General features: G+C 35.1%; 30 protein-coding genes and 1 long non-coding RNA gene across 45 annotated transcripts; 14 read left to right on the top strand and 17 right to left on the bottom strand.

Annotated features, from left to right (window-relative positions):
* The first annotated feature begins 47,361 nt into the window (after positions 1–47,361).
* LOC105220791 (protein sister of odd and bowel) lies at positions 47,362–66,512 on the top strand. The gene is made up of 3 exons (XM_054229578.1): positions 47,362–47,607; positions 51,391–52,567; positions 63,524–66,512. The coding sequence occupies exons 2-3, from the start codon at positions 51,943–51,945 to the stop codon at positions 65,227–65,229; spliced, it is 2,331 nt and encodes a 776-aa protein (XP_054085553.1). The 5' UTR covers positions 47,362–47,607; positions 51,391–51,942; the 3' UTR covers positions 65,230–66,512.
* Positions 66,513–82,836: 16,324 nt separating this feature from the next.
* Positions 82,837–91,156, top strand: LOC105220793 (uncharacterized). Its single transcript, XM_011197301.3, has 3 exons — positions 82,837–83,199; positions 90,654–90,796; positions 90,855–91,156. The coding sequence occupies exons 1-3, from the start codon at positions 83,133–83,135 to the stop codon at positions 91,065–91,067; spliced, it is 423 nt and encodes a 140-aa protein (XP_011195603.1). The 5' UTR covers positions 82,837–83,132; the 3' UTR covers positions 91,068–91,156.
* A 4,679-nt stretch (positions 91,157–95,835) lies between these two features.
* Positions 95,836–96,682, bottom strand: LOC105220792 (arylalkylamine N-acetyltransferase-like 2). The gene has a single exon (XM_011197300.3). It carries the CDS (start codon positions 96,641–96,643, stop codon positions 95,954–95,956), a length of 690 nt encoding a protein of 229 aa, XP_011195602.2. The 5' UTR covers positions 96,644–96,682; the 3' UTR covers positions 95,836–95,953.
* A 2,068-nt stretch (positions 96,683–98,750) lies between these two features.
* LOC105220795 (DNA topoisomerase 3-alpha) lies at positions 98,751–100,303 on the top strand. Its single transcript, XM_011197304.3, has 5 exons — positions 98,751–98,880; positions 99,002–99,025; positions 99,081–99,200; positions 99,848–99,894; positions 99,972–100,303. Exons 1-5 carry the CDS (start codon positions 98,833–98,835, stop codon positions 100,153–100,155), a joined length of 423 nt encoding a protein of 140 aa, XP_011195606.1. The 5' UTR covers positions 98,751–98,832; the 3' UTR covers positions 100,156–100,303.
* Positions 100,304–102,895: 2,592 nt separating this feature from the next.
* On the bottom strand, positions 102,896–115,947 carry LOC105220794 (uncharacterized). 4 transcript variants are annotated; one of them, XM_029045965.2, is made up of 5 exons: positions 115,847–115,947; positions 115,403–115,710; positions 104,749–105,824; positions 104,473–104,684; positions 102,896–104,405 (listed from the first exon to the last, which is right to left on the bottom strand). In XM_029045965.2, exons 3-5 carry the CDS (start codon positions 105,784–105,786, stop codon positions 103,013–103,015), a joined length of 2,643 nt encoding a protein of 880 aa, XP_028901798.2. In that variant the 5' UTR covers positions 105,787–105,824; positions 115,403–115,710; positions 115,847–115,947; the 3' UTR covers positions 102,896–103,012. The 4 variants fall into 4 exon arrangements, with proteins under 4 accessions (XP_028901798.2, XP_054084625.1, XP_054084626.1 ...); XM_054228650.1 differs by having other exon boundaries at positions 115,794–115,883; XM_054228651.1 differs by lacking the exons at positions 115,403–115,710; positions 115,847–115,947 and adding an exon at positions 109,425–109,960.
* Positions 108,096–116,495, top strand: LOC105220797 (uncharacterized protein KIAA1143 homolog). Its single transcript, XM_011197306.3, has 4 exons — positions 108,096–108,434; positions 108,492–108,624; positions 110,336–110,688; positions 116,398–116,495. The coding sequence occupies exons 1-3, from the start codon at positions 108,327–108,329 to the stop codon at positions 110,599–110,601; spliced, it is 507 nt and encodes a 168-aa protein (XP_011195608.2). The 5' UTR covers positions 108,096–108,326; the 3' UTR covers positions 110,602–110,688; positions 116,398–116,495.
* Positions 116,435–121,929, top strand: LOC105220796 (MOG interacting and ectopic P-granules protein 1). Its single transcript, XM_029045963.2, has 6 exons — positions 116,435–119,050; positions 119,116–119,394; positions 119,477–119,743; positions 119,812–119,991; positions 120,068–120,449; positions 120,593–121,929. The coding sequence occupies exons 1-6, from the start codon at positions 116,435–116,437 to the stop codon at positions 120,595–120,597; spliced, it is 3,729 nt and encodes a 1,242-aa protein (XP_028901796.2). The 3' UTR covers positions 120,598–121,929.
* A 1,698-nt stretch (positions 121,930–123,627) lies between these two features.
* On the bottom strand, positions 123,628–129,754 carry LOC105220798 (ATP-dependent DNA helicase Q4). The gene is made up of 7 exons (XM_011197307.3): positions 129,426–129,754; positions 128,692–129,361; positions 126,017–128,513; positions 125,164–125,937; positions 124,916–125,091; positions 124,202–124,518; positions 123,628–124,136 (listed from the first exon to the last, which is right to left on the bottom strand). The coding sequence occupies exons 1-7, from the start codon at positions 129,525–129,527 to the stop codon at positions 123,903–123,905; spliced, it is 4,770 nt and encodes a 1,589-aa protein (XP_011195609.2). The 5' UTR covers positions 129,528–129,754; the 3' UTR covers positions 123,628–123,902.
* Positions 129,755–130,513: 759 nt separating this feature from the next.
* Nmt_1 (glycylpeptide N-tetradecanoyltransferase) lies at positions 130,514–133,421 on the bottom strand. Its single transcript, XM_011197308.3, has 3 exons — positions 132,845–133,421; positions 132,012–132,664; positions 130,514–131,797 (listed from the first exon to the last, which is right to left on the bottom strand). The coding sequence occupies exons 1-3, from the start codon at positions 133,050–133,052 to the stop codon at positions 131,231–131,233; spliced, it is 1,428 nt and encodes a 475-aa protein (XP_011195610.1). The 5' UTR covers positions 133,053–133,421; the 3' UTR covers positions 130,514–131,230.
* A 196-nt stretch (positions 133,422–133,617) lies between these two features.
* On the top strand, positions 133,618–137,641 carry LOC105220800 (UDP-glucuronic acid decarboxylase 1). Of its 2 annotated transcripts, none has more exons than XM_011197310.3 (3): positions 133,618–133,894; positions 133,979–134,824; positions 134,891–137,641. In XM_011197310.3, the coding sequence occupies exons 2-3, from the start codon at positions 134,119–134,121 to the stop codon at positions 135,559–135,561; spliced, it is 1,377 nt and encodes a 458-aa protein (XP_011195612.1). In that variant the 5' UTR covers positions 133,618–133,894; positions 133,979–134,118; the 3' UTR covers positions 135,562–137,641. The 2 variants fall into 2 exon arrangements, with proteins under 2 accessions (XP_011195612.1, XP_011195611.1); XM_011197309.3 differs by having other exon boundaries at positions 133,975–134,824.
* LOC105220801 (steroid hormone receptor ERR1) lies at positions 137,541–142,117 on the bottom strand. 4 transcript variants are annotated; one of them, XM_011197312.3, is made up of 4 exons: positions 141,830–142,117; positions 141,677–141,773; positions 138,960–139,650; positions 137,541–138,782 (listed from the first exon to the last, which is right to left on the bottom strand). In XM_011197312.3, exons 3-4 carry the CDS (start codon positions 139,569–139,571, stop codon positions 137,820–137,822), a joined length of 1,575 nt encoding a protein of 524 aa, XP_011195614.2. In that variant the 5' UTR covers positions 139,572–139,650; positions 141,677–141,773; positions 141,830–142,117; the 3' UTR covers positions 137,541–137,819. The 4 variants fall into 4 exon arrangements, with proteins under 4 accessions (XP_011195614.2, XP_054085291.1, XP_011195616.2 ...); XM_054229316.1 differs by lacking the exons at positions 141,677–141,773; positions 141,830–142,117 and adding an exon at positions 140,371–140,713; XM_011197314.3 differs by lacking the exons at positions 141,677–141,773; positions 141,830–142,117 and adding an exon at positions 139,830–140,294.
* Positions 142,118–142,342: 225 nt separating this feature from the next.
* LOC105220803 (protein phosphatase 1 regulatory subunit 7) lies at positions 142,343–143,639 on the top strand. The gene is made up of 2 exons (XM_011197315.3): positions 142,343–142,456; positions 142,519–143,639. Exon 2 carries the CDS (start codon positions 142,521–142,523, stop codon positions 143,532–143,534), a length of 1,014 nt encoding a protein of 337 aa, XP_011195617.2. The 5' UTR covers positions 142,343–142,456; positions 142,519–142,520; the 3' UTR covers positions 143,535–143,639.
* LOC105220804 (WD repeat domain phosphoinositide-interacting protein 2) lies at positions 143,628–148,944 on the bottom strand. 6 transcript variants are annotated; one of them, XM_054229317.1, is made up of 9 exons: positions 148,870–148,940; positions 148,747–148,815; positions 147,989–148,030; positions 147,761–147,921; positions 147,524–147,710; positions 146,851–147,437; positions 146,354–146,512; positions 145,369–145,496; positions 143,628–144,901 (listed from the first exon to the last, which is right to left on the bottom strand). In XM_054229317.1, exons 4-9 carry the CDS (start codon positions 147,829–147,831, stop codon positions 144,753–144,755), a joined length of 1,281 nt encoding a protein of 426 aa, XP_054085292.1. In that variant the 5' UTR covers positions 147,832–147,921; positions 147,989–148,030; positions 148,747–148,815; positions 148,870–148,940; the 3' UTR covers positions 143,628–144,752. The 6 variants fall into 6 exon arrangements, with proteins under 6 accessions (XP_054085292.1, XP_054085294.1, XP_054085295.1 ...); XM_054229319.1 differs by having other exon boundaries at positions 147,524–147,695; positions 148,747–148,943; XM_054229320.1 differs by having other exon boundaries at positions 146,354–146,497; positions 148,747–148,941.
* Positions 148,945–149,758: 814 nt separating this feature from the next.
* Positions 149,759–156,185, top strand: LOC105220807 (mediator of RNA polymerase II transcription subunit 24). Its single transcript, XM_011197324.3, has 12 exons — positions 149,759–149,959; positions 151,899–151,985; positions 152,051–152,208; positions 152,269–152,912; positions 152,973–153,165; positions 153,487–153,659; positions 153,736–153,932; positions 153,994–154,163; positions 154,280–154,832; positions 154,905–155,017; positions 155,413–155,970; positions 156,031–156,185. The coding sequence occupies exons 1-12, from the start codon at positions 149,840–149,842 to the stop codon at positions 156,128–156,130; spliced, it is 3,066 nt and encodes a 1,021-aa protein (XP_011195626.2). The 5' UTR covers positions 149,759–149,839; the 3' UTR covers positions 156,131–156,185.
* On the bottom strand, positions 150,024–151,738 carry LOC105220805 (chaperone protein DnaJ). Its single transcript, XM_011197323.3, has 3 exons — positions 151,259–151,738; positions 150,957–151,160; positions 150,024–150,903 (listed from the first exon to the last, which is right to left on the bottom strand). Exons 1-3 carry the CDS (start codon positions 151,560–151,562, stop codon positions 150,182–150,184), a joined length of 1,230 nt encoding a protein of 409 aa, XP_011195625.1. The 5' UTR covers positions 151,563–151,738; the 3' UTR covers positions 150,024–150,181.
* Positions 156,186–156,460: 275 nt separating the features above from the next.
* On the bottom strand, positions 156,461–158,036 carry LOC105220808 (nedd8-conjugating enzyme UbcE2M). Its single transcript, XM_011197325.3, has 3 exons — positions 157,518–158,036; positions 156,826–157,127; positions 156,461–156,738 (listed from the first exon to the last, which is right to left on the bottom strand). Exons 1-3 carry the CDS (start codon positions 157,621–157,623, stop codon positions 156,598–156,600), a joined length of 549 nt encoding a protein of 182 aa, XP_011195627.1. The 5' UTR covers positions 157,624–158,036; the 3' UTR covers positions 156,461–156,597.
* A 125-nt stretch (positions 158,037–158,161) lies between these two features.
* On the top strand, positions 158,162–160,248 carry LOC105220809 (probable deoxyhypusine synthase). The gene is made up of 2 exons (XM_011197326.3): positions 158,162–158,633; positions 158,687–160,248. The coding sequence occupies exons 1-2, from the start codon at positions 158,442–158,444 to the stop codon at positions 159,584–159,586; spliced, it is 1,092 nt and encodes a 363-aa protein (XP_011195628.2). The 5' UTR covers positions 158,162–158,441; the 3' UTR covers positions 159,587–160,248.
* Positions 159,925–166,966, top strand: Sec63_0 (serine-aspartate repeat-containing protein F). The gene is made up of 7 exons (XM_011197327.3): positions 159,925–160,246; positions 161,936–162,409; positions 164,594–164,678; positions 164,744–164,838; positions 165,063–165,162; positions 165,248–166,124; positions 166,203–166,966. Exons 1-6 carry the CDS (start codon positions 160,202–160,204, stop codon positions 165,892–165,894), a joined length of 1,446 nt encoding a protein of 481 aa, XP_011195629.2. The 5' UTR covers positions 159,925–160,201; the 3' UTR covers positions 165,895–166,124; positions 166,203–166,966.
* Sec63_1 (translocation protein SEC63 homolog) lies at positions 166,871–170,573 on the bottom strand. Its single transcript, XM_011197329.3, has 6 exons — positions 170,220–170,573; positions 168,944–169,653; positions 168,362–168,884; positions 168,177–168,303; positions 167,212–167,825; positions 166,871–167,145 (listed from the first exon to the last, which is right to left on the bottom strand). Exons 1-6 carry the CDS (start codon positions 170,341–170,343, stop codon positions 166,967–166,969), a joined length of 2,277 nt encoding a protein of 758 aa, XP_011195631.1. The 5' UTR covers positions 170,344–170,573; the 3' UTR covers positions 166,871–166,966.
* Positions 170,574–171,048: 475 nt separating this feature from the next.
* LOC105220812 (pre-rRNA-processing protein TSR1 homolog) lies at positions 171,049–173,903 on the bottom strand. Its single transcript, XM_011197330.3, has 5 exons — positions 173,594–173,903; positions 172,187–173,535; positions 171,999–172,122; positions 171,672–171,938; positions 171,049–171,602 (listed from the first exon to the last, which is right to left on the bottom strand). The coding sequence occupies exons 1-5, from the start codon at positions 173,774–173,776 to the stop codon at positions 171,132–171,134; spliced, it is 2,394 nt and encodes a 797-aa protein (XP_011195632.2). The 5' UTR covers positions 173,777–173,903; the 3' UTR covers positions 171,049–171,131.
* Positions 173,717–185,928, bottom strand: LOC105220815 (ras-related protein Rab-26). Of its 2 annotated transcripts, XM_011197333.3 has the most exons (6): positions 184,973–185,928; positions 184,016–184,126; positions 176,843–176,951; positions 176,660–176,770; positions 174,695–174,839; positions 173,717–174,566 (listed from the first exon to the last, which is right to left on the bottom strand). In XM_011197333.3, exons 1-6 carry the CDS (start codon positions 185,759–185,761, stop codon positions 174,452–174,454), a joined length of 1,380 nt encoding a protein of 459 aa, XP_011195635.3. In that variant the 5' UTR covers positions 185,762–185,928; the 3' UTR covers positions 173,717–174,451. The 2 variants fall into 2 exon arrangements, with proteins under 2 accessions (XP_011195635.3, XP_028901862.2); XM_029046029.2 differs by lacking the exon at positions 184,016–184,126 and having other exon boundaries at positions 184,973–185,926.
* Smox_2 (peroxisomal N(1)-acetyl-spermine/spermidine oxidase) lies at positions 179,345–181,506 on the bottom strand. The gene has a single exon (XM_011197331.3). The coding sequence runs from the start codon at positions 181,429–181,431 to the stop codon at positions 179,572–179,574; it is 1,860 nt and encodes a 619-aa protein (XP_011195633.2). The 5' UTR covers positions 181,432–181,506; the 3' UTR covers positions 179,345–179,571.
* An 8,385-nt stretch (positions 185,929–194,313) lies between the features above and the next one.
* On the bottom strand, positions 194,314–195,291 carry LOC114805319 (ras-related protein Rab-26-like). Its single transcript, XM_029046054.2, has 3 exons — positions 194,914–195,291; positions 194,561–194,671; positions 194,314–194,319 (listed from the first exon to the last, which is right to left on the bottom strand). The coding sequence occupies exons 1-3, from the start codon at positions 195,289–195,291 to the stop codon at positions 194,314–194,316; spliced, it is 495 nt and encodes a 164-aa protein (XP_028901887.2).
* A 3,682-nt stretch (positions 195,292–198,973) lies between these two features.
* Positions 198,974–203,191, top strand: LOC105220816 (polycomb group protein Pc). The gene is made up of 2 exons (XM_011197335.3): positions 198,974–199,733; positions 200,437–203,191. The coding sequence occupies exons 1-2, from the start codon at positions 199,671–199,673 to the stop codon at positions 201,607–201,609; spliced, it is 1,236 nt and encodes a 411-aa protein (XP_011195637.1). The 5' UTR covers positions 198,974–199,670; the 3' UTR covers positions 201,610–203,191.
* Positions 203,192–205,318: 2,127 nt separating this feature from the next.
* Positions 205,319–215,867, bottom strand: LOC105220817 (TBC1 domain family member 9). Its single transcript, XM_011197336.3, has 15 exons — positions 215,334–215,867; positions 214,781–214,947; positions 212,781–213,039; positions 212,414–212,675; positions 212,171–212,342; positions 210,631–210,758; positions 210,415–210,563; positions 210,161–210,275; positions 209,728–209,916; positions 209,178–209,660; positions 208,500–209,099; positions 207,667–207,884; positions 206,981–207,588; positions 206,480–206,571; positions 205,319–206,279 (listed from the first exon to the last, which is right to left on the bottom strand). The coding sequence occupies exons 1-15, from the start codon at positions 215,375–215,377 to the stop codon at positions 205,989–205,991; spliced, it is 3,777 nt and encodes a 1,258-aa protein (XP_011195638.2). The 5' UTR covers positions 215,378–215,867; the 3' UTR covers positions 205,319–205,988.
* Positions 215,868–216,993: 1,126 nt separating this feature from the next.
* Positions 216,994–239,610, top strand: LOC105220821 (uncharacterized). The gene is made up of 5 exons (XM_011197342.3): positions 216,994–217,785; positions 234,202–234,460; positions 234,535–234,658; positions 234,741–237,250; positions 237,696–239,610. Exons 1-5 carry the CDS (start codon positions 217,234–217,236, stop codon positions 239,483–239,485), a joined length of 5,235 nt encoding a protein of 1,744 aa, XP_011195644.2. The 5' UTR covers positions 216,994–217,233; the 3' UTR covers positions 239,486–239,610.
* On the bottom strand, positions 218,241–222,351 carry LOC105220820 (uncharacterized). The gene is made up of 2 exons (XM_011197341.3): positions 221,965–222,351; positions 218,241–219,617 (listed from the first exon to the last, which is right to left on the bottom strand). Exons 1-2 carry the CDS (start codon positions 221,998–222,000, stop codon positions 218,532–218,534), a joined length of 1,122 nt encoding a protein of 373 aa, XP_011195643.2. The 5' UTR covers positions 222,001–222,351; the 3' UTR covers positions 218,241–218,531.
* A 2,461-nt stretch (positions 239,611–242,071) lies between the features above and the next one.
* On the bottom strand, positions 242,072–243,831 carry LOC105220819 (uncharacterized). The gene is made up of 2 exons (XM_011197340.3): positions 243,634–243,831; positions 242,072–243,544 (listed from the first exon to the last, which is right to left on the bottom strand). Exons 1-2 carry the CDS (start codon positions 243,634–243,636, stop codon positions 242,072–242,074), a joined length of 1,476 nt encoding a protein of 491 aa, XP_011195642.2. The 5' UTR covers positions 243,637–243,831.
* An 8,104-nt stretch (positions 243,832–251,935) lies between these two features.
* LOC105220818 (uncharacterized) lies at positions 251,936–254,962 on the top strand. Its single transcript, XM_011197338.3, has 3 exons — positions 251,936–252,583; positions 252,649–253,031; positions 253,093–254,962. Exons 1-3 carry the CDS (start codon positions 252,154–252,156, stop codon positions 254,692–254,694), a joined length of 2,415 nt encoding a protein of 804 aa, XP_011195640.1. The 5' UTR covers positions 251,936–252,153; the 3' UTR covers positions 254,695–254,962.
* On the bottom strand, positions 254,704–256,180 carry LOC128921488 (uncharacterized). The gene is made up of 2 exons (XR_008470926.1): positions 255,637–256,180; positions 254,704–255,488 (listed from the first exon to the last, which is right to left on the bottom strand). It is a non-coding gene; the product is annotated as an uncharacterized LOC128921488 (long non-coding RNA).
* A 1,313-nt stretch (positions 256,181–257,493) lies between these two features.
* LOC105220823 (uncharacterized) lies at positions 257,494–258,361 on the top strand. 2 transcript variants are annotated; one of them, XM_011197343.3, is made up of 2 exons: positions 257,494–258,003; positions 258,054–258,361. In XM_011197343.3, exons 1-2 carry the CDS (start codon positions 257,828–257,830, stop codon positions 258,178–258,180), a joined length of 303 nt encoding a protein of 100 aa, XP_011195645.1. In that variant the 5' UTR covers positions 257,494–257,827; the 3' UTR covers positions 258,181–258,361. The 2 variants fall into 2 exon arrangements, with proteins under 2 accessions (XP_011195645.1, XP_011195646.1); XM_011197344.1 differs by having other exon boundaries at positions 257,496–258,003; positions 258,069–258,361.
* The last annotated feature ends 29,363 nt before the right edge of the window (positions 258,362–287,724 follow it).

The raw sequence follows: 287,724 nt of genomic DNA, 5'->3' as shown, positions 1-287,724 counted from the left end.
AATATTAGGTCAAATATCACCCTTTCTTGCTCTTTATTCAAGGCTTTATAAAAAGTGTTAAAGTGATCGAATTTAGTTTAAATATGCGTCGTTTCCTTCGATAATCTGTTTCCGTCTCCCCCTTTATTTGCGAAGAACTTGGACAGCCACTCTTCGCAAGCCTCTTTTGAGTTCAACTTTGCACCATCAAGGCCGTTCGCCATGGACAGGAACAGGTGGTAATCACTTGGCGCTATGCCTGCGCTATATGTTGGATGCGATAAAACTTCCCATCCGAGCTCCCGTAGCTTCTGACGAGTCATGAACGAAGTGTGTAGTCTGGCGTCCTGGTGGAACACTATACCCATGTTTACACGTCTATAACTGTTGAACGCAATATCCAAACTAATCATGCATAGCGTCGTTTTGTAGATTATGTCAAGACCTTTCAAAATGTACATATAGTATTGCAAGATACGAGCTCTGTAGCGCTTTATACATAGCCACGAAATTAAAAAGACAAAAAGGCGGAAGGGAGATATTTACCAACCTAATATAAGGTGTATCTTTAGATACAGAAAGCTGTCATATCTTCATTCTGGCAAACCTCTTCTTGACTAATCGAGACTAAATTTTTTTGAAGAATATCCGTTCACAATATTCATATAAATATTAAAGATAGTTGGGGAGCCTTTATCGCAACCACTTCTTTCGTTTGTATTCTCCAGCGAAGTATCCCTAGTGGACCTGCGGGCTTTTTGAGACATTGTCTCTGAAGGACTTATATTTGGAACTATTTTTGAAACCACCGGAACTTTAAGGGAGGGGTCAGGGTTTTCACTTTCGAAAAATCGATTTTTTTGTTTTATCTTCTTGCTTAACATTTCAAGAATATGTCCTCAAAATTTTAATCCGATCTAAGCAATATTCTTGAAGGTATTGCTTAATTAGTCTCGGGGCCTTTAACACTCTAACTCCAACAGCTACGGCTTTAAACGCGTTTTTCTCAAAACTACTTTTATGAAGTCCATGTTCACTGTCATTTGAAAACTACTCGACCGATTCATTTCAAACTTTGAACACATTTTCTTCATATAAAATACCTCCCCCCTACGTTTAGTAAATTTTTTTTTTTTAACATTAAGGGTGTTTCCCACCCTAAAAATGGCGGAAATTTTAATCGAAAATAACGGTTCACACTTTAGATGGCCGCCAAAAATTTTTAAATAAAAAAAATCAGAGAACGTTGGGGGGAAGATTTGTTTAAAATTTAACTAAATTTTTATGGTTTTTCATTTTCGGATAATTTTCGGCCGAGTTACAGTGAACACCGCAAATTGTTTTTTTTTTTCAAAACGTCCTAGGGGAAGCTCTGTCATGGGAACATAGAAATTTACAGAACATAGTCAAAACTATGCTCAATAATGTATAGAAATTGCTTAATCGTTATTTGAGATAAAAAATCACAAAAAAGTTTTTTTTTTGCGCTGAAACCCAGACCCCTTCCTTAAGAAGCGTAGTTACTTCCGATCGGTAGAGCATATAAAGACCATTGCCGCCTTAATCCCAAACAGTAGGTTTCTCCATTAGCAAAATACAACCATTAACCAGATAAATCGGATACAGTGTAAAAATATCTGCTGAATCCAGAAAATTTTTCCAATATTTTCGAAGACTTTTTTTTTCAGTTCGCTTTCTAAATGTTTCTGAAAAATTTTTAAATGGCCTAACTACTCTCAGCAACTCGTCCTTTTAATTGATCCTAAATGTAGGCAATATTTTTAAATAAATAGCTACAGTGAAGCCTACATTTAGGCGCTTGATATTTTTTACAAATACTTCATCAAATTTAGTAGACATTCTTCGAAATAAAAATCAAAAACAACACAATATCTATAAATCTTTTATTCAAGCATATCCTTATTCAAAAAAAAAAAATTAACAAGTCTTGTTTGTGTAGCTTTCCTTGCAATGCAAAGCAACCTGCTTTCATTTGTAATTACTTAGACAATGGCTGGCAGCGAGCATTTTGACGTGTTTTTCACATGTCACACTTGTGGAATTTATGACAGCAGTTGACAGAGTGCGTACGCAAAGTTACAAAACACACACACACATACACATGTGTCTGCTACTACATACTATTCAACCAAAGCAAAAAAAAACACGCGTTTATTTGTGTCTTTTGACGTCAAGCACTGCTCCACAATTGGCTTTGGCATATCCCCTTTTTACAAAACAAGCACAGAAAAACAACAAAAAAAGAGACACACGCGTTTGTAATTTATGTGTGTGTGTGTGTGTGTGTGTGTGCATATATCCTTAGAGAGGATAACAGATAAGAAAATTAGTCACGGTAGTTGGGGTACGTCAGCCAATAAGCCCGACTGTCGCCTTCTACGGCCAACAACTACCCGATTGCCTGTCCGCCTGCCTGCCTGCCGTCGCCAGCACTGAGCTCTTCGACTTCCGTTAAGTAGCACAGCTTTGCCGATAATTAATCATTAGTTTTGTAGGATTTATAGCAAATACTTTCCGCGCCTTATAAGCCTGCCTGCCAGCCAGCCTGCTAGCCTGCTAGCCTGCGCGTGGAGTAGAGTATGTCATTGGAAGTGTGGAAAAAAGATAACTTCTGATAGCTAACAACAGTTCGCAGAAAATAGAAAACCATTATAGAAATAGCTTGGCGTTGGCATGTGGCAACAAGCAAGTCATTCTGGTTGTCAGTGATTTTTTTGTTTCGATGTTACTGATGTCTACAACATCATTGGCCTATTGTTTGAAATGTATGTACGTATTTCGATAGTGGAACTATCTATCTGCTTGAGATATTTAATTAGGGTGGCACGATTTGTATATGAAAACGGTTCTCTTATAAGGAATCAATAAATTATAAGATTCCGAGATCCAACAAAAATACTTTTCTTAATGTGAAAGTTCAAGCCTTCTGTATTTCATCTCAGTCGGTAAGTTTTAATGTTATTGCGCCCAAATGTAGGCAACATATTTTTGTTATTTCGGAAATAATAATAATAATAATATAAATTATCGAATTTCAAGCTGACTTCAATAATAGTTGATTATCGTGTCTATCAAGGGAATATAAAATCAGTCAATACTATCACCGATATTCTTAAATGCCCTTTAGTCCAAATGAAATATTTTAATTTAAATGAGCCTAAATGTAGGCCAACCATTTGGAATTTTCACTAACCTACAATTACAATTTGAATTTAATCAAATATATTGGGGGGATAAAATTTCGAATCACTCAAATTAATCAAATATTGGTGGATGGAATCACAAATCGGTTCAAAATATTTCTGTGCTCTTAATAGAAGATAAATGGCAATTATTAATATATAAGTCTATAGAATTTGTCACAGACTATTCAAACAAGGGCTTCAACCCGAACCGGTTTTAGAAACGAAAAGCCTCTTTTTACGGTACTAGTTTTTTCTGAATGATTCGAACCACTGAACCGAACCGCATTGATTTCAGTGGTTTGCACTTCAGATTAAAACAGTTTATTATTGTATTTTAAAAATGGTGTCTCAGGATCTCAAATTTAAATTTCTGAGCAGAGTAAAGTAAGATAAACATCTTTTCACTATAAAATACATATACCGAGGTTAAAATATTACAAAAATTTAGTCGAAAGACCAAATGACATTTTTCGAAACATTCGGGTTGACTCGCTAGTTGGAGCCCGAGTGTGATTATTAATTAAATTCACAGGAATTATGCAATTTAGACGGTATTTGTGATATGGTTTGAGGTAACAAGTGAATTATGTAGGGTGATGCATTTCGATGTTCCCTTCTTGTTTAAAGAAAAAAAACGCATAAAATTCAAATTTAATGGGCAAAGTTTATTATCGTTCGAAAGAACATTGTTTGGCATTTATATTTTAAGATCATATATCTTCCAAGTGTTGGCCGCCGCTATATCTCATCTGGCCGCGTCTATCATAGCCGACGCTACATCCATCTGGTAACTGGCGAATGAGACGCGTGATGTTTTGCTCCAAGGCCTGAATCGAATCGGGATTGTCCGCATAGAGTTTAGGTTTTACATATTCCCACAGGTAAAAGTCAACCGGTGTGATATCACACGATCTTGGTGGCCAATCGAACGACCTAAAACGAGAAATTATCTGCTCACCGAAGTGTTCTCTCAATAAATCCGTTCATTGATACGATGTGTGAGAAGTGGCGCCGTCTTGTTGAAACCAAATGTCGCCCAGATCACGAGCTTCAATTTCAGGCATCAAATAATCGGTTATGATGGCGCGATAACAATCGCCTTTAATGTTTACATTCTCAATGGCATCATTTCTGAAGAAATATGAACGAACCGGCCCACAAACCACATCAAACCGTTTTTTTATCTGGATGAAATGGCAGCTCGTGAATCTCTTCAGGTTGCTCTTCGTCCCAAATGCGGCAATTATGCTTGTCTACATACCACTTGAGACAGAAATGGACCTCATCGCTAAACCGAATTTGGCTCGAAAACTTTAGATCTTCTTGAAACTCATGAAACTCGAGCTCATAGGACGGAGCGATGTGGCTTGGAAAGGTCAAGCGGCCTCAGTTGCCAAAATGACAAACAATAATGAACAAAATTAAGATGATAGCTTGACACGACTCACTTGTGATCTGTAAAAAAGAGGCTATTGAAAAAAGGTACAGATACTTGAATCCCCCGATAGTTAGAAAAAAATGTTATAGGTTCATTTAGTTTTACGAAGGAGAATACCCGTTTTCAACGCACCATCGTTTCAGTTCTCTACGAAGTCTGAACGAACCGAAGTTTACCGAACAGTCAATTGTCCGAGCGATTCCGATCTATAAAATCTCGGAACAAATTTCACACAAAATGGCGCACCCTAATCTACAAAGAAAATTATGAAAGCACATTACCGCTACTCGTACGAAATGTATTTATAAACAAAACACAACAAACCAACAACAACTTACACACACAATTATTTGTTAGTAGTTTTTCCGATGTACTCATATTATTTAGCGCTGATAACAAAACTCGCCGAAGAACTTTGAAAATGAAAATGGAGAAAAAAACATACGAAAACAAGCAAATCCAGCAGTCGAGTGAAAGTTTCATTGACTTTGTCATAGAGCTTAGTGTGTGCTCGTGCGTATGGGTGTGTGTGTCGATATGAAGTATAGCAGATTGGCATGAAGTTTCTTTCATGCCACCAACCAGACCAAAAACATCTTGTTTTTTCCGCAAATTTCTTTGTTTATGGCGGTTGCGTCATCTTAAGCCAACTAAGAATTTATATGAGCGCTTACACAGCTATATGGAAGCTCGCAAAGTTCACATAATTTATGGCTCGATTTCAATAACTCATACCATGGCAAAACATTTCCGCCACATTCACAATCCGCAATCTACAATCATCTCGGAGAATTACATGGGACGGACCTTCCTACATTGTTGTTATTGTTGCTGTTGTATATACACTACATAGGCTCGGCGTGAAATGAGTCAGAAATTAAACAGCAAAAACCAAAAAAACTCAACAACAAAAACAACAAACAGCAAAGAACTTGTGTGTACTGTTCTGAGTTCCGCTGCCGCTGCGGCCCGACTGTTATTGGCCTACAAATCTAATTGCTAACGAATTGCACTTCTCAAAACAGTTTCTAGTACTTTAATTCGTTTTTTGGTCGGCGGCTGGTTTGGGGTCTGCAGGCGCTTGCATTGCCCAACTTGGCTAAGTGGAGTGAGAGAGTGAGTGAGTGTGGGGGGTGTGAGGGTGCAGTGTGTGCGTCCAACGCATGCCCGCCAGCTGTTCCGGATATTTATTTCCTTCTTGCCTTTTTTTATTTTTGTTATTGCTATTGTTGTTGTTGTACTTTTTTATTTTATTGTATTGCGCCTTGCCTCAGCAAACCCCAAAAAGCGTTTTATTAAATGACTTTTACTGTTTTTCTTTAATAACATTTTTAAGTTTGTAATTAACGTAATTGTTGTTTGGCGCTTGCTGTCCAACAAACAACAACAATGCATGTTCAAAAGCATGTGTAATAAATAATCAGCGTAACCAGCAGCTGTAAATGGCCGAAAATAAATGTGAAAACATTTGGAACAGGCTTTCATATGTATTGTGACTCGCGAATGCGTACCCCGGAACATATATAGCTCATAATTTATTTTTGTTTTCAGTTGTCATTAACAGTTACGCGTATATGTGCACAGTTTTTAAAATTTTTGCTGGCATTGGGTCAAAATCGGCACCAAACACCATCTATGAGGCCGATGCGGTAACCTAACTGCTGATCAAGAATGAGCTTTAGTGAAAGCTTCCTCACATATTCCTTGGAAAGCTGTAAGTAAGAGCTTTCCTCAGATGATCGCTTGAATGCAGAAGGAGAAGGATTGTCAGTGAAAGCTTCATCACTTATTCATTGAAAAGCTGAAAAAGAAGAAAATATTGTGAAAGCTATATCTGTTTAAAAGTTTCTCAGCACTTTTCAGCGGTTTATTTTCAACGTTTATTCTAAATTACTTCCTTTTTAAAACAAACATCATACTCCCTGAACAAAAAGTGTCAATATAAGCATATATGCTGAGAAATCGATACTTGATGGAATAATTCAGAAATGTTCAAATAGTTGAAAAAGCTCCTATTCACTGTTATAAAAATATCAAGAAAGTATTTCAATGAATAAATCTAAAACAATACACTACATCTGGGACTTATTTATATCTTAAAGAAGAAACATTTGGCCACTGAGTTACTTACTGTTTGAAACTGAGAAACGTTTAATGGCAGTTTTCAGTATCAATAATAAAGGCCATACACGCAAAAAACTAATATAGGAGGTTAAGGAACCGAAGCTTTGACCGAACACTTTCATAGTTTTGACATAGTTTTGAGACGCTGGCTGAATCTATAAAAAGTTAATGGAAAAAATTTAGCTGGGGTTTCAAGAAACCTACACTACGCGTCATCAGGTTAGCACACCTTCACCAAACTAATATAATTTCTTATGATTTTTTTTGTTCTGAACTTAAAGTTACTGTGCTTTTTTCATTTTTTCGTCTATGTATGAACTGTCTCTGGTTAAAAGAGCAAGTCATAAGCATCAAAAGGTGTACTTTCATAAATTTAACAGAAATGTTTGGGTAATAAGTGGGAGTTAGACTGAAATGATAAAAGCAGAAACTATAAAGTATTTTCCGTTGCTAAAAGTTGAGGAATTTCAAGAGAAGCTTGCAATTTTCATCAATCGGCCGTAAAGACCAGGGCAAATGGTGTTGCTAAAACAAGCTTATCTCCTCCCCATGCTCAATATTTGAGAATATTAAAACTAAAGAAAAAATTACACTCGAAGAGATACAAGGTGACATTTTGTACAGATGCATAGTGATGGAAGTCTAATTGGCACTATGTTATTTTTTCGAATGAAAAGAAATCTTATTTGGGAGAATGCGATGGGTACAATTATTATTTCCGTGATCTTCGGACCGAGGAACGTCATCTGAAATGGCTACATAGTCGTGGGGCTGGTGTGATGAGCTGGAGAGCCATCTTCTGCCATGCCTGACTGTAATGTGAGAAAATTAATATGACCGTAAAGGCATATAAAACGTACGAGAAACGGTACTTTGCCATGGTGTTTCCATCATAATAACGCACATATTAAAAGTGGTCGATCTATTAAGTCTTGAACTGAGGGACATAATGGTTTTTACACAGTGCTAACCTGATGACGCGCAGTGAATTATTAATATTTCAAAAAGTGAATATATGCTTAGGCCTTGATAGCTTGTCTAGTCTATTTTCACCGTTATAAAATCTGTCGGCCTATAATTAACCTCGAAAACTAGCTACTCATAATCTTTAGAATCCTAAAAGACACTCTTGGTATGGAAAGTGTCTAAAAAAAGTGGATTTATAGGAAAAATATTAATATAAGAATAACTCTGTGAGAGTCCATAAGGATGGAAATGTAATGAGATATGCGGGAGGAACTGAAACGGATCCAAAGAATATAGTGAAATGAATCCAAAGAGAATAAAGTGGTAAAATATCTGCTAGTAGTAAGAGAAATTGGAATTTGTAAGAGTTGAATATATCACCACAAATAAGAAATGCAAATGGGCTTGACCTTCAGAGCTCGATTCTTGATATTGAGATTTCTGGTGAAAACTGGCGATTTATATGCTGTGCCGGGTTTGTTATATTGCTTCAGAAACGTCCTGAATACTTCTCAATTAAATTTTCATCGATGGTTTGAGTTGACTGGGGGGACTTTTCGGCTTTGGAAAGATGATTTGCCGAATGTTTTGCTTTATAAAATATTTAGAATTGGCGTCATTTTGTTGTAAAGTTTAGATCTCATTAGAGTTTCGAGATGTTCATTGAAACCAAAAAGAGAGAAAAAAGGGTGATGATATGAATGTGGTACAAATCTTACGAAGAGATTTCCGGATTTTTTCCGTTAATACTTATATCGTATATATACAGCTATTAACATAAATTCCTTCATATGCCCATATATGTACGTGTTCGATTATGACCACATAAGTATTAACTGTGTTCCGTGCGCAAATTCGTTTTCGACAATACAACAAAAACAAACAAATCATAATAAAAAAAAATCAACTAAATTTTGTATTATTTTCGGTGCACTATTTTCATCTGGACGACGCAAAAATATTAACAAATCTACATTATTGACAGCAAATATTGAAACTGAAACTGAAACTGTCAGCAACATGTGCGCATTCGTTACATCCACACTCAGGCATACACACACATTCATATGACGATGTGTAATTGGTGAGCCGGCCGGTCGAGGCGCTTGGCAAAAGGGACGAAATGGGCCAATATTATTGTATGTTGCAATCGAATTTGGGCATTTTTGGCTATCGAGTTCAGTGGGTCATTTGGGCACAGTTGCAGCCATAACAGTAAACGGAGCAACAATTCACGCTCTATTTATGTGTGGGAGTGTGTGAGAGTGTGTGTGAAAGTACAGTTACACAATAAATTGGACAAAACAAATTACAATTACAAACACACCCACACACACACACACATATGTATTTGCACATATTCACGTTAAATGTAATGAAATAAAATAAATAAACAACAGCAACAACAACAACAACAACAACAAACAACCACATGCTAAAACAAAATCACACACATGTTGTATAGGAAAAAATGAAATTTTTTTGGTGACCATTGCAGAAAAACAAATTCAATATTGAAATGATAAATGCATTACCAGGCCAGGCCAACACCAACCCTCCCCCCAGAGAATATCGGCTGCATATGAAGGTCCGAAAACAATGAAATGAAATGTGTGAGTAATTCGAATTACGAAAAGGGTAAACGCCACAGTTGGCCAAAAATATGAGCGAACACTATAAAGTTGCTAAGAAAGCAGAAAAACAAAACGGCGAAAAAGACGAAATCTGATAGGGGCAAACTACAATATACATTCAACATAACCGTTTGTATGCACTTGCAAGAGTTGTTGTGTTTGTTGTATTTATTTATTTTCGTAGACCAAGTTGGGGACAATAAAATAAAAATTGTCATGCTATAGTGTTAAGGCAATAATGGCAACTGATTAACTCTAAAAATAAACGAAAAAAATATGGAGAAAATATTTTATACCTAAAACTTATGTTTCTTAAAGACTTGCAGGTTCGGCAGTTGTTGTCATGCCGAAACGTTTAAAGTTTGTCGTCTTTGGAAGATTTCTGGATCTGAATACCTGAAAATTAATTTCTAAAAGTACTTTTAAAACTTTAATTCTTTTTGGCAGGATTACCACCAATATGTATTCAAGGCGAATCTTTTTGGAAATTTTAGATTTTCGAAATTCTATAGATCTTATTCTAAATCAATTTCGAATATTTTTCGAAAAGTTTATTTTTAATTTTATGTTGTATTGTCTTTAATAACGGACAACTCTACACAAAGAGATATATAAATCTAAGATATCGGAAAAATTCATTAATTGTACTGTACACTTTTATTTTAGTTCTTCCCAAAATTTATTTAGTCCTATATCTCGGGAACATTTTAAATACTTTGACTAAATTTTACTCGCTTACTCTTTCTTCACAATTTTTCACAGATCCTTAGAGAGATTGCTTAAATGTTTTACAGCATTAAAGACACCCCTGCTACTATTGAGCTGTAGATATTGTTTTTATCCGTAATAAGTGACCTAAGGAACACTTTCTATTACTTTTCCATTTTAAAGTTCATACCTTCACAGTTCAACAGAACGAATACTTCCCCTTTACCCTCGGGTCTTATAGCACTGTAGTAGAGTCAGGTTCAATTCTCATTTTCCATTATTATGAGTTAATTACTATTTTCAACTTAAGAACTTGTGTAGATGATATGGCGATAATAATGCTTTCATACTAACCGTATCTAGAATAAATGTTATTCGGTCCGAAAGACATGCAGTATTTGTAAGTTTGTTAATAGAAGGATAATCTATAAGATATACTGTTATATACTCTAAATAAATGGTCCAGTAAATCAAGTCTTTTCGAACTCTTAGGAAGTGTGACTAGTAAGTCATATTCTAGAGTTCATTGAAAGCTGTTAATCTTCCGAGTTTTACAAGGGAAATTTTCATATGTCATAGAGAATTCTAAAAGGAAGGTTTAAAAATGATTCCGGGCACGTGACAGTCGAGGCTGGCTCGAATGAATTCCAGCCGAGAGGCACACTTTTTGAAACGATTTAACCGTATGCCAACAATGAACATTGTTCCGGAGTAAGGCTGTTCATTATGAAACGACAAACCAAACTTAGTTTAAGGAATTAAGAGTAGTCAGAGACACGAAAAAAATTAAAATTTTCAGTAATTATGTTTTTTCTATTAAATCATATAATTTTACAAAAGTAATAATATGGCATTATTGCACAATGATTTTACTTGTAGTCATGCAAATTTGAAAAAAATTTAATTTCCAAAGTTATAGCTAACTGTGTTGACCCAGTTCCAAAAAAAAGGGTCAATACAATGGCAATCATAAGTCCTCGGAGATTCATCTAAAATTAATCGGATAAGAAAGCCTTGTTTTATAAATAACCTCCTGGGCCGGACCGAAGCTTTTCTCTTTGTTTCGAAAAACTAGCAAAATGGTGGCCTCTGGTATTTTTTTTTTTATAGATTTTCGTGAAAAAATCAACAGTTAATTGGTCATAAAAAATCCAAATTTTTGAAAAAAAAGCTTCGATAATAAATAAATATATAAATTTAAATTTCATTAAAATCTACTGAGCGGTCTTCGAGTTGCAGTTGTCACCAGTTCAATAAAAATAGTTAAAAAAAAAAACGCATTTAAAGTTTCACACTAGCGTGTTGGAGTGCCCGATTGATCTTTGCTATTTGTCGAATAACTCGAAAAGTAATTTTCGGATCAACTTCATATTTTCAGAGAATATTTTTAAGATATTACAAACGAAAAATGCAAAAAAATATTGATATTGAAAATCCTGACTACCCCTAAATAAATTTACAGCTGATTAAAAGACCAACTCCATAAAAGGTATCGCCTCATTGAAAATCAAACTTCTAAAAAACATTTTTTAATAAGTACGTTTCATTTCTTAAATTTTAAAAAATTATGGCGAAAATTAGCAAAATTTAGTAATAACCACGCCCTTCTTAACCTATACGTAAAGAAGATATTGGTAAAAAACCTTGACTCAAAAGGTGATTCCCTCATGTGTCAGTTTCCTCCGAAAATGGTCAAACCTCGTTCATGTTTTTTCATAGATTAATGAATGAAATCGATACATACTATAAGTTAATATACTAAGTTTCGCCCGATTAATTTACCAAAGATATATAAGATATTCTGATGATCTTAAGAGCTCAAATTTTATTGAACAAGAAACCGATTTAGATCGATATCTAACCTTTATATGTATATTACACTGATTGACTGCCTTTAAAGTAAATGTTTCAGATATTAAGTAAGCCTCTCTTAATTTTTTCAACATAATTTATTAAAATATGCTTTCGAATGAAGATAATTCGTTTGAAATCTTCTATAATGTTTTTTTATACACTTTCAGGAACTTTGGAGCTGGGAACTATTTTTAGATAGTTACTCTACTCTTTTACCCCTATCTGCTCTGTGCTTCAAGTCACATAGCAGCATTTGGTGTTTTATTAAATTCGCTCTCTCTTTTGTAATATATTTGTTGACCGAAATCAGTCAAGCGTCAGCAACAAAAGTTAAGCGTCCACCTATTAACCACTTCAGTTTTGCGATTTGGGATTGCATAAATTGAATGAAGCGGGGGTGTACACTTTTTTTTTCATTTTGTGAAATCAATCGATTCAGCAGATTGAACCAATGAGCTTCTTAACATTTTCTGGTGACAAACATATGAATGCATACACACATATGTATATGTATGAATTTTATTGGACTTGTTGTTGTGTCCAATGGCGATACAAGCGCAATTTACGGCAGGAGGGTACATATATGAATGTATGTATGTATGTTTGTATGTATGTCTGTAGCATCATAAATATGTATGAACATGTGAAGGTTACAAATACGTACAACCTGCTCCTCTTCAGTCCTCAAGCATATTAGTGCATGTTTAAACTACACACACAGACATACATCGAAACAGACACACATATTGTCCGACTCCTCGACTCTCTAATGCAGTGCGACGGACAGCTGTTGCTGATGTGTCATTGTGTGAAATTTGTTTGTTGAGAACAATTTTCATTTTTATGCTTCCATGACCAGACCGAAAATGAGCAAAGCGCACAAAACCCAGTCAAGTTAATAATACGCGTCAGCAGCAACAGCGGCGACATCTTGTTTGCACGTATGCATGTGAGTGTGTGTGCGTTGTGTTAGACCTTGACTCAACGGTGCGTATGAGTGAAGTGTGTGTAATACACTCGCCATACTCGTCGCGTCCATCCAGCGGTGAGTGGCTGCTCGTTGTGCTTAGATGTGTGCGGCTATATGTGTGTTGATGCGTGCGTGTGTGTGCATTTTCCTGCCAAACTGTGCATAAATAATGCTCAACAATTTGTCAAACTAAATTGAAGGCAATTTTTATATAAATATGATTTTTTAGTGCCACTTAAGGCAACAGTTTGTCATTGTAGGCGAAAGCGGAGCTATAAAAAAAACAAAAAAAAAAACAAGAACAAAATCAGAAAAACAAAATGAAGAAAAATTCGCTTAGTAGAAAAAATTTAAAAAAGGAAAGTTCCATTCTACATACATAAATAGAACTTCACTTTGCATGAGTATAAAAAGCAGCGTTTGTTTATTCGAAACAGATTCCTGCTCTACAGCATATACCACAGCTCATTGGAAGTGCAACTGAAATATTTAAAAAAAAAAATCCAATAATCTCAAGATGTAAGTAAAATGTCTTGAGAGCGTAATTTGGAGTTTAAATCGGAAATATTTGCAACTCAGCCCCGAGCAGGCAATATCGCCACCCAATAGTAGATTTTTTTAGAAAATACCCTTGTGCAACTTCGATCTGGATATTGTAGCAGGTTAAACTCCTACTTATCCAGACTGAACCCCGACATACAAAATACATGTCCTGCATGCAACTAGTCCCCGCATGACACTAACCACCTTTTCGCATGCCTAACGAACCCTACTCATCTAACACCACTTTTCCTTTAGTCCGACCCCGTCGAAACAGCATGTTTCCTAGGCCTCCCGTTAGATGACCTCAACGACAACTAGATTTATGTTTGCCGTTCCGGCAAGGATAGATAATCGTTAAAACAACAAAAACACTTACAAAATCGACGTTTAATAGAAAAATTTGTAAGCTTGAAGAATAAGCGTTTCAAGGAAAGTTAATCACTCTAAAGCTATAATCTAAAGCATTTGGCGTCCCAAGTCATTTTATACTCGCGCAATTTATTGATATAGTTTTAATAAGATAACACACAATTTGACCCATATATTCGACCAATAGAATAACGAAAACCATCATACATATATAGTATATGAGATCCGAGGTAATTCCTGTACCGATTTCACTTATTTTTACCAACAGTGTATCCAATATATACGCTACGGGATTACATGGGTTTTGTCGGGTAAAAAAGGCATATTTTATATAATTATATAATTTATTTAATTCAAACTTTTTTCTGTCTTATAGATAGATATTTAAGGAATAATTTCTGAAATTTATCGAAAATATTTTAAACTCCTCCATTGTGACGTAATTTCCGGTGACCCCTCGGAAAAAATCTGCATCCGCGTTGTCAGCATAACTCCTTACAGGATCATCCAAAATAAAAAAAAAAAAAAAAAAAAATAAATGTTTTAGGTATGACCATAAACTCGTGCTTGAACGAAGGAAATACAACAAAAGTAAAAATTGTAATTTTGGCAGGCATTTTTTCAAAAAAATAAAATTTTCGGTCAAATTTGCTTGACCTTTTTTTTAATAGTTGTAATTGATAAAATATATTATCCTTCTTTCAAGCACGAGTAAATTGTATCTCGAACACCTGTTAAAATTTCATCAAGATCGTTTGAGTAGTTTTCGAGAAAATTTGATAACCCACTTTGAAAACACTGTATAAAGTTTTGAGTAAATAATACCTGACTTGGAGCGCACACCTTCCAAAGGCTGTATCTCCGAAACTATTATTCGAATCGACTTGAAAATTTAGGATACTATTCTTGAGATGTTGTAGAAATTAATTTTATGAAACCACGAAACCCATGTAGACCCTCAATTTTGCTAAGATATGTGACATATTAACCGATATATGCGGCATAAAGCCCACCGTATTTTTGAAAACCCTAGAATTAGATATATGGGAGCTAGTGGAAGTTATGACCCAATTTTAACCATTTTTGGTACAATGGCAAAATATTCCGATATTATATATTTACCGATATTTTAGGTGAAAAATTAGTCTTAGGCGCTAAGTTCTTCATGTCCGATATCCGAGGCATTGAAAAGTTAAAAGTCACAGATGCTTTACAGTATTTCTGTAAAGTTTTATTCTGCTATGTTCATCGGTTCCTTATGTACACATTATGAAGTGAGGGAATCAGATGGAATTCAAAATTGAGTTATATAGGAAGTAGGCGTGATTGTTAACCAATTTCGCCAATTTTTCATTCAAAAAATCCACAAAACAATTTCATTGAAATCGGTCGAGTAGTTTCCGAGATATGATTTTTGGCTCACGTCCATACTAAACCTAATTTTTTTTTTGTTAGATTGCAGCTTGTCCAACAGTATAATACTTGTTTTATATCGAGATAATTTTATAATCGAATGCTGTTTCATATGATAATGATATCATATGCAAGAACAAGGCATACAAATGTCAAAACTGAGATCTAGAGCTCTCAATGATTCATCATGGACTTAGAAAAATCATCAAACTGTAATAACTTTTCGATTTTTCCATAATAGAGAAATTTATCATGGTTTTCCTGAACAATTGTGGCTAGTTATTAAATGCATTTTAGTAACGGTTTTTGACCAAAAAACTGGAGGCGTTTTTAAACATTTCAAAAATGGTGCTTTCAATAATTCAAAATCAAAATCTAAGCCCACATTTGACTGTCACGCCTCCTACACCGCCGTCACTTTCAGCTGAGTACGCACTGCAAAACCACAATAAAGTATTTGAATACGGCAATTTTCCAAAAGTCAGCATCAACATCGCTCAATGCAAGAAAATATGAGGCAGCGCGAAAGCCCCACACAACACCACAGACCAATGGACCAAACCTGAAACAGCCGCTTGCGTTGAAAAAAAACAAACCAGGAGTGAAATTCAAATTCTGAAAAGCAAACGAAGGAAAAAAGTTCGCAAATAAAAAAGAGAAAGTTACTGGCACGTCCACCACAACCACCAATCCGCCAACAAGTGATGTTTGAAATTGGGTTCTGCGCAAAAATAATAGTCTCAGCGGCAACAACAATTACAAAAGCGGGCCATACAGCTACATGCTACCCCCGAAAACAATGACGCCGCCAACGACACTACAACAACAAGTTGTGTTTTTTATTGGCGTTCATTTTAAAGGTCAAAACGACATCAATCAAATGGTGGAGAATGCACACAAAGGCCAAATAATAGAAATATAAAAAATAAAAATAAAAATAAAACGCAACAAAGAAAACTTAAATAAAATAGAAGAATAAAGCGAATGGGGAGGAGGAGGCGAGCTGAGTGGGGGATATATTCAAAATGGTACGTGGAAATAGCCTATTAAAAAGGTTACACCGTTACGCGTAAGTCGATGCTGCGGGCGAAATCGTTGCGATAAATAAGTGGCCAAAGGCTTTAGAAATGGAAAAATTAAAGCGAAGTGAAAGTGAGAGAAACATTTAAATCGTTTGCATTACAGTAAATAAATTATTGAAATGCACATACTTGCAGTGTAGTCAACGGTACAGATATGTCATGACATTAACATTATTACTGTATATTTCGCATATAATATTCTCGAACGTTCCACAGAGAAAACCAAATGCCAATAATATGGCGATAAAGGTCCAATTGATTGTCTTATAGAGAAACCCATAAAATTGTTCATGGCTTTAATGCTTCTATTTAGCAGAATTATTAAAATATTTTTCATCTCGAAAGCACCTAAGAAGGAGAAGAATTGTGAAGCGACTCCGACCGAGGGACAAATGAATCGACTTTTTGGAAAAAGTCGTCACACCAATGAGGACTTATCAGCAAAAGCAAATTCTAATCGATATTACAGATACCTCTTGTGGATTATCTCAAATAAAGCATCCAGTTAAAGGACTCACGTCTCTCTGATAATTAAGCAATTGTAAATATTAATTCAACGATTTCACGAACAAAGACATGAGAAGAACTTTGAACTAAACAACATCTAGGCTAGGTTAGGTTAAGTGGCTGTCAAACGACGCACATAGAACTTTGTTAAGAGGCCCAGAGCCGTTTCTACTTCTTCTTCTTGGCATGTAAACATTTAAAGGTATACCCAGTCTGCTGACGTGTCTCCCAATCAAATAGTGTCCCGTTAACAGCCCTACAAGGGTTCTTGTTTCATTCCTCTTAAATTTCAATAATTTCCATTGCGATTCATCCGTATCTACTACATGTTTACCGATTAAATATCTGCACGTTGCCACAGGTATAATACATAAATTCCCTCTTCATTAGCATCCAACTGCAAGTGTGATGCCCAATCTGGCTAGTTCATCTGCTACACAGTTTCCGGGAATGTCACTATATCCTGGGACCCATTGCAGGTGTGTCGTGAAATATGATGTCATTGTCAATAATAAATTCAAGCATTCTTTCGCTATTTTTGTCTAGTTTTGAACCGTCTGTGTAGATACTTATATCTGAATCTTTGTCCACTTTTCCCATATATCCACTCCTCTCTACAGGGGAATGATATGTGTAGGTCCGAGTTTAGTTTCATTTCTATAGGATTACGAAAGTCAGTTATATTTAAAGATATGAATTATTGTATCTCTTTAAATAAATTTCTGATAAATGTTCATAATTAAAATATGCTTGAAATCCTGTCAAATTAGAGAGGACAAAAATACAGACGAAATTCGAATATGAACCTTTGAAAAGACACAAGAGATTTGAAAAGATACAAGTTCACCATATATTTATCCATTTTAAACGATTTTCGGTAGTATATGTATAAGTGATATGTCTTGGTGCCATTAAATCTGTATTTATATTGTATCCTATGGCTCCGCGTGAGAACAAAAGACCATAATGAAATTCATCCATTAATTTCGATTTTGTGGTAGCTTCTTGATTTTTGAATTTTCCGAATTTCATCTCCAGGTTAAAGCAGGTTGGCCTTTCCTTCGGCTGCCCGATCCAGCTTCATTTTATTTTCAGATTTTCGGCCTACAGGGGTTTTTGGTTCTTGCGTGACCAGAAGTCCGTGATAGAGACGGTGACGTGAATGTATTTGGGTCTCTTCAAAACTCTCGACATTCCTTCGTAAGAATTTTTTTATCAAATGTTCGAGAGAATAATTTGCAGAGTAATGTTAAATCGTTCAGCTACAATATTTGATGCAAATCAGAAAATTAATGAAATATAAATACTTTTAAGATTTCAGGCGACCTTACTACAATATAGTAACTATTCCGTCAAATCAGCATTTCGTGACGTCACTTTAGCGACACTATTTCCATAAAAACACTTATGTAAAGCATGTATAAGCTCACAAATTTTATTAACGGAAGTTTAAGGAGAGTGTAGAACATTAAATGGCCATATGGATGCAGTATAATCACAGTGAGAGGTAAAACATAAGCACAAACCGTACTGTGGCATTTGTTTATGACATCGTAAATCGTTATCAATGTGACGACACTTTGGTCGATGGCAAAAGGATTTCGAAAAGGTAAAAATGTTCAAGTATAAATATACACATAAGTACGGCATGTTTGGCTTTAAATTTATACAGAATTATGGAATAATGAAAGGAACGGGGGCAATTCGATAAGTCTGTGATTTTTTTAACAAAAATATATATTTTTCAAAGAAAATTCTTCCTATCTCTTTTGTAGTGAATTACTTCCAGATCATCCTCTCTTTTAGGCATTTTAAAAATTTTCATCAATTCCCGGTCAAACCTAAAGCGGCGATTAGGAATGCTGAATTTAGAAAAGGTGGGGCTTTTATTTATATTTTGGGAGGTAATATTTTTAAGGAACTTTCCCCTGTCATCTCTTGAAACTGTGCCGTTTCGGTTTAGAACTCTCAAACTACGATGTATTCTTTCGTTACTTTTTATATTTCTGACATTATATCCATCGGATATCAGTAGGGTTGCCTCACTCTTGGACGGTTATCTGATATTCTCGATACTCTCATTGACAACCCTTGATTTTGCCATGATTATATTATTACTTTGCATTTCTGTCTGAATAATGTTGCAGTCGGAAGATAGAAATAGAATTGAGATTTATTGATATTTTTTGGAAAATTTTAGAATATTTTTCATTCCAAAGACCTCTCTTTCTATAAATGGTCAGAAGAAGTCGACCTTGGGTCTTCGATATGACTTTCCTAGGGAAGTCTCCTACTTTGGTCTCTGAATCATAAATTTAGAACACTAAAACGATTTTTGATTAAGGATCAAAGTCCTCTATCTACTCTAAGTTGCAAAGCTCTCTTACAACGTATCGATAGTTATGGCTTACATCATAACCCGGACCTCTGTGGTGGATTCAAGAAATGAGCTCATTTGAGTTCCGGGTTGAGACCATATAGAGAGAAGTTAAGGCAGTAGTCTGCTTAAGAAGCCGAAAAAAAGCGTTTTTTAGCATTTTTTTTTGAAAGGGAAGGAAATTATTGCGGTAAACGGAATTTTAAGACGATAGTGTACTATATTTAAGGCTTAGAAAAACAATATTTATTATTAAAAAATATTGAAATTTTTTCAAAGTTGTAAGTATTTTTCTGGAGCGCCTGGAGTCTGCACTTGTAAATCGGTGCCGGTGATGGAGATCGTGCGATGCATCTCAAACAGTCGAACCAATTTTTTTTTTAATTTTTATAAGTTTCTTTTCTTTATGAACTAAAAAATACCGAAGAAAATTCCAAATTTTTTCGAAGAAAAAAAATTTAAGAAAAATAATTGACTTTACATAAGTTGCAAAACAAGTAGTTTAAATAATACTTTTGTCCAACTTTTTTATTTCAAATAGAAGATAATTTAATACGGAAGCTAGGTCACTTTGGTTTTTTTTCGATCGGACATATATTATTTTTGCTATCGCCGGCACCGTTTTCTAACACTTGTGAAAATGAAAACTCGAGAAAACGCGCTTTAAAGTCTGCCTGAGCATTCGCACCTGCTCGACGCTCGGTCACTAAAACTGCTCTAGCTTCGAAAATATGTCGAATTGGCCTCTGGAATTTTAAAGACATATTCTTGGATAGTTTTGGAATAGATTTAAAACAAATCAAAAAAATCGATTTTTGAAGTCTGTAAAGCAGACTACTGCCTTAAATGAATTGACTTCATGAGTAGGAGACCATGCACAACCTATAGTGCTTATGAGTCCTCTTCGGCTCGGACCATAATTTCGCGAATAGTTTAAATTAAACCCAGGATTCTTCGCAATTAAAGCGGACTTATCCAACCACACTCGTATATGTTTCACTTCTCACCTCCACAAATCCGATTTAGAGTATCCTTAACATTATCTCCCACCAAAGGTCGATCTTTGCCAAAGCAAGCAATAAAACAAATAAAATGAAATTAAGAAATAAAAAAAAGGAAGTGGCAAGAAGTAAAAGTATAGAAAAAAGAAATCGTTTATGGCCACAAATCTTTTGCGGCTGTGGTGTTGGCAAGGTTGTGGAAATTTGCATGCGTCATAAATCCTAATTTTGCGCCAACGCGCCAAGGCGACTCGACAGCAACAAATCGCAAAATTATTGCCGACACAAGTTTTGAGAAGTGTCAAAATACGCAAAACGCAAAACGCAAAACGAGAGACGTGGTAACGCTCCGTGTTACAAGCCTCATGATTTAGGGGTAATATATGTGCATAACGAAGTACACACACATGCTTACATATGTGTCTGTGGTATGGAAGGCCTTGCTGTGGCAGGGGTTTTCTGTAAGAAGCCAACGAGTGCGCAAAGAAACCACAAGAATTGTGGGTGTGAAGTATTGTGGCAAGATGCTTTGGTTGTCGGTTAACGGCAGCATAGTAATTTCATAACTACCAATGCAAACTGCCAAATGTGGCACTCACACACACACACACACACACATACTTCTGCAATTGTAGTTGAGTACACACTCCTTCATATATGGCACACTCATGAACACGCTTTTGGCTTGGAGGCAGTGCCGTTAGACAGTTTGTTTCCATTTCGAATTTGGTGAATTATTCACAGTGCAACACATTTGCCGTTGCTTTGTACCTTAGCCAAGCAAATAGCAACTTATTTACTTATTTGTGTGTTTGTATGTGTGTAGCTGCCATTTTGTCACATATGTGTGCCGAATGTGTGCGTTAAAATGCCTTGCAGCTCATATACATACAGTGGCAAATATAATATTAAAGCGCCGTTATTTATTGTAGCACCTCATTTCGTGCCTGACACCCGCTCTCGCCCTTTAAGCGCGCCCTCATAACGCTTGAGGCCGCTATTTATTTACTGCTTTTATGGTCTCAGCTCTCTAACTGCCGCCAGCAGTTGGCGTCATACGAGTATACACATGTTTACTTGTTGTTTTTGTTGTTTGTTTTATTAGTGGACGGCTTTGGAAATTTTACATAATTTTGATTGCATTTCTCATCACTTATTTACATATATATAACGGTAAATTGCTAATATTTATTTGCAAGTATTTGCATTACTATCATTGTTGCACATGCTTTCGCCGTATTTTTTGACCTGTCAGAGTACTTGACCAAACCAAGGTGAGCACGCGGTGACTATATTATAACTGGACACCATTTCAGTTGTGTGGAAAACTATGTAATTGAGACAATATTGAATTTTTATTTCATTTCTTCTAATTCTACTATACTACTTCTGATTATAAATATTTTTTTTCTATTGTGGCCTCATGGATTTTACCCAAGTCCACAATTGGACCACTCCGGTCGTTTGTTTGGCAAGTTGACACCAAATCAAAGCTCTTATCCACGTAGTCTTTCCAGTTCTGTTGGAACCTTTTATTTCCTCTGCTACTGCAGGACTACAAGATTTAGCATTTCCGAAGCTGGAAAGTCTAAATACATTCAAACAAAGCTGAATAGCTTGATCTATGTGGATCTCCAATAAAAACTTAGGCTGTACGTCAAGTTCCATTAAACTTTGACCGAATTTATCTCTCGAATATCTCAAGAGCGGTCTCAACTGATGTTTCATTGTTCTTTGATCCACTCATTGAGTCCAGTAATTAAACGATTAGAACTGGAGACTTATAAAGGCTGAGTTACTTTATTCAAAATTGGATTCTAACATTCGATTTCAAGTCTAACGTTTATGTATATATCAGAAAGATTCCTAAATAAATTGAATTGTCTTGATAGTTGTCTGTAGTGTTCTGATAGATCCGTTGGTAGGTAAACTTCAAACCTTTGACCACATATTTTTTGGGTTTTCTGTAGAGATTTATTCACCATTAGAATTAGATTGTGTATTCAGGTTCAACTCCTTTTCCATATTTTTCGAGAGTACTTAGACTCAAACGTAATCGTTTTTACTATATCGTCGGACTAAAGACAGGCACACTGAATTTGAAACTATATAATCTTCCAATACTTTTTCTGAGGAGATATAGTAAAGTAAGGCTTAGTTCTGACTCCGCACTCACTAAATCAGCCTTCACATAATACGATTTAATCTCTTTATGGAAGTAGAAAAATAAATTAAGGTCAGAATGAATAGTTCCTCTGAAAGAAAGTGGTGGCAATATTCTCAATTTCATAGATCGTATTTTCGGAAATATATGTAGAAGATTGCTGTCTTGAAGGCATTCGCCCGGCCTATAATACATGAACAAAAGCAAGTCATCACTGAACTGTTGATGAAACAAGTTGAGGTTTGATGTCTGTCCTGACTTCTCAAGAAACTAAATTGAAACTGTACCATTCTCTGAGTATTGATAATGGCAGTTGTTAGCCGTACGATTACCAAGGCAAATGATCAAACCTCAGACGAAGGCTAATTATCAAACCTCAGACGAACAAGACAGATCGTGAATATTGATAACAACTCAGGTCTTCTTAACAGAGATCTCGGCAAATGTTCGGACTTACCTCCGGAACGATTTTAAAGAGGAGCTACTGCGGTCCTGTCAAAAATCAATATGATCATTTGGTACGGATGCCAAACCTTTGGTGGAAATGCATAGAAGGTTTGGTTAGAACTTATTAATTAGAAATATCGTCGCGACTATTTCGTAAATTCGTCCATGGAGTTGAAGAATTTCAATAATTTGGTAAGTTCGTACCAATTTTTGATTTCTGGTGTAGTGTAGACCCGTTTTAGGTATCCTTAAAGTGCTTTCAATTATTGGGCTCTCCAGCGGTGGAAATAAATTTTATTGAGACTACCAGGCAAAGCCGTGACCTTGTATAAATACTAAGTTTTCTATCAACACTTATCTCGATTAGGATGAAAACCTCACCGATTGCTTGGATAAAACTTAAGTATTTTGTTTTTGAATATTGAGAGATCTTGAACTTGAACCACCAGCCTTATTCAAATTCAAATACTATCGGCTATATAACAACAACGTCGCTCCATCAGAAGGTGTAGGAATGACAATGATTCCATCAAAGATCAAGAGTTTTATATCTCCGATGGAGCATATATCAGCTCAGCAGACTTAAACTTTTAAAACTGAGCAGAATCTCCGAATTACTTGTGAATTTTATTTAGCAAACCTTAGCTTTAAGCTACAAGTATTCGCCTTTCTCATATGCCAGCATAGCACTTATTACCTCTAATCGCCCATAAACTAGTACGAAACCGATAAATTATATTTTTTAAATTACAACAACTGCAAGAACTGACAAAACCGGAAATTAGGCCACATGAACTTGCAACATTCAATGCCACACACACACATACACACTTCGCCTACATACGGCTAACTGCACACTTAAAACCGTTAAACCGTTATCCAAAATGTCCTTCACACATGTAGACAAAGTAGAATTTTTGCGGTCGGCGAAGTGTGTGTGCTGCTTCAAACGCCTTGGTTCCCCTGCATCCCCTCCGCTCTCTAGCAGCGTGAAACGTGAAAACCACTTGATGTGGCATGTGCTATGAATTGCACACATCGCTGCTAGGTATGAATTGCTGTGGCATCAAGTGCCCATATGTTATTTCCCATTTTCAGCACTCAGCGTGCAGCGTTCAGCGTTCAAATGGTGGCAAACTTTCGGGTATTAAATTTCAAATTCTTAACATGTATGCGCCACCGAAATGTGTGTGAGTCGGTGTGTGTGTCTGAGTGTAGGTGAAAAAGGCATTTGTCTGACAAAAGCGGCATAACCAGCTAAATGCCTAACTGCCTAACGGCCTAAATGCCTGTGTATCATAGCTGATGGCATTTCCATTTACTTAAGAAACAAAAGTTATTCTCCCACCACAAGCCGCTTTCTACACTCTGCCAACGCTCATACATATTGCCGCATTTCGTTTTCCAGCAAAACCCCGTCGTCCTTCCGTCCGCTCGTCAGTCGTTTGCTGGGAGTTCGCAATGGGTGCGCGTTTATTTAGGTGGCGTCGAAGGTGGCGGTGTTGCGTGCCGCCTGATGCCATCCCGGCGCTCGCATATCCAAAAACAAGTCTGTATTTATATGAATTAGTGTGTTCTCTTGGACGCAAGTGCCTTCCTTTGTGTGGTGTGTGTGTGGGTCGTGAGCACGTCGTCTCAGCGTGGCTTGACTGTTTGCGGTTTTCCTGAAAATGAAATATGTTGCCGCTTAAGGTTTATGCGGCATATTTTTTGTTCAAGTAATTGTTGTTTGTTGCAACTTTTATTCTGACATTTGCTGAGAAGTGCCAAAAAGATTTGCAATATTTTTTAGGCTTATGTGTGCCTTGGTTTGAGGTTATATTTGGTGGAGTGGGAGACACGACAATATTGGCGGTGTGCTTTTGTGTGGCACATATGTTAATGAGAAGTTGAATTCCATTTTCCTTCATGGTAATACAACAAATATATGAAGGAGTGAAATGATATTACAATAGCAAACCCTTTCTGATTCGAGCAGCCCCTTTCGTTCTTCTTAGAACTGGACCTGAGACTTAACGTGGGTACTTACAATTGTTAGAATCTAACCACCCCAGACCCATCTCCAAAAGCTAGTTTTTATTTATTTGAAGCCTATGTTAGGTTTGAACAGATTTTAAGGCTGATATCTGATACTGAGAGCACACAGTTGAACAATTTTAGATAAGGCTTTAGTGATTCCAAAAGCTCCCGGGAATGGGGTCCTCATTTAATAAGAATGAGTACTAAATCTGCTAAAGCGATTACTATCGATTTCAACTAATAAAGGGAACTGAACTGTTGTCTCACAGAGTAGTATATTGCAAGGCTAAGATTAGTCTACGTCGTCTTCGATTCCGATACGATTTGTAGATAGATACAAGATATTTTGCCTCACAGCACCCGAATCGGACTGTGATTTGATGGAACTTCTACAACTTGTACACTGTTGAAGGTGAGAAGCTCATAGGACCTATTATAATTTATCCGCAAATACTAAAGATTGTGCAGCGAAAGTAAATCTCACATAAGACCCAGCCACTTATCTCTAAACCACAAGAAAAGAACGGAGCTCTGACTCCTAGTCTGCTGATATTTCCTAATAAGACTTGAATAGATTGTATGATACCAAAAGCTTCTAAAGATGGATCATTCATGTTTCAGCAAAGAGCCTAAAATCCAGCACAAATCTACAAAACGGATTATTCCGATTCCCACTACTTTGCAACTAAAGGTTTCATTGATGTGCCGAGATGATTTTTTCTTCCAAATAACTTCGACGATTCTTCAAGATATTTTGTCCACAGTTATCCGAATTGGACAATGACTGGATATAACTCTTACAACTACAGCCATTTCCCCTGGACCAGAAGAATCTAGTATGGTATGTCGGATCTGCGATAGGGCCGGGCATTCAGAGAGAAAGTGGAATTTTTTTCCATATTCTATTATAGTTCACAGCCGCGGCAGATATAGGACATACCTATTTTCATCATTGTGTTCTCCAAAGCCATGTCTAAGGATATTGATAACATCAACCATCTTTATACTCCAAAATGGTTAAAAAGTGGTATAAATGCAATAAACTGGCATAATAAACTAGATATAGAAGAATTAGTGGCTATACTGCTTTATAGTAGGTATATAGTATTCATATACTCTCTGGTTTCGAACTCAACCGGATAACTTTGATGTTATTGCTGTAAAGGCGAATCGAACGCCACTCTTGTTAATTCAAATTTGATACTAAATGTCTTACTTTAGACAATCTGTAGCTCACAAAGCATTCTACAGAGAAACATTGTCATTCCTTTCCACTTTGTACGCGCTTCTCATTTGCAAGGCATACGAAAATCCACTTATGAGGCATTGTTGCACTGTAACTGAATTCTTTTTTTTTACTATTTCTACAACAACAACAACAACACCGCCTGACTGCACCACACACAACACGTAAATAAGAATGATGAGCGCTGCATTCAAATATAAATTTCATCAACTCAGCACATTCAGTGAATTAAAATAAGTGATGATCGAAAAGATGGTTTGCGGCAGCATAAAAACAACAATGTTGCAAGCAAATACTACAAACTGTATACAAATATATGACTGTGTGTGTGTGTGTGTGCGTAGGTGCTTGCAATCAATGCGCTTGGCCAAGAGGCGAATAATGGCGCGCTGGTGAATTCAATGTTGGCATATTTGTGGTGTGTGAAACTATTACAAACACACACACACACACATGCATACATATGTACGCTCATATAGCGGTAAAATATAATGCAATTGCCAGCATGTGAATGCGAATGTGTTTAGTTATGGCATGGCTGTGAAGTGCGCGCGTTAAAAGCAACAAATCGTAACAAGCGCAAACAAAGAATTGCTATCGCAATGGCAATCGCTCATAAAAGCCAAGCAACAAAGCTAACAAGCTTACGGTGGTGGGGTGGTAGGGTGGTGCGACACTAAAAGCAATATGTGTGTAGTGTGGTGTATATACGCAGTGCAATTGCAATAATTTCGTCAAAAAGCCACGCATATATAAACATTAGGGTGGTCCTTTGCAAATGTAATTAAAATTTCTTAAATGGCGTTGCCACATTTTTCGCCTTTACTATTGCCAAAATCAAATTTACGCAATGAAATTGCAATAATTCCATCAATATTAGGGTGGTTCTTAAAAAATTAAAAAAAAAAGATTTTATACGATGTTATCAAAATCCAGCCATCCATCGCAATACATTTATTTTAAAATAACATTAGGGTGGTCCTGAAAGGAATAAAATTTAAAATTGTATATTGTATTGCCACCTTTTTCGGCTGGAGAAAGGTCAACAAACGCTCTAAGCTAGTTGAGGAGTGTCTAACATCCTTCTTTGTAGCTTTGAATTACTTTGCAAACAGACTTAAGTGGATACCTGGTCACCGCGGAATCGCTGGAAACTGCAGAGCGGATCAGCTTGCCAAAGAGGGTACCCTAACAATATTGACGACGGGGTAAAAGCGTGTGGGTAGTCCGTAGTCCACTTGCGCTAGAGCACTGTGACTACGAGCTCCCCAAAAGCTGGTCAAAAAACAGCACCTGCGCAGTAGCGAGGTCTTTCTGATCCGCCGTAAACTGAGAACTGTCATTCCAACTACTGTCGCTTAATAAGGCTCATCACGCCGTAATCATTGGTGTACTTACTGGACAGAAAATAGGTACACATACGGTGAGATTAGGGATCAACTCAGACGGTAGTTGCCAAGGCTGCAAGGATAAAGGTGTAGAGGTATTATCCAAGCACTTCTTCCTTCAATATTCAGCATTCGCCTGACTAAGGTTAAAACACCACGCCAGGCACCCCTTCAACGAACCAAGCGAAGCCACTGGAATCGACACAGCCGACTTAAGGACGTTGTAATATAATCCAAGCGCTTTGTCGAATCATGAGAGTCTTGGCGATCCGTTAGGAATATTTGGGTGCCACAGAGTACAGTCGAAGCTGTCAAAGTGAGACTCTCTGCAGTTACCTAACCTAATCTAAGATCAATAGATAAATAAAACCACAGTAGGGTGATCCTTAAAGAATCTAATTTATCGGCTTTACTTTACAAAATTTTATTTTTTCTCGAAGTGAGAAGGCTTAGCCATGTTTTTCCTGTTTCATAGTTAGGATTATCTTATAAAAACACCAGACAGTTTTTTCTAATGTCGAAAATCTATACTAGTATAGTTGAAGACACCTCTTAGACATTTATATCCCGTTGAAAACGATTATAAGGTTTCGCATATGGATCAAACTATAATTCATGAAGTGAAGACACAGATCAATACCCATTCAATAACCGAATCATACAAATATCTCATATTAAATAAATTTTAGTATCTTGTTTAGGGTATGGTGAGATAAATAGAAATATTGGTTGGGTCTTTTGGTAACCAAAAAATTGTCTGGGTATCTCCAGTGGTTGTAATTTAACATTAGAGCTGAAACAACTTAATGTCGATGATTCAAACCTTAATTACCAAGCATTAATCAAAGTTTTAGAGACATAAACACAACTCTGACTTCATCTAACCGGGTAATACACTCCGGTTATTCATAAAAGAGTCTTGAAAGTCATGGATGTATAATTTTACCATTTTCTTACACAAGCAGAGATATCTGTGACATATCCAAACTATTATTGAGGTTATGTAAATGTATTTTTTTTTCGTTAAGTTAAGGGCCACCCTAATACAACATATAAAACTGTCTATATCAATATATATGCCTGCATATGTGTTGCTTTTGTGAGTTTTTTTGATTGCGGCTGTTACAATGATTGCTATGACTACCACTCGAATTTACAGTTAGCGTTAAATTTGTTAACGATGCATTCCGTTTTATTTTATCGTTAACCCTTTCCGTGCATACATTTAAGCGATTGCCAAAAAAAAAAACAAAACTTTGCCAAACTATTCGGCAGCTAAAGTATTTAAGAGCGAATTTGCCACATACTTTCAAAAACGGTATATAGCGGAAGTGGTATGGGGGGGTAAGAGGCACTTTTTGCACTCGCAGAGTTATGACCGGTGGGTAACGTGTTGAAATCCACCATTGTTGCCACTTTTAGTGTGTGTGCCTTTTCAAATGCTGATTTTTATTGTTGTTATTTCCGCGGAAATTCTTTTTTTTGTTATTTTTGCTTTTGTAATTTTTTATGTAGGCACGTGTTAGATTGTTGTCGCACTTATAGTCACTAAACGAAGGTGTTTGCTGTGCTGTAAAACGATTATCAACATTATTTTGTATACTTTATTGTTCTTGCGGCTTTTAACGGTATTTTTTCTGATTACTATTATGCGTTGTTGTTGCGTTCATAAAGGTGTGTTGCATGGTGGAGCAATTTTTTTTATGTGTTATATGAAATTATATTTAAGATTTATTTAATAGACTAATGTTCAGCACAAGCAAACATACATACATAGAAGAAATATATCTCCATACTTAAATGCAACAAATACTCTATCACCCACAGACGCACACGCAATAAAAGCTATTCAGCAACAATAAAGACTATGCACGTCTATTTTAGTACTGTACTAACAGTCTTGGGATGCTATTTAGGACAACTCAATATATCAGTGAATCTAATTTTATCTTTATTTTCATCGTCTTTTCGTCCAAAAATTCTACTTTAAGGTCAGAGTAATATGAGCGATAATATCTGGATATTATATAGTAATTCTATACTGCTTTGTATACCAATATCGAATGTATAAATTAAGATTTGGAAGAAATTGTTAAATTTAAAAAGTTTGAACAGAACATTTTTAGACGTAGACACAAGGTTCTAGATCTCAAATAATAAAGAAATTTTAAAGAAAGAAAATAATAGCGCGATGATTTTTTACGATAATTGACTCTCATACCTTGAAAATAAATAATTTTGAAACAGTGAAGCCAAAAATCAGGTCTCACAGAACTCCAGAAAACAAAACATACAAAGTCATTATTTATAAAGTTTAAACCTGATTTTATTATTTTTTTTAGGATCGTATCGTAACAGAAATTTCACCTTTCGGTTCAATAATTATACTAAAAATTTAACTCCTTAAAGATTCAAATTCTCCTCACACGAAATTATACAGATTATTCATATGGTAAAAGTCAAGCGAAATATCCTTCTCTCCTTCAAATAGCTAATGCCAATAGTCTTTTCTCAAACTTCTCATTGTGTTTAAAGCCAACTGTGTGAAGAAAATTCATGCATTCCATGTTCTTTGAGGAAAATAAGAAACCTATACATACTGAACTTTCTAAACCAATTTATGAAATATTGCCATTAAAAATCGCCATCAGAGTCGTTGATTGCGTAACAAGTTTCAAGCCGATGAATTTAAAAAATATTGGCTTTCTGGAGTTATGTCTGATGTGGTTAAGTGGACCTCAGATTCGAATTTAGCGACCCCTAAAACTTGAGCTACACATAAAGTTGAACTTCTCTAACTCGAATCACCATGATCCACAAAAAATTCGAGTTAGACAGACTTGAAAAGACTTGAGTCAGAGAGAGCTATGAAAGGCTCGAGTTATGGAGAACTTCGAGTTAGAAATCAATCATTCTGTTCTTAAATTAAAAGCTTTTTTCATTTCTCAGAGTAAAAACTTTAAAGCTTTGTGATTTCTTCAAGTAAAAGCTCTCCTTTTGAGTAATTTTATTTTACCTTGAATCAGAAAGTCAAGACAGTCAAGCAGCAATCAAGGCAATAACCACGTATCTCATCTCTGCCAAAAGTGTATTGAGTACCAGGGTGGCAATGGACGGAGTTGCCAAGAACAAATGGCTACACTTCTACTGGGTGCCAGGTCACAAAGGAATTGAAGGCAATGGGATTGTAGACGAGATTGCCCAAAGTGGTGTACAACTGTCATACGGAAACATCCAAACCAACATTGACAAACCCATTAATTGTCTATACGATTATTTAGAAAGAGGCATGGCAAGGAAGATAATAACGCGCTGGAAAAATATACCGGGGTGCAAAACAACTAAGGCCATGTGAAAATCGGTAAACCAGAAATACACAAGATTCCTCCTGTCGCTCGATAGAAGGAACTGTAGGAGCATGGTTGAAATTCTCAAAGCTCATTGTCTGGAGGCGGCTCACGCCTTTAAGATGGGGGGCTGACGGATCGAGATGACTGCAGGACATGTCAAGAACAAAGTATAAGAGAAACAATCGAGCATATATCTCTTGTGCTCTTGTCCTGCATTGTCAGGGCAACATTTTTGGGTCCCACAGTACGGGAATCTGGAAGAGGTATAGTTAGTAAAACCTCATAACCGACTAAAATTCACGACAAGCGCAGGATGCATGCATGCAAGGCTGTCTACTCCTCAGTAACTTCGTGACGGCCCTTCATCTGGTATCGCAAATACTGATCCATGTGTGGCTTTGGCTTACCAGACTAACTTAACTTAACATAATCTGAATCAGAAAGTCCATGAAACTTAAAGTAACTACGAATTAGCAAATTTCTCAAAATTTTAAACATTTTGGAAGATAAAAATTTTCGAAATTTGTAGGTCATTTAATATTTATAAATGTGATTATATTAATAAGGGTGCACTAATTAGACTGCCAACGCTGTACAGATATATTATTTAAAAAACAAAAACACAACCAACTTCATCTCTGTCAACTTGAATATATATCGTGAATCTTGAAACAGTCGTACCCTTCCACGCCTTGTTTAAGTATTTTCATTTTTTCCTTATTACAACGTTTTTTTTTTTTTTTGTTTTTGGTTTTTTTGATAATAAACACATGCGTTAGCACAACACCACTGAAGAAACTGTAGGATTGGGGGGCTGTTGATGACGCGCCACTCCCACCCAGAACAATACGCAGCACAAGCGTCAGCAATGCAACAACACGCCACCCAGCCAGGCTGCCAACCAGTCAGCCATCCTTCAGTTGCTAAATTTTGTGTACAAAGTTGTAATTTACTTGCGCGCACCCAGGAGGGTCGTTAAAGTTAACAGCATCGCCAGAATCTGAAGTGCATGGCAATTGCTACACGCTTATCAGGCCGGCACTTGGCGCATGGCACTCATACCGCCAACCGCTATCTACACACACTATATGGCACATACTAGTACATAGCATATAGCAGGAGTACCGTTACTAGGCTCAACTTGCCCTGCATGCGAATCAGAGCGGAGCACAGCCGCCAGAAGCGAGTGCGTTGCGTTCGAAATTGCCGTAATGCCTCTGTCGCGCCTTCAATATACGAGAATATGTACACTCCGCTTCTTAGCAATTTTTTGTTTTTGTTTTTGTTTTTGCTTTTGGGTGATGATGACGTTGATGGTGGCAATGATGGGTTTGCTTCCGCTTAAATTGCTGACAGTGATGCCTACTTGTTGGATGCAGCGGCAGCGAAGCCAGCAGCCAACAATGTACCGTTACGCTAAGCTAAATAAATAACCGAAAGAAAATAGCAAGAACAACTAAAACAGCAACAACAGCAACGAGGGAGTAAGCAAAAATTAAATGTTGCAAAGAAAAGTTTGTGTGGCAGCAAATGGGCAATCGGCAACACCCATCAGCTCATATAACCACTATTAACATACATATTTGCAAACGCACACACACACACACATGACTATATAACTAAATATGTGAATGTGTATGCACCCACATGCGCATTTATGTCAGTGGGTAATGGTTAAGTGTGTTAGTGCACACACACCCACACCCACACGCACACAATTTAACATTTTCTGGCAATTTGATCATTGCTCTTCATCATATGTGTGAGGGAAGCAAGGAAAAAATGCGTACAAAGCAAGAATATTGCATAGCTATAGTTAACTAGAATTGGGCACACAAGTATGCTGATTAAAACGCAACAATTATTATACAAGCAGTAGCATAGTTTCAGGCGCTATAGGGGATTTAGTAAAAATGTGGAATAAACAGCCATAATTTCAATCATATAATTTACTTTAAGAAGATCGAAACAGCTGGCAAATATGTAAAAAAGACATCCGAGGACCCCATAAAATCAGCACTGTTCCGATATGTCTTCGAAGATAGTGATTTAACTGAGCTCTTATGCTTTTTTTTTTAAACCATCCAAACGAATTTTATGATATAAAGGGTGTTTTGCTCCCTCATAGTCGAATATTTACTTTGGAGTAAGCTTCACATCCTTTCATCAGATTTTTCTCTTAAAATGTCATTCTTAAATTCATTTGAACTGCCCACTGAGTTGATCTGTGCAACTATCTATTTTTCTATACGTTTTTCTACGAATCGAAAGCATCGCAAGTCTGTATCTAGTAAGTGAAGTGTTTTCTTCCTATCCTCCCTAAATCCTTATCAATAGTTTACATCGTTCTTTTCTCTTCGAAACTTTTTGGAATTTCTCATGTAGATACATGTTAAGGTTTGTCCGTCTTGAAAAAAAAAACTAGCATTAATATAGAACTTTAAGTTTTAAGTTTACTATCGACGTGTTTCTCAAAAATGTCCTTTCATTGAGGATCCTATGATCTATGCACGCTTATCTCTGTTCAGAAAACTGATTATAAACTCCATAAAGTAACCACGTCTGACGGGCATATGATTTATATGAAAATTAACCTCCCTCCTAGCCTAAAAGCGTTTCTCATAATAGAAAACATAATTGACTTTATCTGGAATTTATCATCATAGACTCTACGTCTTTCACGCCCACTTCCGATAGCCTACTTATGCCTCTATTGCTTCGAATCTCTCTCATCCATAGTAAATGGCTCGCACAATGAGGGATAATCCATTTAAATGCTTTCCAAATTTGCTTCATAAAACTAACTGTACATATACTGTATCGTTTTGCTCAGAGGCCTTCTAAGGTCGAATACAGCATTAAACCGTCAAACCTTTGACACATCAAAGCACTTTGGTATCTATTTGCTCAGGATCCATTGTTTTTCAAAATACTGATAATTGCCAAAATAGATTCAATTTTGCCTTGGACCTTCAAGGTTATGCTATAATGGTATTCAAGCTCTTTTTTTAAACTTCATCGTACTTTGAAGCTCTGATTTCGGGTAAGTGAACACTGCGGCTGGTTCGAATAAATTCAAGGCCAGAAACGTTATTCCGAAGTCAGTCTGTTCAGTATGAAATGGCAAGCCAAACTAAGTATAAATCAAGTAACATCTGTCAAAAAAACCTACACAGAAAAAAGTATAGCCTCAGTGAAAACCATATGTCTAAAATAAACACCCGTATTTGTTAGAACCCCAAAAAGAAGCTACTTGTTAAAAAAAATATATATACTATGAACGCTAATGTGGTTAGAAAATATGCTTACAAAGGGATCTAACTTAAGTGGTTGTCTTTCTGTTAGACTAATTGTGGGAAGAAAATTACATGGAATACTGTTGCATGATTATTTCATATATGTCCATATATATTTATACATTTATCATTGTATATTGATCGTTATTTGTTGCTTGATCGACAATGTAAGTAAGTATTTCCCATAATTCACATCGCAAAAACATGCTCACATACAGCGATCGTACGAATAATAATTCATAGCACATACCTACATGAACATTATAGAAAACATGTAGACACTTACCTTCTAACGCATTTCCTTAACTAAACCATAATTATAGAAGACAATTTCAAAGGTTCCCCTAACATAAGTAAGCACCAAACAACACACGCACACAAACCAATAGAGTTCGTTGCTACCGTTGTGCGATCGATCGTGTCACCGATAGTCTGTAATTATGATTACAACAGTCAAACGGAGCTTGCAGGACATGCGATACACGTCAATACACACAAATACAAGGACACTTACATACATATACAGCTGTTATGCAGTTTTGGTGGTTTACTTAATATTTTCGGTATTGCATGTTGCAAGATGTTTGCTAATTATCCTTCGTAGTACAGGAAGTGGCAGAGAGAGCTAGTTGTGCGTTATGGGAAAGTATTTCTGGACAACCGTAATTATATGTAATTGTAAATTAACAAGTGAAAAAAACATGATAAACACGGAACTGTAAAATACAAACAAATACCGAACTCCGTGTTTATAAATTATAACGGTTTTTATATGACAATATATTTATAATTATTAAACTTTAGAGTACTCACACGATTTTTTAATAGACTTAAACTTTTAATAATGAAAAAGTGCAGAATCAGCAAGTAGAAATTGAAGTTAAAGTTGTGTTTGCTTGGAATTTAGCTTCAAAATAAAGAATGAACAGTAAAGTTTGGATTATTCATTATTACTTGTAACATATCAATGAAAGAACGACACTTGTTAGATACATATGTTGAGTTGGAAGTCCATAATCCCTCACATAGCTGTGTAGAGTCTCACAACATACTTTTGAAAGCGCATCAGATATATGTACATAAGTACTTCGTATATGACAATTTATTAAAATCTTCTGCAATTTTCTGGAAATGTATAGATCACCTAATATTGATGATCGTTTTTTAAAAGCATTTTTTTTAAATTCCCCCCTTTCCACTATCTGAAAATATATATATATATTCAGAATTAATCGTAATTTATAGATGTTATGTTAGAATCAACGCTGAAGCTATTCAGTTCATATATAAGACTTTTGAATTTCGCTACAGAGCTCGTATCTGGCTATACTATACAACTTTGAAAGGCCTTGACATAACCTACAAAACGACGCTATGCATGATTAATTTGGATATTGCGTTCAACAGTTATAGACGTGTAAACATGGAGTTCACTAACGTCGAAATTCTCGCTATTTTAAAGTTTTTCTTCGTTAAAGACAAATCCGCTAGAGAAATATTCCGTGAGATGAATGCGGTTTTGGGGAATGGTACTCTATCACTTCGAACTGCGGAGGAATGGTTTCGACGATTCAGAGCGGGTGAAAACGACAGCATGGATAAGCCTACCGGCGGAAGACCTGTGACGACGAATACAGATCAAATCATGAAAAACATCGAGAGTTAGTCACCAAACCATTTTAAACCATCTGCAGAAGGCTGGATACACAAAAAAGCTTGATGTTTGGGTGCCGCATGATTTGACGTAAAAAAACCTTCAACCTTCTGCCTTCTGCAGCGATATGCTGCTGAAACGGACTGGTGACGAAAAATGGATCACATACGACAATATCAAACGGAAACGGTGGTGGTCGAAGGTCGGTGAATCGTCCCAAACAGTGGCCAAGCCGGAATTGACGGTCAGGAAGGTTTTGCTGTGTTTTTGGAAGGGAACCATCGACTATGAGCTGCTCCCATATGGTCAGATGCTTAATTCTACCATCTACTGCGAACGACTGGATCGCTTGAAGCAGGCGATCGACCAGAAGCGTCCAGAATTGGCCAACCGAAAGGGTGTAGTGTTCCACCAGGACAACACCAGACCACACACTTCGAAGACTCGTAAGAAGCTATGGGAGCTCGGATTGGAGGCCATCCACCATATAGACTGGACATAACCAAGTGATTACCACCTATTCCTGTCCATGGTGAACGCCCTTGGTGGGTGGTGGTACTCGGAAACTATTACATATTAACATTATTTTGAGTCAGACAGTGTGGACTTTTGAAATCACCGTAGTCCGTCGAGGCATTTTTGAAAAACCTGATTTTGAAAATTCTCCCAATATTTGCCAGTTTGTATTGAATTGTCAATATACATATGTATATTTTTTATACAGCCAAGCATATGTCTAATAGACTGAAAGAGAGAAATTCGAAACCTTACGTTCAGAATAAATTGAACAAGTTGGTCTCTTTTTAGGGCTCTAGACTGGATGTTGAAAACATCTTAAATTAAATGATATAGCATGAAAATTGTTAAAATCCGATAAAAAAGTTAAGTTCGAAAAGTAAGGTAAGTTGATTTGGCAATAGATAGCCCCCGAAGTTATTTCATTTTTGATTTTCTCCGAATTTGATCTCTCTACTTATTGGTATTTAGAGGTGGGAAGGGCAAACAAATGGATACTAAATATCTAACGGAAGTTAAAGAGTTATTTTATTTCGATAATTTTTAGTATATTAAATCGTAAATTTGCCACATCCGCAATCGCACTTATTTAAATCCTTACATACTGATGTGTCAACACCTTCCTTTTAGCCACAGTGTAGTAGAAGTACCACAGTGATAATCAGTCGTTCGCTTACCACACGTGACTCAAATGGAATTTGCATGTTCGAAGGTAAAGTGCATCCATCATTTCTGAGTACCGAAATGGAGACGGTCGGTGGTGCACCTTGCTGTGCTGACATTTTTATATTTCGCCGCACAGCAGCCCAGCTGCTTTTGTGGCAAGCGCTATTATGTGGCGCTGCAACATTCGAAAGGCGTTAACTATGCTAACGGTAAAAAATAGAGCTGCCAAAATGGATCGGTGCACCGATTCGCACTCGCACCCTGCCGCCGCCGACACTTAAGCCATCATTGACAAATAAAATTTATGCGAACAGAAGCAACGTCATTCAGACACACACACACACACACACGCACTCACATTGAAGCACTCCTCATTTACCCATATAATTTGCAACCGTGTGGCGCTGCTGCAGCACGCAAAACGAGCGTTAAGCTGCTGCCGCTGCAGCTGGCGCATTCAACTCGACGCTGCAACGCGTTATGGCCAAATCTAATAAAAATGAAATGGCACATTTGTCTCCCGCAATTTCTTTTGAATGCATTTTTCATGACTGCATTTAGCTCGTTCGCTCGCCAGCTTTCCTTTGCGGCACCTTTCGTTTGCTTGTTGTGCCACTATTTGCGGCAAGATGTGCGTTTGTAGGGAAAAAAATCCACTTTCTGGTATGTCATGCTAGATTTTGTTGGTTTTTTTTTTCATTTCCAGCATTTTCGATTTTCATAAAGCTGTGAATTCGTGTGAAATGTTTAAGAACGCCCTTAATACAAATTCATATGCAACGTGCAACATCAGGCACTGACAGTTAAGTTTTTCATTATCAGCTTTATAAAGCAACAGAAGAGCGGAGGTCGGAGATTTGAGTCGATTTACCGCAGAAAATAAGAAATATGAAATAAAATAAATAAGGAAAACTTTTCATCGGTGGAATTGAACCAACTCTAACATATTGAGTTATAAACCCACTCACATAAAAGAAGTAAATAGTACGCAAGTCAAATTAATTAATAAAATAAAATAAAAGATAATAAAATAAAAGCATATTAAATTCATCAAAGAAGATATTGCATTTTCGGAAATTATTTCCTAAAAGTATTGGCAACCCAATTACTCCTTAGATATCTCCTCAGAAAGGTTATACCAAGTTTCATGAAAACTTTTTTACTCTACTTAAACCTTGTATATAGAGGATTATAGAAACAGTTAGACACCGCTAAATAATTGTAGAATTTATAGAACACATTTCGACAAATTTACCTTTAGTTGTGGGTTTTCTAAAATATTATAGTATACACATATAGTTAAGAATATTGAATACGAATTCAACAATTTGAAATATTGTAAAATGAAATTGAATTAATCTCGGATAATCTCAAATATTTTAACTATGTGATTAAACTGGGGATATAGTCATAATAAAGAGGAAATAAACGACATTTTGCACAAATTTATTAGTTATAAATGAGTTACAACTTACAGCCGGACAGCCACTTTTCACAAGCCTCCTTTGAGTTCAACTTTACACCACCAAGGGAGTTCAAAATGGACAGGAACAGGTGGTAATCACTTGGCGCTATGTCCGGGCTATATGGTGGATGCAATAAAACCTCCCATCCGAGCTCCCGTAGCTTCTGACGAGTCATCAACGAAGTGTGTGGTCTGGCGTTGTCCTGGTGGAACACTACACCCTTCCTATTGGCCAATTCTGGACGCTTCTGATCGATCGCCTGCTTCAAGCGGTCCAGTTGTTCGCAGTAGATGGTAGAATTAAACCTCTGGCCATATGGGAGCAGCTCATAGTGGATGATTCCCTTCCAATCCCACCTAACACACAGCAAAACCTTCTTGGCCGTCAATCCCGGATTTTCCACGCTTTGGGACGATTCACCGGTCATCGACCACGACCGTTTTCGCTTGATATTATCGTATGTGACCCATTTTTCGTCGCCACTCAGCAACCGCTTCAAAAATGGGCCGAGTTCGTTCGGTATCAGCAGCATATCGCAGGGGTTGATTCGGTCCAGAAGGTTTTTTTTGCGTCAAATCATGCGGCACCCAAACATCAAACGTTTTTGTGCATCCAGCCTTTTGCAGATGGTTTAAAACGGTTTGGTGACTAACTCTCGATGTTTTCCATGATTTGATCGGTATTCGTCGTCACAGGTCTTCCGCCAGCTGGCTTATCCATGGTGTCGTTTTAACCCACTTTGAATCTTCGAAACCCTTCATCCGCAGTTCGAAGTGATAGAGTACCATCCCCTAAAACACCATTAAACTCACGGAACTCTCTAGCGGATTTGCCTTTAAGGTAGGCAAACTTTAAAATAGCACGAATTTCGGTGTTAGTGAACTCCATTTGTACACGTCTATAACTGTTGAACGCAATATCCAAACTAATCATGCAAAGCATCGTTTTTTTGGTTATATAATGACATTTCAAAGATGTATAGTATAGTCAAAAAGGCGGAAGGGAGATATTTGCCAACCTAAAATTATATTTCAATATACATATTTTACAAACTGAGTATTTTGATTAGTTCCAGAGTTTAATCATTTCAGTAGAGTATAAGACTAAGAAAAGTATAAGTACTGAGTAGTTTTTAGCTCCCTTTTGAACTTATGTTTTCTTTTAGAAGTTGAGTAGTTTTGAGTACTTTTAAATAAAGTGAGTACCAAGTATTCATTACTCTTACTCAAATATTTTGTCATATTTTATGATTCAAATACTGCATATTTTATTAAAATTATCTTTTTAAGCTCTAAATTGTGTGTATGCTTTAGAGTTTTTGATTTACTATAAGCATTATGGAGTATACAGCAGCGCTACTCTTAAAAATCTTACACTCAAACCTTATGAGTATTAACTACTGCGTATTTTTAGTATAAGAACTATCCACCTTCCACACAACAACCCCCCGTTCCACAAGTTCAATGCAATTAATCTCACACCAACACGACTACAACCACAATACTCAGTCAAGGAAAAAATTTCAATTAGCCCGTAAAGACTATTACGTACTACACCCATCAATGGGTACACCCCCGCGCACTTAAACAATCGCAATGATTTGTTACAACTAATGGCATGCATTTATTTAATTTACTTACTGATAAAATCCCCAACAAAAGCAAAGAGTAAAGAACGCAAAGACTTCTATTTTCGGTATACACTCCAGTAGAATGCCAACAATGAACCAACAACAAATATAGGCTGCTTTAAAGCATTAACTACAACAACAATGGCCATGGGAGCACTTGCTCTTGTGGTGTCACCTTACTAAATCACAAGTTACTTTGCCGAGTTCCAAGTGCCCGAGTTGCTCTACACTAAATCTTGCTGTGAAATGTTTGTTTGTATGTATGTAGGTGACGGTTCTACTGAACTACAGCCAACACTGCAGCGGCTGGCAACCGCAAAAATTTCTCAACATGAAATATATAACTTATATATATATATATATATACATGTGTGTGTGTGTTTATGTGTGCATGGCAAGCTCATTCATTGTTTACCCCCTTCATTAAACCTCAGTCAGCGTCAACTATTTCATTTGCCCTCAACTCTGACACACTCTCTTTAGAGACTATATACATATATATATTTATATTTTATATATGTCCATGCCACTTCCTTCCAAGTAGTTCATGTTGCATGTGGCACGTGGTGTCATAACAACAAACAATCGCAATCGAAAATTTCGAGGAAAGTCTGGGAGTCCTGTGGTCCGAATGTCGTTGTCGTCGTCGTTGGTTTGCTACGTTTTGGTTAGCAAATAATCAATTTGGAATTTGTCATTGTCAGTCGCTTAAATACTAAACATTTATTTATTTAAATTTTCCACTAGCAAGCGACAACAACAAAAACAGTAGTGATATGGCCGATACAAGTATAAATAGCGGCACAAAAGCGAATAGTAGCAACAACAACAACAATAAACACAGCAAGTACGACCACAAGTATTGCAAATGCCACAGGTCTTTACTGTTGCACAACAACTCCTCCCTTCACCCTCTCTTTCTGCCTCAAAGTGTACCACAAGTCTAATGGCCAAGCGCACAACATTCATTCAACTCCTTTACGAGCAAGCACACACATACACAGACACACACACACTGCTCAAGTAATGCCACATTCATGCGCCGACGTCTCGAGTTGCCTAATATCGCTGGTAATTACAGCAATTAGTCGAAAGTGGGAAGCTCCAACACTAGCACATATAGTACATACATACACACATATATAGCGATGTATGTGTTTGTGTGTGTATGTGTAAGTGTCGGCATTATGCCGTAATAGTTGTGCGATGCCTACAGTAAATGTTGCCATTATTGTTGTAATTGTTTTTATTACAATATTAATGTCCACGGTCATCAGCGACAAGTACGCGCGCCAGCTCGTGTGTGTGTGTGTGTGTGCGTTCGTCATTACTTAGTTGTGCAACTACTAAAATACCTCAATATTAGGCCTAGCAACTTACACTGTACCCCCTCACCCTCTCTCCCCTCACTAATCGTTATTAATTTGCGTGCAGCTTACACGCGTTCTAACGGTACCACCAGCGACACAAGCGTCAACGGCAGGCAGTCACCTCAGTCCGTTCGGCTCCTCATACATTTTCTTATCACCGCCATATTTTCTTCGTCGCTGGCCGCATGCTTGCTGATTTCTCATGCCTTGCGTGCACTTCGTGTTTGCCCTTGCTTGCACCTTCCTTCCTTAAACCGAAGTGTAGGTGTGTGTGTGTGTGCTTGTGTTTATACATTAATATTGCTTTATTTATGCGGGCGAGCAGAGTTTTTACGCCTTTTTCGCTGCTCGTGGTTGCCTAATGCAAATACTGCTCGAATTAGGTGGCATAAGCATACATACTTCACTCCGAAATAGATTTCGAAGCATAAGATTAGTTAAGCTTTCTAATTACTTTTCGTTTATCGACACTCTTCGATGCAGAATTGCGTCAATTATTCGTTTCGAAGGCAAAAAGATTCCTGAAAGAGTTTGTGTGATCTTTCAGAATGAGGAATGGAGTTCATATATGAATTCTATATGCCCTCAATAGTTTTTTTCAATTATCTCATAGACAACTGAAACTATGTAAGTCAAGCTGATTTGAAATATACAGTTGAACCTCCATAAGTCGATATTGTATAACTCGAAGTTCTCCATAACTCGAAGTCCTGTATTGACACTAGAAGTCAAATCTCATATAAATTACCTTCCTTAACTCGGAAGTCTCTCTAACTCGAAGTTTTTTTTTCATGGATTATGGTGATTCGAGTTAGAGAAGTTTAACTAGATCAGTAATCTAACATTATGACATTTTGAAAGTCATCCTTTTATTTCCTTTATAATATATAACTCAACTATGAAGAAAGATACTTACATATGTGAGTATGAGTGGTTAAATTAACAACATTCACAACATCCGCAAAAGTACAATACTGACACACCATATTCACCAAACATTGGGTCTCCACACTCACCACATCATAGGCAACTTGCACAACCCTACAAATATCAACAAAAAGGGATGGATCTGCCCCACTTCATCTAAAGACTTCGTGATTGATCGTCCAAGTCGTTCGCAGCAGTTTCTTTCGATACGACGTCGAATCAATTCGTTCGATTCCTTTGTCGGCCACCAAACGAATACTCCGGCGTATTTTCATTTGGTTTCGAGTGTTAGTGCCAAGATAGCGGTGAGTGTTCTCCCAAAGCACCGTGTAAACTTGTTCAGTAAGAACTTTCATTAAAAAGTGGGTCCTCCTCAGTTGACTTTAGGGCCTATATATAGCGGTCAATTTGTAAGATGGATCTTGAAGTTTATATCATCTCAAGATGTCCACTTCTTTTGACAACGTTACACTGCACATATCGGCTACTGTACTAAATATTGGTTGAACGATCCATACAACAATCCGATCCAATTGACTACTACAAATATTTGAGCTATTACAACGAAACACTTTGTCTGGAGGAACCAGCTTATAAACATACCCACAATCAGCATTATAGTACGGCTCTAAACTATAATACTACAATACAAATCTGAAAATAAACAGCTTTACATGAATAATAACACCAGAAATATAAAATTGGTTGTAAGTCCAGTAAATCTTAAGATTACTTAGAGACTAGTTAATTTATTTGACATCACTTGATCTATAATAATATTACATTGGGCTGTTAGTCAATGAACATAATTTCGAAACCTTCGCATCAGTATGGCCCATATAGATATCAAAACATATAAAGCTCTACTAATATTAGGTTGTTAAATATCTTCCGCCCATTTTTTTGCTTTTTATTCAATGCTTTATAAAAAGTGTTAGAGTGATCGGATTCAGTTCAAATATGCGCCTTTTCGTTCGATAATATGTTTTCATCTAGACGGCAACTTCATAATACCCCCCTCGTAGAAGCCCCCTTCTTATTGCGAAGAACTCGGACAGCCAATTTTCACAAGCCTCTTATGAGTTCAACTTTACACCACCAAGGGCGTTCGCCATGGACAGGAACAAGTGATAATCACTTGGCGCTATGTCCGTGCTATATGATGGATGCGATAAAACCTCCCATCCAAACTCCCAGAGCTTCTGAAGAGTCATCAACGAAGTGGGAGTAGCTCATAGTGGATGATTCCCTTCCAATCACACGAAACACACAACAAAACCTTCCTGGCCGTCAATCCCGTCTTGGCCACTGTTTGGCACGATTCACCGACCTTCGACCACGACATTGTCGTATGTGTTATTCCCCAGTCACCGTCCGCTTCAAAAACGGGTCGAGTTCGTTTCGTTTCAGGAGCATTGGGTCAAGACGGTTTTTTTGCGTCAAATCATGCGGCACCCAAACATCAAGCGTTTTTCTGTCTTCCGCCGGTTGGCTTATCCATGGTGTCGTTTTCACCCGCTCTAAATCGTCGAAACCATTCCTCCGCAGTTTGAAGTGGTAGAATACCATCCCCAAAACACCATTAATTTCATGGAACGTTTCTATAGCTGATTTGCCTTTAACGAAGAAAAACTTTAAAATAGCGAGAATTTCGACGTTAGTGAACTCCATGTTTACACGTCTATAACTGTTGAACGCAATATCCAAACTAATCATGCATAGCGTCGTTTTGTAGGTTATGTCAAGACCTTTCAAAGATTACAAGCCAGATACAAGTTCAGTACCGCTTTATACATTTCAGCGAAATTCAAGAGACAAACAGACGGAAGATATTTGACAACCTTATAGTATGTAGCTACAAAGTTTGGTTCTTTAATTATGATTTCTATAATTTACTTATTTCTTATACCAAAAACTTATTAAATAAAATATTTATTCTTTTTTAACTTTATAAACTAAAAAATTTTAGAATTAAAAAATAAAAAAAAAATCGCATTTTACCAAAAATGTTCGTCCATCTAAACACAAACTGTGTTGATTTTGACGCGCCATTGTTGAATGCATCTATTTTCGCTTTTGTTTTTGTTGTTGTTGGCCGTTTGTGGCTGTCATCATCAGCATTACCATTACCCATTACCACTACACAATTACCGTCGCCATAGTCGCTGCAGGTGCGCGCATACTTCGAGGCAGTTTAGACGACTTTCGTGCTGCAAACTGTCTGCTCAAGCACAAAGCGCCATGCAAGCACAAAAACAACTCCATTGAATACGAAATCCGCACAAACACACGCGTACCACCATATACGAATATATTTATTTAACTGGCACAGAGCGAAGCAACACGTCGCCTCTCGTCGCATTGCAACAGCCAACAGGAACTCGGTTCACTCGGTCCACCCCCCCTGCAGCGCGCTACACCCCGCCAACGCATCGTGCATTGCGTTGAGTTCTTACCGCGCCAAATCACATAGTCACACAGGAAGGAAAAGCCGGGGGCAGACAACGCGGACGCGGACACGGACGCAGCCGTCCGTATGTATGCCGCAAACGATCCACAAGTGTGTGTGCAAGACACTTTGTTTGGCATAGTGAGCGAGACTGCAGTGCGAGACCCACACTACGCTGCGGTCCTTTGTTCGTTCGCTTGCCACCCACCACCTGTTCAACATCCCTCGGCCCCTGCCAGCGGTACTCGTGCAGTCATTCAGCGCTACCCGGAAGCACACAGGTCGCCATTTTTGTGCGCAGAAGCAATCATTTAACGACGAGTGCTAGTCGTTTAACGAGAGCGAGACAATGAGTATGAGAGCGCACGCTCTCCAAGCAACGAGGCAAAAAGATGAACACGAGGTGGTATAAATAAAAGCATAATGGCACGAATAACCACTTGTGAGCGCGACAAAGTGTTGCTCCTCGGCTACTTGTTGTGCCAGTAATCACAAACAACGACGGCAACATTTGGGAGGGGGTTTCGCTAGACCGCTAGCAGGGTTGTTGCTAGTCTAACTGCAACTGTGTGTTGCACTGTGGAATATTTTATATATTTTTTCTATTTTGGACTTCAATTTGTAAATAAATTTGTAGAAATCTGAAAAAAAATGAAATCTTTTAAAACAATGTTGCCACCCTTTCTTAAAATTGAAGTTCAAATTAAATGTATACAATTTTGAAACTAGAAAATATTGCAATAAACTGACAACGATTTATGCAAGCTGCAATCCACTTAAAAAATATTTTTAAAAGGGTTGCCACATGTTTTGACAAAGAAAATAAGACACAGGACGAAATAAAACAAATAAATATTCTTTATGTACTTAAATTTAAAATTTTTTGTTTTCTTATTAAGATTTTTTGTAAATAGAGTTGCCACCTAACTGAAATATTAAAAGTTATTGATAATAATTATCCCACTTTTTTATAGAGCTGCCACTAATTTGAATACTAGCAGTTATTTTGCAAATTTAAGTAAAAAAATTGGCATGTACTAGAGTTGCCACCTATTTTTACTGAAAAATAATTACAAAAATATCGTTTTTAATCAACAACAAGGTGTTGTATTTTTATTTATAATGTTTGATTTCCAAAACGAAAGTAAATTTTTTTAGAGTTGCCACCCTATAAGTCAGTAATTGTTAATACCCATGAAATTCTAAGGAACAATTATTTGAAATTCAGATTTTTTTTAATTTAATTTTATAATGTTTGATTTCCAAAACGAAAGTAAATTTTTTTAGAGTTGCCACCCTATAAGTCAGTAATTGTTAATACTCATGAAATTCTAAGGAAAAATTATTTGAAATTCAGATTTTTTTAAATTTAATTTTAAAATACTTTCGTATAGTGTTGCCACCTTTAAAAAATATCACTGTTAAATATTAAAGCTTTCTTGAATACATAAGTATTTATACTCTTAAAATACCACTGGAACCACATTTTAAGCAAAACCTTTGAAAAAATTTTTTCAGAAAATCTCACATTTTTCAAGAAAAAATTCTTGCCGTGTAACTCACCGTTAAACGCTAGTGTTTACAGCAACACCATACGCCGCCATTTAATCACCTTACCACAGAAACACCCCACCACAGCGCGCTCAACTAGAGTGCACCACCCACTGGCCCGTAGCATACATTTAGCATTCACTGCCTACAGCACGAGAGTGACAAAATTGGCACATTTGACGAACACAAACACACATACACCAACAATGCTATATGCAAATGTGCTCAGAGCGCGAATGTGTGAGCACTAACAGAGAGAGAGAAAGTGAGTGTGTAAATGCCTTAAAGAGCGGCTTCTTGTGCGCCCGGTGGTAGGCAACACAAATTTGCCGAAGAAATATAAATACGAATTTGTTTTTAAGTTTGGCGAGTTTGGCGAACATTAGCGACTGCTTGTCGCACCAGTAGAAGGGAGTGGTACGTCAAAAACTGACGCACATCAGTAGTGTATTGTGCGCCAACGAAAATCTCAAATATATTATTATTCAATTTCTAGATTTTTTTTCCTTCAACATACTCATTTTTTTGTGAAATCTAAATAAACTCAACTCAACTAAAACCTAACTGTACTGTACTTAACTTAAACTCGTATTGAAACTTCAACTTTTGTGTGCACTTTTCAACTCAGACTAACTGAGAAACTTTAAATTTTAATTCAACTCTATGTGCATAGTGTGAATCTTCCGCCAGCGAGAAAGTGTGGCAATTCTGTCACAAACGGTACTGACCTGCGTGCGTGTGCGTGTGCGTGCAGCCTATAAAAATCGTTAAATTACATGATGATGAAACTCTTCCGCGTCGTCTCAACACTACTCTATTCTTCTTACAAAAACTGCTTGCTACTATATCCTGCACTAAATACTCTACATATATGTATATCTAACTGAATCGTTTGTTTAATTGAAAAAAATAGTATATATAGAAAAGTTAAATTATAGTTGCATAGCAGCTGCGCCATTACCGACTGTTGCTATCCAAACAATTTTCGCTGATTTTTTCACCAAAGAAAAATATACAAAAAGAAAGCAAAAAGAAAGCAAGAAAAAATTGCAGAAAAACACAATCGTATAGCATAAAACATTAACAATTGTGTGAATAAGAGGCGCTGAAAGACGACGACGCAGCAGTTGAAAAGAGAACGCTCCAAACGGTAGACTACGAAGTATGTAAAAAGCAAACAAACAGCACAAACGCAATGAAGCATAAGTAGTGATAGCAAGTAGTGGCTGATGTAGCTGTCATATTAACGGGAGTAAAAAACTGGCTGGCCAACTATTTAGCGTGATTTAAAAGCAAAGTGAGTAATCAAATGCGCCTAAAGGTAGGCAACGCATAGTTATTTTAATGAAAAATCTTTAATCTGAAGCTTCAGCAAATAGTAAACGCCAAAAAATATATGCTAAGCGCCAGCTAGCGATTACTTAATACCCAACTAGATTATTGTTGTTGTTTACTTTAACGCTTTCGCTGTGTTGCTTCGGTTTTGGTACGGTATGTATGTATGTGTGCTATCCTGTTGCCGCAATTTAGGCGCAACACCGCAGGCAAAGCCGTGAGTGTCAGCGAGAGCGCGCCAATGAGCGCGCTACAGCTAGTGAGCGTGAGTTCTAACGAAGCACCAGCACTTCGTGCGTCATGTTCGTGTGCCAATGTAGTCGCCAACACGGCATTGCCATTCATTCAGTGATTTGGCATGAAGCCAACTTGTTTCGAAATTATGTTTGTAGTGTGTGGAAACGTGGAAATGTTCTAAAAAGTGACGAATTTTAAATGTTTATTGGCATTTGGTGTGTGTTTAAAAAGGATTGGCGTGTTATAAAGTGAAGATTTCGCAGCTAAAAGTAAGGTTGGCGTAGGTGAAGCATTGTATTAAGTGCCAGTAAGCATGCAAGTAACGCTAAGTTTCATATTTAGATTTCTGCTGCAAAGTAGAGGAAAACTATTAATCATACGCTGAGAGCGGTATGTGCGGTGTTCCCTGGATACCCTAAATACACACAGACAAACACAGAAACACCAACAAATACATATGAAAACATATAATTATTTGAAATGAGCCTTAATGCAAACAATCTTTTCGATAGTTAGTAGTGTTGCCAACCAACGAGTGATTTTTTTTGCCTCATATATGCCTTATAAATAATATATGGCTTTCAAGAGCAGCCATTAAAAACATATTTAGCAGTTTCAGCACATTTGCTCATACATATATGGCCAACAAGTGTATAAATATATATCTATATATTAGTAACTAATTGCAGTGCCAAGATTTGCTGGCTACTTTGAGCTTCACGCGATGTGTCACACACACATCGACACACCTACACATACTTCAAAAAAAGGAATATACTTCATACAAACTATGAGTTGCATACCGCACTGTTGCTCTGCTCTCGCCGCGCAACCACCTGAAGAGTAATGACGAAATTTGTTACTTACACACACACACACACACACATACAAACATATTTATATGCACACACATAGGTTTTCCAAAACACGCAAAAGCATATACTTACATAGAGATACTATATATGTATGTATGCACTTGGAGTCATGCAGTGAAATCAACAAATGTCGATGAATAATTGAATGTTGAAGGCTGAGTTTTTTTCATATCGTGCACTAATATACCACCATGAAGGCCTACAAGACGTTTGGGTGCATTTACGTAGGCAAGCTTTATGAGTGTCACAAGTCAGTAACAGGTACTTATCCGCGAGGTATTGGGCGGCGAGCGCAAATGTGGGGTATGTGCCTAAGTGTTTTTGAACACGTGTTTTTGTGCGTTGTTAATATATATTATTATTATACGTAGCCAAGCGGCGCCACGCTAACCTGTAACAAGTAGTCCTGTAGCACGTAAAATTTTGATTAATGTAGCCTGTTGTCTACTATATCACATTTATGTCTTCCCAAAGATCTATAGAGGAGTGCTGATTGAACGCCCTCTCCTTGCATTGAAGTGCTAATTTAGTGGGACGTTCGAACAAGCTTTTACGCCATCTCGTAATTACGGGAGTGGTAAAGCTCACTGCAGAATAAGAAGCGATTTAGTATATATTCAAAATAAAATTGGTCAATTTTTATCCACAAATATAGGCAATAACAAGTAGAAATTATCAGCCCAAGTATTCTGCAGAATTTCTAGCTAAGACAAACACAGAATTAAAATCTAGGGTCCATGCCTTATGAACAGGTCAATGAATTAAGTTTGATATAAACATCATTAAGATATCGTTCCTGCATATATCGAAGGCCGGTGAATCACAAACAGTGGCCAAGGCGGGATTGACGGCCAGGAAGGTTTTGCTGTGTGTTTGATGGAATTGGAAGGGAATCATCCATTTATGAGCTGCTCCCATATGGCCAGAAGCGTAATTCTACCATGTACTGCGAACAACTGGACCGCTTGAAGCAGGCGATCGACCAGAAGCGTCCAGAATTGACCAACAGGAAGGGTGTCGTGTTTCACCAGGACAACGTCAGACCACACACTACGTTGATGACTCGTTAGAAACTACGGGAGCTCGGATAGGAGTTTTTATCGCATCCACCATATAGCCCGGACATAGCGCCAAGCAATTACCACCTGATCCTGTACATGGCGAAGACCCTTGGAGGTGTAAAGTTGAATTCAAAAGAGGAGAGAGTTGAAAAGTGGTTGTACGAATACTTCCCAAATAAGGAGGGGGGCCTAGATGCAAACAGATTAGTGAACGAAACCGCGCATATTTGAGCTAAATCCGATCGCTGTAACACTTTTTTATATTTTAAAGGACATTTATGGAATTTAATTAAAGGACATTTCACTGCTTTTTATATAATTTGTAGTTTTTTGGAATAAATGTTGCACATCTGCGAGGCATTGATTCAATTAGCTCCTCTCTTATGTTTTTGGAAATTGCTTCCCAATCCATCTATACCTTTTCGAATTGTTCGTTGAAATTTCCAACTTTTTCTAATCGATGCTTCGATTGCAATTGCTCCCAGATATTCTCAATGGGGTGCAGGTGTGGCCGGTCTAATTATTAATCATATTTTCGTGCATCCATTGCTTAGTTGGGGTCGATATCTTGCTGAAACAGCCAAGTAACAGGCATATTGTCATCGGAATATGCAAGCATTGCATCTTTCTGTATAGAAATGTACTGATGCTGATCCATCTGAGACCCAATTTTTGTTATACGTCCAAAACCAATCTAATGGCATAACACCCCATATCATTATATTACTATCGCCGTGCTTCAGTGTGAAAAGAGTGTATTTGAGGTCAAACACTTTACTTCACGGACGCCGAACGTAAGTCTTTCCATCTAGTGATAGTCTATTTATTTTCATTTTATCCGAAAATATGACTCTTTCTACTGCTTTAGAGTCCAATGACGATATTTCTTCATATAAAATAAATATAATATTTTTACTCAAATAGCTTAGGTAAGGTAATGAGGCCGTAGCTACTGTAGATCGCACTTGAACAATTGTTGAGCGGTTCTTTGTGATCTCAGAAAACTCTAGATCAAGCGACAGATAATTCGACCCATCAGTTTGATCCTACACATAATGCTTTTGAGAACGACTAATTTTGAATTCAGCCAATTCGACTATTATATTCAACCCTAATCTAAGATGATATTTATTCTCAAATTTCTTCCCTGTTCAGGCACAAAACATATAATCTCGCCAAATACATGTTTTAAGACCACGACGGACTTTGATTATTTAAATGAAACTGTTTGTATGACCTTTCTTTCAGGTTTTACTGTCTTACGGCGCATTTCCACAAATATTAGGTTTCGGAATTTCATTCTAGCAAAATTTATTCGATGAGCATTTTAGTTATTATTTTTAAGAACTGTGTCTTGGTCGAGACTCCAAGAGTGCATGAAAGGAAGCAGTATGTAATGGTATTCTCAATGATCACTAAGAGATTTATTAGTCTGGAGATTGAGTTTAATATCCATTAAGAGCTATTAATTCTTTTATAACTTTCATTTCAGTAATAAAACCTTTAACCAAACTTAAAACTACTTTTTTAATTTTTAAAACTATTCAAAGCAAACATTTTTTCTATTTTCAGTGCAACAGAAGAACAGAAAGCAATTATATGACAACGAAATTGTACGCCAGCTAATGAATCACACGACTTACCATCCACTGGCCGCATTACTCATACAACAAAAACTTTGAGAGAAACATTTTCAAGCAAATTCAGCTCATTTAATATAAAAATAAAAACAAATACAAGCAATATAAACTTATAAAAAATAACGAAAAGCAACAACAACAATTCTGTGTAAAACAAAATTACGTCAACGATACAACGAAGCAATACTCAAAACTGTGAGCAAAACAAAAGCAAAAAAACATCAAGTAAACAAAAAGAAGAAAAAAATTAAAAATTTAGATTTAGCATACAACATTGAAATTAAAAAGCATTAGAAGCGTTAAAAACGTTGGAAAATTATACAATTAACAATTAATAGCAAATTCACGCTTATCAAATAAGTATTTGGCAATTACGAAACCAGAGAATAACGCAGAAGAAAGCGATTGAGAGAGCAATTTTAAGTGAGTAACAACGAGTTCGGACCTCCCACTTGAATGGTGCAAAGCGAACTTCTCCAACAAAATGTCCGTCGATTGCATGCGACCAACGAGTAATAAGATCGTCATCACACCCGGTGCAACACTGTGCTATGCAACGAACCCGTCAGCACGAGCACGTAACACAATACGACAGCAGACAACGACGGCGGTGAGATCAACGCGACCACAAGCAAATACAACAATATGCAAGGGCAAAGCATTGGCCACGGTGAAGCCAACAACACCACTTCCGAAACAACAATCGACGATTGTGGTGGTTAGAAAGCCTGCAGTAAGCGCGTCGGCACAAGCCACACCACCACCATTACAGCCGAAAACGAAATATGCATCGCTTGTGCCGTTATCGCGCAGCACCACCAAGCGCATACGCAATGGCGGCAATCAGAAGTCGACAAAGGATCGCATTCACATAGAGTTCGAGGAAGCAACAAGTGATTTGGAGGTATGCAAACGGCTTGAGTGGTCGGCCGCACAATCGTTAGTCGAAATGAATGCGAAAGAGAAACAGCGACGCAGTGCTGCAGCAGTACAGGCGATTATTGAGCGGAAGCCATTGACATCGGTGGCGACTCAAGATGTAACAATAGTGCAGACACCAATCAATGGCGCGGTTTGGAGTGAAGCAAACTCGCACAACAATGGTAAGTGTTTACATAGTAATATCACTTCAAAAGCGATTAATATGTGGGGTCCAGGAAACGAGATGAGTTTTTTAGTTATACAATAATAAAAGAGAACCTCGTTACAGATCGCAAATGATTGCGAGGCCGAACAACATTATAATTAATTAATAAGAAATCCGAACTCCCAGATTGAACTGGAATGAATTGGACAATCCCCACTACTGTTTATATGCGTGAACCAAAGCAATATTATTTCCGTAAGATGAGAAGCCAGTCCTATCACACCTCTCGTCTGTACGAAGTTTCGATACTATTCCTTTACGGAAGCTTTCTTGAAAGTTAAAGGCAATATATTCATGATTCTAAATGGATCCCTCAACTATTAATATACTACTCGCTCTCATTAAGGAGTGTGTGAAGTCTTAATACATAACCGTTGCAATATTAATTCCGTAAGATGAGAATCCAGTCCTATAATTCTTCTCGTCTAAGCGAAGTTTTGATACTTTTCTTTTATGGAAACTATCTCTAAAGATAAATACAATATATACATGAAGGGTTTCCAAATGGATCCGTCAACTATTGATATACGACTCGATCTCATTGAGGATTGTGTGAAGTCTCAATACATAATCGTTGCCTAGGCCTCATGAGTTAGAAATGTGTTGGAACTGTATAGAGATCGACAGTTTTCATTCGTTCCCACAATAGTCGGGTTTACGTGACCGGAACGGACCCGTATTTCTATCGCGCTAAGAACTGTCTACTTGGCAGCATTCCTCAAAATTATTTGGGGAATATTTATTGACGTCATAACAAGAGCAACAGAGTTTGGTTTTGTAGTTTAGGTCGTTGGGTTCTATCTCCGATCTTTAAGGTTGGAAACTACTATACCTCAGCAGAATTCTCAAAACTATTCTAGGACTTTTTGGTTGCACACTATAAGCCTATTCCTATCTCTGTTAACCACAGAGGTTTAATTCATATTCTGTTGAGGAATTATCAGAAAAACTATTACTAAACAGAGCAATATGATCAGGGATAAACGATTATTAATTCCGGTAGTGATAGACCAGAAGTTCGTAATGGGAAGGTACCCAAATTTTTTTTTCACCTAGACTTGTACTTCACTACCTCATTTCGAAAACTAAATGAGGTATATTTTTTTCTGTCATAAGAACAGTACAAATAATGAATACTTATTTTATTGAAGAGTAGAATTTATAAAGGACTCTTCGCTTTAAAAATAGATTCATTATATAAAATAACCAAAACCATGAGCTTTCAGTCACATTCGCCAAACTGGCGGCTGAAACACATTTTTATTGCCATAGAAGAGTCTCAATGAGTTACTCATAACACACGCTTAGAATGAGAGCCTCTTCACAAATGAACCATTTCGTACCCGTAAAATTCGTAGTTGAGCGGATATGACCAATTGGATGACCACTGTTAATTGCATTGCATATTAGGATTTAAAACTTTTATGTGCCTTACTTAAATCCTTAAATGGTGCAGCCAGCAGAATAAAACGGAACTGAGCACGAGCGTATCCAATGAGCTTAAAAAGTGTGTCCATTCATCTTCATATGCAGCAGCTTATTTTTTTTTTTACGATAACTACCGTTACGGAATTGGTCATAAACGTAAATGTTCAAAAGTATTTGAAAGCAATTAAAAGTTGAAGTGCTTATGGATTAAAAAGATATTGAAAATGCAAAATTTTGGAAAATTGCCATTAAAAGGCATTTCATTATGGCATTGCCGACAATGCTTACCGCAAAAGTGTGGTGTGGGGGCGGTCTTGTTGGGTTTAATTTTTTAAATGAGAGAACAAATAGAATAGTGGGGCAGCCATTTTATATTTTTCATATATTATGGTCCATTACCAAATATCCACAAGGATGTTGTGTGTCTTCGAAAATGAGAATTAATGATTTTTTTTTTCTGAAAGCCCTTTCGTGTGTTAATGAACTGCGTGGGTTTATTCAAATTAAGATACTTAGGTATATTTAAAGTTATTATTATTTTTAGGGTGCTATCCTCCTGACCTCTTTCTTACAAGCGAACTCATTTGACCATATTGTAATTAATCAAAATTATACTTTTCAGCAATTTTGAGTGACACCGAATGAATCTAGGCAATTTTCTACACAGGCATTTTGTGGTTTCTAAAAGTTTTACCTCACTCATTCCAGTGGTCAACTATAACACCAAGGCTTTCTATCTAACTGAACTCTATATTTGGTCTATTTATTTTTATAATTATTTGAAGGGAAATTTCAAGGATTAATATTACTCTTCAAATATCCTTTGGAGAAATCATGTTCTATGGAACTTTAATGTAGAATTATCAAAAGAACCTATTATTTTTTCGATAAACTGAAAGCGAGTGTCCACTGCCAGTAGAATAGACTCCAGTCGCTTGAGTCTATTATATTTTATTTTGCTTTTTTTGTTCGATAAAATTCAAAAGTGTGAAACGATTGAACTTTTCTTTTCGACATATGAGCGATTGAAAAACTTTCACAGACTGATCGAAACTTACAATAGCACCGGGAGTAAAAAGTCTCTGAGTAGTCGATTATCTACTGCAAGTCGGCACTCGCAACAGTGGTGATAGTATGCTGAGCGTGTACTGTAGAGAGGAAAAATTAAATCTCAAATATTGACGCAGTTATAGCTAATTCAATGCAATGGGCCAGAGTTGGTATTGTAAAGAACTGAATCTTTAAACGCAGTCATCTTGAAACTCTATTTAAAAAACAAGTAAGGAAAGGATAAGTTCGGATGCAACCGAACGTTTTATACTCTCGCAATTTATTGATATATTCTTATTAAGATAACACACAATTTGACCCAATTTGAGAATCCTATAATTAGGTATATGAGAGCTAGGGAAAGCTATGACCCGATTTTATTTCTGGTACAGAGATAGGCTATTAAAAGAAAAATATTTCCCCTGAATTAAATTAACATACCTGAGAGATTTACCGAAGTTTTTGGTGAAAAATTACCACAGGGCACTGAATTCTTCATATTCGATATTCGGGGCTTTGAAAAGTTATAGTCCGTTTTCGACAATTTTTTCACAAGTGATGCCCCGGATGATATGCAGTATTTGTGTAAAGTTTTATTTCACTATCTTCGTTGGTTCCTTATGTATATATTATAAAGTGAAGAATAAGATGGAGTTCAAAATTGAGTTACATGGGAAGTTGTCGTGGTTATGAACCGATTTCATCCATTTTCCACACGTGTCATCAGGGTGTCAAGAAAATATTGTATACCGAATTTCATTCGAATCGGTCGAGTAGTTCATGAGAAATGTTTTTGACCCATAAGTGGGCGATGCCACTCCCACTACTGTTTATATGCGTGAATCAAAGTAATATTAATTCCGTAAAATGAGAAGCCAGTCCCATCACACCACTCATCTGTACAAAGTTTCGATACTATTCCTTTACGGAAGCTATCTCTAAAGATAAACACAATATATACATGATTTTAAATGGATCCATCAACTAATAATATACTACTCGATCTCGAATGCCGCGCCCATTTATCATTTTGAAAAACAATCGGAGAGCAGCTTCCTTCTGCAATTTCTTTTGTAAAGTCTATTTAGTGTTTCTGACGTTTTTCGGTAGAGAAACCTTTAGAAATTTTCAACCTAACCTTTTTATGGGAGGTGGGCGTAGTTATTATCCGATCAACTAATTTCATGGTGTGTGGTGGGGTACGTAAGAGAACCGAATGCAGAAAGTTTGGTTTATATAGCTTTATTGGTTTGCGAGATATATACAAATAACCGATTTGGAGGCGGGCCCACGCCCACTTTCCCAAACAAATTGCATGCAAATATGCCACTTCCTAGTGCGATCCTTTGTTTATGGCTTAGTTATGGAACTTAATGTGTTTTCGGTCTTCGCCATTTTGTGGGCAGTGGTCCGATTTTACCCATTTTCGAAAGCAACCCTCTCACGGTCCCATTTCTACGCAAGATTTTGACTCGTCTCGTCACCCTGCTCATTTTGATATATATAACCCTATATCTAACTCGTTTAGTTTTATGACTTACAAACAACCGTTATGTGAACAAAACTATAATACTCTCTTAGCAACTTTTGTTGCGAGAGTATAAAAAAAAGACTCGTGTAGTCTAGAAAGATTCAGTGGAATTGTGTTAAAGTGTAATAACAATAAAGTTCATTTATTACCTTTTAAACTGCATATTAAAAAAAATCAGATTCTTAAGCTTTTCATGTAAAAGCTTTTCACATTAAGCAAATTTATTGTTAAAACAATCGATAAAACCGTTTAATTATAATAATAATTTTAACTCGAGTTTTTAGCAAAATATCTCAAGTTTTTTCAAAAATATGTTTTGTAAAAAAATCAAAAGAACAAACGAAAATTGATTCTTCAGTTTATAGTTGCTATTATGCACTATAGAACAATATTTAATTGGTTTATCCTCGAAAATACCTTCGGAATATCCTCGAAAGTATCCTTTAGAACTTTCCAACTTTTTCTCAGTTTTATTTTTTCAACAAAATGCATCAGCAAAACTTTTCTAAATAACATTAAATGTTTCAGTGCGAAATTTAGAACTTATTCGAGTTCACTCGTGCTCCTATGAATATATTTATAGTATATTCTCAACAATGACTAATAAACTGTGCCACTTTACTCTATCAACACACACACACAACTATAGTTGAATATGATTTCATCTAAGCACCGCCACATTAATGATTCCACCACATCCACACGCAAATACTTATTAGACGCATGCAATGTGGGGACAGTGAAGGGGATGATGCGTTTGGCAAGTAACGACGCGGAAGAATTATTTGCTTTGACGCGAAACGCGTGCGTATGCAGATTAGCTCACTCACGAACTCATACACGCATATCCAACAAAGTGGAGGGGGTGGTGCGCTTGGCCGCCAACTGCATAAACAGTTGGAGCAGTGTACGCTCTATTTTAATCGCTTCGAAATTATGCGAAATATTCGCATACACTTCATATTTTCACAGCTGCACAATAGATAATCGCCGGCAAACACAGAGCGCTTACGTGAACGCATACGTATACGCTGGCATGTATTAGTGCGCTCGCGGTGTAGCCGCACAGGCTTAAACCAACACACACACACACACAGACAAATGAGGATGTGAGCAAATTTGTATATTTTAAATTCCGCACACCTTAGTTGAGGCTTTTGAAAGCTTTGTTGGCTGACTGCGGGCGCCTACACCAGCCAGCCTGCATTTAGGCCGCCTGCAGATGGCCGCTAGTGGAGCCGCACGCGCAAATCCTGAACTGAACTATGTATGTGTATGCATGAGTGTGGTCGCATATGAAACAGTAATCGCGCTGATGACATAGGCACGTGGTTATCTGCCGCTATCACAGCGACCGCGTCACGCACCAAATTGACTTTGAACGCTGCGAGCGCGCAATTCAACGGCAAAAGCAACAATGAAACGTTTAAGCGCACACAGGAGGGGAAGAAGGCGGGGGAGAACGGTGGTACAAGGCTGTTTTTACATGCGAGTTGTTGAGCCATGAGCGTCGCGTAAAGCAACAGCCTACCACCGGTAGCGCTTCAATTGTCTTATTGTTGTTGTATATATCTACTCTATATACATATATACTTCATCCTTTATGTGTCTATTAGCATGGTTGGAGGGTTGTTGTTTGGCAGCACGGCAGCAGATATGGCATATTAAAAAGATGTGAAGCCACCCGCATACGAATTGCTTTATTAACCAAATTTAGCACCGATTCTAATCAACTTGGTATGGGTACCAAAAATGCCATAATCTATGTAGACAATACCAATGTTGAGAAGAAAATTGCCTGCCACAGTGAGTGCCACCAACAACTTTAATTTATTTATATTGCGTGCGTATTGACGTTCGCGTTGCGGGGTTGACACTCGTAAGTTGGTTTCCCTTGCTCGTATATACTATTCGGTAGCACGAAATTTGGGTAGTTCGCTTACCGGAAGGCAGTACCACTTATATGCGTTTCTGTGGCGCTTTCTTTAATGATTTTACATTCAAGAGACGTTGGGTCCAAGGTATCAGAACCCTTATAATATCAAAGCAGTGGTATTGCTTCTAAATTATACACCCTTGAAACAGTGTCATCTATCTATGAGAGTGTCATTATATACTAAGAGATCCTATAACGAATCCTAGGATCGGATCGATGAATGAGGGCCAAGCCACATAAAGCTAGTCTCTAAGAGTATGTAGATAGAGAAAGAATTGTTTGAACAAATATTTCATAAATATTTGGATATTCAAAAGCTCTATGCAAGTGTGTAAACTCACAATGGATCAAAAACAGCAAGAATTTGATGATACTGACCAGGGCTTGAATTATCAAATAATAAATTCCTGATATTTGAAATTGGATGAGACATAGTTTCAAGATTCCACTCCTGCGATTAATCGACAGTCATCTGAGTGGACTGCACACGACGAATCGAAATCAAAGCATGAAAAGACTGAACAGTTAATCTACAAGGAATCATGTGAAAACAATGCACGTCTTCGGGCTTTAAATCACTTTCCCATCAACGGTCATTTCGGATCAAGCCCCTAGAAGACTCGAGACTGAGGCTTGTTTTTAATGAAAAGACGAATATTCACGAATACTACCAAATGGTTCCTAAAAGTGGGAAAAACATTGAATTGCTAAAATCTGTCAAGCTGCTCAGAATTTGCCATAGAATGTTAAGTTCATTGTTTAAATCAAAGTTTTCTTTCTGGATTCCTGATATATTAATATACATATTTCGTGAATAAGACAGATAGATAAGAAATGCAAAACTCAAATTCCCAGAGATTTTCCCAAAAAAGTCAATTAAGTTATTAAAACTCAAGGTTATATATATATATGGTGTATGAACCGCTTTGAGCGATTATAGCCCAATCCACCAGACCGCGCCACTCATTTCTCCTTTTTGCTTTTTGGCGCCAACTGGAAACACCAAGTGAAGCCAGGTCACTTGATCCTTACATCGTCGTCCTCTTCCGCGGCTTCCTCCAGCGGGTACTGCATCGAACACTTTCAGAGCTGCCCGCTCTCTTTTTATTCGCTGAACTATGTCAATGTCGCCGTATAAATCGTACATCTCATCGTTCAATCGTCTGCGGTATTCGCAGTTGTCAATGTTTAGAGGACCATAAATCTTGCGCCAAACCTTTCTCTCGAAAAACCCAATAGTCGTCTCAGCGGATGTTGTCATCGTCCACGCTTCGGCGCCATACAACAGGACAGCCTCAAGGTTGCCTTTACAAATTTCAAGGCTTTGGCTCTGTTGAAAAAATATAACCGATAATGATTTATCAAACAGTCTTAGAAAGTTCTTTAGTTTTAGTTTATCTAAAGGAAATAGCTATTTAACTAATGGAAGCTCGAAATAGGAACTTTTTCGATGGGATCGGACCATAAGAAGAAAGATGTTGGTTGAATGGGTTTCATTGGACATAAATTAGACCTATTGGTTTCTTCCATTGTTCTGAAGTGTCGAAAACCGTATTTTTAAAACCAGAATCTAAAATACTGATGTTGAGTGCATAGAATAAGTACAGTAGCGGAGTTCTAGTCTAAATCTCAATATATAGGCATGGAAGTCTTTCCAGAGTACTTCTGGCAAGGGCACAGTCTCTATCTTATTATGAAAACTCTTGTAATGCATCGAACTACTATATATACTTATATCTAGTCTAAGAACTCAAGCATATAACTCGTGTTTGAACATCAATTGGAGTACACTAAATTTCAGCAATGCAAACGCGCCAATAGCAAATTGCCTTGAACAACAGCATTGTAACGAATTTATTTTGAATTACGGCATAATTTGCGTTTAAACACACACACACACACACGCACACTTTGCCATACTCACAGACACAGAGACACTAACAAATCAGCGAAGAGGACATTCCTTTCGATTTGCAGCAACAATGGCAATTCACAGTTATGTAGGTATGCCATTGAAGCTGTTGATTACGAGTATGATTTGGCTGAAATGGCAGTCCGTCTGGTCGACAGGAATTGTTGCCGCTATGTATGTATATGCCTCTTGTGTCTTTCTGTGTCTGTGTCTATGTGTATGTATGTATGTATGTATGGCGTTCCGACAAACAGATGGTTGACTGGTTGGTTGGTTGGTTGGTTGATGAATTATTGCGATCACGTCCATAGCTCATATGTATGCATGTGTTTTTGCCGCAAAACGGCCAATTGTAAATTTAAATCAGTTTGACATCCGCGTCGGCAACAGGAAATGAGGATGCTCTTCGCCGTTTTGTCGGCAGCCGCAAAATGTTTGATGTGGCGGGCAGGATTTAGCGGCTGGTCGCAGGTCGCTGGCGCATTTTCTCTCTGTTTTATAGCTGTTGTTGTTGTTGTTGCTTTTTTTCTACTTTTTGTTCGCCAGCACGTGAGTTACATATTTGGCCTTGGGTGATTGCTGCCACACGCGACGCACTCGCAATGGACTGACAGCGGCTTTCATGCATATTTACCACACTCTTGAATGTGCAAATGCCGCAAAATGGTGGTTTGTTAAAATTATTTTCATTAACGTTTCGCTTGCTTGTAGTTGTTGTATTTGATATTTCTTTGGAGTGTGGAAGTTATTAACCATCCATCTCTATATACTTTTTAAGGGTTTTCTTTGTGTACTGTTGATGCTCGTTATTTAATTTAAGTCTCATTTTCTTTTTTCCTCAAAAATTCACATAACGGTTGTTTGTAGCAACTTGAAATAAACGAGATCTAGTATGCCAAAATTATTGCAGACCCCATCATAATAACTAGAAGTTATAAAGCGGTTCCAAGAATAGATACTAGGATTCATCATCAGATAAGGAACAATTCGGAGACTCACTATCTTCTTCAATTTACCACGTGAGCTTGATGAGTGTCGTTGGGCACCGTCATTACTTGCATGCTCCTTCTCTCCATTCAGGCTTCTAATGTGAGTCTCCTTCGAGGAACATTCTTATGATGACTTTTCGAATCTTGTCGATTGTCAATTGTTGAAGTTTTTATAAACAAAGAGAAGCAGAATAATCTTGTCACTTCCTTCCCTATCATTACTTTGGATCTGATACCATTAACCATCCATGGGTACTTCTTTCGAAATGAGTAGCTTTAACAGAATTCTGATGGGCTTAAGGAGCTGTTGATGCATGGATGCATGATGGTCCAGATTCATCTTGAAGAATAATTTTTACAAAAAAAGACTGCCGAATTTCCAATTAACTCTTATCCTGGAATAAAATATAAAATTTCACATTACCAAAAATCTTTCAAAGCAATAATGTCCAAACCATTCTGTATATGAATACACTAAGGCCCTTACGTGCCTGCTATATACATATATATATATGTATTTAAGTACATGCAAATTGCTTACTTTCTTTTTTTTCAGCTTCTTTTTCTCTAATCAAATTTCAGTTATGCTTTGCAACACGCTTAATACCTGTAATATGCAATGTAGCAAGTTTTGTTGTCGCGCCATATGTGCATGAATTATGGGCCGCCATGGCGTATGCGCAACACATTAAGACATTTAACACGACCCTAACCAAATGGTATAGCAGTAAATGTGTACACTTATATATGCATTTATATTTGTGTAGATATGTAGATAATGCTCTCATATAAATATTCAGCATTTAAATGAAATTAAGTTGAAAATTAATTATTGGAAGTACTTGCCTTCACAGGCAAACTCAACGGTTTAAATTTCTACTTTAAATTATTAAATGTGGATTAACTAATAATATTTTACAAAATTGGTTTAAGTTACCAAATACTGTTAGTTAAATGTGTGTATCCAATGCTTTTCAAATATCAACTAAAAAACCTTTAAATTTCCGGAAGATACAGATAAATTTTTGTTGGCCCATAAGATGATTAGTCGCAAGTGGTAGGTTCTACATGGGCACCGGCAATTATCATTAATATCATAAAATCCCTTACCCCTTAACTACATAGAAAAGAACATTACCACCTCTTAGTAAATTAGCTGCCTCTGCTAGTGACTGTATCGAAATAAGAATACTGTCGTTGCAGAGAGTTTACGCAACTGTAACATGAGTTCTAGTTAACTTCAGCAATTGTTTCCTTCATTTCATTATTATTAAAATAAATTTAATCATTACTGAGGCAAAAAAACTAACTCTGAGCTTCCCCATTTCGGATTCAGAAAATTTCCTTTGCGTCCTTTCCGATCTAAAGCGAGTTATTTTGGCTATTATCACTCTATACTATGCGGTTTCAAGCCTCCCGAGCAGATTACAGCATTCCAAGCTATGATCTCTATTTCAAAACTCTTACCTTCTTTTCATCAACATTAAGATCTATGATACCGTAGGAATAACTTAGTTGCCGAGCGATATGAAATTTCTTATGATCTCAAAGATTTGATTGTTCAGAATGAATCTCATCCATTGCTGCTTAGCAAGACACTTGTGGGAAGGGAGAGAAATAGAGAATGTTTGGAAAATACGCCACCCTTTCAATGATCTCTTTAAGGGGCTATACCAATGTGGTATTTTCAAAAAAACGATTTTTTTTATTTTTTTGATTATTCGATAGTTTATACCTTCAAAAATATCCTGTGAAAGCGGTAAGGTCGTATCTTGCATAGTTTTTGAATGGCAGCGTTCTAAAGAGCGACCGCTCGCAGGTATAAGCAGCTATAGTCGAAACTTTAAACTCACATAATATGCGCAAAAAACTTCGAAACAATCGATCGTACTTTATTTAAAAAAAATTCACGAAAAACGCATAATTTTTCATGGGTTCCACTGGTATAGCCACTTAAATGTGGAAGGTCTCAGATAAAAAGTATTTTTGGTTCAAAATATATCTAAATATCCTTCCTCAGAATTTCAGTTCTCCTATCGTAATTCTCAAACGAAATTTGCTCTCACTTCCAGATACCAACAGAGTGGAACAGCGACGCAATGTGGTCAAGTGGAATGCCAGAAATAACAGCAACAACAACAAAACGTCTACTAATGAAACCACTTCCGGAAAATGTGCGGCACCATTAACAACTATCGGTGGTGGACGCTCACCAGCGGAAGATGGCAAAGTCATATTCTATGCACCACCAGCCGGTGGACTGAACGCCAATCAAACTTCCACTCAGGCGCCAACATTCACGATCAAACAAGAACCAACATTGCCGGCGTTTTATCGCGAACGCAGTATCGAGGAGACCGAAGCCGCCCACGATCTACTCTCACTATCACAAAGTCTACCGCCACTAACACCGCCTTGTGTCGTCACCATACTACATCAGCAGGAGGCGTCGACTAACCGCAATCACAACAACCCAAACACCAATACCAACAACAATAACAACATCAGCACAATACAACACCAAGCTCACTATCAGCCACAGATACAACCAGCCACAGGCATCATGCATGAAATATCCAGTGCTTCCAAACAGCAAAGAGCCGCCGCAGTGTCACAATCGCAGTCGCCAACACAACCACAATCACAACAGCAACAACATCAACTAGCACCACCACCACTCTGTGCGGCAACAATTAATGCGGATAACTTTACTATATTCACGGTGGAAGAGATCCATGCGGCAGCACAACGACCAGCAACACACGGACAGGGTCCGCCGAAGATACGTTACATCAGCAGCGGCAGCAGCAGCTCATACGATAGTCACGCAGGCGCAAATACACCAGACAACTCGGAGAACTGTTCGCCGCTAACGCCACCAAATTCCGATCACTCATCCGACATAGACATTGATATGTCCTCCTCATCGGAGTCGGGTCATTCCAATTCGAACTATCAACCAACGCTGAAGCTGTGGATCGACGAGCCGACGGCCGCGTACAAAATGCGACGCACTTCCGCCAACGCAATGGCAATTGATGAGATGATCGATGCTAAGACCAGTCACAATGCCGCCAAGCTGGGCCTTAATATATTGGATGGACGCACCAAGGCGAGTCGTTGCAACAAGGAGCCAATCGAAATGCACACAACCGGCAACTACGGTGCGAATGCCACGGACACGGAAGCGTATGTGAAGAAGAAACGCGGCAGCTACAAGTGCTCCGAATGTGGCAAACAGTATGCCACTTCGAGTAATCTCTCGCGTCACAAGCAAACGCATCGCTCGCTCGACTCGCAATCGGCAAAGAAATGCAACACTTGCGGCAAGGCTTACGTCTCCATGCCCGCACTGGCCATGCATCTACTCACGCACAAACTCTCGCACAGCTGTGACATCTGTGGCAAGCTCTTCTCACGCCCTTGGCTACTGCAGGGCCATCTACGTTCGCATACCGGTGAGAAGCCGTATGCGTGCTCACATTGCGGCAAAGCTTTCGCCGATCGCTCCAATTTGCGTGCCCATATGCAGACGCATTCGATTGACAAGAACTTCGAATGCAAACGCTGTCACAAGACGTTCGCACTGAAGTCGTACCTAAACAAGCATCTGGAGTCGTCATGTCTCAAGGATATGATGGGTATGTCCAGCGAAGAGGCGGCTGAATTTTACGGTGGACAAGTTGAAGGCGATGGTGAAGGTGATGGTGAGGGCGAGTGTGAATCAACAACAGCGCAGAGTAGTGATGAGAATGATGAGGATATAGTCGTAGCATAGAGGCTGATGGAGGGAGACAACAATGTAAGAAAGCAGCAATTATAAGAATATGTGCCAGGGTAAGTGCAAAAGCTTAGTAGTGATGTGAAAGTTTCTTCTAAATGCGTAAGCTTTTTTTCTAATATGAAAGCTCTTCCAAAAAAGAGGAAAGCTTAAAATTTTACCAACTGCTATTGTAAAATATAAAAAGAAAAATTTGTAAAAGTAGTTTTTTCTATAGTAAGAAGTTCGATAGTTAAAGCAAAAGTAGAGAAAAGTAAAACAAGAAGTCGAAGAAGTGGATGAGACGTGAAAGCTAAAGTGAAAGCTGTAGATTTTTTTCGCAAAACAAAAAAAAAACGCAATTAAACAACAATACAAAACCTACCAACTTTAAGTAAAAATCCCATGCAACGAATATTATGGAACATAAGTAGAAATTCTATATATACATACATATATATATATATACAACAAAATTATTATAATTATTATTATTATTGAGATTATTATGAGGCAAATATTATTAGGATTTATTGATAAGAAAAATTTAAATTTAAATTAGAAAGTGTGTTATGTTGGCACATGAGGCAAGTGAACATTTGATATATTCGTAGTGAAAATTACAAAACCAAAAAAAAAAACAACACAAACAATTATATAAGTAAGTAAACAAAGCAAAAGTAGAAAAAAAACAGTGAGTAGCGCCATCTAGTCAAAGAAAGTGAAAGATTTAGCAAAATTTCACTCTTCAAGCAAGCAAGCAAGTATGCACTTTAAGTGCGCTCAATCGAGCTGAGCGTGTAGCCAAGCGTGGTTTATTTGAGATTAGGAAGTTCTGCGTTTAAGATCAAAGCCATACATAGGCATGTTTTATATAAAACGAAATACATAGTTAAATATGTATGTGTGCTCTCATGTTTATACAATATACATACACACATTTATATATATAAATATATTATATATATAATATATTAGTAATAGCAGACATTGAGCAGCAGTTGATATTTTTTTAGAGTATTTCATATACATATATTTTAATTGATTAAGTGAAATATTAAAAGAAGAATGGCGGACAATTTAACAAGTATAAAATTACATTCAATTCAAATATTCTTGAAGTAATGCATTATAACGGTAATATACTTAGTATAGTAATTTACAACACTAATACTTGCATACAATTTCGAAAACCAAAAGATCTCAAACTAATTAGGATGATTTAATGATTTGTCGATAAACTGGCGTAAATTTGTTTTACAATTTATTTAAATATATTTATTTTATTTATATTTTTTATAACTCAAAAACAAAGCTTGGAAACATAATTAGTAACCAGCTTATATACACAATTATTGTTTCAATTTACCGAGTATTCAATTAATAAATCCATTTAAATAAATATTTCTATAATTTAAAAAAAAAAATACACTTCAACTCGAATCACCATAATCCACAAAAAACTTCGTGTTATAGCGTTTTTGGACACGAGCTAATTGATCAATTAGCCGGTCTCTGCTCAATTAAAACGCTTATTAAGATCGATTTACCATTCAAAATAAAATCTACATTTATTTTTAATTGAATTTTAATCGACTTGAAAATCAAATGCAACTCTGCGACAAAGACCTACGATATACGTTCTTTGTCTGCGGTTGGCTGAATTTTTTGATAAAAAAAAGTTAAGGTAGATGTCGCTGCTAAAAATATTAATCAGCTGATGAAACGTACCAACTTCTTCTAAAAGTAAACACCAAAATGTATAACAGCTGATCGGTTAACGAGTATAAAAGGCAAAAAGGGCCAAAAAGGGGCCCTCAATAAAAATTTTAATTGATCAATTAATTTGGCTGTCTAAAAACGCTAATAGAGAGACTTCCGAGTTACGAAAGGTAATTTGTATGAAATTTGACTTATAATGCCAATACAAGAATTCGAGTTATGGAAATTCAACTCTATTTCAATAGTTTGTATATTCAATTTAGAGCTTAATTAATTTCAAAAATACAATATTTTCAGTCTTTAAGTTAAATTAAATTGGGTTCAAATATTGAATATTAGATCAATACATCTTTTTGCCAATATTCTGACTAAAATATACTGGAAAATCCTTAACTAGAAGTTTTTTTTAGTTTTTATATCTAATTTTTCAACTCCCAGTTAAATTGGATAAAAAAAACTAAAAACAAAAACTGAAGGAAATACAACAAAAATTTATTTCAATTTCTTTTTAAAGTTGAGTACAATTTTTTTTATTTTTTTATACTTAGAAAATGAAGAGAATATACATATGTCAGTATGTATATTAGTAGTTACCGTCCAGAACAAATGTCAATTCGCAAAAAAAAAATATACAAAATTTTATAAAGAAATATTTATTTTTGTTAATTCACATTAAAGACATAATTTATGTAAATTTCTCTACAACATAAAGCTCCAACAATAGCTTGATATTAAAATAATCTTAAAACTCTTAATTTATTAATTCTTTCTTGGAGAACTGTAAACAAAATTTGCGTATAATACAAACCTAACATAAAATACTGGTACTTCAACATTTAATTGTAACTCAATTAACCACAAAATCGCACTTAATTGGATATTAGCATTTTGTACTTAATTAACGATATAATCTAGTCAAAACGCAGGGAAAATATTTATTGACAATTTAAAGATAAGTGTTAAGTAAATTATTTAGAAAATATTGAAAAGATTAGTATGAAACCCTAAACGGAGTTGGTTAAGGTGTAAGGGGTACCTATCAAGGGGATATTTGTTTTATTTTATTTTTATTGTTTAGTTTTTAATAGTTGATTTTGAGAATTATTAAATCGCAAATTCTACTTAGCAGTCAAAAAAATTTATTAACGTCTATATGCCTTTGAAAATTTATGTTGAACAAAATTTAAACAATTATCACTTAATTATCATTTAAAAATATTAATTTTATAAACTGAATTAAGTCTGTATGAATCAAATTATCAATGAACTCAATTATGTCTGAATTTTTACTACAATTGCAATTATTACTAGTATTATTATTATATAATATTTCCATTATTATTAATACTATAAGTAAGGAAACCCTAGCAAACATTGACTTCGGAATGGGAGCGGGCTTGTAGTCCGTGATCTAATTGCGCAAGAGCGCTGGACATGCAGACTACGCATGAGCTCGCCAAGCGCTGGTCAACAACCAGCATCTGTGCAGTGGCGAGGTCCTTTTTGCCCTCTGTAGAGCGTAAAAGGTCCTTTGTACTGCTTTCTCTGGGCAAGGTCCATTTCAGCGGCATCATTGATGTGCTTACTGGACATTGTCCAATGGGTACCCATGTGTTGAGACTGATACTGTGAGGATCGTGGCAGATGCAAGTTGACAAAGCTGTATGAAGCTGAATCATCTAAGCATTTCCTTATCCAATGTTCAGCTTTTGCCAGACTGAGGTTGAAACACCTCGGAGGGCTCATTTTCGGCGATCCTAACGAATTGGCTAGAATCGACATTAGCCGACTAAAGAAACTCGTAACAGATTCCAAGCGTTTTGTTAAATCTTAAGGGTCTTTGATCCACCGGGAGTTCACTGGTATCACAATGAACAGCGCTCTAAGCTGTCTAAGTAAGATCTTCTGTATTTGCAGAGATTTGCCTACAAACCCAACCTAACGTAAGGATAATAATGTTAATTTTTTTCATGTGCAATATTATTTATTATTTATAATTTTTATTAGATTTAGAATACGGAATGAACCTAAAATTACATGATTAAAAGGAATTTGTAAAATATATTTTGTTGTAATAGAATTTGATCTCATATTTATTTATTAATCCAAAAAAAATTAGCGAATTTTGCCTTCAAATAGTGATTAATTACCAAATTTTACTCAAATGTACTCAATTAAAAAATTACTTATTAAATTAACTATATTTTTGATCAATTAATTTTATATTAACTTCATATTAATTTTAAGCGATTATCTTCAATTAACAGTAATTTACGCCAGTTTTCTACCAAAAAACGATTAACACTTTGCAATATTTTTATTCCAAGCCATTTCCACAAATTCAAATTCTTAAAAAACGAACACAATATGTAAATATAGTATACATATTATACATATGTACTAATTAACATTCAATTACTCAGAATTAAGAATAATGAGAGCAAACATTTAGAAACATATCACAAGGACAATACTTAATCATAAATCAAGTTTATAATAAAAATGCAAAAAAGCAAAACCAAAAACTTATAAATAATATATATATTATACATATAAATAATTATAGTATAAATTAATGAATTAATGATTATTAAATGAACATACACACATATTTACATTTGTTTCTTAATTAAGCAGAAAATCAATTATACATTCATAATTTATGCAGAAAAAGCTTAGAAATTGCATTTCAATTAATAGAAACGTAGCTGAGAGCGAGATAAAAATGCTTTTAATGAAATTCCCATGAATAAATTTAGAAATATTTTGAACAATAGTGGAACTTGGTTCAAATGTAACATAAACACAACACACAAACGAGTATACAAATTCAAGTCAATGTAATTATTTTTCAAGCAAAGTGAAATTATAAATTAAATTTTAAACAAAAAGAAACTGCAAGCAATTCATTTGATTGGAAACAATGAAAAATTAAAAAGGAATTAGATTTTTAAAGAATTGGAAAAAATCAAAGAAATATTTTAAACACAAAAACACGAATTAAAGAAAATTTTTGAAAAACGAGCATTGAAATTTAGAGCAATAAGTGAACAATTTGCAAAGCATTAACGAAAGCAGTAATTATATTTAATAAAAAAAAATCTTTATAAATAAAATAATATATTAGTAGTAGAACAGGAATGCTAAAATTAAAAAATATAAAAATAATAAATAATAAAATTTAATAAATAATTGCACGCATTTTAGCAGTTTGAATGATTAATTGTCAATTAAGTCAGTAAAACGAATTAATTAGTGGAGAAGTGACAGGAGATGCTAACATTTTTTTAAAGGATTGCAATTAAAATTATAGTTATACACATTGGAAGTCTTGAGTCAGCGCAGGAACGTAGTTGAAATATGCTTGCCACGATATATATATACATATATCTATATATAATTTTTAACTGATAATGAAGTCAATGATATTTCAAAATCTTAAGAATGCTATGCAATTTAAAGAAACTTTGATTAAGCATTTCATTATAAAAATAAAATAAAAATAAAAAAACATTTATAAAACAAATACTCACGCATAAGTACTTACGTATTTATGTTTACGTAAAGAACGTAATTGTCAAAGCAGACAAACCACAATTAGTACTTAAATTATATAAATATATATACAACGACATTTTGAGATTGAGCAACAGATTATGCGAAACAAAAGAAAAACAAAACCAACAATATTATTGATCAATACTTATTACTTATTATTAATGCTAGATATTTAATGAATATATACAAAGTAACATGCATATATATTTTAGCGTATAAAATACCAAAAAAAAATAAGATTAAATTTATATTTAAGCATTATATACAAATATATAGTAGACAACCAACTGCTGATACAGAAACATACTTGTAAACATACATACATACACATGACAGAACCTAGAAGTGCGTCTGAAAAATATATATTGCTAAAAAATGTAGTATCAGCTGATGCATCATCTGATGCTGAAATCAGACTGATATCTCAAATTTCAAATTTTCAAAAATTATTTTATTAACGAGTATTATATTGATTTGCTGGAGTTCTCTGAGTTATTGAGTCATAGATAGTGTAATTTTTAATCATTTTCAGAAGATGCAACCGATCAATATTGGATATTATTCTCAGCTTTTCTTTATCTGTAGTGAAGAAAAAGTTTCAAACTTACTTAATTTTACAGTTTCATATAACAAAGTAGGATCTTGTTGGAGATCAGGTTACTACGAAGAAAATTTTGAAAGTCTGTTTTCAAAACATTGTGATAGCTTCATCCTAGAAAGGACTCTCAAATATATTCCGTTAATCCATCAAAAGACGTTGGATTGCTTTTAGAAATTATCTGCAAAGAAAACCTTCCATTGGCAAGTCCGTCTAGTGGGTGGTCCGTTCTGTGGTCTATTCTTCTCTTTATGATGTAAATATCTACAAACACTTCGTCACATTTTCCACAATCTTTATATCCTAAATGTAAATTTCTTCGAAAATTGTGTTTAAAACTTTCTCTGGACAAAGTTATGAAGACAGACCGTTTTCCAAGTTCACAATATTGAGTTATTTACATAGAGGCGTTATCATTCCTTCTACCTTCTCGGGATTATTTAGAATTCTCAATTTGTTTCCTTAAGAATGCTTATTCCTATTCCTTCATTTGTATTCCGATGATCACAAATTATTTACCACACCGATGTTTCAAATAGATCTCTCCATAATAAAGGCGTTTTCAATAAGAGCGCAACAAAAGTGTTTTAAATAAAACAAAAACGGTTTGGGATGTCAATGAAATACTTTATCCCTGTGAATGTACATTTTATGCCATTATGTATGGAACTCGATTTCTTTTGCATGGCCAGAAGTCCAGACGCTGAACCCAATTTTCGACGATTTTCAAGCATTAATTGGACCATACTGATGCAATTTCACGTTCGATATTCGAACGAAGTTCATCAATCGGCGCTGGCTTCTTGGCATAGACGATAGAATTGACGTAGCTCCACAGGAAATAGTCTAACGGTATCAAATCGCACAACCGAGGCGGCCAATTGACTGGACCATTTCGTGAGATTACACGTTCACCAAACTTGGTTTTCAAAGTAATCGATTGTGACATTCGCTGTGTGGCTTGTGACGCTGTCCTGTTGTAACCACATATTGTCCAAGTTCAAATCATGCAATTCGGGCCAAAAATATTCGGTTATCATTGAGCGGTAGCGATTCCCATACACAGGAACGTACCGGTCTTGATCACGGATGAAGAACGGCCCAATGACGCCGCCGGCTCATAAACCGCACCAAACCGTAATTTTTATTTTTTTTTGGTTATTCACGCAGTCATTCAGCCAGAAATGAACCTCATCGCTGAAGATGATTTTATATTGAAAATCCGGAGAATTTTCACGTTGTTGCTCAGCCCAATTCGCGAACGTACGGCGATTCTGGTGGTCAATGGGTTTAGTTCTTGCGTCAGTTTGATCTTGTAAGGATTTGGGTCAAGATCTTTTCGCAAAATTCGTCACAACGACGTCACAGAGATGTCCAACGACTTGAGCTGAGAACGACGTGTGAGAGACTGATTTGGATCTTCCTCTATTGATGCGCCAGCGGCAGTAATATCCTCGACACTACGGGCACTTCTTTACCTCACTGGCACGGGAACATTTTGTACTGCGCCTGTGGATTCAAATTTTTCCATTAGACGCTCAATTGTAGATCTGACAGGGCGATTATGACGGCCATAAATTGGACGTAGCGCTCTTAAAGTTGAGGCCACTGACTCCTAATTTCGGTAGAAATTTGTAATAATTTCGACTCGTTGTTGGATCGTATATCTCTCCATAATGAAATGACAAACCTGGCTGAAGAGAAATGTCAAAAGAGTGGGAAAAATTTGGCGTCGTTTGCTGTCCCTATCGGTCTACTTTTGTAACTTTTGAAAAACCCTTTAATTCAATATATTGTTTAGATTATTTCAAGGAGAAAAAGCATTTCTAGGATACCGAATTTTGAGTTTCTGTTGAAACTTCATTCATTATACTTCCTCTGAGGTTCTTTGAATTTTTACGGCAATTTTCACTTTAATATTCTCAGATTTCATTTATAAAATAAGTTTCCTCAATTTAATGGTTTTTTGGCACACTGAACCAACAACACGTAAATACACAAACAGACACAAAAAGAACAAATAAAAAAAATTCAGCAAAAATCTCTTGCACAAATAAAATACGATATTGAAATAAATTAATGAAAATGAAGTAGTAAACATAAGTTTAGCGCTTAACTAAATAATATGTAGCGATAAATAAGTCGAAACCATGGAATATACAACCAAATAACACCAAAACCATACAATTTGTAATTAGTACATATTTATTCAAATATAATAATTAATATTATTTACCAACAATAAATAAATAATTAAAAAAAATAAAAATAAAAATAATATTTAAACAATTTCTAGTGCATATTAAAGATTGAAATGAGGAGGCAATTATACGAGTATATATAATAAACAAGTGAATAAAACATTTTGCAAAATAAGACTTGAAATGAGATTAACAAAAATAACAAAAACACAAAAACAAAATTATATAAAATATTAATAACAAATCAAGTAAATAATTATACAAGCAGTTAATGAAAAAATAATAATAATAAAATTTTAAATTAAGTAAACACAAACAACGACATGCTAGCTGTTATGCTTTGAGATTTACACATGGTACATACACCAATATTTATAGCATGCGATAAAAAAGTGCATGCGATACAAAAAAAAGTGAATTTATGCTAACAAAATTTTAGGCTTATACCGTTCATTTTCCACGGAAAATACATACATACATATATACACGAGATAGTGTAGAAAGAGAGTATAAAATGCATAGAAGCGCAAAATTTTAAAAGTCAATAAATTGAAAAAACGAACTCACTTGAGCTGCAAAGCGCAAATAAAACAAATATATAAACATTGAAAAAAAAAACACAACTAGTATTGCAAATTTGCGCATAACGGTGCATAATATGGTAGTGACACATACATACAAACATACTTACATACACTTTGCTTGACTTGTATTCCAAACCAAAAAAAAAACAAAAACTAGTTCGAAATCAGTACTTTTTGCACTTAGAAAAATTTCCAAATAAACAAAATGCTAAACTAACGAATATGTTAACTTGCGCTAACTAATTAATTATTAGTTCCAAATAAAATTCCAGTAGCATGCCACAGTTAAGCGTTTAAACTAACTAACTACGTAGTCTCGATGAAAGCGCTGCGCTTTAGAGTAGAAGAGGAAGAAACACAGTAAAACACACACACACACAAACAGTTTCTCGTTTGAAATTAAAGTAAAGTAAAGAGTAAAACAAAAGTAAAAAAGTAAAAAATAATGAGAATTTTAACTGCAGCATGACAAATACATACATACAAACAAGTATATACGTAATTTTTTCTTTACGAAATGTAGACAACGAAAATTAGGCCAACGAAACACATACACATTGGAACAACAAGATTTATACAAAATTAAAAAAAAAATATTTTCCAACACCAAACTGCAAAAAATAGACATTTCCAAAAAAATACCTTACAAAATACACACATCCACACATAAATACAACAACAATTTTCTCCAAAACTTCATAGGATTTACACCTACAGTTTACCCAAAAAGCGATAAATAAATCAATAAATAATTAAATTAAAAACACAAATAAACCATTCAAATACAACAAAAAAAAACCAAATACTCAATGCATTAATGGTCCCATTATTTATGGACGCAGTGTGTATGGTGTTAAGCGCCAGCTGTAGAATTTACAATACATATATACGAGTAAAATACTAGTCACATAATAATGGCAGCAGGTACAATTGTCGCCGCCATTAAATGAACAGCATAAACAAAATATATATATGCAAAAACAACAACAACACAAAATCATAAAAAATATATTAAAAGAAAAAACATAACAAAAAAAATATTATTATACCTTATAAAAATTATTATATCTACATTTTAGTGGAATCATGTAAACTATTTTTAGAGCATTGGCAAAAATTAGAATAAAGAGTAAACAAAAAACATACTTATGATATCAAGAGAATGTGTGAATTATTTATTTCGGGGCAAAAAATTACTTTGGTACTTGGTCAAAATAATGCCTTACAATGAAATACCTTAAACCAGAGGCGATGAGATTATAATCAGAATGGTAAATCATAGGCATACCATGAAGAATAATAGATCTTAAACATCATCTGTCCAAATAGAAGGCATCTAGGTATTTCTTTTAGTGATGACACTCTTCATAGAAGGTTTTAAATTTAATTTTAATTTAAAAGCTAGAGATTCTCAGAAGGTACATTTACTTTCAAAGAATCATATAACTGCTCATCTGCAGTCTGCTCACAACGTTGAATGTTATTTCTTCGAGGCGGAAGGGAGGGTAGATCGATCTTCCAGTGCTCGGATGGGCTAGAAAAAAGATACAAACCAAATTTTCGAAAAAAATATGTGAAATCGATACCTTATGAGTATGATTTTTATATGGTACTTCAAATATATCTGATTCATTTTAATCTCAATGTCAATAGAATTTCATTGAACGACGTGGCGTATAAGTAATTCACAATCCTTAAAATCACATTAATGATTGTATTTCATAAAATATCGACCTAATTGCTTTTTTTTTATTTAATACGTTAAGATTATAATTGATTAAACAGTTTTTTACTTTTCGCACAGCCAGCTACTCGATTAACGATCAGCTGTCACACATTTTTATTTTAGCTATTCATAAAAAATTGGTAAGTTTCATCTGCTGATTGCTCTTCGATTTGTATTCGATTCAAAGTTAATGTAGTAAAATAAGAAGTTTGTATGATAAATCGATCTAAATCAGCGCTTTAATCGAGCAAAGGCTTTCTAAGGGAGGGGTCTGGCTTTTCACTTTCGAAAAATCGATTTATTTTGTTTTATCTTATTGTTTAAGATTTCAAGAATATGTCCTCAAAATTTTAATCCGATCTAAGCAATATTCTTGAAGTTATTGTTTAATTAGTCTCGGGGCCTTTAACGCTCTAACTCAAACAGCTACGGGCGGTTGGGTTTGCAGTGCAGCTTTAAACGCGTTTTTCTCAAAACTACTTTTTTGCAGTCCGTGTTCACTGCCATTTGAAAACTGCTCGACCGATTCATTTCAAACTTGGTACACATTTTCTTCACATAAAACACCTCCCCCCTACGTTTAGTAAAATTTTTTGTTTAACATTAAGGCTGTTTCCCACCCTGAAAATGGCGGAAATTTTAGTCGAAAAAAACGGTTCACACTTATAGTCAAAACTATGCTCAATAATGTATAGAAGGTTTGATTAAAATTGATTAATCGATATTTGAGATAAAAAATCACGAAAAAAGTGTTTTTTTTGCGCTGAAACCCAGCCCCCTCCCTTAATTGATCAATTATCTCCTGTCCGAAAAAGCTATAACAGCATTAAAGGCCTCTAATCAAGCTTAATATTTAATCGTATGGCCTTGAAAATATTGAGAGACGACTGACAATGAGTTCGGAGCATTTAGGTGATTATGTGATGTATGCGATCAGTTCACAATAATTCTTCAAACAGAGTTACCACTGAGTTTGAAATTGGAACAGAATCAACGCTACAAAACCATTATCTCTGTCTTCAGTGAATTTGAATCTGCAATAAAATAATAAGAAGAAAGAGAAGAAGAAGAAATAGGTTTACCAATAATAGCGCTAAAAAATAAATAAAATTTAAATGAAACAGAAACGGTTTGGGATATCAATGAAATTCTTTATTCCTGTGAAAGTAATGCCTTTATGTATGGAACTCGATTTGTTTTACATTGCCACCATGGACACGCTTTCAGAAGTCCAGATGCTGAACCCAGTTTTGGACGGGCTTCAAGCATAAATCGGCCGATACTGCTCCAATTTCTCGTTCGATATTTGAACGAAGTTCATTAATCATCGGTGGCTTGTTGGCATAGGACATAGGCTTGACGTAGCCCCACAGAAAAAGGCTAACGGCGTCAAATCGCACGAACGAGGCTGCCAATTGACTGGGCCATTTCGTGAGATAATACGGTCACCAAACTTGGTTTTCATTAAATCGATTGTGACATTCGCTGTGTGGCTGGTGGCGCCGTCCTGTTAGAACCACATATTGTCTAAGTCCATATCATTCAATTCGGGGCAAAAATTAGCGGTTATAATTCCCATTCACTGTAACGTGTCTTGATCATCACGTAAGAAGTACGGCTCAAGGACGCCGCCGGCCCATAAAACACACCAAACCGTAATTTTTTCGTAAACCGTTTTATTAAATCAGTTCTGCAAAGGATTGTAAAATAGGGCTTAAATAACGGAGGAAAAAATACTCTTTCATCCTGACCGTACACCAACCTAAGCTATGAAATGCGGTCCCATGTTATTTCTTTTTGTTGTCAAAGATCTCCATTTTCGGTTGTTATACTTTAGAATGATGTTTACTTAGTTAAGGGACCGTATACGAAGACGACATTGGATCATATTCTCATAGCAGAGCACTCGAGTGCCTTCCTATCAAGACTTAACAGACGAATTCGTAGACTTGGTAGACGAACTTCTGTCTATAAAAAATAGACCCGTAATACAACTCAGCCATGTCACTTAGTTACTCTCCCATATTTGTACCGTGAATTTACAGCTATTTAGGCCATTTAAAACCACATAAGTCCCTCATTTTGGCTAAAGACTTTCAGGGTACTTATACCATCAGACAAATGTAAGTATGTATTATATCTCTGTATTGGCGAAAGAATCAGAGCAGATATTTCGAACCGTTATTATCCACGAAACATGCGAAAGAAAGAATGACGTAAAAGTGGAAGAAGAGCAATCTTCGTCTTCGCGCGCTGCACCCCGTGATTGACATTGGAAGTAAACAATTTTCTGAAGCGTGCGAATATTTGTACTACATTAATACATTTCGCGCACACACACACACACTCACACGCACCGAGGCATGCATAACACACGATTTGGGCAAACAACGTTAACGCTGATTGCGTTGACATTCAGCACTTAAGCAAACGCCGGCGGAAAATGGCAAATTGAATTTACAACAAAAATAACACAAGCCAAAATCTATGTAATGCCATGTAATGCACACACACTTACATATGTATGTATGGATGTATGTAAGAAATAGCACATAAGAAGTAGAATGTGTGTGTGTGTGTGTCTGTATGCCAAAACAGTAATAAAACAAACATCGATTTGGCACTAAAGCAATGTTAGCGGTGGGGGAGGGGGAGCGAAAAAAAAAATTAAAAGGAAATCAATTGAAGTGCACAACGCTCCTCCCTCTCCTCCTCATCACGACAGTGGAAGTGGCTCAAGTGTGCTCATATGACAAAAGTTCTTCAAATCAATACAACAAATATAAATTGTTGCAAAAGTGCAAATTCAACAAGAAAAAAAGACATTCTACAACAAATGTTGATGGAATGTAAACCTTGACAATTTATTACTGAACTCATACAAGTGTACATATGTTCATAAAAATATGTATGAGCAGATGAGTGAGCAGATATGAGTGGCAGATGTGACATCTTTAGCTGCCAAAAATTCCATTTCCATTACTTTTGTGCTCGTTTTTACCGTTTTATAACTTGTAATTAACAAGCGCTATTGTTCTACTGGTTAACATAACGGTTATTGATATTACCACTATTTTTATTTTGAGATTCTTTGTTGCAAACAAGATCTTCAAGCTCCGCTACAAGGAACCTAACTCGTCGCGAGAAATGTTAGATGAAGCTTAAGTCGAAATCACTACTGATGGAGCCACCCAGATTATAGGCGTTTTTCAGAATTCTGACTTGGAGAATTGAAAATTTATGCATATGTATATAAATTTGATTAAGTAGTTTCAGTATAGAAGTAGGTGTATCTAACTTGAAGCTCTTTTAAATTCTCAAACATCGATCATTACTACAGACTAGACTGCCAAATGCCAGGGATTCAGTATCCAATTATATTTACTAACGCTGAATAAAATTAATATAGAATATATCGAGATCTCTGAATAGATGCCGTCTTCCACGATCTTATCTGAGCGATTTTGGACTCTATCGAATTGAAACTACTGCGAAACATCATCTAACGAAGTTAATTTCGCTCTTAGTAGTTCATTTCTATAAATCTTCCCTTTCCTCTAATACCAGTGCTGATACCGGATTTTTTTGGCTCCTTTAAGAAGAGTTCTGAATAGGAGTTCCGAAAGTCTAATAGAGCTTGTAAGCATCTTTTTCTTTACAGAAACATGCTTTGGAGTTTGTCAATACCTATCGATAGATGACTGCTTGTAATCGTAACTGGTATATAATACAAAATCCTTAAACCAACAAGAACGAATTGATGTTAAAATGAAATATAACACTCAAATTTGGTCTAAATGGGTTCTGTTTTCTTTTCTCCACTTGTATGCCTATTTTCGATGACCCGATGCAGATTTTCGCCTATAATACGCTGAATATTGCCTCAGAGTTCCTCGAGCATTGCTGGTTGAATGCCGCAAACATTTGATTTAACATACCCCAAGAGAAAATAATCTAGATATGTTAAATCGGATGATCTTAGCGGTCATTTGATTAGGATAATTCTCGAAATTAACGAACCGCAAACTTTTGCAAGCAATGTGTCCATGTTTACACGTAAAACATGAGACATCAATTTCCATCATTTTGGAAGTAATGATCGTCCGCGTCGATTTCATCGAATTCTGAGAAAAAAGTCGACCAAGATCAAGTTACAATGATCACTATTGATGGCAACTGCATTTCCTGCTTCATTTCGAAAGAAGTCATATTCGATGATGCCGCACCAAACGGCCAACATTTGGGAGATACAATTACATTTCCTGAACCACACGAGGATTGGACTCACCCCAATAGCAACAATTTAGTTTGTGTACGAAGCCATTAAGCCAGAAATCGAACTCATGTGAAAGAATGAGTATTCGATGAAAATCGTCGTTGGCTTCCATCATTACTAGCGCCCAATCGGAGAACGTGAATTTGCGTAATAATTTTGGTCCATTTCCAAGCACTGCACCAATTGATAGACGTTAAACATGAGAACATATCTTAAAAGCTATCTTTATCTTGAAAAATGTTAAAGAGAAGTCGAACTTATCTTATATGTCAGAACAATTCGAAATATTTCATGGTTAGCATTGTAGATCTCCAATGGTCAACCAGTCCGTCATGCGATAACTTGAGGAAAAAACAAGTAAGGAAGGCCTAAGTTCGGGTGCTACCGAACATTTTATACTCTCACAATTTATTGTTGCAATTTTATTAAGATAACACACAATTTAACCCATATAATCGGCATAAAGTCCACTAGAATACTGAAAATCTTCGTATATAGTATATGAGGGCTGAGGTAATTCCTGAACCGATTTCATTCATTTTCATCAGCAAGGTACACTTTATCCAAGACAGTACACTCACTTAATTTTGCTAAGATAGCTCACATATTAACCAATACATATATGCGCAATAAAGCTCACCGTATTTTTGAAAACCCTATAATTAGGTATATGAGAGCTAGGAGGAGATACTTTTGAAAAACCTACAATGAGGTATATGGAGATGTTATGACCCGATTTTAATAATTTTTTTTTAACAGAAAACTATTAGAAGAAAACAATTTCCTCTGAATTACATTAAATTATCTGAGAGATTTACCCATATTTTCAGTTAAAATTTATCCTTAGGCGCTGAGTTCAACATGTTCGATATCTGGGGCCTTGAAAAGTTAAAGTCCGCTTTCGACAATTTTGTCAAAAGTGATGCCACAGATCATATACTGTATTTGTGTAAAGTTTTATTTCGCTATCATCATTTGTTCCTAATGTATATATTATAAAGTGAAGGATTCAGATGGAATTCAAAATTGAGTTATAAGGAAAGTAGTCGTGGTTGTAAACCGATTTCGCCCATTTTTTGTCCGTGTTATCAGGGTGTCAAGAAAATTTCATTCGAATCGGACGAGTAGTTTCTGAGATATGGTTTTTGACCCATAAGTAGGCGATGCCACGCCCATTTTCCATTTTGTAAAAAAATCTGAGTACAGCTCCCTTCTGCTATTTCTTCTACAAAATTTAGTGTTTCTGACGTTTTTCGTAGTTAACCCACTTTTAGTAATTTTCAACCTAACCTTTGTATGGGAGATGGGCGTGGTTATTATCTGATTTCAACTATTTTCATGGTGTGTGGTGGGGTACGTAAGAGAACCGACTGCAGAATGTTTGGTTTATATAGCTTTATTGGTTTGCGAGTTACAAATAACCAATTTGTGGGCGGGGCCACGCCCACTTCCCCAAAAAAATTACATCCAAATATGCCCCATCTTTTATTCCAAATTTTACTTTTATAACTTCATTTATGGCTTAGTTATGACACCTTATGTGTTGTTGGTTTACGCCATTTTGTGGGCGTGGCAATGGTCCGATTCTGCCCATTTTCGAACTTAACCTTCTTATGGTGCCAAGGAATATTTGTGCCAAGTTTCGTCAAGATATCTTAATTTTTACTCAAGTTACAGCTTGCACAGACGGACAGACGGACAGACGGACGGACGGACAGACATCCGAATTTCAAATCTACTCGTCACCCTGATCACTATGGTATATATGTCTCTATATCTAACTCGTTTAGTTTTGGGTGTTACAAACAACCGTTATGTGAACAAAACTATAATACTCTCTAGCAACTTGGTTGCGAGAGTATAATTAAGATAACTTGATGATACTTGGTAATCTACGCCTACTTTCTCTATACCACAATTTCGAAGTCCATATGATTCATTTAATTTACAATCTATAAATTAAGCACTAGTGAAGATATCGGAACAGAACAAGTACGGCATTTATAGTGTGACATCGCACTTCTATGAATCGCCCAAATTGGACTATGAATGGCCGCAGATACCGAACATGAGCACCTTAATGCTTGTGACCAATTTTTTACCGAAAATATAGGTAAAACTCTCAGATATTCTAAAGGAATTCACAGAGGATGTTTTCTTTATAATAGCGTGTCTCTGTGCTGAAAATATACACAATCAGGTCAATATTTCCTCTAGCCGTCATATACCTCATTTTTGGATTTTCAAAGTTCCAAATTGAGTGAACGTATAATATTGGATATAGTATAGCTTGGTGACGTAAATGAGCGAAAACGACCCAGGTATTACATCTGGGTCAAATTATGTGTTGTCATAATAGAATCACATAAATAAATTGCGAAGGTATAAAATGATAGCTTACACACGAACTTAGCGCTTCCTTACTTGTATTTCTTACAATTCCTTGGAGTATGTACGGTTACACCCAAATTTAGCCCTATCTTAAATGTGTGTCTAAAGTTTTACGTGGAATTGAGTAATTGTTTTTTAAAAGGCCCGTAAAGAACACATAAACTAGAAATACACTGAAAATATTTTTATTCATGTTTAAAGCACTACCTCTAGTTTAAAGCTTGACATTAGTTTTGTCAATATTTCGTGACTTTTAGTATATTACTTTATCCAAGTTTTAATATAACTAAATTCACACACTTATTCACATCGGTATATATGTATTTTGAAATATACATATCTACATATATCTGTGAGGTAGCGTGCCATTTGAGTCATGTAATGCGGACGTACACATGTACATGTCGACTTTTATATATTCCAATGACTAACTTCAGCACTCAAACTCACTTCGAAAAGTTCTCAAAGCTGAAGCCAACATGAATGACCACAGAGCGTATTAAGAATAGAGAATAGAAAAAAGTAAAATACTTAAGCGCAGTCAGCGCTAGCAAACTATAAAAGCAACAAACGGCAAAACTCTGATCCTCAGTTGAAACTAGATTTTTAAGCAGCAGCGCGACGGCGACGACCAACTTAGATAAATAGACGAAGCAGCTGAGGGCATAGTAAAAACAATAGTAGCGCGAAATCAACTATCGCGAAGTTACAAGCCAACGCGAGGCCACGAAGCCGTTGAAGTGTACGAGTAATAGAACAAGAACGAAAGAAGCTGAAGCGAAGTTTTTAAGGGATTTTTATTGCAAAAATTGCAATTAAACGTCGTAAAAGTAAACACAAGCAGTCATTAAACGTGTTCCCGACTATGAGGTCAAGCGGTTTGTTGGCGATGCTGATTTTGGCCATCATCGTTTGCTGCGCCACGGAAATTGGTAAGCATGAACTGAAAGCCAGCAATTAAAACAACAACACCAGTCAAGCCAACAGTAATTAAACAAAGAAAGCATTTAAACAACTGAATAAACAGTTCAACAAACCAGAGTGCTAACAATAAAAAAGACTAGGAATGACCACGAAGAAGACCAAGCTCCACACACAAAGAGTGCAAAAAAACTGTTGGCGATCATTGCCAGCGATCGCAAACATTTGTTGTATTGACAATTTATTGGCCATTTATGGAAAAATTATAAGCGTCTGCTTAAGATAGAAATAATAGTGAAGTGATTGTGCTTGTGTGAAGACAGTGGACAGTGAAGCTTCGATTATTGGTCAACCATAAAGTGAATTGTTCAGTGTTGTTTGTGTACGCTTAATAACAGGTTTAAACCATTCAAGATGATGAGACAATTAAGGTTTAAATTGAGTCAATATTATTGGTGTTCTAATTTACTCAATTTAACATACTAATGTACTCAATTTAACATTCTAATGTACTCAATTTAGTATTCTAAAAATAAGTTTAGTTTAGTTTGTGTTTCAAACAATTTGTGTTTCGTGGACTTTTTCGGGCAAAATTACCTCATAAATGAAGGATAAATGATGAATATTTAGCCACACTTCTACTCCTGCATAACCATCTCACGTTTTTCATTTTTTTTTTTTCAATTTGAGAACTTTAAATCAATTTTTCTTCATTTAATATTAACGATATTTCTATTTATTGGCATTTAATTGCATCACTGTTTATATGACTCCCTTCTCTCATCGAACACACTTAATTGGACAATTAGTCTATTGCGAAGAAATTTGAGAACAATAAGGAAGCTATTAGGGTATAGCAACCGATTATAGGCATACGGTTATTATTAGTTTAGGTTTGAATAAAATTTACCAGATGTCAAGGAAAAGTAACCGTTTTTCAGTTACTAAATTGAGTCAATTAAGCATTTACCCCATTACAAAAAGAATTATGTTAAATTTATTAGTGAAACCGAAGAAATATTTTTCAAACAAATTTTCAATAAATCACATAAATTTTACTAAATTCTATATTAATACGAAAGTATGTAAATTGAAAATTCATTAGAAGCTCTCACATAATACTGCTTCTCTCATAAACAATACCTACCATTTCACCGCGATGAATCACTGCTTAAAATTTAATATAATTTGAATTATAATTAAGAAGCAACTCTTTTATTTTTGTAAATTTGTTTGTTAATTCTATTTTTACTTTCACACTTTCTCTCATTCTTTATTTCTGATGATTTCATGTTTTGAAAGCATTTATATGCATATGATTGTGCTTTTCCATTTTACTAATGACTAAAAATATTTTTTGAGTAACAGCTGCTTGGCTTCAGATGGATGATTAATATTAAGAACAGCTTTCTAGCTACTTACTGGATTTACTCGCTTTTTGCCCTTTTGCTGTGTCTTCTTTTTAATCACACGATCATATACCGAAATTCTCAACGCATCGAATTATTATTGTTTTGTGATTATTTTAACAAGTGGTTTTCTCATACACAGCATAATGATAGAACTCGAATATTTTTCGAAACTGTGAGCATGAGTTTGAGAACATATAGATTATTCTTCTATGTTTTCAGCATCATTAGAATTATAATATCCTTACTCTTACTCTGTTAGAACTCATTGCATAATACTAGATATAGATAGAATTTCTCTGTCCATATCATTTGGGGTCTTTTCGAAAAACCTCTAAAATTAGCTTAACCAAATTATACTTCTGAAATGACATAAAATATATATAACATTAAAAAAAATATTCTCTAAGCCATCATTCAAGCGAAAAGCTTCCTTAGTCAACTACTTTGTCGGGTCCATACTGTTACACAGTTTATATATTTAATAGCACATATTGTTAGGAAAATGGTTACCGGGAACACGGCACAGGGAAAGTCCCTGAACTTTAGTGGGGTTTAGTGGGTTTCCAAATTTCAAAATTTGAAAAGAAAATGTATTGTCTTGCTTAATAGTGCAATATGTATGTTTAAAATATTATCCAAAAATATAAAATCAATCCGAGGAATATTCTAAGAGGCTTTGAAAGTGCCGTCCATCAGGCCACGTCAGTACGAATGTAAAACTTTAAACGCATTTAACTCAAAACTCCATTTTTCAAGTTGGTGGACACTATATCTCAAAAAGCGAAGAAGCGATTTTATTCAAATTTTGCACACATCTTTGGCATAATATTATGTAGTTAATGAACGTAGGATTTTTTTATGTTTATTACAACTAGTTTTTTCGAGCAAATATATGCCGAAATTTTGACCTAAAAAGTGATTTTTTTAGTTAAAATTCTGTCAAAAATTTAATTTCAAAAAAATAGAACTAGGCCCAAAGTATTTATACTTGGTTTCATCATAAATTTTGTTAACACTCACATAAATTGAATACTTCAAAATTTTATTTGAAATCTTATGGGCTCTCTGGAGATCCTACCTACACTTACTAAACACAAGTCCGCATTATTATTAGTAATTAATTTCACTTATTTACCTAAATATTTTATATGTGGAACTTTCCTTCCATCTTAGTTTTCTTCTAACAATGGACGAAGCATATGTAGTAATCGAATATTTTAACTTGATTTCAATCAGTTTGTTCTATTGCTCTCAAGTAGCCTATAGCTTTCGGTATCCTCCCTTCGCACATTCTAATTAAGCCAAAAATATACCCTGCAGACATTAAATGTGTGCTGCAATTCAATTACTTGATATACAAAACTTATTAGCAATATTATTCTATGCCTGGTGGGCCAATATTTGCAAATACGGAATAGAGTATAGTGGTTATTTTCATTAATATTAATATTTTGGAGGCAGAATTGAGAAAACTTATACTCAAAATATTATATGTCTATATTAAATAATTTAAATTTTTTAAATATTTTTCCATATAATTACTCACGCTGAACGAAGATTTTTACTAGCTAATAATTATAAATACTTAAAGCTCAGCTTCCGCATTGAAAATCAATTACTTAAGATATGAAATCTGAAAAAGATAAATACATATAAAAATTAAATAATTGAAACTTCCTCATTTATAAATTTGATATTTATTTTGAGCGCCATTTGCTTGGCACACCCCACTGTGCGTCGTGCTGTAGCTTTGTTATTATTTATTAAAAGAATCGCTAATGCTTGCAAATGCGAGTATATGTATAGGTGTGTGTATGTGTACACATGCTTAACTGGCTGTAAATAATCGGTTAACTACGATTTAATACCTCGAGCGGCATTAGTGTGTATTTACAAAGGCCGACCAAACAAGTAATCAAGCAACAAATGATGCAACCATACAACCACCAATTCATCAATGTTGTCGATGAAAATCAAAGTTCCGTAATTATTAATTTTCTCAAATAAGATGCCAATCAGTTTTGGTTCTATACGCTATGTACCTTTAAATATAAATATGTCTACTTGTGTACATACATACATTAATAACAACAATAGCTAATAGGAAGTATAGGTATACTATATGTCGTTAGATCTGTATGTTTGCGTTTGCAGATATATAAGTTATTCATGGCGTATTTCCTAGGCATTATACAAAGCTTGTTTCAATCGCGATATGTTTACACTGCCATACATACATTCATATATCCCTATATTGATTTATGCATATTCGCGCACAAATTCTTATTATTTGCTGATTCGACTTGTGTTCGCTCTAAAGCGTTCTCTCCAAAATGTCTTAAGTTCCCAAGTATTTACTTTTATGATACATACATACTTATTTATGAAACATATTGACTTGTGTTTGTATATATTTATGAGCACATAGTATTTAGGTAGTTAAGTTACGCGATTTTCATCCTAATTCCGGCTTTTCAGCATAAAAAGATAATTCCGAGTTAAATTCAAGCAAATTCACTTACAATCCGATATTTGGTATATTTGGTGTACTGAATTTCGATTTTAATTTTCAAATTCCACATTTTTTTTAATTTTCACTTTCACTAGAATTGCAGAACCTGCCTGATAGTAATGTTTCGAGAAATATTTATTTGTATATTATATGTAAAATCTATTATTTAGTTGATAACTGTCAAACATGTCAGTTGAACATGTCAAAATAAAATATACCCAAAAGCCGCTGCTTCAGAATTATATCTCCTCCGTGGCTAGGGATGGCAAACAATTTTTTTTAATCGATTAAATAATCAAATGATTAATTGCAAGATATTAAAAAATAATTGCAATTAATTGCAATTAATGTAAAAAAATCGAGTAATCGATTAATTCCAATGTTTTCAAATAATACTAAATTGCATAGAGACCACCACCAAGTTTCAGGGCCGAATTTTGTATTATAATGCTCTATCACAGAGTCCGAGACATATCCTAAAAGAGAAAATGGTCTATATTTGAAGTTAAGTAGCACAATGGTATTAAATTTTTCAAAATATGTACAGCAATCTTAAAGTAAAAGAACTGCTTACTTGAAAGACTATGTTTTGCAACTTTGCGTAAAAATAACGGGTGATTTTTTTGAGGTTAGGATTTTCATGCATTAGTATTTGACAGATCACGTGGGATTTCAGACATGGTGTCAAAGAGAAAGATGCTCAGTATGCTTTGACATTTCATCATGAATAGACTTACTAACGAGCAACGCTTGCAAATCATTGAATTTTATTACCAAAATCAGTGTTCGGTTCGAAATGTGAAATCCGCTTTTTTATCGACAAATTTTGTTCAGCGATGAGGCTCATTTCTGGTTGAATGGCTACGTAAATAAGCAAAATTGCCGCATTTGGGGTGAAGAGCAACCAGAAGCCGTTCAAGAACTGCCCATGCATCCCGAAAAATGCACTGTTTGGTGTGGTTTGTACGCTGGTGGAATCATTGGACCGTATTTTTTCAAAGATGCTGTTGGACGCAACGTTACGGTGAATGGCGATCGCTATCGTTCGATGCTAACAAACTTTTTGTTGCCAAAAATGGAAGAACTGAACTTGGTTGACATGTGGTTTCAACAAGATGGCGCTACATGCCACACAGCTCGCGATTCTATGGCCATTTTGAGGGAAAACTTCGGAGAACAATTCATCTCAAGAAATGGACCCGTAAGTTGGCCACCAAGATCATGCGATTTAACGCCTTTAGACTATTTTTTGTGGGGCTACGTCAAGTCTAAAGTCTACAGAAATAAGCCAGCAACTATTCCAGCTTTGGAAGACAACATTTCCGAAGAAATTCGGGCTATTCCGGCCGAAATGCTCGAAAAAGTTGCCCAAAATTGGACTTTCCGAATGGACCACCTAAGACGCAGCCGCGGTCAACATTTAAATGAAATTATCTTCAAAAAGTAAATGTCATGAACCAATCTAACGTTTCAAATAAAGAACCGATGAGATTTTGCAAATTTTATGCGTTTTTTTTTTTTAAAAAGTTATCAAGCTCTTAAAAAATCACCCTTTAAAACCAATAAAATATAGGAGACTATATTCTTATTTCAGACATTCAAATTATGTTGGTATATACACAAAAACAAAAACGGAAATAAAATTAAAATATCGTATTAAAAATTCATTTGTCTTAGTATAAATGAAAATATATTTATTGAGGTCAAGAAAATTTATTCTCTGTTCAACCAAGTTTGAAGAAAAAGCAATTTCGATAAACGTTTTGTTGTCAAACGATTGCGTTTTTCGGTCGCAGTTGCACCCGATTTTGAGAAAAGCCGCTCAGCAGGTACTGAGGTACCAAGTAGATGACAATACTTTTTTGAAAGTCCGTACGGTTTTCATTTCTTCCCAAGCATCAATAGTGTTTCGAAGCTGAAGGTCTTTCATTAATTGGTTTGCTGCTGCAACTCAGCATTTCAATCATGGTGTCAGTGTCATCATCACTTAGGGGAACATTGTCGTTACTCCTAGATTTCAGAGTCTAATTTGTACACATATATTTATATATAACTAGAAGAAATTTAAAATGTAATACCGATTGCTCCAACTTACCACAATTTGCAGGCTACTGTTGCATGCTTTAATTTTAAATACTGCAACATATTTGATGTGTTATTAGAAAATTTTAAATTTTTGCAGCAAAGTTGACATTTAACGTAGTTATTGCTATTTTATTAAAAAAATGTCCACACTTCGCTTTTAACTGACGCCATTGCTCTTCAAACAACTGAACGTAAAATGCGTTTGACTTAACTGTAAATGCAGTGTTACCAGACATTCATTTGTTGATATTAAACTACGTTGACATATTAGAATTTAACTATGTTACACCGTTTCCAGTCATTAATGACTGATGCGACCAATTTCGACCCTTGTACGCTAACTTAGATGAACATAAAATGTATTAAATTTCAAAATGCTGTTTGCGATTATTTTACAATTACTCGAGTAATAGTCGAGTAATTAGAAAAGGTGTTTCGATGCAATTAAATCGTAAATTGAATGAAAATAATCGATTAATTTATTCAAATGATTAATCGTTGCCATCCCTATCCGTGGCTCAATAGTAGGAAAACACCCACTCCGTAATTCAATAAATAATTTATGATATTTCCCATGAATTCGTCGCTATAATCTCTCATTTGCATGATAACTTGGTTATAATGACTAAATGATCACCGGTTTATTGCGATTTTCCGATATTAGATCATCAAAATCAAATTTATAGATCATCAAACCGTTCTTCCTCGTGCTATCTCGATAGAAAATACGAGATTTGACCAGATCCTTGGGATCAATTGTAAGAAATATATATTCGGTAGTGTTAAGCTCCATGTTGATATTCCAACAAACTTACAGCAAAAAATATATTCAAGGTTTAATTTATTGAACATTTTTGATATAAGCAGAATCAATCTAGAAATATTAATTCTCGACCAACCTACAGATCCTCAAAACCTTCTTCTCTTTACAAAATACTAGACAGACCAGATACTTAGAATCTTTTGAGAGAAATAAATATTTCGTAGTATTAAATATCGATGGCGTTAGTTTTCTCACATCTTCTCTGCCTTTTTTTAATAATGGTGTATACGTATTATTAAACTCATCGATATAAGAGATTATGTGGATACTGCTTCAAGAACGTTTAGTCGCTTATGATACCTTTTCTATTCTAGACGTGGTATGTTCAATTCACCATTCTCTAACATTAGTAAGATAGTCATTTTATAATATCTAGAAGTAATAGAACTTCATAGTTTTAAAGCCAGTATATAGTATATCCACTGATGCTCTAAAAAATTTCAGGAAATAATAAATAATACACATTCATAATTAGACTTTTTAAGGAAATAATTTAATATATATATTTTTTAAAGTTCGATAGGTGGAATAATGTAAAAAAATACCAGTTGTAGAACAGTCTTCAGTTCAGGCATCTAGAAATAGACGCATATTAAATTTAAAATATTTTCAAATTTTATTCAAAATTTCCAGCTGCTGCTCCCTATCAAGAGTTACCACCACGAGCTGGTCATGTGCCAGTCTATATACGCGAAGGTGATCAGCCACTAAGTGAAATACATCCTGGCTTAGCTGAGGCGTTCCATGAAGCGGCAGCACTTACACAGAAGGTTGAGGTGAGTCACGAAACAATTCAAAGTGTTTCCGAACTCTATTTGAAATTTACTTGTTTAGGATAAAATTGCTGAAACTCCAAAAGATGATGCAGATAGTGAATCTACGAATGAGAAATCCGCAGTGGTGATTGAGTCAGAACCAACTGAGAGCGACATAGCGTCATTCGATGTGATCAAAGGCATCGATAGACAAAGTGAAACGGATGTGAAAGATGCTGAGGCAAAAGACGAAGTAGAGCAAAGCAAAAATGCTGATGAGAAAGAAGCATGAACATATTATGAGAACTTTGAAAGCAATATTGATAGTTAAATAATATTATTTACTTTTTTTATATGAATATACAATATTTTAAATATTTATTCCAAGGGTCTACAATTTTTATTAAATAATTATGGTTTTAGAGAAGATTATGATTATTCTCATTATTTGTAGGGTCTTAGCAATTGGACCGATATTTCAGCTATAAATATGTATTAAATTCAACTACTTCTGTATATCCTATTAATAATGCTCCAACAAAAAATTTACACAACACATAGCTACACAAACACACGAAATTCCATTTCGAAATCGCTAAACTCTGCATTCCAACAGGTAAGACTAAAAGTCTAGAGTCAGCCAAAATAATAAATTTTCACGGTTGATGCAACAAATTGAAAAGCAACAAACAGTTATGTGCAACGGCGGCCAAGTCGCCAAGTGTTTAATTTCAAATGTTCTCCACACACACACACACACACACACACACACACATACATACATGCGAACCTTTTCTATGAAAGAAAGCCGGACCAGAGTAAACCTTTGAAGTGGTGAGTTCGCAGTTACGGTTACCACCATATGAAAGTGTAAGTGTGTATGTATGTAAGCATTGTGGAAAACTTAAAGTCTGGCAATATGAGGCGTAAATTTGTTTTCAACTTTTTTAATTGATTAAATTGCAAAGTTTCTAAAGTTTTGTTTTCACCGATTTTGGAATGCTGCCGCCACTAATAAAACACTTAGTTCTCCCATTTGCTCACTCATCCTCCTTTACCCCATACTCAAGCAAAACAAATAACAGACAAAAGTAATATTGCCAAAAGTGACAAAACAGATAGAAAAAGAAGAAGAGGCAGAAGAAAAAACGAAACGGTATAAAAGTAGATGGAGAATGTTTTTGTTTTACACGGGCCAAGAAATTAAAAGCACGCACAAAAGCTCTATGCAACGTGAGAATTATCGTGAAAAAGCAATTCATGCCCTTCATTCACTCATTCACACCTATTCAAGCGTGTAATTAAGTTTAAATTTTATTTTGTGAAGGGGGATCTGAAGGGCACAGAAATATTTTTTTTTTATAATCGTGTCTATTGTCTTTGCGGATAGGCGTGAAAATACACCTTTTCTATTTCCATTATCTTCTTCAAATCAACTTTAGTTCAGCTTGACCACATTTAAGTTCTATGACTAGATAGTAGTGCTGAAGGTGCTTCAATCAATGTCTTTATTACAATCGGCTATATACATTACATACTATATATTTTGATATCTGCTGCATACTTTTAGGCGCCATGAGGAAGAATTGAAGGTAAGATCGACCAAAATTGCTCAAGATCAAATTGTTCAATAGGCAATCCTCTTGTAAATAAAGATTCATCCGTAAACGATATAAAATATTAGAATAAAACGGTACACAATTGAATTGGAAGAAAAATATCCACTGGTTCTACGCCTGGTCCACATCGGCTTTAGTCAATTTGCAGCAGAAATAAAAATGTTGTCGCACAACTTTTTGCTGTTGCAAAAATGACAATTCACGTAGTTGTGCGATTTTTTTTTTGTTGTCCAGACTGCATTTATAATCCATACCACATACATATCTAATGTATGAATTTTTGGGTGTTAGGTGATGATGACAAATTAATGATTCGATGTGCCCTATGGAGTAAATTATACACCCAGTCGTTGTATTATTTATCGTGCCATAAATAATAAAATTTCGTGCTGATAATAATGCGACGCCGAAAAGAAGTGAAATGGCTAAGTGCAGTTGTTACCATCTGCATATACGCGTACACATACATACAGCCCGTATATGTAGTATATATGCACAAAATATGAAGCTAAAAATATATATTTTAGATTCTAATTGCAAGTATAGTATTTTAACGAATTTTATTGTTGTTGTAAATAAATATTTTATTGCAATGATTTGGTGTGAAACTCTGATCAATGCAAATAAAATATAATAAAAATTGTTAATTAATATTCAGTCTTTATTATTAACCATGGATATTATTAAATTACGTCACACCTTGAAGGGGGGGAGGGTATCATTCAGATGTGACATTGTGTGGCAAGGGGCAGGGGGGGGGGGTCAAAACCTTTGTGACATCACATTTCAAAATTTAGGGCAATATTTAGGGCGTTTACCGCTCTGCTGGGCTCCTGGGTGCTAGACGACTGGCTGCTCTGTACCACGCCGATCACGCAGCAGCATAATTAAATATCTATTATTTCTTGACTAGTCATTCGTTGTCTCTGTACTTTAATATTTAACTAAATGTTGATTTTATTAAAGATTATTCGATAAATATAAGAATAAATAGAATAACCTGTTTTTTTATTTTATGATAAATCCACAAAATTGGAAAATGGGTGACGTCACGTCAGGGGGGGGGGGGTGTTGAGTTGAAAATGTGACAACTTGTGACAAGAAGGGGGGGAGGCGTTAAAAAGTCCTTAAATTCGTGTGATTTATGGATGGCCCCTTAAGGGGTATTCTGATCAAGACGCATGATTTTTAGGCATTTTTTAAACTAAGATAAAAAAATTAAAAACATTTTTACTATCCTTTTTTATATGTTTTTTATGGACATTTTAATAATAAAAAAAAAATTGCAAGAAAAAAATCCGAAATTCGTCGAGTTGCGGGCCGGTAGAGTGGGGACTTCAAAAAAACGGTGCGTTCTGGTTGACGTGATTTCAACTCTTGTAGAGATCTAAAACACAAACAAACAAGAAGATTCTTCATTAGTAAGGATGTCGTTATCGGGTTGACCATTTTCAAAAAAAAAAAAAAACAAAATAACGTCGACTTGAAAAAAAATTTTTTTTTTAACCAATTTATTCGACCTTTTTGAATTTTTTCCAAACCAAGGCATACACTATAGAGCATTGTATAAAGATATATACCAAAATTCAAAGGAATCGGTTCAGTAGAACTTGAGATATCATATCAACCACCAAAATCAAAAAAGTAGTTTCGAGAAAAACGCGTTTAAAGTTTAGTAGACCGCTCGGCCGGCTCGGACGCCACGTCACAAAATCGGCTGTATCTCCGAAAATAAGTCGAATTTCTCGAGTAGACCCTAATGGCAAACAAAATGGACGGCAGTTTTCTAAATTAAAATATTCAAAACTTAAAAATATATACGTTACCCATCTACATTTTCATACTTCGTCTAAACTCGCCATAAAATAAGTAAATAAGTGATAACCTATAATATTTTGAGCGAACCCTTCTGGGGAGCATATAATTATAATATAAATTTATCAAATCAAAAAATGAACCTATTGTGCAATGAAATATTTAAAAAAAGTAAAAGTTTTATCAGACGACCCTCGTACCAACACGCCTCTTTGTAAGTGTTGTAAGCCGTAAACAACAAAAAATTGGAATATATCTTGCCCTTATTTCATTCTCCACTACAAATTGCATTGCGAGGGCTTCGAGTAAATATTTTGATTGAGCTAAAAGCCACTTTATGATTTCCTCTATTGGCGGTAATTAATTGCTTTCGTTTTATAACGGTGTTTAGTGAGTAATTAGTACTCAAGTCACTTTTGCTGTAATTTTACGATAGCTAGGGCTACAGATGTTTGTATTTATGAGTTTGTTTTACAAGAATGTAATCTGTTTTATTATCAAATGGGAATGTTTGTGTTTTTACTTTTTACGCGAAATACATATATACAGTTATATATAATAATATTTTGTAGGAATTTCTGAGAAAAAGAAGGGTCGGTGGATTTATCAATAAGATGTATACTTATCAAAATCGAATTAATTTAAAACTTACCTTGCAGTTGTTGTTGTAACATTATAAAATATTCTCTAAATACCTTCGAGTGATCGCTGCTTAAGGTTTTTCACTGGATATAAAACCAAATACATTTCGGTTACAATAACTGTTCTCTTTTAGAGGAAACTCACTTGACTCCTTATATGGTCTAGTTATTCTCTTTGTGGAAATGTAGTCTCGAATGGTCCATCTTATTGTACTTTCTTTGAAGTGATCCGCTCTTATTGATTTTGATCCATAGAAGTTCTTCATTAACCAGGGCAAAAACCTTTCTGTAATTAGACTAAATATGGGCCGGAGCATTTTGAGATGTTTAGGCAGTGACCGAATGTAGAATATATTTTCTATAGGCTTTGAGCCAGCTCTCATCAGTTACGGCTTGTCTTACCCTCAGATATTTCGGGTCCTTCTAATTTAAAATTACAATTTCTCCCAGTAAGGTTCGTCTATTTTAATTATATGAGTTTAAAAACAATTTATTGCAATTAATATTTTGTGGTACATATGAAGCATACGCAATATTGTGAGAAGCCTCAGCCGATTTGGGAACAGATTGAAACAAAACAGAAACTATTTACTTGTTATCAAGCGACTGTAATATTTTCCGTGCAAAACATCAGCTAATAATGAGTGGAAGACTTATTTACTATGGCGACATAATATTCTAATATTTAGTTAATATGATTTTTACAAAGACCAACCAACTAAAATACTAAGGTCCTTGTCAGATAAAGTACTCTTATTCTTGTACTATAGAAACGACTCTGTAACTACCTGCTATCCATACTTGGATAAATGGATGTCGTGGGAACTTCTAATGAGTGTAATTATTGATAATTATTCTTTTAGAAATCCACACTGCACCAGCTGATAGGTTTATCTTCTCGAGAAGTATCCATCGATTGAAATATTGAGATCCAAGTAATATACAAAATAAATCTCGTCCAAAAGATAAAACAAAAAAAAAAAACAAACCTTACAAACACATACTTTTATTTATAATTCAATGATGGAAATCGACTAAATTACACTTTGGAACTTAATAAACATAAAATCGGCATATATGTAATGTTACAGTGATCTTAATAATTATAGCCGCGCAGCATACGTTTTCAGATATTCATGTGGCAATGGCGGTTTATACACCACCTTACCCTCCTTATCCACATAATCTGCATACTTAATGACATTCACACAATCCATACCCAAGCGTTCCGTTAACTTCGACGAATAAAAACTCGTGCAGTCCAAAGTCACCAGTGGATAGCCAAGCTGACGACCCAAGTCTTTCAACTTCTCTATAAGTCTCATGCCAATCGCACGTCCACGTAAACTCCCATCGACAGCCACGACGTGAATATGCAACGCTTTCTCAACATTATAACGCACGAAGACATTAGAGTCGCGCTCGGCTTGGGCCAATATCCTGACGATCATGCCCCAATTGCTGGAACCGTGACGGACGGCCTCACTAAATAAATGCTTAGCTTCATTACTGTACTTGGGGCCGGACAACAAAACGCCAACTATACGTTCTCTTAGTACACCGTTAACTATTTGCTGTTGCACTGCCATTAAACTGCTTCCATGCGTTATTTGCGATATATTGAATTCCTCATCTTCCGGATCCGGATGTTTTTGTGCGCTACCAACATTCAACGGTTCATCTGGATAGAAATGTATACGGAGGAACTTGAGCACCTCATCGCACTCACTCAACTCTATAACGCAAATTCGTACAACATCCGCCGGCTTCGCTTCAATTTGGCGATCAGTCATTTCCCGTTGAGCTCTAATACTCTAATGAAGGCAATGTTTGGATTATTCATAATTTTTAATATTTTATTGTTACTGACAACTAATTGATTCTTGTGCTAACAATAGAGGTGTCGCGATAAGATAATAACGGCGTTGACCTAATGCTGCGAACTTAACGCCACACATGCAATATTGTTAATGCATTAATTAGAACAAGTGGAATAGAAGTGTATTGGGGCGGGAATACCAGATATATTTCACATATAATTAAAAATTGGAAACGGCTAGAGTATCAGACAGATAGTTAATATCGGCGGATTGAATGCAAATATAAAGCTAAAAACGGTATTTTAAATGAATATTTATATTTATAAGCTTCTGGAAAACGTTCTTCGTATTCTAGGCAACATGTTGCGTGAGTATAATAGCTTTTCCAACTAACGGTTGTTGGTAACACCTGAACAACACGAGTTAGATATAAAGTTGTATATAGCAAAATTATCGGAAAGACGAAACGAATTGAATGTTCGCCTATCTGTCTGCCCTGAGGTTGAACATAAATGTCTTTATTAGCATCTACTTTATATACTAGGTTTGTCGATATTTGCTGCAAATTTTTAGGTCATGTAAATAGGTAGCCATTAGTCTTCGTAAACTCAACAAACTGAGGTTTTCCTCTGGTTGAGGACTCAGCATTTAATCTTAAACCCAGCATATTTTTGAAAAACCTATAATTAGGTATATGGAAGCTTGGGGAAGTTATGACCCGATTTTAAGCATTTTTGATACATAGACACACCTATAGGAAAAAATGATTTTCTCTGAATAAAATTAAAATATCCGAGAGATTTACCGATATTTTCGGTGAAAAATTACACTTAGGCACTGAGTTCTTCATGTTCGATATCCGGAACCTTGAAAAGTTATATTTCAATCTCGACAATTTTTGCACAAGTGATCCCACAGATGATATAGAGTATTTGTGTAAAATTTTATTCCACTAACATCATTGGTTCTTAATGTATACATTATAAAGTGTACGAATCAGATGGAATTCAAAATTGAGTTATATCAGAAGTAGGCATGGTTGTGAACCGATTTCGTCCATATTCCGTCCGTGTCATCAGGATGTTAAGAAAATATTATGTACCGAATTTCATTGAAATCGGTAGAGTAGTTCCTGAGATATGGTTTTTGATCCATAAGTGGGCTGCGCCACGCCCATTTTCAATTTGAAAAAAAAAAATCTATATGCAGTTTTCTTCTGCCATTTTCTATGTAAAATTTGGTGTTTCTGCTTTTTTTCGGGTTCCAAGGATTATGTGTGCCAAGTTTCATCAAGTTATCTCAATTTTTACTCAAGTTATTGCTTGCACGGGCAGACAGACAGACATCCTGATTTCGAATCCACTCTATGCAACGTGTTGTGAGAGTATAACAAATAAAGAAGGACAAAATGATCGATAGTGATGAATGATCGTCCACGCGACCAAACATGTGAGCCTTGATCTTAAATATCCACTTTCAAAATCCAATCAAGAGTCGTTCTGGAGATCACAAAAAGAAATTCATAAAAAAATTACCGAACTTAGATTATACCGAAAATTAGATTAATATCTCTGATGCTTATATTTACCAACTAACAGTTCATTAATATTTATATTATACTCAAATAAATTATCCCCTCACCGACCATCACATGATAAAGCATATCGGCATAAAAAAGTATTCATCGACGTCATTGTATATGTAAATAGTGAAATGATTTATTAGGTCCGACTTCTTTATAATCTCGTGTTTATTTTGCATTTAGCATTGTATTAAGAGTACTCAACTACCGTTATAAAAATATGTACTCGATTTACAAACAATGAAAAAACCCTGAATTAATTAAAATCCAGGTTTATCATTGTTTAACTTTATACGAAAATATTTTTGACGATTTTGAACTATGCGGATTGGCCTCATTTTGTTTGTATAATACTTTACAAAACTTATTTTTGCTGTAGGTCAGTCTCAAAAACAGCTGCGTTTTATGGCGCCGCTGATATCACGACTGACTAACTTATCAGATGCGCGAAAAGAATGCTTGATATTTCGAAAATATATATGTTTCGAGGGATGTAACAAAATTTCAAGTATATAAAGCACAGACTTTCTGACAGAATAATTATTATCACTTAACGGTACTGAGTACTAGCTAGTTGAAGATGACTCGAACAGTATTGCGCATTTTCCTGCTGATGGCGGTTGCCATGGTAAGACGATTAAAGTCTATAAATGGATTTTATATTTAAAATATATAATTAAAAATAGTAATTGTAATATAATTAAAAATATTAATTTAATTATTTGTTTATTAATTAATTTTTTTCACAGTCGCTAACTTACGCATCAGGCAACGTAAGTATTATAATCGAGTATAGGAATCATGTATTAACAGACTATTTGTCTACAGCCCGCTTTGCCATGGGGTATACCCGGTATTAAACCAGAGGGTTCATCCACCACGCTGGCACCATCTACTGCATCTCCAACCAGAGGTACTTGTCCTGAGCCCAGTGAGGAATTAATGGCAGTAAGTAATATAAAAACTGAACAGAGTATCTTCAAGTATGAAATCAATCGATTACTTTGTTCCGAAAAAATTATTGATAAAAAAGCATTTGCGGCAAGAATCCTTCCTTAATTTTAAAGAAGAACCCCTAGCAGGACAAACATCCTTGTCCGTTCCGGTTGAGTAGACCTAATTGACGTGACCTTTCGATCCATCTGTTTAATGAAAATAAATTCTAGAATTTTGAGATATCTCGATGAAATTTGATGTTCAAGAGCATTTTTGTATTATAGTATTCTTTATATATCTGCTCAAATTAAAGTTAACTTGGTCCGTCGTTCCGAAACACTTTAGTTCAGGCTTAACATTTCTAGCCAAATGCAATTCTGGATCAATTCCGTTACAAGGATTACTTAATCTGCTATTCTCTCTCGGAAAAATCGATTATAATCCTGAGTTTATAGCAGGGTCGAACTTATGTCCTTTAAGTGATCTCTTAAGTAACTTAAAAGCATTGAATCACGATTAGGAAACACTTAAAGGAGAATAAAGAATCCAAATTGGAGAATGTGAATTCTCAAAGCATCAAATAATTAAAGCACTGATCTATTTTCCGAGCTTTTACTCAAAATCATCAAAACTATAATATATCTCCTAATATTCCACAGTGCATGCGTCAATGGGCCTGCCAGTACTTGATACGCCTCGATTTGCGGTGAGCATAAACCGATAAAACTTTTATTCCTAAAAAGTGCCTGAAATTTCTACGTCCTTTTTACCTTTTCCTTGCAGCTGTCTCCTCAATTTGAATGGTCTACCACTAATTGGCAATGTTTTGGGCGGCGTTTTGGGTGGTGGTGGCCAATCGCCAACCCAACAACCAGCGCTTGGTGGTGGCGGTGGCGGCATCTTAGGCGGTTCCGGCGGTGGTCTACTTGGTGGCCCTGGTGGCCTACTCGGTGGACTTTTGGGATAATTTCGCCTGAGTTTGCGAGTATTTTAATTTAAGCATCTGCTACATGGAGCACTATAAAAATATATGTATATCCATGAATCTATATATATCTATGTATGAGTATATGTAAAAAGAATAATAAAACGGCATTTTAATTGCTTATATGTATATAAAATGTTATGTGTATTCATTTTGTAATGGCTTAACGGTACAAAAACCATTTTCAATTCGACATTGGTGTTAAAATTTTAAAATTAACACGAAATATCCGAAGCATGTGTGTGAGTATTTGTATGTGTGACGCCAACTAGCAGCTTGTTTCGTAATGAAAGTGTCCTGGAATACCGTTTCAGTTCGTTTCGCAGCTGAAATGTATACACCCACACACACATATGTACCTGCATTTGCAGCAATTCTGTGAAGCAACACCCACTGCGTGTTGCCATTGATTGCCGTCACTGGTGGCCCTCTAATTAAAGTTTACACTGCCTCAGCCATTACGAAAGGATCAAAAAGTGATAATCATATCAGTGCGACGAAAATGGCATCGTCGATTGGCAGGTGGCGCTGAAGTGCTTTCCAATATTCGACTATCACCATTAAGACCGTAGCGATTTTCTGTTAATTTTCGTATATTTGGCAAAATGGCGAACATGATACACCTATAAGAGAGGTGGTATAGAATTGCGAGGTGCAAATCTGCTGTTAGTGGCATATGATTGGTCTTGGCTTAGGCACCTTCGTATGATTTTTAATTTCAAATGGTTCTATTTAGTCCAAAACCATATTTCTATACTATCTACTCGGGTTGCTTGTGAAGACTTTATTAGTGTATTGAGAACCTTCCTATAAAAACTGTTTCTTGCTGACATCCTTTGCTAAATCTTTTACGGAGCTCTTGCTCTCATTTTTGAAAGAATTTAAAAACTAAATTAAACTCAATTGAGAAGAATTGAGAATGAGTAATAAAATTGTGCCTTTGATTGATTTGAATATTTTACTTGGCAGGTTTTTAGTATCTGAAATACATATAAACTTGGGGACTATAATGGGAGATTAAAATAAATATATAACCTCTCGTTTCCAAATATTGAACTCACTTACTGTCCACAAAGGCCTTGGTGATACCTGTTATCACTAAGAGGGCCGGGACGATCGAGTAAATAGCCGTGTCGACCTGAATACAATATTTGGCCAGCCTTAAACTCTCGCAAATGGATCGTGTTTCGGGTTGGCACTATTTTAGGCTTTCCATACTTGTTTATATATGTAATTTTACCATTAAAGTTCTCAGCTCCAGAGTCCATAATTTAGTCTTTAAAAATTTCATTTTATTTTCATTTTGATATTTATAAATTTTCTACGATTTTTTTAACTCTCTACGTCTTTATCATTTTCGCATTCAATTTGAAATTTGCTGCAGTCAAATATTATATTTTCTCCGAAGTGACTTTTTCCAAGTGAATGCTTTGTGACCACCACACACATGTCCGCCATATCGAAATGAGTATTTCCTTTACCAATGTCACGTGACCGGTGTCACTTTGTTTAACCAAAGTAATAACGGTTGCAGGTAAATCGAAAGATATTTTCACACGTTTCTACACACTTTTTCCCTGTCCCCTATAGAATGCGGTCCTTTCTCCATCATAAGATATACTAATGTATAAACATACGTAGAGTCTCATCTACATTTTTAGGTATATTCACAACTTGCATTTCAATACTTCTTATTTGTGGTTACTTTTAATGCAAAGGCAAGCTTTTCGTTATCTACATATTTCATTTAAAGCCACGGCTGGCTAGCGTGTTTTTGAGAAGAAACACTAGCACATAAGCCCCGTGTACGATTCCCAACATAGTACATATTTGGCCGCGACTCTTATAAGGAGGTCATCCTTTAGAATTTAAGTCAATATATATATTCTGTGGTAGTCGCTTCAAGTTAAGCGCGGAGCCTCAGAGAAATGCATTCTCAGGTTTAACATTACTTGACGTGAGGAGACCGCGAATTTCGGCCCAAACCTTTCGAAAATTGATACGCTACGCTACTTCACTTTTTATTTCATTTTCTGTCTTTCTTTCGGGGGGTCACAATTTTGCAACACACGTGCGGATACGTAATATATTTAGATGTATTTTCGATTCACTCGTGCGTATAAGATGTCCAACCCATTCTAAGAATATTCACACTTCAATTCAGCAATAGTGATGCGTTTAAAATAGCAATAAAATAGGTTTCTTTCCAACAATTATGCATATAGTATGTAATTACAATAGATCCATATTTATTGTAGGTTAAAAACAAAAATCACGAATGAACCCCATATTTAGAACATTCGACACGAAATGTTTTTCAGTTGGTTTCAATACATATATAATATATTTGTAGCCGATCTCTTACTTCCATTTGTTCACAACCTTTGGCTGATCGGTTGATATAATGTTATTAGATATAGTTCACCGAGAGTTAACAGCTGTTAGAAAAACTTTTTGTCAAAACAGAACTCGGGGCTGGAAATCGAACTCAGTGACAGTGAAATCATTTGAAGATTTATACAGGGCCCACGACATTTTAAGTAATACATGTCTATCATAGAGATCCTCTCGACAAGTTCCACAATGTTGGACGCTGAAAATAATAAAAAATAACAAAAACTTGCAAGTAACCTTGAAATTCATATTAGAAATAAACGCTAATGATCTAATTAATTCATTTTATTGCACATTGTCAGAAAGGACAAGTATTTCCAAACTAGTAGATACATTTCAATTATTTTTAATACACCTAACAATCCCTTGTAGCCTTTTATGGTCTCAATTTGGTATTATAGTAATGCATACGAGTATATGGTTTAATAGATATTTGCTCAATCCCCTAGACATATTGTAGCTTACGGCAATTGCATAGCCATTTGATGATGCGAGCATTGCGCTCAACAATAGATGGTGGTTCAGAGGGTCGATATGGTTGTGTGGTTTGGGGTTGTGTTTCGGTGCTATCCGGAAGACGCATTGAATCCACGGTACTCACATCTGAGAAGAACACTGTACTAGAACCTTCGGAGTCAGTATCGGCGCTCTTACGTCGTCTGGGTACGCTATAGATCTCATGGAATTTCTCATCATTCAAGCCTAGACGATCGAAAAACTTTTCGAGCTCCTCAAAATTACCATCCGTACCGGGCGGTATGTCGAGCGAGACAGCTTGCTCGCGTTCAATTGATTTAACGCCACTGTTCATATCAATCGCGAGTGTTGATGATGATTGTGTGAGAGGTTCGACATAGTTTTTACCAGGCGATGTATAGGTATCTGTGGAAAAACATTTAGGAAAAAAGTATGTATGCTGATCCATTTCGCTGTGATAGGGCTCGACGCGTTCCACACTTTGCGCCGCAATACTGCTTGGTAGCGACGGCGCATTTGGCAGTGAAATACGATTGCGACTCTTGAAGCGTATACAACGTTGTCGTTTGAATTGTATAGGCGGTGGACTAATGTCTTCAATTGACGGTGCCGAGCCCGGGCTTTGAGCGGCCGAGCTCTTTGGTGATTTCAAACTACCGCTACTGTAGACAGAAGTACTGAAGAGTTGTTGCTGTTCTTGCTCACGATTTTGCTGTTGTTGTTGTTGATGATGTAGTTGCAAAGTTTGGAAGCTGGGTATATTTGAGAAACGTGTCTCCTCCATATCATAATGCGGCACTGAGGGTGAAGGTGGTGTGTAGTCATCCTGAAAGGCTTCCGGCACTTCGGGTGTCGGGAAATTGAAGAAATAATCATCGGACTCGAAACGTACACCACTCTTACAGCGACACTCAGCACAATCACCAATGCTGGAGCGCATATATGAAGGCGAAGCATAACCAATGCCAGCGCCATTTGAGTTGGCGCTATGTTGTGTCGATGAACCAGAATCGCGTCGGTACTCCATAGGTGTGGGTATGGTGTTAAGACAACAGTTCTTGCTACTAGCCTGTGCGTACATATCACGATCAATACTGTCGCGTTGCTGACGATAACAGGGCTCACTGCGATGCGTATAATGACCAGATGAACCGCCCGAGTCGCGATTAAGCGACGACTCGCCGGCTGATTTGATTGAACGATTACCCCGACTGCAACAGCTGAGGATTTCACTGTGCGGCGAATGACGACTTATTTGCGAGTGTAGATCAGGTAATGACTTATGGCTATTGATATTATACTGTGAGTTCGGGTCGGTGGCCATTTCATGCGAGTGCGAATGCGAGCGCTGATAGTTGTAACTGCAAGAAAGAATATGGAACCATTATTTTACTTGTAGGCAATTGAAATCTACAGACATTCACATACCGGGAGCGTGGTTCATTCTTGCTAGCATCAGCTGCATACTCTGCTGGGGGACTAATGGGGCGGTAGTTCTCGGTCAAAACTAGCGGCTCTTCACCGCTGCTATTCTCAGCGCCATAACTGTAGATATTATCAAATGATTGTGGTGATAGGAATGTGGGTGGTGGCAGTCGTATGCCCGTATCATCATCATTCGAGAAGCTTACAGATGTTAGCTGTAAGTTGAGAAAAGTAAGAGTAAGTAAAAACCCCAAGATAGTGGATACATTTGTGTAGTACCTCTTTGCCGCCGAGACCAATGCGTCCACTGCTCTTATTAGTGAAATCCATTTTGCGCAGCAGATCGCCACGGTAACTACGCCCTAAACCGCCAGTTGTGCGTTCTCTTGCCGCTTCGCCAGCGCTACCGCCCGCCAACAACATACGTACCTTATTCTGCAACAGACTACTAGAGGTAGGCACGCTATGACGTGCGCTACTACCCAGATGCGCATGATGATCATGATGGTGGTGATGATGTTGATACGTGTTCGAGCGTCCACTTTGATGTAGTGCAGCCGCTGAGGAGTTCGGCACACTAAAACGATGTTCGGCGCGCGTATCACGTGGATCTACCAACTCAGAGGAATAACACGGCGGCTTATAACGGCTAACACCGCCCAAGTCATCACGTGCATCCATGCTGCTACGTCCGCGCTTGCCGGCGCTGGCGATGGTGGCAGCGCGATAACTGGATTGATGTAGTCGCTCCATAACCGTGTCGGATTTAATGAAAAACGGTTTCGTTTCAGCCAATAGCTCCACGGCCGATTTTCGTTTATTGTGATGCCGACCGCCACGATAGAGGCTCGGATGACCCCAATAGTTGCGGCAAGGATCCGCAGAGACTGTTGCCTGGCTGCCGGTGTAGGAGGAATGTTGATGTAAACTACCACCACCACCCACTCCACCCGTACCAGCACCACCCGCAACGCCAGCACCATTGCCGCCACCAACCGAGAGATAGTTCACAGGTGGTAAGGTGGAGTTGAAGGATTGCGACTGATGTGTGGTGAGTGCAAGAGAATTGCTGAGCGTACCGACATTGCCACATACCCCCACACCGCGGTCCACGCTGCCGACTCCAACGCCATACAAGTGATGATGCTTGCTGAGCGACGCATTTGACCGCGAATACTTGGGCATTTTATTGGTTGTGGAATACATAGGCGTGGATGTTGGATGCTGTGTACGATGCGCTAGACTGGCACAGGAAATATTGCTGCCATGATGTTGACGCGGACTGGAACTGCCACAACCGTGCACCACTGCAGCCATTTACTGGATGTGAAACCACTTTTGTTATTGCAAAGGCGCTGTTGGGTGGAAAACGAAAAATTTTTAATTTAATTTTTTTCTTTGTAATTTTTTACATAAATAGTAGAATTGCAAATTGGCACACAATTTTCAATGAAATATGTTGCGTCGAATGTCCTTATAAGTTGTGGCCTTTAGCAGTGCCCATTAAGACCTTGCAATGGAAAAGCTCGCCAGCACAGCAACAAATAACCGCATTTAGGGGAGGCAAAGCAGCTTGGCCGTGACATGCGCAGCAGCGTGAGCGGCTTGAGATACTGAAATGTTGCTTTTTTCCATGTAAAGGAATTTAATTTGCTATGATATTTCATTTGCCGAAAATTCCTACACAATTTCAAGCATTTGTAAATGCACACTATAAATATTACTATTTTTTCGTTAATTTAAGTACAATCTTTATGTTGTAAAAGAAACTCATTTTAATCGTTGGTATTCATTTCTATGCTTACCTGTTATTCAACTAAATATTTATTGCACAAACTATATACAATTCATAAAAATAATTTTATATCTTTTAAACATTTCATTTAAGCATTAATTTCGCTCTATGCGATTTCTACATAGTTTGTATGTATGTAGAGCAATTTATTCACTTTAATTTGGAATAATTTGTAATTTGTAATTTTCCTTAACCGTTTAACTGCGTTTAACTGCACTACCTTATTTTGTCTACTGACAACATTTGCACAATAAATTTTAACCCAGCTTTTCTATGTATGTTGAGAAAGAGAGCCAGTCATATAGGCAGCCCGTAATTTTGTAAAGGTTTTCAAAAACTTTGATGTCAAAAGCTCCGTAGGGCTTACGCCTTACTCAACTCTCTCATAAATTACGTATTAATGGCTTTGTCATATTTAAATAACATTCAACGGTATTTTAATTGGCCGTTAGTTCGATTCTTGAATAATTATAAATTAATTTACATTATAACTGAAATTAAAATGTCTTTTTGAGATTTTTGATGAATAAATAAAATAAATAATAAAATGTTCTTATCCATTTCTCCTCCCTAGATACATACATAGAGATTATCATAAATGCTCTCACCAGCTGCTACTAAGTAAAATATAAAGTTAAGCTTAACGACTGAAGAAAATAATTATACTCGTACATGGATCCGGTCGTTATCAGCATCGTTTTTGCATCTCAAACTCAAGTAAATTTTTTATATTTCTTAGCGAGTGAAAGTAGATTTAGTTGCTGAGAACACCAACTGTTTTCATTAAATTTAACATTAATTCTTATATGGTGATCATTAACCTGTTTGAAGCCTTGTAACCAATTAGCACTAACCATTTTTTTTTTAATAAAGCGGTAAAAAAATAAAAAAAGAAGATCTGAATCTCTTTTTTTTACAATGTAAGGAAACTTTAGAAAATTGTTTTAATTTTTTTTATCAAATATTAAAAAAAACTTTGTATTATAACATGAGATTACATTTATGAATAACATGGGTTAACGGAAATTAAAGAAATTGATTCATATCCTTACACCCCAACGGACGAAGCGAATAACTCTCGTATAATAGGCGAGATAATATTTTAAAACTATAGCAAAAGTTCATTAAAGGCCTAAAAGATGCTGCACCGATCTATAATTTCGTCTGATAATAAAATCTGATATTCAACATTATTTTTTTACAATTTTGCAAATCTTTTTCATTTACTTAGAGTTCCAAAATTTTTATTTATTTCTTTATTTTTTAATTTTTTTTATTTTATTATTTTAATTAAATAAAATTGCATTTAAATAAAATTCAAAATCCATTTAAAAATTTATATTTTAATAATTTTTATTATTCGAAAAAAAAAACATATTATTATTACATAAAATGCCGTACAAATTGTACCTTAACTTCAATGCAAAAACACAAATTGTTTAATGCGCGCATAACTTTTAATCGCCCACCACTGTATGTATCTGCAAGATGAAATATCTTGTTTTGCATTTACTATGACATATCGTACTTATTTGGTGCTTTGTTTTGTCACCGAAATTCGCATTTACGCTTTGTTTCTTGCATTCGCCTTCACAGAGTTGCTAGATTGCGAGGACACTAGAAATGTCAAAAATGAATATGCCATCCTGCCGCTAATAAGGAAAACTACTGAAAAACTGTTTGTTTACAGAAAAAACAAAAACATTATTTTATATAATTTTATAAATACAATATTAAATTCCACTTACTAAATGTATATGCCAATAATTACACATTTTTACTCTTTAATATGCTTTCGTTTATCTGACTGTCCACCCTGTTTTTGCGATCATGAGTCAAAGATGTCATGAAATTAGCGGCAAAACGTGAGCATTTGTATTGAACTTACCGCGTATTTTATTATATTGTGAAGATTTTAGCATATTTGTTTTGATTCGTTATTTTATATATAACCGAAAGATTGTGAATTTGTGTATATTTTTGTACGATTTTTGCCATATTAAACTGTGTATGACTGCATGTTACAAGGTGCGTAGGTTGGTAAAGAGGCAGTGTACTAATTATGTCTGGGAAGCGTAATATATCATACGTGAAACCGCAAGATCCCAGTTTTCTAGCCAAGTTGAAGTCACAAATCGGTTATAAAGAAGGGCCAACTGTGGAAACCAAGGTAAGACTAGTCGCGCTCTAGGTAGCACGTTGATGAAATTAATGTGGAAATCTTTAGCGTCAAAAATTAGATTTCGACGGCAATAGCTCAGATAGCGACCGGGAGGAGGAGAAACCCCAAATCGTTGTGTTGAAGAGTGGAGATTTGACAGCTGAAGAAGTGCAGAAAGAGGAGGCTCGAATCGCAAAAGGTATGCATTTTTATTTAGAAAATTGTGTGTAAAATATTATATAGTAAAAACAAGAGGCATTCTAGCAAAGAAATCAGTGAAAAATTACGTGGACTTGTATGTTTGTATGTATATTCGACAAGGTAAAATGTCACCATTAGTTTATATTATATTAAATATATATATATAAAATTATATATATATATGTACATATGATGGTGCACATAAAATCACACACCGTCCCCCACAATGTGGATGTCCGTCCGTTCTTTTATTTCTTATTATTGTTATTGTATTCCTTTTTGCTTTGTTTTTGTTGTTTATGCTGGTAGAGTGTTGCCTGACTGGCTCTTGACTGTCAATTTTAGCTGTCATTTTAGTTCAGTTCAGTTGAGTCAGAGTCGAGCGTTGTGTCGTTTTCTTTGCTTTAACCGTTTCGTCCACGCTTTTTCTTCATTTTCGCCAACTGCAAAATTTAATTTAACAAAAAAGTGGAAAAATCGAAAGGTATAAGAAAAAGTGAAGTTTTCGCAATTGCAATTGTCCTGTTTGGAATAAAGGTGTAAAAAAAATCATTTAATTGTTACTCAAATATTTAAAGCCATGTATAAAGTGTTATTATATTTCATGTACCACTTTAAGCATATATAAATTGAAAAAACAAAAGTTCAGAATTCAAGAAAAAACTATTTTCAATGGATATCAGCGAACCTTTATAATTGGTCAACTGAAATGCGCAATGTCCTCGGTAAAACATACCTAACCTATAAATTTTGGCCCAGAGGAGCCCCATATAAGTTGCATCTCATACCACCGCCTACCTATTATTTTTACATAGCCACGCCTCGGTGATCCGTCGTTTTCTTCGATGCCCGTCTGCATCATCATCAAGGCTGCAAGCAATGCTGTACACCAATTTAAGACACCTCGTCTACCACCGTTGCAAGTTACATGCCAGCGGAGCACCCTTGATGCGGTGACACACGCACACGTTTAGACAATATACTGGGGCTCCGCTAAAGCAAACCGACCGATGAAAAATTGTGTGAAAGAGAAACTGATGAAGCAGGCAACAGCTGCCTAGTAGCAGTTGGCATAGTCGCTGCGGGGTAATGAGACGTTGAAAGGGAAAAGAACAGCGAACGGTCGTGCAAAAAGCAAAGTTAACGAATAAAGATGTAAAAAAACAGAGTAAATTAAAGAGGAAAAGAGAATGGCAAGTGGTTTCGTCCAAGCCAGTAATGAATAGAATTTGGAGCGCCGAATGTGGCAAGCGATGCGGGGTGAGGTAAAAGTATATGGCATGAAGAGTGAGGAGCGTTTGGTTTGGATGGCGGTAGCGGGTTGGCAGGCTGAAGGCTGTCACGATAAATCCAAGCGATACAAACAGACATTTTCGACGCTAATATGTATGACCATATGTAAACTTGTGGGGCAAACGGGGGCGGGAAAGTAGATCAATGAGAAGCTAGAAACCAAAGAAAATACATATAAATAGTAAAAGTAACGAATATGTTACATACGTATATAGTTTTTAAAATAATTCTGTCGATGAGTTAAGTGAATTCAATAGAATCCAAGACATGTCCGACCATTGTTATAATATCAAAAGGATAAAGGATATGCGGAAATCTTAGTTACAATATTTTATTGAATATTTATTTTAGAATAATCTTAAAATAATATACATATTTGAAGCTAATATATTTGTCTTTACATTTAATTTATACAGAAGCAGCGGAGGCAAGAGCCGATCTCAGTAAGCCAATAGTGTTCCAAAAGCGAAAAGAAACTCCGAGCAATTCGGCAGCATTGACAAGTGCCAGCAGCTCAATATCCAAAAATCATAGTTCTAATACCACTCAAACAAACAAAAAGGGGGAACAAAGTGAAAAAACAAACAAAGACCAAGGATCCAAATCAATTAAAAAGAAGAAGGATAAGCAAAAAAGCAAGCTATCATTTAACGTAGACGAGGAGGAAGACGACGAACTATAAAATTTAATCCTTTTCAAAAATAGCTTCACGCAAGGCATTATTTAAATTTGAAATAGTGTCCAAAACATCCCATTTGATGGTCAAAATGTAAGTTGAAATTTAGTTAATATTAATTTTTTTATTGTAAATAATAGATTATCAATTATTTGAATATATTGCCTTGATCTAACACACCAACGTAAAAAAAAAATAATGAGCAACAATGATTCGGAGTTCAGAACTTATTACAACTCGTGCACACAGTTTGAGATATTTATTTTAATTTATTTGTATTTTATTTTATTTTATAAATAATTTTATTTTATTATTTAAATATTTTTATTTTATTTTATTTTATTTATTCAAATTTTTTGTAACATATTTTACCATCTGATTTTTGTACCGTCGTTGACTATCAACTCGCGCCAATTTTTTCATATTAAATGAAATATAGAAAATGATCTATAATTTGGTAAACTTTACAAATTAATTCATAAGTGGATTTAGATCCAGGTTGCTCCTTTTCCGTAGAACTGGTTGTATTATCAATATTATGATGTCCAAAGTCACGTTCTGAATTCGTTTCAAGGAATGAAATAACACGTACTCATATGAGAGAGACTTTATATATATAAGCTATGACATCAGATAATTATATGGAAATAACATCCAATAAATATATATTATACATATGTATGCTTGTATATATGTACATATAATAAATGCAATACTCTAAAGAACCACCAAATACAAACATACATACATAATGGGCAATTATGTCTTTGGTACATACTTTGACAATATGCTTTTATAAAGAATAATTGCTTAAGTCGAACTAGAAACAATCGATTGTTTAATGGAAATGAGTTGCTCAATTTTAATTCCAAAAACTTGGAAGTCCAACTTCTTATAAATTGAAGTGAAAAACTAGTGTAATGTAATATGAATGAACACGTTGGTGTAGTTTTGGAGATATGCGGTACTACACCCGACTTGATTTAAATCCCGTTCTCCCAATTAGTATCAATATGTATATCTTTTCCTGTGATCATCAGCCATTTATAGTGGAAGGTTTTTTGTAGAATCCTTAATTAATCGGATAATAATGGTTTAAATTGTTACCGATCCCATGATTATACTAAATAGTAGAGATTCAGGTAATTTTTTTTCACAATGGTCCTCTCAAAGGTCTGGGTGCAACGACAGAGAGCCACTTAATCCAACCTTAACCTAAGGCTAAGTTTCCCAAAAGCAATGAAATGAGCTTACATTTGTTTTTTTAAGCAACATTGATTGATTGAAGAGCTTCTCCTTATACACCCTCTCTAGACTGTTTGGTTAGGGTTATTATTATATTTCTATTTATTAAAATGACTATGAAATCAAATTATTTAATTTCTTAATAGTAACGCAAACAAATTTCTGCTACTACTTTAAAAAAAGAAAAAATAATATTTTAGAACCGGCGCTTAAAAATTAAGCCCATTTGTTTTTTTTTTTCAAATTAGCATGAAAATTGAATAAAACTATTGCTATTTTTTTAAATTATGCAATATATATACGTTTCTTCTTCTTCTTGACTACGTTTGCGTTATGTAATTTACACGTAGTATGTATATATATAATACACAAACGTACATATGTAAGTATGTGTATATACAGGTAACATATATGAAAGACTTATAAATATATATGTATATATATATATACATATGTACATTTATATGTATGAGTGTAATTGTTCTCTTCACGAACAGATACATATACACATTTAAATATACTAAATTCCACCGAACATACTATCGCTAACCGAATTTTCAAAATTATAAATGATAAAGTATATTAAAGAAAATTATTGATTTAGCTATATATTAAACGAGTGAAGATGGTCCTGTTCGTTCAATGAACTCATGTATGTGAGTATAAAGGTACCACATTACTGTATGTATGTAGATATCTGCTTACATACATACATACATGCATATAAATAAGTATATCTAAAGCATGCAATACTTATATTTAATGAAACTTAATACGAAAGGTAGTAGTAGCAAGCTATAACACGTTAAAATAAAGAGCTATAGACTTGGTATTTAAACAGATGTTGATTTTATATGGAATAATACATATACAATGTAAAAATCCTATATAGATGTTTAAAAAATAGTATATTACCATGAAGATATGAAGATTGCATTGCAGCCAAAACTCACATGTTTGTGCCAATATCAGTTTTGTCAGCATGCATAAAAGTATATGGCATATAGTATATACATACATACATATGTATAGATTTACCTACCAAATACGTATGTATGGATGTACTTGGCATTACTAGTTCAGCGCGCCATCAAACTGCTCGGAAGGCACAAAAGCAGTAGCAAAAGAAACACCACAATCTTCTATTTTGTTTTGTTTACCAAATTCTCACGCAGTTTTACCTATTTGACATTTCGCTTTACTTAAATCACAAAACATTCTGCATGCTCTCCCTGCACGCTGTTTTTTCACCGCTTATAGAGAGTGCTTCAAATATTGTGAGCGGAAACCAAACTAAACCAGCTGTCATCAGAATTATTGGAGGTCTTATATCACTTGGCTGTGTCTGATACTCAACAGAAAACAAATGCGAATATGAAATAAGTAATACAAAATGTTAGAGAGCATTTTCATGTGGCGGCCGGTGAGAATCCGGCACGAAAACACAGTGTTGCTTCACTTGACAGAAGCGGAATGATAGAAAGTGCATTGGTACATTACGTGCTTAAGTATGTACAGTTAAGTAGATATCTGTTATTATCAATGAAACGAATGTTTTACAAGTCTAACAATACGGTTTTCAAGTGTTTCATATCGTTTTTTCGTCAACTGTATCGAAAGATATACAAAAGTCTTTTCGAACGATTTTTTAAAGTGTCGGTCTTTGGCCGGATGTTAATACCGGACCTTCCGTTTGCTTGAATCTAATTATCGTTTGTACAATCATGTGTCCATCATAGTTAGTGTTTTAACGTAGTCGAACATTAATCAACACGATTTCAAAGGTTCACATTGCATATTTGCAAATGCAAAATTGAGCGGTAGTGGTCAGGTAACACAGGAAATTCTTATAGGCCGTGAATGTTTCGCAAGTTGAATTCGATAGTAAACTTAAATTTAAACATAATTATGATATTTTATACATTAATGACCTTTTACAACGAAAAAGGGTTACCCCTATTATACCGATTTCCTGGAAATCACCAACTAAAAATGCGGTAAATACAGCAACCCTGGCCGTTACTAGTTATATTGGTTTGGCAAGTTGATAACACTCTCGCGCCATTCTGATGTCTTTAGTAAGTATAGTAAGTTGGCAACGAATACGTACAAAATACTCTTGTATTAAGTTCGCCTGATCATAGACGCCTCCAATCACTGGTTACTTCTATGTTCACGGCAAATACTATTTCTTGTGCTTCTTACCTGCCACAATCTATCTACAATAACTGTGATTTCACGCATTTGACAGCAGGAACAATCTAAGAACAAAAAAAAGCCAGCCAGCCAGCGAACAATAAACAAATGCTTAGAGAGAGAGTAACAAGAGCAAATAGTCACGAAAGGGAAGGTTGTAGAGGTTGGTAAAAGACGTTAGCTTTTTAGAGGGTAGCGTAACTAAAACAACAGCGTTAATAATTGTAACTCACACAACCATACATGCTTCAAAGATTATGGCATGAATGCAGTGGATAACAAAATACTAGCAAAATATCATATGTTTTATTTATTTTTAAAATCATAACTAAAAAGTATCATCAAATTTCAATTCATTGCATTTGGTACTAACATTGTGGAGAGCAAGCATAGTGCCTTCGTAGTTAAATGAATGCAGGAACTTGTCAAAATATTTTGTTTTGTTTACAATCAGTGATTTGCCCAAATGCCGGTTGTACAAAGTTGAAAAGTTTAAAATCCATTATTCGTTAAATTTATATTGTATATGCTTAGTTAAATTATGTTAAAAGTGTAAATAAGTTGGATTTCGAGTTACTTTGTTAATACAAACATACCAGTACACATGCATATGTAACTATATTGTAATTTATAATTAAATTGTACCACAAATATATTAAAAGTTAATTATACGTTTGATATCGAAACATATGTATGCTTTATACATACATATGTGCATAAGTATATAAGGCAAAATCTATAAAAGCTAATCCAAATGTGTGTTATTCATTATTTATTATATAAAACATCTAATTAGCTTTTTATGTATACATGGTTATATGGTTAATTTTATATGCAATACATATGTATATATGTATCTCTGTAATAAAGCCCTATTATATTCATATATATATATACATATTCATATATGGGTTTCCGATAGTTATTAAGCGAAGAAAGGACACAAAATAAATGTATGTAAATACTTAACTACCATATGTACATATGTATGTATATAAAATCGTGTATGTACATAACTATTTACATGATATACTTTAAAATTAAAGCTATTTATATGTATGTACAAATGGTGTGTATAACTATGTATACATACACAATTGATTTTTCGGATTTATCTAGTTATAGATACATATATACAATTGCATACAGGTATATACTTAACTATTCACAAACTATGTATGTATGTATGTACTTGAAACGATGCAAAAACTTAGCTATTTTTGTATGTATATTATGTTGGATACGACTGTACATATCTACCTTTGTATGTATGTATAAATATATATTAATCGCCATTTTTAAAAGTATGTATGTATTTAGGTTTGTATATATATGTATAAAAGTATGTATGTTAGTATGTACTTACCTCTACGTTTGTATAGAAAATCCAATATGGCGTCTAATCGTTTGTGTGTCCCTCTGTCGTTCCGTCCGTCCGTCCATCCATACCATCAATTCTCTTTTTTGCGTCTTTCCATCTTCTATCCCACTGTTCGTAGCTGCTGCATTATATTTGTATGTATGTATGGATGTATATAAATATATATGCATATATATATATAGTTTTCTTGCCAAAGTCCGTCCAGAAGTCCGCCCAATGCTATGTTTTCCTTTCACAAGCGATTCTTTGAAACTTTCATTTGCCAATAATTTTTATGATTTTTCGTATATTTCCTGTGGATTTAGGAATATCTCTTTTTTAAAGCTTATATAACATATGTCTGTATTTATATACATATTTGTTTAATGATACATACATATATGTATTATCCAATATTTCTCTTATTACGTTTTCGTCGTTTTTACTTACTATTATAAATTTTTAGTCTTTGTTAACTGACTTCTTTTAATCTTATTTTTTTACATACATACATGCATATATACTAAATAAATAATTTAAAATACATTCCTACTACATAAAATTCGTGTGTCATAAGCACATTAGAAGTTATTGAAATGTTTCGATACTCAAAATTTAAGCAACAGATACGTTAATATTTTCACTACATTATATTTTTTTCACAATTCTACTATGCTTATTAACGATTATTTTAATAGTAATTTTTTTTTGTTATTGAGTGAGTAGTAAACTTTTTTGAAAATCGACATTACATACATATGTGTATACGTCAAAATAAAATAATATTTAACAAATTAAAAGAGAATATATAGTAATAAATACTCAGCACAAATATTTTTGAGTAATAATTCCCGAAAAAAAACAGAACTACTAAAATAATTAAACAATAAGTAAAAACTTATTTGTAAAATTATTAGCCTCCACTAAAGTAGATATTATTTAAACAGACTATTCTTAAAGCATAATTTGGTTCACCAAAAAATTCTCTCTTCTCTTTGCAGTTAAATTTGGTTGAGAAAATATAAACGCTTGAAGCAAATGACTGAAGTCGATGGTATAATGCCAGAGGCAACAACACAACCCATTTCCTCCACTCATGCTCTAACTGAGGAACACTCAGGGCCTAGTAGTAGCGATTACGCAGACGGTAATGTTTCGACAGTGGTCAACAATGACCAACTACAGCAACAACAATTGAAAGAACAACAAAATGGGCTGAACAAAATGAACAATAGTCGGGTGCCAACGGACGTTGACACACATAACGAGCAAATGGATGTAGACGACGGCGCTGACACCGAAGAAGATGATTCCCAAATGACGGCGTCATCCACCACAGAAAACGGTAGAGGTGGCGTTTGTGAAGATAGCAAAATGTCAACGGGCGAAGAAGATGGCAATGCGACGTACACAGAAGAGGAGAAACGACTAAGTAATGACATTAAAGTCGATACCTTAAACGTTCCCATGGTGGCCAGTTTAAAGGATAAATCGAGAAGTTTTTGCAATGATGAATTACAAAATTCGAACACATGCACAGACAAATCGGGTGGTGGTGAAAGCGACGATGACACACAGCGTTCACGTAGTACTGTTGGCGAAGCGGCTGATCCTAAAGACAATAGTAATGAACCGAGTGAAAGTCTAGAAAGACCAGCAACTGTTAGCAGTAATACTGACAGCGTTAGTGAAATAGAGGGTGCCGATGTAAACAGTGAGGAGGGTAAGGCGATTAAAGACAAAGAGCACAAATTAAATAAAGCCAAGGATGAAACGGACGACAGCAGAAGTGTCGGTGCCGATGAACCCATGGATACCGGTGCAGACCCACTTTCGATAAGCAACGAAGTAACAACGCAAGATCAGAAGAAAGAAAACGGTGTCCCAAAGAACGATGCCAGTGGCTTTGTGGATCTGGGCGATGACTCAGATGATGAAGTAATGCCAGTTTCAAAAGCAAATGAAGTTGATACTACGCAGAATAACACTGAAAACAGTACAGTGACGTCGACGAATGCGGCTGCTGTACGTAAGACACGTTCGATATGCAGTGATTCAGATGGCGCAGTAGTTATTGCCTCAGATTCAGATACTGAGGCTAATAGCAACATACCGACAAAGCAAAAAGCATCGAATGAGGCACAAATCATTGACGATGACGAAGATGATGATTGCGTAGTTATTGAAGATGATACACCTGCGCCACGGCTACACGCCCAAGTGGCAAGTGATTTGAGCAAACGCAAAAGTATGGCCATGGACTCGCCTCAGCACTCGGATGACTCACAACCGCCAAGTAAACGCCAGCGTAGTGCTGGACCTGGGTCTGTCAATCAAATATCCATCAAAGATGCCCGTTCACTTATGGCACATGATACAGCATCAGCCACGGCCGCTGCAGTCGCAGCTGCCAGAAAAGTGGCAGAGAGCAACGTATATCCGGTTAATATTACGCCAGCAGCTAATGTAGCATCACCAGGTGGACCACCAAAACTTATACCTGTCGGAAATCCAACGAGTATATCCCTAAATAATGTTGGTGGCATCAATCCTGCATCCTTTCCAGGATTAAGTGGTGCGAATTCAGCAAATTTACTACCCGGCCTTACGGATGACATGTTTGTACTAGAGGCACCTTCGTTTATCGTTCCCTATATTTATGAGAAGCCACCGGTGGACAATCTCAAAATAATAGTAAAAGATATCGAAGATAAGTATAAACTGACGAAAGATGATCTCGCAGACGCAGATAAATCTGATGAATTCGATATGATGACCGAGCAGAATAAGGAAGACAAAGAGGACAAAAACAGTAAAAAGAAGAAGCGGCGACGTGGCGCCGACGATCCAGATGAATCGTGGTCGGAGGAATCGGAAGAAGATGATGACGATGACGACGACGATGATTCGGAGTCGGGTATGCGCACTAAAGTCTTAATCAAAGAAGTTTCCGATGATTTGCCAGCACTAAAAGGCGCCATCAAACCAGCAGCGGCACTTGTGCAATCGCCCAGCTCCTCAGCACAAAATTCCGCCACTGCCTCAAAACCCGGTCAAGAGAACTATTTCGAAAGTCCATTGGGTAAATTTTTCATGGACATCGGTGTGGGTCTGGTACAAGAGTTTGTACAATCCGATTTAATACGTTTGCAGAAACGTAAAATGCGTAAGAGTCTAGGAAAGAATATTACCGAGTTTGAACGTGCTATAACGGCACTCTCTGGCAACTTGGAAGCTTCACGCAAGAAGAACACACCCTTCAAATTCACAATGAAACGCTGTGAGTTCTGTAATTTCAAATCCGAATCCGCGCTCTCCATGGCCAATCATTACGAAACACCCCATATGAATGGCGCATTGTATAAGTGTAATTTCTGCGCTTTTGAGATACGTAACGCCACCGAAATTGTTTATCACATGGAAGCGATACACAACATCAAAGCGCGTCTTATTAAACCGCTGCCGTATCATCAGTGTCCGAATTGTGGATTCGAAGATAATGGCAAGGCTAAGTTGGCACGCCATCAACCGGTTTGCGCGAAGAAATTCCGCCCTGAAATCAATTTAGCACCGCCCGCTGATTGGGAGGCGCCAGCGAAAATACCACGTATTAAGCCGCGTCATGGGCTCGTGGGTACAGCGACGGCGTATCAGGTAAAACGCATACTTTTTTTACGAAATTATTAGTTTTTATTATATTAACTTCTTAATTATTACAGGCTATGGCAGCGCAAGCCGCGGCACAAAAGGCAGCGCTTGCATCCATACAGCAACAACATCAAGCAGCAGCTCAAGCGCGTACGATGCAAGCGGCAGCACTTGCTGCACAAAACGCTGCTAATAAGATACGCGGTCGCCCGCCAGTTATCACGACACAAAAGTCCGGTCCTTTGCCAAGTGGACCAATGCTACGTGGACCCGCACCAATACGCTCCCAAATGGCCACGAATGTGGTGCAGCCCAATAACTACCAAGTACCAGGCGGACAACTCCTGCAGGTATGTCGATATTTTATGATATGAATAGCATTTATAAAATTTGATACTAATGCATATTCAATCTAATGCTAAAACACTATAGGCAGCAAATGCTTTTGCTAAAAAAACGCTTACCGGTCAACCAAGTATTTCAATAACTCCACTACCTCGCCAAAACACTGCGCAGCCAGTTGTGACATCGCCGTCAACCAGCAAAATGCCACCGACCGGTATGAAGCCTGGCCAAAACCTAATGGTCGGTGGTGGTGGCAATAGCAAAACACAATTTGTCATCTGTGAGATTTGTGATGGTTACATTAAGGATCTGGAACAGCTACGCAATCACATGCAATGGATGCATAAAGTGAAGGTATGCCTCACCCTACTCATTTTTTTCATATTGCAATAGTTCTAATTATTGTGCACTTTTGCTTGCAGATACACCCGAAAATGATCTACAACCGGCCGCCACTGAATTGCCAAAAGTGTCAATTCCGTTTCTTTACCGATCAGGGTTTGGAACGACATTTACTGGGCTCTCATGGTTTGGTCACAAGCTCGATGCAAGAAGCCGCTAATAAGGGAAAAGATGCCGGCCGGTGTCCCGTCTGTGGCAGGGTAAGCTAACGTGAAAAAAAAGCTAGAAAAAAAAACATATTTTAATGAAAAATATATTTATAACCAAACAAAACAGATGTACCAATGGAAGCTGTTGAATCACGTGTCACGCGATCATCATATGACATTGAAACCTGCACATTTGTCCTACAAATGCACAGTGTGTACAGCAACCTTTGGCATGTACAAACAATTCGAGACACATGTGTATACGGCGCATAGTACAGTCGCCAAAAAGGCTATGGATGGCAAGAAGAACAATACATCGGCTTCGGCGTCGAGTGCAGGTGGTATGGCCAGCGGTAGCGGTATGGGTGCACTTAATCATCAACAGCGTAGCAGTTTAATGGCAACGAATGACTCATTATTGAAGCCGCTGAAAATCAATGATGAAATCACAATTATACCACAACCATCGTCAAAGCCACGTATTACGAACATGGAGAGTCACATCATAGGTAGGTTATAGGTTATATGAAGATAATTTTGAATTCGTATTATTTAACTCTGAATTAAAATGTAAATTACACTTTCAAGACTATGAACTTTAACATTCAGTCATACAATTTTGAAAAAATTTAATTTTTTTTTTCCTTTTCAGATTAAACATAATGCAGTATAATTCAAATGCAGTAGGACATATTATAAAAAAGTGTACTACAACAAGGATGGTGAAGGAAAATCGAGTAGTGGATAAAGCGTGCATTAAATTTACCAAATCAGGTCGCATTTCGTAATTTGCTTGATTCGACGACGCTGCCACGACGATCCAATCACACCTGTTAAAGTACATACATACACAACACACATACATATAAGCTGTAACATACAAACAAAAATAGCAGCAGCTAAGCTACGCTGAAACCCATGGGCAAACAAGTGGGAGAAAACAACAAAAAAAAATATTAAAAATAAAAACAAGAAAAACAAACAAACATAGCTTTGATAAACGGACAGAAAGTGCACAGTCATCAACGTTTTTCAACCTAAAACACTACACTCTTTTAGCCGGCGCGTTGAATGCAGTTGATGGATGTCACCCGAAAATAATTTTTAACTAAATTTTACTTTTAAACAATTTGTGTGCGGCAGCAAAAGTAGTACACACTCCATTCGAGCGTTGTGTTTGCTTCATGAAAGGGTGATAGAGCAAGCACACATTCTCTGTGTGTGTGTGTGTCTGGGTACAGTAATTTTATTTATTAATTCTGTTAGTATGTAATGAAACATTAAAGATGTGGAAAAACAGCGGTAAGCACATTAATGGCGTGTAAATTAGTAAAAATAAATAATAATAAAGATAAATAATATTACAAAAGTATAAGTGAATACATATTATTAGTTTATAGCAGAAAAGAAGAAGAAAAAAACAAAAATATTAAAAAAAATACACAAACCACACCCAAATTTACACTAAGCATTAAAACACACACAAAAGATAAACACATAAATATAATTAATAAATTATTGAAAAATTAACAGTGGAAAGTATTTTTGAGAGCTAAGACATAATTCTACATTTCATGCCACTTCTATGATTTCAGAGAGTGGCCTAAATGAGTGGTTTTTGTGCATGAAGCGCACCAAAAGATTGCTATTTATTTTTATTTTACTATTTTATTTTATTTTTTTTATATCACTTCTTAGTGTAGCGCAAAATGTGGACAGAAGTAATTAAAAAAAAATATTATACAAATAAATGTTTGTTTTTTGTGGTGTCCTTCATCTAACTCCACACACACACACCGTCCTCAAAAATAGCTTTCCAAATTACTGTCAAACTTCTCAATAAAATCGTATTTCTAAGGCCCACTATATGCTAACGAAATAACTTTTGCATGCGAAAAGCATTATTTGTCATTCGTATACATTGTAATAATGGCGCAAGGTTAAGGTGTGTGTTAGCTGATACCACAAACAACCTTGTTGGCTAAACATGCATACATATATATTATAAATATAAATATACATATACTCGTGTAAGGCACTAATTATAATAATTACTTATTTTTTAAATATTGATTAAAAATCCTAAAGAGACGCGCATAGAAATCTGGTAACATATAAAACAGCATAAATGAAGTTAAATTAATGATAAAAAAATAAAAAAAGCAAACATAAAAAAACATTTAAGGTATACAAAAAGGTAAATTTATGCTATTATTTATATTATATGTGTATATCATAATTTTAATTTCAAATTTCTTACTTCACGTCATCAATGATAAATAAATAAATAAATAATAAACACAAAATAACAATTACAAAAGTTTTAAATAAAAACAAAAAACATTAGTTACTATTACTGAAGCAAACAATTTGTTTTATTATTAGCAAGTATTGTCAATTCAATGGAAATAAATTAAATTACTTCACTTTTGGAAAAAAAACTCTTTGTAGATATACCATAAATTCACTGGCGTTAAAAATCCAAGCTCGAATCATTCTAAATAACTATTTTAGAATAACGATTTATATTTCGCTAGATTCGAACAAGCTCCACAGCAGTAGTAAAGACCTTGATTTACTTGTTTTTTTTTTTTTGCAGCAGCAGCATACAACATTCAGCTTGTGCGACAGTTCTTTAATAGAAGTAAGCCCATATATATAGAACTGTCAACTCATTAACATTACTCAAAGTAATTTAGGGTGTGTTTTCGGCAACTACAACAAACAGTGATCTTGCTAAAAGGTAAGTATCATGTGAAGATCATCCTCAGATTGCATTCCTCCACCATTATTGAGGAAGATATATGCACGATGCTGTGTCTAATTCTGATCTTGCTGGTGTAGTCGGTTTAATTATTATTCATGAAATAATTGACTTTAATGCTAACTATGCGTAATATCATGATTAAGGCTGCACAATCAAAGAGAATTATTATGTTATATATATGGGGACTAGTAAAAATCATCAGCCGATTTAATACGTTTTTTGTACCATACAACATCGTTATCAGGCCCTATATTTCGATTATAAAGCCAGTCATACTACTCTGAGAGATACAAAGAAAATTTGTGATCGACGTAGTCAAGAGCAAGGTACCAGAGAAACAATGTGCTTGTCCAGCAGTGTCAAGACAACGGCTTCAACACTTTTGGCTTCACAGAAAGACAATCTGAAACCATATTACCTTTTGAAATTCGCATCAAACGCTAGCATCGTAAAGGATGACTACTTCCTTTACTAAACGAGACGGCACTCCATTGGTATCGCAAAGTACCAAAATCGGTCCTGGCCACCACGAGATTAACCTAACCTAACTTTATGTGATTATGATTACACGGAATCTTAATTTTATCATACTCGGTTTTCAAAAATCGAATTAATTAAGTAAATACATATCAATAGTATTTGTAAAGTTTGGTGCTTAAATCTTTTGATTATTTAAAATGAAATTTCAAAATATAAAAGCTTAACTTCTGAATAGAAATGGATATTATATCCAAATAAATAAAAATTAATAAAAAAATATATCTTGTCAACTTTTATTTAAAATATAATCTTAATTAAATTATACCTAAATATATAGTAAAGCTTAGTTTGTAAGTATTAATTAACATATGAAGTCTTGTGACAATAATAGTAAATGTTTTTTTAATGGAGTCTATTTTAAAAGGCATTTATATTTGAGGTCTTTACAGTTTAGTCAATATTTAAATTTTTTATGTATTAATTGAAGTGAATAAATGCTTTAATGAATCTGAAATGTGGTTAATGAATAAACTGAAAATGTAAGTGATATGGTAAAAATGGTTTAAATCGTAAATTAATTTGAATCGTTATTGGTTGTGTCTGTTTTCGGAACTTGAAAAACTCGAAATCCGATTTAACGTCATTAAAAGTGTAAAACATTTTATAACCAGTACAATTCACTAAATGCAAAACTATGGCGAATACGAGTTATGTATTACATGCGTCGTCGCACAATAAGCGCGTTCGCCAATTTCAGAATTCTATTAAAATCAACATTTGAGTGTGCTCGCCAATATTTACAACGGCCCCATATAACAGCTGGAAAATTGGGACTTGTTATGCCGTGGAAAATACGCGCAATATTGCGACCGCTGAAATTATTATCGGGATACATGCTGATGAGTGAGAGTACATCGTGTTCAATGTCACCATCGGATACATTGGAATTCTGGAAGCAGGATAACATTTTTTAAATTCAAAATTTTCGGAAATTATTAGTATAATACGACTTACATCCGGATCTAGTTTCAGTTCTTTTGGATAATCATTTTGGAAGTAATCGCGTATAATGCCTTTCAGCTGATTCGAACGATCTGGCGCGTAGTTAGCGCTCATGCACGGCACATAATTGTTGTAGGCGACCAATGAGAGACCTTGAAAGACATACTGTAGTTGTATCAATTGTGTTCTCTCCTGTTCGACTGTGCGATTATAGAGTGTATCCAGTGCATCATCTATTTCTTCGGGTATAAAATCTCCCGGCGCCTTCAAACGAAAACCGATGTCGTGGAAATTTACATTAATCGGCGAACGTCGCGGATAGCCATCGACTGAAAATGTGAATGAATATGTATTATAAAATTTGTGGTTTTTAATATAAATGACTTCAACAAATTTTGGACTATATTTATAATAATGGAACATTTAACGATTTCACTTTTTTCTTGACAAAAAATCCCTTGACTTAAGTCTTTCATGGAATCCGAAGTGGAGTGGGTAAGTAAATAATGCTACGAGCCCCAAAGGTAGGACTATCTCCGGTTGGAACCGAACATTAAATACACTTTCAGGAAACCCTTGCCTTAAGTGGAAATCATTTTTTTTTTAAGATAACAACTTTTTAAGTTAGATATCTAAATTAACGGTAGCCGGACAGACGGAATCAGTAAAATCGTTAAAACGAATATTACTACATCTACATATATCACATTAGTACTAACTAATTACCTTCGTTCCACTCCAAATTTTTCAATTGATATTTTACAACACCACTATTCCAACCGATCGCCGCGGCTACATCGACCACCGAAAACTCAATTATATTTGCATCATCCTTGAATGTTTCTTGTTTTATTTCCAAGGCGATTGCCATAGCCAAAGGTGGACATTCCTTGGCCGCATGCCTGTAAAATATTAATTATAAAAAAAATATTTTGATAAATTCTTATTCATTGCAGAATCGCTAGAATACTCACTTCAAGTACTTAGCGCCACCGTACGAAATGATCTTGGCCATGGTATACGCATTGCTGAGCACACTTATATTCCAACGAGAGTCCAATTCCAAATAGCATAACAATGTAGATATATTTTCTTCTGGTATATCCAGCGTCTCAACTGTACGTTGTACAGAGAAACCGATTTCATGGCCGGGACATATACGCTGGTTTTCACACGCATTCGGTTTCGACATATTCTCTCGCGCCATTTGAGTTCTTTGATATTGCGCCTCTGATGATTCCTTCTTGGCGCAGGCGCACGGCACAAACACATGTTGCAACAATTTTCTTATCACATGTCTATCAATTGAATTGGAGTAGATATGTCGACGTAGCTCACATTTATCACCACCGCGTGCATCCAAAAAGAGATGGCATTGCGCCGGTCTGCCATCACGTCCGGCACGTCCGATTTCTTGTACGTAACTCTCGTAGTTGCGTGGCATATTGTAATGTATGACAGCACGTAAATCGGGTTTATTGATACCCATGCCGAAAGCAATGGTGGCCACAACTATGCGCAGCTCATTGCGCATGAAAGCGTTTTGTATTGTGCGACGACGTGATGCCGGCATGCCAGCATGATACGGTTCGGCCGCCCAATTGGTACGCTTTCGTTTGCGTTTACCGCCTTCCATAGCGTTTTTATCGTTACATTGATCCTGCATACAGGTGCGCAGATACGATGCGATACGTTCGCATTCATCGCGACGTGTGCAGTAAACAATTATGGATTGGCAATCGCTAAAACTGGAATTTTTATGAAAATAATATAAAATAAAGTTAAATTTATTTTTTGTTCATATTTTATATTTAAAATACAGCTTACCGATCACTTAGCAGTAATTCTAATAGAGCAGCGTCCTTATTCTCGTCTTTTGACACAGACAATAGAAGATTATCTGGCAATGGAATATCACTGATAACACCACGTTCGCCATCTGGTATCCCCAAATGGTTGATAATACTCAGACGCGTTGGCAAAGTAGCTGTAGCGGTCAAACCCAAAACCGTTTGGATACCCAAATTCTTTTTAAGCACTTTACAAATCATCAGATAACTGGGACGGAAATTATGACTCCACTGCGAAACACAATGTGCTTCGTCAATACAAGCGAAAGCGATTGGTGGCAGTTGCCGCAGTATGGCACCAAAACCAGTAGAACGCTCACCAGCCACCACAGCTTCCGGCGACACCAATAGAATATCCACCTCACCCGCCGATATCATTTCCATTACTTTGATTCGCTGTTGTGGCGTTTGATTGGTGTGCAAACAGTGGGCACGCAAAAAATGTGGCACACCTGTAACCTGATCCTCCATAAGCGATACCAATGGTGATATAACTAATGTTATAGCGCGCCTAAGATGACTGTACAGGTAGGCGGGTAATTGGTAACACAATGACTTACCGCTACCAGTACTCAGCGTAACTAATGTTGAAATGCCAGATAATATACGCATGATTGCACGCTCTTGACCTTTTCGAAACTGTGTATGCCCGAACATGCGCAGTGCGTCTGTGACTTCGGCAGGAATATCTTCACGTACATTACCATCAGCAGCGAGTTCATAGATGGGTGTAATACCACCAAATTGTGTATCGGATATTTTGCCATTTTCAGAATTTGTATTTAAGCCAACTTTCTTCAGAAAATCTTCCGGTATTTTGTGACCCACATACTTTTTAATAGGGGACTCTTGTGTAGCAGTTGTGGTTACCTCATCAATATTAATATTTTCAAATTCTTCATCACTCTCAAAGTATACATTGTCGTCATCTTCACCTTCAGAGACATCAACATCGCCTTCAGAGTTCTCATCATTACTGTCTTTACTAGCAATTGACATTTGATCATCAGAATTTATATGCGGTTCCAGACCATTCTCAGCAACTTCCGCATTGTTCTGATAAATAGCTGTATTCGGTGCAGCTGGCAATTTCGATATATTTCGACTGTGTGCCACCACCGCACTCTGAGCAGCCATACGTTCGGCTTCTTCGAGAGTTGGAAATGGTGAGGGATCCTCCTCAAGTTGTGCTGTTAGCGGCAATAAAGAGTCGCCTTTTATCTTACATTGTGCAGCGAAATGTCCCACTTGCCCGCAAGTGAAGCACGTTAGCACACCGCCATCACAACCGCCCATATCCATATCTGGACCGGCGAGTGCAGCAATTTTCTTTTTGTGGCGCCACTGTTTTTTCTTATATTTAGAATAATTAACGTGACGTTTACCACGTGCATATATCTTCTTTTGCAAATTAATCGATACATAATTCTCATTCAGTTTACCGGCGGCAATTTTTTCTTCAAGCTTCTTTCGTGCTGTCGCACGTTTCTCATCAATGATAGGCAAAAGTGTATGCTTACGATTAGGAACTGCTGTTTCCGGCTTGGTGACTACCGCATGTGTGCTATTTATATATTGCTGTGCTACATCATCGGCTTTCTCCAGCTCACTACTTGGTACACGGGGAGTACTTGTAAGGTCGCCACTCTCGAGTAGCATTGTATAACGCAACATAGCTGCTTCTGGTGGCTTTTCATCAGGTTCTTCGCTTGTTTCCTCCATGTTTGTAGCAGTAACCTCTAACTTAGCTTTGGGATTAACTTTTTTACTGTTAGTTGCTCTAGTCCTAGCTGTTCTTTGAGAACTACTTGTTTCTTTGTTATTTTGTTTAGTTTTTTGTTTTGCCTCCTTAGCTGTTGCGGTCTTCTTAACAGCCTTAACAGTTTTGCGGGCTCCCTTCTTAGGTTTCGGAGGTGAATAATCTGCATCATCAATTTCATCTGCTGAGAAATCTTTAACTTCCTCTTGATGAGGTTCTTGCGCATTTGAATCTTCTTGCATTGCTATTGGTTTCAACTCGTTTGTGTTGGTATTTTTGGCTGACATATCGCTGTGCTCGTTGGTTTGATTTTTTTCAATTGTTCTCAGCACTCGACGCCTTTTGGCGACGTGTACATAAGCTTGTTCTGCTTCCTCACCACCGCTATCCGAAACAACTGAATCAGAGTCACCATTAACAGCGTCATTTACAATCGCACTTGTCTCCAAATTTATGTTGTTTGCACTAGCAGATTTGGTTTCCACCACATTTGTTTTCAGCGTTTCTTCATGTTTTATATTGTTAGTAATGTTCAAGGGCACCACAGTTTTTACATTGATATTGCTCAGTCCAAAACGCTTTTCCACTGTTGGAGTTTGCGATAGTGGTTTAACTGTTTGTGTTTTAATTTCTACACCTCCTTTTAGGCCTTCATCGATGGTGTTACGGTTGAGCCAGCCGGCATCTATATTTATTTGTGTAGTAGAGTCCTTGCCTGAAAATGACCAATAACAACGTTAGATTTTATATAGAACGTCAAAGCACACTTTATTATGCATTCACCACAGCAGCCGGTTCTACGCACCGGAGTTGACCCGGATTTTATCCGGTCAAGGGCTGCCCTTTCGGAGATCTGTCCCTGTTTGGATCGATTAAAAAAAAAATGCATTCACCTGTTAATAATGGATTGACGGCAACAGCTGCTAACGATTGTTGTTCCTTAGCTTTTTGTATTAATATTGTCTCTAAATCGGGTAAAACTTCCGCTTGCAACGATGTATTACACAGAGAGTCTTGACGCGATAATTGTGTCACATCCGAATTAGCACGAGAAAGTGACTTCCTTGGATTGCGTTTACTGAATGATGAGCCTTTCAAAAGTTTTGCACATAAGCTGGAGGTGAAAGGCTTCTTCAAAGCGCCTTGTTCTTTTGGACTTTTATCAACTGATTCCTCGGCCTTTGAGGCTTGTATATTTTGATCGGGTCCCCATGCTTTTTCATTTAATTCACAAAATTCAACGGCATCAAATTCTTTGACTACTTTATCTGCGAAGTCTGCATAAGTTACGCCTTTGTGTAAAGTTTTCGTTTCCGTGGGTGTTTGTAAATCATCTAGCAAATTTGAAGATGAAGCATCACCAACTAAAGCGGCAATGCTACTGGACATTTTTGAACTCTCCCCATTCGTTTCTAATTCGTTTTGACTCTGGGAAATTTCAAGTACACTAAATCCGTCGTCATCCAAAACATCATTCAAAGTGTCCTCCAGTAGTGATGTTTTCAATTTGTAGTACATTTTATAAGAGTCTCGTATTTCTTGTGGTGCCTCACGAATATCATACTAAAATTAAATTGGCATCTATACAAATATTTTGTCACTTATATATATTTTAATGTTTACGCACCTTGGACGGAACTCGTGAAAATTTACGTTTAAAATCGCGCTCCCATGTTTTTACTCGTATCTTATATTTTTGATACTTAAGTTTATACGTGGAATCACTCATCGTTAAAATATATACTAACTTTATCCCTGTACTAACTTGTAATACGATTTTTATAATCGCAAAAAATTTGCAAATTATTTTATTTTGTAGTTAAATGTCAAATGTCAGTTTTCGCGCCATATACTTTCGCTCTAAGGCGGTAGTTACACGACACAACTGGTCGGACGAACTAATTTTTTAAATTATACCAAATAAATAATAACAAGATATTTGAAAGCAACAGGGCAGATTTAAATAAACATTATGACTCCAGAATAATACTAAACGTAATGAAAACAATTTTTAATAAATATATATTTTACAACAATTTATAATTTGAAGTACAAAATAAGTGTGTAATTGCATGTGAGATTGGAAATTGGAAACCCTGCAGATTATTGATGAGTACAAAATATCGATTAAATATATTGCGATTTGAAAAAATAATACCTCTTAGAAATCGGTTGACAATATAATTTCTTGCTAAAACTCGTAGAAAAGCGAAAAGAATATACAACTGGTGTATAAAACATATGTATGTATATGTGGCATTAAAAAATAGGAGCTGTCTTCTTTACTTAATAAGTACAAAAATAGAGATTAAATAATTTCAGACTTTCAAAACTTCTAGCTTATATACAAATTTAAAATACTTACTGTCTTCGACTCGCTAATTCTTGAAGAGTGCGAATTGAGTAACCACAGCAATAAAACACGACCCCTAGTATAATCAAATAAAATATAATATAAAAAAAAAACTATTCACACAAATCTCAATTCCACTATAATAATTTATGTATGTATGTATAAGAAGTAAATTAACAAAAAATTTGCCAAAATTCAATATCTTTCCAACTCTTTCAACTTATACAAGTTATTATTGGATATTATTATACATTCATTTTTTATTTAAAATCCATTTCCTCGCAAATTTTGTGTATGAAGAGTTTAAAGAATATATGTGTAGGGCAATTGCCACAATTTTCCACAATGAAATACGATATTAATTGATTAAAACTTCACAATACATTTAATGAGTTGAATAATGTGTTTACCATATTTGTATGCTTAAAATATCGTAGGTTTTATTTATATAATTCATTTGTAATTAATTAATCTAAAGAACAAAATCGGAATTTGCATTATTGCTTTTATTCGTAGTCCATAGACAATTCAAACCTTACGTAGTTGTGCTGTTAGAAATTGTAACGCCACCAATAGAGATTTGCACCAAGTCTTTAATAAAATACGTGAATGTAGTAAACATATTAATTTTGCTCTGCTACGATGGAAAGAAATAAGTAAACTTAGTTTAAAGCATACTCATCTACATACGTATATGTATAAAATTGAAAATATGTACATGGATACATACATATGTATGTATGATTTTATTGCAACTGCTTAACTTTGTTGTGCTATATTTTATTTTACTAAAGCTGCTTATGGACAACTTAAAATTTGCAACACACATACGGAATAGTTTTAAGGGGAATCCATCATAGAACGTCCACAGTTTTAATTACATTAATATGTAATCTTCTAACCATATCATTAATTGTCGTCACTATATATTCATGCTTTTTCGTTTACATTATTACTATTGGTCGTGATGGTGGAATTGGACTGGCATTTTTATTATTTAACTATTTGTGGTATGTGCTCGATTTTTATTAATTTCTTATGTTGTTTTTAGTGTCTGTAGCCTTTCTAGCTAATGTCAACTACATTAAAATGAGCGCCACATCTTCTGGCTTCATAGCTGGACAACGCCAATTGTAGAGATAATATTGCAGATTGCCATCGCCAGTACCAAACTTCAAAGGAAACAGGAAATTTTTATTCTCCATCAAATCAAGTGCATTGAAGACGTCTAAATTTACATTCTTTGCTGAGATCAATGCGTCATTCATTAAATCCAACCACGGTGTCTTTGTAGACACATTATAAAACGAATAAGCAGCACGTACAGTCTTATGTACTGGATGATGCATCACCGATGACGGCAAACAGTAATAACTTGTCATATCGGTTATATTTCCCTGCTCATCTTCCACCACGAAACAATCAACAATACCATCTTTCGGAGTGAACCAATGGCGAAATTCTTCTTTTGAAAAAACTGGACTCAAATAGAATTTTTTGAGGTACTCTTCAAGTAGCTTCTGTGTTTTGTCCATATCCTTGGGTTGAATACGACGGTAACCTTTGGTTTTCGGCTGATCTGGTAGTTTGTACAATTTTATCGTTCGTTGCATAGTCATGTTACGTGCTAAATGTGAAAATTTGACCTGAAAAATAACAAAAAAAAATATTATTTTTTGTAGCTACAAATAGTTTCCTAGCTACTTATGGATAAGCTTAACTGAACTACAGTCTGTCAACTAGAATCTTAGCATTCAAAAGGAAAATGTGTTTTGAATGCTAAAATTCGATATCCGGGAAATGTATGTTTTATGTATTATAGTTTCTATGTTAAAAGCACAAATCGTGCTTTTTACTTACCTCAACAAGTTTTTTGGGATTCAGTGAACGATGCCAATACCGGCATGTGGAGACTGGTTTAGGCAGTACAACGCCCGCGGTGTACGCAGCTTGGAAAATCCCTGTCAAGTTTACACGGCGAGTAATCTCACGTATTAGCACTGGTGCAACACGTTTACTACGCAATTTTTTATGAACGCATAGAAAATTGATCTCAACAGTTTTAAGCACTTTTTCATAACAGCGCAGCTTGCTTGGAATAGCAGATATGAAACCAACCAAGCGCCCCGATTTCACCACACGTACACCAACATGCCAGTCTCGTCTCCAGCCGGGAGGTTGCAATGACCACTTAAGAAATTCGGGTTGATAATCAAACCGAAACATAGCATCATCATCCTCCACATAATTTTCATTCAACAGCGTATATAATTCTGTTAAATCGGTGGTACTGTTCAAATCAAGAGTATCCCATTTAAATCCTTCTGGCAAGGTATATGGATCGGGGCGAATTTCCGAGATATCTTTATCCGGTTCAATACATTCATTTGTGGTAATATCTTCATTTAGTTTTGGTACTGGCTGTGTAGACCAAAAGGCAAATTGTTTGGATTGTCGGCCAGCAGCTGCAACTTCGGAAAGTACCTGCAACAAACCTTGATTTCTGAGTAAACCTGAAATGAGAGTTTGGATTATTTAATTTTATAAATGAATATTCAAATACGAATATAGTTACGAAGTGGCATTTTGCAAAGTGTATACACATACATGCATATTTCCACCACACCTTTTGACAAAGGTGTCGGATTTTTTACAAGTAATCTATATATTAGGTAAATATGAAAAATGTTTACCTGCTGAAGTGGATTTCACATCAGCGCGTTGTTTTTCCACATCATTAGTTCCAGATTCCTTATTATTGGCAGTGGGGGCAGATTTACTGCCGGCTACAGCGGCCGCAATCAATGCTTCAGTGGCAGCGGCTACGGCCTGCGTGCTTTCTAAAGTATTACGCTCATTATTATTCTGTATATTTTGTGGTTCTTTGTCGTTATTCGGCATTATTAAAACTTTTGTTTTTAGCACTAAATGTAATTTAAACCAGTCCTGTCAATGTTCTACTATTTCTTGATTCCACCTTTTACACCTTTTCCGTGTGTAACCAGTACAGAGTAACCTAACGACAAGAATGACTCACATCAAAAAATCTTTTGACAAATTTCGGCAATTCTTCTACTTCTGTGTTAACTTTCATTCACAATAGCGTGTTAAACAAATGCGCTTAAACTATTTCAGTTTTGTTTGTTTCAGGACTCGAGTCTCCATTCACTATACACACCATTATTCATGTCCTTAATTTAAAATTAAATGTTAGATCCTAAATTGTTATTGATAATAAATGCTTTTAATAATTTTTCGAATTCATCACGTTGTTCTAACGTTGTCATTATGTGTCTTCAAGAAATATTGAATTCATAACACATAAGAATTTGGCAACTGTTTGAATATTCGTATTTAAAAAATTTTCAAATTTATCTACATAAATGTATTTTAAGTGTTAATGGAATACTGTGGCATTACCACATTCAAGGCACTGTTATCATTTATTTACCACAAGAATATTGTATTTACTACAATGTCAAAATCAGCTGTGAAAAGTATCAAGCGAACTTTTATAGATAACATAATCAAAAAAATTTTAATATCATTTAATAAGTACGAATTTATATTCGGGAAAATAATTACAATAAACACTGTTCAATTATGTTATTATATATTTAATCTCTTTATTTTAAATACCTTTTATATTGAAACGGATCTTCTACGTTGATGCCATAAATTTAGAGTAATGTTAAATAATTTCCAATGCACTTGTAAGGTACCAAACAACAAGCAGCAAATGTGTAAGTATAAACGCATACACACATGTGTGTATATAAATATATATAAGTTTTAATAATAACAACAATTTATATGCATTTAGCCAGCCACCGAAAATACACGTTTGGCTTCCTAGTAAAATTGGCTGAATTGAACTGGTTCTAATCCGCTTTTATAAAAATCAGGATAGAATATATAATAACAGATCTTTTAAAAATATAAGCCTAAAACGCCTGAACGCCTGAAAATGCCTATCGTGCCTATTGTAAAGAAGAGAATTAAAGTCATCGTTATTTCCTCGATCTTTCTGATATTACTGATTATACTGTATCGTTCACTTTTAAAACATCGTACTAATGGTGGTGGCGAGTCAATTCAAAACTTTGATAAATATGATTGGACACTATCCAACTCGCACATTGGTGAAAATGCCGAAAAAGATCTTACCAATGTTCCTCAACATACACAGCAACAGCTTCTGAATCAATTAGAACACGCAAAGGTCCAAATTGCAATATTAGAAGATCGTGTTCGTGCCTTAGAGACAAGCACTCCAAGGAAATATCCACAGGTTAAATACTTAAATTATAAAAATCGAAAACGAATTCTAATTACCGGTGGAGCCGGTTTTGTCGGTTCACATCTAGTGGACACACTCATGGTTCAAGGTCACGAAGTCATCGTTGCGGATAATTTTTTCACTGGTCGTAAACGGAATGTGGAACACTGGCTTGGACATGAGAATTTCGAACTAATTCATCATGACATTGTTAATCCACTGTTCATTGAGGTAGATGAAATTTATCACCTTGCATCACCAGCTTCACCTCCACATTATATGTATAATCCAGTGAAGACAATTAAAACAAATACCATGGGTACGATCAATATGTTGGGATTAGCTAAACGTGTAATGGCCAAAGTACTTATAGCTAGTACATCGGAAGTATACGGTGAGATATACATAAATGTTGTAGGAAAAAATAAAATGGTTAAATAATATAAATTCATTATTACAGGTGATCCAACTGTACACCCACAACCTGAAACATATTGGGGTCATGTAAATCCCATTGGACCGCGAGCCTGTTATGATGAAGGCAAACGAGTTTCAGAAACACTCAGCTACGCTTATGCAAAACAGGAGAATGTGAAAGTTCGCGTAGCACGAATATTTAATACCTACGGACCGCGAATGCATATGAATGATGGGCGTGTTGTGTCCAATTTCATACTACAAGCACTGCGTAATGAAACTATAACCGTCTATGGTAATGGCAAGCAAACTCGTTCTTTTCAATATGTCTCTGATCTCGTTGACGGGCTAATTTCCTTAATGGCTTCTAATTACACACAGCCAGTTAATTTGGGCAATCCTGTAGAGCATACAATCGAAGAGTTTGCATGGATCATAAAAAAATTGGTGGGCGGTAAAAGTGAAGTAAAACAAACGGATGCCGTTGAAGATGATCCGCAGAGGCGTAAGCCTGACATAACACGAGCAAAAACCATTCTCAATTGGGAACCAAAAGTTCCACTACAAACGGGTTTATATCGCACGATCAGCTATTTCCGACATGAACTAGAAAGATCTGATCGCTTTCAAAAAGACTCTAAAAAATATTTTGATTCTCCTGATTTAGAACGGAGTCAACATGATAGGCAGAAATTTGTACCAGACAAAACCTAGTATTGTTCCGTTGAGTACTGGTATAACTAGGTTCGATATTTAAGTGTTTGTGTTAGACCTGCTAAAAATTAAAGATATTGTGAAACAATTATTTAAAAAAAAATAGTGTCAGAAAAAAAAATTATAGAATTTATAATTATGTAAAGCATGTTGTATATTAATGTATGGAAAGTAGACACTCGATTGCTTTAAGATTCTCATGCCATAAGCTAAGCTAAAAAGGCAACTATTTATCACTAGTCCTTCACAAAAATATATACGGTTTTTTATTTCAGAATGTTTGTATGTTAATTTTTTACCTTAGACCTTAGAAAACTTAATAAATTTTATTTAAAAAAAAAATAATATTTGTAAAGTTAATAATTCTTACTAAAGGAAGCTTACTCTTACATTTTTGCCAAATTCCCAAAATGAAAATATTTCTATGGAATATTACTAGAAATTCGAAGATTTACCAAACCAAAATTAAATAGAGATTATCTGTTAGTCCTTTGAGTGCGCTTTCGTTAAATTTCATTAGCGTAGCCTTTGGTAAACGGCAGATCGCTCCAAATATAATCGGCATATTTTTTAAAGCTAAAAATTTTAATATTAAATTTTTCGGTAAGCAAATTAAAATACTAGCTAAAGTATATTATTAGCTAAAACGAAAAACATACTCGACATACAAAAAAAAAAACAAAGTTCAATCATTATTTATTTTAGTTTCAGAAATATGCAAACAGTTGCTCTTTAATATCTCAATGTATGTATATATTTTCTAAAATTTCTGTGATACACATTAATATTACCTAACACATTATTACTACCACTTAAAAGCTACTTGGCCCTTATTGTCTAAGCTAACTTCTATATTATTTACAAAAAATCATCTACAAAGTATTTGTTAATGATATAAGTATGTATATGCAATGCACATACATACGTACAAATGTACATATATGGGATATACAATACAAATATATGTATTTTGGTTTTAATTAGCATTTTTTTTTTCTATATGACTGTTACAAAGGAGGTATTTCGTAAGTTATACCATTACTGGTATTTTCATTTATTGTGCAATATTTGATACCATATACCAACTCGAAACGCGAATAAAACTTTGCATTTCACATTTAGAGCTATAATGTTACGATTCTTTTTCCAAGGCTATAATAGGCTTTCAATTCAGTATCATTTAAAAGCATATTACTTAACGAAATTTTAAAAGATTTCAATAACTAAATTTTGATTTCATCGAAAAGCTTAAAAAAAGAATAACAAATTATATTTACTTACATAAATATGTATACAGTGAAATTCTTGTGCTGAGAAAATAAAAAAAATTTCCTTTTACATTGTTTTAAAAGCATGACTGCTTAGTCCCTTTGCCTCAAAATAATAAACAATTTTTATTTTAGGTTATGAAATTAATAATTGAAAAACTCAATTCATATTTAGCAGAAAATGGAAGATGAAATAAATTGCAAACTATATATCTGTACACATGTACATACATATATAAAGATTGTGTTTTTGACCTTTTGGCATAAATATCTAACCATTGAGGTGATACCTGTACTTGTAGATAAGAATGTATTCGCTTGACTTGAGATTATAATTGCTCACATAAATCATTTGCCGAGTCATAAATTTACACTAGAAATCAATAACTTTTAGAATGTCTCACACAAATTATGTACGCATCTTTTAATATATAATTTTTAAAGCCAAAAACAAATTATCCGAAACTACCGAGAATCAAACTTTTCTGATATTGTTATATGTTATAAGAAAAAAACAAATTTTCGAGCTACCATTTGATTTGCTGCAATTCAAAATAGTTACTTACTTTTCTCTAAATTTGATTGTACAGTGCTTTAGTTTTACTCTTAGCATAACTGCATAGCCTTGTGAGGTAAATTGTATGTACATACAGTCTTTCCAATCGACTGAAAGATATTGCTCACGAAAGAATTTGTAAATAAACCAAAATCTGAATTGTTTAGCAAAGTGTTATGTATGTTTGTATATTTGTGGTTAGAAATAAATTCGATACTTTAACCATTGAAAGCCCCGCTATCATGCTACACAAACCCACTACGTTGTCACGGATATACCATAAAACAACTGATCAGTTAATTTTCTACGCTATCTTGAGGTTCTACATAGTATTGATAAACGTTGTTGCTCCTGGTGAAATGAGTTTCTCATAGCAATTGTGAAATTTTTATATACAGGAACACTCATAACTTGTATTTTGAACGTAGGTATTCTCACCTGGACACTGGTTCGAGCATTTCCACAAACAATTTTTTTACTGTTATTTTACCATCATGACAAATATCACGCCAAAATCGACGTAAAATGCCATCCGCTTGTCGTAATGCTGGTAGCAGGAGTAGAAGTTGTTGCTGATGTGACACTGCGGACCCATATCGCAATAAGCAAACTACGTCATTCAATGAATTAAGAATTGTTTCGCGAAATGCACGCAATGAACTCTGGTCATCGAGCAAAATATCACAATTTGATAGAATTAATGCTTTAAGCAGATAATATTCTTCGCGTCGTGGTGATAAACGCTCTAAACGTTGAGCAATTTGTACACAATGATAGTAAAACTCGGCATAACCACATTCTTTAGCTAGCAATTCGTCCATCCACACGTCTGTGGCAAAGCACAGACGTCCATTAAACGGTAGTGAACGAAAACTTAACTGTAAAGTCAGAATTTCCGCCCATGACACTTGCAGCAGTTTCATTTGGTCATTCAGCGGCAGGTCAGTGAAGCCCGGTAACTGTTTGGCCCAGCCAATCACGCTCACCAGCTCCTTATCATATAAATCACTGAGAACAGCGAGGATTTCTTCAGCATCACAATTGTTATTTTGAAAAATGCATACTGGTTGTGCACTGGAAGACAATATTTCGCTGTTATTACTATTGCTGCCACCACCATTGCTACAATTATTCTGTTCCAACTTAACAGAACTATTCTGAGTGCCTTTGGCCGTGCCCGTGTTACTACCACTTTCGGTAGTGGTATGTGGTTGTTGTTGCTGCTGCACCGTGAGTGTGTCTGGCTCATATGCGTTGAGTATCTCAAGAATTTTTATATCTTCTAGTGAGGTACTATTGGACTGATAAAGCAATTGCATGGTTTGGTATGAATTCGAAATAGGATTACGTCGGTACTTTTGTCGACCACCACGCACTCGGTCCAAGCGTACGCCTTCCTAAAATATATAGAAGAAATCATTTTTTTATTTTTTTTTTTAGAAAAATATAAGTTTAAAATCTAGTATTTCTCATTCAAAAATTTTGGATTTTGGAAAAATTATATGAAACATGTTACATAAAGTTCTATAATCCTACAGCAAATTCAAATAGTATCATTGAAGGCGTGAACTTACTTTTAACATACCCATCAGCAAACATTTCTGGAATCGACATGCCTGACAGGCCTTACGTCGGCGCTTATTAATCTCGCATTCATTATTAGCAGGACACGTGTACTCAATATTTCCTTGTATGGTTCGCTTAAAGAACGCTTTACAAGCCTCGCAACTGGCCACACCATAATGAAATCCAGATGCAACATCACCGCACACCAAACAAAGACGTCGTAATTCATCGCGTATTGAACCGCCACTAGCTGATCCAGCGCTATTGCTATTCGTATTACTACCACCGCAATCGTTTGCTTTTAAGGCAATTGGTGTGCTTGCTTCGCAACCAGTCAGGGTGACACTATGCAAATCAGCTGATAGTGTTGTTGTTGAACTACACAGTTGACGTTCTGGAGACACTGAAGGTGAAGATTTGTTACCGCTGGTTGATGTATTGCCACCTGTGCCACCACCACTGATCGCGCTGCCACTGCTAGTACTACTTGTACTGCCGCTGGTGCCATTCGAATACGAATTAGAGCGATTAACACCCACCGTGGTAGAAGTGCTGGGACTGCAACATGATGTGCTGATATCCAACTCCTGTTTTATGTGTAGTACACTACCCTCCGACATTGTAGGAACTTTTGTTCCTCTTGATGAATTTTAATTAATTGTCGATTTTATAGTACCTTGGATTCGATGGTTTGGATATCTATTGGAAAAATTGGGAAAAAACAGTTGAGCATTAGCAAATATCTTTAAATATTCAACAAAGCTACACAATATTACTTCAAGTAGATCTTCAGTATACTGAGGGCTTGAAAGCTGCAAAAAGCTATTCAAGTAAACCTTCCAATGACATTCAGCTTGGTTTATCAAAAAAAATCATACCTTACTCCATTTTAGACTATTTTGCACATACGCTCGCATATATGTACATACATACATAGGAAGTACCATATCAAAGAAGTGGATAGGTAGAACAGAGATATTTAAACTCACGTCAATATATGTATAAAATCCAGATATGTAAAAAGACCTTAATAAAGTAGTGCATTTCATACACATTTCAACACTGCTAAAATATCTCATTGAAGAGAGACAAGTACATTAGTGTTTAAAATTACAAAAAGTGAGAAATATCAATTAGAGCTGTAATCGCATTGTGCTTATGCTGATAACGCGCCACCACAAACACATACAAACTATAGAACAACAAATGTAAATGCAAAAAATTTATAGTGTGATTTTCGTACATACATACATATATACATACAAAAATATATATATGTACATATATTTCATGGAAGATCAAGAAGCACCCCAATGGAAAAAGGTGCATCGAAATTCAAGTTCAAAAGTCAATGCAATATATATATATGTATGTATATACAAAATTAAAAGTCTGTTAATAACGTTGAAATAATTTTACTTTTTTTTAATTCATTAGTAGTTAAAATGTTGCTTTGAACGTATTAAATAAAATAGAATATCGTCTTCCAAACACTAAAATCAACTACTAGTAGAGAATACTATTGATTACGCTTTACAGTGGAAACATTGCATCTCGACACTAGATAAGCAATTTTGATGAAACAAGAGATATAATTTTACTTTTTGATTAAGTAACAATTCAATATTTATTTCATTCACTCAAGCTGTGTTAGTGCAAATTTTGGGTGTACTATTATTTTAGAGATATAGTAAAGTATATAGTTTTATCATAAATTATGTAAGACACTTAAGATACACAAAAAAAAAGTAGATTATTTATGTATGAATACACGCGCGACAAAAAATGTGTCCTACTTTTATAGTGATAAACCTTGATTCTACAATTTTTTTGACAAATATATCATTAAACACTTCTTCGAGTTATCAATATTTGCAATCCTTAAATGGTATTAATATAAAAAACTTTTAATAAGATGCTGCGAGATTTAGACTGTTTAAGCTGTTTTAGCTAAATGCATACAAATACATATACGCTATTGTTGATACCCGTTTTGTTTTATTCTTTATGATAGCAGTAAATCTAATAAGGATAGAGCAAATGCCATCCACAAACATTTGTATATATAATGCGAGTAAATATTAAAATAAGCAAATAACTGAATAATTGTTATTGTATAACCATTTAAATACGATAGTTCTAACTTAAAGAACATAATCACTCATAATGCGCGTGTTTGATTGACGACAAGCTTTAAGTACTGATTAATGAAACACAGTGAATATTATATTCAAAATGACGTAGCTAAAAGTAATCATTATACAGTTTATAGTTTATGTATATATGCATATCAAAGAGTTTTTGAAGAAATGATTAAAACTCACCTACAAAACATACGTTCATCAATGAATTATATTATTGGTAAATGTACTATTTTTTATAATAGACACAATTATGATAAATGATATATTTTCGAATACGTAAGACCAACACTGATGAAAATCTTAAAATTCAATTTAAAAATTAAACATTAGGGCCACAAATATTTAATAAATCTTTCTTCAGCAATACTATTATTATTAAAGATACGTTAATCTTAATTGGAATATAACATACATATATGTGTAGGTAGTCAGTGGTCCCAGGATAAGCTGGGTCGGAAGTTATTGTAGGTTCTTTGGATTAATGTCAAATTTAAGGTAACATTATGCGAAAATCCGTATAAATGTATAAATCTAAATGTATATTAAAGTAATTTTTTTATTAAAAATATGTATGTACTTACGCGTTATTTCCGTATATTTTGATGCACAATAGAAAACTGTTGGCTGTGCCGAATAAAAAATAACCAAGCAATTGTCCTGCTTCATAGATACGTTTCACTTTGAAAGACCGTGATATCAGCGAAATATACTAAATTTTAATAATATCGTTATACCAAAACGTTCCGTATGATCTTTCCAAAGATTAATGCTCTCAAAATTCCAGCTACATCGATTTTTCAGGCATCTATTTTTGTATAGTATGTCTGACACTGACTTCCACAAAATATATCCAACTTGGTGTTATCCACAACCGTTGTTTATTTTATTAACTGCCCTTTACACCTAATTTATGTTAATTTGCTCTTCATTACGAGATTTAAAAGTAAAATATACTCAAGAAAACAATTTCAGAAAGTAAAAATATTGAGCAAATTAAACGAATACACATGTAGACAGAATTTTAGAAATGTCGAAGTAAAAGAAGCAAGAAAAATCATTAGGTATCAATAGACATCTCAAAAGTTCATCCAACTCTATTGACAACATAAAAAATAAATATTTACGAAATTGTATCTTTTACGGGAATAAGAAGTAATTCAAAGCTTTGCATTTAGTTCACTGATATAATTTTTTACTTTATTATGAATTTCTAATTAGTAAACAGTCCTGTCTCATACAAATTATTTTTTAAACTTTCTTTTACAGTATTTTATGTAAGTATTGGCAACACTGGTGTTGTAGCTATGTGATTTTACATTGGTTTTATTCGTATTTGCGGGATTATACTCATATTTAACTAGGTAATATTTTCAATTTATTGGCTTTATTACATGTATTTAATAAATTTGGTATAATTGGAAAGCTATGGCAGATGGAAACTCAGCAGAAAATGAAGGATTATCAGATGTCTCGAAATCTGATGTCTCTACCGACACAACAAAGAGCCCATCAATTGGACCGTCTGTAGAAACAGATATTATTGAAGAGCCACTTCCTTCCATTGAAGACGTTGTACTCATTGATCCAGAATGCTTAGAATTAGACCTAAATCACCATCGTATTGAAAAACTAGAAAATTTTGAACCACTGAAATGCATTGAACGTCTTTACCTACGATGGAACCTTATTAAGAAAATTGAAAACCTCGACACATTGACAACGCTCCAGGAACTAGAACTCTACGATAATCAAATCACTAAAATAGAAAATCTAGATACACTAGTTAATCTGGAACAGTTAGACTTGAGCTTTAATCGTATAACTAAAATTGAAAATTTAGACAAATTAGTTAACTTGGAAAAGATTTTCTTATGTGCTAACAAGATACCAGTTATTGAAAACTTGGGTATGTTAACCAATTTGACTATGCTAGAACTGGGTGATAACAAAATTCGTAAAATACAAAATATAGAAATGCTTGTTAATCTACGTCAACTATATCTTGGCAAGAATAAGATAACCAAAATCGAAAACTTGGACACATTGGTCAATCTGGAATGCTTAAGTTTACAAGCTAATCGTATAGTTAAAATCGAGAATTTGGATAAGTTAGTTAATTTAAACGAACTTTATTTATCCGAGAATGGTATAGAATTAATTGAAAATTTAAATTCAAATACCAATTTGGAAACCTTAGACTTGGCCAAAAATAGATTGAAATCAATAGACAACGTTGCCGACTTGAAAGAATTGGAGGAATTATGGCTGAATGATAATGGCATTTCAGACTGGAAAAATATTGAAAATTTGAAAGATAATACAAAACTTAAAACTGTTTACTTGGAACACAATCCCATAGCCTCAGATAAGATGTATCGCTTCAAGTTGCGTTCTATTTTGCCGTGGCTTGAAAAAATCGACGCTACCTTATGTCGGTAAAAAAAAATATATTATTTTACGTAATTATTTATGTACTAATAACATTCAATATGAAAAAAATCTGAAACTTAAAAAAATTCATATCAGTTTAGAGTTAATTTTTTTTTTCAAAAACTGGCAGCAAATAATCAGTACCCAAATATCTATCTGTTATATTCTAAAAAATGGTTTTACTGGTAAGCCACATAAGTGCATTTTAATCTCATATAATTTTCAATGGAAATTAGTCATATCTGACCCTCACATACAACTATATGTATATAATGCTGGATTCATTTCTAATTTGGTGACTAACTCATAAATAAGTATTTGTAAAGCTAATAAATAACATTTAAATAAAGATTTCACAAAATATACAAAACAAACAACACATGTTTCATAACATCACAAGAAGGTATTTTCTGTTTGAACTTGTTTTGATTGCGGCTTAGGTGTGTTTAAACACTTTTCATTACAATATGCGCGCCAAAGTATGAATTTCGTCATAAATAATCTCTTCTCAGAAACAATAAATCTTATAAAGTCTTTGGAAATCCAAAACATTGAACTTTAATAAATTCTACATTATTGTAATATATTGGGTGAATATAGAAAAATCATATAATTTTTTTCTGAATGCTTGTTTTGCTTTTTTATTAAAGTAAATTAAAACAGAATTTCTTACAACTAACTTTTTTTTTGATTTTCGTTTTTACCAATACGTTGAATTTTTATATATGTATATTATAGCAAATGCAAACACAAATATGTATTAGTGTAAATTGACAAAATTAAACTGAAGCACAGGTGTACATTTGAAACAGTACAAATTATAATATCGAGAAAGAAATATGTAAAATGTTATGTACCAAATTGTTTTTTTTTTTTAATTATATATGAAGAAATTTGTTTATTCATTTGTTGAATGCTTAATCTCAATATTCAAATCTATAAACAAAAGTCAATTATTACGATCGAGAATTACTAAATTTTGTAATTAAGAACAATCAGTCGTTCTATAAATGAAAATTTTGTTTTGGAAAATTTAAAATTACACATAATTCTGTGCACTAACCCTAGGTTTATATATAAAAAAAACTGCATCACATTGCCACAGAAGAATAACCAATCAGCTTAAATGAATATTATTCTTGCCAAAAAAAAAAACTTCAATTTACAGACTTAGGTAGTTTGTGAAGTTCGTGGTGGTAATAGCGAATCTTTAAAAGTGTGGCACATCTAAGGCTGTGCTGCCTTTTCATCGCCTTTCACTGCAGATGCATAAGTTGCTCCACTGGCTGTACTCTGTTTAGATGACTCATCTTCATTTACAACTTCAGTGACAGCTGTGCCAGCACCTGCACCTCCCAGCGGTTGCGGTGAATCAACTGTAACGGAAAATTAACCTAGTTTAAAATAATAATAGGAGGCTCTCACCAAAACTCACTGTCACTGTCATACTCATTTGCCATATCAAACGAATGTGCTGTTAATAACTAATTTACGGATATAGCCAAAATTATCAAGAACTATCACTTAAATCAATAATTAATTGTTACTAGCCGGAATATGTATCGAAGTTTTTGACAAAACTGACGAAATTCTAATTAAATACTAAATTTTTTAGATTATTACATGATTATTTTCACTGTGATTGCAAAATTTTTAAGAAAATGAGTACAACTAAATTTTGTGAGTTTTCGTGAGCCACCACTATTGTACTAAAATGTATGTAAATGGATTTATAGTCTTATTTTATGCTAATTATATGTTGTGGAGTTTAAGGTGATGGTAAAGTGTTGGCAGGCAATGGAATTATGGTATGTGTAGATGAAAATTTAGAGATAATTCCTGCCTTTAATATCCATTGCATATGAATCGTCTAGGCGTATATCATGCTTCTTAATAAGCTGACATTCACCACCCTCAATGGATGGTATGGAGTAAACATATAAATATCCATCTTGTGATGCCACCAAAAGTCTGAAAAGAACAAAATTAAATAAATAAATTTCTTTAAAAATATGTTTGGTATATTTGAAAACAAAAACCAAATTTTCAAATAAAAATTATTATGAACTTAAAAACATGATATTGATATTGGATCATGATGTGGAAAATGTTTCATAATTCAGCTATAGATTATAAATCGTATAACGTTTACAATTATGCTTCCCAAATATATCTAAGTGAAAGCATGTTATGATTTTCTCTTATGACATTTACAAATTGCAGTCTCCTATGAAATTATGACCAAAATCTACCTCATACCCACACATGTGTTACATCAAGCACACAATGGTAAGCACCATTCCACTTGTCTACCTACTAACACGCATACAAACCTACAGCTAAAACGTTCTCCTACATTGTCTACAGTTTAGGTTCAATCAGTCAATAGAAATAATGTGCATTTATAATAATCCCTTACAAGTACCTATTTTGGTATTTCTATGTATAACTAAGTACACATGCTGTCACCCGTGGAGATAAAGTGATATGCTATTTTTGTAGCTGAATATTTTCGTTTAGTTTATTTGACCTTCGTGGCCATTTTGTTTTATGTACGGCATGGGATCGGCTACAATGTTTGTGTACCTGACAGCTAATGGTTTAAAATTTTAGGGCAAGCATGCTAATTTTTGGTTTTACAAACTAGGAATTCATGGTACATTGAGATAACTGATATACTATTTTATAGATGTACTGTTTACAGACTAAAAATCAAAACTTTCATATAACTGTTTAATACACATGTCTGACTAAAAAAAAACTGCAGGAAGACCTAGCAATTTACATATCTATATGTATATGATTATTAATATATTAACTGAACTCACCTTAGTTGTTTTTGTATTGTTGTGATTGCACACATACGCCGAACACCAGCCTCCGGTAATGTTACCGATGTAAATGCTCGACCCTGGCTGAAAACGTCCGTTACTTGTGTGGGCAGATAACTGGTCACAGTTTTGCTGAGATATCTAAAAAAGGAGTAACTAAGAGCATGAGAGAGTAGACGTGGGGTAGATCGACGACAAACGATTGGATAATGATGACAAAATATGAGAGGTGGTAGCGAAGGGTATTATGTAATGGTTGATAGTTTAGAGTTGTTGGTTGTGTTGAAAACGGGTGTGGATATTGGATGTTGGATGTTGAGAACGGGTGTGCGATTTTGTAGGAAGAAAAAGAAACATAAAACAGATGAGTAAAAAATGCATGTTTTAGAAATAAGAGTACGATAGAAAATCAAAAGGCAAAAAGGTACAATGCAAAATAGTAACATTCAAAGCTAGGAAAATATAAAAAATAACAAATATATGTTTCAACGAACCCCATCCAATCGTCTGATGTTTGCTTCGATTCAGCCTGATCGGCCGCTGAGCGATCCAAACGAAATATATGTACAGTTTCCGTGTTCGAGCTCGATACTAAATAACCCGCACATGTACTAAATGAGAGCGATGCAATGGCAACGCAACGCTTAAGACCTCTACGCATTTCGAACAGCTTGCTGCCATCAAGAGAAGAAAAGACGCGAATTACGGTACCACGCTCGCTGGCTGTGGCGATCTCCGTACCAGATGGGCTAAATGCCAATGCAGCCAATGGTGAATCGTGAGCAGGTATCATGGTTTTGGCATGTAAATTTATTGCATCGAAAATTTGCACTTCACCAGAGGTGACGCTTCCCGGATATGCCAAATAACAGTGCTCTGATGAGGAAGATAGTGCGCAGAGGCCATTTGCATTGCATGGAGTATCACGTATCGTATGAACCACTTTCATATCCTGAATATTATGAATGTATAAGCTCTCTTCCAGGCATACAATTAGACGTTCGCGATTTAATTTAACGGCCAATATAGTATTCGAGTATGAATAATTACAAATTTCACTCTGTTTTTTAAAATGGCATACCTAATAAAAAATATACAAAAAAAAAAAAAAAAAAAAAAATAATAAAATATGACACAATATTATAAAGACTACTTTAGTTTACTTACTTTAAGCTTTCGGGGAGACCGCTGAGAGACAACCGCAACCAGTGAACTTTCAAAAAGGCGTTCGATAAGGAATATCTCGTCCGAATGGCAACTGTATATCTTATCCAATGTTTGGTCTACTGAACTAAGACTGTACAAACTATAACCCGATCGTGTTGCAACTGCCAATGATCTAGAGAGGGCATGCCTTCAAAATTTCGTTATTTTCTTAAGTAAAATAAAATTAAATTAACTTACGTATCATTTTGATTAAAATTAACAAACACTTCGCCAGCTTCAATATCAGGACGTCCCAATAGATTCATCATTATCCAACGAAATATATGTCACACGACGAAACAATGCTTTTGTGGTTCAAGTGCAATTAAAGATTTAAACTTATCTTAGTTTATAATAAACTGAAATTTGCAATTTTCAATAAGATTATCAATTTCATATATTATGATTATGAAGATTTCAACTTACAATTACAATAAGTAAATAAAATATGATGGTAGCTCAGGAAATCTAGAAATATGTGAAAATAGTGTATATATGTTAGTAAAGGTGGACTATTTTTAAAACGTATTATAACAGGTAAACAGTATATTTGAAAACAGGTAAATTTTAGGATTATAAGTTTTCAAAATGTTTTATACATTACAAAAAACTTTATGAAAACTCTAAGGTCTGTCCAAAATAACAAGTAATCAACCGTTTATTCAATTTTAATTTTGTACGAATTTTTTCAATTCCACACAAATGATAATATTATTGTGTATGCTTGCTTTCAATTTATAGCGTATGCTGTTTTTATTTATAACATTTATAGATTATTTATTATTACTAGTATTGTATTTTTTAATACAACTTATACAGTTTTAATTTAACTTTGTCAGTCATTTAATATTTACTAAGATTTTCCTTTATTTGATATATTTATATATATATATATGTATAAATGTGTATGTATGGCATATATATATGGTATTGAATAATTTATTAAAACGCAATGACAAAAATTACTTAAATTTGTGCCCAAATTGTAGGTTTTCGCTTAAATTTTTTTGTGTATGCGTTCCATATATTTGTATTTATATTGTAAACAATCTATATTTTTATTTAATCAAAACAAAAAGACAAAAATTACCAAACAAATATATGTAGAGAAAAGTTTGCTGACTGATAAAGAAAATTTAATCACGAAAACAAGATGAACAAATAATTTGTAGGTATATACTCACTTTCTTTGATTTTGCTTCCATATAATAATGTCCAGTTCACAGTTTTCGCACTCTTTGTAGAGAAACCAACTAAAACTTTGATATTTTATATTTAATAATAATAATAATATGCTAAAGAACTACTTGTTCAATTTTCAGTGGTCGTAGTTGTTTTGATGATCTTTGTCATCTGTACGTCTATTCTTGTTTGCTTGTTTGCTTTTTGATACTCATATGCTTTTATTTTTGTCGATACATTTTCGATACTAATCTATTTGCTACATGATTGACAATCATTTGTATTGTACATAATACTGTGGCGACACTATCGATTATAATTCTATTCGCGAGTTATCTACACAGGCAAAATTAATTGCCAAACAAATTTTATGTCAATGTCGTTGCAATAATGAAAATGGGACAAATCTAAAATTTTATTTCTTATGCGAATACATATTTAGACGAAAACTATTATAATATTTAATATCATTTAAGGCTTAAATCATTTTTGCAGAATATATTTTCTGTACATTCACATGATAAAATTTACTAGTTTTAAGACTATCTATATGTATATTGCATCTATATGTTGTATGTTGTTATAATTGTCGGATGTAGGAATCTTTGTACATTTTCGGACGTTTCACATAGTTTTAATGCAGTTGCCAACCATAGGCAAAATGAAGTCTCCAAATATTAGTATTTCATTAATGACTTGTTTAAATAAATTATATATTTTAATAAATATAATTTTGATATATATTAGATAAAGCTTGACATATTTTTAACCGACACCAATAATATTTTAATAACTTTTTAAAGCAAGCAAAATTTTCTAAAAAAAAATTTTATATATATTATATTATTAATTTTGTAAATAATATAATTGTGTTTTATTTATCGTTAATAGTGTCGAAACAACTAACATTTAAAAAACTTTGTGTACCTCTACTGGATACCGATTGTAAAACCGATTACCAGAAATTGTAGTGATCGATAGATGACTAACAACAGCACGGCACATCACCGTTCAGTTATTGTTTATTTTTTGTGCTGTAAAAATGTTTTTCGTGATTTAAGTGAATTATTTGTATTTCGTTTCCAATATCTTAAAATGAAAGATAATACAATGGAACTACAAAAACCAAGTAAAACTAGTTTGTTGAAATTGATGATTTTGCGCGCTTGGCGTGAACGTTGGAACGTAGCGCTTTGGGGCATCAATATCAAACGAGTAAGTAGAGTGTCTACCTAAACGAATGATATTATTAAATAAAAGTTAAATTAAATAAGCAATGTTTCAATTCAAAATATGTGGGTTTAATTACAGATTTTTCAAAAAACAATTGAAATATTTGTTCTTAAAAGGACTTTAAATTTTCGGATTTCCAAAAATTTTAACTAAAAACCTAACTTATTGTGCTTTGCATAATCAATTACTTCATTAAAAGCTACACTAAAAAGGTCGTTCAAATGCGTGCTCCTCCGTCTTGGCTAATGCCATTATTAGTTGACGTTGTTTCATACTTAAATTCCGAGGAATGCGTATTTTAAAGTTGATGATGTGATCACCTGTACCATCACGCGATCTAATGCCTTTACCTTTTATAGTATGTGTTGTGTGGCTCTCAGTACCAGGTTCTAGTTTAACTTCTAATTCTTCGTATATGCCACGTACTTTAAAAGTTCCTCCCAATACAGCCTCTGAGATAGTAATGTATTTGTCTGAAAGCACATTGTTGCCTACACGTTGAAAGATATCACTCGGTTGCACTTGTACACGATAATGAATACGTTGTTTTGTTTTTGGATTATCCACAGGTACTAATTCACCATGCTTTACTCCTGGTGGTACTTGCGCTACAATTCGAACTGTCTCTAGCACAACACCGCGATTTTCGCACATATCGCATTCGTTGCGATTGACATATCTTTTGCCATGACACTGATCGCAAACTTGTATACTTGTATATGTGGCAGTTTTCTTAGTTAATTTTCCTACTCCTTGACATTTTCTGCAAAGTTCAGGCTTACTACGGTTGACGAGCTGTGGAGATTTACCATTACACGCCGGGCATTTCTTAAGAAAGCGCAAGTCAATATTTTTCTTTAACCCCTGTGCTGCTTCCAAAAATGTAAGCTCCAGCCTAGATTCTCCAGATGTCATTTTAATCAGATCTATGAAGAAAAATGTAGTTTTAGAACTATGTTGATATAGGATTTATATTTACCCTCGCGTGTAGTAGGCAGAACAACATCTCCTCTATTGCGATTTGTAAAAACATTGTCGGGATTTGTAAATTTATGCAGAAAAGATTGCTCGTCCTTTACCATGCCCAATTGATCATATTCCATACGCTTGGATTCATCGGTTAGAATATGGTAAGCATTCGAAATTTCTTGAAATCGTTTGGACTCATGAGGCGGCGAATTTGCTAAAAATCGAAAAGGCATTCATCATAATCAAAATTTACATAATGTATAGTAATACAAAATATATTTTGAATATAAACTATGAATTTGAATATAAAACCTGCATCTGGATGAAATCGTTTGGCCAACGTATAATAAGCTGCTTTGATTTGCTGTGTCGATGCGTGACGTTTCACACCGAGTATTTTGTAGTAATAATCCCTTGGCAGTTTCTTCTTCTCTTGCGTTTCAGCGACTAATTGTGACTTCTGTTGTTCATTAAACCGTTGCATTTCATTCTGTCTGTCCGGATAGTAAACTGGTCGTTCGACTTTAAATTGATATGCAACAGTGGCCAATTGTAATTTATTTAGTTTGAGAAAATTTTGTAGTATTGCGCGACGTATTGAATTTAAAACATCCATAGTTATCCCCGATTATTTACGGAATTACAATGATCTAAGAATTGTATTTAGCTTTAATTAAATAAAAGCAAATTGTAAAATTTCGTAAAAAATATATTTCGTCTTTTCAATGCTTCACTACTAGTTTTACTTTCGCTCGCTCCGTTGACAAAAAAATTCTAAAATAATTAAATGTTTTTATACTGTAAACGTCTAAAAAAATGCGTCAGCTTACTTTGTCAAAGGACCTGACCAAGTTGTTTAGTGTGCTCAAATATTGAATATAAAATCGTTGTATTTTTTTAAGAAGCTTGTTTGTTCACAACGCTAATAAATTAATGTTATATTTAATTATAGGTACTGCCTCGGGGAGTTAGTGGTGATGCATACAATTTAGCTGACTGTATTCTACAACAATCTTTGGTGGGCTCCAATGCCAATCCGGTAATTTAAATGTGTTAAACAATTTTATATATATTTGTTAAATTAATAATTTTGTATATTTTTAGTTGATATTAAATTATTTAAAACATTGTCTCTGTGCAAATTTGGTATCACATGCCGCCGTTTTACGTCGCATATCGAAATACGAACATTTCGATCGAGTTTATTGCATTACAGCGTTATTAGAATTCCTAGAAGATGTTATGGACGGTGTTACTTGCAGGTTTGTTTCACTATTCTTTCGCGCTTTTATGTTTTACTAAAATATATTCATTATTTACAGAAACAAACCCGAAGAGGGTATACTACCGAACGCTGTTGCTTCATTAGTCTATTGGATAATGCAAATAGTTGCTATGATTATGAAAAACTATGAAATTGGTGGAGAAATTAGTGCAGAACAATCGTACATGTTCGAACGCACATGTATTATTGTAGAGAAATTTATTTCCAATCAATACTTAATGGGCATATTTTATATCGGTTGTTATGATGACATTGACACGTATGGCAAAATCCGTGACAAATACAACGGTTTTAAGAATATTCTAATTAATAGTCATTTGTCATCTCGTAATATGTCCATAGCACAATCTCTGCAACAGTTGGCATATTTAGATGCTACCAAGTTAACAATGCCACGTTTGCATGCAAAGGGCGTGGAGTCAATAAGCTACTGCGTACAACCCCTCTTGGCTGTGGAAGTATTATTAAATCCATGCAACGATACCTCATACTTCGTGGCTGAGCTACAAATGATACAACGCCTCAAGAATTATTCACTCACGCGTTTAATTTACGAAATTGTGCGTGCGGGCTTTATTTCATTGAGTAATGTGGTAGAAGTTAGCCGTGACACATTGTGGGGCGCATTCACATTCTTCAAAGTGCCGCACATCATCAAGCAATTGCATGCACTGCAACGGTGTAAGTCTACAACTCTTATTATGGATGCATAAATATTTTTAATTTATTCTGAATTTTCAGCTAATGAAGAGCAAACACCCACCGATCACATACCTGAAGTAGTTGAGGCTTTTGAGTTGCTTTTAGAGGATAATTTACTACTCGATTTAATGGATACGAAATGCTCATGCAACATAATCGAATACCTGTTGAACGATTGGACTAAGCAACATCTGGTCACCGATGTGCATGTTAAACATTTTGCATCACAACGGCAAGTAACATATATGTATATATAAAATAACAGATACAGTGGCGGACAAAAAAAGTGGACACTCTTGAAATTAGTGATATTTTTATTTTATTATTCTATTATTGAATAATGTACTTAGTATAATAAATTTCAACTTGTTTAATAGATTTTGATGCTACATTCGATGTAAAGTAAAGTCTCAAAAAGTAAGTGTCCTGTGTTTTGTCCGCTACTGTAGGTATATTAAAATCTACATTAAAAAATAATAATTAGATTATCTTTTAACATCTCACAATGACTACAAAACTTAAATAACTAATTTAAAACAACAATTTATTGCAGAGAGAGCACATCTTTGATGCTACAAAAACGCGAAACCGGCAACCAAGCGCTTTCAATCATCAATTTTATCATACGCGCAGAAGTGCCGCTATCTGGCGTACTTAAGACACTAAGCACCGATTACAACAAAGTGCAGGAAGCTTTATTAGGTGTACTCTGCCAAGTTTTAGTTGGTATGTAAACATATACATAATTATTTAAATAATTTGATGAAATTCGTTTAATTTTTTTTTATTAAAACAAAAATAGGTAACAGTTTCGATTTGATATTATCTGTGGCCACGGTAGAAGGTCGTTTGAAAACATTCGTTACACGACTGATACAATGTAATGAAAATTCGAAACAAGTTCCGGGTGAAATTGGTAAACTCTCAATTATACGTTCAACACTTTTTGATGTGTCATTTCTTATGTTGACGTTTATAGTACAAACCTATGGATCCGATGTAAGTGTATGAGACTAATGTCATACAAACAGTTATTTGCACGAAACATTATATTTTACAGGTGGTCCTATCTGAACATGGTGACTCCTTCTTCGAGAAGTGGGTGCGCGAATGCATGGCTGAACGTAATAAGCCAAAAAATCCACGTAATATGATTGCACTCTGCGATGAACAGATTGTGGATGAATTATTATTGAGTTTGAGAAGCCCCGAAGCGCAACATAAGAACAGGTTAGTAACATGACATTAAAATATTTAATGTTATATATAGTTCCTGTTACTCCTGCAAGGAGCATAGGGCCACAATTGAATGTTATACTAATAATAGATTTCCTTTGCATTTGCAGCAATCTCACGTGGCAAGATATATGTTTGAATCTACCTGGCGTGCTCAATCATGTGCTAATTGCATGGGAGAAAGACATACTAACATCCACTGATGTGAAAAGTATTTTGGAGAATATCAAACGTAGAATGTTTTCCTTTTCCGTTTGCGCTACTTCATTTCTATGCGCTTATATGTATTCGGTACGTGAGAATGAGTTGCTGAAGCCATTGAATATGATTCAACAGTTTTTAACACCACTCAGCAGTGAAGAGATGGCTTCACAGGAGAACGTAAAAGAGCGTTTGGGCTTATCCTTTCAAATCATACGTAAAATGCAACAAGATGCACACCCCTCGGGTAATACCAAATCGCGGAGTATAACGCTCACACAGAATCTCGTCTCACAAACACCACTTGCTGATCAATTTCGCGAGGTGTGGAAAACGGTGACAGAGCATGGCTGGTTGCCAGTAATGTCAGCACAGGTGCTGGAGTCTCTATTACAGTCTGGCGGCCCAACTTGGCTAACAAGACATTTAGTTCAAGAAATAATTGCCTGCAAATATACAAAGGTAAATAGTACACTTGGTTGTTTTTATGTCCTTGATATAGTGTAAAATATATTTTTTTCATTATAATGAAAGGACATGATGAAGACCATGGATATAGTATTCGCCATTCTACATTTGGACATTGAACGCAACACTGAGGCGCTACTAAAGGATGTAATACCGTTATATGCACATCAAATGGTTGGGTGAGTATATTAACTGTTATATATTTAACAACTGGTAGAAAGAAGAAAGTGAAAAATTAATTGTGCGTTAAAGAACATAAAACCAAATGCATACAAGAATATACATATATTATGTGTTCATGTTTCTATACATGTGTGTGAGTGCTATGAAGTCTAAAAATACGTGAAAGCAAAATCCCAAGTGCTAAATATCAGCGCTGTGCAATTAATTTGACCGAATCTCCGTTACTCAAAGTGATGTGTGTAGTTATTTATGAAACTATGAAATATAAATACCTACTGATTTACAATCTACACAGATAAAAAGTTTATGATTTGAATATGAAAATTGTATTGATATATATATATTAAAAGTAAATTAGTCAATTAACCCTTCTCTCCTTCTCTAATTATAGCGGCGAAATAAATGAGCCTCAATCACACGTACTGGCTCTACTCTCTGTATACTGCATTATTTCTGCACTCGAACATCGTCAAGGTACCATTGGTAATTTACAACAAAAGCGTACACGCACGCATAGTGAAGCCGATTGCAACAGTGGTGATTTGGATTTGAATAATGTACCGAAATTACGAAAACTGAATCAGGAGGGCGGTTCAGATAACTCGTGTTCCAATGATTTTCTTAGTGACACACATCCACTATTGTCAGCTGCCGGTGTTGTTAATGCTGATACCGTTGGTACGACGGTTTCACGAGATGCAGCTCGTGCCACAACTCTTAGAGAGCCATTGCAATCTAGTGTACAACATATCTTTAAAGTATTACAACAATTTGTTACAACGGACGAGTTGACGCCAAAAGTGTATTTCGCGTATCGTTTTATTTCTTTGTTGGTCGAATGTGGTGGCGAGCGTATACGACCGGTACTCAGATTGTTGCCCACACAACTCGTACAAAATTTACTTAAAATTATGGTGACCGAAGACATTAGCGTAGGCTTGATATGCCGGTGAGTTGTTGAAATACCAATAGATGACCGTATGTGTTATAGTTTATTGTTATATTTCAGCCTAAATGATATCCGCACACCAACAGGACGACAATCAGCTGTTTCTGATTTAAGTGTTTGGCGCAATATTCGTTTAAAAGAGAACAGTTTGAGATTGTAAATTTTATAAATATGACTAAATATACCTACTACATACACATTTATGTAAATCTGAATGTGAATACTTTAATCTTATATGAAAATACTTTTTAATTTTCATAACGATGGTCTATCATATATCTAGCAAATAATTAGTTTTGGTGTAAAAAATAATTGGTTAAAAGGAGGTGTACGTCAACATTACTGTAAACTTTCAACGCACTGTGATTGCTATTTTTGGGGACGGAAAACAAAGTTTATTATTTAATTCGTAAATGTGTTATACAAAATATTCTACTTACGATTTTCACCAATGAATTGGTGTGGACTTAAAATAAACAACACAAATAAATTAAATCAAATTAACTTGCTGCTTTCCTTCTTTAATTAATATTGAAAATTAAATTAATATAAAAACGCCCACCAAAACCTATTATAAAGTTGAGAAGGCAGACGCTAATCCTAAAATTAAATTGTTGATTCTCGGTATCACTTGAGGCATGCTTCAAACTGGGTATCACCCACAGTATGACCTTGCATTGCTCTTAAAACATTGCGTTCGAATAGCGCTCGATTTGACTGCAATTGATCTGCTGCTTCCTTATTCAGTGGATCTTCCGGGTTAGGTTCCTGTAAAGTGTTATATAATTTGGATTAAATGTAAGCTAATCAAATGTCTAGTATGAATGGTTCATAGAATACACTGGTTGAACGCACCAAGAATAGAAATTGTAATCCGTAAACAATAGAACTAATTGTCAGTACTGGATTCCAGTCTTCGCGCAAAATATTTAAACAAACGTTGCCCTCTAGATCGATATTTGGATGGTAGACTTGTGTTTCGCATTTTACTTTTGGCGGTTCATGTGGGTAATTGGGTCCCACACGAAAACTGAAGACGAAACGTCCGTTTCTATAGAAACCTTCGTCTGGACAAATCGTTAACTTAAAATTGAGTAAATCGTTTGGATCGGGAAACTCTGTGGCGCATGTTTTCGGCAGGTTTAACTCGTTGATGTCTAAATATATGTATAGAATTAAAATTGATTTAGTATTGTTAACAACGTATATGAATTTCAGATATTAGACCTAGTTCCAATTAGAAAAGAGCCATACTCTTTGCATGCAATTGAATTAAGATTTAACTATTTTATGTTAATAAAATTAAGAAAACAAAGTAAGTAGAAATTTTACAAGATCTCAAATGTTAATAATAGTATGTGCGGAATTGTTACAAGTATAAAACTTTCCACATATGATAGAAAGACAAATAAATTATAAAAATATATGCTAATTATTTAAAAAATAACTAAATCTCTATTCAGCCGAATTCTTTAAAAACATACTAAAAAACTATGGAAATTATTGCTTTTTATTTACAATACTTATTGTTTTTAAATAATCTTTACCTTTTTGTATACGTAGCTGCGCGGCTGATGCTTTCTTTTGCTGCCCGGTGCGAGCCAACTGTTCGCCATCCTTTTTTTGTTGTTTCAGTGAAAACAATTTGATCATAACGTTACTGTTGCTCCTCCGTACACTTCCGTATTTTTCTCACAATGTAAATATGTTAATATTTTTTCTTTTTACTGCGTTTACCAGTCTCTTTGTTGTTGTTTCTGCTGTTTTAGATTTATAAGTTTGCAATTAAATACTGCAATTGAAGATATCGCCAGAGGGTCGGAGTTGGGGCGCTGGCACAATTTGTTGTTGCTAATTGTGATGATGCGTTTTTTCCGCACTGTGCTATAAATGTCCCTACAATTTCGAACAAAACTTCCACTAATGTACACTTTGTAAAACTTTTACTTAAAATTCCAATAGTCCAACACCACAAATCTTTTTCGATTATTCTATATAGATTTGTTCCTTTCTGAGTTTCTCCAAATCTTTGACTTTCAATTGCAAATGCCAAAAAGTGGGTTGTAGTGTTGCCGTTCTGCGTTTATTATGTGCAATATAAAAATCTTCCGATTACAAGGGGAAAAAATATTTCTTTTAATACATTACAAGTCAAATTTAATATTCGAAATTGAAATGATATATAGAGATTATTTTTGAATGATTTATCAAATAAATTCACATATTTATTTTATAATATCGCATATTAATTGTATTTCTTAAACGGCATTGTTACCAGCTTTAATAATTATATTGAAGGTTGCGTTTATATTTTGTGACAGCGTCAACCCTCGCATATTCGCAAGCATGTGGTGATTTCCAAATTCGAACATTCAAATCAAATCAAAACAAAGTATAATTCTTATAAAGTTCTTTGATATCCTATTTCAGTTTAATAGTTTTAGTGTACTAAAGTTTTAAACGATAGAAAAATGTCCTCTGAACCAGATATCGCTAAAGAAGCGGTGCTGAAACGAAGTGAAAATATACCCGAAAACACTCCCATTGTTCAGGGCTATGATTGGAATCAAGGAATTGACTACTCAAAATTATTGGAGTCGTATGTTAATACGGGCTTTCAAGCCACTAATCTTGGATTGGCAATAAGAGAAATCAACAAAATGGTAATGTTAATAATTTGGCATGTATAGTTAGATGTATTTTAATATATGCATAGCTTGATTGTAGGCAAAAGCCACTTAAGCCGGAAGAAGCTGATTTGCATGAAACAGATGAATTCATAAGACGAAAACATAATTGCACCATTTTCCTTGGGTTCACATCTAATCTGGTATCGTCAGGTTTACGCGAAACGTTACGATTCCTAGTTGAACACCAAATGGTCGATTGTGTAGTGACGACAGCGGGTGGAGTTGAGGAAGACTTTATTAAATGTCTAGCACCCACATACATGGGCTCATTCGAACTGCCTGGACGAGATTTACGTGATCGGGGTATAAATCGTATAGGTAATTTACTTGTTCCGAACGATAACTATTGCAAGTTTGAAGATTGGCTCATGCCTCTACTTGATGAAATGGTCGAAGAGCAAAAAACGAAAGGTACGATTTGGTCACCTTCTCGTATTATTCACCGACTTGGGGAAAGGATAAACGATACTAGCTCCATATATTATTGGGCAGCTAAACATAAAATACCGGTATTTTGCCCAGCTCTTACCGATGGTAGCCTAGGTGACATGATGTATTTCCACTCCTTTCGTCACCCTGGATTGGTGGTAGATATTTTGTCCGATTTGCGACGACTAAACACTATGGCTGTAAAAGCCACTAATTCTGGAATGATCATAATTGGTGGCGGTATCATAAAGCATCACATATGCAATGCAAATTTGATGAGAAATGGAGCCGATTATTCAGTTTTTATAAACACAGCATCGGAATTCGATGGCAGTGATAGTGGTGCACGTCCAGATGAGGCGATATCTTGGGGCAAAATACGCAAAGATGCGACACCAGTTAAGGTGTATGCAGAAGCTAGTTTAGTAGTACCATTACTTGTAGGTGAGACATTTGCTAAAAGACATTTCAATGCAAAGAAGAAAACCGAACTATAATATATGTATAATATGTAAATAAAAATATTCAAATAAATCTTCAAACTATTTATTTATGAAATTATAAGAGTAAAGGATTTTTTAAAGTATAGCAAAATAACGTTTGCAACGTAAGTATATAACTGTTATACAAAATATTGTAATAAATTTTCAGCATGCCCTAATAAATTGTGAAATTGTTTAGATCCGGCAATACTAAGGCAGATTGATTTCGAACAGCTGGTAAAAAGTGTTGTCAACAATTTTGTGTATTACTTTGTCGTCGCAAGGGATTCGAATTTTTTTATTAAAAGAGTAGTGTATTCTCATTGTTAAATTATAATAAATATTTTAGTATTGAAAACTGTATTTATTTAATTAACAATAAAAATAATTTAAAGTACCGAAGTTTGCAATTTCGATTTGTTTTAAATAGAAACGGCGATAGTGGTCAAGCAAGTAGCAAATCAGCAACGCAGAGTCGCAGTTGAGTTTATAGCATCGATAGCAACGACGGGAGCGGCAAGAGCAACGGCAACAGTGACGAAAATAAAGAAAAGTGGACGTCGAGGAAATTAAAAAATTTCTAAAAATATTTGCAATTAATTAAATCGGTTTACAAATCCAAAGTTAAAAATGGTCTTAAAGGTTTATGTAAGCGGTATGTCCGGTAACAAAGAGGTAAGCATATAATATATATGGTTCTAAAGTGCTAATAATGTTGGAGATAAAAGAAATGTAGTATGCGGGTGGGGCTAGCTGCCCAGAACTTGACAAAATAATTAATGTGCAAATAAAAAGACAAAAGATTTTTCCGGCGTAGGGCCATTTAACTGTGAGGTGATTCAAGTCTTCATTGGTTAACTCATAAAAGCAATTGTATGATTTCAACAACAAATTCTAACATATACTAGATATGTGAACGACAAACACACGGAACTTAGTGCATTCAGTTTAAATGTCAAGTGGATTTTGGTTTGTTCTCTTGTGGGCGAACGATCAAATTTTATGCATGCATGGTCGCTACTGTTAAGGTGTTTGTGGTGGTTTGCCATCATTTTAAGATGTGTGGTGTTTTGGTCGTCACTTCTGGTTTTTATTTAAAGATACCACCTGTTAAACTAAACCAACAATACATATGATATACGACGAAAATCATTACATAGAAATCTAAGCTGATTAGGTTATAAGAAATAATAATTATCATTCTTTTCGCAATGTAGAATCAATTTGTCACTTAATATATGTGTCGGCATATATTATAGTATGCCTACGCTCTTAAGTTAAGTTCATTGTTTGACAAGCATTTGTTATGAATCATAAATGCTATATGCCTACGTGCCATCATCTTTAAATTGTAAAGGTAAAAGGGGCATACAGTATGTTGGTAACTTATATGTATGTATACAAATGTATGTAAGCAAGTAAATCATTCCTACATGTTTCGGTACCTGTTTATAAATCACAACTTTCAAAAATTACCTGGTGAAAATATACAGAGTACAAATGGAAATGCAATTTTATGTATTTTTATTCTCAATTGAATAATTTTAAGTCGCAAATATTAAGTCATCTTTTGTATAATTGTGGCTCAAACCGGTTTTTTTAATATTTATTGCTTTGAGTTTTTTCATACACTATGTGTGTAAACTACATTATTTAATAATAATTGTTAAATATTTGTATTATTATTGATACTCTTATTAATGACCGATCTTGTGTATTGGAAATTTCGCGTCTGTAAATCTATGTATGCTTTGACATGAAATATGCAATACTTTCTAATTTTGATTGTGACGACATATCTTGATTTTGATAATATTTGTTATCTAATCAGCTTATTTGTCTTAAATATACAATATGCCTTGTGTATAGATATACATATATATCTTGCAGAAATCGAACACATATAAATGTAAAATATTGTCACAACGAAATTCTTTGTTCCTTACTGATATCATAGAAGTATACACGTGAACATACACATATACATATATACTACATTTTAGACTGCTAGCTTACCTGAGTCGTAATCATAACTTCAATTTCAACTTTAATTCAAATTTATTATTTATATCGTTAAAAATGTATCTAAACTTATAAGTGCATTAAATGAAATTTTTGTATAAAACAATATTAGTATAAAGTTCATTGACTGAAGTAAAAAGTAGAAATATCACTTTTGTTTAAATCTATGCAAATACAAACTTATCAATTTCAATATTAACGTATTCACAAAATACATATAATGACTCATTAAAACGTTTTGATGACTCTTTCCCTACTCTAGCCCTCTTTTATTCGGTAGTAGATCTTTGATTGAGCATGCACAAAAACATAAACACATATTCATACATTTTTAATTTGTAGGTCAAAAAACGCCAGCAACGCGTTTTGATGATTCTGGACAGCAAGAATATCAAGTATGATACTGTGGACATTACAGAACCGGGCAAAGAAGGCGAAAAAGAGTTAATGCAAACAAAGTCGACCAGCAATGGTGCGACAGTCAGCGACCCAGAGCCAAGACATCCACTGCCACCGCAAATATTCAACGAGACAGAATATTGTGGGGATTATGATGCCTTTGATTTGGCCAATGAAATCGATACATTAGAGCAATTCTTGAAGCTGGCACCGGCCGATACGACAGCTGTTTCAAGTGCTCAGCTGGAACTGAAGCAGGAAAATGGTGAGGTAAAAGCAGCAGATGATGAGAACAAAGAGAATGTCGAGGAAAAAGCCGAAAGTGATGAGACTGCTAAAGCGGCTGACGATAGTCAAGCAGCTCCCGCCGATGCTGCGGATAGTGCAAACGGTGAAAGCGAGACCAAGAATGCTGAGGTTTGAACAGTCGACTTTTTTGCAAATAAATATATAAACGCAAAGCGCTAAGTATTGCTAACGACAAGCAAATAAAAGTAATGCACTAGTTTAGCGTAATAGCATTAACAAACATAATTTACATATATATTTATGTAATTTAATACATTAATTTTCACATTATTCCTTTTTTTACTATATTTTATGTTTACTTTGTTTTTATTTCTGCAATAATATTATTTATAATTTAACACTTTTTTACTGTGCAAATAACAACACCAGCAATTAATGGAAAATTAAAAATGAAAGCGTAAGCAATGTAAACTAACTAAAAGTATGAAAAATAATATGCTCGCACATGACAGACATACATATGTATTTATTTCGATTTTTAGTTCATAATTAATTTTTTTTTATGATATAATAAGCAATTGTGCTTGTGTTTATGAAAAAAGACAACAGCCGTATTTATACTTTCATAAAGTTCGCGATTAAAATTTACTTGATTCTCGTATGACAGCCTAGTTTAACATCAACGGAGTAGAAAATGTTGTGAAAAGTTCTCTTAATTTTTGTGTTCTGTAAATTAAAGAACTATAAAGTTATATGTAATGGAAAAGGCGGCTATTGTACACAAAACACAATTCTTTTCATACACATACACTTTGAATTTTGTCTAAGTTAAATTAACACAAAAAATTCAGTTTTTTTTTTACTTTTTGTAGTTTGGTATTCGTGCTTAATTTGAATTTTCTGAATAAAAAATGAACACCTATATATGCATAGGTAAATCGGTTCTTTTATAGAAAGATTTTCTATTTGAATTATTTAAAATTTGTGTATTATAATATACATATGTATATACCAGGTTGTGGTAAAGCTGACTAAATTGTCCTTTATAGTTTTTATTTATTTTTATTTATTTTTATATTCATGAAAACCACTTTTAGTTTGTATTTTACACCAAGTGGAAGTTTTTAGTTTCATATTCACATTTCAAATTAAATATTGTTTTTATTTTTTTTTTTTTAGTTTTTTTTTTTATTTTTTGATTGCGCTTCAAATAGTTTATAACTATTTTAAATAATTATTTGATGTAATATCATCCATTTAATACAGTTCTATTAATTGCATGTAATATTCTCTTTATGAGCATACGTATGCACATACATACGTTAATAAGTGTTTTACCGAGAGATTGTCATCAGTTGCTAAAATATAAAAATAATTTTGTACACAATATTTGGTTTATATGGAGGTATTTAATAAGTGATAAATTTGTTGCATGAAAGCGAAATTGTTTCGTATTTCATAAACATATACATATACATATAATGTAGTATAGTAACAACATCAACGGCGTCATCACTATAGAATAATAAACTTGGAAAATGCGAAATTGAACACACGTCACAAAGCAGGGGAAATAGTAGTCATGAATTGAAATCCCTAAAATAATTACAACAAATCAATGTTGCATTGTTATTTGGAAGCTTAAAGGAAAAGGCGAAAATTTTCCTATTATTAAATGAAAACATTAAGAGCAAAAAAAGTCCCTACTTATTATGAAAATAATGATTGTAAACAACTTCCTCATATAAACACATGCTCCCATACCCGTACGACACTTATTTACACTTGCCATAGTGGTTGAAAGCGAAACATGCTTAGTGAAATAAATTGAAGGAATTAATTCAATATACATAATTATGTATATTATATACAACTGCATATGTAAAGAACGTAAAATACATTTATATAATTATAAAAAAAATCGAATTTCTACTTTTTGTCTACATTTTGAGTGAGATAATCGCACCGCGGCGTTGTAGTGATGGTAGTAGGGCTTTGTGAGTGGGTGGCAAATGCCTCCCATTGTAGGTGTTTGAGACGAATTGGGTGAGTTGGCGGTAAATACCACCAATTCGTTGATTATATGCAGCTTCAGCGCTCAAGTTAAACTGCAACTAAATTATTAAAGTGCTCCAAAATCTAAACAGTTACGCGCTGCTCTGGATTTAATAATTTAATATGTATTTATAGTAAGCGTAAGCGTTCTTGTGTGTAACGCGTTTTGTTTGCATGTTTTGTGTAACTGTCGTCTAGCGAGCTCTGCAAAGCCAATTAAAATTTTCTCAGCTTCCGAGCATTTATACTTAACTGCCAACAAAAAACACTAAATAATTTTTGATTATGATTCTGAAGAGTGAAGCGCAGGAAGGAGAAAATGATGAAAATAAAGACAAAAATGAAACAGTCGAAGCCGATACGGAGGCGGACAAATCTATAGGTAAACTACATACATATATAAATGTAAACCAACTTTAAAGTTACTAACTAACTTGCCACACAAAGGAGAGACTGCAAAAGAAGAAGAAGAAGAAGCGACTGAGGAACAGTCAAACAATGATGCTATAAAACCAGATGATGCTGAAGACGATTCGGCCGAGGTTTGTGAACAAACATTTAAACCGTTACTTTTAATGCTTCGCTAATAGCACGTCCATTGCATTGCTTAGCTATCGATTAGCTATTGAGTATACCAATTGTGTCCACTTTTAATATAATACATATATGTATATGTATGTATGTGCATTTTTCCCTCTCATTGAAAAATACCCCAATCAACAATTATAACGGCTTTGTAAACATATCATTGATATCATGAAATCAGACACAAAAAGCGGAAACTAAACCCGACGAAGATGAAAAAAGTGTAAAGGCAGAAGAGGGTGAAAATACTGAAGACACAGCCGAAACGGAAGTAGCGCAAGGTAAAATGTAAAAATATTACTGTAGAGTGTTGAAAATGCATAAAATTAGAAACAAATATTTAAAAAAAAATTTGCTCAACAATAGATAATTCCAGTGAGGAAATAGAAGCTAAAACAGAGAGTGAATCGAAGTCCGACGACAATAAAACGGAAGAGACCACGATAAAAGAAGAAAGTGTCACTGAAGTTGAAGATTCCGCGGTGGAAACAGATACTTTGAAAGAGGATACAGAAGACATTAAAAACGATGAAACAACAAAATTAGATACGGAAAGCGAAGAAACAAGTAATAACAAAGATGAAACAGAGATCGACAGCAATGAATCAGAAGATGCCAAGCCAGTAGCTGAAAAAGAGGAAGAAAATAATGATGAAGACAAAGAGCAGGATGAAGTGGATGAAAGTGAAAAAGCAGACGTCAGTGGAGAAACAGATAACACCGGCAATAATGATGCAGAGAATGTTGATAATAATGATGCTGAAAAAGTAGATGATAATAATGAAGTTCCCGAAAAAGAGAGTGTAAAATCAGAAGAAGATAAAAAGGAAAACATTATAGAATCAAATGATGATAATGAATCTGCAAACGAAGAGAACGTGACGAGCGAAGAAGAAAATGACGAAGAAGAAGAAGAAAAAAGCTCAGCGGTAGAAAATATTGATAAGGAAAAAGTTGCAGTTGATGATGTTGAGGAGGACAATGCCAGCAACGATCACGATAATAATGAATAGTGATAATAACATTAAAATTAAGATAAATCCCTTATGCGATCGACTGCTTACCTTTTGGTTATATTACGTTAATTCATTTTTATTTAAGAAATGCACCATCCTTAGTTCCTCCTCACTTTATGTTGGTTTTTGGAATTATCCCCAAGCACTTCATTAGTCATTACTTGTAAATGCGACCATGAATCACCGAAAAGCACTGAACGTAGTAAACACAATTCAACACACTCCCTGTAATTATTTACTACTTATTCCTTTTCTGTTTTACCTACATTCTTCTATTATAAAATAATTGTTTTACATTTTGTCAGTATGAAATGGTCGACAATGAAAGGGCGCCGCAATCAAGACCACAAAGGGATATTGTCATCAATTCTAAAGTGGAAGACTTACTTGCGAGCGAGAAGCGTGCAGCTGCGAATTAAACCAATTCACTGTTATACATGCATACATATATACATTCATCAGTCAATAAACATTGTGTTTTAAGTTGAATAAATATGTATTCATTTGTACTAATGTTTTGTTTTACCGTTTGTATGTATTTATTTCATTAATGATTTCTTTATACTAATGATGACCGCTATTAAATGATAATTTAATTGATTCTTTTGTTTTCAATAAATTTTAATAATTTACATTATTAAACATTTTTTTATATTTTTCTTGCTTTCAATGTGTCGATTTTTAATTGTATAATTGGATTCAATGTGTAATACAAAACTAGCAAAAATTGTTTGTATTTTCAAAAAGTAAAAGTTTCGTCGGATTTATATAATATTTTTGGATTTCTTACAATTTTAATTTTATTTTTCTCTTTGAATAGGTAACTATTTTTTCTAAAAATCATAGCAATATTATGCTTTTAAAAATTTATGCTTAATCATAGTTTATTAGTATTTAGTTTGAATTCGCCCAGCAATTCTTATCTTTTCTTTAATATTTTTTCCAAACAATTCAAACACAAAAGAAAGTAAGAAAATTGAAAACCAAAATGTATAAAAAATGAACTATAAGTATTGTAAGATCATTATACAATTGCAATACATCATACACTAATATGCTAAGGGTTTTTTTAGTCAGTACCCTCATCCTCGGAACTATCAGTCGTGAAATCGCTTGAGTTTTCATGCTGTTCATTATTTTCAGGCTCCGATTCACTAAGATCCCATTGTGGGTGATCTGTAGGTGGGACGGGCGCTTTCTTAACGTCCAATTTTAATTCTTGCTGTTGGTCCATGCCCAAATACGAGTCTACAGAAAATAGTACTTGTAATTAATTGCATTCAATATAAGTTTAAAAACTTGTTTTAACCGTACCTGATCTTAAACATACTGTAAATGTGTACAGACCCGGCCAACGTGGTGCTGTAAACTTCAATTGTATCTCCTCCTTATCTACAAGACTTGTGACATGGTATGGAGCTGTGAGAAGCGAGCGTGACTTACGATCGCATATATATGTCCACCAATATTCCTGTTTTTCTTCCGGGAAATAAGGACAGTGTACTGTGTGAGATATGCGGGATTTGCCCTCCAGCTTCTCACGTTTATTAAGCTTGGCTTGTAGTCTTTCCCAAGCTTCATCGTCATCGTCATCATCATATGTCTCACTCTTATTATTTTGTGGTTTGTCACTGTCTGACTCATCTCCCGAGCAATCCTTTTCCTCTACATCGCTAGCATCGGCATCAGAATCAGAGTCGTCATTATGCTCGTGACTATCAGCATTTGTAGATGCCGCAGCTTTGCTTTGTGCAACAGCAGCAGGTGGTGCTTTACGTTTCTGATTATTAGCCGACTTCTTGCCTCCCTTACCACCTTTGCCCTTACGTTGCTTACCCCAAGCAGAAGGTTTTTTAGCTGGTACTGCAACTGCGGCAGCAGCCTCCTCTTCATCGCCACCACCGCCGGCTGCTGTTTCATCTTCATCCCTATGAAGAAGTGATTATTAATTTTTCGTAAAATATACAATGGAAGTACATATATACAGTTGAACTTCTCTAACTCGAATCAGCATAATCCATAAAAAATTTCGAGACTTCCGAGTTACAGATGGTAATTTGTATGAAATTTAACTTCTATTGGCAATTCAAGAGTTCGAATTATGGAGTACTTCGAGTCATGGTAGTTCAACTGTATATGTATATTCGAAATAGAATATGAACAAACATACAATTCTAACCTATAAAATTTATATAATCAAATCATAAAATCAATCAATTACATTAGTAAAGCTGTTATTAGTCGTAAGTTTTAAGAAAAAAAATGAGGTAGGTACTCACTTGATGCCTTGTTTCTCTGGTACTTTCGCATCGCCAAATAAGGTCTTCATATCTTTACGCACTAACGTTACCGTAACAGTTACTATTGCGCCAGCAGTTACAACATTTGTATTTTCATCATCGATAACTGATTGAAAAATATACGATTTTAACAGTTATTTAAATTGTGTTGTTATATTATTTACCTTCACAGCGAATTGAGAAATCAATCAGTGGTAATTTTCCTAAAACTTTCATAACATTTTCATACTCAAAGTCAGAGAGACTCTTTAACAGCTGCCTACTCTCGTCGTGTTTTAACTGCGCAAATTGTTGTAAATTCTTAATGTGTCTCTTTTTGTTGATATAGTAAAGATGCTGATCTTCAGTGAGATGAGGTAATTGAAGTAGTGGAGATTTGTAGTCCCATAAACCTTGAATAATCATAGGAGACATTTTCATGCAATTTTCTATAGTCTCAATACTGGGAAGACGTGGGACTCGTCTGGCATACGCCAACATAACTAATTGATGTACACAGGATACCATTTCTTGTATTAAATATGGACACTTTTTAACAATAAATTGACGATCCTTCTCTAGTGTTTCTGGATTGAGAGGAATACGTGAGAGGTGAGCGTGTAATATAGCGCGTGCCTTGATCGAGTACATGCGGCAGAGTGGGTGCTCCTTGCATTTTTCATTAAGGTTAGGCAATTGTCGAATGAGCTAATGACAAAAAATGTATTTGATTTATAAGTATTTTTAAGACATTGTTTTGTACTTACCGCTGGTACTTCTTCGTTGTCCGATTGCCTTTCAACGACTTGCGAGTTGTGACGTTTATCGAATTCCAAACTGGCAGCAAGTATCATAAGCGCGCGTTTTAATAACATATGTGGTGTTTTATGTATGAAATAGAAATACATTTGCGAGGTATCTAAAAGAACTTTATCGCCTGAAAAACGTATTGAGCGATACCACCACATGCCCACTACAGAAGGCAAAGCTACCATAAATATCAAGCCATAAAGACCAAGTACCCATACTGAATTCTCTTTCTCAACGATCCATGATGGCAACGCTATACCGAAAGACATAGCACCGGGTCCATCGGGATTGCCATATTTCTCATAGTTTTGCTTGGCGGTTTCATCTGTGAGCGCCTGATAAGCCTTGCGTAACATCATGAACGATTTTTCATCACCAGTTGGCTTATCTGGATGCAGTACGCGTGACAATTCACGGTAAGTTTTCTTAATCTCTTCCATGGAGGCGGTGGGGGGTAATTGCAGAATTTCAAATGGATCAAAACTGGCCATTTCATAATCAAATTGTGATACGCGATATGCGAGTAATACAAGTAGTGCCCAACCACAAACTAAACACAATTTAATAAGTAATGATTTCAGCATACGATAGGGCTCTGCAGCGGCCAATATAGCCTTTTTCTTTATACAATCTGGGCATAGACATTCTTCTTTCAGTTTATTAACATCTATAAAAAAATGTAAAATATATGTATAGTAAATCATATAAATAGATTTGTGTATGTACTTTAATATCAAATGGGATATATTAACTATAATAAGAGCACAGTTAAAGCTACACAACTCTAGTAGTTAAAGTAGTTTTAATATAACAATTATTAACAGAGCTTTTTAACCGCGTGTATGTGCTATATATCTGTGTAAACTTGGCAAGAATATAAATGCATCTAATATACATTTCTCCACCCCGCCCTCCGTTCATTAAATACAATTGTCCGCTTAATAAGTCAGTCATACGTCAAGTCGGGCTTTTTCACATTATTAAGTTTGGCTTTCGATTCACCGATCTTGACACATCGCGTTAATTTGATGTTGTTGGTAATATATGCCGCTTTCACCAAGTACGACGACACTGTTTCTTAATAGAACGTGTCGACTGCTATTAAGGTTTCTGTTGAATTAGTCAATGACGATTATTTTACACTGCTGTATTCTACACATTGAACTCAGATACGCAAAGGAAAATCTAAGTGAATCAATTTAAAAGGAGTTACTATCTCAATAAAAATCTTACCTTCTTTTTTCTTGCGTGGCCAGTAATAAATAGTTGTTGGTACTAGTATTAACGCGAGGAAAGATAGCAAGAAATAATAAAATGTTCCTCCACTTTCATCGTACTGGAATTTTTGCCCCGCCATGCTAACTTACAAACTTTCTCGATTTGTTATTTTACAATTTTCTGTTGATGCACTTCTTAGATGACAACAGGTGAATTTAGTATTTTTCCTACGCGACGGGGCAATAGTTTTGTTTTAAGATTTGTAATTTTTTTGCGTTAAAATTAAAAAGAATGTGAAATGATTCTGCGCCGCGAACAAAACACCAATCTTCATTTCGTTGTCTATTGACACGTCTGTCTCAAAGTGTGTCAAATGAAATGTCATTTTGTGTTTAAAGCGACATCTAGTGGAGTTTAAAAATACACCAATTTTTTGTAGAGGAATTTTAGGGTAAATTCATGCAAAAACGCCGCAGTCGAATATATTACAATAAATTAGAGATAACTACCATAAATTTATATTTATTATGTAGTTATGACTAATAGAGTTAAATTAAGTTATTGTACATCAATTTATTGTAAATAATATGATTTCCTGATACATAAAAATAATATGTTTTATTAAAAAAATATAATAATAATAATATACATATAAAAATTGTCTAAAAATATATTGCTAAATTATTTGTGGTTTAGTTGCACAAAATCAAATCTTTATTTATTTTAATATTCTTTGTATGCACTAAATTAATTAAAAATAATTTGCGAAAGCACTACTATATTTGTGCAAAACTAATTATTCATATTCCAACATGCCTTTTCATTACAAAAAGAAAAAAGGGAGTTCATGTATTGTAAACTTTATGGGATTTGCATTTCATTACAAATTTAAAAGTATATTTACATATAAAATATGTACGAATCGAGTTATTCCATTTTTTCGTCTTCATCCTTATCACTACGTATTAGGCATTCCTCGTAGGTCCATTTTGGATATACCCGTTTGTATAGATACATAAAAACTGTATCGTAAGAACGCAGTTGTCCATCGAACACACATTTCATATGCCCGTGAGTTCCTAGTGATTCCTTTATGTGTCCCAAGCGTCCACATTTTGTGCGTAGTTTAACTGGCTTGAAATAATCGACATCTTCTTTATTGAAGAACATATAACGCACCGTCGCTGATTTGCGATTGATACGCATTGGATGACCGCTCAAGACAATACGTTTCAATACTACTCGATCTGGATTACAGGAAAGCAGGCAACCACGTGCGACCAGCGCTAAAGTTGAGTCGGGATTTAACTTGAAAGCTAATACAGGTGCAGGGGGAAACTGAATTGGTGCGTAGAAAGTGGCACAGACGGTTGAGTGTGGGCGGAAGTAACGTTCATACTATAAATAATTAACAGAAATAAATATAATTAATTTCATTTGTTTTACATTTTCAGATTATATTCTTACTTTGTGTTTGTCTCCATTGGTATGTTGACTGAAAATTGGATTTACAACAAAGCGGCGATATCCACATTGTATTATTAAGGTCTCTTTGGCCTTTATTGGCGCTTCAGAATCGGGTAGACGCTTAAGAACAACATTCATCACCGACATCTGATGCTCATGTGGCAGCAAACCATATATGACAAGTCCTTTGGTTTGACGAGCCGATGTATAGGCCAACCATTTTGTTTGGGGCACATTAATGATGTATATGGTTACATAGGCGCCATGCTAATTAAGAAAAATTATGTTCATCAAATATTCAAAGAAACTCGTATTTTAAAATCTCACCTGAAATCCGTTAACCTCCTTGGCTTCAGAAACAATACGACGTTTGGTGCGATCAAAATTTTGAAATTGGTAAATGCGCGCATAATCATAAGGTAAATTCTCCTTCACATCCCATGGTGAGGTTCTAATAAATTATTCTTACAACATATATACATATTCTTAAATAAGAGTTCCAAAAATGTAATTACCTAAACGACTCCAGACCACGATATTTTTGGAACCGGTCGCGCGCTTCTACATCTAGTGGTGTATCAATTTCATCCGGCCACAATTCATCGACACGAGCTTCTTTAATTTTTTTCATCGTTTCACGTTCTTCATAAAAGTCCATTTGGAGATCATACTTTTCATCATTTATTGCAGCATCTGACACCGAAGCTGTTTCCACGAACTCTTCTGTATCGGAATCGGGCCTTTCCACTTCTCCGTCGAAAGATTTATTTTCGCAAGACATGAATTCATCTTCATCTTCATTTTCTTCGCCGTCACTACCGCTCATGTCACTGTCATCGCTACCATCATCTTCTTTTTTTTCAACTGCTTCAACATCTGGTATCCAAGCTGCTTGGTATGTACTCCAACCTTTGGGTACACGTTTTACCATCTTAGTTTTCTTCGTTTCTTGTTGAGCAGCTTCGATTTCCTCTTCAGTTGGCCATGTCTGTTCTGCATCCATAGCATCTGGTATATTTTCTTTTTGCAATGAAGTTTGCAACTGTTGGTCTGCTACACGAACTTGCACTTGTTGTAGTTCTGTACGTTTATCTAATTTAAAAGCATCATGTGTGGAAACTATCTGTTGCATCTGGAAATCGCCCAAACCGGGAATATGTACAAGAGAATTTTCATTAAGTGGTGCTCCACGCAAAAATCCTGTTACTTTCAAAGTTATATTATCTTCAGATTGATTTGATTGAGCTTCAACTTCAATTTTATCACTGAATAAATGCGGCCTATTAGATTTATTTGGAAGCACATTCTTTTTTTGTCCTCCAATACGACGCATAACGTTGAGACCTTCAGCATTGGTATCCAGTTGCATTATTTTTTCTTTCGGCAATACCTTCGATATAAATTTCTGAACAGATGTCTTAACGTCGCCACGTTTTTTAGGGTTTATTGATTCTAAATCCATAAGTGCTACTATTGGTGTGGGTATACCTTGAGCAGATGCCATATTAAAAATTCGATGACCCCACCGATCAAATACCTCATCTTCTCCCATAGCAGCAGATGTAAGGAGTAATGTTGTATCACAAGCTTTTAAATAATCTAACACTTCTACTTCATTGCCACGGCCTGTCGGTGGAATAATGAAAGAAAATCTTTGCTTGAAACGTGGAAGATTAATATAGGTAACTCCAGTGTCTGCTCTTTGTACGACAGCTTCTTCATCACAGCTCTCTAATATAGCTAAAGCTGATTTAGCGTCAATTTGTTGATGCATTGGCAATATACACACCAAGAATGGTGCGCTTTGCTGAGTTCCCAACTGCAGTTTTTCTAATCTCGCTTCCTCACGTTTCTTCTTACGTATCTATTAAAAACAAAACTTATTGGAAACTAGTTCTTAATATGTATATTATCGTATTTACTTGATTCATTTGGTGTCTACGCTGTTCTCTTCGTTGTTCTTGTTTGTGTTTATGCGACACCGCTTTAAGAGAAACCCGACCCTTCAGCGCATTTTCTATAGCTCCCTTCGACCGATGCCGTCCAGTTTTATGACTTTTATTAGTCTGTTTTAACGGCCCAGGCCGGTGAAACACTTCAGACATTTTGCCAACTTTTCTATTATTGATATAATAAACAATAAGAAACTTGAAAATATTTAACAAAATACCATGTGTTTCAAATGAAAGCACGTTCAATGAAAACGATAAACGTCAGAATGTAAATTGTTCAATTGTCAAAATGACACATAAATGTCAAAGATTACAATATTGCCATGTATGATGTTTTGAATTAGCTAAAAAAAGTATGAAATTTTTAATTATAAATTTATAAAAATTACCTAAAAAGTTGACACTACCGTAATTTCAATAAATTGAAAGAATTGACAGAGAAACTAATAAATACATACAATGAACTTATTACCCCTATGCGAAAGAGTTGAATGAATGGTTTCCCCTTTACAAGCGTACCGGTTAGCGCTCCATGTTCATTAACCGATGATATACGAGATAGTTGGCTCGCATGGTTCTTGATTGAACGTAAGATAAATTTCAAATGTAACGGAAAAAGAAAAATATTAAAGGTAAACTTTAATTATTAAAAGATTACTACGGATAGGTAAAAAATGTATATACTATATAGTAAAAGACGACTAGTAAAGCTTTGAATATTTATTTTATACATTTAATTGTTTCAGTTTCTCTTCTAATTTATATATTTTTGGCAAGTAATTATGTTTGTATGTATGTACTCGTGATGAATCCCAAACTCCACAATGTCTACATCGATTTGCACTGCGCACACATTGTGCGTGCTTGTGTATTATCGCGTACGTAATCATGAACATTGAATTTCCCATCATCGCCATTGACGGTACCGCGACACTTTAATTGCCTTGAAAAGAAAAGTAAAAAGTCCTTGTTATAAATTTCATTAATTAAATTATCAAGTCTGATTTACTCAATTGGTATTATGCTGCCGGATACCGGATATCGAAACTATTTCATTATTATATAACTCACCTGGCTACAGCGGAGAAAGCCAATTCTACATTCAATCCTGTTTTTGCCGATGTTTCCATAAAGGGTACATTGTGTTCGCGTGCTAGACGTTCACCATCCTCACGTTTCACTTGTCGTTCGCTATTGCTGCAGTCTGCCTTATTTCCTGTGTTATGAAATCACAATTGAAAATAGTTTAGACAAGTAAGGAAAGGTCTAGTTCGTGTGTAATCGAACGTTTTATACTCTCGCACATTTATTTATTTATTTTTATTAAGATAACACGGAATTTTACACACTTATTCGGCATAAAATCCACTAGAATAACAAAAATCATTATAAAGGGTTTTTCAAAAGGGACACTACAAAAGTAGACCGACAGGGACAGCAAACGACGCCATATTTTTTCCCGCTCGTTTAACATTTCTCTTCAATAAGGTTTGCCATTTTATCATGGAAAGATATACGATCCAACAACGAGTCGAAATTATTAAAATTTAATTTCGGAGTCAGTGGCCTCGACTTTAAGAGCGTTACGTCCAATTTATGGTCGGCTCATTTCTGGCTGATTGTCTTCGTCAATAAGCAACAGATGTGTTACTGGTCAGACAGCAATCCACACTTATATCACGAGTCACCATTGCACCCCGAAAAAATTACGGGTGTGGTTTATGGGCCGGCGGCTTCATTGAACCGTCCTATTTTCTTGATGATGATCAAGACCGGCACGTTACTGTGTATTGGAATCGCTACCGCTCAACCGAATATTTTTGGCCCGAATTGGATGATATGGACTTGGACAATATGTGGTTCCAACAGATCGGTGCCACAAGCCGCCACAGCGAATGTCACAATCGATTTATTGGAAATCAAGTTTGATGATGGCTCAGTAAATTGACCACCTCGGACGTGCGATTTTACGCCGTTAGATTATTCACTGTGAAGCTACGTGAAGTCTATGCCTACAAGCGAGCGACGATTGATGAACTTCGTACTAATATCGAACGTGAAATTGCAGCAGTATCGGCCGATTTATGCTTGAAAACCGTCGAAAATTGAGTTCAGGGTCTGAACTTCTGAAAGTGTACTCGAGAAATCTAAAACCGTTTTTGTTTTACTTAAAAACAAGAAAAAACGTTAACTTCGGCTATACCGAAGCTAATATACCCTTCACAGGTGCATTTCTTATAGTAGCTATGTGTTTAAGCAAATCTAAAGACGTAAGAAAAAGTAAGTAAAAAAAGAAAGCATTTTACTAATTCTTTTTAGCCGGGTTGTTAGCTAGAAACATTAAGGTTTTATAGTTATAGGAGATTATATTATAACCTTAAGTAGTAATCCATGTCAAATTTCGTGAAGATACCACGTCAAATGCGAAAATTTTCCATACAAGCCATTGATTCCGATCGACCGATTTGTATGGCAGCTATATGCTATAGTGAACCGATCTGAACAATTTTTTCGAAGATTAAATTATTTCTATGAACAATAACTCACACCAAATTTCGTGAAGATATGTAGTAAAATGCGGAAGTTTTCCATACAAGCCATTGATTCCGATCGTTCAGTTTGTTTAGCAGCTATATGATATAGTGGTCCGATATCGGCAGTTCCGACAAATGAGCAGATTCTTGAAGAGAAAATAACATCTGCCAAATTTCAAAGCGATATCTTAAAAACTGAAGGACTAGTTCGTATATATACAGACAGACGGAAGGACATGGCTATATCGACTCAGCTCAACATACTGATCATTCATATATATTCTTTATAGGGCCTCCGACGCTTCCTTCTGGGTGTTACAAACTTCGTGACAAGTTTAATATACTCTGTCTGTTCTGGGTATAAAAACTGTTGTAGCGCTCTTATTGAAACCCCCTTTATATAGTACATTTTGCGAGAGTATAAAAATTCAATTTTGTTATGTGGTATACGATATGCTGAAGGTAATCTTCAATGTAATATGATATAAATGTTTATACAAACCAATAAGCACAATCACAACATCGTCCTGAGTATAATCTCTGATCTCGCCCAGCCAAGCGCGAATGTTGTCGTAAGTGGTTTTATTGGTGACGTCATATAAGAGTAGAAGCGCTGCGAATATTAAAATCATTTTTTAAATAATACTTGAAAATGTAAGGCATCCTTAAAATGCACTCAACTTACCATGTGCATCGCGATAGTAGGTATGTGTGACGCTGCGAAAACGCTCCTGGCCCGCTGTGTCCCAAATTTGCAATTTAACGCGTGTGCCATCCACAACAACAACTTTATTCTAATAAATTCAAGTATGAATATATGAATAAAATATGCTGGTAAATATACAGTTATTTAAATATATTATTTTTATTTGGTTATAATAAAAAAATCAGTTAATTTATGCATTGAAATTGTACTAAACACTGCTGGAGGTAAACGAGGTGGGACATCAAAAAGAAGGGTCAAAAACTTAAACTTTAGTATGCAGTACTAAATATGGGACTCACACACATGCCTTTAAATAGCTCACTGGTTAAATTACAATTTTAAGCATAATTACACATAAGACAACCACACACTTTATACTTTTTATATATTCAAACAACACTTATTGGAATACATATTTTAGTTCAACAACTTTGAAAAAAGTTCATATTTATTGTAGCAGAGAATCTAAAAATTCCAAGCAGTCAGTGAATGATTTATACAGTTTTCTGACATACACAAAGTTTCAAACGATTGTTTTGTTGACCTACGTCTGAATTGTTTACCTTACTTGTAGATTATTATAGCCAACCATTTTACTTTACTTTGTTGGTAACCGAGCACGCCTAGCGTCTATAACTTTTGTAATATTATTAACACATCTATAATTAACTATCTATCTACAAAGATAGATATCTATGGTACATATGAAAGGGGTGTTTGTACGAGTCATAGAATTAAATATAAGGGAAACAATGAAACTTTATTACAAAATACATTAACAACACGAAACAAATTATAGAACGTTAACAAACTAGCGGGACTGTTGGGAAATACTTTAAAATTCAGTAAATTCATTCTATTCAAGTAATGTTGATTAAAGAAAATCTCCATTTTTCAATTACACTACACTTGGCTTATTATTGGACAAAATAAAATTTTTCTAGGAGATCCAGACATACATAAAAAAAATGTATTATTCGATTTTAGAATTTAGCATCGAAAATCGTAATATTTGGACTCAAGGTTAGAAAGAACGACTCTTTAAAAAAATAAACATTTTCGTCAAGCTTATATGACACACCTTAAATTTTAAGTTTTTTTCGAAGTTCAAACTTCGACCCTTCATAGCATGTGTTATATAAGTTTGACTGAAAAGTTTTATACACTTCGAATCCAAATATATCGATTTTTTTAAGCTAACTCCGAAAATCGGAGAATACAATTTTTTTACTTATGACTCAATCTCCGAAATCTCAATCTCAAAAATTACTTTAGTCCAATACTCAGAAAAAAGTCGATTTTGTCGTATAGTGTTATTTATACCTTAGAGTTTTTAATATAAAAGAAACTGTCTCTTCATTTAGGTGGTAGTCAGGACTTTCAAAAAATCAATTTTTTGTTTGTTGAATTTTTGTTAAGTGTAACATCTTAAAAATATTCTCTGAAAATTTTAAGTTGATTCGATAATTACTTTTCGAGTTATACGACAAATAGTAAAGAGCGCTCGGGTACTCTAAAACGCTGTGAAACTTTAAATGCGTTTTTTTTTCAAAACTATGTTTTTTTTACTAGTGACAACTGTCACTCGAAAACTACTAAATGGATGTTAATGAAATTTATACAGCTTTTAAAATAAATACTGGACTTGATCCAAGCTTTTACTTTTTGGTTTCAAAAATTGCGATTTTTTAAGACCAATCTGTTGATTTTTTCCCGAAAATCTAGAAAAAAATTTCCTTAGGTTGCCATTTTGTTAATTTTTGAAAAAAAAAAAATTCGATCAGGCCCAGGTTTATCTATTTATAAAACTGTTTTTTCTTATCTGATTGATTTTAGATGAATTTCCAAGGACTTATGATTGTCACCGCAACAACATTTTTTTTTGGGTCAACACAAACTTATAACTACTATTATAAATCTCTTATTTTCAAATTTTCATGACTTCAAATCAAAACATTGTGTAATAATGCCATATTATTGCTTTTGTAAAATAATATGATTTAATAGCAAAAAAGAAAATACTAAAAAATCTAATTTTTTCGTGTCTCTGACTACCCCTAACCCCTTAAACCATAAATATTTTTTTTTTTTAATTTTTTAGCCTGGAAAATTATGCGGTTCTTTAATGTAGCATTGATAACATGATAAGGGCTGAAATCACATTATATACACATTTTCTGGCATGCAAAAACTCTTCGCAAGACTTCAAAAACTAATCGAAGGAGGCTTGTTTTAGTAGAAATCTAATTTTGTGTGATAAACAACAACCTATTTGAGAAACACAGAAAGAAGCCAAGACAAGTCTTACGCACGTTATTATTTTAATATTTTTCTCAAAACATTGTTATACTATTTTTTTGAAGTCTGAAAACTAAACACTTATTAACATTGATAAGCAAATAAAGGCTTATCTGCACTTGATTTATCACATTAACGACTCCAACTAGTAAACTATTATTTGAAACAAGTTCAACGGTAATATAATACTTATCAACTTATTGCATATTTTATTTACAATTTCAAATAGCTACAAAGGTGTAGTAATTTATCAGCTTCTCTGGCATATATGAAAGTATACCTACATACATACATATAATAAAACACACAAGAAGATAGTGCACATATTATACACCTAATCTTTGCTACGCATTAAGCTATCGCCATAGATATCGCTAATATTGCCATGACATCCGCCTTCATAACGCTGCTTACAGTTGCGAAGTGTGCCCCAGATAGTAGGTAATCAAGCGCTGCGCTTCACGCCAACCACTCTCCACCGCACCATGCACCGTGGAATAGAAATGTGTATGCGTTGCTTCGCCAGCGAATTGTAGCAATGGTTTTCCGTCGGTGTCAGCTGTGAGGGGTGCGGCTAAATCCCAACCGCCTGTACGTAACTCGTCGGCATACAGCGTGCGGAAGGTGTAACTACCACGGAAATTCGGATTAGTGTACCAGCGTGTGCGCAGAAATCTCAGCGGTGGAGGCACCTCGAATGTGAAGAACTTCTTGAAGAGCCATAGCAATGCTTTAAGTACCCCTGCTTCGGATAGTGTTTCCATGTGACGCGCATGAGAACCAATTATCCAACCTTGCAGTATGCGTGGTTGGCAGGAGACACGATAAAAGCCGAACACGCTCTCCAACCAAAAGTGCTTAGAGTTTCGTAATTCCGCCAAATCCTCGTCGCGCCAAAGGAAACAGAAGCCCGACCAATCGAGTGGTGCGAAAGGTTCTTTGAATTCCAGGAAAAACTTGTCGACTGTGCCCAATTTAAGACCGTCAATGGCGCGACATTTAGCTGAAGGTAGCGCAGGTGTAAACATGTCTTTATGAGTTTCTTTAAGCACACCCAAAGATACAGTGCAGATGACATGATCCGCCTCGATTAATTCACCGTTCCAAAGACGTATGCGCACGTCACCGCTTGATGTTTGCCATTCGATGTTTTGAACACGTGCATTGAATTGTATGCGCTTATTTAGTAGTCCCATATCGTCTGGCGCTTCATTCTGCTTCGCCTTCATGAGTAGCCGCAGAAAACTGCGGAAGCCTTTATCTTTCCAATTTAGCAGTAGATCTCCTTCGCATAACCAATATTCAAGGTGACCTTTCCCGGAAACTTCAAACAGGTGATCTGAAGCTTCCACCGAGCTTTCGAATTTCTTGTAGTTCTCGAAAAATTCACATGCCACAGTCTTATCTATCTCCGGCGATTGCTGCAGATCACGCCAAAATGCCTCTGTGAGATATGTGCCTAAAGAACCTTCGAAACTCTTCAAGCCCTCTTGTCGTGCGGGTATTAAGTTAAAGGCAACCGATTTCAACGTATTTGCGACAGTTTCGGAAAGCACTTCCTTATTGGAACGCACGCATTTGTAGTCGTCGTATATGTCACCTGTGGACTGCAGCATATCCAAATCGCGCACGGTGTCAAAGATTACATTACCCTTCTCACCGTGACACCATTGCGCGCCCAAATCCACAACGTTATCCGCAAAGGGTATGGAGTGTACACGTCCACCATAACGATTCTCGGCCTCGAGTAGAAAAACATTTTCAAATCCCGACTGCAGGAGTCTTGTTGCTGCAGCTATACCAGCCGAGCCGGCGCCAATAATTACAATACGCGCTGATTTCATTGATTTCACTTTGTTCGTTTTTGTTGTTGTTGTTGTTGACATAGCTTCTTTTTGTTGCCAAAGGCTTTGTAAATTGTTCGAGGCGTTATGCGTTTTATTTTTGTTTCGATTCGTCTCACTTAATCTATAGGAAATTATCTCTTTATACGCTATTCTATTTTTATTTGTTGTGCATTGAGCGAGCGTTTTATTGCAGCATAACACCTTACACACACGTCTTATAAATTCGGCACTTGCTGAGCGACTAACTATTGACGACGACATTTGGTCTTTATAGTAGTTACCACCAGCTGTCGTGCTCAACCAGCTGAGGGTGCTGATAGTAGTGGAGATAGCGCTCACGAACGTCGGTGAGAGCGTTGGACATACGATGCGAGTTCGTTGAAAATGCGCCAACTGTCGAGTGCACAAGCGTATGTGTGTCATAGTAGAAATATTTTTGTTTGATAAAATATATTTATGAATTTATTTATATTTGTTTACTTTTTATTTGACATTGAATATTAATGCTTCGTTTCCACAATGATTTCCAGATTGAAAAAATGCAACCGAACAACAGTTTGTTTTCAGTACTTTCGATAATAACAGATGAAAACCCCAAAAACTACAGAGAAATGTTTCCTTACCCAAAGATATCTAATGCAAGCATCTAAATTGCTCGCTGTGAAATTCCAGTGTTCGTCGTTGCCGGCATGTACGTGTTTATGCGAGTGCAAATAAAAATGTGAAACGAGTTGCTGCCGAGTAACCAACGAGCCAACGAGCGTACTCCAGCGATCGAATTTTCTTCAAAAATACTTTAGCTGTCCGTGGACTGCTTATAACTATATATAACTTCAAAGCGCACTCGCTACAAAGGAAGATGAAGTTCGACCTAGCAGCTAGCGAAAGTTTTGAGTTTCCTCCACATGTACTGGGTTCCATTGCTACAGACCAATAACTAAAATATTTTTCTAATAGTGGAGTTCCATCTACTTTCTCTCAATCGCGGGAAAGATAATTCTCAAATCGTTCATAAGAATGCCAGTGTTAAAGTGAAAGAGACTCATCTCACATTAACCACGCTCCCTTAACCTTAATTAAATTTTGTAATCCTGCAAATTTTCTTAATTTCAACAAGTCTTACTGTTATACACTGACGTTTTATGATTTGAATTGTTGATGCTGCGGCTTTAGCTTCCAGCTAATACGGAATTATTATTATTATATAAATATTCATTCCATAATCTTGTTTTAAAAGTTTATTTGTATGCAGCCTTAATTAAGTTTTAATTGCCTTAAGCAAGCCATACAGTGTATTCTAAGAAATATTCACTGTTATTGCGCGTAAGATGGAGAGTTAAGGGAAATATTGATACTCAGAAGCTTAAATAAATGGAGTAAATTTTGTTCTTCGTTAAGGCATTTCAAACTGAAAGAGCTGTCATTAACTAATAAAAGTTTGTAATTCTTAGTTGTAAAAAAATATTGCAGATGTTCATGTATTCGAATGATAAGTAACTTCACTGCTTGTGGTGAAGATAATTTTTTTACTTTAACTGCGAGAAAATGTCATACAAGTAAGAAGTTTTAATGAAAGTATGAGTATTACAAACTAGGAGCTCAATAAGAGCTTTAAGGCAGTAGTCTGCTTTACAGGCTTCAAAAAATCGATTTCTTTGTTTTGTTTTAAATCTCTTCCAATCCATCTATCCAAGGATATGTCTTTAAAATTCCAGAGGCCAATTCGACATATTTTCGAAGCTAGACCAGTTTTAGTGGCCGAGCTGATGCGAATGCTCAGGCAGACTTTAAGGCGCGTTTACTCGAGTTTTCATTTTCACGATAGCGATAGCAAAAATAAGATATGTCCGATTGAAAAAAACCAAAGTAATCTAGCTTCAGTATTAAATTATCTTCTATTTGAACTAAAAAAGTTGGACAAAAGTGTTATTTAAACTACTTGTTTTGCAACTTAAAATCAATTTTTTGTTCTTAAAAAAGTGAATTTTTTTTCAAACTTCGAAAAAATTTGGAATTTTATAACTTCTTCTGTATTTTTTTAGTTCATAAAGAAAAGAAACTTATAAAAATTAAAAAAAAATTAGGTTCGACTGTTTCAGATGCATCGCACGAACTCCATCACCGGCACCGATTTACAAGTGCAGACTCCAAGCGCTCCAGAAAAATACTTACAACTTTGAAAAAATTTCAATATTTTTTAATAATAAATATTGTTTTTTAAGCCTTAAATATAGTACACTATCGTCTTAAAATTCCGTTCACCGCAATCATTTCCTTCCCTTTAAAAAAAATTGCTAAAAAAACGCTTTTTTCGGCTTCTAAAGCAGACTACTGCCTTAATGATTCCACCAGGAACACATGACGTATGAGTAACATCAATTCTAAGTGAAGTGATTCTTATACTTCCTATAAACTGTTCAAAAAATAGCGGCAATTTTTAATTTAAAAAAATTTATTCATTCGTCAACATTAATAATTAATTTAAAATAGTCCCCATTCGATATTGAGCACTTTTCCCGGCGCTTCTTCTTTCAAAAGTCGAAACACTTTTCAAACTTCTTAAACACGTTTGTTGGTATAGACTTCAGGAACATTTATACTCGCATCAGCATAACAAAAAAAATATTTTGACAATTGGAAATTTATAAATTCTAAAATTCCCGTTATTTTTTGAACACTCAGAAGTTAACACTTAAAGTGAATGATTGTTTATAAGTATTCGCATAGAGGTATCTTATAAGTTTAAAATTATCATTCAGTTTTTTCCACCATTTTTAAGTGATTCAGTTTAACATTCATACACTTACTTAGAGATAGCATACCATGTCAGACTTATAAAATTTACTATTGTATAATAAAATAAGAACATATATATACGAGTATATACGCTTAAAAAGGAGAACACACAAATAGGTACGTACACTAAAGTTAAGAAAGACACGCGTGCAACAGTTTTGTCCATAATTTCACATCAGCACTGATGACAGTTGACAGAGCCGTTTCTTACCCGAAAATCAATGCCAACGGTAGTTATGAAGTAATGTGGCATGTACTTTCCATCATAAAATCGTATGAGCAGACACGTTTTACCAACACCCGAATCGCCCAACATAATCACCTATAGACCAGCAATTAATGGAGAGTAAAATGAAAACCATACAATATAAATGTTGAATTTAAGCAAGGTTTATAGAAAGTAAGAGATCACGCTGAAACTGAAAGCACGACGGCGGTGGGGGCTTTAATTTTATTAAAGCCACAATGTCTATCTATGTCTCAGATAGTGGCCAAACACGTTCACTTTTTTTTATTTTGTAAGGTTGAAGTGAAAGCGCTCCAATTTTGAAAGTGTTGGATGCAGTACCCGCTGGTGGAAGCTGAGAACAGGGGACACCTCCAATACGTTGGAAGGACCTGGATTCACTTGGTATTACCAATTGGTGCCAAGCTGTCAAAAGGAAGAATGAATGGCGCGCTGTTGTAAGCTCGGCTATAATCGCGTAAGCGGTGTCCAAGCCAGTCAAGAAAAAGTAGAAGAGGGTTGATGTGTAGTCTGTTAAGTTGTATTTTCACAAGAAATTTTTTTTTTATGGAACAAGAGATTGTTCTTTGTAAGATGATAATCGACCCCATGTTTCATATGAAAAGTTAATTCTTCCCAGTAAGAGTAGCAGAACTTCTGTAATTTGAGATTTTTGAAAATTGTAATGCTTGGAGTTCGTGAGATGATGGAAAATCAATATCTTATTTTGGAAAGTTAAAGAGTACTTCGTACTTTCGATATTCAGAAAGATTGATAAGAATTTAAGGCGTGATAGTTGCCATAAATGACCTATCAAACTAGTGAGCCGAGAGTACATATGTTTATAGTGAACTTAGTCCTCAACCCATTATGTAGGAAATGGTACAGTTTACATCTTTACGAAAAAATAAGCAACAAAAAAACAAAGTCTAATTCCTTCACCTTTCCCATTATGTCGTATTCCTCATCACCATTAGTATAGGTTCGGGTGTTGCTAGTTGGAGGCGCCACCTGCACATTCGGCTGTGTACCCAACGAAACCATACGCATTAGAGCACGCCCGGCCTCTCTACAAAATGTTGCACCATCCATAGATCTGCTAAGATTGGGGCATGTAGCAGTTGAATTGTAAACGTTGCTACTGGTCGTCGATAGCCCACCACTGTTGTGCATCATCAAACCAAATGCTTGTGTCGAATGTGTCAGACTACCCTTACGCCGCATAGGTGAACTAGTACTATCGGCTGACGGCTTCAAATCAGCACTAGCAATGGTGTGGTGTCGCGTGATTTTTGTGTTGCTGCTATTTTTGGCGCCTTTGTTGAAACAAACGCCACTGTGCAGACTGGCACGCCGCAATTGTTGTAACGGCTTTGTCGGTAATTGCAACTGCTGCTGCACTTCCTTCTCCTGATAGTAGTGATGATGCTTGACAATACTTGGCCGTCGCAGATACTCGTCATCTTCATCATCGGAGTCTGATGTGACATTTATACCCTTGCTGGGCGCATTTGCAGCATCCGCGCTCGGTTGCGATTGCCCGGGGATATTGTATTGCCACGTGGGCTTGTGCAGCGACTCACGTCGCGGTATGTCGGTGTTGTCATGCGGATCGGTGTCGTCGGTGCTTTGTGCGCGGTTATTTACTGGCGTTTTTGAGGCAGTTGATGAGCTGCCTGCTGGTTGGGTTGTGGGATGACTGACACGGCATATACTTGATGTGCGACGCATTGTTTTTGTATGCGCTAAGGAAATGTGATTGATGAGATGTGATTAAATTACTTGGCGTAGGTTTGAGATTTTTGTATTATTGTTGTTGTTGTTTTCGTTTGCTGTAACCTAAATTATTGACGTTTCGTGAAATGTGATTTGTTTGTAAGTTGATGTATCTATGGCATTTAAATATTTTAATATCCTTATGTGTGTTAAATTGTCTGTCATTTTTTGTTTTGTTAAATATACTACAGTACTAGATGTTGGTTGGGAATTTATAATAAAAATATTTCGATGACTTTAATTTCCATTAAGTTAAACTCATTCTCCCAGGAATATTTTCAAAGATGTGTTCATTTGAGCTTAGGTCCATCATATACCGGTCCTGCACACATTGAAGTGCGACGACAAGGGATTGTTCTATATAAGATGATAACCGTTTCTATACACGCAGAATCCTACAAGTCTTCTTTGAGGTACCTATATTCTACGTCTATCACGAAGGCCTAGTAAATCTTATAAAATCTCTTTCATCGTTGAAATGCAAACCAATATTTCAAATATTTAGTTTGGATATTGCGTTCAACAGTTATAGACGTGTAAACATGGAGTTAATTTAAGCCGATTCGCTCTATTTTAAAGTTTTCCTTCGTTAAAGGCAAATCCGCTAGAGAAACGTTCCGCTAGAGAACGTTAATGGTGTTTTTGGAAATGGTACTCTATCACTTCGAACTGGGGTGGAGGAATGGTTTCGACGATTCAGAGCGGGTGAAAAAGCCAGCCGGCGGAAGACCTGTGACGACAAATACCGATCAAATCAGAGAAAACATCGAGTTAGACCGGTATGTGGCATCTCGTGATATCGCCCAGGAGACGTGAGTTAGTCACCAAAACCATTTTAAACCATCTGCAGAAGGCTGGATAAATAAAAAAGCTTGATGTTTGGGTGCCGCATGATTTGATGAAAAAACCGTCTGAACAGAATCAACGCCTGCGATATGCTGCTGAAACGGAGCGAACTCGACCCATTTTTGAAGCGGATGGTGACTGGCGATGAAAAATGGATCACATACGACAATATCAAACGAAAACGGTGGGGGTCGAGGGCCGGTAAATCGTCCCAAACAGTGGCCAAGCCGGGATTGACGGTCAGGAAGGCTTTTGCTGTGTGTTTGGTGGGAATCATACATTATGAGTTGCTCCCATATGACCAGAAGCTTAATTCTACCATCTACTGCGAACAACTGGACCGCTAGGAGCAGGCGATCGGCCAGAAGTATTCAGAATTGGCCACAAGGAAGGGTGTAGTGTTCCACCAGGACAACGTCAGACCACACACTTCGTTGATGACTCGTCAGAAGCTACGGGAGCTCGGATGGGAAGTTTTATCGCATCCACCATATAGCCCGGACATAGCGCCAAGTGATTAACAGCTGTTCCTGTCCATGGCGAACACCCCTGGTGGTGTAAAGTTGAACTAAAAAGAGGCTTGTGAAAAGTGGCTGTCCGAGTTCTTCGCAAATAAGGAGGGGGGCTTCTACGAGGGGGAATTAGGAAGTTTCCGTCTAGATGGAAACAGATTATCGAACGAAACGGCGTATATTTGAACTAAATCCGATCACTGTAACATTTTTTATAAAGCATTGAATAAACAGCAAAAAAGCGGAAGGCAGATATTTTCCAACCTTATATAAATATTTATGTGGTTGTTTTGTTTTAAAGCTTTTTTACCCGCAGGTTAGGAACATTAATTAAGTTATAATTGCCTTAAGCGAAACATACAGCATATTCTATGAAATTTGCTGCGCGAATGTGAGTGAAATGAAGGAATACTGCTCGGAAGTTTTAATAAGTATAATTTATATTCTTCTTCTTCAAGGAATTTCAAATTAAAAACTGTCATTAACTAATAAAAGTTTAAAATTTTCAGTTATTAAAAAATGGTAAGTAACTTCAGTGCTTGAGGCGAATATACAATTTTTTACTTCAAGGGGTCCTGCCAAGCGACGTCCTGCTTATTGTGATTTTTTTTTTAATTTTTTTCTACGATTAATATATATGTAGATAGTGCTTTAAGTTTATTATCATTTATTATATTAAAATATATTTCGATAAAAATTAATTTTGAGCTAAAAATATTGTTTAAAACATGAGTTACAGCGTTCTGAATACCCCGCCTCGAAAAAATGGGCTCGCACCCCCTCCACGATTTCAGCTGATTGGCTTATCGAAAACAAAAATATTAGCGGCGTTCTAATCTGTAAGCTTAAATCTATGGAATGCACTACGATCAAGTGAATATACCAAAAATTGAACTCTTAGTAGACACTTGAAAAAAAATTCCGAATTGTTCGATCTTTTTCAGTTTTTTGCTATAAAAAATTGAAAATTTGTGGATATTGTAAATTGATTAATAATAGAGCGTCCCATGCGTTTATATGTGCTGAGTGTACACAACAAATTTTAAGTCATTTGCTCAACCCGTTTTTGAGGTACGATGGAGGAAAGACGCGTTCAAAGTTTCCAGCTGCCTACTGAGCGCTTCGAATAGCTCCTTCATCTAACGGCTGTATCTTTAAAACGACTTGGAATTGCTAAAAATCACTTTACTACCATATTCTAGACATGTTAATAAAGCAATTTATGATAAAAAAATTTTTTGAGCCCATCACATAGGATGACCCCCTTAACTGCGTGGAAATGGCACATAAGAAGATTTATTGTATGTAATAAACGAAAATGACGCATCAACAGTTGTTATATTAGCAACATTCCATTTAAATAGTATATTTCTAAGACTCATATGAGCTTAATATCTATGTAATTTCTCAGAAGTGTACAAATATAATATGTACATATATGTATGTATCTATTCGTATGCATGTTTATAACTAAGCGCAGTTTGACCGATTCTTTAGACGAGATAACAAATAAATCTATACGTTTCCAGAAAAAATGCTTTGAAAGCTTTTCCGCTTGAGCGTACAATTTCTTCATACTCATCACATAAGCGCGTCGAAGGCTCTAACAACAATAAAAACAAATAATAAACGAGCTTCATATCATCTTATACACGTGCCTACATACACATACGCACAGGGCCAACAAGTAGCCAACCACCCTGAAGGCAAACGTTTTCAATTTATGTTTTTCAATATTTTCTACAGCATTTCCGGTGATAAGGGTACGCTTGAGAACTGTTAAGATTTTGTGCACAGCCTATTATGTTACTATTGTCATACTTTATTTATAGCTAACACTGCGTGCATGCGTTTGTTTAGATGTGATTTTAAAATTTCAATAAGTTTTTCCACATCTTTTATGCTGCTACAGCATTTTGTGTGTATATATGTATGTACTCGTATATGTATGTATGTACGTCTGTATGTGGTAGTCACCCCAATCGCTTTGGCTTTGATAATATTCAAATTTACTGTGGCAACCAATAACCACAACTCCTGCACTTGCTGTCTCACAACGCCACACCCCACTCCCCACTCCCCATTGGCCGTTTAGTGCCTGATCTGTACTTTTTCTTTACTCCCGTCCGCTGTGAAGTACGAGTACATATTAATAAGTTGTGTACATTATCGATTTTTGCGGCATCACATTTCAGCGGCCTTCGACAGTACGCAAATAATTCATGTACGAGTATTCAGGTGAATTGAAGTATGCACAGATGTGCCCTTACATACATACATGTACATGCATATTTTTTGCTGCACTTGGTTATTATAAATAGTTTTTAAGGCTTAACAATAACGTGTGTGAAATGATATAATAATAATATGGCGGATCTGTAAGCTTTTCATTTCAAAAAATATCTGTTATATACATACATATATATGCATATAATTCCGTTGTTAAACAGACATAGCATATAATTATCTCTATTTGGCTTTAAAGGCTTCAATGAACAGAAAATGAATCACCCAAATATCATATTTTGACCTTGCTCTTTTGATTTCAAAAGTTTACACTGACCTTCGCACAAGTTGATTGAAGATGATTGAAAACAAAAAAAAACTTGGTCAAATTTTAATCACTTTTGATGACGGGCTTCATTACAAAGGCAGATGCTTATATATTTATCTATATACATACACATATATATTTGTACAAAGAGCAGCAAAAAATAGGACAACGTTGGCGTGCTGTTTATTATATTATAATACTTATATATAAAACCCACTTTCAATACGAGGTCGGCTTTAGAAGTCTATGAAATTTTAAATAAAGCGCCGTGCAATTAATGGAGCTTTATCCTCTTGCGATTCAATCAGTGAGATCATATCTTCTCATAAGGTAGAGCAATGGATTAAAACTGCCAAAGAGGGCATAAATCTAGTGTAGATTAATATTTCGAAGATAAAAAAAAACTGACAAGTAAGGAATCGAAGATTTTATACTCACGCAATTTATTGATATAGTTTTAGATAAGATAACACACAATTTGACCCATATATTTGGCATATTGTCCATTAAAAAACGAAAAGCATTACGATATATATAGTATATTAGAGCTGAGGTAATTTCTGAACCGACTTCATTTTTACCACCAAAGTACACTATATTTCAGACTATACGCTCACTTAATTTTGTTAAGATGTCTCACATATTAACCGATTTATAAGGTATGAAGCCCACCGTATTTTTGAAAAACCTATAATTAGGTATATGGGAGCTAGGAGATGTTATGACAAGATTTGAAGGCAGTAGTCTGCTTTACAGGCTTCAAAAAGTCGATTTTTTCGTTTTGTTTTAAATCTCTTCCAAAACTATGCAAGAATATGTCCTTAAAATTTCAGAGGCAAATTCGACATATTTTCGAAGCTAGAGAAGTTTTAGTGGCCGAGTGGTCGAGCAGGTGCGAATGCTTAGGCAGACCTTTAAAGCGTGTTTTCTCGAATTTTCAATTTCACAAGTGTTAGAAAACGGTACCGGCGATAGCAAGAAGAATATATGTCCGATCGAAAAAAACCAAAGTGATCTATCTTCAGTATTAAATTATGTATCTTCTATTTGAACTAGACAAAAGTAGTTGAAGTTGAACAAAAGTATTATTTAAACTACTTGTTTTGCAACTTAAAGTAAATTTTTTTTCTTAAAAAAGTGATTTTTTTTTCAAACTTCGAATTTTGAATTTTATAACTTCTTCTGTATTTTTGGAGTTCATAAAGAAAAGAAACTTATAAAAATTAAAAAAAAAAATTGGTTCGACTGTTTCAGATGCATCGCACGACCTCCATCATCGGCACCGATTTACAAGTGCAGACTCCAGACGATCCAGAAAAATACTTACAACTTTGAAAAAATTTCAATATTTTTTAATAATAAATATTGTCTTTTAAGCCTTAAAAATAGTACACTATCGTCTTAAAATTCCGTTTACCGCAATCATTTCCTTCCCTTTCAAAAAAAAAAAAAAATTGCTAAAAAAAACGGTTTTTTTTTGGCTTCTAAAGCAGACTACTGCCTTAAATATTTTTGGCACAGAGCCACATTACTAGAAGAAAATCAATTTCCTCTGAATTCCATTAAATTATCTGAGAGATTTACCCATATTTTCGGTTAAAATTTACCCTTAGGCGCTGAGTTCAAAATGTTCGATATCTGGGGCCTTTAAAAGTTATAGTCCGTTTCCGACAATTTTTCCACAAGTGATGCCACAGATCATAATACAGTATTTGTGTAAAGTTTTATTTCGATATCTTCATTGGTTCCTTATGTTTACATTATAAAGTGAAAGAATCAGATGGAATTCAAAATTGAGTTATAAGGAAAGTAGTCGTGGTTGTGAACCGATTTCGGCCATTTTTTATGCGTGTTATCAGGGTGGGAAGAAAATATTATATACCGAATTTCATTGAAATCGGTCGAGTAGTTTCTGAGTCAAACTGTGTCTAGAACAATATCAAAATTTAACCATTTTTGTATCGTAAAAAATTGTTAAAATGCTCACTAATCAGAAGAATGCCGTAATAGGACTACAACAAATCCACTTCAAGTTCAAAAGAGAAGGGGTTTTTTATATATGAGTTGTATTTTTTAATTCACATCACCGAATTAACATTAATTAACAGAGCCTAGAAAATTAATGCCGTCAGAAACTTTTGTATACATTTCTGGATGTTGCTATAGGGATTTTTTTTGTAGAACGTTCGCGAGGGAGATTGAAAAAACCAAAATGACAGTTAACCGCCAGCTTTCTTAGACAAAGTATAATTATTGCTTAGCAGAAGCAATAAGTGGTCTCCATTAGCAATAATATACTTGTTAAAATTAGCAACTGCCTTTGGAGACAGTGAGTGAAACTGTGACATATGACTTGAAAACTTGCAGCATTCTACAATTGCCAAAGAATGCCACAAAGAGGGGTAGAAACCTGAGTTAAAAGTATGAATATACATAAATACGCACTCATCTATATTGCTATGCATATTTTGTGAGGGAGGTGGGGGAGTTGAGGTAAATGCGCATGTAACTTTTGAATGAATAGCACATTTCCAGCTCAAACTGAACTGTTTGAACTATTTGTTTATAACTGGTACACATGTCTCTTGAGTTCTTCCACTTACTCCTTTAAAATAATATGTATTCAATTTTTACTAAAATTCCGTAGTTTTAATATAAATTTTACTAGTCATCCAACCAACATCTAGTGCCGTATTTATAATAAATATCAAATAACTTTTTTACCTTCTTCAAGTGTGGAAAAAAATATTATTACTTAAATTTGCTGTAGCACACTATAGAAATTATTTCCGCTTTTAAATTAATCACAACGTTTTAAAAATTTATATTTTTAATTTAAAACAATTAGCTGCACTGCTTCACACTTTCACTTATGGTATGACACACTTTGAACGAATCGACCGAGCACAGCGGAATGCAGCAGGCGTTTAAATTAACTGAAACGAAATTCAATGTCAATGGCGACAGACGCAGCAGCAACAGCAGCAATAGCAGCGGTGTTGCGTCGTTTCACTTGTAGTGGGTGCTATGGCCTCAGATGCGTGTGGTTAGCCTTGTTGTTTTACAATTGCAGCAGCAGGTAAAAAATTGGCGCACTGTGTGAGTTATGAACCAACACTTCATACCACATATACATATAGAACAAATAGTCTGCGCTTGTCGACAGGTAAGAGTACACATATACACGCGTAACAGTATTTTCTAAACGCGTAAACATACAATTATCTATTCTATCTGCACACACACACACGCACACTTCGACTTGCTCCCCAATGTGGTCAACAAGTAATTTCCGTATGCAACAATCACTGTACTACGCACAAATGCAGCACAACGCCTGGTGTCTGTCTAGACGTTGTGGACCGTATGGGCAGGAAATGCGCAGAAAACTGAAATCAGCGCATGCTGTGTGGCCGCATTGGAGCCGTTAATCGTGAAAGCAGCAGGCGGTAGCCAACGTGCAGCAGCGTTGTTATGTTGTCTCCGCTTATGCGCAACATGTTGATAAGAGTCTAAGATATGAGCAACATGTTGATAAGAGTCTAAAGTACCGGCAACATGTTGCTTTAGACATTGATGTATTTTTATGCTGTTTTTTGGCATACCAAAGAGAAGGCGAAGATTTTCAGACAAATTTATTCTTTTATTTTTTTTTTAATTTTTCAGCTTCCACCATACAAAAATACAAACATAGTCGTGCAAAAACAACAACGAACCGTTTATTTTAAGCTAATAAACCGAGTTCTTTTTGCCGATATGTGACAAAGGATGAAATATTGTTCTGTTATTTCACTCGGTTGTTAAATAGACAGTGCTCGGAATGAATTGAAAAATGAAAACTCAACAACAGCAGCTATTATATACCGTTATTGGATGGTTGGAAGCCCATGATATAATTTGAGGAAGGAGAGGGAATTATTATTATTTTTGTTTTTATTGTAAGAAATTGAACAATATTCCGCAAGAGTTATAATATTTTGTTGTTGTTGTTGAAAAATCATAAAACATTTCTCAATTCGATTTCAGGAATGTTGCAGTGACATTGCTTGAAACGATTAAGCGATACAAGCTTAAAAATATTTTTCTAAAATTTTCGATTTTTCCAAGAACTGAATTTGACTCTACCAACATGCACTTAACTCTCCCCGCTATGACAGACACTATTTATATAAACATTCTAATAACCGACATGCTACACAATGGATTTAATAAACACTATTAAAAGTTTAAATCTGTCAACCAATTTTAACAGCTGACAAAGCAACACTACACAAAAACAACAAAAACCCCCATTATAATTGGCTTATGCACATAAATTGCCAGAAGCCAATATTCGAAATGACTGACCTCATGCACACATATAGTGTATGACATGGCGTATGAGTGACGCGCAACACAGTGGCTGGCGAGTGCTGGTAAACATACACGAATATAGAGATATATATTTGGAGCTTTTAGTAGGTACTATTCGCGGTACCATGCTAAAATAACTAAAATTAAAAAAAAAATTAAAATTGCATATGCAGTTAATATAGGCGAAAGACCGCAAATTGAAGTTACTGAGAGCAGCGACTCAGACTATAGTTTTGTTATTATTATTCCTAGAATTACGGAAGTTGTGATTATAAGTTTCACATTACATCAATAGGTTGGGGTTAAATAACTCTAACAATTTTCTTTGTTAAATTAAAATTTTTTAAAATAATAAATTATATAAAAGCTTCTTCAAAGCTTAGTAGTAAAATCTCCAGCAGTGTTTAATATGGAAAATGATTTACTATGTAGCTAACTAACAACTATAATAGCATTGTTTTGTAAAATATTTTAACTATAATCACTTACCGTTAACGCAATGCCGACTGTCGCAGAAAAGGAACCTAAACGAAATTCGCCCGTATTGTACTTTACCAGGAAAGATGTTTTACCAACACCAGAATCGCCAAGCAATATTGTCTAAAATATATAAGATGAAAATAGGTAAAAAATAAAGTTCTCTCACGATGAAGATGGGCTCTATATTATCCATGTAAAGAAACAGAAAGGCCGAGTAAGAGTTGTTACTTTCAACTGCGAAGTAAGGAAACGACTGTTGCACACTCGGCTAAAACTGCTTCGACGTTTATAGAACCCATCCAGAGGCAGAAAATATACAAATCTAGAAACTTATTTCGTCTAATTCGACCCTAAACACATACCTTATGATTGACCGTATCATCGAATGGCGGCTGCGGCGGTTGAGAATACATGCCAACTTCATCGTAACGATAGGAACGCCAACCATCTTCGTATTCATCTTCATTACCATCACCATGAAATACGGCGTCTTCCAGAGCATACATCTGTAATGCCTTAACCGGTGGACGATAACCGGGATAGCCGGTGCTGAAAGCATTACTGCTGCTGCCGCCGAGACTGGAACCGATACCGCTACTACCACCACCGCCAAGACCGCTACTGCCAGTAGTATAGTTGGCGCGATAGCGTGCAGTCTCCTCTAGACGACGTTGCTGGGTCTCGGGATCTTCGAAAACGTCGTCACTCATGCTGCTGGCATCATCGGGTATATGCGACATATTCGATTTAACACACTAGACACACGCGATACGTAATGTGTGAGTCCTTGTAGTGCGCGAAATATAAAGCGAAGTAGTAATAGTGAAAGGATGTCGTTTGGGTAGGTGTATTGGGGATAGGCATTACACGAATATTAGTTATTTAAATGAATTTTTTTGCTTTCGTATTTTTATGTTTTTTTTTTTTTTTGGTTTGTTACATTAACTAGTTACTTATTGACTTGTTTTAACGGGTGTTGGTGGGATACTATTTAATACTCAACGGTAATTTTTGTTTATAGTTTGAGCAACAGGTTTTTGTCGTAACAACAATAGAATTAGCTTTTTGTGCAGTTTTGAAAGTGCTGTATTAAATGCTTATAGTCAAATAAAAGCTTGTGCGAGTTTCAAAAGCTTCGTAAAGTTCAATTTTCGTGTGCTTTTAATTTTCCCTTTACTTTACGTTAAATATAAATGTTATTTTATAATAATAGTCGCTCAGCTGTTAGTTAACAGTTGTACCAATGGGGGGGAGTTGGTGTTTATACAGTTATCACTGTTATTTAAATCACAATTACTATGTATGTACTATGCCTCTTTCGTTTTTCTCATGCACACATACACTTTAGTCCTACCACGAAACACTTAAGTTTTATTTATCCACTTTTTCCGATTTTCTGTTTTTTGTTTTTGTTGCAAAGGTGTATAACGCAAAATGCTGGTGTTTACGTGAGTGTGAGCCACAGCTTAATTTAGTAGCTAAGTGAATGCTTTGGGGAGCATTTGCCGCACGTCATGTGGTAAATGTAATCGGTATGACCATATGTTGGGCTATGACGTCTCAGTGTTTAGTTTGATTGTCCATATGTCTTTCCTGTCCGATTGTGAGCGATATCGGAGTTGTGGCGGTGGTTTGGCAATGTTTTTTTTTGTTGTTTGTGAGTATGTTTTTTTTTTTGGTTTATTTGCGCGGTTTACTATTTAACATTAAATTTTACTATGCTATTACATTTTATTACTTTTTCGTAGCTTTAATGACAATCGATACTATTATTTGCTTGAATACGTGGCACATACGTTGATATTATGTTTTAAACTCGTTAACGCGTAGCATATATAATTGTTCTATATGTATTTATAGATGCATAAATCGTTGTCGCACACACGTATGCATATAATGGTATATAGTTTTATATATATTTTTTTAACAACGTTGTATATTTCGAATGCACGACACTATATATGTATTTAGGTATGTATATGATTTTTATTTAAATGTCTACCATTTCTGCGTATTGTATTTTTTATATTTTCAAACTACACATTAAATTCCCTAATATTTTTATTTCAACTGCGTATTAAAGACAATATTTGTATGTATATAAATTCTTGCTTTTTTGTAACTGTTTATAAGTAATTATTTTTATGTTTTTACTAATATTTGTTGTTATTTGTTTCGAGTTTAGTTTTTAGCAAATATGTTGGAAATAATTGCTGCACTTTTTTGACTTTTTAAAGCAAATTTTCGTTTCGATTTCGTTCTAATACTACTTCAAAGTAAAGTCGTCGGCTAATTGTTGATTAATTTGTTGTTACAGTTTTATAATTTTAATAATTAACCACTATGCACTTATATATTTACATATTTGTGTTGGTAGGTTATTTTTCTTTTTATAAACTTGCAGTCTATTATTTTGTTATTCGACGTTTTCGTAGTAAAAATAATGCTCACATGATTATTATCATAATTTATATTATGTGGTCTTAATAAATATGATTTATTTGTTTTGCGGCATAACAAGTATTTCAATGAAATTTACGCTAATAGTTATTTTATTTAATAAATATTATAAATTTATAAATTAATTGAATTATTGATTTTCTTGTTGTTTAAAAAATTTTGTTAATAATAAATTGGTGTTTTGTTTACATCTAAAGCACTCCAGTAACTACTCGACTAAGTGTAGTTACAACATCTTTGTTATCTACTACTCCTTGCTAATGCTTTCAACTTTTATATGTACATATACATATATGTATATATGTGACGTTAGAGATTTTCAGTACATGATTTATTTGTCACACCATTCCTGGCTCAGTGCAATCGCCACCCACACAGGGACTATCACAACTTGTCCGCTCCATTTGGTTATACATAAATACTCGTGGCGTTTTATCCGATTATAATCGAATTTTAAAGCTTTGTTATATTTGGTATGCATTTATAACTTTAATATTTGTATACTAGATTTTCAACATTTAACATTTTAGTCCCGTTTACATACATAGTTTTTTCTATATCAATTGAATTTCTTTCGCATTTCCCTTTTTTATTTTATCACAGTCAAATTGGGAGCAGTGTTTGCTTAATGCCTCCACACTTTACGCGTTGATTGATCTTTCATAGAACACAGTATATGTGCGTAATTGTTTTAACTTCACTCACGTAGTGGCGTAAATTTATCGTCTCATAGTGAGGCGCAACTTCAGCCAACGGCGACTTTTGGTCTCTACGACGTCACCACGTAGTTGCAATTGCACCACTTCCGTTGCATTGCTACATTACATTACTTCTTATATACACACACCCCGTTATAGTTAGTTTTCCACTGCTGCTCCAGTTTTATGCGGTCTTTGTTTGTATACTGTGCCACCCACGCGTTGTAACGCCGTTGTGTGTATGTCCTTTGCAAGTTCACGACCCACATTCAAACATATATACTCATGCAGTATATGTAAGTCAACCCATATCTTGCACCAAGTCCACGAAATCACTGATAACATCAGCAGTAACTGCGTTAATCCTGAATTTTAGTGATATTTCTCAACATTTCGATTTTTTCACATTGATTTCCGGCAGTTTTGCGCGATTTATGTTTTGACGTTTCCAATAATTTTGCATTTCTACGTGTGTGTGTGTGTATTCGCGTGACAACTCTTTTTTTACTTACACACATATGTATGTGGGTAATTCCATTTTTGGTTTACATTATTTTTCGTTACGCCGTGATTATAAACTTTTCGTCCACCGCACAAAAGTGTACTGGCATTTCATATGAAAACATTTGGCCGTAAAGCCTGTTAGTAATGACGTTTTGTATAGAGAGAGAATCGTAAAAGCACATAGGACAATAGGACACGAAGTACGAGATATGCTCTCGCTACCACCTTTCTCCGAATGTACAGATATCTGAGTGTGGATTAACGTATTTGTGAAATTGTCACACTACGTGGTAAATAAATGTACCCAGTAGAAAATTCAAGTGGCTCAGATAGAAGGGGTGTATAGTATAAATATATTATACCTAAATAACGTCTTTTGAACTAAAGATCTGCCCAAAGGATATTAAAGGTATGTGCGGATCGCAATTGAAAATGTGTATGGATTACTGTGTCACCTGCAAAGAATTTGTTAACTTATCTTTTCTTCCAGATAATTTATTAACTTATATTTTCCTACGAGTTCCCCTTATCATGTGTATGTGTACAAAGTAAATAATTGTTTATTTTCAATTGTTTATGCTACGAACAGTTTAATTTTTATACAAAATTTTTTCAAACTAAATATTTAAATATCTTCACAATTGTGGATAATTGGCAACGCAAATACAGGTAAATGCATAATTGGCAATACTAGTATGAAACAAACGAGTTCAAAGAAAACAACAATTAACAGCCTAGTGACGAGTTGAATGAAAATAGCGAATTCAATTATACTCGCGTTTTTGTGGTGAAAACATGTAGAAATCTTTGTGCTGGATTTTGAATATAACAATAAACATATTTTGCGGCCTTGTTAATTAATAAATATAATTTAATAATTAATAAGTGAAATATTGACAAAGTGTGTGTGAAAAATATGAATATGACAATTTATATCGGTCTATAAAAGAGCTGTTTTCGAAATATATGTACATATATATTCGGTCGTCGCATATTAAGAACGAGTAGCGATTTGCATACTTTTCTTTATTGATGCACCAAATGTATTGGTCCGAGTGAAATAGCAGATACATTTGCTGAAGGACGTTTCGCATTTTTTATTTATTCGGTGTTTTCAAGCGCTGGCGCTCGAATGTTTCGGTACGACAGTAGATGTTTCAGTGGTTTTAGCAGATACTTTTGTCAAAACATTTACAAGATACAATTTGCGCACATTTAATTTGCATAACTATTGTTTTGTTGACAAATTGAACAATTCAGAAGCATTTGTGTTGATTTGAAATAGCTAACGTGTAAAAAGCTATTGTGATAATACATATTGAAAGTATACGCAAAATCTACTATATATTATACACCTCGATATTACACATTTTTGCCGCGCTTTTTTCGCAAGTGGTATTTCAATTTATGAAAAATACGGTGCGGGAGCATTAAAATCTGTTAAACTGGATAACAATATGGGAAGTTCCGACGACCGCGTTTACGCGGCGGAGCGGATAATACAAAAACGCGTTAGAAAGGTATGATACAACCAAGCTTGGTCAAATTTGATTATACTATATGAAATCGTGTTCCTTGCTATTAAAACATCTGCCAATTAAACACATATACTTTGCATATACGTATGTTGTTCACTGGGCTTTATGGTGACCTTCTTTACCAGTTATACATTTCAGTTTATAAATTTGTTTTATTATTTAACGTCATGTTTCCAAATGAAGATAATTATCACAGGATCCACCTGTCACGAACTGCATACGAACTTGTAGTTTAGTCGGTGTGAAGTATGTTTAAAATGTACTACTTACATATAGCAGACAGTTGTAATCCTTCATTCGTATCATTCCGAAATTCATCTGAATATATATATTTGGCTTAGGAACCGCTTTAAGGGATTATAGCCGACTATACATCACACTATATAAAATAATAACAATGATTTCATAAAAACATGAATATACAGTTGAACTTCCATAACTCGAACTCTTTAATTGGCCATATATGTCAAATTCCATACGAATTACCTTCCATAACTCGGAATTCTCTCTAACATGAAGTTTTTTTTGTGGAATTTGGTGGTTCGAGAGTGATAAGCTCTACTATATTATATTCCATATCCGACTAAAGGCAATACCTAATACACAACTGTTTATAGTAATTTCTTATTTGAATTATTCGTACCATTAAACCATTTTTAATGAATATTCACTCTTCCGTCAATAGGGTGTTTTGGAGTACCGAGTAAAATGGAAAGGTTGGAATCAACGATATAATACCTGGGAGCCTGAGGTTAATATACTTGATCGGCGATTAATTGAGATATACGAACAGAGTAACCGTTCGTCTAATACACCATCAAAGCGTGGAGGAAAGCGTAAGGAGAAAGCACTTGATCCTGAGCCGGAATCTGAGGAGGATGAGTATACATTCACAGGCGATGATGTGGATATAAATCAAGCTTCTACTTCAGCAGCTTCTTTATCCAATAACAGTCATCATCACCACCACCATCATCATGACAAGGAAAAGGAGAAAGATAAGAAACATCACCATCATCATCGCTCACATTCGCCATATACAGATGGGCAGCGTGATGCTACTAACAGCAGCGGTAATAAGCGACATACCTATACCTCAACGTCGGCATCAGTGTCGGCTGCTGTTGTTGCAGCCGCTGCAGCTGCCAATTCCGCATTAAATTTCATGCCCGAGGCTGATTCCAATTCATCTAGTTCTGAAGACCAACCGCTAAGTCGTAAGGAGGTCACTTCTATGGGCACCAAACGTAAAGCTGAAGTTCTAAAGGAATCTGGTAAAATCGGTGTCACTATAAAAACCTCACCCGACGGACCACCACCTCCTAAACAACATTGTGCTTCTGCTGTCACTGTCGACACAGCCACATCAATATCAACGCCGCTGAAGTCTGAAACTGAACCGCTATCACCAGAGACGCCAGCATCACGACCCGAACAAGCAACACCCGCAGAAAAGAACGCAGCATTGCATCAACATTATAATGCCACAGCGGCTGCAAATGCAGACGATGATGATTCATCATCACAAGCAGATAGTCAAACGGATAATAATCATGCGCCACCCACACATAACAAGGGCACAGGCGATGATGGTGCTGGCTCACCCAAACGTAACGGACACGTTACAGAGCAACATCAGCAACGACAAAGTGCTTTGGCGCCACATTCACCGAAGGCATTGCCACCAAGTTTTTGGTTGCCCAGTAAATGTAATATCTCGGATAAAGTGGTGATCACTGATGTTACGGTAAATTTAGAGACTGTCACCATAAGAGAATGCAAAACGGAGCGTGGTTTCTTTAGAGAACGTGAACTAAAATCGAGTGGCATGAAAACAGAATCTGATTCTGCTGCATAAAAAGGGGCGACGCACAAAATGAAAAAAAGGGATATGAAAAAGTTAAACAAGGAATACAAATTGTAAATATGTTGAATTATATTATTTTGTGAGTGAGCGAGAGTTTGTGTACTGCGGTGAGGTGTAACGAGCAACAGTTATTTCAAAATATTTATATTAATTAAGAGAAGTACTTCTTCATAGTACGTACATATGTATTATTTATAGTTGTATGTATTAGTTACATAACAAAGCAGTTAATATTAGATGATTAGTATTAAACGCTCATTATTTTTATTTTTTTTTTAATGTTATTGTAAATAATGTAGTTTTAGTAGATATATATATATATATTATATATTATTGTAATCCAATCTGGTTGAGCAGAGCCAGTAACAATTGAAAAATGAAAGAGATATTGCAGTGCAGTTACTTAAATGTTGAGGCATATAGTGAAGTGAAGTGTTCAAAAATGGTAAATATTTGCGCGAAGTTAATATAACAGTAACGAAGCAACGCTTCATATTTATTTTACTTTTGATGGCGTTTGAGAGGCATATGGATTACTATAGCTTATAGATTTTTATTATCAGTTAGTGTTAGTTAAGGCTACAACAGACACATTCCTCAGTTGTTATAGAGTTGTATGTATGTACTTTTGTTGAACATTTTGCAGAATTTGATATTCTGTATTTTTTTCATAGCAAATGCTTATAGTAGCAATAGAACATCAATTAAAAGTTCGATTGATTTGAGTTAAAAGAGTCAATCAATGTCTTACAAACAGTAGAAAAAACTTAAACAAATGTATTATTGTATCGAGTATCGTAAAACGCATAATGTATATATGTATGTTATCATATAGATACCAACAATGTAAAAACTTAAAGCGTAAAGCAAATCACAAAGTATATTTATTTATAAATAAAACATTTATTTTGCTCGAAAAACATTTACATACATAGTCATGTATGTGTGTATGTATGCATTAAAATACAATAGGTTTGCATTTTGCCGGCTAAACTTGCATATATTGACTATATTTGCATTATGCTTAAGCGGGTTCACGCCTTCAACAGCTACGAACATGCTTATATATGCAACTGCATATATATTTTTTTGTTAAATTTTAGTGCCAGCGCAGTTTGAGATTAGTTGCAAAGATTTCAAAGATTGCTTTAAACAAAATCAAAATCTTATTTAAAACACCAATGCATTGACAATTTAGCGTGCATCTTGAGTGCGAATGCATTAAATGTGTTATTTTGCATATTGAATACAAATTACATTTTATTTCTCGCTGTTGTTGTAAATATATTTGCATATTACCCAAGAACTTTGTATAATACAGCGATCACAACAAATACTTCTCGTTAGTTCTTTTCGTACAGCGTACAAATTTATACAACAACAACACAAATTAAAAGGTATAACGGAAAACCAAAAAAAAAAAAAAATAAATGCTTAAAATAACAAAAAAAAGCAAGTAACTGCATTGAAATTCAAATCAAATTTGATATCCTTAAGCAATATTCACACTAGAAAAGTTTCAATTGCCTTGTCTTTACCCGACTTGTATGCCTATTAATCAATGACTATACGAGGCAGACGCTTCAATGTACTACAATACATATATAAGTACTATATATGTCTGTTTATGATAAATTGATAAATTATTTTCAAATATGTGTTTTATAAGCCTAAAATCTATGGACTTTACGTTTAAGTAGTAGTTAACAAGCAAGCACGAAATTTAATTTAAAAACTAAATTTAATAATTGTACAAATATATTATATAACTATGCGTAACAGTAGTATGTAAACTGTAAATACATAATAATCAGTATGGAAGCAAATAATTTGAGTTTTTTTGGAGTAAGAGGTTTGTATGGAAATTTGAGGGCAATATATTGATACAATTTCATATTTACCTTAATTAGGGTTTAACTGAGAATTTTCGACGATTTTCAAGCATAAATTGGTCGATACTGTTGCAATTTCACGTTCAATATTCGTTCGAGGTTCATCAATCGTCGTTGACTTGGTAGCTAGACCATAGACTTGACATAGCCCCACAGGAAATAGTCTAACGGTATCAAATCGCACAACCGAGGCGGCTAATTGACTAGGCCATTTCGTGAGACAACACGTTAACCAAACTTGGTTTCCAAATAAATCAATTGTAACGTTCGTGTGTGGCTTGTGGCGCCGTCCCGTTGGAACCACATATCGTCCAAGTCCATATCATCCAATTCCGTCCAATTCGGTTGAGCGTTAGCGATTCCCATTCATAGTAACGTGCCGGTCTTGGTCATCACGGATGAATTACGGCCCAATGACGTCGCCGGCACCAAACCGCATTTTTTTCGGAATGCAATGGTGACTCATGGAGTACGTGTGGATTGCTGCCTGACCAATAACGCATATTTTGCTTATTGACAAAGCCAATCAGTCAGAAATGAGCCTCATCGCTGAAGAAGATTTTTCGATGAAAATCCGGAGAATTTTCACGTTGTTGCTCAGCCCAATTCGCGAACTTACGACGATTCTGTTGGTCAAGCGGCTTCAGTTCTTGCGTCAATTTGATCTTGTAAGGATATAGGCTAAGATCTTTTCGAAAAATTCGCCACAACGACGTCACAGAGATTCCCTTGAGAATGGCGTATGAGATACTGATTTGGGTCTTACGCCATTGATGCGCTAGCGGCAGCAATATTCTCGACTAGCACGGGCACATTTTGTACTGTGTCTGTGGATTCAAAATTTTCCACAATACGCAAACGGCAAATCTTACTAATGAGAAATGTCAAAAGAGCGGAAAAAATATGACGTCGTTTGCTGTCCCTATCTTTTGTAGCGTCCTATTGAAAAACCCTTTATAAATCATCAATTATTGAGGAGCTTTGTTGGATGTTGATTTCCCTGAAGTCATTTCCGAAGATACTTATTTTAAGCATAGCAATCTTCGCGGACTCTCTATCAGCAAAATAAATGCTTAGAAAGAGGGTCTAGACATCAGTCGAAGAGTAGCAACCGATATTTGTTCAATTCTCCACTAAATGATGATGATCCCCGATATACGGTCGAATTAACCACATTATAATTTCATGATTTGTTACCAATAATTAATGTAATCTTCGTATATCTTCCCTTAGCACGAACATTTCTTTTGTATTCTTATTTCCCATCGATTTGCCGACTTTAACCACTATATAACAAACTTTTGTAAAACTTTTGTACTTACCGAATTATGATTTCGGGCAGAAAAAATATAAAAAATATTATACGTCCTTACCGTTATCAAACTTCATTCCATTTTAATGTATATTGTGATTTCCATCTACCATCTACATTACTTCGCCTAACAATGCGTAGTGACTTCCGAGCAGTATATGAAATGCGGTTCCGTTCGAATTAAGTACTTTCTTATATGTTTTTTACCTCAAAAAATGCGTAGCAACTTCTATTTCATAATAATTAAAAATAAGCTTTTCTTACTAATATGTATGTATGTATGTATCAGCATATTTATTATTGATATTTTTACAGCTAATAATAAATTTATGTATTACACGAATATGTATGTATGTATGTTTTTTATTTTTATACAGGAGTTTAGATTTCCGAAATTTGCTATGTGAACAGTCAAAAGAAATTTCGAAAAAATCAATTTTTCATATATGAAAAATATGTGTTTGGACTGCAATATTTTCCACAAAAACATTGTAACTGTAAACGGATTGTGTTTTTGTATTTGAATAATAAAACAACGAACAATTAACTAGAAATAACAAGTTAAAATTTTTTTTGGAAATGCCATTAAGATTTTCATACAAAGCGACGTATACAAAGCCCTTTTCCTTCATATCGTTGTGAAAATCCAAAAATTTATAATTTTTTCTAACAATTATTACATTTTAGTCGTACAATTTTTTGGAAGCTTGTGCTTGTAGTCGGTGTACGGCGATGATCTTGCAAAAAAAAAAAAAAAAATAGTTTACACCGCCAACAACGAAAGCGTCACAGTTTATATTTTGTATTTTGTATAAATATATTCCTGTATAATGCTATACATATAATTATATATATATATATGCACACATACATATTTATTATATAATGCATGCATTTTGATGTGTGTGTGTATGTATATTCGATATTTGTAAATGAAGAAAAATAACAATACTTTTTATTGCAGTTACTTGAATTGTATACTTTTAGGAAAACATTCAAATAATTTGTATTTACGAATACTCATTTCTCGTTACTTGACTTGTTACTTGCTACCTCTCGTGGCACTCTCACTCTTGCAAAGCAATTAGTTACATCTAACGGCTCTTTCGCTATTGGAACGTATTTCTTATATAATTATTTTCACTTATTTTTGTTGTTGCTGCCACTTAATAATTTGTGATCACACATTTACGACGATTCTTTTGCATACGCTCTATATTCTCTTTGATGGGCGTTTTCATGTAGAAACATTGTACGATCGATGTGACTGCCAAAACTGTTGCTATAAACTGATTTATAGATATTTCCCAACTATCCGCATCGGTTGAGCTATTGCTGCTACTGCCCGTACCACTATTGCTGGAATTCTGTTTCAACTCCTCTTCGTAAGCTTGAAAGAGTTTCGTTGTCGCATTCGTCTCTACTGAGGGTGTGGTCGGATTGCCGTTACTATCAGGCTGTTGAGCAGAAAAAAGGGTAAAATATTTTTTTGAACATTATAAAACTCTCTTAACCCATTCGATGTAGTCGCTTGGGTACAGAAAACAATCTTTTATCTTTTTTATCCAAACGAGTACAATGGGATAGAATGGGTTAATAGGGTTTTTTGTACCCAAGCGAGTACATCGAATGGGTTAAGATATATGTGAGTACGCACCTCATCGCCGTTACCCAAATTCAATTGAGTAAAGCTATCCAAACTGATCTCTTTCTTCATATTATTGTTGCCAAGTTCTAAAAGGTTTTCATCTAGAATTTTGAGGAAATTAAATTATAATCAATTTGTTATTAAATTCGTAATATATTATATATGTATATATGTAAATGAATAAAGACAGTTAAACTTCCATAACTCCAACTCTTGAATTGACAATAGCAGAGAAATTCCATACAAATTTCCTTCCGTAACTCGGAAGTCTCTCTCAAGTTTTTTTGTGGTTTATTCTGATTCGAGTTAGGAAAGTTCAACAGTATATAAGAGAATGTGCGGCAACGTGTAGCCCAGCTTGAAAGTTTTACAAAGCTCGATTGTTCATTGCTAAGGAAATTTCCTTTCTCTTGGAGGATCGTATCGGCAAACACTCAGAACTCAAACAGAATTCACCTTCTTTCCCTCCATTTTTTATCATTAACTTTTGCATTCATTAATTACACTCACATGCTTTCCGCATATCCTCGTCTTGCTCGCCAATTATCTCCATCAGTGAACGCCATAAGAATTGGAAATTCGCCTTCTTCATATTGGGTATATTCTTATTCGGCGCATTGCCATCATCCGGTTGGTCCAGCAAATAACGCAGGCTACCCAAACTCTTTGTGTCCGTTGTCGAATCGGTGCGTTCCACTCTGGTGGTCATTATTAAATCGCTAATTTGTGAGAAATTCGAAATAGTCTCCACATTCAATTGTGGTGGTGTCACTTTTACTGCGCCCAAATCGGAAATATCCGAAAAGGTGTCCGTCGATTCGAAACGTCCCTGATGCCGCAAAGCATTGTCAATCAGTTCCGAGCTGCTGCCCCCCGTGGCGCCATTTTGTGAACGTGCCACATCCATGGGAGTGCCATGCGTACGCGGCAAATCGACATAGAATGTTGATGAGCGTTCGCCGTTAATGCCACCAGCGCCTACTGTTGATGACGATGGCTGTGAGAGACCAGCTAAACTATGTAAATGCTTTGTGGCGGCGATGAGCGCATAATCGTCTTCATCGAAATTATTATCGGTAGGTGAGGGTAGTGCCTCGATGGACTCGGATGGATCATCGCTAATGGAATGAGGTAAAGAGAAATGTAAAGACAATTATGTTAAATATAGAAGTTGCGTAAATATAACTGTATTATACCCGAAAAAGTCCTCAGCTTCAATGGCCTCTTCAGCATCTTCTTTAGCCTTCGATTTTGGACGTCTGACCTGTTCAATTTCCGCTTTGGACAGCAACGGCGGCAAATGCAGTATGTAGAGGAGTTTTAGCTTTTCGGTGTATTTGTGTGAGCATACCAAACCCAATGCATTTATGATTTGCGAAAATTCAATTGAACCGGTACTTTTCTTATCAGTCAGCTGTTGTGGAATATACAAAATGAATATAGATAAATGCAAAGCATAAAAAATAAATTACTATAGGTAGATAACTAACTTAAATTAATGTAAGGCAACATGTAGTTCAACGTGAAAGCTTTCTTTTGTTGAAGTGTTCATTGCTTTAAATTTACTCTGGGAGGTTCGTATCGACAAAAACTAAAACTCAACAAGTAATTGACTTCTTAACCTCCAAAATTAAAATTTTTCTTAAAAAATAAAATTAAAATAAATTAAATTTGTTCTAAAAAAATTAAAATTAAAATAAATAAACGTTTTTCTTAAAAAAATTAAAAAGTTTCTAAAAAAAAATAAAAATTTTCTTAAAAAATAAAAAATTTTCTAAAACAATTAAAATTTTTTTCTTAAAATAATTAATTTTTTTTTCATAAAAAAAATTAAAATTTTTCTTTAAAAAATTTAATTAAATTAAAATATTTCTTTAAAAAATTAAATTTTTTGTTGAAAAATTCTTAAGCAATTCTAAAAAAGGTATGAAAAAGAAATGTCGTATTTTCGTGCTGTTAAAAAATACATAATTTGAATTTATTCAGCACTGTTAAATCTCTTCGAATAATTACTATAAAATCAATTTACCCTAAATAACTTCTCCGCCAAATCGATGCTAACGCAATTGCGCCAAGGCGTCAGCTCATGGAATAGCGCACGGAATGTATCGAAATCGACGCTGTACGATTCAGAGCGACTGCAATTGTGCTCTGTTGAGCCGGCGCTGCGACCTGTTGCTGCTGTTGGGGGCAACAAAATGGGTGACTCACCACCCAACGCTGAATGGGCTTTCTGTTGCAACACTTTACGTGGCGTTGACTTCTCCTCACGTATAATGGTTAACAGCAGATGTAATTCTTCTCTATCAAAGTACATATTATCGGTGTGAAACTTGACAATTGTATTCTCGTTATCAATATCGAATTGGCGTATTGTCAGACGTCGATGTTTATTACGCAATTCTTCGATTTTCTGTTGTGAGATTTTATCACCGAAATTCGTATACGCCTCATGGATGAGTGTCTGTATAGGTTGTGTTTCAGGCTTTTGTTTCTCACTTTGAGGTGGTAGGCGATATTCCGGATTGTAAATACCATCCAAATATTTGCTAAGCACTTCCATAGCTTCGCCGTCGTCATTGCATTGCAGCAGTCTTTCACAATTCCATTCCAAAATTTGGAGTGCGATCTGTGTGGGAGAAATTTGTTATTAAAATTTGTTTTTTTTTTTTAGATAAATAAATAATTTAGCAAATTTTCAACATACCACAAATATGATTTTAGCGCCATCATAGAAGAAGCAATCGATTATATGCAATGCACTCTCATACGAAATGACACTTATAAAAATTGTCAGTAGCCATGACAGTGAGATCATGCGTATTATACCCAACTGATCCAAATGACTGTGCAATTCGGGTAGGTAACTCTCTACGAGTTCATTCAATACACTCTGATCAATCTGTGCGCCTACTACTTTATCCTTATAATAGTCGGGTAGTAGGTTTTCACAAAGACTTGCAAGCAACCAGAAGGCATTATCCTCATCACAAAATAGCAGAAATACCGATGAGACAATATTCATTGCTTGACAATAGCCAACTTGTGGATTGCGTAAAGCATACGCTTGCAAGACACGACGCAAAGCGCCAATACCGTCGGCATGTTGGAATGCTGCATGCTCGGGCAGCGAGCGATGGAGATCACGATCGATTTCATCGTGCGTGGATGAATGCTTAATGCAAGCAGCCTGGTGGGAAAATTTAAAAAAGAAAGTTGCATTTATTTGTAGAATATTTTCTTAGCATCGAATATACCTTCTCAACCAAGTCTTCATATAGACCCGGATTCATTTCCTTCTCATGTATTGCACCGGAAAATAGCAGCCATATTTCTTGACGTAATTTATCTGGAATGCCCTCGACAATCAAATTGATTACATCCGTTGTACGAAACATGGAAATGCCACGTCCAAAATCACGGAAATGTGACTCCCAGCGTGAAAGCTGAAAACAATTAGTCGGTTATATATGCATAGAACTAAGAAGATATAATAAAACCTGTATAGTTTGACACCCCTATAATTTGGACACTCGCTCAAATTGTACAAAATAGTCTATATCAACCTAATATAGTATAAAAAATAATTTCTTCCTAACATAGACATTCGCGTGACTTGGACAAAAAGTGCTGAACCGCAGGTATCCAGCTTAGACAGGTTTTACTGCATAAGGTTTTGTTGTTGCTTACCTTCTGATCTTGTATCTTCAACATTTCCTCACTCAAATTAGTCTTAAAGGAGTTCATTAGCGCTGACTGTTTGCTCCAGGATATGTCATACTTAGCGCGCTCGCGACTGATAGGCCTTTAAAATTTTCAAAATTGAAAACTGTTTAGTATATTTTCAAAATATAAATTAAAGTTATGGTTTTTTAATTTTTTTTTGTTTTATTTTTAATTAATATTATTTATTAACATTTAATAAGGCTGTAAGGCCTACTTACACATGAAACTGCGACAATAGTTCGCTAATTTTCTCCACCAACACTTCGCGATCGACAATTTGTGCGAATACAAAGTGCACATTCTCGGCTGTAAGCAGCACAATTTGATTATCATAGCGATGTGGGCCGTCATTCTTCTGCTCTACACTCTGTTTAAGCAAAAAAATATATATTAAACAATCTAGAAAGTTAAAATATATTTTTAGGTGGACTCACTTTAATATTACGCATTGGTATGACGAGGCTAACGAGATCAATCACGTCACTGCGGAAACAGAAGAAATTGCGCGACAAGTAAATATTGCCACCCACATAACGCTTGGAGTAGGGTGTCCAAATGTTTGCTACGAATTGGAAAGAGGAAAAGGATAAAAGACAGTTTCAAAACAAGTAAGGAAGGGCTAAGTTCGGGTGTAACCGAACATTTTATACTCTCGCAATTTATTGATGTAATTTTATAAAGGTAACACAATTCGACCCATATATTCGGTATAAAGTTCAATAGAATAACGAAAATTATCATAAATAGTATATGGGGACTGAGGTAATTCCTAAACCGATTTCACTCGTTTTAACCACCAAGATACAATGTATCGAAGACTATACACTCACTTAATTTAATATTACTTATAATTAGGTATATAGGATTTGAGGGAAGTTATGACCCGATTTTTACCATTTCAGGTCTCTCTGTACTGTTATAAGAAAAAAATTCAGAGGGAATGAATTACATTAAAATATCTGAGGGATTTAGCTATATTTTCGGTGAAAAATTACCCGTAGGCACTGAGTTCTTCATGTTCGATATCAGGGGCCTTGAAAAGTCATGGCCCGCTTTTGACAATTTTTCCACAAGTGATGTCACAGCTCAAATACAGTATTTGTGTAAAGTTTTATTCCGCTATCTTCATTTGTTGCTAATGTATATACATATGTATTATAAAGTGAACGAATCAAAAGAATTCAAAATTGAGTTATATGGGTGTCAAGAAAGTGTTATATATCGAATTTCATTGACATTCGAATTCGGTCGAATAGTTCCTGAGATATGGTTTTTGACCCATAAGTGGGCGACGCCTCGCCCATTTTGTAAAAAAATCTCAGTGCAGCTTCCTTCTGCTATTTCTTATGTAAAATTTGGTGTTTCTGACGTTTTTCGTTAGTGAGTTAACGCACTTTTAGTAATTTGCAACCTAACCTTTGTATGGGGTGTGGGCGTGGTTATTATCCGATTTCTTTTATTTTTGGACTGTATAAGAAAATGGCTGAAAAAAACGACTGCAGAAAGTTTGGTTTATATAGCTTTGTTGGTTTGCGAGTTATGCCCACTTTTCAAAAACAATTACATCCAAATGTGCCCCTCCCTAATAGGATCCTATGTTCCAAATTCCATTTTCATAACTTTATTTATGGCTTAGTTATGACACTGTATAGGTATTCAGTTTCCGCCATTTTGTGGGCGTGGCAGTGGACCAATTTTGCGATTTTCGAAAGCAACCCTCTCACGGTCCCAATGAACATGTGTTCCAAGTTTCATTAGGATATCTCAATTTTTACTCAAGTTATCGCTTGAACGGACAGACGGACGGACAGACATCCGGATTTCAAATCCACTCGTCATCCTGATCATTTATATATATATAACACCATATCTAACTGTTATATTTCTTGGTGACACAAACAACCGTTATGTGAACAAAACTATAATACTCTGTGCAACAGGTTGCGAGTGTATAAAAATCAACAAAAAATTTACCCTTTATTTGACCATCAATAATTTCGGACTGTGGCAGCCGAAAGTAATTGCGGTATTCTTCGGATTTCTGACGTGCCGTCAAATCACGCAAAAGTCCTGGTTTATTTGATGCCTTACGTCCGAAACGCTGGAACACTGAAGCATCATGATCGACTATGGGGCTGTCAGGGTCCTAAAAATGCAAAAAAAAAAAAAATGAATATTTCTTTTCAAAAAACATTATTTTAACTTCAAGTTATTTACTTGTATCAATTGTTGTATAGCCATTTTATTTAATTGCTCTATCAGCCCGTATGCCTCCTTAACATCCTTTAATAATGTAAAATTATAATGCATATTATTAACTGTTTTCAAGTAAATGATTTGTCCATGTCTTTTAATGTCTTCTAATTCTGCAAAACGTATGACACGCTTTGTTTCACTCCCCAGCATGTATGAGTAGAAACAGATGTGATTCAATGAAATGTATAGGTTGCCTTGATTCGGTATTTTATTCTTAACATAGCTGTAAGTAATTGTGGAAGCAGATATATATATAGTATATGTAGATATGTTAATGAAATTTATTTATTTCATTTTGTTATTATTAATTAAAGTGTGTTTTACTTACGTGCATGCATAAGTGTTGACCAACCGCTCTTCTTTGGGCATTTCGAATAGTGTTTGAAATTTCGATGCGGACACTTTGAAATTGGCCGATTCATCCGACTCGTCTTGATTATTTTGCGCATTTAGCGATTGTATTTTACATATGGTAAAGTTGGTGATCTCTTCCTCACTCTCCATTTCATTGAGAACTTTGAAGAGGTTCTCAGCAAGCCATTCCCAATCCTTAACGATTTCCTCTTGTGTTAAGCCAATGGCGATTTCTATTAGTTGAGCAGTTCAAATATATTTTTATTTTATTTATACTTTTAGTTTAATAAATTTAGTAATAAATAAATAATTAAAAAATGTATATTTCTCAAAAATAAGTGTATAATAAATAGCTTAGTTGCTGCAATTAAAAAAGTATCATAAATGACTGTCATATATGACAATAAGTCTAGTCAAAGCCTGTCAAGTCAACTGTTTAGCCAAACCCCTCACTTTATGTAATCTTACTTTTTAGTCTATATCTATATGTAAATGCCTACGACGTCGTCTGGAATTTATCAAAATGTGTTAGCTATACTCTACACAAACAAATGAATTTATTCAACTATTAGATATTTCTGCGAAAAATTTTGCAAATGCGCATTATTGTTTAGTGAAATTAAATCTCTTAGCTTCTAGATATATACATATGTATGTATATATAGTATGTTCGTATATTGCTATTATTGATTCGATGATTCATTATGAAATAATATTAATAATATACTATCTTTGGGTGTATGCTGATATACAATTTTCAGCCATGCACTTTATATTAACTTAATTCTGTTGTTTATTATCATTGTAAGCCTTTTATTTACACATAATTGCTTATGGATACAGTAGGCGACAAAATTAAGTTCCAACATATAAAAATTTATATGTGACCAAGGATCGTAATCTTCGAAAAAAAATTGTCCAAATATTAAAATGAATGAGCCAGATCACCTTTTGACATTCGCGTCAAGCGCAGGCATCCTAAAGGATAACTAACTCTCCTTGACTACGTGCCAGCATTCCATCTGCTATTGCAAAGGAATCGGTCTATGTGTGGCTCTTTGGCCTACCAGATTAATCTAACCTAACCTAACCTATAATAAATGAATCATGAAATGAAGATCTATGGAATAAACAGGATTTTTATACACGTTTTAATAATATTATCATTTTTGTTGTTGTAGCTGCATAAAACATTCGCCAATAATCTTGAGTAATTCTACCGAATAGACAGTTCTTGACCGCATAAAAATCCGAATCTGTTTCGGTTGCGAAACCCCAGCTTGTGTGGGAACAATCACACGAAATTCTTATTTTATGGCGCATAAGCTACAAATAATAAATATAAAAATCTTGTGCAATGAATGTGAATTACAAACTTTTGTTTTCATCATTGAAGCGCATATCTAAATACGAGCTAAAATATAATATTTGTACAAAAAATACCCTTGGCCGGAAAAAAACTCTAGGAAGATAAGAAAATTTTGGTATTTTACGTGGTATTTACTGACAAAAATTATATCATGGCAGCTATTTAAATTATTTTTAAAAGTTTATCAACAATTTAAATGTTTAACCGCAGCGCATACATAAAAAATTCCCTTTGTAGTGTGAAGAAGTACAGAAAACAAAACATAAAACCAAATACAGTAATAATTACAATAAATTTAATATGTACACTAGCCCTATCCGGTAGCAGATATGTTCGAATTTCGATTCGATCATATTTTCGAAATTAATTACTACTTCAGAACACTTGGAGTGTAAAATACAATTCTTTTCCTTATAGCATGAAACAAGTACTTTCGAATCAAAGAAGTTTATCGGAATCAAAATCCATGCATTTCAATTCTGACAAATTTTTGCGATTCAAAATTTAGAATATGTCCTAAAGTATTAATTCTATTTTTATTAGTTACTAAAACTAGTTGTATGAATAAAAAATATATTTATGATATACTTCTATGTGCAAATTACCATAATATACTTCAGATTTGGGCGTTTGATGTAGAATGCGATATGGTGGTGGCTTGGTATCCCAAACGCTGTCCAACGTATTGACAAGAAGTGAGGTGAAGCTACGTGATTCGCCATGTCCTCGCCGTTTTTGCAGCACAAAATATTTCGAACGCATTTCGTCAACCCTATTGGTAGAGAAACATAAAACAAAACAATAATTATGAGATTAGACAATAGAAGTTTCATTAATTAATTTTTATAAGCGTTTTGTCAGAGTTCAATGATTTCGTGATAAGACCAAGTGCGTCCAAACAATAAAAATATACGTTGATATGCATAGTGAATGGTGCTAATTGAAGTGCATACTGGTATGGTTGTAAGTATATATCACCAAGTGGCACGCAAAACCAGCTGTTCACTCACTAGTAAGGCCTTTGTGCTTGCATTGATTGTGAAAACTGTGTTTGCTACTCTATTTAGGTGCTGCGTAAAAGATCTTAACCAATGAAGCGCTGTACATATCACAAAAAGCAAAAACTTTTTGCTATCTTTTTTTTATTTAATTACTTACCAAAATGCTGGTGGTATAAGTATTTCCTTTGGATGTATCCACATTTTGTAGCGTTTCGTTTACACCTCCCTTAGTGAATGTCTATTTTTATAGTCGAAGAGTTGAAAATACTTTCTTAAAATCTTCAACCAGTCTTGTTACGAAGTCTTTGTGTAGAACGTTTCTAGTTCTTCCGCTTCGTTGTGCTTCACTTAGTGTACAATGTGTTTAGGTTTTGCGATCTTGTCCAAACGGTCACCATCACAAATTCTTAGCACTAATACCACCGTGTACGGTTGGTTATATTTTTGTTTTTTGTTGATTTGCCTGCAGCTTCTTTAACTTATTTGTCCATATTCTGTATATCTATTTTTAGAATGTAAGAATTAACAACAAACTGCACTACTTGAAGTTAATTTCCAAATTGTCCAAGTAAAAATCTATATAATTTTCCGCTACCAACTGCACTTTTCAACGATGATTACAATAACGAGAAATCTGACATCGTCTGTCGTGCCCAAAGCGTTCGGTTGTTCGTCAACTCATTCGTTTGCTCATTCTGTTGCCGCATTTTTTGTTTTTCGACTTTTTATGTTTTCTTCTATTTGTTTTCATACACTTTTATTGGCTTTTCTGTTTTGCTTCTATGTTTCTTCTCAGATTTTGAGAATTTATATTGGTGTAGTGTTGCCTGAACTCAGCAATTTGCTTTAATTTCTATTTGATTTTTGTTATCAATTCAGGTTTCGTACGATTTTATCGAAAACATATCGATTGTAGCGATTAACCCAGTTTTTCTTTTCTTACTATAATCATTGTTAATATTAATTTTATATATAAATTAAACAAGTGAGGAAGGGCTAAGTTCGGCTGTAACCGAACATTAAAAACTCTTGAAATTTATTTATTTAATTTTGTTAAGAGGAGACACAATTTGATACAAATTATCGGAATACATTATATATAGTATATGGGGACTGGGGTAATTCCTGGACCGATTTCAACTATTTTTGCCACCAAACGACATTATATTCAAGATTTTATGTTTAATTAATTTTGCTAACATCTTTTATATCTCTTAAACCAATCGAAACTTACTTTTTATGGACTTCTCTGGTTATTTTATGACATAGTGGTTTTTAAATGTTAATGGACCCTATCATGCAAGCTCTCTCTCAAGACAATTAAACCTTTTACTGAAATCCCAGTGCAGTTTGAGATACAGATAGGCTTCACAAGTATAGATTAAACGAATTTTATGGACTTTATAAGTTGTTTTGAAGTCTATAAATAAAATTGATATTATTGTAGTTCATCTGATGATTTTCGGAGTCTAATATTCGCGAGTAACCTTTTCTCAAACCATCTCCAAGCTAATACTACAAGTTTGGATTCACTAACCCCGGATGGGGCTTCCACTTTCACATTATATATTTTACCAAGTATCTATAAACATAATAAGTTAAGTTCAGGGTCTATTGTAAATATTGACATTACTTACCAAAATGGGACCGCTTTCAGATTTCCTGATTTTGATCTGGAAAAAATTCTGAGTCACATAATGGATCATAACTTAACTAGAGTTTTGCTTTCTTGAGAAAATTTTGAATATGTAGCAGGCATTTAGGTTTCATTGAAATATAATTTCAAATTTGAATTCAGTGTTAAACTTACTGTGTATAAGAGAACACTTAAAAATAGCAAAAAGAAAAAAAAATTATAATAAAAAAATAAGTCAAATATCAGACTTTTAAAATTTTTTTGTCAGCTTAGAGGATTTAAATAAATTTCTGTTTTTGCGAAATTGCTTATACATTTAAACTCTTCCTATTTTATTCTATCACGCACTAAATCTCGCTTTTAATTGCATTTCCACAATTTGCGAAAAAAGAAAGTGACGCGTTAACACCAAAACGCAAAAATGTTGAAAAAATTTGTGACCATACAATCGGATGTCAGTCCATCGAAAAATCCATATGAAGTGCGCACCTATATGGGCGATAGCCCGAATGCACCCGACTGGAAGGTTGAAATGTGCGAAAAAGTGCGTAAATGCGAACGACCCGAAAACTCGACCATTTCCAAAGTGATGACCATCGAGGATGAACTGCGTCGCCTCAATCAAAAAGTGAAAGAGTCACGCTTTCAACGTGAAATCAAAAAGAAATGCTCCAAAACCGATGATTATCTGCTGTGCACAAATCCACAGCGTACTCCCAGTGAATTGAAGGAGCATTCCATAATGCGTGAACGTTTTCTACGCGTCGCTTATGATTTGACGCGTCGCGTACATGATGGTTCCGAGGTGCCCTTAAAGGCGCCTAGTCATATTGAGCTCGTTAGTCCGGTGCCGAGTCAGTCCGCTGCAACCGATGAAGAAGAAGGCGAGGAGGACGAAAAGAAGTCGGTAAAACCACAAATGGCGAGCCCATCCTGCAGTTTGGATGTTATTTATAAGCCCTCAGCGAAGTTGGTGAGTTACGCAAATTATACAGCCACACCCAAAATTTTTTTTTGTCATGACCTGGGGGTCTTTTTATGTGTGCTTTATGTTTTTGGGTCGTTGAACCCGAAACTGAGGACCATTTAACCCCATCAGATAAGGGTTTTGGCATAACCCCAGAAAACCAATCGGCAAGCGTTTTTAAAACTTCAGCGCTTGAAACTCGCTACTCGGCGGTTTTCGGGGTCGCTGATTACGAATCCGGCGACGAAAATAAAAATTCAAAATGGCGGAAGCTATTTTGAAAAATTCATCGGATTCGCTTGAAACGCGTCACTCGGGGGTTCTTTGATTATTATTCGACTATGTAGAAACTCAGAACAAAGTTCACGAGTAAAATTCCAATAAATTTTTCGTATGCCTGTTGGCAGAACTAGTAGATCGTGTACCATATTTTCTAAGCATAAATATATAAAATAATTCACTTTCTTTCGATGAATAATATTTAATTCTTTCAAGTTTTCATTTATATGCTTCAATTCTTATATTTTATCTACATACTAAATATACATAGCTTTATGTATCATATATGATATGATGACTTATACAATAGTTTATATGACTTCAAAGTTCTGACTATAGTTCTATATTAAGGCGGTTTTTCAAATTTTTCAAGGCCAATATGTGGAGTTTGCTCCTTAGAGCTGCTAAAAAGTAATACTACAAAACCATATACTTCTATATGTATTCCCGATATATATAGATAAGAAATCTACTCATTCAATCAGTACAATATCATCAAGATCTGCGGCATACAAACCGCCCACATCCGACTGCATGTGGTCTGCAGCACACTCCTCATTTGTTGACGCCAGCGTCAGTTGTTTGTATGCGCCATCGAGCGCCTGCTTCTGCATGTGCACACCCAGTTGTGAGATCAACTCCAGCGCCTTGACGTCGGCATTGAGTAGCGCAAACTGATGTATGACAGCCAGATGCGGAAATATGCTGCCCAATACAGCTGTGGTGCCGGCATTCATTTTGATTTGCTCTGCATTTTGCTCCTCCGGCTGATTGCTGTGGTACGGTGTAGTAGGTGTACTGGCATTGGTGTTGGTTGAGCAACCGCTAGAGTCTTTGGAATCACTCACCACCAAAGCTATTTCATCATCCAACTGTGTAGCATCATCATGCACCTCTTCCACCTCATCCTCCTCATCACTAACCACATAATCGACGCTATTCTCATTACTCGCATTTTGTAGGAGTGCCTTGGTTTTTTCCACCTCCGCATGCATTGCCTTGTCCAGTGAGGTTATTTCTGTGATTTCAGTTTGCATGAAATTTGGCAGAGCATCTTTATATTCAATAATAATATCCTCAACCGCCAATTCACCATCGACGGCATGCGCACCCGATGTGCCTAGATCCTCGGCTGTGTACTTGTATTTGCTGCGGAAACGATCCAACCAACGGTAGGAAGGCCGAAAGCTGGGCAAATTCAGTATGGCGGCCATTTTGAGCGCTGTGTCCTTGAGCGTTTGATTTGTTATGCTCTTGCGCAAACGTAATTCACGACAACGCTCTACCCATTGATGGAGTATGAAACTAATGGCGCTCATTTCGAATTTGCGCCGTTTGCGTGTCATCTCTTCGATGAAGTTGGTCGCATCCGATTCGCTGAGTGTGGCCAGCTGTTGGAGCAGCTCATTCTTGTGTTCGAGTATGCGTCGTATTTGTGTGGCGCAACAGTGAAATAGTTTAGCCAGGCGATTTCGCGACACACTCGTCTCATCGTAATAGTGTATGACAGCGATCTTTTCATAGAATGTGAGGATGTTTCGCTCGTTACGTCGTTTGACCTGGAAGGGGATAAAAATGTGAATGGAATTTTTATTAGTAAGGGTTGTATTTATAAGTGTAATAGATATTTATAAAGGAAACGAGAAATTCATATTTCAAATAGGCCATGATATATACTATATAAAATAGCTAAAGATAACTAAGTTTTTTTTTGTTTCTGAGAACCGAAGAAGACGATTACAGCCGACGTTCCAAAGGCGCTCTTCACACGAAAATACCTAAAATCCACAAAGAAATTTTGGACTACCATGAACTCAGGTAGATCGAAATAGTTGGGTATGCAAAAGTACTGTACAAAGCTTGAGCGCACGAACTCACAATATCCGATTACGAAATTGGGCTTGGAATAACTTTATCGAATGATCATTATCTGCTAGTAATCTATGAAACTTTTGTAAGACTGAGGCTGAAACATCTCGGTGGTACGAACTTCGGTGAATCAGTTGATGTTGCCCGAATACATATCAGTTATCTCAACAAATATGTGAAAGGCTCAAAGCGCTTTGTCGACTCTTGAAGGATCCCGGGCATCCATTACTAGGAGCTTGTGGTAGCGCAAGGGTTCGGCAAATTTTGCTGTCCAAGTGGGATCTCTATATAACATAACTCCAACTAACACACTAAAAAAGTTGTACCATTAAATATTAGGAAATTTCATGAAATTTTAACGAAATTGAATAGAAATTATTTTCGAAAAATTGTTTGGTATAACTTTCCCAAGATCGATTTAAAAAAAAAGAGGATAATTATTACACCAATAATCGTTTGAACTTATAGGAAGTGATCGGTGAATGCCTTTTTTTTAGATAACAGAAGCTGCTAGCGTCTCAAGTGAGTGAGCCAGTCGAGGGGTTTAGAGCCTTTGCTCTTATTCGCTACTGAACTCAAGATCAACCTGAAAGCAGTATTTTGGTCGAAATTAAATCTCAATTTTGGAAATATTGATCTATAAACATCAATTTAAGTATATTGTCAATATTATACTGAGTTCTTTGACCAAAATATGTTCGTTTTTGAGGAGAAAATCTAGATTATATAAATTAAGTATTGCTCTCTCAGTTGAAATATTACTCTTTTCCTATTTTTTATTTCCTAAACTGAAATTCACACACTGTAAATAAGATAATTTAGAAGGCATAACGAGACTAAAAAACAATAAGAGACTATTTTTAAGAATTTTTTGCCAATTTAATATTTGAAAAAAAAAAACTATCGGAAAACCTCTCCGTACATCATCATCTCAACAAAATGCACTCACTTCTTCTTTAAAACATTGGTACTCAAAATCTAAAAAGTTTACAATCTTCCTTCACTCATTTTATTGCGTTTTTCGGCAACATACGCTCAGAGGATCATTATGTAGCCGACAATCAAATGCTTTGGTTATAAAAGTATACAGTAACTGCTTATTTCCAAGAGTCGAAGGCATAAAGGCCAACCCATAAGCACTATGGCTATAAAGAGGCATGCAAATGCGTGTTCATGCATACACAATACATATCTAAATGTATAAGTATGTGCATGTGTCTGTGTATGTGTTTGTGTATAAGAAAATACATGTCATTGTTCGTATGCACGATTCTGTTATTGCCACAAGTGGTGACATAAACTAAAACTTGGCAGTCGCAATGGCAACGAGTCTGTTTGGCTGTTGCCATTGCTAACAGCAAACATACATACATACATATTTACATACATAAATTTATACTTCAAGTCATGTCAGTGTGTGTGTGTGTGCGCGCGCTGTTTTCCACTTTGCATGTATTGTGTTGTGTTGTATAACTGGCATTGTTACTGACTGTTCTATAAAACACACAAAAATAACCCTCAATGCGTTATTTGACGTGGTTAAAACCGAATACGACTAGAGCAAAAGGTGCACGCGAGCGTACACACAGACACCAAAGCAATACGGCACACACACACACATACACTTGTAGCCGCTTGACTTGTCTACAATCACTGTATAGAGAGACGCTGTGCGCTTTTAGAATGCTTGTTAAAGCTTATACACGTAACAATATTGTTTGCGTATGTATTGAAAAAGTAGACCATCTTCATAGTAGCTAACGACATGCTTTCGACAGCCACAAGCTAAAGCGTTCTCGCTCTGTGTGTGTTTGTTTGTATGTATGTCTGCTTGTTTGACAGCGTTGACCACATTTAGTGGGGGCTGAGTTGTAGCAGCGTGTTGGGCAGTACGTAGGAGACTGGTCACCAGCCGTCATTTGTATTGTGCGCCTAACAAAGTATACTATACTATACACAGCTGTGTAGGGTTGTTAAGAAAATGCGTAAAATTTGTGTGGCAAATACTTGTATGCGTATTATAAATAGGAAACTTACCCCTTTATTGGCACGTTTTGGCGGTTTAGCGGTCATTGCAGCGTTTTTCTTTGTTCTTGTTGTTGCGCCTTATGGCTTATTGCTTATAAGTGAGTGTGTGTTTGTTGTTGTTTTTGTAGTGGTTTTATGTAAATTTTAATTTATTTAATTTTTGTTGTAAATCTTAGTTTAAGGTTCTTAGTAGAGGCGTGGGAGTGGTAACTGCAAATTCTAAGCTGCTTGTTTATATGTATGCGCTGTACATTAGATACTGCTGTTGTTTATTTAAGTTTTATATTGCTTATAATGTCACTTTTAAGCAAAAAAGATGTTTTGGATATTTTTTATTCTATTTTTAAAAATTTTTTGTTACAATTATTTTTGTTTAATTTAATATTATTTTGTATTTAAATATTTAATAAAATGTATTATTTTAAATTTTTCTTTATTTTTATTTTTAATTATTTTTATTTATTTTATTTTATTTTATTTTATTTTATTTTTATTTATTTTTATTTATTTTTATTTATTTTATTTTATTTTATTTTATTTTATTTTATTTTATTTTATTTTATTTTATTTTATTTTATTTTATTTTATTTATTTTATTTTATTTTATTTTATTTTATTTTATTTTATTTTATTTTATTTTATTTTATTGTATTTTATTTTGTTTTATTTTATTTTATTTTAAATTATTTTATTTTATTTTATTTTTATTTAATTTAATTTAATTTAATTTTATTTTATATTATTTTATTTTTAATTCTTTTTTATTTAATTTAATTTAATTTAATTTTATTTTAATTTATTTTATTTTATTTTATTTAATTTTATTTTTAATTCTTTTTTATTTAATTTAATTTTATTTTATTTTAATTTATATTACTTTATTTTATTTAATTTAATTTAATTTTATTTTATTTTATTTTATATTATTTTATTTTTAATTCTTTTTTATTTAATTTAATTTAATTTAATTTAATTTTATTTATTTTATTTTATTTTATTTTATTTATTTTATTTTACTAAAATTTCCTGCCAAACCGCTACAAATACGTATTTCCCACTTTTGAGTTTCTCCAAATTCCGCACACAAATTAAACAACTGTTCTTTTAATGTCAACTATATATTATATGCAATATGTACATATATGCATGTGTGTCTATATGTATTTTAAGTAATATATTTTGCAATGCGCGCAATTGCGTTTATTTATCTCCAATTCTACTTTCTCACTGCTCGCTTTCTCATTTGCAAGCAATTTTTTGCACCCCACTTGTTTGTGCCGAGTGTGTGTGCGCTGCTTTATATGCACTTTGTCAAATCAAATTGTACGCGATGAAGGCATTGACAAGACTAGTCGTACACACAGTAAAAGCAATATAAAGTGCTAGTTGTATGCACACTTGTTTTGTTTTGGCTTTGGCTTTGGTGTACAACAAATACAACAAAACAACGTTTATTGTTGTTGGCTATTTGCTTCAATTGGTAACGAATGCGCTCTCCACACACAAACAAACACACACCTGTCTATACACGAACGTGCATGCACACATACAGGTGCAGCGCAGCAGCTGCAGCTTCAACGGTGTGATTAACCACTAGCTTTCGTAGAGCACAGCATATCACACAGTTTTGTTGATTTCGTAATTTCTGTTTGTTGTTATTGTTTTTATATTTATTTTACTCGCAACTCCCACAATAACTACTAACTAGTACGAGTAGATAGATCTCACTTGTATGATTTTGCAGGTTTTTGCATGTATTTAACTGTTGTTTATGGCTGTGTGCGCGTAGATCAGGTGATACTCGTACTCCATATAATTTACAATTCGATCGTCACCATTTACTGGATGCGCAGCTCCACTTGACAAACGGATACTACCAATGTTTATCGTGTCTGTCAAAAAGGTGCTCGTGCTCGGCTTACCTTGAGCGAACTTCGTTGTTAAGTCGCAACGACGAGTGGAGTCGAGTCGAGCGTTGTGACGAAGGCATGAGGCTCTCCTTATTTCATTTAGTACACATATACATACACCTTCCCAACACCTGAGTTTCGCTTATGCTAGGCCCATATTTGTGCTTGCGCTTGTTATTGTTGTTGTGTGCTTTTGTTTTTTTTTTTACTTTTTTCTTTATTTTATTTACTCTTTTTGTTGTTCGTGTTATTTTGTTTTTGTATTGTTATACTCAATTCGCCTTCGCCACTTTGGTCGGTTTGTTGGGGGGTTCTACTATTCTGACTCGTCGCGCTGTTGTGCTTTAGCGCGCGTTTCGACTTTGCTTGCTGTAATGCTTAACTGCTGAGTAACGCGAAGCGACTAGTGGCACTGGTGTTGGTTCTGTGTGTTGTTTGGCCATATGAAATAAAAACCGTACAATATTTGTATGAGAAAGACCAACAACAACCTCGGGCCAACAAATACATTGAAATGCTAATACGAAACAGCGGTGGGCACAGCCATATGTACGTACGCCAATATATGTGTGTGTGTTTGTGTACACATACTAATGACGTTGGTTATATTAAGCCACATGGCAAACGCAACTAGACTGTAGCGCATACAAATATAAGCGATAAGTGGTGAACAACAATAACATGGCATGGTGTGCTAGGCAACAACACATACATACATATAAACAAGCGCACAACAAGCTAGCTGTGGCATATGCTATAACAGACATAACAACAGCCAGCACAGCTACTAAGTATATTTGGTGTCTATGTGTTAAATGAATAGCTACAGCTATGACCAAAAGAGTGCCATAGTGGCATGGCATGGTTAGTAAGCATTGCATAGCACGACATGGCATCATGGTATAGCATAACGGGTGTATATAAGAATCTACTACCAGTGTGTACCAGTAATGGGTATTAAAATTCAGTCACTCCAACGAGACAACCAGCAACCACTAGCAGTGGTCGACAGTAGTAGTGCTACAAATACAAATACAACCACAAGCACATACATACACATACAAATATAGTGTGTGGTAGTCAGTTGGGAAGTCAATATGTGGTTCATACCAGTCGTAAAGCACAAAAATGCACCAATACACCGACGTAGGCATACACGTAGATGTAGGCACAAGTGCACAAGATGCGCTGCTATGGCTAGAGCCAACAAACCAAACCAACAAAAATAACATGAAATATGCCAGCCAACAACAGCCTTTGCGTGTGTGTGTGTTGGTTGGTTGGTTGGGGTCGCTGTGCGGTGGGGTGGTCGCTTGTTCGTTTGCTACGTTTGTTTGCCTTGCGCGTAAGTACGTAATAAAGAAAGAACAAAAAAAAAAAAAAAACTGAAGAAAACGAAAAAAATAGAAACGCACACAACACACAGACACTTTTAGAGACTTTAAGGCATGCAAACACCTTGCCTTGGCACGGCAATCGCAGCCACAGACCCGAGACGACAGCAGCATTTGCCAACAGAACGAAATGAAGGCAAACATAGAAATGTACATACAGACATACATATACATATATTATAAGTACAGTAGGCTAATGGAGTGAAAAATAGAGTTGAAGGAAGTTTAGAAATTTGAAGGGAATGTGTAGTTATATGAGTATAAAAAATAATAACTGTAGTGGAGCTTTAAGGCACCACCTTTAGTCGTATAATGAATGTTCAGCAATAAGGGATTAGGTGGGTTTAAAAATTTTAAAATTTGAAAATCGAAATTTTTTGTCTTCTTAAATAGTGTAATATGTATTTTTTAAATATTCTCCTAAAATTTCAAATCCATCAGAGTAAAATTCTAAAATTCGATAGACACTTTGGAAGTTCCGCCTATCAGCACACGTCAGTTTGAAAAACTTAAAACGCGTTTAGCTCAAGACTTAATTTTTTCAATAATTAATTTTTCAAGTCGGTGTACACTTTTTCTCGAAAAGCGATTTTGTTTAATTTTGCACACGCCGTTGAAACAACATTTTTCATTTAACAAAATTTTACCAAAAAATTGAGTATTTTTGCTGAAAGTCTGTTCTTAAGGGGTTACATGGGTTCAAAAAATCGATTTTTTGTTTTTTGGCTTTTTAATTTCTACAGCATCTCAAGAATATTGTCCTAAATTTTCAAGTCGATCCAAATCATAGTTTCGCAGATATAGCCTTTGGAAGGTGTGCGCTCCAAGTCAGGTATTATTTTTACCCAAAACTTTTTCTTGGAACCGTGTACTGAACCGATCTTGATGAAATTTTACACAGGTGTTCGAGATACAGTTTACTCGTGCTTGAACGAAGGATTTTTTTTTTCAATTACAACTATTAAAAAAAAAAATGTCAAGTAAATTTGACTGAAAATTTTTAAAATTATTAAACTAAATTTTAAATACTTAATTTTTACAATAAAAAAATTTTGAAAATGGGCCTTTTTTTACCCGACAAAACCCATGCAACCCCTATAATTAATGATGCCTTTTATATGAACTATATATAAACTATGAAGCGAATAGCGATATTTAACCCGTTTTTATTTCCAGTACCAATCTGTAATTATGTTTAATGAATGTAATACCAAATTTTGCTTCTCTATCTCAGAGTTAACATATGTATATTCTTGTATAAAATATTACAATACTTAATTTGATGATATGGTGAAAGAGGATTTTCAATATTTTAAACATCGTAAATTTTTGGTTGGTGACCTTATTGATATTATCAACTGCCAGTCAACTTAAATATGGCTTCAAGGAAGATTAAAAATCGTAAAAGAAAGCTAAATAATATGTTATTATATATGCCGAAATGAAAAACCTATCCAATTAATAATGACTCAATGTTTGAAACTGTGGTTTATGAAAGTTCTTATTGGAATTTATATATTTTAATATAATCTCTATGTTTTCCAATTAGCCAGTACATTGTTTAAATAAAATATATATTTTTATAAAAATGTTTATTTTAGCGCATTTATCGCATTTATTCATTATTTTAAACGAATTGTTTTTAGACTATAAAAGCTGTAGCAACATATTTCCATACAGAAGCCAACAGTAAATTATTTTTTTTTTAATATTTGCAATTTTAATATTGAAAACTATATTTGGGATAATTTGGTAATAAAATAATATATAATTTAATTTTTAAACGAGGAAATAAACTTACATATATTCATTAAAAAATGATTATAAAAAAAAAATTATCTTCAAAGGATAATTCCTTTAATTTTGTGCATGCAATACTCACAATCATACCACTGTACAATGTTCAAGTATAAAATTAAAATACCGAATGCACGTCAAGTGCACAAGCGGCGAGTCGCAAGTCGATTTTCATGTGCACAATTGCATAGCAAGTGCAGTGGTATTGGTGCTAGAGTACATAGAATGAAGTATGAGAGTCGAGAGCGCGGCGTCATTGTTGCTCTGGCGCATTCTTGAAGGCTTTGCCATCACCTCAATGCCATCACAGGCGTATGGCCGTATGACATTCGGCAAACAAACAGAAATGAAGAAAGAAGAAAACAAATACAAATACGCAAAGCGAATGCATAAAAGTGCAGAAATTTCGCTTTTCCTTCCCAAAATGTACGTATGCAGCCGTTTAAATGTTGACGTTTTGTAGGAGGAAAGCATCGTTGTTGTGATTCTAAACGGTCTAATGTTGCTGATTTCATTTTGCTCTCTTTATTTCAGCTTATTGTGTGACACTGATTCAATGCAGCTCACTTAACTGGCATCGACAATTGATGCACTTCAATCATCATCGCCATACACATGCATATCTACATACATACATATATACGATTGTGTATTTATATTTATTTGAATGAATATTTGCTAATAGGAATGTGTATATACATATGTATGTATGTATGTATACGGAGTATTTTTCGCGATTTCTGTTTGTTGGAGCTTAAAACTCAGTATTTATTTAGTCGTGATCTCTTTTTAAGCTCCTTTATACATTTTAATCCTGTGTGAGCGGATTGCATTGAGTTGAAAAAAACTATAGTTGTTATACATATATACATATATGTGTGCATATTGGGTGTATGTATGTGTGTATATAACAATGTTAAGCCTTAAAGCTACTTGGGGGTTATAGAAAAATATGTGGAGTGGTTCAAAAATATTTTTATATTTGAAAGTTTTCATATTTTTTAGAGAAGGGTTAAACGCCTACATAATTCTGAGGCTTTAATTCACAAACAATTGAATTTCTGCGGATATAGAGTACTTACATGTAAATAACAATTCAATGTAGTATTCGCTTGTGTTTCAAAGATAATTTCGTTTTCAAATAAAGAGTCTTGGGTGTTCAAAAAAATATTTTTTACTAGCTTTATATTGCCAGGATCTCTCGAATGTCTAGGTGACTGTGTATCCTATATTTCGACCCTTCATACTCATTTTCAAATATCGATAGACTTTTGAACCACTCTGTCTTTATATTCATATTTTATATATATATTTTATATTCGTGTTAGTTATTGAGTTCTTGACGCAAAACTGGGATGTTATGCATTTTTATATTGTCAAAAGTGTAAAATGTTCAGGGTTGCAGTCAATTATATAATGGTAACAGCAAAATTCAAAATTCAACTTATCTTTAAAAATAATTTTCATGAATAAGCTGATTTCAACACGAGTAGTATTAGAGTTCGATGAAAAACCTTATTTATATAAATCGTTGAAAGCTTAATACAGTCTATGCTACGGATTAAAAAAATTACTAAAAAAAGAAGCAGGATTTTAAAATTTTCTAGCAGTTAAGTTACCAGTGTTAAATACGATTCGCATTCTTATCCTCTTGCAACCGCTAGATCAACTCCGGGGTCCTATAAGAGTATACTCCGACCTTTAAACCTAAGTTAATTATAAAATAAACAAAAATATTATACTAAAAGAGAGAGTATGTGTAAAAGTACATTCGATGCCTTTATGTATGTAACTCGATTTCTTTTACATGGCTAACACAGTCACGCTTGCAGAAGTCCAGACGGTAAAACCAATTTTCCACGGTTTTGAAGCATAAATCGGCCGATACTGCTGGAATTTCATGTTCGATATTCGTACGAAGTTCATCAATCGTCCCTGTCTTATTGGCATAGACCATAGACTTGACGTAGTCCAACAGGAAATAGTCTAACGATGTCAAATGGCACAACCGAGGCGGCCAATTGACTAGGCCATTTCGTGAGATAACACATTCACCAAACTTGCTTTTCAGTAAATCGATTGTGACATTCGCTGTGTGGCTTGTGGCGCCGTCCTGTTGGAACCACATACATATTGTCCAAGTCCATTACATTCAATTAGGGCCAAAAATATTCGGTTATCATTGAACGGTAGCGATTCTCATACACAACGTGCGGGTTTTGATTATCACGGATGAAGTACGGCCCAATGACGCCGCCGACCGTTATTTTTCGGGATGCAATGGTGACTCATGGATTACGAGCGGATTGCTGCCTGTCCAATAACGCGTGTTTTGCTTATTGACGAAGTCATTCAGCCAAAAATGAGCCTTTAAAATTGAGACCACCGACTCCGAATTTCGTTAGTAAATTTTAATAATTTCGATTCGTTGTTTGATCGCATATCTTTTCATGAAGAAATGGCAAACCTTACTGAAGAGAAATGTCAAAAGAGCGGTTGTCGTTTGCTGTCCCTACAGGTCTACTATTGTAGATGTATGTATGTATGTTATTGGCGTTCAACCGTTTAGCCGGTTATAGCCGAATCGATGATAGCGCGCCACTCTTCTCTTTCCTTCGCAGTTCGGCACCAGTTGGAGATTCCAAGTGTAACCAGGTCGCTCTCCACCTGATCCCTCCAACGGAGTGGACGCCTTCCCCTTCCTCGCCTTCCTCCGGCGGGTACTGCATCGAACACTTTCAGGGCTGGAGTGTTTTCGTCCATTCGGACAACATGACCTAGCCAGCGTAGCCGCTGTGTTTTTATTCGCTGAACTATGTCAATGTCGTCGTATAACTCGTACAGCTCATCGTTCCATCGTCTGCGGTATTCGCCGTTGCCAATAAATCTGGCGCAAAATTTTCCTCTCGAAAACTCCTAGTGTCGTCTCATCTGATGTTGACATCGTCCAAGCTTCTGCACCATAAAGCAGGACGGGAATGATAAGCGACTTGTAGAGTTTGATTTTGGTTCGTCGAGAGAGGACTTTACTGTTCAATTGCCTACTCAGTCCAAAGTAGCACCTGTTGGCAAGAGTGATTCTGCGTTGGATTTCGAGGCTGACATTGTTGGTGTTGTTGATACTGGTTCCCAGGTATACGAAATTATCTACAACTTCAAAGTTATGACTGTCAACAGCGGGAAAAAGCAGAACAAACGGCACGGTTGTTGCTTCCGATGATATCAATATCATCGGCGTACGCCAGAAGCTGTACACTCTTGTAGAAGATTGTACCTTCTCTATTTAGCTCTGCAGCTCTTATAATTTTTTCCAGCATCAAGTTAAAGAAGTCGCACGATAGTGAGTCACCTTGTCTGAAACCTCGTTTGGTATCGAACGGCTCGGAGAGGTCCTTCCCAATCATGACGGAGCTTTTGGTGTTGCTCAACGTCAACTTACACAACCGTATTAGTTTTGCGGGGATACCAAATTCAGACATCGCGGCATAAAGGCAGCTTCTTTTCGTGCTGTCGAAAGCAGCTTTAAAATCGACAAAAAGGTGGTGTGTGTCGATCCTATTTTCACGGGTCTTTTCCGAGATTTGGCGCATGGGGAATATCTGGTCGGTTGTTGATTTACCAGGTCTAAAGCCACACTGATAAGGTCCAATCAGTTTGTTGACGGTGGGCTTAAGTCTTTCACACAGTACGCTCGATAGAACCTTATATGCGATATTGAGGAGACTTATACCACGGTAGTTGGCGCAGATTATGGATTGGGCAGAGCACACTGAGATTCCAATCGTCGGGCATGCTTTTTTCCGACCATATTTTGCAAAGAAGCTGATGCATGCACCTTACCAGTTCTTCGCCGCCGTATTTGAATAGCTCAGCCGGTAATCTATTGGCCCCCGGTGCTTTGTTGTTCTTCAGGCGGGTAATTGCTATTCGATCTACTATTATTATACTGCTATTGTAGATACCCTATTGAAAAATACTTTATATAAGCAAATAGTATTGTTGTGCGATAACAATTCAAATATAATATTGTCCATATGCAAATTGTCAACCTTTCAGTACATAGTATGTAGCAACACAATAAATAATAACTATTAAAATCATTAAATATCGGTTAACGTATGTACTGAATATTTTTCGCTGGATTGCTGAACACTACAGCACAAAGTACGATCACTATGATACCAACGGACTTCGTACTTGTTTTATTTTACTCTTTATATATATTAATAATATATATATATACATATATATATATGATATGCTTATTTACGCACAATGTGAAGAACCTTGCGAGGTGCTTTAAAATTTTAAGCCAATTTGATTGGGTCGGATTAGCGATATTCAATGCAAAATACCGAATAACACGCAGTACTTTGCATATTAGAATATGAGATGAACAAATATTTCTTTAAAATATTACTTTGAATTAAAATAATGATTATTTTCATATTTAAATTCTGATATAATTTTGATACACACGTACACGAAACATAAATATGTATATACTAAATAGAACACATCACTTTTTTATATTTTATATAAATGCTCCATTTGTCATGCACGAGTGCCCAATGATCATATTGTTTATGAACATTGCATAATTAAGTACATATGAACATACATGTATATTATATATATGTAGTTAGATACCAATAGAGATATTACGATCATTAAATGCGTTGGTCACTCAAAACAGCTTTTGTCACAACACAAAAGTATACCTTAATACACACACACTCACCCTTATATGTATGTATTCATTCTCACATTATAATTTCACCGTTTATAAATATATGAACACGGTTTGCACATCGCTATTTTATACACCTGTAAGCACAATTACCTACATACATATAGTATTTTAAATAATATACATATATACACATGTATGTATGTAAATATGTGTGTGAGTATGCTTTTGACCGATACAGTGAGCGCTTATTTGCCGATAAGATTGCTGTGCTCTTTGTAAGTCTCTACAGGCACTTTTTTGCCAAGATAAAAAATAGTTCATGTACATACATACATACATGTACGTGCTTATAGTAGCTTATGCTTATAATTCTACTAAATCACTACTGAACTTAGTAAAAACTTTAGCTTGCATTCCATGACGATTACTTTTATTTGAATTGTGAAATATTGAATTCTTTCAAGAACAATACATAGTTTAAATTTAAAAGAAGGTGGGATAAAAATATATTCCCATATAAGTAATATACAATCTTAACAATTTCAATCAAACTACTAATTGGCAGTCTTTCTAATTTCGGAGTAAAATTTTTGATGGCAAAGCAATTCTTTAGCTATATGTATATCTCAATACTAGAATGCCTATTAGACTCCTTTATACACATGTATCAGACGATGGACCTATAGCCACCGAACTACCCACATACGTTTAGTTCATAGTCAGTAGGTAATTTAGTACGTTTTCCGAAATCTCGCATGCAAAACTTGTACCGGGTTTTTCAAAAGAGACACTACAAAGGTAGACTGATAGGTATAGCAAACGACGCCATATTTTTTCCCACTCTTTTGATATTTCTCTTCAGTAAGGTTATACGATCCAACAACGAGTCGAAATTATTAACTATATACTACCGAAATTCGGAGTCAGTGGTCTCAACCATAAGAGCGCTACGTTCAATTTATGATCGTCATAATCGTCAGATCAACAATTGAGCGTCTTGTGGAAAATTTGAATTCAAGGGCACAGTACAAAATGTTCCCATGCCAGTGAGACAAAGAAGTGCCCTTAGTGTCGGAATATCGCATCAATTAATGAAGACCCAAATCAGTCTCTCACACGTCATTCTCAAACGTTGAGCATCTCTGTGATGTCGTTGTGGCGAATTTTTCGAAAAGATCTTAGCCTATATCCTTACAAGATCAAATTGACGCTAGAAATGAAGCCGCTTGACTATCAGAATCGTCTTATGTTCGTAAATTGGGCTGAGAAACAACTTGAAAATGATCCGGATTTTCATCGAAAAATCAACTTCAGCTATGTGGCTCATTTCTGGCTGAATGGCTTCGTGTTAATAAGCAAAATATGCGTTGTTGGTCAGGCAGGAATCGACACGTACTCCATAAGTCACCATTGCATCCCGAAAAAATTACGGTTTGGGCCGGCATCGTCACTGGGCCGTACTTTTTCCGTGAAGACCGGCACAGTACTGTGTATGGGAATCGCTACCGGTCAATGATAACCGAATATTTTGCCCCGAATTGGATGATATGGACTTGGACAATGTGTGGTTCCAACAGGACGGCGTCACAAGCCACACAGCGAATGTCACAATCGATTTATTGAAAACCAAGTTAGGTGAACGTGTTATCTTACGAAATGGCCCAGTCAATTGGCCGCCTTGGTCGTGCGATTTGACGCCGTTAGACTATTTCTTGTGGACCTGCGTCAAGTCTATGGTCTATGCCAACAAGCCAGCGACGATTGATGAATTTCGTACAAATATCGAACGTGAAATTTCAGTACCATCGGCCGATTTATGATTGAAAATCTTGGAAAATTGGTTTCAGCATCTGGACTTCTGCAATCGTGCCCGTGGTGGCCATGCAAAAGAAATCGAGTTCCATTCATAATTGCATCGAATGTACTTTCACAAGAATAAAGAATTTCATTGTTATCCCAATCTGTTTTTGTTTTATTTAAACTTATAGCCCTCTTATTGAAAACCTTTTTATTTCGCGTTATTCGAAACAGATTATGGGATTATAACTTCAATAGATTGGAGATAATATATACTTGTAATACATTAATTTCTCTATCTCATAACGATCAAACTGGGTGTGGGTTTTCCGATTGGATTGGAAATCGAAATTTACCATGAAGAATTCAAAGAATTTGGGGAATAACCAAGTTGATTATAGGGAAGAGGAGATATACTGAATCTTAAAGATAAATACATATGTGAGATTGTCGAGTATATCAATGAAAGTTTCTCGGGTAACCTTCCTTTTTGTGGCGTACCTTTTGATGCCATCTCATAAATGTAAGAACCAAAAAGTATATGTTTGAATCCAACTCAAACGATCTTGAAGCTTATTCATGGAATATATAATTTTATGAATAAAGTTCCGTTCTTTGACTTTCCAAAAATTTATAATAAACTTTTTTCCGTCAGCTTGAACTGAAACGTCCCAAGAGTGGTATGTTTCATAATCAATCCGAGCGGCCACTACCACCATTGGATGAAGATGATATACCATATAGCAATTACAATCCACGTATTTTACAACAAAAATTCGATCAACAAAATCTAGATAGAGTTGATTTGATACAAGGACGTGATCCGCACGATTTATGGACATGGAATATTGGTCTACAGCAACATGAAAGTCAATTAGATCGCGCTTTTCTCGATGCTTCAGTGCCGAAGTTCGGTAAGTAAATGTGCGCCGTTGGGTTAACTAAGGATGAGTCCACACTTAGTATAGCTATAAATAAAAAATCGTAGATTGCAGACATCTAGAGTTGACCTCTTTCAAAATACCCAATGATTTGGATAAAACTTTCACCGCCGAAATCGTATTTGGAACACTAGCAGTACAACCAGATGATAAGCCGAAATCGAAATTTGCGTAAGTTGGCTTTTACTGGGGTTTAAAGAGTTGGGTTAATTATTTTGATTATTATAAAATACTTCTTATAACCTCTTATCAGTTACTTTAACCGTCCGAAAGAGATCGCTTGTCTTTTCGCCGCTTATGTCGAAAGCTTTCGTTTCAATCCCGACTTTTGGACTTCCGACACTTTGGATGGTATATTGGCGACTGGTGAGAAGCTTTTAAAGAAGAGCACTAATCTCAATTACAAATCTGAAGATACCGATTTCGATATAATACCACAAATTATTGAGAAACAAGCCGAAATTAGCTTTAAGCTTCACTTCACAGGACCACTGGACTCCGAGCCGAATATATACAAAGTACTTTCATTGTACTTCTTGAAATATAATGCCGCTGTGTTAGTCGCTAAGGGTATATACATGCTGATATGGAAACGTTGCACCAACACATTCTACATTTTTGATCCCTATGGACGCGATGAATTGTGTCAGCGTGACTTCGTCAACGGCAGTTGCTCACTTATGGCCGTCACGTATGTGGAACACTTGGTGCATTTGATCATCAGCTTTAGTAAGGCCGATGTGAAAAGCGAGATAAGTTTATATGAGATTTCCATCAAAAATTTCGGCAAAATAACCAGTCCCATAGCGAGTAAACCGTTCCCGAAGCGTACACACCGCTTGTGGGCGGTGGTGAATGGTACTTACGCCATCATACCGGCAGCTAATAATGGCATACAGCAGCCGGTAACGGGTAATGAGCAGAATGCTTCGATTTTCATTTCTCTACTGGCGTTATTATATTCGAATATTGATCGTGCGTCGACGTGGCGCATGGAAATCATCGACGAGCTGATCAAATTCGGCCAAGCCTTTTACAAGACCTTCATGAAACGTTTGAAACTGAAGAAGAAACAACATATGAATATTGTGGATATACCCGATGTGATAATGCTCGGCGCATTTCGTGCGACCATGAAGAAACATCCCTTCCTTTATACCGGTCATGTGACGAATTGCAAGTCATATCTGGAATCACAATTGACATCGGTTGTGCGCGATCTCTTTGGGAGTAATTACGATGCGGCGCTCTTGCAAATCGATAATTCCGTTATAGCGATATGGCGTGATATGGAGTACTATTATTTGTTCGATCCATTTCGACGTGGCAAAGCGGGACAAGTCTTGGATCCAGAGGATTATCTCACCAAAGGTGTGGCTTGTCTACAAATGCACTCAAATTTCGAATCGTTTTGTAGAATACTCTATCAGAAAGCATTGAAAATGCGTCGCGGTGGTAAATTTTTCGTGCATGGCATAAGTATCGGCTGCATACGGCCGATGTTGTCGGCGGCGAATATGAAAAATAAATATCCACGCTTACAAATTACCTATCCGAAACTTGCCAGCAAAGACCTTGAGAAACGTCAATCTAAGAAGGGCAAAGGCAAGAAGAAGCTTGGTCGTACATACAGTATTGAAACGATACCGGATGAGGATCGTATACCCGAGTTTGAGGATGCCGATGTTGTTAACTCTCTGCTGGATGAAATTATATGCGAGATCTTAGAAAGTATGACTGAACCCACACCGAGTCGCTTACAATTATATAAGCAAGCTGAGAAAGTGCTGTTACGTTCCGATAAAGAATATTTACAGAGCTTACGCTATAAGTTATTGCATGGTGAAGATTATGACAATGTCTATGCCGAGTTCCAGAAACAACCGACACCACCACCGCGTCCACTAACACTGAAGGAGGAGCTGGAACTACGCACAAACTTCGAGCTGTTGCCCGATGGTTCATGGGTTGTGATGGGTCAATCGTATATACCGCAAGAGGAGACCGAAGTGAGCAAATTAAATGGTCTGCTCTCCACTTTGGTGGCCACAGCGCTCAGTTCGAAGTACAATATTTCCACATGGAACAAAGAGTTGGTCGATTTTGCTGTGGAGTCATCCAATAGCTTCGGCGAAGAGTTCTGCAACTATGAGGCCACATTGAACACATTCCTTTCGCAGTGCATGCCAAAGATAAATATTGGCAATAATATTTATCTGCTACATTTAGAGCGTGTCATACAAAGCTCCATGACGCGTCCGTTGCGTCAAATATTGCTCGAGAGTTTCATAACCTACAATCGCTTGATTGTTGTTTGTCAAATGTTCTCATGTCTGATTGTCAAACGCTACAATTTCCTCTATATGTTCATTGGATTTCCATGCACACCGGTGGGTTATCGTAAATTCGGCTCTGGTCCGGGTTGTCTGTTACGTTTCGTTGAATTGGATGCGCTTATACGACGCATAGAGTTCGGTTGCAATCCGCAAGGTTGTGAAATCACCAATTACGTGGCGGTCGCTATAAAAGTTTTGGACGTGACAAATATACCGCCAGAGCGCTACAGGAATTGGCCACCAGAAATTGAGGAGTCCGTGTATGCGGCTGAGAGCGATCGTAAGCAGAAGTTGGATCGATTGCGTATGGACAAGATACGCTTCCTCGATCGGGAATTGCTTAAGGAGGATGAACGTATACAACGTTTCTTGGAGGAGAAGGAAGATAAGATAGTAGCTCGGCAACAAAAGCGAGACAAAGGAAAAGGTGAGTTGGAAGAATACAGATATGGGAGTAGGAAAATGTGAGGATCTAAGGAAAGGGAGTAGAGATCAATATTAGTTCGTTGATCGTGCTAATAAATGAGACATATTTGACTAATCATTTGAGCCATTTTGACTAGTCTTTAACTATCTAGTCTAATCTTCTAAATTTTTCCGAGTTCTATATTATAGTCTGACCTAAGATTTGTGGCAGAAGCTCTGTCTGCTTAACTTTTTCAGCACAAATCCACTGTGCCTGTTATTTACTTGATGGCTTCTTACAGAATGCCATGAAAATTTTGTACACATTCGTCAAGTCAAAATTGTGCAGTTTGTTATTTGTTTCAAATATCTTCGTTTTAAAATTGTTTTAAATTTTTTGTTAAGCTAAATTTTATTGTGCAATTGTCTAATAAGTTGTTTTTTCTGGGTCCACTGTATTAAAATAGGTAAAAAGAAGGTCAGCATGAATCGTTCCGCCGAACCGACCGACTTAGAGGAGGAATACGATGAGGATGAAATGGATGAGATGGAAGAGTATGAAGAGGAAGAGGTGGAATTGAAGCATAAACCAGGCAAGCGTCTACAACGCGAACTCGATACCAGTTTCAAGCCACATAAAATCCTCTACGGTTATCGTATGCGTGAGAAGGATTGTAACTTCAAGATACAGGGTACCACCGCATTGGAAGACCGCTCAGTGGCGCTGGTCGATCAAATTAAGCCTTGCTTCTTTGTCAGCACATTGGCTGTTTTGTATACAATATTACGTCCGCTCAATCAATGGTCGGCACAACGGGTGGATCGTGTGATCGAGAGTGGCAAAGCTATTGCCTGTCGTGTGACGAATATGACTTCGGCGTTCGAACGATTTATCAAGAATGTCACTGTGGATGATTACAAATTCGATGTTTGGGTTAAGACACACGAACCGGCTGGCATGGCGGGAGCTAATGTCTGCCGTAAGATTGCCAAGTCGATGCAAACACGCAAGTATATGCTGCTCCAAGTATCTAATACGACTTTCGCCATCTTTCACGATGAGTACTATCACCTTTTCGATCCCTATCCATCTATGGAGAAATCACAAGGCGGCGAAGAAGGGGAGGAAGAAGATGATGATGGTGACTATGTTGAAAAGCAGGGACCGCGTAAAGGTAAATGTAAGAAGGGTGTGAAGCGTTACGGTGAACGTAACACCGCCTCGTGGGTACTCTTCGCTGATATCGAATCACTACTAAAATATGTGGACAAACGCGCTGCGAATTCCTCATGGCAAATAGCCAGTGAGTATGCATTGCATTTGATCGATGTGATCTCGTACAGGAAGGCAGGACCGAAGACGCGCATACTCCAATTGCTTACCGATCTGTCGGTGCCGATCGAATGCAAGACGACACAGCATGGCGAAGATGAGGCGGTTATGTGTGCGCATCCCGAGACTATGGCTTGGTTGGATTTGGAGAATTGCTTACCGGTGTGGAGTCGCATGAATCGTCGCAATACTGCCGGTCGCTATCGCAATTTGCCCGTCACAAAGCTCAAGCGCTTCGATATCGAGATCGAGGGACGTTTGTGGTCGCTATGGGGCAATTTACATCCTGAGGCGCCAGTATTTGGTGCTACATCGCGTGGCAAGCAATATCTGGCCTGCAATGTGATGGCTTGTTGCGCGGCCAAGGTTTACCGTTTAACCGATTGGAGTCCACATTTACTCGACACGGTTGTGATCAATGGCGATCGTTATCATCGCGAGAGCTTAGAGAACATCAAACTATCGGACTATGAGTTCTCGCTAGAGGACTTGAATTTGGATTGTACGCTAGAGAATATCAAATTTGTCGTGCACTTGGAACATGTGGCTTTCGGCAAACTCTACAATCCAGGCACGCGCACCACAATGAACTTGGCCGATGCGCTTATGTATTTCTTCACTCACTACCAATTCGGTATTTTGCAATGCTATAAACACTCTTTGGCCATTGGTCGCATTATGGGCTTTGATGGTGGTTTCTTCATGTTCGATTGCCAAAGCAAAGATCATCCGTTATTCCCGAAAGGCCAAGGCGCTTCGTATCTATTGCGTACCAAACACTTGCAGGTTCTGCTCTATTGTATTGTCGTGACTCTCAATGTGCCCTACTACAATGTGAACTTCACTCTACACAAAGTGGATATGCTGCGCGAGGGTGCCTCGCTTGAGGAGGAGGGAGAGGAGGAGCAGAATGATAATAATTAAATTGGCAAAACGAAGGCATTTTTAAATGATGCAAAATTTATTGAAGTGTTTCGGCTATCAAATTATCGTAGTTACATTGGATGTAAATCAAAATTAAATAAATTTATTTCGTACAAACAATAGAATCAATTCTTTGCACTATATTTATTTCAGGTATTTGAGTGATTATTTATATTGCGGGTTTTTATGAGATCAATGATTTAATTGAATCCTCACAGAGGAATGTTATTCGAGCATTCGACTGGTATCAGTTGCAAATTAATTCCCGAAAGTTGACTAAATAATATTCAAATGAATCAAGTTCTTCAAGAGCTATCATCCCGCAGTATCTCACTATATACTAATTATACTCTGAACAGGGTATATTAAGTTTGTCACGAAGTTTGTAACACCCAGAAGGAAGCGTCGGAGGCCCTATAAAGTATATATATAAATGATCAGTATGTTGAACTGAGGCGATTTAGCCATGTCCGTCTGTCTGTTTTTCAGTTTTTAAGATATCGTTTTGAAATTTTGCAGATGTTATTTTCTCTTCAAGTAGCTGCTCATTTGTCGGAACTGCCGATATCGGACCACTATATTATATAGCTGCCAAACAAACTGAACGAACGGAATCAATGGCTTGTATGGAAAACTTCCGCATTTTACTACATATCTTCATGAAATTTGGTGTGAGTTATTGCTCATAGAAATAATTTAATCTCCGAAAAAATTGTTCAGATCGGTTCACAATAACATATAGCTGTCATACAAACCGAACGATCGGAATCAATGGCTTGTATGGAAAATTTTCGCATTTGATGTGGTATCTTCACGAAATTTGACATGGATTACTGCTTAAGGTAATAATATAATCTCCGAAGAAATTGTTCAGATCGGTTAACTATATAACCTTAATGTTTCTAGCGAACAACACGGCTAAAAAGAATTAGTAAATTTTTTTCTTTTTTTTTACTTACTTTTTCTTACGTCTTTAGATTTGCTTAAACACAGAGTTACTAAAAGAAATGCAGCTGTGAAGGGTATATTAGCTTCGGTACAACCGAAGTTGACGCTTTTTCTTGTTTATATTTCAATTCGTCGAGAAAAAATAAATTGCGGTTCAACAAAAGAAGCACTTATTGTCAAAGGTATTCTATGTTAGGTCTCTGTGACAATGACGGTTTCAAGAGAGTCTACAATTCCGAAGAATGAATGATAATACTGTCTCCTAAGTGGATTATTGATTGTTTAGTGAGTGTTCATTTTTTGTTCTTCTTTGTTTGCTCGAAGTGTCTTTCAAGCGAAGGTTACTGCAATTAAAGAATGATTTCTTGTTCTACCAAAGAAGGTGCTTATAAGCAACAACATATTTAAAATCTCTAAGGGTTTCTTCGAAGCTGGTGAAGGAAAGGCTTGACCTGCTGGTAGAACTGGCTTCCTATAATATGATAAAAGTGCAAAAGGTTCCAGGAAATAGCGATATCCCAGGTAACTGTGAAGCAGATGAACTCTCCAGATTGGGCACCACGTTACATTTAGTATCCGATAAAGAGGAAATATACATGCCTTTGGCCACTTGTAAACACCTAATCAACAAATATGTCATAGAGTTGGCTGAGCCTCAGTGGAAGCAATCCCAGGCTTGCTAAACAAGTAGAAAAACGTAGCCTGAAAAGTAATAATGGTAGACCTGCCTGCAGTTTGTGGAGACCATACAATGATTACTGCAGAAGCTGTCAAGAAATAGAAGACAAAGAAACTGTAGAACTTCTTCTATGCGGTTGCAAAGCTTTATATAAGAAAAGAAAGGCAACTATGTACCGGTCGCGGTTTCCTCGACGATATCTGGGAAGTTGTACAGTTAAAACTTTTTTAATTAATTAATTTCATCAAGACCACTGAGTGGTTCAATGAGGGCATTGCAGTGTGAGGGGATACCAGTCCCGGTGGTATCACAATAAGCCTCCCAAGGCTTGAATGCGGCGTTCGACATCCTGTTAGTCATACCATGGCACTTTATTTTTATCAGCTTCTTACTTTTGAATAGCTTAGACGACGACAACGGCTATATATTTTACAGATATGAAACGAACACCCATAATTTCTTTCCATAATTCTTAAATTGGTGCTGTATGGTATACTTTTATTGATTTCACGATTAAGTTCTAAACTGAAAACATTTTCTTTTATGAAGCCAAGAAGTTTAATCAGCAAAATGGAAAAATAAATCTTCTGAGTTATTTATGGATTCTTGTGAAGAGCTTTGTAACGACAGAAGGAGACTCTAAAGCTTGTATTGTCGTTTTATTTTCCGTGGATTTCAATACATGGCTTATTCTCGGCATAATATACGGCAATATTTATCATCGTGAGGTGTTTCCGAATCCAATCAAGTTAAGCGAAGACTGATGGATCGCTCTTCTTTTGTGGAATCTCAAGTAATTATGGTTGGAGATAATCAGAACGAAATGTTAATTCAACCACAATAAAAAAGTCTTCGAACAGTTATAAATTTTAATTGCACTTTATTCGTAAACTAAACTAAAACAACAAAAACAAATAACATATTTGCAACAATGTTACGAAGACGTAACAACTACACGTTCAATGTCTCACACGGAAGCGACGCGCATCGGCGTTACCGTTACTAAGTACCTTATTATTACCGCCATCGCGATAATGATAACCATCATCGGCCAAGTAATGCGCTGGTGTCGGTTCAGCCACCGTTTGTAGAGTGGGTTCCGCGCTGTTAATCGATTGGAACTGAGCGAAAGATACCGGCGCGTCGGGAACGCCATTGTATTGGGTCATCAGCTGTTGATGTTGACGCACAAAGTCAACAGGTGCCAAGGGTTCGGACAGTGACGGCGCGCGATATTGCTGATAGTTGAGTGGCTGCGCGTCAACGGATTGTGGCGGTAGATAGTAGTTGGCGGGTTCTTCTGCCAACTCAGCTGACGGTGGTGGTATTGGTTGTTGTGCCGACTGCTCATCGAACATTTCGGCGACTTCCTGCGCGGCCTCGGCAACATTTTCTGCTTCGCCGAAAGGACTGAGATATTCGCGCGCTGGCTGCATTTGTGGCGCCACAGTCATTGGTGGGGCGGGTAACTCGCGTTGCATTTGCATTGCGGGTGGCAAGTACTGCATTGCTGGTGGTTGTGGCATCTCCTTGGATTGCTCCAACACCTGTTGCATTGGCATGTCGTGGCTGTCGCTTGCGTGTGGCGCTAAATACTGATTGACGGGCATTTCGTGCATCTGCTGCTGTGGTGGCAAGTAATGTGGCGCTGGCGCGGATTGTTGCTGCAATTGCGGCTCATCGTTAACTGTCATTGTTGGTGCTGGCGACAAGTATTGCTTGCTTGGTGCACTCATGGCAGGCACTTCACGCATTTGCTCTTGCATTTGCATCAGCATGGGGGTTAGATATTGTCGTGATGGTGCAGCTGGTGTTGGTTGTTGTTGTTGTTGCTGTTGTGGTTGTTGCTGTGTCTGCTGTGGCTCTTGATCTTTCACCATTGGGGCCAAATACTGTCTGCTGGGGATATTTTCTTGCCTTTGTTGTTGCATTGCCATCATTGCTGGTGCCAAGTACTGCTTTGAAGGCATGCCACTGTGTTCTCTCAACTGTCCCTCTGGCATTACACTCATCGCTGGCGCTAAATAACGATTGCTTGGTGCAACAGTTGCTGCTTGCTCTACTTTGGTTGGCTCGGTCGCTGTTGGCGCTGGTGGTGGTGGTGGCAACAATTCTCTTGGCATCATCATCGTCAGTGGTTTCTCCATACCATGTTCAGTGGAGCGCATGCCATTTGGTCCATGATTGTTGGCAACGACGCCGTAAGGCACCTGTCCCGGTTGCAGATATTCCGTTTGTGTGGGCAATTCGCGCAATTCCTGCTTCTCAATTGTGGTCACAGTGTGCTCTCCCTGATGGTTTACGGCCATACGATTATTTGGACTAACTGTCACATCAGGTGGCATCATCATGTAGTGTTTGGCCAAATGTGAGACATCTGCGCTGGCAGCGCCTAAAGTTGCACATGTCACAAGCGTCAAAGTGAGAATACGCTGTGTAGAATGTCAAATGTTCAATCAACAATTAGAAACGGTATTTTCATAATAACGGTAAATATTTGTGTGTCAACTGAAATACTAACCATTTTTGAGGTGTTTGTTGGTTGTTGTTGCTTCTGCGCAGCTTCTTCTGGAGTAATGTGCGTCTGTGCGTGCGTGCGTGCGTCTGCGTGCCGTATTTGTTGTCCGCGTTGTGTGCTGCTAAATTGTCGATTCGATTGTGATTGCAATTCACTAACGAGCACTTGCTTTTTATATTCGCGCGTTCGAAACAAGTAGACCTTGAGTAGTTACACATTAATATTTTAAATATTACGAAGAAGCGTAGACGCGTGCGTTCATAGTGTTATTGAGTGGGTCTCATGACTGACTTTTTTTTTATTTTTTTTTTACTTTTTATTTATTTTTTTGCCATTTGCTAGAGTTCAGTGTACTCTTTTAGCTGCACATTTGGTTTGTTTTTGAGATGATTTCTACGCGTTAATGCTTGATGAACACTTTCGGAAGTATTTGGTACGGTAAATATGTATGTATTTACTTATACATACTATGTACCTTCATACAGTTAAATTTTTGAAAAATCATAAATATATATATGCTCATTTATATATCCATATGTAGGTATATGTATATGTACAAATTTGGGTATAATAAATTATGAGAAGATGCTGTCGTATAACCAGAAGTTGGTTACATTCACACGAACATGTATATAAATAGTTACAAATATATATTAACATTTGTATCTTTGTGTCTAAATTAGGTTTGTATAGTATATCAATATATGCCAATTAACTCAATAAAAACTGTGTTACACATATGTATTTATATTGAACTGCCTTGGCGAACATAATGGCGATAAAAAGAAGTAATATTTTGAAAAAAAAAAAAAAATGGGGAAGTGCCGAAAATAGCAATTTGTAAGAATTAAAGGCGTAGCCATACATATGTACATATTTTCAGGTAGCAGCAAAACTATATAATAGCAATGTTGTAAATGAATTCAACATTTTTTTCAAACACCAAAATCGGTACGGAATTCATTCTATAGCATGTATGATTGATATATCGATTTCATAAATATTTAACACCAAATCATATTGTATTCAAAATATCAGTTTTACTTAATATCCCACATATTAACTCGACCATAGAATAAGCAAGTAAGGAAGGACTAAGTTCGGGTACAATAGAACATTTTATACTCTCGGAATTTATTTATTGAATTTTATTAAGACATACAATTTGACCCATATATTCGACAAAAACGTCCACTAGAATAAATAAAAACATTGTATGTAGTATACTAGCAGACCACTCCGGCTTCGCACGGGTTTAAACAAACATTTCAAAAATTATAAGTGATAGATTTTGAAATTTTGTTCAGCAACGATTGCGATGCGAAGAGAATGACTTGCAAGACGATTTTCAGTTTCAGAATAAGATTCTCCTTTACGGATTTTTTTTGATACCCTCACCTGTGAACTATTTCCAGAAAGTTGAGATTCTAGCAATAAATATAGCCTAAGTTACTCGGGGTGAATGTAGCTTTCCAATGGTGAGTAGTTTTTGAGTTTATTCATTACAAACATACATACAAATCTTTTCTCTTTATAATAGTATATAGATGAGGGCTGGCGTAATTCTTGAACAGCTTTCAACCATTTTCACCACCAAGCTACACTACAGCCAAGACTATAAAACTTGACCCATGAGGGGGTTGGTATTGCGGTGGGATTTATACCGGTTAATCCGTGAGATATCTAAGCAAGATTAACTGATATTTCAGATGATACAAATGTATCTATCTCACTTAGTTTTAGAATTTCAAACAAATGTTAGGTCATCAAAAACATTAGTTTGTATGAAAAATTGTGCCAGAATTGAGAAAATATTTGTGCTTTCTAATATTAATGAAGCACATTTGGTTGGCTGATATTGCTACAACGGGTGATGAAAATAAAAAAAAAAAAGATTTCATTTGTCCACATTAATGCTGTTGCCTTCAAAATAATCCCCATTCAATATCATGCACTTATGCCAGCACTTCTCCCAATCGTCGAAACACTTCTCAAACTCATATTTTGGGATAGCCGTTGGCTCTTTCAGCGATTTCTCGTATGTTTGTAAAATGACGGCCCTTTAAAGTTTTGGAAATAGAAAAAATTCACACGGAGTCATGTCTGGCGAATATGGAGGCTAAGGCAACGCTACAGTATTGTTTTTGGTTAATTTAATTCACGAACCATCAAGGAAGTGTCAGTTTTTAACAAGCTCAAGGCCATAAAAGCTTAAGGATCATGTACATATATCAACATAATAAAAAATAAAAAATAAATGGAGATTTAAAAATTCCCGTTTATTTTTGAACACAACTCGTATATCGATTAGTTTAAAATGTTGACCGTTATTTGAATCAAGGAGTTAGAAGGGTTTCAGAGACTAAAAACAAAGACATTTTAAAAAATTTTTTAATATATACAATCCTATATTTCATTTAAACAACGTATCAAAGAAGTTTAAGGGGTATTCTGGTCTAGGATTTTGAATAAACACGATTTTTTTGCATATTTTGCAAAGTTTAGAGTTTCAAAAATATGACCTTGAAAGGATTTTTCAAAATTCGACTTATTTTCGGAGATACAGCCGATTTTGTGACGTGACGTCCGAGCCGGCCGAGCGGTCTCCTAAACTTTAAGCGCGTTTCTCTCGAAACTATTTTTTTTAAGGTGGTTGACATGGTATCTCAAGAACCGATTACTTTGAAATTTGGAATATATCTTCTTTATACAATGCTCTATCGTGTCTGCCTTGGATTTCTAAAAATTTTATTTGAATTTTTTTTTTTTAAATCGAAAAGGTCGAAAAAATCGGGTCAAAAAAATTTTTTTTTTTCAAGTCGACGCCATTTTGTTATTATTTTTTTTTTTTTGAAAATGGTCAACCCGATAACGACATCCTTACTAATGAATAATCTTCTTGTTTTTTGTGTTTTAGATCTCTACAAGGGTTGAACTCACGTCAACCAGGACGCACTGTTTTTTTTTTGAAGCCCCCACTCCATCGGCCCTTATATCGACGACTTTTGTTTTTTTTTCTTGCAATTTTTTTTTATATTATTAAAATGTCAATAAAAAACATATAAAAAAATGGATAGTAAAAATGTTTTTCTTTTTTTTTATCTTAGTTTAAAAAATTGCTAAAATCTAGATCAGGGGGTATCCCTTGAACAGTATTTTATGAACTTTAAAAATTCCGAAAACGCACCTCATCTCCCATGACGTGTCCCAAAAAAGGCAAAGACGTGTCCAAAATTTGAACAAAATCGCTTCATAACTTTTTGAGATATCGTGTACACCGACATGAAAAATTGAATTTTGAGATAAATGCGTTTAAAGTTTTCAATTCATAGTGATGTGGCCTGATGGACGGAACTTCAAAAGGGTATATGTCTTAGAATATTATTAGGATTGATTTGATATTTTTGGATAATATTTTAAACAAATATATTGCACTGTTTAATAAAACAATAAATTTTTTTTCAAAGTTTGAAATTTTTTTTTAGTTTTAAATTTTGAAAACCCCATAACCCTTTAAACCAAACAATGCTCTAGTATAATATTATAATAGGTTGAAAGAGCATAAACAATATCTGTTTACTGTTAAAACATAAAAAAAAATAAAGTTTTGTCTTTGAACTAGCTTATGGTATCTATTGGTAAGATTAATTATTCTTGCGGTTTTATTGAATATTTTTGGTAAATAAATACTAAAACTATAACATTGATACTTCATTTCAATAATAATTCTTTTATTTTTTTGCAACAATAGCCTTAATTCACAATAAATAATTTTTTTGATGATACTTAACTGAAAATATCGATTATGAATCCTACCAAGCAAGACATTGAAGTGTTACATTAAACCCACGAGTTTAGTTGGTTCAGCAATAAATTCTGAATGTTAATTCTTCGATTTTTGTTTTTCGGTTTTCCTTTTCTTCGATTTTTATCTGTTGTTAATGCATGTTTATTGCCTATCTATTGTAGTTATACAGTGGCGTATGAGTAATTATTCAGTTGTTGGTCTCATCTGCTTCATAAAGTATAAAGTCAATATATGGATTATAGACGGACTTTTCAGATTTTAATTATGCTTTTCGATTTTACAATAATATAATGTCAAGTAATTTGAGAAATACAATATATAATATTTAAAATGAGAACTAGACCTAGGAGAGAGAGACTGATTTTACCTATTTTTAAAAAGCAGTTTCCAAAAATCAGGAATCGGTTAATATTTATCATTCAAAATGACCTCATATGGGAAATAGGCGTGTCTGCTATGTCTTAAAACTTGTATTAGTGAAATGTCCTCCTGGCATGTGTCCATTTTTTCGATTAGGCTGAAGGACACTGCTTATAGAATTCTCCACTTATTGAGAAATGCTAAAAAGCACCTTTCAAGCTGAGAAAAGCTATAGAATAAGCTATAAAATATGTTAATCTTGAATTTGCTAACATTATACAGGTGAACCAGAGCCTTCACTAATCTTATTTCATTAGGTAAGTATGATATACGAAGCCAAGTTTACCGAATCATTGACAAGACGATTTGCATATTGCACAGTCTCAATCAGTGAAAGCATTAAATATGTATTTGTAATATGCATATTCGTCACGAATTTGCATAACGCATAACGCAGTCGGCAAAATGCCAATAAAACAAATACAAATTCATTGCCTCCAAGGCAGATGAGCATAATCAAGTGATTGGCTAAAATTTGTTCACACATAAGCGCCGCATTTGATTCGCGAGCTGATAAGCGATTTACAAGAAAAAAACTTCGTCTCACAGTTGAAACACACTCAACAGTTTCAGGGATCAGCTGTTGTTTAGACGCTTAGACATGAACGGCGAACGAAACAAAGCAGGCCGCTTAGATACATAAGAAATACATATGTGTTTATTTATATATAAGTCTATGATAATGTATTTATATTTAATAACGCTGACTCATTATTTTAATGCCAATAAATGAAATATCAATGAAAACGATTAATTTGTCATGGCTTTCAGTGCGAGAGTGGTAATGCTTAATTGAAGGTATGCACGCAAGCGCAAGCGTGAGCGCAACTGATGTCGCTGAAACGTGATGCTGCTGAAGCGAAATGTGGCGTTGGCGGTGTGAACACACACACATATTAATTTGTTTGTGTGTGTGCGTTACATGAATGTTTGAATGTTTCACAAAAGCACACAAGACCGCCAAACACCTGAGCCTGAATGGCTCTAAGGTCTTCAGTGAATCTCTTTACTTACGGTACTTATTGCCGCACTTTCTGACAGTTTCAAGTGATTACCGTTAATTTGTTGGTAATTGAAAGGGTTTACAGAGCAATTTGCTATTTTGCACATTTTCATATGTACGTACATATGTATGTATGTATGTACCCGCATTTTGGTGTGAATGTGAATTTATTTTTATATTTATAGCAAAATAACAAAAACAACAAGTGAGTCAAAATTTTCAATAGCTTTGACTTTGATCGCTGCAATAAAGCGTACAATAAAACCAAAATCATCTCACCTTAGCGAAATAGCATTGTGGTTCAAGGTCACCGTTAGATACTTAAGAATCGATTTTATTTTCCATTATTTTGCACAAAAATATTTTTTTCTCCTTACAATTTATTTATATTCGCAAAGCATGAATTGGAGGCATAACGTGTGAAACTTTTATTACACGCATGTTTGCTGAAAAGATTTTGCATTCATAATTTATTGAATGATAAGTTATTTTTCGCATAATTTCTTCACTTAAAATTGTTATAAAACCAGAAGTGATGGCAAGTACCGCGTGGTTTTGATGGGCAACACTTGTTTGGGCATTAGTTATTGGCGAGAGGTCGAAATTTTGTGAGATAATTCCGTTTTGGAACACATTTAAGGCAGAGGACGGAACTATTGGGTTCTAAAATTTTCGGAGAACTATTGAAATTTTTTGGAGAATCCATCTCTCTCTCTATCTCTCTCTTTAATTTGGCGTACTCGGCTGTTTTCTTATTTTCTTTAGGATAGGTCTACGTTACAAGTTGTTAAAACCATCTGTTTCCACTTCCAAAGCTCTGACGACTGTCGATCTTATGTAATCAATGTGACCTAGCTCATTCAACTATGTGTCTTTACCTCATACCCTTAAAGAAGCGAGTTGGTCGCTGTCAACGAGGTGGTGTCATGTCTAGAGACTTAACTTTTTACTTCAATTAACATTGGAAGTACATCGGCGGTTTGGTATGATTGGAATTCCATCTCCGGTATCATTTATAATAAATTAATTAAAATAGGGGAAGTAATCACTTTATTTTATCCATTTTCGGTACCGACGCTCACTATTAACTATAAGAAAAATGTTCCCTCTGTGTCAAGGAAATATTACGTACCGAATTTCGTTGGGTTTGGTCGAGTTCCTGATATATTTTTTTTTAACCAATAGTAGGCAAGATTGACTGGAATTCCATTTCCGGCACCATATGTGATTAATTTTTTCGAATAACGGTTTTTTTTAACAGACATAAGTGAAATTTGAAAAGTTTTTCACAGAGTTTAATCGTTCTTCAAAGGCGGTAATTCGCCATTCACACGTCGCGATCACGATACGTTCAGAGTATTATGTATTCTTCCTATATTGAGAAGAGGGTTCCATATCTTTTGTTACCGCAGACAAGGTCTCTAGACTGTTTTAATGAGAAAACTTAACCTAGTGTCTTATACTTGGAACGCAGAAGCAATCGAGTCGAAGAAGTCTGGAATTTACCTTCAACAGTATGTAGTAGATCGGCTCACAAAAGTTTTAGTAATCTTTAATACTATGTAAGCCAAATTCATGATGGTTGGTAATTGAGGATAACACAAGAGAAAAGAAAGGAAAGAATTACTAAAGAACTCAGCTTTTCTCGAAACTCCATTTCAAACTCGTTGAGATTTATTTTGAATGAGATGGATCGTTCTAATGTCCTCTTGAATGAACACCATTTTCTTTTAGTTGACAGGCGACATATGGCTCTAGGATAAAGTTGCACTACGGACGCCACCGCTTTGAAGTTATGGTTCTCTTTAAAAGTTAATGTGAACTTGTTATGAAGATCGCGTGATTCTATTCGTTTATTATTAATTATTAAATATTGAAGTTGTGGCTGAAGTGACCTGACGTGATAGACTATGGTGGTATTTCAGTCGGGTACCGATTAGACAGACTAGGTACAGCTTTTAGGTTGATATCAACCACACTAATGTGTTGTGTTACACTCATTGGAAGGATCATTTTTACTGAAAAGTGGGCGTGGCCCCGCCCTTAATAAATTTTCTGTACATATCTCAAAAACAACAACAACTCCAACAATACCAGCCTCGAAATCCAGCGCAGAATCACTCTTGCCAACAGGTGCTACTTTGGACTGAGTAGGCAATTGAAAAGTAAATTCCTTCTTCGGCGAACCATAATCAAACTCTACAAGTCGCTTATCATTCCCGTCCTGCTTTATGGTGCAGAAGCTTGGACTATGTCAACATCAGATGAGACGACAATAGGAGTTTTCGAGAGGAAAATTTTGCGCAAGATTTATAGTACTCAGAACATTGGCAACGGCGAATACCGCAGACGATGGAACGATGAGCTGTACGAGCTATACGACGACATTGACATAGTTCAGCGAATAAAAACACAGCGGCTACGCTGGCTAGGTCATGTTGTCCGAATGGACGAAAACACTCCAGCTCTGAAAGTGTTCGATACAGTACCCGTCGGAGGAAGCCGAGGAAGGGAAAGGCCTCCACTCCGTTGGAGGGACCAGGTGGAGAGCGACTTGGTTATACTTGGAATCTCCAACTGGTGCCGAACTGCGAAGGAGAGAGAGGAGTGGCGCGCTTCCAATGATTCCTCTATAACCGGCTAAACGGTTCAACGCCAATTACATACATACATCTCAAAAATTCCAAATTTTCTGGAGTCATTTCTTTTAGGCACTTTCGAGTCTAAAAAATAAGGATCTATCTCCCATACAAAGTTTATGTTGAAAACTTCTAAAAATGTTTTAATTTACCAGAAACTTTAAACTTTATGGTCATGATGATACAAAACGCTGCACTAAGATTGGTTCACAAACTGGACGATGGGCGTGGTTTGTAATAGTATCTTGGCAAAACCACGACTATTTTCAAGCATTCTCAATTTTATAGCAAAAGTTATTATACAACTGAAACGAAATACTTAAGTATTTGTATAATTCCCTTGCCGTTTATTTATTTTAAGCCGCCTTCCATTTGCTTTCCCACAACGCCGACACAATCACGACACTTTTCCATTTCAATTCAAAAATTCTCTATCAATCATATACATATTTTTTCCTAATTTGGCACACAAAATTTTACGCGTTTTTATAAAATTTGGTCGCCTTATATTTTATATATAATTATTATTATTATTAGAAATAAATATTATTAGTGCAAGAGGAGACGATTTCATTGCACCATATTATAAACGAGAGCTTGCGAATTTTTATCATTGTACATACCAATTTCCTTCGGACGTGAAAGGCTAAATTATGAATTGTGCCACGTGTAAAGTGAATAAAATCGGTCCCAAGACCGCACCATTCGGTGGCTATCTGTGCAGCAATGAGCACATGCAATGTGGCGACTGCAATGAGCGCACCGACGGCCAATGTGGCATCTGTGAAGAGTGTACCTCCTTCGTGCAGATGAATTTCAATCAACGCGTACGCAACACTTCGCCCATACGACGCTGTTACCAGATGGCACGACCAACACCGACAGCGCAAAGTTTAGATGTGGAGAGTCACTCGGTGGCCGCGGCCACGTTGGAAACGGACTCATCTTATATATTCCCGAAAGCGCTGTATGCCGATATGGAGACACAGTCGAGCATCTCACAGGAGCAGCTGAGTATGCATGAGTCACATGATGGCTTTAGTGAGGATCAAGGCGAAGAGATACATCAGCATTTGATCGACGGTATGAAGTTTTAGACTTTTTGACTTTTCTCTTTCACTAACCGTTCGGTAATCCACTGAATATAGCGGACGCAATGGCGGCTGCCATGGCTGCTGCCACAATGACGCAAACGCCCACACCCATGACCATGTCCATGTCGGTGCCGATGTCAATGAATCAGTACTTGCCGAACGCACAGGAACGCATACAAATGGAGACCATATACTTCGGCAGTAATCATCAGCCACAGTCGGCTTCGAATTTTACATTTCAATTTCGTACTGAAAACGGTTTCATGCGCCTAATGCAGCAACGTGACTCGAGCGGACCGGCGCTGGAGGTGATTGAACCGCCAAAGAGCATACAACTAACAACGGAACATACAAATCTCTGTGACAACTCATACGACGGCGGTTGCGATATGGCGGGCAGCATTGAAAAAGCCAAAGGGAATAATACAGCTACCGAAGTGAGTAGTGTACACTGAGGTAATGTTACCGTTATTTATTACATTTATACTCTAATGTTAGGACATCGAGGACGTCATACATACTTCCGAAATACGTTTCATGGATTCAACGGAGAGCATGAAGAATTATTTCTCTGGCGGCACAATGCATCCCATACTAAAGTCGAAACATGAACCACCACGCACAAGCACCACAACTTATAGTCACAACTTGCAACCGCAAGAGTCACTATCAATGAAGAAACTACACGACTTTGAGACACGCAATACCGCACATCCCGCCGAGCTGGTCGAGAGTTATCTGCGCAATTATGGACCACTTGCGTTTTGTCAGTTTCCCGCTTACGCCTTTAGTCATAGTTGTCAGGCTGGCACTTGTGACAATCGCAATCAGTCCTTCATACAGCCCCCACCGCAACCGCAACCACCAATGCAAACTCAAAATCAAACACGCAACGTCTCCGCTTCCACCGAATCTGAACCTACTTTGGCCAGCGCTAAGAAGACCGAGTTGCCACCGACTAAACACTTGCCACCAGATTATTTTGTTATGCAAGCCACAGGTGTGGCAACGCCAGCACCGGGTACTCTGCCAGATCCGGATAAAATAGCACGTCCTAGCATTGATATACGCATGCAGAAGGTTTTGGAGACTTTTCAAGAAGATCCACGTACACCAAATGTTAGCGATAAGCCCATCATAGATCAGTCGAAGAAGTTTTTGAAGATTATGGATGCTTTGGAGCCGGCTCCGGTGGCAGCAGAACCATCACTGCCATTGATTTTGGAAAAGCATGACGATCAGTTGAGCTCTTGCGAATTGCCAGTCGATAAGGCAAGTCTTGATATTATAACGCAGCTTTCGAATACACATCGCGCCTTCTACAATCCGCCGACAGATAGTAGAATAATTGGCACTTTAAATCAAATGACCAATCTTTTGTGTAAAGAGCCGCCACCGCAATTCCAACTTGTCACCTGTTCCAACATAATGGCTGCGGAGCTGTTACTCTCCAAAGGTCGTTTCATTAATATGAAGCCTTTACCCGCGTGCCACCTGACCATACCACGTCCGCCCATCAAGTGTCCGGAGTCGTCGTGTCAACGCATGATTTTCGTTTCGGATTTCAATAAGCATTTGATTGTGGATCACAGCATGTTGCCCATGGAGCGCATAGCGCCACGTCAGTGCAAAAATTTCTTTCTCGATCCAAAGTTGGCGCATTGCGGTACCAGCAAATGCCACCTGCTCTATCTGATACGCGATAAAGTCACTGATTTAGGTAGCAGCAAGTTCAAGGATTTCCTGCCACTCTTGGTGATGAGCACACGCATTCGTCTCTCGGATTTATGCGGCATTGATGCGCGCGAGTTCGCAAAGTCCGAACAGAGCGTTATAAATCCGGAGTATTTGATGATCTGGTTGACCGGCATTGTACCCGAGGAGTTTCCGGTGACCACCAGTTTGACTGTGTGGTCGCGTGCAGGCCAAATACCCGCTTGCCATATGGTGCATTCGGGCGAGATGTATTCGCTGCGCAAGTCGCAGGAGATCAGAGATGTCTGTCGCAGCGGTCAAATGGTATTACTTTCCAGCTCTGAAGTGCATTTACTTACGAACGCCGGCAAAGAGATGTTGGAACTGCAAATTGTTGTACATTAAGGAAGTCTATGCTTGTAATTGAGTAAAATGCCGGTAAAGAAGTGGTCTCTATAGATACATGTTGCTGCAGAAAACATAGATGGAGGAGTTCCATAAGTCATCCCGCACAATTTCATACAACCAAAAACATATCATATCAACGTACAATCCGATATCCAATATATATTTTATATGCAATTTAGTTAACAGTAAAAAAAGTAGAGTTTGCTGAAGTAACAAATTCTTGCAATCTACAAATAAATAATGTTCATTCATAAATACATACATATGTCAAGTGTTTTTTAATAAGATACCTAAAGTTTGGCTTGTTGGCATAGACCATAGACTTGACGTAACCCCATAGGAAATAGCCTAACGATGTCAAATCGCACGACCGAGGCGGCCAGTTGACTAGGTCATTTCGTGAGATAGCACATTCACCAAACTTAGTTTTCAATAAATCGATTGTGACATGCGCTATGTGGCTTGTGGCGTTGTCCTGTTGGAACCACACATTGTTCAAGTCCATATTATCCAATTCGAGCTTGATTATCACGGAAGAAGGGCGCCCAATGACGCCGCGGGCCCATAAACCGCACCAACTATATTTTTTTCGGAATGCAGTGGTGACTCATGGAGTATGTGTGGATTGCTGTCTGACCACTAACTCATATTTTGCTTATTGACGAAGCCATTCAGCCAGAAATGCGCCTCATCGCTACGTAGAAGGCCACTGACTCCGAATTTCGATACTAAATTTTAATAATTTCGACTCGTTGTTGGATCATATGTCTTTCCATGATGCAATGGCAAACCTTAATGAAGAGAAATGTCAAAAGAGTGGAAAAATATGGCGTCATTTGCTGTCGCGTTCAGTTTGAAAACCCCTTTACATAGAGGCTTTCAATGACTGCAAATTATTAGTCGTTCGAATTTCCACTTATGCTCAAATTCTCGTTGTACCTTTTTTATTCGTATCATGCTTCCACTTTGAGGACCGAGTCCACATAATAATTCATTGGAACTTCAAAGTATGTTCCACCCATCATTCGGTTGTCTTGACTAAGTTTGTCGATTTGTGGAGAGAACCCTGACATACTCGAGTTCCTACATCATCATCTTAGTTATTTTTTTTGTGCATACTCTTGGTAATTTCGAATACATTTTCAAATTGGATACTGGAAAATATATGGACCATATTCGACCTTGGCGTCAGCGATTGGTGGTTTTGGGTTCTGACTTTCTCGAGTTCCTACATCATCATCTTAGTTATTTTCTTTGTGAATACTCTTGGTAATTTCGAATACATTTTCAAATTGGATACTGGAATATATATAGACCTACTATATACTCTCCAGTTTAACTTTTTTTCGGCCATTGTGTATGTTCTTCACGTATTGTCGATTTGTTGATCTATTCAAAGGCAATATAAATTTGTATTTTAAAAAATTGATAGATGGATTTTGTTGTAGAATTCGAATTCGTGAGTGATAATTATTAGAAAATGTTCATCATCAAAGAAGGAAATTTAATTAGGATGAAAAATCGGTTTATGAAATATTTTGGTCTAATTCGTTATAACCATGACTTGGTTGGTCAAAAGGTCCGGTTAGATATTTTCTCAGCTGATCCTCCGAGAGTTTTTCTTAATTATTGGTCTACAACTTTACTTCCGCCGTTTTCCAATAGATGTCTCTAAGGTCAAGCACTGGTCGATTAAATCGATTAAATCGTTTTATATCGATCATGGACATTTGTGTCAACATTAACCCAACAAAATATTTGTAGAGATCTGTTTGCATCCCAAACTTATTCTCAACTGTAAAAATGTCACTTTTTGAGCCGAATTCTCGACATCTGCACGGAATACGCATGCTGTCAGAAAGATAGTCAAAAGTGGTAGCTAGCGACAGCCAATATTTTGATTAACATTTTTGTAACCGTTTTTATACAAAGAAAGCCTTAGATTTACAAAAAAACGACGCAAGCAAAGTTGTAGATCAATATATAAAATTTTTAACCTATTAGACCTATGTATTTACGTTGCCGGACATTCACTATACGTAACTAACCTATTAGAAGGGTCATTATTTGGATGCAAACCACTGCCGATCTCTCTCTAACATCAAACATTTAACACAGATGAAATCATGGTATTATTTTGAAGAAGTTATATTATTTCATTTGAATTTTTTGATTAAAATTTTTCAAGTGATTAAAATTTCCTAGTGGGATATTTACTAATGCTCTTGCAACAGCCTAAAAGTATGCCGTGGTATCTAACTCGACAAGAACATATATATTTGAGTGCCTCAATAATTTGTTTAAAATTTTTATATATGTTTGTACATTGATACGCACATTCCCATATATGAATAGCACGTAACTAAATTTTTATGACCTTACCATTTTTGGTCTAACTTTGGATATCGTTTTATTGCTTATTATCAATATGTTGAACCACCAGCGATACAAATGCTTTGAGCTAAAAATAAAGCATTTTATGATAAGTGAAATAGTAAATAAACTTGGAACTGGTAATCTAATTTTCCATATCAGTTTCAGATGAAGTGAAAATACTAAAATGGACAGCAAAATCACGTTTAAAACCCAAAACTACCTGAAGCTCAAGCTCAAAATATCTAGTAAAAACAACAGTGATCATACCAGTGTTGTTGAACACCATCTAGGAAAGGCTTATCTGTCGAAGAGCGCCTATAGAAAGCGTTATGTTGGTAAGAAACTTGGAACGAACAAATGTGAGAGAAAAAGGAAATTTTGAATTTATAAGTACGTCAGTAATAAAAAGCTGATATGAGAGACATTGCTTGGAAATTGCTTTCAGTTTTGATTTATATCTTTGCTTGTGAATTAAATAAAAATTGTTGTTATAAATTTTGTAATTGAAAATTTCATAAATTGTTTTTTATATAATATTGACTAAATATTTCGAAACTATTAAGGCAGAAGAAGAAAACACGGAAAATCGGAAAATATAGAATTTGCAAGGAGGCGTCACAGATCAACAATCAACACAAAATTCAAAAAGAAAAAAAAAATCACAACACAAAATAGTTAAATCCACAATATCATTATTGCTGTGGAAAAGTAAAATTTATTTCACATTTTCAAATACTCAAAACGGTGTCCAACCATGTCCAACGGCGCTCTGCCAAAGATCAAAACATCCAAATCATCGCTGAAGAGCAGCGAATTGCGCGAAGAGGCGAAAGTACAGAACTCCAATAGTGACTTTTCATTTGAGCTAAAACCGAAACCGAAATTGACTTGCATACCCGAGAATTGTAGTCAATTCTTTAGCGATTTGAGGTGAGTTGCGGCTTGGCGTTTAAGTTTCAGCTTCTGACTGATCATTGTAGTCAACCGTTTTGCAGAAAAACACAATCGCTCAATGTGTCCAAGAAGACGGAGGTGCCGGAGAAATCGTGGTCCGTTTTGTTCATCGGTTCGAAGAGTAATCTACACAACAAAAATCTCATTATGTAAATCAAAGGCGTGGGAAGGGAAATGTCAGGCTGGAAAAAACAAAACAAAATTTCGACTATCGCACTTGAGCGCCTCTACGTGAATTCTGGTATCAAAGGAACAATTTTTATTCTTACATTCAAATGACCGCTTGTGATATGCAAAATTATTAAAATAAGATTTAATAGATTTGAGACGAAAAGATGGATTTTTTTCAACAACAAGGAAACAACAATACAAACTTTTTTGATACCATATTGAAAACTATCGGAAAGTAGTTTCCGTTGTGAATTCTACAATTCTCCTAAGGTTTCAATACTTCTGCTCTTTGTTCTGATTCTTCTAAATCCGCTCGATTTTTGGAGCTTCAGGCTTTTAAATATTGTTGGCTCACGTTACAGCTATCTCTTGAGAGATAGATGACTTGTACACGCTGGTTAACGAAAGTTCTTCACCCATTAACCTGATTTAAAACCAACTGCATGTTAACTGTATAGAAACTCTTGGAGCTTTAAAAATTATTTCAGTCAGTTACTTCTAGGTCTCAACATGTTTATTTCACATATAATTCGGATATCCTTTGATTACACACATACATATTTACAAATGAAATTGGAATTGAGAGTCGTAATGGAAGTTGGAGACCCTCGCGATCCTAGTTGTCACTCATTTAGGCTATAGGCGACAAGCGCTATTGCACAGAAAGTAATAAACTTGAGAGTCCTTACTATGAAACGCATTTCCTTTCTTTTAGCTGAATTGTATTCCTGAAAATTTTGGAGAAATCTTGTAGGGAGCTGATTCAAATTTCCGCCGTTAATTTTTGGGAATATCCAACGATGGGGTATTGTGTCTGAATTTTTGAAAATTCAGAAGTTTTATATAAATTTGACAATTCTTCTCTTCTAAAATTAAAACAAAATTCTTGAGAGAGACATCTGTAGGGAAAGTTTCTGTTTAATATTCTATTGAAATGTGCAAAATTTGGTTCGATGAGCTATGGATATATGATTAATGAATAAAGGTCAGACCAAGGATAAAGGAAAGGAAGAAAGGTTCAAATTGATGTAAATATAAGATTTATAGTATTTCGGGGGAAACTTTAGTATAGTATCCCCCGATTTCAGGGTTAAAATAGGTATGGTTGGAAAGAGGACGATCTCCAGATTACGAATATATATAATAGTTGCCGCAGGAGACTTATAGTTTTCGAGATATTCGCATTTAAAGTTGAAAATTTCACAAATTTTATGTGGCGATATTTCGATTATTACTTAACTTTTAATTTATATAATACGCTTATTATACACTAACACTTCACTAAATTGTTTCCACATGCTTATTTTATATCAATTGGTTTAATATTTGCTTTAAATAAGCATTTTAATTTTTAAACAATTTTGTTTATATGCACAATAACCAGGTTGACAGATATCAAGTATTGCCATAACCAAACAAATGAAAATAAAAATAATAATCTTTCGCGTATTTCTTTTTTCTGCAATTGCGGCCTTCGGCCGCGCTTTTGAAAAATAACTCTGGTCCACCCAATATCATGGTTTTTCAAGAAACAGGAATAAATGTATTAAAAATCATGTAATTTTTTTATTAACTTTTATTCGTTTGTAAAATATGTAGATTTGGCAACACTTGATATCTGTCAACTGGTTATTGTGCATATAAACAAAATTGTTTAAAAATTAAAATGCTTATTTAAAGCAAATATTAAACCAATTGATATAAAATAAGTATGTGGAAACAATTTAGTGAAGTGTTAGTGTATAATAAGCGTATTATACAAATTAAAAGTTAAGTAATAATCGAAATATCGCCACATAAAATTTGTGAAATTTTCAACTTTAAATGCGAATATCTCGAAAACTATAAGTCTCCTGCGGCAACTATTATATATATTCGTAATCTGGAGATCGTCCTCTTTCCAACCATACCCATTTTAACTCTGAAATCGGGGGATACTATACTAAAGCCGACCCGTATTTCGGAATATTTTGAGAAAAACTTCAGTTTTTGGATTGTTAATAGTTTGAGTTCGGATTGGCTCGCATTTTTTTCCCGAATACTTTTATACACCATTTTGATAACCCTTTATGTAATTCGACCAAAACATCGTAAGTAGTTTCTTCTTTCTAAAGAAAAGTATCATAAATTTACGGTTCTTACTTAAAGAAGAAAAAATGAATAATAATTCCAAAAAATAGTAGTTTAATAGATTTTGATAATGATTAATATTTTCTTATATAAAATGTATCCTACATTACAAGAACTATTTTAGTAAGTTAAGGTAAGAAATATAACACCTAACGGTTTAGGGGGTTTGGAATCTCACCTAATGTTTTCAAACAGTTTTCGTCGCCTATGCTATGAACTGAATCTTCCCAGCGAACCTAGTTCTTCGGAATAAGTTCGGGAATAAGTTGAATCGTGGGATCTTATTCCTCTTGATTCTTTGAAAATATTTTCGGAAAAGACAGACCAGGATTGGAAGAAGCGTGAACTATGTTGAAGACGACAACATACATGTAGACGATTGAATAAATATTTTTTTCAAAAAACGAAAATTCCTGTTCTTTTTTTAACAAACCTTGTAGACTATATGGAAGACAAATTTTTTTTTTTTCAAAAATCTGAAATTCCCGTTATTTTTTGAACACACCTTGCATATAGTTTGAGCGCTGTTATGTTATTATATCATTCTAAAGTTAACACAACTGCACTTTATAGGTGAATTTCTCACTTTTTCGATACATGCGACAATTTTACGTCGAACTCACAACTTAAATTCGAACGTTCTACTCAAATATTGATATAATTTTAGCATTTCCACTGCAATATACATACACGATTCGTTTGCACGACAGATGTAAGTTATTCAAAATAACAGTAGAAGTATATGTTCACACTTTTATACTTGAAAGTGAGAAAATGGCAAAGAATTCATAAAATAATATTGTACATACTCAAGTATATTTAATACATATTCATACGTATGTAAGTATATATATAAGAAGTGAACAATTTAAATTAATGACACCCAAAGGTTAAGAGATATATATCTCAACAGAAAATAAATCAATATGATTTATGCTTATTTCAATATATCTATCCGATGATGTCGCAAAACAAATACAGTGGAACTTCTATAACTCGAAGTTCTCCATAACTCGAACTCTAATATTGACAATAGATGTCAAATTTCATACAAATTTCCTTCCATAAAAGATTAGAGGTAGTCAGGATTTTCAAAAAATCATTTTTTTTTTTTTTTGCATTTACGTTAAGTGTAATATCTTAAAAATATTCTCTGGAAATTTGAAGTTGATCCGATAACTCGAACTGCTTAGAAGATTTTAATGAAATTTATACAGCTTTTAGAATACATAATAATACTGGACCTTATCAAACCTTTTTTTGTTTTTCTAAAATTTCGATTTTTTAAGACCAATTAACTGTTGATTTTTTCCCGAAAATCTAGAAAAATATTTCCTGAGGCCGCCATTTTGTTAATTTTTGAAAAAAAGCTTCGATTATCTATTTATGAAACTAATTTTTTTTATCCGATTGATTTTAGATGAATCTCCAAAGACTTATGATTGTCACCGCAAGGACCTTTTTTTGAAACTGGGTCAACACAGACAGCTATAACTTTGGAAATTATACATTTTTTTTTTTTTAATTTTCGTGACGTTCGAGTTAGTGAAGTTCCACTGTATTTATATATCTAATTTGTAGATTTGATAACAGATCACATTGCAAGCTTTGTTGAAAAAAATTGTAAAAAAGTGAAATAAATATAATTTAGCTGCTACATATATATGTTTGTTTATTGTAGTTTTTCGTTTTGTTTTCTTATTCTACTGAACGGTGTACCCCAGAATGCTTGAGAAAACAAATATGACTCTAGAACACACTTCCATGTAGGCATGAATTTACATACATATGCAGGTACAAGTATATATATAAATATATGTATATATCTAAGCATCTGATCTGGAGCGAAAAATTTGTTTAGACATATTTGTGAATATATATACATACATACATATGTATGTGGGCCTTTTACGATAGGCAGCCAGCACATGTGCACAATATGAGTTCGCGTAATATATCATAAATATATATGTATATGTATATATATCGATATTCACATACTTGTTGAAGTACATGTGCTGGAGCACATGTGAATATTCCATGCGCGCTTCAATTTTTATAAAAATGCTTTCGATATGCTTATGCGATATGCTTTCGTGCTTTTTGTGAATTTTCTATTATTTTTGGTTAAATGGCAAATTAAGCGTGCCCGAAAAGTACACATACATATATATTTGCAAGAGGATGTATAAATATTTATGTATATTCGATGATCACTGATCGATGATTCTAAAGATGCCGGTGAGTATTTTTTCAAATCTAATACATATGTATGTAAGTAGAAAATTTACCGCTTCAAATATGGAATCTTTGATAATTGCTAAAAGGTGTATTATCATTCGGAAAGTTCGTTGAGAATAAATTGAATGGTGTACTTCATTTCATTCTTAAAAACGTTTGAAAGTTTTAAGACGAAATCTGTACTTGTCTCTTCAGTTGGTAATCGTTCATCATCCGCCATCGTTCTTCAAGCCATATGGATGATAGTCTAGATAAAACCTGATATCTTACTCGTGAATCCATTTCTTATCTGCTTTAAACTATACGTCTTTAAGCATTCCCATAATTAACTGAGCAAGAAGAAAACAAAAACATTGAAAGTAGTGATTTCGAAGAAGAGAAAAAAAACTTTTGATGGCATTTTTATAACTGAAATTATGGACCAAGGTGTTGAAATTGTTTGGCAAGAGTTATGTAAAAACTAAAACTGGGTGGTATCCCCCTTCCGCCTTTTGAATTTCGCTTTCAAAATTGCGCTACAGAGCTCGTATCTGACAATACTATACTCTTTTCAAAGGTCTTGACATAACCTACAAAACGACGTTATGCATGATTAGTTTGGATATTGCGTTCAACAGTTATAGACGTGTAAACATGGACCTCACTAATGCCAAAATTCGCGCTATTTTAAAGTTTTCCTTCGTTAAGGGGAAATCCGCTAGAAAACGGTCCGTAAGATTAATGGTGTTTTGGGGGATGGTACTCTATCACTTCGAACTGCGGAGGAATGGTTTCGACGATTCAGAGCGGGTGATGGGAGTTAGTCACAAAATCATTTTAAACCATCTGCAGAAGGCTGGATACACAAAAAAGCTTGATGTTTGGGTGCCGCATGATTTAACGCAAAAAACCTTCTGGACCGAATCAATGCCGGCGATATGCTGCTGAAACGGAACGAATTTGACCCATTTTTTTGGCGGATGGTGACTCACAGCGATAAATGGATCGCATACGACAATATCAAGCGAAAACGGTTGTGGTCGAAGGCCGGTGAATCGTCCCAAATAGTGGCCAAGCTGAGAGGTTTTGCTGAGTGTTTGGTGAATTGGAAGGGAATCATCCACTATGAGCAGCTCCCATATCGCCAGACGCTTAATTCTACTATCTACTGCGAACAACTGCCAACAATGTCAGCCTCGAAATCCAGCGCAGAATCACTCTTGCCAACAGGTGCTACTTTGGACTGAGTAGGCAATTGAACAGTAAAGTCCTCTCTCGACGAACCAAAATCAAACTCTACAAGTCGCTTATCATTCCCGTCCTTCTTTATGGTGCAGAAGCTTGGACGATGTCAACATCAGATGAGACGACACTAGGAGTTTTCTAGAGGAAAATTTTGCGCAAGATTTATGGTCCTCAGAACATTGGCAACGGCGAATACCGCAGACGATGGAACGATGAGCTGTGCGAGTTATACGACGACATTGACATATTTCAGCGAATAGAAAGATAGTGGCTACGCTAGCTAGGTAATGTTGTCCGAATGCACGAAAACACTCCAGCCCTGAAAGTGTTCGATGCAGTACCCGCCGGAGGAAGCCGAGGAAGGGGAAGGCCTCCACTCCGTTGGAGGGACCAGGTGGAGAGCGACCTGGTTACACTTGGAATCTCCAACTGGCGCAGAACTGCGAAAGAGAGAGAGGAGTGGCGCGCTCTCATCGATTCGGCTATAACCGGCTAAACGGTTGAACGCCCATAACATACATACTGCGAACAACTGGACCGCTTGAAGCAGGCGATTGACCAGAAGCGTCCAGATATTTGCCAACCTAAAATACACATGCATTATTCACCTATCAACAACTTTTTACAGAACGCAAAAAAAAAAAAATAGACTAAATGATCTTACTAATTTAGAATTTTATTGGGTTTTATAAGTATATTCGTTTATATTGTTTTTGTTTTTGTAAAAAATAAATGTTTGGTTTTAATTCCTAACCAATTTTCTATCCATCTTTCCATAACCCTACGATCTACTTTGATAGAACGCATCCCCCGCATTAATCCGGGTCTGGTTGTATATATTTTATGAATGACCATTAATATTTGTTTTGACGGCGGAAATTGACGAATATTAACATGAAGTTAGTGAATGATCTCACTAAGAATTTTGGCGTGATTCTAAAACAAATATTTACTTCTTTATATTTATACTGTATGATATTTCATTGATTGAAATTAGTCATTATAAGTACTTCTATGTAGATTTGTATGTGCTGTAGTTGTTCGCGATTCCACTTCATAAACTCTGCACATTATGGAAGCTGCGAAAAGAGTGCGTTAATCACCACTCTTGTTAAAAATTGTGCGAAATAAGTCATTCAAAGCTCAAAGCAGACTTCTTCTTCTTCTTCTTTGGTGTTAAGCAAATTCAAATATCATGTGGCATGCGTAGGCACTGGTAGATTTGCATAATTTGTTGTCAATTCGTCATTTCACATGTGATTCATTGCATAACAAATCAACGCTTTATTATTCAACATGTAACATTTGAAAGAAACCGATTTTGTTTGTGAACATAGTTTTTTATTAATTTGTGTTTAAAAAATTTGCTTGATAAAAAATGGTTTCAAAGCATTAGTTTGCTAAGTCAATAGAACTATGCGTAATAGTACATATTTCATAATTATTCATAATTACTGATAACATGAGTTTATTGAAATATTGAAGAACTATGTGAAATTGGTTGCTGAGTTCGAAAATAATATTACGTTGTAGGTTAGGTTTTGGAGTTTTTTATACTCTCGCAACCTGTTGCACAGAGTATTATAGTTTTGTTCACTAACGGTTGTTTGTGTCACCAAGAAATAAAAGAGTTAGATATGGGGTTATATATATATAAATGATCAGGATGACGAGTGGAATTGAAATCCGGATGTCTGTCCGTCCGTCCGTGCAAGCGATAACTTGAGTAAAAATTAAGATATCTTAATGAAACTTGGAACACATGTTCCTTGGGACCATGAGAGGGTAGCTTTCGAAAAATCGGTCCACTGCCACACCCACAAAATGGCGAAAACCAAAAACACATGAAGTGTCATAACTAAGCCATAAATAAAGTTATAACAGTAAAATTTGGAATAAAGGATCGCACTAGGAAGGAGCATATTTGGATGTAATTTTTTTGGGGAAGTGGGCGTGGCCCGCCCCCAAATCGGTTATTTGTATATATCTCGCAAACCAATAAAGCTATATAAACCAAACTTTCCGCAGTCGGTTCTCTTACGTACCCCACCACACATCATGAAAATAGTTGAAATCGGATAATAACCACGCCCACCTCCCATACAAAGGTTAGGTTGAAAATTACTAAAAGTGGGTTATCTCTCTACCGAAAAACGTCAGAAACACTAAATTTCACATAAGAAATGGCAGATGGAAGCTGCACTCAAATTTTTTGACAAAATGAAAACTTGGTTTGTAATAATTTCCTTACCTCCCAATAATATGTTGTGAAAATTGGTCAAATCGCTTCACAACCACGCCTACTTCCTATATACCAGAACTTTGAAGACAATCTGAATTGTTTACTTTACAATATATAAAGTAAGTACTAGTGAAGATATCGGTGTAGAACTTTGCACAAATACTACGTTTATAGTGTGGCAGCCCCATTTTAAAAATCGCCAAAATCGGACCATACGTTTTCAAGGCCCCATATATCGAACATGAGGACCTCGGTGCTTCTTACCTAATATTGAAGTTGATCCGATAATTACTATTCGAATTATTCGACAAATAACAAAGAGCGCCGGGCAATCCAAAACGCTAGTGTAAAACTTTAAAAGCCTTTTCCTCAATACTATGTTTTTTGAACTGGTGACAACTGTAACTCAAAAACCGCTCAGTAGATTTTAATGAAATTTATATGGCTTTTAGAAAATTATGGGCCTGATCGAAGCTTTTTTGTTTTTCAAAAATTTCGATTTTTTAATACCAATTAACTGTTTATTTTTTCCTAAAAATCTAGAAAAAAATCTCCTGAGGCCGCCATTATGTCATTTTTGAAAAAAGCTCAGGATTATCTATTTACAAAACTATTCTTTCGTATCCGATTGATTTTAGATGAATCCCCAAGGACTTATGATTGTCACCGCAAGGACATGATTTAATAGCAAAAAAAACTAAAAATTCTAATTTTTTCGTGTCTCTGATTACCCCTAACCCCTTAAGCCGAAATCAATACGCAATCCGTTAAGCCCCTTCAGAAAATCATTGTCGGAACTATCGACGGGAAGACTAAATTCAACACATCTGTTCGTCCCCGGCAAACTTACAGTAATGCCTCATTATTCCCAGCTTACATAGATAATGTAAGAAGTCTTATAAACAAAAAAAAATTGTAGCTCATTTTAAAAATCAAAAAGGGCTTTGAGATTTGACTCTAGGAAAAAAATGTTTCTAGATATTTTAATATTAGTGAAACTCTTAGCTCTCTGATTTTGATTACCAACTCCATTGAAAGGAATTTGTTTCATGAAGAAGTACGATGAAAATTTCATAATATGTTTTTAGGAAATTTTCAACTGGATTGACCGCTTCTTATTTAGTTCTCTTTTTTTACAAGTTTACCGAATGGATTTTGCTTATATTTAATAGATTTCCCGAAAAAAATGACCGCATAACCAAATATTTTTAGATACTTATGCAATGAATGTATGCATTAAAATAATCAAATATATTACATAATTATAAAATTCTTTCTTTCGCGCACCAAATATTGTGAGTAATTTGCTTTACAAATATTTACGAAATACACAGAGTTGCACTTCACTGGAATGCAATGCGGAAATATTGCTTTAGTTTTAAATTTAGCGTTCGCATAGCACTATCCAACGGTAGCTAAGTGCACAAAGCTATATCTATATATGCGCACTGATATTTTTATATATAGAGGTAGACACATACTCAATTATATTAGCCAAATATGCGTAGAAACCTGATGGTAATGATAAGATAGCGTAAGATGCTATCAGCACGAACACAAGACTTGCTGGCGTGTTGACTCGCCTTGCATTTGGAATATTCTAATATGACATTCGCGGAATTTAGTTATATCAACATATATATATATATATATCTCGTACTATAAATTTGTTTTGGTGGGAAAAATTCATAACAAACACTAAGAAATATTTAATATATAATTGAAAGAGTTTTTGAATTGTTTTCGTAATAACTGTAAATAGAAAGGCGATCATCTTATATTGTAATGAAAAGTGAAAAAAAACGCGAGAGACCACATATTTCCTGACGGTCACCTCTCTAGGAATTTCATATACAATAACATATCTATTTATGAGGGGGATGGGGCTCCCAGGTTCTTTATGAGTTAATATAATAATACTGATATGAATACCATATCGATATTATTATAATTTACGTAAAAAAATGTAAGAACTTGCCGGAGTAAAGGGTGCTCTCACACTCTCTTTTCTCTATATTGTGAATTATTTGCTTTAGTCCTACGCCCCATGGGGAATATACTTATATGGAATATTCTTCAGAATTTTCGCTCTGTCAATTTTTTCACTTTCTTAACTAGAAGATTGTTCCTTTGACCCATCAGGATCCACGCTGTTAAGATAAAAATCATAGTGGACACTATATAGCTGTAGAAGTTGTCTGGAAGTGAACGAGTTTTATTTCATTACCTTCCTCATGGAATTTCCTGCCTTTTCGAGATCAAAACAATGATTTCTTGGAGCTAACTTTTGGAACAACCTCGCAAACTAGCGAACATAACTAGAAGTGAAGTGAAGTGAAAAAAAAATTACTGAAGATTTGTGGTAGATGTAGAGAGCTTTGTCGAGTTTTAATATCTAATTAACGGGTGGTCACAAAGAACTGTCTCTCATATTCAAAGTGTGTTTCCCTCTGAGTAACAGCCATATAACTTGATCTAACCTAACCCTAATTTGAAGATGATATTCCGAAGAAAGGTTTGTTTTATGATGTATTAGGTCAACAACTTTGCTTCCGTCGTTTTCCAATAGATGTCTCTAGGGTCAAGCACTGGTCGATTAAATAATTTTATATAGATCTTGGACATTTGTGTCAACATTAACCCAACAAAATATTTGTAGAGATCTGTTTGCATCCCAAACTTATTCTCAACTGAAAATGTCACTTTTTGAGTCGAATTCTCGACATTTGCCGGAAATTTTGCTTTCTTTTTAAATTCCAAGAAGAGTGCGGCTGAGGCTCATCGAATGCTTTCGGATTCGTACGATGAGGCTGTCCTAAGTGAATGCACATGTCGTGAATGGTTTCAACTTTATAAGAATGGTGATTATGCAGTCGAACACCGGCATGGTGGTGGAAGGGAGAAGATTTTCAATGATGCTGAATTGGTTGCAAAAGCCAAGTGAAACTATCTCAGGAGATCGATACCGAGCGCAATTGATGCGTTTGAGCCGAGCACTAAAAGGAAAACGGCGACAGTACGAGGAAAGACACGATAAAGTCATTCTCCAGCATGACAATGCTCGGCTTCACGTCGCAAAGGTGGTCAAAAAATATTTGGAGACGCTGAAATGGTAGATCTTACCCCATCCGCCGTATTCTCCATACGTTGCTCCATCTGACTACCACTTGTTCCGATCGATGGCACACGGTCTAGCTAACGAGCACTTCAGTTCTTATGAAGAAGTCAATAATTGGATCGACTCGAAAGATAAGGAGTTCTTTCGTCACGGAATACGCATGCTGCCAGAAAGATGGTCAAAATGATGGTCAAAAAAAAAAGCTAGGGACGGCCAATATTTTGAATAACATTATTGCAACCGTTTTTATACAATAAAGCCTTAAATTTACAAAAAAACGGCGGAAACAAAGTTGAAGACCGTGAATCTAGAGAAGCTAATTATTGGAAGTTGCAGAATGTACAATAAAAGTTGACTGAAATAGATCGAACGAAATTTAATATAATTTTACAACCGAGTGTAAAATGTTTCTTTAAAAACAATTCTGTTAATTCGAACTACCCTCGTTCTTAAGTAGCAATTTTATGCTGAAAAGGTCAAGGGTACATACGAAATGATGGTACTAGTCATCGCGACAGATTTCATTCAAATAAAATAGTTAAACATTTGCGACGCCAACATTCCTATGTGTGAACAATTAAAAATACTGAAAGTCAAAGGGTTCAAGTAAAGATCTATTAGCTAAAAAATATACAACAACGTAAAATGTATGAGTATATACATATGTATGTATATCAGAATAAGGAAACACTTTTCAGTGCTTAATTGAATTATGGAAAGAAATCAGGTCATGCGAGGTAGCAGCAAATGAAGAAGAGTAAAAGTTTGATAAATGAGTATTGAGTGCGAACTTTATAAAATCGTATATCTTAATATTAGAAACTGTTAATGAACACATTTTGACCTGCGATCCGCTGTATCTACATATGATAGTATTCGCATATGATAGTAGTATACTATCCTACGATATCGTAAACGTTAACGTAGGAGAGCTCCGTCGCATCTTATCTTCGCTTAATTATTGAAATTGCTTTCAAATTTAAATTGTCGGCAGCGCACTAATTTTTTGCTCGACTTTCAGTTGCTACTGCCAGATGCTGTACACGTTTCCATAACAATGATGTCATCATCATAAAGCAAATTTGCTTGTGTGTAAGCCATAGACAAGTAGAAAAAATAGAATCAAAATAAAACACTATGTAAACAAATAATATACATATGTATATATATATATATGTATTTAGGGGCTTGTAGGCTTAAAAAGATGCGTTCAATATGAATGAATTGTTGGAATTTTATTTCATTTATTCATGGAACAATTTAGATGTCGAACAATTATTGGTCTACAACTTTGCTTCTGCCGTTTTCCAATAGATGTCTCTAGGGTCAAACACTGGTCGATTAAATCGATTTTTTTTACATCGATCTTGGACATTTGTGTCAACATTAGCCCAACAAAATATTTTAGAGATCTGTTTGCATCCCAAACATATTCTCAACTGAAAATGTCACTTTTTGAGCCGAATTCTCGACATTTGCGGGAAATTTTGCTTTTCTTTTTTAATTCCAAGAAAAGTGCGGCTGAGGTTCATCGAATGCTTTCGGATACGTACGATGAGGCTGTCCTAAATGAAAAAAGCCTAAAATTTACAAAAAAAGGCGGAAGCAAAGTTGTAGACCTAGTATTTTGGCTCAAATTATGTTTAATTTTTGTCATTTTCTTAACAACCGGTTCACCGGTGTCGAAGTTACTCGGATTTTATGCGGTCAAGAGCTGTCCTGGTTGGATCAGGTTGTATAATTATTTTTTCGGAATATATTGATAACAGTGTAAACACTTGGCTGGGTATTGGACCAAACTATCTCTTTCCGCTAGATTGAGTCATACGTAACAAAAGTTTATTCTCAGATTCTCGAAGTTTGCTTCCAAAATCGAAATATTTGGTTTCGAAGTTCGAAAAATGGATTTTTTAAATGAATTATTATTAAAATTACTGAATATAGTTACTAAAAAATCCAAAATATGGATATAATCTACATTTTCTTTTTAATTCAATGGTGTACAAAATTTTTCTGTGAGGCTTTGGCATTCCAAGAAACTGTCATGAACCGAATTTCGTTGAAATTAGTCGAGTTGTTTCTGGGATATTGTTTTTGCCCCATCAGTGGACGGGGTTACGCGCATTTTTCAATTCTTATGCCAATCTTTCTGCAGGTCTCCTATATCATCATTACCATAAAACTTAGGGTTTCGACCAACTTTCCCAAAATTAATTCTTACTAATATGCCCCTTCCTTGTGTGATTCTCTGTACCAAATATTATTTAAAACTGTATTTATGGCTTAATTATAGCACACCATTTTGTGGGCGTGGCAATGGTCCGATCTCCCCATCAGCAATTTCAACCCTCTCAAGGTGCCAAGGAATATGTGTATCAAATTTTATGAAGACATCTCAATTTTTAATCAAGTCATCGCTTCTTCTCGATATTTTAACACCACAAACATGAAGAAGCCCACTCAAAAACGCCAAACCCGCTGAGTAACAAGTAGTGAGAACATAAAACTTTTGTTTTTCCATAAAGAAATAAATATTTGTGCAGTCGCAATTTGTTTAGCAATAGCGAATGAAGTCAGTGCAATAGAAGCGCTGCAGAAATTGTGAAATGTTTGTGTAACATACATGACAATAATTCAGAGAAATTAGTGGCTAAAAATACATAAATACATAGCTGAGAATGGGGGAATATAGCCAATGGCACAATAAGCAAATATTGGCGATGACTCGATATGATTCTCCGAAACACAATATTGGCGCATGACAAAAATAATAAACGAAGTGATTTAGTGGATGTGTGAAGACAGTGGATTTTGATAGATTCAAGATAGACTCGTGATTGTCCAGTAAAAGAGATTATTCCTACTACCATCGAGTCTATGTAACCCAAAAGATGCCGGATTTGAATCCGACAATGAATTAGGAAGTCGGCAGAATCTCTCAAAATTATTTTTAAAATATTTTCTGTCGTTACAATAACAACAAACAGTAGTAACAGATTAAATTACTCTTCGGAAGATCTAATTTTAAATGAACTTAAGTGTTTAGGGAATTCTCTAAAATAAGTTCGAAATCGTATGAGTAGAGTAATGTAAGTCTCTATGGAGTTTTCGAAGAAGAAAATATTATGTAAACAAATCTCCTGTTATTAAATACGAATTATTGAAAGAAGTTCTAAGGTTACGAAAACTAAATGTAGGATATTTTTCAAAAATTTTAGGTTATGAAAGAAGATGTTTCTAGTTTTTTCTGACTTGGAACGAGACTTCGTATTAATGAAATATCAGATATTTAACGGCCAAAAAATAATCCAAAGTATAGAATATAAGAGGAAATCTAAAAGTATCACCTAGATGAATGAAATACAATGAATTGAACATAATTTATATAATGACCTTTTTGAAAATAATAAATTTTTTACTGATAAAAAACAGAGATTAAACCAATTCAGATTTTTTTGAAAATCTAAGCAAGAAATTTTGAAATTTTCTATATATTTTGAGATAATTATGTGAGACTAACTAAACATATAGTTGCATATACATACATATATATCTATTTATTTCTAGTTCAAGCAACTAAATATATATTTACAGCCAAACATATAGTATTTTTAATCGAACACATTTAACTTGCACTCAATAAAGGGGATCTAAGGCAGCATTAAGCAGCTCAAATGAAAGCAATAAAAAGTGTATTTAACGCTTTTGATGAACAGCAAAAGTGGGTGAGTAAGGCAAATGCGCTGTTATGTGATGTTCATTGCATTGTGGCGCTGAAAGATGCGCCACATGGCGAAGCATAGAGGAACACATGTACCTATAAGCACATCCACACACTCCTAGAGTGTGAAAATAATGTAGATGTAAACATATTTTTTAGCGCCAATGTACTTTTTATAAGATCCATTTAATTTTTTTTTGCAAAGCCATTATATTTGATTGCAGAATTTTTTGTTGCTATGGCTAGATGTTAGCTATTATCAAAATTTGTTTCATGTTTCAAGTTTACAAGAGCTTTATGCTAGAAAGCGTGGAATTTGTAGCTAGTACGAATGTTGGCTCGGCTCTATTGGTCATTTTGTACTCACTTTTAATTGATTAAAGCATGCCAAACGCAAAATATTGCATATTCTCAACGTTTGTACGAATTTGATTAAAGTTTTGACATTTCTCAATGAAATGATTGATGGGCGTAAAGCTTGTATGACAATTCACTTGAGTCTTTGAATCTTTGAAAATAATAAATTAATATCTAGCAATTAAGCGTATAATATTATTCGTCTATGAAAATAAAATATCTATTTCAATGAAGTATTTACTTTCTTAATTTTACTTAATTACGGAAGAAATTTGTGACAGTAACTAATTTGTGACAGAAAGACACAGTCACATATACTTTCACTAGAAAATATTTCAATTATACATATATATGCCTTGATTGAAAGAATTCAAAATATTCAAATATTGACATTGACTCAGAGTGACATTTATTCAATTGTGTGTATACTTTACGGTAATTCTAACAATAACAACGTTTATACATGATTAATTAATTCAACATGGATTTATGAATATGATTATTAGGGTGTAGTACAAAATATACCATTCCAATTTTGCTAGCTTATCAGCTATAAAACTTATATTGAAGAGCCTCAAAGATATTTTACGATTTTTCGAAAAAAAAATTTTTTTTTTCCAAAGTCAGAAGGAAAGTTAAGAAAATTTATCATACGAAAAAAGTTTCTTTTTAAGATTTTTAACTCGAAAATTTTTGGCAAAGAATTTCGAAAAATACGTAAATTTTTCTTTGAGGCTTCGTTGGGATTGGATTACTCTCCAAGTAGATATCAAACTATATAAATTTTTTTTTATGTGAAACCGATTTCAAGTAAATTCATCAAGCAATATGAAATTGCCTTCAAACCAGATCATCAAAAATATTGGCATAGAAATAATTATACCCTTTAAGGTAAGTCCAGACCTTATAGAATGTTTACATATAATGAGATTATCTCCATTTACGAGTTTAACTCAATAATTTGTAATTAATTTACCATACAAAAGACCTATCCTTTAAATCCGTGATTAAAAAAGTATCTCGGATTCAACTAGATTCAACGGTGTTATTCCGATTCGGTTATTTTATCAGCTAGGGAAAGATGTGTAATACAACAACAAATACACCACATTTCACAGTTTATAATCTCCCTTGACTATATGTAAACGGGTAGATTATTGAACTTAAAACGAGATAAATTTTATATGTAAACGGACTTTTAGAATCTATAAAAGTTAGATTCTATAAAAGTATGTTTAGAGTCTAGAATGGTTCATAGTCTACCAATAAAAAGTTAGGAGAACAGCTTTTATATCTTCTCAATATTAAACAAAATGGCGTACGATTTTCTTCTTATTTATTGGAACAGTTGGTATGTTCAAGTAGTGTGTATACTAACAAAAATATAGGGATTTGATGATGGCCGAAAAACTATTTAGGACCTAAGGCTAAGAATAATATACTATGCTGAAAGAGATGAATACCGAGTGAAGCATAAAACAAGATTTTCTTTAATTTCAAATTTCTTTAAATTTAAATTTTCCAACAAATGGAACACCCTAATATTACAGATGCATTTCAATTTAACAAGACGTTTAGAGATTTTACTAATATATATATATGTACATACTATATTGTATGTAACGCCATATATATGTATACATATATTTACGACCGCCTTAATGACTTAAACCAGTTTTGAGTGGCCCATGGCGTGTGCAACGCCAACAAATATTTTCACGCTGCAAAGTTATCGATAATTGATTTTGAATTAAAATTAATTACTGTGTTTAGCGCCAGGCATTTTAAGTGCGCTCAATACAAAATACAACAAAAAAGGAAAGAAAATTGCAATCAATTGGCGTGAAATGTTGAGTGCAAAAATATTTACTGAAACCGATTTCGGTGAGTAATCGTTGCATGTGCGGAGCAACAAAATTGATATACTGTATATATATTTATACTCGTGACGTCCTTTTGTGACATTGACATTTGGGATTGCATTAGATTGAAAATATATATATGTACATATGTATGTTTATAGTGCGATTTGTAAGAGCAGTTATTCAAAATATTGAAGTCGCCATTTGATCTTAAATTTAATGGGTATCAATGTCAGCATTGACACTCCGATTTTTACTAGGCATACATATGTAATTAAGGGCCAGCATTATTGAATGTGTTCACCAATTAAAATAATTTTAATTGTAAGGGTTAGACTGACATTAATTGTTATTGGAAAAATAGCAACAATGTATGTATAATATGTCTATATGTATGTGTGTTTAATATTTCGTTTTACTTTGACTTTCATGCAGAAATTGAAATTGACTTAATTTTTTTTCGTTCACTCCAGCTGCTGCTTCAATTGCTATCGCCCATTTTCATGCCTGCAATGTTTGGCCAAATTTAATGCCTTAATGATTGCTGACGTTTGCAATTGGTCGCTGGAAGAGAATTGGCGGTGACAGTGTCGGAGACATTACTGTAGTAGATATGTATGTATGTATCCAAATGAACAAACGTCACAGTTGGAAACGTAGACTTTTAAATTGGTTAATTAAATAGTTAAACTTAATATTTATTTATTTTTACGTGACCAGTTAGCATATGTAATATACATATATTGCACATATGCATTCATTAAGCAATATGTGAATATATAATTTTTTAAATCAATTGGATTTTTGTTTAATAAAATAATTATTGTCAATTAAAGGTATATATGAACATACAAATATTTGTAATTAATAGCAAAAAAAAAGCATTAGTAATAAAAGTAAATATGTATATAAAAATCATATAAGTATGTATATTGAATAATATAAATATTGTAATAAAATGATATTGACATGTAAATATACATATATTTGTAGATTTATGTACTCTCTTTTTTGATTAATTTACTGATTTGCTCTCTTATTTCAAGTGATACTATAATAGCTAGTAAAGTTTAAGTTCTCGCTCACTCAGTACCCACTAACTTGAATACTTTCGCTTCCTACAAAATCTTCTTCCGCTTAAGCCTCTTCATTTTTCTTCTATTACTCTAACTCTATCTTCTCTCTTATGGGGCATTCTCTGGAAAAAAAGCCACTTGAAAAAAAAAGTTCTTTATTTTCTTTGGCAATGATATATCTTATAGTACGTGTGAAACCTAAAATAAAATATATGGTTTTAGGTCTGTGTAACGCGGGGTTGCCATATTATAAGGGGTCAAAGTTTTTTATAAAAAAAATTTCGAACCGCCATAACTTTAAAAGTAATGAACAGATTTTAAAACACCATGTGACTTTTTTGTACAGAATTTCTCAAACTTTGAAACTGTATATCGTAAAAATTTTTAAAATTAATATTTCATAGCAAAAAATGAAAAAAAAAAATATTTTTTGAATTTTTAACAACTCATGCCCCCTTCGATTTTTTTCGAAAATATCTTAAAATGTTCCTTATTTCATCACCTTTTTACAGACATTTAATCCCTTTTTTTTTTTTTATTTTTTAATATTTTTTTAATTTTTTTGTATTTCTCAAATTTTTAATTTTTTTTTGTTTGTTTTTTTGGTTTTTGCTTTTTTTTTTAATTATTACGTAGATTAGATTCAAGTACGTGATAATTTTAAATAAAAAACAAAAACAAGAAAAAAAATTAAAAATTTGAAAAATACAAAAAAAATTAAAAAAAAAAAAATATTAAAAAATAAAAAAAAACAAAAAGGGATTAAATGTCTGCTAAGTCCACGTCGTTAATCCTGGGTTACGCTAAATTCTGAAAATAATAGTGCATAAATCAATGATTTTTCATCATGTTCTGAGTTGGTTTTTTATTTGTAGCTCATACAAATATTGCTGTCCCAAAATTCCCTTTGGAGGGTAAAAAGGTGATGAAATAAGGAACATTTTAAGATATTTTCGAAAAAAATCGAAGGGGGCATAAGTTGTTAAAAATTCAAAAAAAAAAAATTTTCATTTTTTGCTATGAAATATTAATTTTAAAAATTTTTACGATATACAGTTTCAAAGTTTGAGAAATTCTGTACAAAAAAGTCACATGGTGTTTTAAAATCTGTTCATTACTTTTAAAGTTATGGCGGTTCGAAATTTTTTTTATAAAAAACTTTGACCCCTTATAATATGGCAACCCCGCGTTACACAGACCTAAAACCATATATTTTATTTTAGGTTTCACACGTACTATAAGATATATCATTGCCAAAGAAAATAAAGAACTTTTTTTTAAAGTGGCTTTTTTTCCAGAGAATGCCCCTTATATAAAAATGTACAGCGCTTACTTAAAGAGTGAATGCGCTATCGTTGTTGTTGTATTAATATTTAATATGAGAGAGCGGAAAGAAGCACATATCACACTTTGGTTACTTACATATACTATGTATGTTTATATGTATATAATATTGTGAAAGATATGATTTTAGTTATTTAAACTTTCATAAGAAAATTTTTCTATGTGAGTTTTGAAAATGAGAATCAAGCACTTACCAGTCGTAATTCCAAGGCACATTCAAGGTTTATCTCACTTCGGATTCTTTAATCAGTGCTTTGTTGATAAAATATCGTAAGATAAACGTAGACGCGATTTATTTTGGCAACTATTCTCTTCTAAATCATAATAATAATAAATAATTACTTTTTATTTTAAGGAAATATATTATAAATATATTTGTGGCTCTAACATAAAAAATAATTTTTTTCCTTACCTTTACATTTTTTTTATCAAAATCCTATTACTTCTTTGGTGTAGTAGTTATTTATTTAAGTCTCCTAAGCTTATTTACTCCTTCCAATGGCTCTTTCACCCTTTTTTAAGCGGCACAAATTTTTTAAAGCGATATGTCTTATAGATTCTCGCAGATCTTTGGAGGGGATTCTCTCAGTGCTGAAATAACGCTGACAAAGTAGATACATATACACAAATACTTATAACAATAGCTTTAATAAGAACTCTCTTCATTTCCAGTGAACCCAAAAATATGAGTATATGTATACTCTCTCCTTATCTGGAATGTATTTCCGTTTCCAAAACACTCTCATTTTCCAGTGCTTTTGATTTCAATTTTGCTACAAGCCTACAAAATGTCCAATATATATGTACATATCGTTTACAGACCCCTGGCTAGTTCAATATATTTACCAATAATATTTTTTTTACAGATTCCATGAGTTTTTAGTATGATTTCATTTAATATTACAATCTCACTATTATTATTATTTATTTTTCACTTTAAAATAGTACTTTTCGCAATAAAAATTTGCACTGAAAAAAGTGTAAACCGCACGCTTTGACCGACGACACGAACTGACCAAACCCTTCGATATTCATGTATGTTGAAACTCCTAAATAAGTGATATTAAAACTATTATTATAGCTCTCTTTCAGTCACATGAGTGATATTCGAAATATGTATTTATTATTTCCGCTTCCTATAAACTCTTCTTCCGCTGAGAGAAATTAATTATTCTTCCGCTGACTAGTAATAGATAAATTACACTCTTATAATACTTGTATCCGATGATATTGAAACTATCCAAAATACTCTTACTACTCACAAACTAATCAAACTTCTCCACATTTATAATTTTTTGAACCTCAAACATACAGTGGTTTTAAAACTATTAGCAATACTCTCTTAGATGCCTTACCTTGCTGTACACGGTAAATTTATTTCCGCTTCCTATAATCTATTCTTCCGCTCAGAGAAATTAATTATTCTTGCTCCGTTGTTGTTGATGTTGAAGAGCTCTCTCTGTGCTCATGTACATAAGCTTTAAAACTTTTCAGAAGCAAAAACTCTTTTAAGCTTTATCAGCCAATCCGCGGCTCTTTTCTCTATGAGTAATTGATCAGTGGAAATGATTCTCCTATATTGGAATAACTTTAAAAGCGGATATAATTGTCAATGAGTAATCAAATTTCCAACCGCTGAATTATCCCGATTCAAAATTGTGTATCTGTTATCTCTCTCTCACTGTCTTCTCCTGCTTCTTGTAGAAACTTCTCCTGCGTAGATGTGTGTATATACTTTAGTTTTCGTTTTCAAAGCCCTGATTAATTTAATGTATTTAACAATATATTATATTTTTTTTACAAATTTGATGTATCAATGAGTATTATAATATTAATTACTCTTAACTTACCAAATTTTATTATATATTTTACACTTTATACTAAAAGTTTTCGCAACTAAATTTTCACTGAAAGAATTACGACCGCACGCGTCAGCTGTCGACTCCAACTAATGAAGCCGCTCGAGTTTTGAATTCGTCAGAACTTCAAATATACAGTGATATTAAAACTAGCACTGGTACTCCCTTACACTCATTCCAGTATTGTACTATATTGTATTGTACTTTATTTTTAGTTGTACTTATTTCCGCTTCCTATGTACTCTCTTGAGTTCAGAGTTTGTTAATCTCTCATTCATCAACCGCAATTTCGAACCAATATTAAAGACAGCAATTAAAAAGAGATTATTTATGCACTCTCTTTGCTCTCTGATTTTCTTCATAGATCTTATTATTTATATGAAAGGATTTTTTAAGAGGAGGAATTTCATATAAACTGTCATTTTCTTTTGTTGAATTTACATTCAAATTTATCTGTCTCTCTCTCTCTCTCTCTCTCTGCCTACACTCATGGTAGTTATACCCAAGCACAATTAATAGCGTAAAATAATTATGTTGAAGCCCATATCTATATTTTCTGATAAGTTAATTATTCAATATTATTTCATTCTGTACATTTCTACATCATGTATCAGGTAAGCAGGACTAACCGGATACTTTACTACGCTCGCTACTTTATTGTACTTGGTGAGTACCAAATCGTCACTCCCGTTGCATTGCAGCTACTGAATTTCAACTTACAAACCGGCTACTCCAATAAAATTAACCGTAAGCGGACAGCATTTATGTGGTCCAGGGTATTTGGCTCTTAACTTTTACTTTTCAATTTCGATGTCATTTTATGCGGATGGTGTGCGCACTAGCAATTAGTGTAAATGTTGTTGCAACAGCGAAAAGCAATTAAACACCGTTTAACATGTTTAGTCAGCTGACATGCATGCGCACCAGCCTGCGTGTGGCCAGCGCTGTACATCCTTACAGTGGTGAGTTCTAGTGGGTGATTAAAAAAAAATTGCAGAGGATTTTACTTGGGACTGTTGGGAGTACTAAACTACAACAACTCCTGTGATAAATTGTGCGCGGGTATAAAAATGAAGAGTGTGTGGGTAAAAGAGCACAAGCAAGCGAATATACATTAAAGGTATTCGCTGTAGTGCGTTAGAGAGAGATATACAGTTTGAGTGTCACTGTAAATAAATATTTAATAAATTTTTAATACTCTTGACAATTGATCGGCTCTTGACTTCCGGATCCGCTCTATTCTCTCAGAGCAATTTTTGCAATTATTTCACTCTTTATGTTAGCTTTAAGATAATTTCTCCCCTCAAATTTTCTTCATATTAAGTCACAAGGAGATCTAATTTTTCATGCTTACTCTCTTACTTCACTCCATTGATTATTTAACTGTCATTGCGAATGTGTGTTATGTATTGTTAAACGTACTAACGAAGAGAGTAGGCATTATCTGCACTGGGGAAGTTGGAAGCTGGAAGCTTATTCGCCAGCATTGGAATGAGTGAGAGAGATCATCTAGTTCTAGTTTGAATATCAATGTAGTTGGTAGGACAAAGGAGTATATCACAGTTAGTTCGCGTGGTCGGTGAAACAGAACGGTTGTTAATTTAACGTGCGGATTTCGGTTATTAAAAATGAGAGTAAAAATTATTAAATAAATCATAAATAATAAAAGGTGGATTTACTAACTAAAATTAAAGTTAAAGGATTATAAAATTTGTAAAGAAAATGCTAAATTGTTGTAAAATATATGAAGTTGAAAAATATATGTGCTAGAATGGATACATACAATTCAGCAAGCACCTCTACCGGTAAGAGTTATGGAATTGAAAAACATGTGTAAGAGAGATATATTCAGCTTTAGGAGGTTTCATAAACTACAAGAACTCTTTTCTAAGTTTGGCAAGAAAGGAGAATTTCGATCTCTCAGCATGAGAGAACTTTATAGGAAGCGGATATATGTAAACGGAAGAAGTTAGATACTAAGCTGGAATGAGTGAATGAGAGAGCAGATAAAGTTCAGGAAAGTGACACAGGAAATTAGGAGTTCTGAGTATGAGAATACAGTCAGTTTGTCTTGTCTGCGGAAACGTGCGGTCCTATTCTGCAAGTGCGGTCTAAAATTGTGAAAATTTGTAGTAAAAAGTATTAAATAAATATATTAATCACGATTAATAAACATTAACTATGGATTCTACTAAAAGGAAAGAGAATATTTAAAATTATAGATCAAACAAACTGAGATGCGATTGATTAAATTTTAGCCGTATGTATATATGTGAATTTGTATGTATGTCTCATCATCTACATCATCTTCTTCTTGTAATTTTTAGGTAAAGGAACAGATAACGTGAAGAATGAGTATCTTGGAAACGGAAATAATTTGAATGTAATGAGAGAGCGAATGTATTTCATATATAATTTGAAAGTCGTTGGAAATGAAAGCGCGAAGATTAATATATAACACTGGTACGGAGTATCTATATATCTATATCTATATGTATATATATAGTGAACAGTAACTGCGGATTTTCAATTGAAGATGCAATTAAAAACAATTGGAAGTATAAGGTAAGTGCATTATATTATTATTCATAAATTCCAATATGCATATTTCCAACTAGAAAACGATTAAAAATATTTTATTGAAATTCTGGAATTTTTAAATAATTTTTTTCAATAATATGAAGATTAATTTCACTTATGACAGGTATATTTTCGGTATACATATAAAAATAAGAATATTTTTAAAATCAAGATATCTAAAACTAATAACTGCTTCTATATAGTTAGAAAAAACTTATATAACTAACTTATATACTATATTATTCCCCTCTTTCGATATATAAATGTATACTTTCTGACGCTATCTTTCCAAGAAATTCCGCCAATTGTTACTATATAAGTTCCTCACTTTTAGGGAAATATTAACTCTTCGTATATACGCATCTTTTCTTAAGTTGCGCGCGCTATTTTTATAAAATGAAAGGAAATGGAAATTAAGAGCGGAAGGAGAGTTATACTGGAATCGGAAGTATAGTATGTGTGAGATATATATTGAACTGGTGAGAGAGTGTGCAATAGAGAAAGAGAGAGAGGTCATAGTTGAAATGCCACTGGAAAAAAAATATATGAAGAGATTATGAAGGTATTAGATAATAGATTGATATACACAAAAAAGGTAAGGAAGCTAAACTTTCGGTTAGGATCAAAAATGACAAACTGATTGAGCGAGAGAGAGTAAATGTTAATGTCACTAATAACATTTCAACACTGCGAAAAATATATTAGTTGATTATGGAAGTAAAGGCTATTGCATAGCTGTACATAAAATGTAAGGTGACACTAACTTCGAGTGAGAACAACAATCATTAAATAATTCTTTAATTATTATTAATAATCTTGTTTTTAAATAAAATAAAATTTTAAATAATTATTATAGCGAATTTATATAAAAAATTAAATTTTGAAAAAAATTATAACTGATTTTTACCAATATTATATTAAATGTTATCAGTTATTTTATTATTATAATTTATTTTATTATTATAATTTCACTAACAATTGAAATGAAATACTAAAACATTAATTTTATATTGATTCCGCGCAATATCTCAAAAAGTGGTCAATCGCTAAAAGAAGCTCCACAGCCATGGATACTCCGTGTAAGTTGCTATTTATTGAGTTCAACTGTATGCCACACACTTCAGTATTTTATGCAATAATCAATACTCACTTACATATTTGTGGATGCACCAATATAATGTATTTGCATATAAATATTGTATGTGTCGGCGTCCATATTTATGTTGACAAGTAACAAAAGTCAACAATTGAAAATGGGTCACACACTGCAGAAGTTGCAACTTCTCAATGAACCAGTTGATTTAACTTTTTTTATAATTTTTTTTTTCAGATTATTTTTTTTGTATTGTTGTAAAAATGAAATGTTATGTCAACTGAAATGCGGCAGCTGTTGCATAATTGCTTCGTACTTGTTTTTGAATATGCTTTTTGGACAGCTTCATTGACATGTTTTCGTGGGTATCTACATATGTATATGAATGGATTGTGCGATCTTATTACGATTGTAAACTTTTTAATTCGTTTCATACAAGGACACATTTTCATAGTTTTCTTATTTTTATTTATATGAGATTGACATAAATTTTTATCTAGATATGATAAGAAGATTAATGGGTTGACAAATTTTGTTGAATATGCCGCTTCATTCCGGTGGCATACAGCATCGTGTTTCGACGATTTGAAGAAGCGCTGGTATAAGTGCAGGTCGAATGGGGACTATTTGAATGCAGACGAATTAATCAACATTTTCTTTTCAGAAAATGAAATTACCGTTATTTTTTAACACATTTTTGGTATATATGCATGCCTGTAAACGTATTTTCGAGCATTCGGTGTTCGCCTTCATGATTTTAGAAATGATATTACTGTAGGAAACCCAAAATAATTTTCCAAAATTTTGTAATCGTATATTTGAGTCACTGTAGTAGACGATTTTAATAACCAATTTAATTTTTTATGATTTAATATAGAAATATATAAACATACATACATATACATATATTTATTTACATACTAAAGATGATCCATATGTTCCATAAGAATGTACGTGCAAGCACCCACAACATCCAACCCACCTAAACAGCCGTTTGTAATAATTATTTTTAACTCAACTCATATGTTGTCGAGTGCAAAATAATATTTTTTTCATTTTATATGATTGCCGTTATTTTTTATTTCGTACAAAATTCGCATATATATGTATATCTAAGACGATTTTTCATAACAAATCAAATGGACTAAAATAAAATTGGAGTGAAAATTTTGAAAAAATACAGAAGCTAAAAGTAATCAATAAAGTGCCTGATTAATTGTAATGTTAATTAAGTACTATGACAGCCGAAAGTGATGTGGCTACTGATTGAAAATGCTACTAAAATAGAACCTGACGTGGACGGTTGAGCCAACTTGGCTGCGGATGACTGGAAGAGTTAATCCAGTGGGATTTTTTAATGCTTTTGCTTTTATTTTATTTTAAAATTTATATCTTTTGTTGTTGGTTGCACTCAGCAGATGCAATAAGTCTTCTGTATTGTTGTGTATTTACAAAAACAATAACTGACTCTTAATTTGAATGTCTTTTGGGTGTGAAACTCGGTCAGGCATATGGGATTAAAATGAGACTTTTGCAATTTTTTATAGTTTTATGTATTATTTTTGGAAGCATTTTCCTTTGTGTTCTGTTAAATCAAAGGCTTTAGCCATTTAAGTGTCATAAACTGTTAGTGGTGCTATAGGAGATCGGAATAGTTTAATGGGTCCAGTGTGTGAGAGACATCAAATTGCGTATTGGACAACTCTTTCGGTTGAAAAAATTCCGGAAAACTAATAGTTTTTCTCTTCTAGTTCTTATTTTCGGATTTCATACCTTTCAAATAAATACAATTTTTGATATTCTCGAATTCTGTTTTAACACTAAATATGTTCTTAAAACGGAAGCAGATATTGTTCAACGAAGACAAAGAGGTTAGAATAATGTTCATTAAAACATAGTAGGAAAAGGGTTCGGAGGAGAAAGTCGTACGGAATAAATTGTTGTAAGAGTATAAGGCTGAGAGGTTTTGAAAAAATCTTTTACCTGGTTTATGCCTCTAAAACTGTTCTCTTGAATGGGTTAATAATGAAGTCATATGGTGCATGTTTTGAAAAGTCAATTAAATAGAAGGTGAATATAATTAAAAATATATTAAGATGTATAATCAGATGTTTCAGAGAACTTTAGATACTCAAAATTACAGACAATGGCTTATTAGCCTGGTTCTTATTGGCATACAACCATTTTGACCTTTATTTGAGTATATTACTCGGAGAAATTGTCGGCATTTTATTTTACCCAACTATTTTCATGTGGTGTCCTAATATACCTTTTTAATAATATTGTTACTTTTATGAATCCTTCGAAATCGCAAAATTATATTACGAGATAACTTTTCTCCGTTGTTTACCTTCTTGTTTTTCGCTTTTTTAGTTCCCTTTGCTGGTCATTCTATGAGTGGTAAGGTAGTTTACCAACGTCGACGATATATATCCACATTTTTCTTCTGCTTTCGAGTCACTTTCGAGCATCCACTTTTCGAGGCAGTTTATTTTTTAATGCAACATTGTATCCACATTATTATCACTGTTATTTTTTCCAAATTTCAGTGGGCAACACATTGTGCGACTCAAGTGTTTGTTTATAAGTTATTGTTTATGCGCTGACAATTTTTTTTCGATGCTGTTTTGCCTTCGCTTCACTGATTGGCGACGAGGCGGCGTCAAAAAAATTCATAATTCATTAATTAGGGCATAATTTTTTATAGTTGTGGTCTGTTTGTATGTAAGAATATGGAATGCGTCCAGTTTTTTTAAGAAAATTTAAATATTTACTTTAATTATGACTTTGTATGCGGCGAATGTGAAAATGATGACCTGTGCAAATGTGCTGCAAGGTTGGCTATCGGAGTCTTGGTTGATGATGCGGAGCTGCGGAGTATATGCTTGAAAGTCTGAGTTTATGGGTGTATAATGTGTTGATAATGAAGGCTTTGTTTAACAGAAGAAAATAATAGTGAGTCTGGAAGTATTTGTTCTTTCCCGAGAGCAAATTTGGAGTAGGATCCACAGTTGTAGCGTTACTCCGATTATGAGTGAATTTCTTGAAACGAATTTCGAAATATACGATTTCCGGAATATTGAGAAGTAAATTATGACTTCTCGAGAATGGATTCGGAACTTTATATCCGGCCGAGTTGGACTTCCTAATAGATTTGGAAATTGTTTTCGGCTCCAATAAAACTTTTGGGATGTTTCGGTATCATGAACCAGGTTCTACTACTAAATTTCTCGAGTTTTCATTTTCACAAGTGTTAGAAAACGGTGCCGGCGATAGCACAAAGAATATATGTCCGATTGAAAAAAAACAAAGTGATCTAGTTTCAGTATTAAATTATCTTTGAACTAAAAAAAGTATTGAATTATCTTCTTATTTGAACTAAAAAAGTTGGACGAAAGTATTATTTAAACTACTTGTTTTGCAACTTAAAGTCAATTTTTTTCTTAAAAAAGTGAATTTTTTTTTCAAACTTTGGAATTTTATAATTTCTTCGGTATTTTTTTAGTTCATAAAGAAAAGAAACTTATAAAAATTAAAAAAAAAATTGGTTCGACTGTTTCAGATGCATTGCACGACCTCCATCACCGGCACCGATTTACAAGTACAGACTCCAGGCGCTCCCTTAAATATAGTAAACTATCGTCTTAAAATTCCGTTTACTACAATCATTTCCTTCCCTTTAAAAAAAAAAATGCTAAAAACGCTTCTTTTCGGCTTCTAAAGCAGACTACTGCCTAATGTCAGTCTGTATGCTGGTATTAAGCAAATTTGGTTGGGAATGAACCATTCTGGTATCAAAGACACGCTTTTGTTGACATTTTTTATAAAAAAAATATATTTTTATTCAAAAAGACATTGTCGACAAGACAACTGATTTCCAAGAGAATATAAAATCGCCTCGAGTCCTAAAATTTCTTACAAAGAAATCGTTCATAAATTCTTGCTTTATTCTACAATCCAAATCTGTCTTGTCACCAAAGGTTTTTGGCGCGTAACTGTGCTTTTATGTTGGTCCATTGTTTTTATGCTTGTTGCTGATGCCGGCAAAAATGTTCAAAGTAAAAAAAAATCAAAAACAAAATGTAAGCAAAACCACAAAGCATAAAATAAAGTGAGGATTTTAATCTGAGAGCTTTTGCATTTGCAACATTAAAGTGCCGAAAGCTGGCTATTACAGAGAGAGCGTTGTTTGCTGGCGCAGAGAGCATGTGAAGGTATGCTCTGTAATATGCAAAAGCGTGTAACTAACAGTATTTATGATTGCGGCACAATGTCAACAATTCAAGTAATTTTGAGACTGCCAGTACACAGGTGGATGCGCTTACATATATAGATAAATATGTGTGTAATGTCTATAAATATTTGCTCAGATGTTATTACGCAGGAAATCAGCTGATTTGTTACGTACATTGATACTAGATAAGTATAGCCACAATATTGATTTAATTATATGATACGATTATTTTCATGCTTAGTTTGGTGTTATAGAATTTCATTAAAAGCGTTGTAGTTGGCAATATCTGATTAATTTGGCTTGCAAGCGTGCCAAATAAAATATGTCTAATCAAAAAAACACGAAATTGCACGAAATTAATAATAGAAACTAAAAAGAACACAAGAGTACATTGCTAGTTGAATGTATTTGAAGGTATTTTTATTTCAAAACCAGCAAAGTGATG

The sequence above is a fragment of the Zeugodacus cucurbitae genome, chromosome 4, assembly GCF_028554725.1.
Source record: "Zeugodacus cucurbitae isolate PBARC_wt_2022May chromosome 4, idZeuCucr1.2, whole genome shotgun sequence".
Taxonomy (NCBI): Eukaryota; Metazoa; Arthropoda; class Insecta; order Diptera; family Tephritidae; genus Zeugodacus; species Zeugodacus cucurbitae.
Note: the sequence above shows the minus strand (reverse complement) of the source record. Positions and strands in the feature narration are given on the sequence as shown.

What these genes read in the sequence shown, in the direction of transcription:
- LOC105220791 (XM_054229578.1), top strand. Translation starts at nt 51,943, where the DNA reads ATGTCCGTCGATTGCATGCGACCAACGAGTAATAAGATCGTCATCACA. An exon ending in CTCGCACAACAATGGTAAGT is followed by an intron (nt 52,568 to 63,523) that starts GTTTACATAGTA and finishes TCTCACTTCCAG; the next exon opens with ATACCAACAGAGTGGAACAG.
- LOC105220793 (XM_011197301.3), top strand. Translation starts at nt 83,133, where the DNA reads ATGAGGTCAAGCGGTTTGTTGGCGATGCTGATTTTGGCCATCATCGTT. An exon ending in TTGCTGCGCCACGGAAATTG is followed by an intron (nt 83,200 to 90,653) that starts GTAAGCATGAAC and finishes CAAAATTTCCAG; the next exon opens with CTGCTGCTCCCTATCAAGAG. An exon ending in CACTTACACAGAAGGTTGAG is followed by an intron (nt 90,797 to 90,854) that starts GTGAGTCACGAA and finishes TTACTTGTTTAG; the next exon opens with GATAAAATTGCTGAAACTCC.
- LOC105220792 (XM_011197300.3), bottom strand. Translation starts at nt 96,643, where the DNA reads ATGACTGATCGCCAAATTGAAGCGAAGCCGGCGGATGTTGTACGAATT.
- LOC105220795 (XM_011197304.3), top strand. Translation starts at nt 98,833, where the DNA reads ATGACTCGAACAGTATTGCGCATTTTCCTGCTGATGGCGGTTGCCATG. An exon ending in TGCTGATGGCGGTTGCCATG is followed by an intron (nt 98,881 to 99,001) that starts GTAAGACGATTA and finishes TTTTTTTCACAG; the next exon opens with TCGCTAACTTACGCATCAGG. An exon ending in CCAGTGAGGAATTAATGGCA is followed by an intron (nt 99,201 to 99,847) that starts GTAAGTAATATA and finishes AATATTCCACAG; the next exon opens with TGCATGCGTCAATGGGCCTG.
- LOC105220794 (XM_029045965.2), bottom strand. Translation starts at nt 105,786, where the DNA reads ATGGCTGCAGTGGTGCACGGTTGTGGCAGTTCCAGTCCGCGTCAACAT. An exon ending in TTGGTCTCGGCGGCAAAGAG is followed by an intron (nt 104,685 to 104,748) that starts GTACTACACAAA and finishes CTCAACTTACAG; the next exon opens with CTAACATCTGTAAGCTTCTC. An exon ending in AAGAATGAACCACGCTCCCG is followed by an intron (nt 104,406 to 104,472) that starts GTATGTGAATGT and finishes TCTTTCTTGCAG; the next exon opens with TTACAACTATCAGCGCTCGC.
- LOC105220797 (XM_011197306.3), top strand. Translation starts at nt 108,327, where the DNA reads ATGTCTGGGAAGCGTAATATATCATACGTGAAACCGCAAGATCCCAGT. An exon ending in GGCCAACTGTGGAAACCAAG is followed by an intron (nt 108,435 to 108,491) that starts GTAAGACTAGTC and finishes GGAAATCTTTAG; the next exon opens with CGTCAAAAATTAGATTTCGA. An exon ending in GGAGGCTCGAATCGCAAAAG is followed by an intron (nt 108,625 to 110,335) that starts GTATGCATTTTT and finishes TAATTTATACAG; the next exon opens with AAGCAGCGGAGGCAAGAGCC.
- LOC105220796 (XM_029045963.2), top strand. Translation starts at nt 116,435, where the DNA reads ATGACTGAAGTCGATGGTATAATGCCAGAGGCAACAACACAACCCATT. An exon ending in CAGGCGGACAACTCCTGCAG is followed by an intron (nt 119,395 to 119,476) that starts GTATGTCGATAT and finishes AAAACACTATAG; the next exon opens with GCAGCAAATGCTTTTGCTAA. An exon ending in GGTGTCCCGTCTGTGGCAGG is followed by an intron (nt 119,992 to 120,067) that starts GTAAGCTAACGT and finishes CAAACAAAACAG; the next exon opens with ATGTACCAATGGAAGCTGTT.
- LOC105220798 (XM_011197307.3), bottom strand. Translation starts at nt 129,527, where the DNA reads ATGAGTGATTCCACGTATAAACTTAAGTATCAAAAATATAAGATACGA. An exon ending in TTTCACGAGTTCCGTCCAAG is followed by an intron (nt 129,362 to 129,425) that starts GTGCGTAAACAT and finishes ATTTAATTTTAG; the next exon opens with TATGATATTCGTGAGGCACC. An exon ending in CGTCAATCCATTATTAACAG is followed by an intron (nt 128,514 to 128,691) that starts GTGAATGCATTT and finishes GGTCATTTTCAG; the next exon opens with GCAAGGACTCTACTACACAA.
- Nmt_1 (XM_011197308.3), bottom strand. Translation starts at nt 133,052, where the DNA reads ATGCCGAATAACGACAAAGAACCACAAAATATACAGAATAATAATGAG. An exon ending in TGTGAAATCCACTTCAGCAG is followed by an intron (nt 132,665 to 132,844) that starts GTAAACATTTTT and finishes CTCTCATTTCAG; the next exon opens with GTTTACTCAGAAATCAAGGT. An exon ending in ATCCCAAAAAACTTGTTGAG is followed by an intron (nt 131,798 to 132,011) that starts GTAAGTAAAAAG and finishes GTTATTTTTCAG; the next exon opens with GTCAAATTTTCACATTTAGC.
- LOC105220800 (XM_011197310.3), top strand. Translation starts at nt 134,119, where the DNA reads ATGCCTATCGTGCCTATTGTAAAGAAGAGAATTAAAGTCATCGTTATT. An exon ending in TAGTACATCGGAAGTATACG is followed by an intron (nt 134,825 to 134,890) that starts GTGAGATATACA and finishes TCATTATTACAG; the next exon opens with GTGATCCAACTGTACACCCA.
- LOC105220801 (XM_011197312.3), bottom strand. Translation starts at nt 139,571, where the DNA reads ATGTCGGAGGGTAGTGTACTACACATAAAACAGGAGTTGGATATCAGC. An exon ending in TGCTGATGGGTATGTTAAAA is followed by an intron (nt 138,783 to 138,959) that starts GTAAGTTCACGC and finishes TATATATTTTAG; the next exon opens with GAAGGCGTACGCTTGGACCG.
- LOC105220803 (XM_011197315.3), top strand. Translation starts at nt 142,521, where the DNA reads ATGGCAGATGGAAACTCAGCAGAAAATGAAGGATTATCAGATGTCTCG.
- LOC105220804 (XM_054229318.1), bottom strand. Translation starts at nt 147,831, where the DNA reads ATGATGAATCTATTGGGACGTCCTGATATTGAAGCTGGCGAAGTGTTT. An exon ending in AATTTTAATCAAAATGATAC is followed by an intron (nt 147,711 to 147,760) that starts GTAAGTTAATTT and finishes GAAATTTTGAAG; the next exon opens with GCATGCCCTCTCTAGATCAT. An exon ending in GGTCTCCCCGAAAGCTTAAA is followed by an intron (nt 147,438 to 147,523) that starts GTAAGTAAACTA and finishes ATTTTTTATTAG; the next exon opens with GTATGCCATTTTAAAAAACA.
- LOC105220807 (XM_011197324.3), top strand. Translation starts at nt 149,840, where the DNA reads ATGAAAGATAATACAATGGAACTACAAAAACCAAGTAAAACTAGTTTG. An exon ending in GGGGCATCAATATCAAACGA is followed by an intron (nt 149,960 to 151,898) that starts GTAAGTAGAGTG and finishes ATTTAATTATAG; the next exon opens with GTACTGCCTCGGGGAGTTAG. An exon ending in TACAAACCTATGGATCCGAT is followed by an intron (nt 153,933 to 153,993) that starts GTAAGTGTATGA and finishes TATATTTTACAG; the next exon opens with GTGGTCCTATCTGAACATGG.
- LOC105220805 (XM_011197323.3), bottom strand. Translation starts at nt 151,562, where the DNA reads ATGGATGTTTTAAATTCAATACGTCGCGCAATACTACAAAATTTTCTC. An exon ending in ACGATTTCATCCAGATGCAG is followed by an intron (nt 151,161 to 151,258) that starts GTTTTATATTCA and finishes TTCGATTTTTAG; the next exon opens with CAAATTCGCCGCCTCATGAG. An exon ending in TCTGCCTACTACACGCGAGG is followed by an intron (nt 150,904 to 150,956) that starts GTAAATATAAAT and finishes TTTTCTTCATAG; the next exon opens with ATCTGATTAAAATGACATCT.
- LOC105220808 (XM_011197325.3), bottom strand. Translation starts at nt 157,623, where the DNA reads ATGATCAAATTGTTTTCACTGAAACAACAAAAAAAGGATGGCGAACAG. An exon ending in GCAGCTACGTATACAAAAAG is followed by an intron (nt 157,128 to 157,517) that starts GTAAAGATTATT and finishes ACATATATTTAG; the next exon opens with ACATCAACGAGTTAAACCTG. An exon ending in GATTACAATTTCTATTCTTG is followed by an intron (nt 156,739 to 156,825) that starts GTGCGTTCAACC and finishes AACACTTTACAG; the next exon opens with GAACCTAACCCGGAAGATCC.
- LOC105220809 (XM_011197326.3), top strand. Translation starts at nt 158,442, where the DNA reads ATGTCCTCTGAACCAGATATCGCTAAAGAAGCGGTGCTGAAACGAAGT. An exon ending in TAAGAGAAATCAACAAAATG is followed by an intron (nt 158,634 to 158,686) that starts GTAATGTTAATA and finishes ATATATGCATAG; the next exon opens with CTTGATTGTAGGCAAAAGCC.
- Sec63_0 (XM_011197327.3), top strand. Translation starts at nt 160,202, where the DNA reads ATGGTCTTAAAGGTTTATGTAAGCGGTATGTCCGGTAACAAAGAG. An exon ending in GTATGTCCGGTAACAAAGAG is followed by an intron (nt 160,247 to 161,935) that starts GTAAGCATATAA and finishes TTTAATTTGTAG; the next exon opens with GTCAAAAAACGCCAGCAACG. An exon ending in GCGAGACCAAGAATGCTGAG is followed by an intron (nt 162,410 to 164,593) that starts GTTTGAACAGTC and finishes ATGATTCTGAAG; the next exon opens with AGTGAAGCGCAGGAAGGAGA.
- Sec63_1 (XM_011197329.3), bottom strand. Translation starts at nt 170,343, where the DNA reads ATGGCGGGGCAAAAATTCCAGTACGATGAAAGTGGAGGAACATTTTAT. An exon ending in GCCACGCAAGAAAAAAGAAG is followed by an intron (nt 169,654 to 170,219) that starts GTAAGATTTTTA and finishes ATTTTTTTATAG; the next exon opens with ATGTTAATAAACTGAAAGAA. An exon ending in CCAGAGAAACAAGGCATCAA is followed by an intron (nt 167,826 to 168,176) that starts GTGAGTACCTAC and finishes ACTTCTTCATAG; the next exon opens with GGATGAAGATGAAACAGCAG.
- LOC105220812 (XM_011197330.3), bottom strand. Translation starts at nt 173,776, where the DNA reads ATGTCTGAAGTGTTTCACCGGCCTGGGCCGTTAAAACAGACTAATAAA. An exon ending in GTAGACACCAAATGAATCAA is followed by an intron (nt 173,536 to 173,593) that starts GTAAATACGATA and finishes TGTTTTTAATAG; the next exon opens with ATACGTAAGAAGAAACGTGA. An exon ending in AGGAGGTTAACGGATTTCAG is followed by an intron (nt 171,939 to 171,998) that starts GTGAGATTTTAA and finishes TTTCTTAATTAG; the next exon opens with CATGGCGCCTATGTAACCAT.
- Smox_2 (XM_011197331.3), bottom strand. Translation starts at nt 181,431, where the DNA reads ATGACACACATACGCTTGTGCACTCGACAGTTGGCGCATTTTCAACGA.
- LOC105220815 (XM_011197333.3), bottom strand. Translation starts at nt 185,761, where the DNA reads ATGCGTCGCACATCAAGTATATGCCGTGTCAGTCATCCCACAACCCAA. An exon ending in CCGTTGGCATTGATTTTCGG is followed by an intron (nt 176,952 to 184,015) that starts GTAAGAAACGGC and finishes TGAATTTATTAG; the next exon opens with AATAAAGTTGTTGTTGTGGA. An exon ending in TGTTGTGATTGTGCTTATTG is followed by an intron (nt 174,840 to 176,659) that starts GTTTGTATAAAC and finishes TTCATAACACAG; the next exon opens with GAAATAAGGCAGACTGCAGC.
- LOC114805319 (XM_029046054.2), bottom strand. Translation starts at nt 195,291, where the DNA reads ATGTCGCATATACCCGATGATGCCAGCAGCATGAGTGACGACGTTTTC. An exon ending in ATGATACGGTCAATCATAAG is followed by an intron (nt 194,672 to 194,913) that starts GTATGTGTTTAG and finishes TATATATTTTAG; the next exon opens with ACAATATTGCTTGGCGATTC.
- LOC105220816 (XM_011197335.3), top strand. Translation starts at nt 199,671, where the DNA reads ATGGGAAGTTCCGACGACCGCGTTTACGCGGCGGAGCGGATAATACAA. An exon ending in TACAAAAACGCGTTAGAAAG is followed by an intron (nt 199,734 to 200,436) that starts GTATGATACAAC and finishes TTCCGTCAATAG; the next exon opens with GGTGTTTTGGAGTACCGAGT.
- LOC105220817 (XM_011197336.3), bottom strand. Translation starts at nt 215,377, where the DNA reads ATGTGGATACATCCAAAGGAAATACTTATACCACCAGCATTTTG. An exon ending in TGAAGATACAAGATCAGAAG is followed by an intron (nt 209,917 to 210,160) that starts GTAAGCAACAAC and finishes AATTGTTTTCAG; the next exon opens with CTTTCACGCTGGGAGTCACA. An exon ending in GAAGCTGAGGACTTTTTCGG is followed by an intron (nt 207,589 to 207,666) that starts GTATAATACAGT and finishes TCATTCCATTAG; the next exon opens with CGATGATCCATCCGAGTCCA.
- LOC105220821 (XM_011197342.3), top strand. Translation starts at nt 217,234, where the DNA reads ATGTTGAAAAAATTTGTGACCATACAATCGGATGTCAGTCCATCGAAA. An exon ending in ATAAGCCCTCAGCGAAGTTG is followed by an intron (nt 217,786 to 234,201) that starts GTGAGTTACGCA and finishes TTTTTCCGTCAG; the next exon opens with CTTGAACTGAAACGTCCCAA. An exon ending in TGCTTCAGTGCCGAAGTTCG is followed by an intron (nt 234,461 to 234,534) that starts GTAAGTAAATGT and finishes AAAAAATCGTAG; the next exon opens with ATTGCAGACATCTAGAGTTG.
- LOC105220820 (XM_011197341.3), bottom strand. Translation starts at nt 222,000, where the DNA reads ATGACCGCTAAACCGCCAAAACGTGCCAATAAAGGG. An exon ending in CAAAACGTGCCAATAAAGGG is followed by an intron (nt 219,618 to 221,964) that starts GTAAGTTTCCTA and finishes ATCCCCTTCCAG; the next exon opens with GTCAAACGACGTAACGAGCG.
- LOC105220818 (XM_011197338.3), top strand. Translation starts at nt 252,154, where the DNA reads ATGAATTGTGCCACGTGTAAAGTGAATAAAATCGGTCCCAAGACCGCA. An exon ending in ACATCAGCATTTGATCGACG is followed by an intron (nt 252,584 to 252,648) that starts GTATGAAGTTTT and finishes CACTGAATATAG; the next exon opens with CGGACGCAATGGCGGCTGCC. An exon ending in GGAATAATACAGCTACCGAA is followed by an intron (nt 253,032 to 253,092) that starts GTGAGTAGTGTA and finishes CTCTAATGTTAG; the next exon opens with GACATCGAGGACGTCATACA.
- LOC105220823 (XM_011197343.3), top strand. Translation starts at nt 257,828, where the DNA reads ATGTCCAACGGCGCTCTGCCAAAGATCAAAACATCCAAATCATCGCTG. An exon ending in CAATTCTTTAGCGATTTGAG is followed by an intron (nt 258,004 to 258,053) that starts GTGAGTTGCGGC and finishes TGATCATTGTAG; the next exon opens with TCAACCGTTTTGCAGAAAAA.